Genomic DNA, 288358 nt, shown 5'->3' on the forward strand with positions numbered 1-288358 from the left:
ATAAATTGAGATTTTCCTGGTCAGAAGATCTATTTGTTGGTATTATGTCTGAAGAGTTGGCAGCTGAAACATTCTACAGAGAAACAGGACGTCCAAATGAGGATGGTTATTCTCATCCAGTGGACAGCTTGGATATAGTTAGGAGCTTCACTTGTCACACTGGATGGTGACAAAACTCGCCCTGGAAATCCCTGGCTTCGTGCTGTCCTACAAACTCAGTAAATACACTTTCTCTGTTTCCTGTGATATTTGGTCTTAAGCAGTTTCTCTCTTCAATGCCTGCCTCAGACTGGGTGCGCTGCTCTCTAATTTGGTGGAGTCAAAAGGCACCAGTGAAGACAGAGGTGGGTGACTCCAGATGCTACCAAAGACAGACAGCCATTGAAGGAACAAGTCCCGGAAGCCACAGAATAGTATTAGTGCAAACTAGATGGGAAAGTTTTGTGTTATGTGACATAAAAAAAATATTGTTATCATTTCTTTTGCTTAGAGCAGCAGTTCTCAACCTGTGGGTTGCAACCCCTTTGTGACAATGAAAATACATACTACCTATGGTATATTTACATTACGATTCATGACAGTAGCAAAATTAACAGTTATGAAGTAGCAACAAAAATAATTTTATGGTTGGCGGTCACCACAACATGAGGAACTGTATTAAAGGGTTGTGGTATTAGGAAGGTTGAGAACCACTGGCTTAGAGTTTGTCACCATTTTCTCTATTTTTGTATAAAATTCCCCTTTATTAAAAATACTGTCTACAGTATGGAATGCAGTTGCCACAAACATCAAAACAGCCAAGGGTGTGAGGGAAGAGGGACCCGGAACGGTTCACAGGGGGTGGGTCCTGGGAGGCCGCAGCATGCCTGGGTGAAGGAGTCTTCAAAAAGCACCCCCTCCTTTGCCTTTAATTCTGTACAATCTTCTGATTTGGGTACTTCGCAGAGTGAGCTTTCTGGTTAAAGGATACCAATTTATAGGCCACTAGATTACAGACTAAGCTATTGGCATTCTTGATTTTCAAAAGAAACGTTACATGTATCACTGTAGTTTAATCCAAATGGCATCCAGTAAGTAGAAATACACCTATCCAATCGGCTTTACAATTTGTACAAATATCAGTTTCTCAAACAGCGATTATACACGTTACACACGTACACATATCTGCGTTTATACACACATGCACACACAGACGTGAAATGCACCTGCTGCTTCACTGCTCTTCTAAGAGATAAGGTCAAGCCTAGAAGAGTTCACAGTGTAGACGGAGCCCCCTGACACCAGACAGCAATTCCAGGCCATCTGTCCTAAGTGCTGTGAGGAGTAGCCTAAGGGCCCTGGTGAAGTTAGAGACCAAACTTTCCCTCTTGTTCCTTAGTATTCACTCATTCACCAGAGCACACACTATGTTCTAGGTACTATTGTAGGAACTTGGGACACAACATCAGTGAATAAAATGGAAAAATTCCTGCCTTTGTGGACCTGACATTGTAGGAAGGGCGTGGTGTACTGTGCTGGTGCCAGGAAATTCACAGGCACGGGCATGCCCTCAGGATGCCATCAAGCAAGATGCATGAAGCAAAGGAGGTGAGTCCATCAGAATAGGGACCAAGGAATGGGTCAGGGAAGGAGCAATGACTCCCTCTTGTGATGTTAAATTTTGCCTGAAGCTCTTTTGATATGTTTGTTCTAGGCCAAAGTAATAATAATTCATGGAGCCAACATGTTTTCCCTCGAAGCCGTGTGAGAGAGCGTGTGGGAGGGAGTGGAGAAGGGTGGCCTGTGGCCCGGGTTACACTCTTTCAGCTCTGTAATCCACTGGTGGTGTGACCTTGGGTAAGCCAGCTAGGGTCTCTCTTACCAAGGACAGGTGAAGGTGAAGGCTCCAGACTCTTTCAGAAGACGTGGGAGAGTGCTGATGCACATATTAATGTCTAGGTTTGTGGGCTTTGAGGCTACAGTAGAGGTCACGATAAAGAATGATTTCTGGGTGAGCTGCCAAGAGTAGGAATTAAAATACTGCACGATGGAGTATCTGTTCTGGGCTGGGCAGTGTACTGGCTTTTTCTATGGATCAATTCATTGGATTCTCACACTAAGCTCGCAAGTAGGCTTTTCAGTCCTCGGTAGATGAAGCATCCAGGACTCAGGGAGGTTGCCCTCAGCCGCCTGCAGCAGGAAGGAGAGCCAGGACTCTAAATTAGAGCATTATATCTTCACTCCAGGGCTCTCAGCGTATCTGCTCAGTAAATGATACTATCGCAGTGTTTATTAAAATACCATTTCCCTGAAGCAAAGAAATAATGGCTTTTGTGGGGGGAGCTAAAAGATATTTTGAGAGTATTTAATTTATAAGGGCCATTTCTTCTTCAAATATTGATCCAGTATCCAATACTGTTCAGTTACTCTGAGTTTTTTTTTTTTTTAAACATGAGAGATACTATAATAAGAATTTCATTGATGGATTTGAGAATTGATCTTAGAAGACTTCTTTAAGTAGATCTAAGTCCAGCAAAATAATCAATACCTGCATCGGTTAGAAAGTATGAAGAAGCTCTAGTGCTGAAAGTGAAGATTATAACGCATGCTCTTCCATCTTTCATTGTTAGCACAACTGGGAGACCCTCCAAGTCACCTTTCACTTCAGCACTCTTTTTCGCCTTGATGTTGACACCAGAGTTTACTCAGAATGGTGACTGTAGTGGCTCTGAGGAGGACAAGGGGTAAAGCAGGGATCTGTGGGTGTCAATGTGCCTTCTGTGGGTGGAAACCAGCTATCCTTCAACTACTAATGAAGAGTGACCTGCTTTGATTTCAGACTAGAAAGTTTTCTGAGTTTCCCTGCTCCATTGCTTCTTAGGGTGTGTTAGTCTGTAGTAACCAGGTAAATTTAAATAATTACATTCAATTATAATTTATCAATGAAAAGTAGCTATAGGTATGCTTGGAGTTTGCCATGTTACTACAGTTGCACACTCTGTACCCTTAAGTAAAATGATTAAATTCCAGCTGACTGTGACCATATGCATGGAGAAAAAGCTTGAAACATGTATAATCAAAGAGCCTGCATTATGGAGCATATGGGAGAGGAAGGTTTGTTTTGTCTTAGATTGATAGACATTGAGTCTTTTGCTGATAATTTTTCACTTTGATTACTGGAATAAGCTTCCTCAGACTACAGACTCCTTGCTGTGTATTACTACCTTGTTCGCCCCAAACCTGCATTCTCTTGGTGTTGTGTGGCTTCAGGAAGCTGGCAAGTGTGCTCTGTAGGAAAGGGGCATTCCTAGAAGCCTTTCCTGCACCAGGGTGCTGGTGAAGGCAGAGCCCTTCATAAGACAGCTGTGAACCAGTGAAATACATGGCTCTGAACCTACACTGGATTCGAGCACCTTTGACCCATCGCTACTTCAGCCGGATCTCCACACATTTATAGCTATTCTGAGGTCACCAGGGCCAAGTGAGAGTGAGAGGAAGAAGGCAGTCCTAGCCACCTCACTAAAATACACAACTTCAGCAGATTTCATAAAAATACATGACCGCAGAAACGCATTGCTAAGTCCCTTCCCGAACCCTGAACTTCTGGGGGGCCCTAATGAGCTTAAAGGGACATCCACCCATGATGGTGATGAGGTTTGGCACTGTTGCTTAAGTTGTATAAAAATGTTCATCCCAGTGTTCAGGTTGGCACCTGGGACTCTGACAGCTAGTGACCATGACAAATGCAAGAAGACTCTGTCCTGTGGCCGAGCTGGTGAGTCTGCCCTGTGTCATGGCAGTGATTTTATGAAAAGCTTCCGTTAGTTTAGGTTCAAAGAGATTTTTCTTTTCTTGGCACTAACGTGGTATTCTGAACTTGGACAGATGTCTTCCTGTCTTTCTGGATCTCCACCCAAACCACTGTCATGTCTGCAACACTAAAATGTGCATGTCCAATTTTATTGTATCGTATTTGTAAAGTGAACCTCATTCGGTTTCCTCTTTCACAACTCCTAAAAGCGAAGTCCCTGTGAGAGATGTTTGCAAAAGCCAAGCCATCCTCAGGGTAACAGAGCCCTGCGATTCTTTCCTCTCAAGGAATCTGTGATGTAAATGCTCGGGGAAAGGGATTTTAAAGGGAGATTCTGAAATCCCCGGGAAATTCCACAAGTGGACAGGGTTTCATATCCGTGTCAAGAAATGACATTGTCTAGGAATTACTGAGTCAAATGTTGGGCGTGCCAAGTTAGAACAGAGCCAGCAGGAGGAAGCCGGCCTCAGACGCAGGAGTGCACGGCCGCCAAGCCAGGATGACTGTGAAAGGCGGGCTGTGCTCAGCAGACCTGACTTGAGTGTTCAGCCTGTGTGAAGTGCTTGGGATCCAGATTCAGCTCCTGTTAACGGTCAAAAAACATATAGACAAAGTCACCTAGGAACAGGGATAGTCAGCTACAGAAAGATTCCCAGGCAAGAGAGAGTTGACCTTGATTTCTTAACCCACATGGGGAACTAAAGTTTGAAAAACTGACCTTTCAGAAAGCATCCAAGCAGTGGTGCTTCTTGGGATGAATTTTAGATGATCTTGACCTTGAGCTCAGGAGAAGAGGAAAGGTGCTAGAGGGGCAGGGGAAGAAAGGGAAAGGTCCAGACAGAGGGAACAGCAGAAAGACTCAGAGATGTAAGAACGTGAGGGGCTGAAGCTGCGGGTGGGAGGACCCAGGCAGATTCAGACAGGAGTGGCAGAGGCCAGAAGGGGCCAAGTAGAGAAAAACTTATATCAGAGTCCGGGCAGTAACTGGATCCTGAAGAGAGTGGTGTGGGTGTAGACACTGAAGGCTAAATCTGGGAAGATAGACCAGGTTTGCATTTTAGAAGTTTCCCTTGGCAGAAGGAGAGCTTGTGGGTAGACCAGGTGAAAGATTTCTGTGGTGATCAGAGCCAGAGAAAGGAGGACGTGGCTGAGCACAGTGGGACTAGGAAAGAGGAAGGACTCCACTGAGATTTAAAAAAAAAACAAGAGACTGGCGGCGCCTGTGGCTCAAAGGAGAAGGGTGCCTGCCCCATATACTGGAGGTGGCCAGTTCAAACCCAGCCCCGACCAAAAACTGCAAAAAATAAAAAAACCCAAGAGACTAGTTATGAATACCTCACAGATGCAGGGAGAAGCCAGAAGGACAGTTAGGAAGTCCTGACAGATGGTAGGAAATGCTGGTGGTACAGTGGAAGGTGAGAGCAGCCTCCGGGCTCTTGGACGCAGCATGGACTCCCACCCTGCCGTGTGTATCCAGCACACAAGGTGGGAAAGCATGCATCAGAAGCTCCACGGCCGCAATCTCTGAATGGTGAGTGATAGATTTTCTTTCTTTCTTTTTTTTTTACTTTGTCTGCCCTGGGTAGAGTGCTGTGGCGTCACAGCTCACAGCAACTCCAGCTCTTGGGCTTAGGCGATTATCTTGCCTCAGCCTCTGGAATAGCTGGGACTACAGGTGCCCACAACGTCCGGCTATTTTTTGTTGCAGGGTTTGAACCCACCACCTTCGGTATGTGGGGCCGGCACCCTACTCACTGAGCCTGTGATAGATTTTCTTTTTCCTTTTATACTTGTCTACACAGAAACTGAATCTAACTTGTCATGAAAAACTATAAACAATGTTAAAAGGGACGGATGGAAGGGAAGGAGAAAAATGGATGGAAAAATGGATGAATTTATGCTCAACCGTCAAGGATGCGAGAGGGTCAGGTGGACTTGAGGTACAGAGAGATGGAGCCCTGACTCCCACGGCCGGTATTACAGGCTGAGGTGCCAGGTCGGACACAGGTAGGTGGGTGTGGAGGTGGAAGAGCAGTTAGTTTGTGACAGTCCCCTGCTATCCCTTGGTTTAGCTGCGGTCGCCGATGTGACTGGACAGGGAATGTGGGGGTGAGGCTGCAACAGCCTTGGAGTCTGATTTCTTGGACAGAGGCTGCGTGCTGAAGTCCGGCCCCTGCCTGGCTACCCAGCCTGCCTGCTTCCTGTCCAGCGCCAGGCTCTGCTTCCCCAATTCTGCAAATGGCATTTTACTTGCCTGTTGGTGTCTTCACTAGACGGCAAGATCTGTAAAGGAAGAAATCTCTCTCTTCTATGTCGTATTCACTGTTGTATTCACAAAACCCACCACAGGGCTTGGTGCCTAACTGGCTGGAAACGTATTTATGAAATTGTGAATAACAGTGATTATATTAAGTTACACTAAGTTAATGAAATGATTAAGTTAAAAAGTGAAAACATTAGAGACTAAACACCGAGGGGATAGATGCTTGCTTGCCTTCCCTAGGGGCCCATGAATGGAGTCTCACTCGCTTCCATCCCCTCGCACCTCTACGCACTGGCGCCTCAGCTGTTCATGGCGACCTTGAGCTCAGGAGAAGGGGAAAGGTGCTAGATGGAAATAAAGTCTTCTAAATTGTAACTACTGCAAGGCTCTCCCACAGTGCTCATTACGCCAGGCACTGAAACTTCTCTCGTGAACCCAAAAGGAACAAAGGTAGCAATAGAGCAAAGGGGTTTCTCTCGGTGCCATGGACTGAATGGTGGTCCCCACAAAATTAGATGCTGAACTCTGAACGGCGCACCTCGGAGGTGACTGTGTTTTGGAAATAGGGCCTTTCAAGACGGAATTAAGAGTAAGTGAGGTCATAGGAGCTGGTGCTAACCTAATATGATTGGTGTCCTTCTAGAAAGTGGGGGAGACACCAGGAACGTGTGCACACAGAGGAAAGGCCACGTGAGGACACAGGGGAGAGCGGCTATCAGCGAGGGGGAGCCCCTCAAAGACACAGACCTCCACATGTCGACTGTGGAGCTCCAGACTCCAGAACTGAGAGAAAATAAATTCCTGTTCCTGAAGGCGCCTGGTCTGTGGCAACCCTAGCAAACTAGGACATTCAGCGATTCGCTCCCCCCACCACACACACACACACACACACACACACACTGGGCCTGAATAGACACTTTAATGTCCTATTTATTGGGGGGAAAATTCCTTCAACTGTTCTTGTGTGCAGAAATATGAGTATATACTGAAATAATTCATGAGAGGTACACACCATTATCCTGGAATATTCTACCCAAAATGAATTTAACCATAAAGGAACATTAGACAGATTCCAGAATAAAGGAAGCCAAGGAGACATAAAACTTTGTGTGATACATGAGCCTGCAGAGGACCCCAGGACAGATTATCTACCTGTCTATCCACACATCCATCCACTCACACACACACCCACCCCTCCATTCATCCACCCACCCCTCCATACATCCACTCACTCATCAGTCCATCCACCCACCCCTCCATCCACCCATCCCTCCATCCACCCATCCCTCCATCCATCCACCCACTCCTCCATCCACCCACCCACCCCTCAATCCACCCACCCCTCCATCCACCCACCCCTCAATCCACCCATCCCTCCATCCATCCACCCACTCCTCCATCCACCCACCCACCCCTCCATCCACCCATCCCTCCATCCATCCACCCACCCCTCCATCCATCCATCCACACATCAGTCCATCCACCCACCCCTCCATCCACCTACCCCTCCATCCATCTACCCATCCCTCCATCCATCCACCCACCCCACCATCCACCCACCCCTCCATCCATCCACCCACCCCTCCATCCACCCATCCACCCCTCCATCCATCCACCCACCCATCAGTCCATCCACCCACGTATGTAAAGCAGGGTTGTCCAACCTTTTTTTTCCAGCCACACATTAGAATAAGAGTTATCTTGACCCACACAGTAAACACAAACACTCAGCAAAGCTGATAAGCAAAAGGAAAGTTCCATGTATCCTTTTTGTGGTACCCAGCACTACACATCAGCAAGACACTCCTCACATAATCTGCATGTGGCCAGGCTGTGGGTTACAGGGTGGACACAAGAACATTACTGGAATAATTGCCATAATTTGCAAAAAATCTACAGATTAAATAATAGCACTGTATCATCATTAACTTTCTCTGGTCTTACGAGAGAATTTTCTTGTTCTTAGGAAATACTGGGAAATCTGGGTGAAAAGTATTCTGGAATTCTTTATAGTCTTTTAACTTTTCTATAAATTTAAAGTTATTTCAAATATAAATGTTATGAAAATTAGGGTTATAAATTAAAATAACAAACTCACTGAAAAGTATGTATGTTTAACAACATATTTATACTCTATCAGGTTAAAATTTAAGCATCTTGAAATGTGTTAAAAGCCACGAGAGTGCTTATTTCTGTCAAGGTTAGTTTCAAAGTACAGGGGGCATGTTGATTTGCCTGTAATTTCCAATAACACAGTGTATGGATGAGAATCCACACTCATCGAGTGTTGCAATGATATAAAAAGCCTCAGGAGCACACCAGCCAGCACAAGCCCCCAGGGGTAGCTAAGCCCACCCTTGCCGGGCCCAGGGAACTGGGAAGGACCAACCCAGGGCCAATGCGGTCCCAGGCTGGCCTGCTCTGCTGCTCCCTTGGCAGCATCGGGCTTTCTGGGGCACCGTGTGAAGGTAGGCACATCTTTCTGATCAATAGAGTTTTCTTTTGTCTCTGATTCTCAGAAAGCAAGACTATCCAAAAATGATTTGAAATTTGGTTATTAAAACAAACGGAAAAATCTCTATTTGCATTCATTTAATATTGGCAGGACTGCAAAATGACTTTTATGGGCCTTAGATACTTACCTTGTGGGACCCTCCTACCATAATGATATCAGCATTAAGAATTATTTTTGAGATAGCTTTCAATACTTCAAAACTGTTTCTGTTTTAGACAACATTGAGGAGATTAGGGGGATCCCTAGAAAACTATCTTTTTCTGTTGTGAGAAAGAAATAACACTTTCTTTGACACCAAACCTTCATGGTTTTGTTCTGATTTCAAAAGAAATTAAAACACTCTCACAGGCAGTCAAGTAACTGTGGGCCCAGGCATGATGCCTGCTCTGCCCAGCACATGAGTCAGGCCTGACTTGTATTAGCTTTTTAATTACTTAGGTGCTATTTCTCCACCTCCAGGACAGTGCACTATTTGATTTGATGTACATTTGGCTGCTAAAATTTAGAATTTGTTCTATAACACGTATTTTATATGTTCAAATGTTAACCGAATTTATACACCTATATACTACTATTTGTATTTATATTCATTATTCTAGATCACCGGGGGCCACAGTTGGTTAATATTGCCTATTAAATGTTGAACAAGGAGGTGGGGGATGGTGGCTCCCACCTGTACCCCTAGCACTCTGGGAAACAAAGGTCGGAGGATTGCTTGAGGCCAAGGTAGGTCGGTTACTTGAGCTCAGGAATTCTAGACTAGCCTGAGCAAGAGGGAGACACAATTTCTACCGCGGGGGGGGGGAAGAAAGCAAACTAGCTGGGCGTGTGGTGGGCGCCTGTACTCCCAGCTACATGGGAGCTGATATAAGAGGATCTCTTGAGCCCAAGAGTTTCAGGTTGCTGTGAGCTGTGACTCTTCAACACTCCACGCAGGGGAACAGAGTGAGACTCTGTCCCACCTCCCCCAAATTGAACCAGGTAACTTTTTACTCAGTATTTCTTTTTGACAAAGACTCAGACAATAATTGTTTTCCATTTGTTTTGAGTAACCCTGGTAAACCCTAGACCATTCTGAGATCCTGTGTTTTAGCATATGGTTTTTTTTTTTTCTTTAATCAGCACTGAAGGGTTTTATTTATTTATTTTTTTAACATGAGATGTATCTGTGAAGCAGTCATGGTTCTATTAATTCTTTCTAAAGGTGATATCTGTGTTGATAAGATCAAGATTTACCTCCCCTAAACAGCATTCTAGTATCACATAGAAAGTCATTCAAAATAGTCAGGGAGAATCATTTTGAAAGAAAGGAAATGCACGTCAAGGGTTTGACCACGATTAGTTTTTCTATTTCCAGCAGCATGTTTCTTGAAACTGAGACATTTCCCCTGGTCCCCAGAATCGTCGCATTCAGCTTTGAAAAGCAGCTGGCAGAGCTGTGCCCCTTGCTGAAATCAGTCACCCGCCCCTTGGTGTTTCATTGCTCCCACTGAGCCAAGTATTAGCACAGTACTCCCATGCCAGGGCGTGGGGATGCATTCCACACCTTTCCAGGCCAAACTTATCAGAAAAGTACTCATGACTCAGAGCGGATCATACTGTAAAAATCTAGAAATCATGTAAATGCTTTTGAAAGTGCTTAGACATTTTCTTCTGCAAATGTAGAATGTTTAGTTACTGAGTGGTAAACAGACCAGCAAGAAAAAGCTTCAGTCTGTATAAACTTAACGTGGTATCAACATCTACTTAGTTTTAGCTGCTGTGTCCCTCTTGCTTCTGAATTCCAGAGCAAAGGTTCCATTTACTGATATTAGCAGATTCTAAAACACAGTTTAAAGAAGCAGTTTATCTGACATTCTGCATAGGTAAAGTAGAGAAACCCAAGAAATTTTCTGAAATGTCACCTAAGGTCCACAGTGTAAGGGCACACAGCACACCCCCGGGTGAAGGGCTCAACTACAGCTTGAACTTTACCTTAAAAACAAAAACAATGTAATCTAAACATTAAACTTACCTTAAAAACAAAAACAATGTAATCTAAACATCATATTAATCAGAAAAAAAAGTTTCTAAAATGATAAATAAATATAAATTGGGAATAAGCAGGACCAGGAGTGAAGCAACTACAGGTACCCTGTCATCCTGACTCCAGGTATCCTGGGAATTTTTTTCCCGTGATAGCTGGACTCAATGGCCTTTGGCGATGTAAGTGGGGTAGTCAAATTCCCATTTATTTACGAGAACTGCTTTTCCCCATTGTATGTTTTTGGCATCTTTGTTGCAAATACATGAATTCATATACTGGTTCTCTATTCTGTTTCATTGGTTTACATGCCTATTTTTATGGCAGTACCATGCTGATTTGATTAGAGGAGCTTTATAATATATTTTGAAGTCAGGTAGTGTATTGTATACAGCTTTGCTCTTTTTGTTCAAGATTACTTTGGGGTCTTTTGTGGTTCCATATAAATTTTAGGATTTTTTTTCTATTTCTGTAAAGAATATTAGTATTTTGACAGGAATGAAACTGAATCTTAAGATTGCTTTGAGTAGTAGTATCATCATAATAACATTAATTCTTCCAATCTATGAGCACAAAACACTGTTTCACTTTTTTGGTGTCCTTTTCAACATTTTTCATCAGTGTTTTACAGTCTTCCTTGTGGGGGTCTTTCACATATTTGGTTAAGTTCATTCCCAGGTATTTCACATTCTTTGTAACTACCATGCATGAGATTAATTTCTTTTTTGGATTGTTTGTTGTTGGAGGATGTAAACGCTACTGACCTGTGTCTTCTGCAGCCTTATGGGATTAATTTATCAGCTCTAGTACTTTTTTTGGTGGATTCTTTAGGTGTTTTTAGATCTAAAATCTTGTCATCTGTATACAAGGTAATCTGACTCTTCCTTTCCAGCGTGGAAGCCACTTATTTCTTCCTCTTTTCTCCTTTCTGTGGCCAAGACTTCCAGTATTAAGCTGAACAAAAGTGGTGAAAGTGGAGCCCTCGTCTTATTCCAGAGCTTAGAGGAAAGGCTTTCAATCCCCCATTCTGTATGAAAGTGGCTGCAGGCATGTTGTATGTGGCTTGCTATTTTTAGGTCTGTTCCTTCTATACCTAGTTTGTTGAAGGTTTTTATTGTAAAATGACCGTGTAGATTTTGTGCTTCCTTCTGTTGGTGTGCTGTATTGGGTTTATTAATCTGTGTGTGCTGAACGACCCTCACCCACCCCTGAGATGAGCCTCACTTGATAGTGGTGACTGGTGCTGCACGTGCTGTTGGAGCTGACTGGCTGGCGTGTGTCCAGGGTTCTACCCTCCAAGTACGTCAGCGACACCGGCCTGCAGTTTCCTCCCTTTGTTGTGTTCTTGTCAGGTTTCAGTACAGGGTGATGCTGGTTGTGTAGAATAGATTTTATTCCCTCCTCTTCAGTTTTTATTTTTTTTATGATTTTAAGTAGAATTTGCATTAGTTTTTCCTTAAATGTTTGCTGGAATTCAGCATTAAAGCCATCACGTATTGGGCCTTTCTTTGATGGGAGACTTTTTACAACAGCTTTGATCGTATTGGTCTGTTCACGTTTTCTATTTCTTCATGGTTCAGTTTTAGACAGTATGTGTGTAGCAATTCATGCATTTCTTCTAGGTTTTCCCATTTTTTGATATATTCTTGTTCATAATATTCTATAATGATTCTTGGTACAGAGGGTGCTAAAAATGTATACACATTTTAAGAAAAGAAAAAACTATATTAAAGTTGTAACACTCAAGTCACATTTGACTTCTCCAACGACAAGAGATACAAAATACAATATACACGGTAACAAACATTATCAGGTTGTATTGAGTATTACAATTTTAGTACAGTTTTTTCCTTTCTTAAAATGTGTATACATTTTTTGGCACCCTGTGTATTTCTGTGGTCTCAGTTTTTACCTCTCTCCTTTTTGTTTCTGATTTCATTTATTTGAGTGTTCTCTTTCTCTCTCTTTTTTTTTTTTTTTGGTTTAGCAAAGGGTTTGTCAATTTTTTTATCTTTTCAAAAACCAACTCTTTGTTTCATTAATGTTTTATTGTTTTTTTGTCTCAGCTTATTTGTATTCTTATCTTTACTATTTTCTTTCCTTCCATTAATTTGGGGTTTGGTTTATTCTTGCTTTTCTAGTTTCTTGAGGTGTATTGTTAGATTGTTTATTTGAAGTCTTTCTTCCTTTTCGATGTGGGCATTTATTGTAAAGGTTTCCTCTTAGTCCTGCTTTTACTGTATTCCATAGATTTTGCTATTTTGTATTTTCATTTGTTTCAGTACATTTTTAATGCCTTTCTTAATTTCTTTACTGAAATTAGTCACAATTACTCACTCAGGAGCATTTTGTTTAATTTTCATGTGTTTGTGGAGTTTCAAATGTTCCTCTTGTTATTGATTTCTAGTTTTGTTCTATTGTGATCATAAAAGATTTTTCATATAATTTTTATTTTTATCAATATGTTGAGACTTGCTTTGTGGTCTAAAATATGGTCTGTTCTGGAGAATGTTTTATGCACTGATGAAAAGAAGGCACATTCTGTAGCAGATGGGTGACATGGTCTATAAATGTCAGTTTAGGCTGATTTGGTATTGTGTAATTTAACTCTAATGTTTCTTTGTTGATTTTATGTCTGAATGATCTGTCCATCACTGAGAGTCTATCCCTTCCTATAGATCTATTAATTCTTGCTTTGTATGCTTGGGACCCCTGGTGTTGGGTTCATAGATGTTTATAACTGTTATATCCTTTTGCTGAATTGACTCCTTTATCATTATAATATGATCTTCTTTATTCCAATTCAGGATCTAGGATCTAATGTGTTCAAGTATATTATGAAACATTTTGTACTTGTTAGAAATACTTCCCATTGAGTTTAAAAGAACATCATCAGTTTACGTTGATTGTGTTGGAAAGCACGACTTTCTGGGAAGCTTTCTGTATTTATTTCTTTGAATAAGGCTTCTTCCCCTTGTTCTTGCTGAACTCTGTCTTGAACACTATTATTTCTTAGATTTGGTGTTTTGAGGTAATTTTCTATACCTTGTAGGTGATCTTCATTGTTTTTCATTATTTTTCTCCTCTTATTTTGTATTTTCAAATAGCCCATCTTCAAATGCACTGATTCCTTCCTCTGCTTGATCCATTTTACCTTGAAAGCCTGTAATGAATATTTTTATTTCAGCAAATGTATTTCTCACTTCCAAGGTTTCTATTTGATTTATTATTCTTTCAATCTCCTTATTATATTTGTGTGATAAATTTCTGAATTGCTTTTCTGTGTTATTGGAGACCACTGCGTTTCCTTAAAACCACTATTTTTATTTTTATTTTTATTTTATTGTTATTATTATTTGCAGTTTTTGGCTGGGGCTGGTCTTGAACCTGCCACTTCTGTATATGGGGCTGGTGCCCTACTCCTATGAGCCACCGCCCCAAAGCCACTATTTTTAATTTTTAGTCAGAAAACTCCCATAAAGCTGCCTTGTTAGAGTCAGACACTTGTTCCTTGCTTATTCCATTTGGGGAGATCATGGTTACACGCTTCTGGTTTCTTCGTGTGGATTTATGTCTGTGTCTTTGCCCTGAAGGAATGGTTATTTATTTCATCCTTCTCTATAGGGCTTGTTTTGATTTTTACTGGATTAGATCCTTCTTAATTTCGCCTGTTTTAATTTTTTCTGCTAGGTCACTGCCTCCTTTTAGCACTAGGTGGCGCCATAAGTCCAGGTTTGCCTGAGCTCTCGCAAAATACTGGCTTTCCACCGCTCCCAAATTGGGGAGGCCCCAGAGAGACGTCCCTGCAGGGGGACAGGAGGCTCAGTGGTCCTGCCCAGGGGACCTGTGGAACATTCCTCCTGCAGCGCTGCTGCTGAACGCCCTCTCTTATTTCGTGATTCCTTTGGCCAAATTGCAGAGCAGAGTTTCCCGGGCTCAGAGAGTCCACCCATTGTCTCTGGCTGCCCTGGGGACACTTCTCTTGGCAGACACTTGGGATACCTTCTGTGGGTGGAGGCAGGGACGGGTTTCCTGTTAGGCAACTCATTGGCTTCCCACCTCACTCTCATTTTTCTCCAGCGTAGAAACCATGAGTTGGTAACATTTTTCTCTTTGCTTTGTGCCAGGTAAAATTGTGGGGACAAGGGTCACAGATAGGGAAACATGATTCTGTTACGTGCAGGCCACGGAAAGTTTTTCATTTGGCTGTGGCCCCAGGAAGTGTCTCGCCCTCATACGAGTTCTGGAACATTGCTGGTGATAGTCTTGGCGTTGTATCCTTGCGTCTGGTTTTCTGTGTGTGTGTGTGTGTGTGTGTGTGTGTGTGTGTGTGTGTGTGTGTGTGTGTGTGTGTGTGTGTGTGTGTGTGTGTGTGTGTGTGTGTGTGTGTTGGGGGTGAGGTCAGCTTGTTTCCACATTGCCATTTTGGAACCTTAACAGGTTGTCGATTTTATATTTTTCATCTTTTCTAAAATAAACACGTAAGGCTACCAATTTATTTAAAAGCGCTGCTTTAGCTGCATTCTTCAAGTTTTGACATGTTGTCTTTTCATTTTCCTTTAGGCCAAAAATATGTTCTAATTTCCCTTTTCATGTATTCTTCATTTCGTATATTATTAGAAGTTTGTTGTTTTTTTAAAAATACAAATCATCAAGATACCTTTATTTGAATCTTGGATGTACCACTTCGTAGATCTGTAACTTTGGAAAAATTCCCTAATTTCTCTGAAGCTCAGTTTAATCCTGTGTAAAATGGGCATAACAGACTATCTTCTCTCTGTAGCATGTGTCAGAATTTCCTTCTTTGGGGGGCTGAATAATATTCCATTGTATGTATAAGACACATTTTAAAATCTTATCCATCTATCAGTGAACACTAGGGTTGCTTCCACTTTTTGGCTATTAAGAATGATGCTGCTATGAAACTGGGTATAAAAATATCTCTTTAAGATTCTGTTTTCAGTTCCCTGGGGTATATCCAGAGGTGGGATTGCTGGGTCATGTGGTATTCTCTTTCAAAATTTTTGAGGAACTACCATCCTGTTTTCCATAGCAGCTGCATCGTATTCCTTTACCACCAGTGGAGTCCCGTCTTCCCAACAAATGTTATTTTCGCTCGCTCTCTATTTTTTTATAGTAGCCATCCTAATGGATGTGAAGTGGTATCAGATTGTGGTTTTGATTTGTGTGTACTTAGTAATTAGTGATGTTGAGCATCTTTTCATGTGCTTGCAGGCTATTGGTGTATCTTCTTTGGAGAAAGGTCAATTTAAGTCCTTTGCCCATTTTTTAATTGAGTTGTTTGTTTTTTTTTAATTTTTTGCTGTTGATGTTGAGCTATAGGAGTTTCTAAAAATATATATGGATATTAATCCATAATCAAATATAAAATTTGCAAATATTTTCTCCTACTTCAATGATTGCCTTTTCATGCTCTTGATTGCATCCTCTACCGCACAGAAGTTTCTCCTTACAGCGAGGTCTTTAATTCACTGGGAGCCGAGTTTTGTTTTGGTATAAGGTGCATCCAACTTTTGCATGTAAATCCGGTTTTCCTAATACCATTTCTTGACAAGACAGACTGGCTTTTCCCCCATGCAATGGTCTTGACATTATGTCAAAAATAGTTTAACCATATATGCAGAGGTTTACTCCTGGACTTTTTGGTGTATATGCCTGCCTTTATGCAAGTACCACTCTGTTTTGACTCCTGCAGCTTCCTGGTAAGTTTCAAAGTGGAAAGTCTGAGAACTCTGACATTGTTCTTTTTCAAGATTATTTTGACTACTCAGCTCCCTATAAATTTTAGGAGGGTGTTATTTTTAATATGCATATACCTGATAACTCTACAAATCCACTCCCAGGAAACTCTTCTCTTTCATAAATGCAGCAAGCATTATATACATGAACACTGTGTCAGCATTTTTATTTTTACTGTCATGAAAGACTGGAAAAATCACTGGGTCTGGTCTGTGTTTACACATTGATTTATCCCATTGCTTTTCTCTTACCCACTCTTTTCTGTGTCCCAGAAGGCTGTATTTCTGAGGTCCCTTTCTTTTTGGTTTCTAGGAAGATTTGACTAACGGGAATCACTAGCAAAAGACGGGGAGGTGTGAGAAGGAGAGAAACCATCCGAGAGTCCCCTCATCATTCTTCTGCGTCTCCCTTGTGCAGGCCGTGTCCACTGGTCAGGACGGCTTAGGGAGCTCCCGGGCTGGTCAGGCAGCCTTTGATGTGACTCCAGCTCTCATCAGATCGTCTTAACTTCTCAGCTCTGCTAACGCCATCTCTCCAGCTGACCTTCCAGATTTAGGTATAGGGACTTCCTGCTGTTGGGTTGTTTTCAATTTTCTTTGGCTTCTAAGTTCTTACATTATCTACCTAATTAAATCTCTACATTAAATTTCCTTTATTTTCCGTCTAAACCCTGAATAATACAAACTCAGACATCTGTTGATAGGCTGGTGCATAAATAAATCCCCCAATTCAATAACACTACCCCCCAAAAGAATTAATGATAGCTGCATTTGACATAATACATAAATTTGGAAACATGAAAAGGAAGAGCAAGCACCTGAAGACTGCATCCAGCTTAACACCATTTTTGAAGCAAAACATAAAATCAAAACTACCCCAATTTGTTAAAGATGTATTTGCGATTAATTTTTTTTTTTTAATGCCAGGGCTGGGTTCCAACCCACCAACCTCGGTATACAGGGCTGGCGCCCTACTCACTGCACCACAGGCACTGCCTGCTATTAAATTATTTTTAAAATAAAAAAGAAGTACATAGATTTATATTGTGGATATCAAAAAATTCCAATTCTTACATTGGGTGGTAGGTTTACCGTATTCTTTTTGTTGTTATGCTTCATAATTTATGGCTATGTTGTATATTATGGAAGGTAGAATAGTAGCCTCCCTAAAGACATTCACCTCCTAATCTCCAAAACTTGTGAATACATTACCTTACAGAGCAAAAGAAACTTTTGCAGCTGTTAACCAATTTATGCCTCACATTCCACTATTGGAATGGTAGTGATGTGGGAATTATTATACCGTACTACTCAAGGTCATCACCGTGGTCTGATTTTTCACACACATCTACTTCCGGAGGGTACCTGTTGTCACGTGGTGCACAGAGTTAGTTGCTGCTACAGATATTGGCCTCGTGGGAGCTTGTCATAAAGTCATGCAAAAAATTTAAAAATTTCAATCCCTTGCATAATTGGTTAAGGATTAGGACCTTGAAGTATGAAGATCATTTGGAATTATCTTGGTGGGTCCAATAAAATAATAAAGGACTAAGAGTGGAAAACCTTTCCTGGCTGTACTATGCTGTGTCGAGAGAGCGATATGGAATAGGGTAAGTGTCACGTACGGAGGGGAAATGGTGAGAAATTGAGAAATGAAGCCACAAAGATGGGGAGAGGCAAAGAAAGCTCGGAAAACAACTGACTACGATGGGCTACAAATAGGAGCTGAGAGATAGGATGGCATCAGGAGGGCTGATGCCACCCGTGACTGCAGCCAGCCCCTGAACCATGGAAACAGCTTCATTTATACAGTATCTTAACAAGATGGCATAAATCTTAACACATGGGGTAGAGATCAACCTTAGGAAAGACTGTGTGTGGCTGATAACCAGGAAAGTATGCATGGGCTAGGCGACTTTTGGCAGGTGGAAACAATGCTGTTAAATGAGGCAAATGGTTGGGGGTCGCTCCCTGAGCATTTCCCAGGCTATGGGGGCCCTCCCGGCCACAGCCACTCTCCAAAGGTAAGAGAGATTTGATATTATTGGCTTTCAAGATGGAGGAAGGGAGGCCAATGAGTTTAAAAAAAAAAAAAAAGTGCAGTCTTCAGAAGTTACAGAAACCAAGGAAACAGAATCTCCTCTAGAGCCCCCCCAAGGAATACAACCTAACTTAATTGGTTATGCCCTGTGACACCCTGAGAGATCCAAACCAGACTTCTAACCTACTGAAATTTAAGATAACAAATTTGTATTGTTTAAGCCACTAAGCTTGTGATGATTTGTTACCGTAGTGATATAAAACTAATATATATTATTTGCATATTATTTACTGCCACAAATATCATGTAAGAATTTTTTATAACTTATGTTGTTGTTGTTTTTATGACACATACTAAATATGTTGTTTTAAATGACACATACTAAAACAAAATGACACAGTAAGTTTAAATGTGAAAGGATAAATGTATACATAAGTGTATATACAAAATGTGACATTTTCATATTAAATCTAAGCAAGGACGGTAGTAGAAATATCTAGCACTTAAACCAAGAAGCTTTAACAAAATAAAGAAGGCTACTATATAATGATAATAGGTAAATTATATGCATGAGATCTGTAACAATCCTTAACTCTCATATTCATCGATGAATTAATGTTATTACTATGTAATTCAAAACAGAAATATAAAGAAAACTTGGCAGTGGAATGGGAAACTTTCTATCATTCTTAGTCTTTAGCAACTTGAACAGAGGAAGTAGGTAGAAAGAAGATTTAACATTTAAAACATTGATTAGATAGTAACAGATGTAGGTACGTATAGTATACAGATACAGTTAACATTATAAGGTAAACCAAACACTTTTTATAGAGCTAATAGTGTTATAAAACCACATATAAATTATCGATAATCTCAAAATACAAAATTGGTAGGCACATTCATTGATCATAAAGCATTCAAACTGGTAAATAAATTTTTCAACAGAAGGCACTAGTCATTGGAAATTAGATTCTTAGACCTAACATTTGAATAAAAAATAAATTTTACAGTCACAAAAGATTGTATGACCAAATATCTAAAATGCAAAGACCTTGGTGATGTAGCACGGCAACTTTTCCAGAACATGAGATTCAGAAAATCTGTGGTTAGATGTGTGGTCACTGTGGTCACACTCCCTGGGGCTGAACCCCACCTTGCCACTTGGTAGCTGCAGGCCTATTATACAGAGCGGTTCACTGCCCTAAAAATTTGTGCTTCATCTATTCAGTCCTCTCTCTGCTTCTTCAGAACTTTTGGCAACCGCTGATCTTTAACTATTTCTACAGTTTTGCCTTTTATAGAATGTCGTATAATTGGAATCATATGGTATGTAGCCTTTTCAGACTGGCTCTTTCACTTACCAATATGCACTTAAGGTTCATCCCTGTCTTTTCTTGGCTGGATGGCTTGCTCCCTTTCATTGGTGAATAATATCCCATTCTAAGACTAGACTACAATTTGTTTACTCATCACCTGTTAAAGAACATCTTGGTTTTTGGAGAATGTGAATAATAAAGGTGGCATAAACATTTATGTGGAGGTTTTTTCTGTACATAGGTTTTCAAAACAGTGGATAAATACCTAGGAGCATTGGCTAGCTTTGTATGAAACTGACAAACTGACAAAGTGACTGAACCATTTTTTTTCTAACAATGAAGGAGAGTTCCTGTTTTACATCCTTGTCAGCATTTGGTATTATCAGTTTTTTGTTTTTTTTACATTAGCCATTCTAATAGGAGTATAGTGATATCTCACTGATGTTTTAATTTGCATTTCCTTAATGATAAATGATGTTTAACATTTTTTCTTATTTTTTGACATCCGTGTATCTTCTTTGGTAGGTGTCTTTAGACATTTTCCTTGTTTGTTATTTTATTTATTTATGTATTTATTTATTTATTTTAGATTGGGTCTCCTCTGCTGCCCACCCTGGAGTGCAGTGGCCCCACCATACCTTCACTGCAACCTTGGATTCCTGGGCTCAAGCAAGCCTCCGGCCTCAGCCTCCTGAGTAGCTGGGACTATAGATACACACCACTGCACCTGGCAAATTAAAATTAAACAAATTTTAGAAATGGGGGCTTCCTATTTTGCCCAGGTTGGTCTCAACCTCCTGGCCACAAGCAATCCTCCTGTGACCTACCAAACTGCCAGGATCACAGGCATGAGCCACCACCATGCGTAGCTGTTTTGCTCACTTTTAACTGAGATTTTTTTTTTTTAAATTATTGAGTTTGAATTCATTGTCTATTTGGGGTACAAGTCCTTTGTGAGAAATATATTCTGCAAATATTTTTTCCCATTCTGTGACTTGTTTTTCCATTCTCTCAATAGTATCTTTTGCATGGCAGAAGTGAGTTTTTTTTCTTTCTTTTATGGATTGTGTTTTAGGTATCAGAGCTAAAATCTCATTGCCAAATCCATGGTCACTTAGTTTTTCTTCTAGGCTGCTTATTTGTGCCAAATTGACTTATATCACCAGGTAAGCGCTGGATGTCTGATTCTTACTGACATGATTTTACAGAGCAAAGTTTCTGACAGTCTGTGATTTTAGAATCAGAATTAGGATTAGGTTTTGTAGTAAAGAACAGCTGTTAAAAAGTTTATTTTGACTCCACAGTAGCAGCCTGACCTTGGAAGAAGTATTGTTTCCGGTTAATTTTGCAGATGTTTTTTCTCTGCGACTGTGTTTTATCTGGGTCTGTTTTAGTTTGCAAAATGAGTGGAGAGTCTCAAATTTTGCTTTTTCAGAGGGAGCTGGTATTTTGCTTTCTCCCTACAAACTCACCACACAATGCAAGGTTCTTAGGCTGTATTAACTTGATGGTGAACTCGGGAAAACAATGGATATTGGTCCAAGAGCGAAGACAGTAAGGTTGAGCTACAGAAATCCCAGGTCCAGACCTTGCTCAGCCACGTCCCCTCCGCGACAGACTCATATCCTTCTTTCTGCAGCCCCCGAGGCTTCCCCCGGTTGCATGAAAGGAGTGGGAAGCAGCCTTACATCCTTCCCGCTTTAAATTACATTCCACAGAGCCAAAGAGACTGCTGGGCAGGAGCTCTGCCTTCGGGGAAAGTAGGGCGTGCTGTCTAAAGCGATTAGTTTAGACGCCTTCCCAGTGGCTTTGCTATGGGGAATGTGGGCCATGCGTGGGAAGAGTGAGGGTGAGAAGCCAGGCCGCGACCCCGGACCCCCACCGCCTGGCCCCCACCGCGATGCCCGCCCTCCAGGTAGCAGGTCGCGCCTCCCCACCCGCTGACCATCCCGGGACTGGGTCCCGGCTCCGCCCCCTGACGCCCGCGTCTACTAGCCCCGCCCCGTTACGCCCTCACGCCCTCTCGGTCCCGCCCCTTTCCTGGCGCGGCCCCAGTCTCTCCGGTTCGCGCACCTCCTTCTCCCCGCCGGGCCGGCTGGGGGCGGGGTCGGGGCTGGAGCCAGAGCCGCGGGAGGTGGAGCCGGGCCCGGAAGCCGGGGAGCCGCGGCCATGGCGGCTCCTGCTGGCGGCTTCGGTCTGCTCCGCGGCCGACTCGGCCGGGTGCCGGCGCTGGGTAGGGGCGCCGCTCCGCCGGTGAAGCCGCCGGGGGAGACCGGGCGCGCGAGCCGGGGCTTTCGGAGCAGCCGCGTGAGGTATGGGCGCTGCGGGTGCCGTGTTGGGCTGCGGGAGGGCGGCGGGCCGGGCCGGGCCGTGACCTTGAGGGCCGCGGGCGGGAAGCTGGACGTGCCCGGCGCCGGGCCCCCGCGGCCGCACGTTGGGGCTCTGCAGCGGGCGCCCTGGAGAGGGTGCGAGGCCGTGTGCGGCGCTGGGAGGAGGCGCCCTGCCAACTCGGCTGCGGGTCGGACGCCTGTCGGTTCGGTGGCCGGAGTGTCCGTCAGTGAAGGGCGCTGTCCAGGCGGTTTACTTGTGTTTGAGTTTCTGAATTCCGTTGTTAATGGTTATGCCTAAATCTTTTCGACCTCAAAAATTCTTAATGGTTTCACAAAATCAAATATTTGTTTCGATTTCTCAGTCTTTTTCTGTGTGGCGCTTCCGTCACCTCGCTCGCCTGATCGCCCAGATTCATCGTGTCTGGACTGGGCTGTTGGCCAGCACGGTGCAAATACGGAAGGTGCGCACAGCGAGGCCCGGCCGCACCCCCTACTGTCACCCACTTTGTCTCAGTAACAGAATCCACCCTAGGAAGCAGAAAATACATCTTCTAGACCCAAAGCCAGTGAGTCCAGACAGCCTGATGTCAGATTTTGGGGCTTCTGGCCATTGTGTCTTATCCTTTTTGGGCCCAGCACAATACCTGGAGGAAAGTAATGATGAGTGACATGGAAACATAGACCCTGCTTATTTAATTTGAATTAATTACCTCTCCATTGTGTATATTTAGATCTTATTCTGGAGTTACTGAATTTAAAAAGTATTTCCTATAGGATTTACTTTGGGCATGGTTTCTAGTGACTAGGGCCTTCCATAGGCATATGTAAGGACAGTGATTTCAGAGTTCTGGTTGTGTAAGTTGTAGTTGTGTCTGTTAGAATTTGCCATTTGTTTAAAATTACCAGCTGGTTTATTACCTAGGAAGAGCAGATTGCATTACAGAATTGAGGAAGTTATCTATTATTCTAACTTAGTTAGATCATATTCTTTGAACTTCATTGTTTTAGGACTTCTTTGCAGGGTAAGAATAACCTTATTCAAACAGTACCAATTGATTAATTTCCTTGTGTCAGCTTGATGTAACAACTCCACTTCGGCATCCTCTCCCTGATCTGTGTACGTTGAGTGAGAGTCACCAACAACAGTTAGAACCCAAACCTTTGGTTGTAGCCATTTCCTTCTTACACACATCCACATGCACACTCTCTCCCAACTATCACTCTTGAGGAATTCAGATATTTTAATTTTTTTCAGATCTTCTAGATTATGCTTAATGACCTGTTTATAATCTAAAATAGTTGGGTGCAGAATTATTTTTAACCCGCTGCTTTCAGTCCCATTTGATGCAGATTATCACTGTATAAAAGTACATTTTTTTGATAGTTTTTATTTTTTAAAGATGGCATTAATCAATTAGGACAAAGTGATGTTTTTGATGTCCTCTTGGCACTGAATTTCACATCTGCAGGTGCGTCTGGCCGTAAGGCTGAGATGCCCCTGTGGACTGGTGGTCTCGGGTGGGGAGGAAGCGGACAGTGTGTTGATGCTTACTGGTGTCTCTTTTCTCTTCTAGGACCAGCAGAGAGAAGAGATTCCATCTTCCAGAGGCCGCCACTGTCTGCCTCCCCACTTGTCCCCATCTCAGTCATCTTTCTTTAAGTGACACATTAGTTGTCTAGTTCTTCACATGAATGTAGTTTAATTCTGACATCATTCCTATTGCTGTCAAATTTGAACCTTATGGTTATTTTCACTGAAAATTGCCTTTAAGTTTCCCTGTGATATCAACTATTTTAAATTAACAGATTTGTTACCATTTTCTGAGCTATATAGAACCTTCTGATATTTTTTTTTAATATTTTTGACTGGAAACCTATAATGAACTTAAGTTCTTTTTTTAGTGGAGGAGTTTTAAAAAAATATTATTTTAAGAAATAATGTTTGATGGAATATGGAAGTTACAAAATCTTAAAGTATTATTTACTATTTTTGTCTAACATTTTCAGTCAGTTTTTTTTTTACTGTATATACCTGAGAGATAAGATCTTACTGAAATTAATTAATGTCAAAGTAATAAGCCCTTCTATTCATTGTAGTTTGTTGTTTCTCACGTTACCTACACAGGTGAAAGGTTAAATAAATTCTGTGTTATTAAATTTTCCTGTTTTGTTGTACTTTGTGAGGAATTTACAAATCAAAATGTCCTGGGGTTATTAACGTCACCTGAGTTTTGTGCCCTGTCCTTTTTAGAGTGTGGGGTGTGGCGGCAGCCTGTCTGCCCCTGTGGCGGGAAGGTGACAGGCCTTGTGCGTTAATCAGTGCCACGCTCAGAGCAGGTCTGCAAGTGTCCAGCAGTTGACCATCCTGCATGAACTACCACCCCTTGTCCCTAACTAAATAGATACCCCAAGTGTGTGTTTCGTGTTTATCCTCTTGGTCAGTGATTCCTGAAATCATTAATGTGGTAGATTCTCTTCCCCCCTCCCTGTTACTTTTAGCGTTTGTAAAATTTTGTGTACCATCTACAGCTCTTTATAGAAGCTTCACCTTTCTTTATGTCTCACTGCCAAAGGCTTGATGATTTTTGCAGCTAGACCACATTTTTAAAAAATACATTCTTTTGGAGCTCATGAAGGATACTATTGTATATTATTTAAGGATTCGTGGTTTTTGCAGTAGGTCATTGAGTTTAATAATTAAAGATAAATTTTATTAGTGACCATGTTCGTTTTCCTTCAGACTCTTTCCTAGTACTTAGTATTTCTATCTGGGCAGTAGAATTACCATTTGTTTTAAAGACCTTTTTATTGTCATGGAAGCTTGAAGGAATGATGTTTCCTATCTCTTTTACTGTCTGTGTCCCTGCTGTTCAGTGATAGTGTGCTCTAATGAAACGTCTCCAAAATCAAGGTTTTTGATTAAAATAGAAGAGTAGATAAAAAAAAGGGATTAATATTAATTTCAGATCTTGTTAGTCAATCAAGGCCGTAGTTATAATTAGCAATTTTTTTTTTTGCAGTTTTTGGCTCGCCAGGTTTGAACCTACCATCTCCAGTATATGGGGCCGGTGCCCTACTACTTTGAGGCACAGGCACCGCCCAAATTAGCAATTTCTTTAATCACCCAAACCTTGTTTTTCAAATGCTTTGATGTTGCGTTATGCTTTCATGTCAACATCTTGATAGGTGATAAAACAGCAGAAAACCAAAACATCACCAGACCATCTTCAGTGGTCATGTCCTCTTTCAAGCAATCCCATGAGCTCAGTGAAGTTTTTATTTTATTTATTAATTTATTTATTTATTTTGCAGTTTTTGGCCGGGGCTGAGTTTGAACCCGCCACCACCGGCAGATCGGGCTAGCGCCTTACTCCTTTGAGCCACAGGTGCTGCCCCTCAGTGAGGTTTTTAAAAATAGTTTGAATTAGAGATAAAGTTGTGGAGGGAGGTTTAAAGAGATAGGAACTTGGGTGAAATTTGAACTATAAATAAGTGGGATTTAAATTAAACTATAAAGAAATGACTAGTAATAATAAATGAGATTTGTTATTAAGAAGGACCTGGAAAAAATACCTTACCTAGAAGATGGAAAATTGGTCATAATGGAACATAATCCAAACCTGAGTTAACAGTCGTCAGAGAATTTAGGGCTGGGTGTTAAGGAAGAGGCGGAGCCAGCTGCTCCTTCTGACATCATTACATCATAAGCAGTTTGTGTTGTTATTGTTTTTACTAACATTTTAATGGCTGTGTCCTATTACATTAAGTCAATTGGCCAAAGCTTACCCAACCATCTTGTTATTTTTCAATGTCTGCTTATTGGAAAATATGTAATAATTTACTGTCAGATTTGGGTCATGTTTTGCCAGTGTCATACCAACCAGGTTTGCTCATGTAATGATCTGAACTCTGTGTATGTTTCTATAGTTGTGCTCCTTAAAGACTGCCTAGAACCAAGGAGTATCCAAAGACTCCCGATTCTGAACTGAGGGCACTTGCAGTTTACAATAGATGCTCCTTTCCGTCCTTTTTTGCTATTTATGATTAGCTTTGTAGTTAATGTCGTCTTGCCTTTCAGTAATTCAGTTGTACTTTTGAAAAGTAAGTTCAAATGAGCCCTTAACTCAGTGTTCATCACTTTGCTGGGAGTTTTCTCAGACAGTAGATCTTCAAATCCTCGCAAGTGAAGGAATTAGACACGGTTACTGCTCCCAGTTGTCAGATTGGGGAATCAAGGCTTAGAGAAATTGCCTGTTCTGGTTAACATGAAAAATGGATGGTAAAGAAATTGCCTGTCTTGGTTAACATGGGAAATGGATGGTAAAGACAGGTTTTGAGGCCACACGATCTCCAGTACAACCAGTTTATAGTCCTGATTTACCTCACTGGTGCTTTTTCCTCGTTTTGAAAACATTTATTAAATCTCACAGAACTTTTGTGAACCAAGAAAGCTAATCTTGTATATAAATTTTGGAAATTATTTTGTCAGATTGCCTTAGTTTGAAGTGTTCTTAACCTAGGACCTCATGGATAGAACTCAGGAGATCCACACACTTATCATCTAATAAATTTAGCATTTGCTAGCATTGTAAATGTTAGCAACAAACCACAGTAATAACACTGCTTGTGATATTGCCAATAAAAAACACAAACATTTTATTACCATAAAGTTAAGGCAAATACCTCAAAACATATTTATTCACCACTACTTTGATATGTTCATTACTAGACCTGCCACTAGATTCTGTCGTTCAATCCTTTTTGAAAAGGCATTTGATGTTCAGTGACACTGGTCCCTTGTAATCTCACGCTTTTTATATTAAGTATTTAAAAGGATTGTTCTGAGGTGTCTAAAGGTCTCAGCAGACCAAGGACCCTCATGGTACAAAACTTAGCATCTAAGATTTTTTTCTAAAAAGTTAATGTTTAGGTAGTAACTGGTGTTCTAATTTACACGGTAAAGGCAGAAAGAGTTATGTTGGAAAACTGAATATCAAAATGAGTCATACATCATGAAAATTTCTTTATTTTTTATTCACAAATGTATCATTTGTGGGAAAATTATTTAAGCTATGAGTGGAGTATTTTGGATATGAAATGAAATGTTTTTTAAAAGGCCATAAGCATAACATTCATAAATGTTTGTTTTTTGTTTTTGTTTTTTAAATACATCTTCAAAGTCTCCGTATACTGGTGCTTGGTTTTATTCCATAAGTAATTCTTTCCTGGGTTCTATGGGTTTTCTTTCTATTATATTGTTAGTTTAAACTCATAATATGCCCCCAAGATACAAAGCAGTTAAACTGTGTGTTAAGAGAAGTCTGGGGAGAAGTTTGAATTGCCAATTACATTCAAATTTTTTTATCTTTATAAATCATAAAACAGTTAATTTCAGCTCTAATGAAAGTTGTGATTAAAGATGGGATTGAACCCAAGATGTAGATTGGCCCAGTATGCAAATAAGTAAACTGTTAATCTTGTCCAGGTTTTATTTGTTAATTTCCCGTTCTGTGCAGCAGTATATTGATATTCAGGAAGCGATTCTCCCCACTCTCCTCCCACCCAGCCCTGCCCTCTTTTTTTATCCCTTTGCACTGGTTTGTTAAATGTTTCATTTGGTTCTGCTAACCATACAGTAAGATGGTCGCAGTTTGTTTTCTGGAAGTGCAGGCAGGTAACCTCGTGGAAACAGCACTGAACACTGATGCTTCCTGGCCTCCACCTCTCCTGGCTGTCTTGGTGTCTCTCCATCTGTTATTTATCAGAAATGAGGGGAGAGCCATTTTTGCAAACCAACCAGTCAACTTTTGGCCTAATCCTTTTATGTAATAGTAAGGTCAACAGAGTGTGTTCTCATTATATAGATGAGGAGACTGAGTGCCTCTGAGGCCAGTTAAGTGACTTGCTGCGCCTCATTATGGCTCCTAATGGTGAACGGGCTGGTACTCAGGACTCACTTCAGGTGAGTGATCTGTAATGCACGGGCTGCCCTGCTGTCTACTTCCCCATCCCCTTCTGCTACGATTTATTGCATCCTAATGAAGCCAGTGGCTGACGCAGCACCAGGGACCAAAGGGAGGGCTCCCTTGTCCTTCCTTCTTTCGGGGTTGGTCACAGCATTTCTGCCTTTGTGGGAAACACCACATGAGCAAGTAACGACGGGGCGTGCACAGTAAGGGTCGGACGGACTGCACGTCTAGCGCTGCTATGGCAGGGTGACTAGGTAACTTTTTGATAAAAACAAGAATTTTTTTTTGAGTGATAAAGGGCACTAAAGTAATGGAAATTACATATTTGGGATATTTATTTGCAGATATCTCAGTGTACCTATAAAATAGTTAAAAACTATTTCCAAAATTAACATTTTAAGATACATATTGAAACAATTTAAAATATTAAATTATGTGAATATTTAGCTTAAATAATTATTGGTACTTACATACTTGAATCAGTTTCTTTTTTGTGTGCATTTATGGGATACTAGTATAATTTTGTTACGTGGATATTGCATAGTGCAGTTAGGGCTCTTGGAGTATGCATTACCTAACTAGAACAAGCAAGGTAATTTATCATCTTCAGACCGCACCCCCTCCACCCCCCGCCCATAGCATTCCACACTACGTCAATGTGTACACATAATTCAGCTCCCACTATGAGTACGCGCGGAGTTTGTATTTCTGAGCCTGACTTGTTTCTCTTAAAGCAGAGGTTCCCAACTTTTTGGCACCAGGCACTGGTTTCATGAAGAGAGTTTTCTAAGGACCAGGGCGGGGGTGGGTTTCAGGATGACACAGGTACATCACGTTTCACCGCAGCAGGTGATTCAGCATTAGGTTTGCGAGTTCTTTCAGAGTACCTGTCTTTGACAAATATTTGGCTAAACGTCACTAAACAAGTTGTTGCTATTTATGATTGTTAAAATATTTTGCCATTATTTAGTTGTGGGAAAATTATAGGTTTTCTTAATTATATTCCATTATAGTATTACAAAATGTAAATTGATTCATTGAAGTTTCATAAAAGATTCTTCCCAGAAATTGGAATATTTGAAATAGGGATTATAGATGTATTCATTTACTCAGCTGTAAACAAGCACCATGGAGCAGGTGGATTAAAACAGCACAAATCTGTCTCCACACTTGTGAAGCTTAAGGTCTGAGATCATTCAATTTATTGTTGATATTTAAGCTTTTTAGCTTTTCAACAGTTTGCAGGCTGAAAACCTTGTTTGTTTACTCACTGAAGTAGGTAACAAGTTTGTGTGAGTTTACTGGTTCTTCTCCCCTGAGCTGCCATTACCCCAGGCTGCTTCCTAGCCTTTTGCTCCCATGGAGCTGGGCTTCCCCCCAGCTCTGTAGTAACCGAGAGAGTTAATCAGAAGGCCAGTTGCCATTGAAAATGCTTGGAGACCCAATTCTGAACTTACGCCATAAACAGCAGGGCCAGCTACGTCATGTCAGCTGTGATTAACAAGCTGACTTAGCACCTCCGTGCTCTCCCCTGAACTAAGCCCTGCACAGCTCAGACCCCATTGTACACAGTGCAGTCGGGGTTAGTCTGTCGGTGGTTTGTCTCCCTGGAATCCGGGACCAGTGTGTGCCATGGTCATCTCTGATGTCCCCCAGGTCACACAGCTTTGTAGTGTCCAGGTAATAATTGGCCTGAATTATGTTTAGTGAGTACTGGTCTCCCAATAGCTTGTCAAGAAATTATTGTGTTTAACAGTGAAACAACTAATAATATGTCAATAGCATTGCTCCCGAAATGCTATATAATTCAAGACAGAGCTTAGTGTTTTTTATCTCAAAGTATAAATGTATGTCCTTTACAGTGAAAGTGAATTCTAGTTTCAGCAGACAAACCTGCTTTTACAGTAGTATTTTATCCTAATTGAAGCTTGTCGACACAATTAATTTATGGAAAGTATTTCATTTTTAGTACTTCCTAGAAATGAGTTGTGTTGGAATTAGTTGCCAAACCTGCCATTTCAGCATGCTCCCTACTATCTTAGTATTAAAAGGCCACTTAAGTGAATTCATAAACTATGGGTGCCAGAAATTCATAGTAAATACTGAAAGAAATTTACTTTAGTTTTAAAAATTCAACTTAAAAGCATAAATATTTTGTTTTAACTTGATTTAGTCAATAATTATATACAAATTATCAGAATATACAAAAGACCCAGAATATAAAAGCTTACTCAAGAAATAATAGAGAACTTGAGTAGCTCTTTACATTAAGGTATTTAAATTTAAAATTTGAAATCTTCCCAGAAAGAAAGTTCAAGATCAGATAGTTTCACAGGTGAATTCTACCAAACATTAAGAAAAAAACCAAATAAGCAAATGCCAGTTCTTTACAAACTCTTCCAGAAATTTGAAAAGGATAGAATATTTACTAATTCATTCTCTGAGGCCAGCGTCATCCTGAGATAAAAGTACAAAAAATGACAAGAAAACGTAACTATGGACAAATTCCTCTCATGCACATATATGTAAAAAAAATTTAACAAAAATTAGATGAAATCTGCAATATGTGGAAAGGTTTGGGATGTAATAAGCAAGCAGGGCTTATCCCAGGAATGCAAGATTGGTTTAACATTTGAAAACCAACGAACCATCATAATAACAGCCTGACACCAGGAAAAACCATGTGGTCATCTCAAGAGACACAGAAAAAGCGCTTGACAATATCCTGATACAAATCCTCATCCAACTGAGAATAGACCCAAATCATAGAGCTAGATGAGCCTGAACTGTAAAACTTCTAGGAGGAAACACTGGAGAACATCAAGTGACCTTCAGTTAGGCAAAGATTTCTTATATAGAAAGTGATATATAAAAGGAAAAACTAATAAATTGGAGTACTTAAAAACTAAGAACTTGTCTTAAGAGAATAAAAAGGTGAAGCACAAAATGGGAGAAAACATTTCAAATTGCATGTTGATAAAGGGCCTGAGCGTATGAAACATCAACTCTCCTACAAGTTCCACAATAAGGAAAGAGCTGTTCAACAGTGGGCACAAGATTAAATGATGTCACTCACCAGAGAAGATGGCAGATGGCGAATAAGCACACGAAAAGCTGTTCAACATCATTATTTATTAAGGGAATGCAAATTAAAAGTAAATTGAATTATCACCATATGTCCATTAGAAGATTGACCATCCCAGGTGGTGAAAGTGTGAAACAACTAGAACACTTACATTCTGCTTATATGAAGTAAAATGGTAACCTGACGCGGAAAATAGTGACAAGTTTCTTACAAAGTTAAATGTACACCCACCATATGGCTGAGCTAGTCTTCTTGGGTATTTACTCTAAGGAAATTAAAGTTTATATATACACAATAACATGTACACAAATGTTTATAACAGCTTATTTGTCAGGACAAAAAAGCTGGGAACAACCCAAATATCTCTCAGCAATTAAGTAGGTATACAGGTACTGGTATATCCCACAGTATACCAGTGCTCATACTATTGAGGCATGCGGGAGCGTGGACGAGTCTTAAAATAGTTATGCTGAGTGGAAGCAGGTGGACAAAAACTAGTATTCAGGGGGTGATTCCATTTTCATAAAGTTCTTGGTAATACAAACTAATTTGTAATGATAGAAACTAGCCTGGTGGTTCCCTGAGGAGGGGGTCGGGTTGGACAGAGGTAGGTGGAGCGGTGAGGTTACAGAGGGGCGCCTGGGAACTTTGGGAGGTGAAGGACATGTTCATTTTCTTGATTGTGGAGTTGGTTTCTCAGGTATATACGTGTATTAAAACTTACCTAATTGTCAATTTTAATATGTGCAGTGTATCACATGTCATTTCTACTCAATAATTTTATCACACAAGATAGCAGAGAAGGATTGATACACTGAGTTTACCTTGACCTTCCATGCCTTGAAAACTACTAACGTTTTAGTGAAGAATAGACAGAGCTGGAATCAAAAGTCGCACTTACTTAGAATCATTATATCTAGTTGTGATTGTATTATCTAACCAATTTGTTTAGTTCATAATTTACTCATAAGGTATGATTTTTGTCAAAAACATCATAAACTGAAGAAATGGTTTCGACCAGGGTCATGCACAAGACGCTGCTGTAGAGCAGGGATCAGCACACAGATGTCCAGAGTTCCTGGTCCTGGGGAGGCTGCGCTGGAGATGTGGTTGTGGGGTTGGGGAGTCTGCAAGGTCAGCATGCTTCCCAGGCAGGTTTTGATGTGCATACCCACAGAGCATACTTGGGAATTGCTCCTTAGCAGAACATTGTTTACATCAAATTGTATGAACCCGGACGAATGCTCTGGGCCACTGGTTCCAGGCCAAAGAGTAATCTTCATGTGGTTCTACCTCTGAATACACAACCCTAGTCGAGAGGGAAGTTGGCTTATTTGTAGAGAACAACAAGTTTGCATTTGTGTGTTGGCTGATAATTATGGGCCCTGCCATTGTTAGAAAATGAAAAATGTACCAGCAATACAGAGAATTGAGATTTGGGTTTTGTTTGTCTCACCTATGTCCCCCTGGGTAGAGTACCATGGCATGAGAGCTACAGCAACCTCAAACTCTCGGGCTCAGTGATTCTCTCGCCCCAGCCTCCGGAGTAGCTGGGACTACAGGTGCCCGCCACAACGCCTGGGTATTTTTAGAGACGCGGTCTCGCTCTGCCCCAGGCTGGTCTTGAACCTGTGAGCTCGGGATTGAGATTTTTATCAGGGTTCCTTTCCTCCTTTTCTTGCTCTTCTGCTTCTTCTTTTCCTCCTCTTCACATCTGGTGTTTTGTGTAGCAGTCATGTTTAACTAGGTCTTTGGACAGCAAAAGGATGGGACAGCAGGAAGATAAAACCAGCTATTGTATCAGGTACCTTTAAAAACCAAACACACTGTAAGAGCGATGTAGTTCACCCTTTTTAAGTTTGAGATCCTGGAGAGCAGAAAAGCCTTCCTATAATGCATCTTTTTGTGACTTTCCAGAGATAGTTTTTGTCATCCATTGAAATACAGCATTTCTTACCTTCTTCAATACTTACAGACTTCCAGAGAGTCAGGTTCTGCGTGAAATTTCTCCCTTAGAAATGGTGCCATGGGGAGGGGCAGCTGAGCCGTCTGTGCACTGGCTGGTCCCCTCCATCATCAGTGACGATGACGTGGCAGGCTGACTGCTGTGGTCAGGACACTGGCCTAGGCCCAGGAATAGAATTATTCCTTGAGTTACTTGAAAGAGTTGTGCCATATGGAACTCATGACTTCAGAGTCTTGTACAGGGTATACTGACCAAGAGTAAATGGATTTAGCAATAGGGTCACAAGACCATGGTGCCATACATCTAAAAGATGGAGCCCAGCTTTGAAGACAAGGGTCTGCCAATCCACTTCTTTTAATGTGGGTAATATTATAGTCCAGATCTTGAGTATGTAGTTTGATAATTTATATGGGTACAATGTCGGACCCTTAAGTTAGTGAGTTAGTCACCCTGGATAAAGTGCTGCATCCCTCATTGCTGCATAGCAGCCTGGTCACCCTCCAGGCGCTCCCTTTGGGAAGCTGTGCAGCAGCGCCAGGACCTAGCCCACCCTTCAAAACACTTTTTATAAGATGAATTTATGAACTTAATTGTCAGACCTTATAGAATGACAGCTCTGAGGCCATTCCCCAGAGGAAGTACCTCAGAGGTGACCGTACTGATAGTCCACAATGAGGTATGCAGCACTTTTTCTAGAATGAGTTCATGAACTTAATTGTCTGGCCTCGTGTGTGTGTGTGTGTGTGTGTGTGTGTGTGTGTGTGTGTGTATGCACATAAAAATGAAAGTTATAGAGAAATGAATGCTATGGATAGTATTATAGGATTTGGGCTGAATACTACAGACTGGTTGGCTTATATATAAACAACAGGAATTTCTTTATCACAGTTCTGGAGACTGGAAAGTTCAAGATCAAGTCAGTGGTAGATTCAGGGTCTGGTGAGGCCTCCATTTCAGTGTATAGATGGCTGTCTTCATACTGTGTCCTCACATGGTTGAAGGAACAAAGGAGATCTCTGGAGTCTTTTGAAAGGACACTAACCTCGTTTATGAAGGCTGCACCCAATGACCTAATCACCTCCTGATACCGTAACACTGGGATTAGGATTTCAACATATGGATTTTATGGGGATGTAAACATTCCCCACTTTGTACAATATAGAACTAAAAAGCAGACCTGGCATCCTTCACAAAATTATAAATATATTTATAAACTTAAAGAATAGATATCAATATAATTGAAACATATCAAATTCAGGGTCTTGCTTAGAAAACTGTAGATGTTTTATTCACTCTTGTACCTTAAATTTGTGTGGTTGAAAGTTCCTTATTGTCGGGTGGCGCCTGTGGCTTAGTCGGTAAGGCGCCAGCCCCATATACCGAGGGTGGTGGGTTCAAACCCGGCCCTAGCCAAACTGCAACCAAAAATAGCCGGGTGTTGTGGCAGGCACCTGTAGTCCCAGCTACGCGGGAGGCTGAGGCAAGAGAATCGCTTGAGCCCGGGAGTTGGAGGTTGCTGTGAGCTGTGTGAGGCCACAGCACTCTACCAAGAGCCATAAAGTGAGACTCTGTCTCTACAAAAAAAAAAAAAAGAAAGTTCCTTATTGTCTTTTTACTATTACACTTATTGTTTTGCTTCCCACAGACATGAAGCCATTATTATCTCAGGAACCAAAATGGCCAAACAAATCCAGAAAGAAATTCAGCTAGGTGTGGCGTCCTGGATTTCCCTTGGGAACAGAAGACCTCACCTCAGCATCATTTTAGTGGGAGACAACCCAGCCAGCCACACCTACGTCAGGAATAAGATAAGAGCTGCCTCTGCTGTAGGTGGGTATGTGCATTAGTTGTAATTGTTACTAAATATTTTTTCCTTTTTTACTTTAAAGTGTGATAATTATGACTGAAAGATATCAAATAAGTACCATTTGAATAACATGTATTAGATATTTTTAAACTACAAAAGTTATGTTAATTTCTTACAATTTTTCTTCAAATTCTTTACGTGCTCAATTCAGTGTGATTTCATATCCTATGATGAGATGCAAGAGGAATAAAAGGCCCATTTCCATTATATGAGCTTTGATTAAATAATAAACCTGGCCCATTCACTTTGTCAAACATGGCCTCATGGTGGTGGTGGTGATGGCACTTTGACTCTCTTCAGATGTGCTGATAGTAGCTTATTACACTAAGTGCAGGTCACCACAAAGGAAGCTTGGCCAAAGAGTGCATGTGAATCGAGAGAAAACGTCCCAGCACTACACGAGGAATCCCTCCTGATGACGCCTGACAAGCCCCGTCTGTAGAGGGCCTTCCCTTCCCTCCTTGGTGTCTTATTCTACCAAGGAGAGAATGAATGAAAAACCATGAATGAACAACCATATCTCATTTAGTCCAGTGACTTTCTTCGCTTGTTTTTCTTCCAGGTATCTGTAGTGAGCTTATTCTAAAGCCTAAGGAGGTTTCTCAGGAAGAACTTTTGGATATAACTGATCAATTGAACATGGACCCAAGAGTCAGTGGTGTATTAGTTCAGTTACCACTGCCAGGTACATAATGCTTTTGTGTGTGTCTGGTTTGGCTGGAGAAAGAACGTCTTTCAGCATTATATGGAGGCACTGCCAGTGATTTATAAAATATGTTCATTGCTGAGCACTGTGGCTCACACCTGTAATCCCAGCACTCTGGGAGGCCAAGATGGGTAGATTGCCTGAGCTCAGGAGTTCAAGACCAGCCTGTGCCAGAGCAAGACCCTGCCTCTAAAAAATAGCCGGGCGATGTGGTGGGCGCCTGTAGTCCCAGCTACTTGGGAGGCTTGAGGCAAGAGAATCGCTTGAGCCCAAGAGTTTGAGGTTGCTATGAGCTGTGACACCACGGCTCTCTACTGAGGGCAACATAATGAGACTCTGTCTCAAAAATAAATAAGTAAATAAATAAATAAATACAATATGTTCAGAAGGCCACTAGCTATTATCCTAGTAGGTATAACAGGTGTTGGTTTCTGAATGATTTCTGCGTATAATGACTGACAAACTAGAAATTTAGGCATCGGCCATGCACAGACTTCCTGCTTTGCACAGTAATTCAGGACCATGAAAATGACTGTATGAGTTGAAACCAGGAATAATAATCCTACTAATCTGTGGGAAAAATGACAATTTTTCTGTGACCTTTAAATTTTTTTGCCAAAGCACTAAAAACTTTCCTACTGTGGTTTATGAATGTATCAGGAAGTCAAAAATTAGTCAAACTGATATTCAGCATATTGTAATTTAAAACATTATAAATATTGAAAATTAAAGTGATTTATTTGCAAACCCTCGTGAAGAGCAGTTTGACAGTGTCTGCCTTCTCCTTCTATAACTCAGTGTGTGGGGCCCGCAGCTTTTTCTCAGTGAGCTGGATTGTCATATCCCTTCCTAAGTTTTGATTGGTTTCCAATATTTTGTCCTTTGTACCTAAGTGAAATATTTCTGAGAATTCCTTTAATGTGAAGTCCTACGTTTGTGTCACTACTTCTGGGACATTGTCATTCTTTTTGTTCTCATCACTCACTTGTATCAGTTCACCCTCACTGGCTCCCTCTGGCTATAGAGTCAACACTCCAGGTCAGCAGCTTTTCGGACAACTCCATTCACGTTCAGTTAGAGCCCCGGGTGCAGCTCCACTGACCTGCGATCCTATTGGTGTGACTTTCTCCTCCTGTTCTCGTGTTCCTCAGGCTTTTCACAGGCTTCTCACCCTCACTGCCTGCAGGCTGAGGTTTGTCGAGTCTTTGCTTTGCCGTCCCCCCCTTCTCAGGTCTTCTGCTCACGTCCACTTTCTGTTCCAGGGTAACCACACTTTGTTTCTTTACTGTGCTTGCTTCTTTGATTCCCCGCTTTTCCATGCACTTTCTGTGGGTTTATCTCTGGGAGACATGGAGAGAGCACCCCATGCTCTCTGTGTTTGAACAAATGTGTAGTGACCAGAGGTCGGCAGACTTTGAGAGACGTGCCCTGCCGTGATTGCTGTCTGATCCTGGTGCTAATGTGGTATTTACATTGTGGTCTGTGGCTACTCAGTTGACATCAATGAACTGATAGCTAGAATTTGAACTTTGTTGTTGGAAGACTGTTACTACTTAACTAAAGTGTGGTTCTGAAATCCGTGCATTTTTGAACTGTAAAAACTAAGACTAGGAGCACATGTGGAATATAGGTGTCCGTAGTTTTGAGTTTAAGTTTTAACCAACAATTAGATGTAGAAAATAAAGCTTTATGATGCTATCATATGGAATCTTTATATGGTTATTCATATTGTCGTTTATCTAATGATAAAACTTAATATCCTAGTATATGTTACAGCTTTTGTGCTGTTTAAATTGTGCCAAAAATCCATACTTCTAATTCTTTTCCTACAATATAGCTGCACTGAAAGAAAAGTCATCAAGCTGGGGAAGAACTGAGTAGTTATTAAGGTTTCCCCCTGAGGAAAATGCCTTGACAGGTAATGCTATAAATTTAAGATTGACGCGGGGCATATCACTTACATTTAAACATAGAAAAAGAATTAAGCACATGTAACTCTTTGATTTTATATCATGGGAAAATGAAGTCTAGAGAAGATTAGGAGTTTATTAACATCACAAATCTGTCCAGAAAATTTTGGTAGTGTTTGGCAATTGTTTGACTGTCCAGAAAATTTTGGTAGTGTTTGGCAATTGTTTGACTCATGCAGGAAAGAATTTTTTTTCGTACTGTATTTGTCAGGCAATCTTCTTATAGTTTGCAATTTTTGAATTTTTCTCATTTGCATTTATATGACATTCAAATGCATTTATAAAACATGTCACAGCGTTAGCTCTTAAAATGTCCATACTACACAAAGTGGGTTACACATTCAGTGTAATCTCTATCAAAATTCCAATGGTATTTTTTACAGAACTAGGAATAAAAATCCCAAAATTCGTATAAAACCAAAAAATACCCTAAATACTAGCCAAAGCAATACTGAGCAAAAAGAACAAAGTTAGAATCAAAAGCATTGCTACTTGATCTCAAAATATACTACAAAGCTATAGTAACCAAAATAACATGTTACTGGCATGAATGCAGACATATAGATCAATAGAATAGAGTGCCCAGGAATAAATACACATATTTAAAGTCAAGTGATCTTTGGCAAAAGTGCCGATAGCATACATGGAGAAAGGATGGTCTCCTCAAAAAATGGTGCTGATAAAACTGCATATTCACATACAGAAAAATGAAATTAGACCCCCATTTCACCTCCTATACAGAAACCAACTCAAAATTGATTTTAAAGACTTAAATGTAGACCTGAAGCTTTAAAACTACTAGAGGAAAACAGGAGAAAACCTTCTTGACATTGGTCTGGGCAAAGATTTATTGGATATAACCCCAAAAGCACAGGTGAAAAAAGCAAAAATAGACAATTGGATTACATCAAACCAAAAAGGTCATTCACAGTAAACAATCAGCAGAGTGAGGAGACAACCTGTGAAATGGGAGAAAATGTTCGCGAGCCATACATCTGATAAGGAGGTAATACCTAAACTAGTAAGGAATTCAAACAACTCAATAGTAAGAAAACAAATGACCTGATTTAGAAATGGGTGAAGTACCTAAATACACATTTCCCAAAAGAAGATATACAAATGGCCAAACAGTTATATGAAACAATACTCAACATTACTAATCATCAGGGAAAGACAGATGTAAACCACTCTGAGATATATCCTCATACCTGTTAGGATGGCTGTTACCAAGAAAATAAAGGATAAGTATTGATGAGGATTTGGAGAAAAGAGAAGTCTTATGCACTGTTGTTGAGAATGTAAATTGGTATAGCCATTATGAAAAATAGTATAGAGATTTCTCCAAAAAAAATAAAAGTAGAATCACCATGTGATCCAGCAATCTCTCTTCTAGGTATATGGCCAAAGGAAAGGTAATCAGAATGTCAAGGGATATCTATATCCCCATGTTCACTACAGCATTATTTATAATGGCCAAGATACAGAAGCAACTTAAGTGTTCATCAATGGACGGATGGATAGAGCAGTGGTTCTCAACCTTCCTAATGCCGTGACCCTTTAATACAGTTCCTCATGTTGGGGTGACCCCCATCCATAAAATTGTTTTGGTTGCTACTTCATAACTGTAATTTTGCTACTGTTATGAATCATAATGTAAATATCTGATACGCAGGATGTATTTTCATTGTTACAAAGGGGTCGCGACCCACAGGTTGAGAACTGTTGGTATAGAGTAAATGTCACATAAATACACGAAGAATACTGATCAACTTTTCAAAAGGAAATTGTCCCGACCCGCAGGACAGCAACGGGGGCCGCAGGAACCACCTAAAGGAGAAAAACAAACAAGGGGCGCGAGAAAGGGAGACAAGACAGTTTTCTGATCAGGTCTCAAACTTTATTGAAAAAACTTGTGCCTTATAAGCATTACGGGGAAGGAGGGTGTGTCTTGTTGGGAGGTTCAGAGGAGTTGTTAACTGGGGATTGGCTAGAGTAAGTAAGATGGGGCATAAGGTGATTGGTTGGCTAGTTGCCGGGTAAAGTTACCGGGAAAAGGTGAAACTGTTTTTTACTTGAAGAGGAAGTAAGGCCGAGCTGTACCTCATATGGCTTCCGACATCTCCTCCCTTTTTGTTTTAAGGAGGTGGGCATTAACCGAGAGAGGGAGTAGCGACCTGGCTCCTCTCGTGGATTTCCCAGATCCACATTTGTTATTTGTGGTATCTTTTGGAGAGGAGAGGTAAGCAAAATTTTTGATACCAACCTCTATGCAAGCCAGGTTTGCTCTCAGAGAAAAATCAGAGGGGGTCTGATCCTTCATTTGACTTCTCCTTGGGATCGGGAGGTCGAAGGATTGTGGGACCTTCTCTTGCAATGCCTTGCTGTGCGCTCAACTCGGTGCCCATACCCTTTTTTCCTTTTATTAGGAATGGGTAAGTGTACCTCTGATCTATACACTGCCCTCATTATGAGGGGAAGCCATGAGAGTCGGTTTCTTGGTCAGACAGAGCCAGGCGATGGTAGTGAATTTGAATTGGTTTTGCTAGGGCAGAGTCTATTTGTTGTTTAATGAAAGTGGTGACCTTTTTGAATAGCCAGGGACCGAAGGAAAGGACTAATTGAAAACCTAATAGGGGGCCTAGGAGTGGGAGGAGATAAGGGAGAAGTCCATTGAGTCCTGACCAAAGGGGGTTATCACGAAGTTCCTTTCTTCTTTCTTCGAGCTGGTCTTGCAGGTTTTTTTTTATTTTTTTATTTTTTTATTTTTTTATTTTGCTATTTCTTTATTGCTGGACATTTGGGTTGTCCCCCAAATTTCTCATAATAGCACAATTGGGGGGACAAACTTAAAGTGTTAAAGATAATTTGAAAAGAAAGATCTTTTTTTTTTATTTTTATTTTTTTATTAAACCATAGCTGTGTACATTAGTATGATCATGGGGCACCATACACTTGGTTCATATATCGTTTGACACATTTTCATCACATTAGTTAACATAGCTTTTGTAGCATTTTCTTAGTTATTTTGCTAAGACCTTTACATTCCACATTTACTGGGATTCACATATACCCTTGTAAGATGCAGGTTTTTTTTATCTTGTCTCGAACAATGCCTGACTTGTTGGCGTAGAAACAGCATTTTTCCTGTAAAGCCAAACAGATACCTCCCTGCTCTGCCGTGAGGAGATCTAAGCCTCTACGGTTTTGTAGGACTACTTCTGCTAGGGAGTCTATTTGATCTTGAAGATCGTGAATTGTTTCAGAAAGAGCTGAGACATCCTCTATTAGTTGACGAGACAGTTTGTGGTAGGAATGTATAGATATTCTTGTTCCGGTAACTCCTGTGGCTACTGCTGTAGTGATGCCTAGTCCTGCTATTAGTGAGATAAGTTGAATAGCTCTTTTAGAGAGTGGATGTCCAGCTATATAATCAAGACTGGGGAGAGGAACAGGTTGATCTCCTAGTATAATAGAGATATCAGGGAGTAGTTGGGCGGTTACGCAATAGCCTATCCAGTTACCTGGTAGGGCCGTATAGGCCAAATTTCCTCCATATACTAAAACATGTCCGGGAGGGGGGCACCGGTGTGAGGTGCTATTAGAAATGGAGGAGCAGTTTGTGAAGGTGATGCTTCCTAAGTCTACATCATAATTATTGTTCTGGGGAGGTTTGTATATACAAGGGGTTTGTGTAAATTCTATAGGTTGGACTCTAAAAGGTAGACTGTCGCTACAGTTTAGATGTGAGTTGTTTAGATGTGAAGTGGAGGTGTTTGTTAGTAGGGCTAGGGGCGTAGGTATGCCAAGAGTTAGACATAGCCAGCAGTTTTCCGCGAGGGTTGGGTTGGAATTATTTAAAGCTTTGAAAGTGGCTTCTAAAATATCAGAGGTTTGGATGTCGAGATCTATGTCTCGAGATTTAGGTAAAGCTAAGGGGTGGTATTGTAGGGGAGTATATTTTTCTTTAATTATTTTTTCAATTTGTTTTTGGACTGCATCTTCTCTTACCCTATCTGATGGCCCACCGCCATCGGATGTGTGAATTGGTGGTTTTAGTGGCCAGCAAACATTTTTGCCAATAGTGCCTAAGCAGGAGGCTTGGGCATATTTGGAGTGTCCCAGGTTATGAGTAGAATCAAGCTCACATCCAAAGGAGCCAGAATAAGTTCTTTGTAAAATGGCTGTTAGATATGTGTTGCCGTTTGTGTGGGTACACTGCTGGACACTATTGTAGCACATAGAGTGCATTTGATCGGTTATTTCGCACTCTGTGGGACAAGGTCCTGGTTCGTTTTGAACTGGGAGTATTATTTTGGGTGCATTAACACACTGCCAGTTTTGTTTATGTCCTCCTCCTACCTGTGACGTGAAAGTTAAATAGGCGGTTTTGCCGCTGCAATCAACTTGGCTAGTATGGGAGGTGGGTATTATTGTAGTTGTTCCTCCCTTATAGTCACAAGGTGCCCCATATAGTTTTTGGAGTAGTTGTTCTGTGGTAATTGGGGGCCCCAGTGCCACCTAGGGTAGTGTTTAATAAGGTAAAGAATATTATGGCAGGGTTAGAATTTTGGCTACGGTGACTGGAAATGTAAGAACAGGGGGGTTGTCTTTGGCCCTTTTTGTTCTCCCTATTTTTTGTGGTGGTGAGGGAGATGGATTATTGGTGGTGAGGTTGGGGTTTAGTTTAAAAAGTTCAGTTTCAAGGGCCTGGATTTCTTTAATAAGGTGAAGGTGCTCACGCTTGGTTTGTAATATTTCTTTGAGGGAGGAGACTTCTTGAGTGAGTGTTGTTTTTGCTAGTTGGATGGGGTCAAGTGGGAGATTATTGGGTATAGAGGGAGGCTTTGGAATAACTGAGGTGTTGAGGTTGTAAGAGTGTGGGTTATGGGGGGGTGGGTTTATTGATGACAGGGGCTGTAAGGCCCCAGGGGTTATCATGGTAATGGACAGCTTGATTTTCTAGGGATTTTTCTTCCTCAGGGTTTAAATGATGTATTTGATTATTAGAAATGAGTGATGGGTAGAGTTTTGGAGATGAAGGTTTTTGAGGGAAAGGGTTGGTAACATTTGGAGTTTTAAGAGCGTTGTCGGGGCTGTTCAGGGGTTTAGGGGAAACTGGGGGGTTGTGAGGAATTTCTACTGTGACAGAGGGGCAGGTGGAAGGAGGGCGAGAAGCCTCTTAAAGGACTTCTTCTCCTACTTTGATGACATCTCAAATGTCAGGATCTAGTGAATGAACTTTTAACATGTCACGAATTAAATTCCAGTAGGAAAAGGCTGTAAATGGGTCTTTGTCAGGACCAAAGGTGTGGTAAAAGTCCTGCAAGGCATCTCTACTCGTTCCCAGCGTTTTTGGCTGATTGTTCCCTGTAAAGGGAACCAGGGGCAGGTTTCATGAATAAAATTAAAAAATTCTTTAAGGTCCTTTCTTTTAACCCTTACTCCTCGCACTCTGAGTGATCCTTTGAGTCCATCAAGGAACATTTCATGTGTACTAAGCAAATTCCCCATTATGTTGGCTGGATGGCTCTCTCAGGATCTCGGTTCACGCAAGTCTCCAGTCGACTCAGAACTTAAGTTTCTCTGTGACCACTCTCCCTGTGCCTTACGATCTCTGCTCGCGTGTCATAGGTCGGCAGGTATAATCTGCCTGCTCGGACCCTCTCAGGCAGGACAGCTGCCTACCGCCCTCAGGCTTAGCCTTTGGGAGGCAGCGTCCCTGGGAGTGCCCTTGAGGTGGATGACCGTGTAAGACGTAGAGAGCTCAGAGTTTGTTAGAGAGTGTTAGGCAGAAAAACTAGTCCAACTGTTTTGGAGTTCTCACTGCCGAAACGGGTACCTCTCGTCCTTCCCCGCTTTGGCCCTGTGAGCTTGGTAAGTGAATTAGATCCGGGAGAGCCAATAATAACAGCCAAGACAAAGGGGTGAAATGTTTGAAATCTTGTAAGTTATTGTTTGCCTACCTTCTCTTCTGATCCGTCTCACGGTGGGTGAACCGAGGCGATCTGAATGGGGAGTGCACGCGGGTCCTCGCTGCAGCTCCAAAGGGTGCCTGGCCAGGGCTTCCGTAGGCAAGCGTTCTTCTCCAGGGGGTCCCGCCCCACGTTGGGCGCCAGGATGTCCCGACCTGCGGGACAGCAACGGGGGACGCAGGAACCACCTAAAGGAGAAAAAAAAAAGGGGGCGTGAGAAAGGGAGACAAGACAGTTTTCTGATCAAGTCTCCAACTTTATTGAAAAAACTTGTGCCTTATAAGCATTATGGGGAAGGAGGGTGTGTCTTGTTGGGAGGTTCAGAGGAGTTGTTAACTGGGGATTGGCTAGAGTAAGTAAGATGGGGCATAAGGTGATTGGTTGGCTAGTTGCCGGGTAAAGTTACCGGGAAAAGGTAAAACTGTTTTTTACTTGAAGAGGAAGTAAGGCCGAGCTGTACCTTATATGGCTTCCGACAGGAAATCCTGTCATTTGTGACAATGTGCAACCTGGAGTATATTATTCTAATAAGCCAGAGACAGAAATACAAATATTGCATGATGTCATTTATATGGAGAATCTAAAAACGTTAAACTCCTAGAAACACAGAATGAAGGAAAACATGGAGTGGAGTGGTAGTTATCAGGGACTGGGGAGGGCATAGAGGAGACATTGTTCAGATGACACAGAATTTTAGATAGGATGAATAAATTCACATACAACATGGTGACTATAGTTAATAATGACATGCTAACTGCTGAGAAGGTACATTTTAAATGTTCTAACCCCCAAAAGTATGTGGAAATTTCAGGTGGGGATGATGACTGAATAGAGACGTTGGTCACTATATCATTTTAGAAGGAAAGGTTTTAGATACAACATAGTTTGGGTGTAATGCTGAGGAAGAAGTGTCAGGGCCTACTGGAGATCCCACTGGAGGAAGCTGCGGGGCAGACCAGGAGGAGCAGGGTGCGGAAAGAGGGCAGTCACTGCAAAACCGGGGCCCTGTGGGAAGTGCAGGTTGGGATTTTATTTCTCCTCGCCTCACACCCCTTTTACCCCCATCAGACTAAAAGCTACTACTGCCAGTGAAATGGGAGTGTCTTCAAATAAAGCACCAGGCTGTCAGTGCCCCCTAGGATTGCTCCCTGTCACCACAGACCAGAGCTGAGATGGCAGGTGGCAGGCTCCACTGAGTGCCTTTGTCTTTCAGAGGGAGATTCAGCACTTCAGTTTTTGTGTCACTTGTCCCCACACAAACTTTTCCCAGATCCTGCCCAGAATACAGTGGCTTTGGGTGCCAGTGGGTCCCAGAGCAACTCTGTGATCCTAGAACTTGGGCAGTCTGGGCTGGCTGCATTCCAAGGAGAGGTATAAAGACGACCAGAGTGCCAGCTGTCCTCCACTCAGACTCTTTTCCTTCCCCTTCTTCCATCCTCGGCCCACCGCTGGTGAGTGACATGGATCCAAGAGACCATCAAGACATGGCTCTCGGGAGCGGCTACTTCCCCTCTGTTGGTTCACACACTACGTTGAGGCTCCACAGAGAGTCCTGAACCAAGGGGTGCTTGGACTGTGAGTGTGCTGCCCTCCCACACCTACTGCTGGTCTCCTGGCTGCTCCAGAAGAGCAGGGAGTGCCCCAAAGTGAAGGCCACTAAGCCTGCTTGAGCACCCATGGACAACTTGGGATCTCATGCATCTTCCTGGCATGATCAGGGACTGAGCTTCGGGTACCAGGAGACATGCCTGCAGGCTGGACCCCATACCCACGGGACTCCATTGTGTTGCTCAGGGGCACAGAGGGGAGACTTGTAAACTAATCTCGGGAGGCGAGGGAGCCCATGTGGGTGGCTCCGAGCTGCAGTGCCACCCCTGCCCCACAGGAAAGATGTGCTTTGGGTGTGAGGCAGGGGCTCAGACAGGGAAGCTTCCACTCACGGCACCGTTAACTGGTGAGCTTAGCTAGTTTAGGTGTCTGCTTGAGGCCAGAAACCAGAAGATCTTGAGATGGGGAGGAAGGAGAAGAGAAAAACATTACTGGCTGGGGATTCAGACCGGCTGTAATCCCAGATGGCTTGGTGGGGCCACTTTAGCCCCTCTCTGGTGGCTTTTTCCAGTGTCCTGGGAGCAGACCTTTGACCACTACTAAGAAAGCTCCCTGGCCAGCCTCTGTGGAGCCACCTCTGTTCTGGAGGAATTTAAGGAGTCTGGGAGATCTGAGCCCTACCCACCACTTGGGGCATTCCAGTGCTTCTGGTGGACCAGAGCTGGTCACAACCCCCCCAACCCCGCCCCCAAACAGCCCTACAGCTGGCTCTTCCCTGAAAGTAACACCTCCTTTCAGGGAAAACAATCTTTCCAGCCCTTAACCCTTTACAGCTGCAGTCCCCAACCCAAAGGCTGTAGACCAGCACCTGGCATTTTAGGAACCTGACTGCACAGCAGGAGGTGAACAGCAGACAGGTGGGGTGCGGAGCTTCCTGTGTCTACAGCTGCTCCCCATCCTCACTTCACTGCCTGAGCTCCACCTGCTGCCCAATCAGCAGCGTGTTAGAGTCTCATAGACAGCAAGTCCTACTGTAAAGTGTGCATGTGAGGGGTCTAGGTGGTCAACATCAGGAACCAAGAATACTGTACTGATATGTACATGTGGTGCATGTCCAGTCTATGAACTTAAGGAGATGGTCAGGGTAGGGAAGTGACCAGCTATGAAGGTTCTACTGTCCTAGCAACAGTCAAGTGGAGAGTCCATTCAAGGACTCAATACCATGTGAATACCTCTAGGTATTGAGGTATACCTATTTTTCTAGGTATTTTTTACCTAGAAAAAAACTAAAATAGCTAGGACTATACTTAACAAAGGAGGTTAAGGTCCTCTACAAGGAGAAAATTATAGAATGCTGATGTAAGGAATCACAGATGACACCACAAACAAACGGGAAAACATTCCCTGCTCATGGATTGATAGAATCAACATTATTAAAATGTCCATACTGTCCAAAGTGATTCAATGCAATTCCAATCAAAATGCCAGCTTCATATTCCAAGATCTAGAAAAAAATAATTCTAAGCTTTATATGGAGCTAAAAAAAAAAGCCCAAATAGCCAAAGCAATTTTATGTAAAAAGAACATATCTGGAGGCATCTCATTACTTGACTTCAAAGTATACTACAAGGATGTAGTAACCAAAACAGCATGGTACTGGTATAAAAACAGAGACATAGGCTGATGGAATAGAATAGAAATCTCAGAAATAAAACAATTTACCTGCAATCAGCTCATCTTCAACCAAGCAAACACCAACATACACTGGAAAAAGCATGCCTTATTCAATAAATCTTGTTGGAAAATCTGGATAGCCACACGCAGAAGAATAGAACAGGAACTCTCTCTCTCACCATATGCAAAAATTAATTCAAGATGGATTAAAGACTTAAATATAAGGCATGAAACCATAAAAATTCTGGAAGAAAATGTAGGGAGAACTCCTGTTGACATTAGCCCAGGCAAAGAATTTATGACTAAGACCTCAAAGTCAAATACAACAAAAATAAATAAATGTGACTCATTTAAATTAAAAACCTTCACAGCAAAGAACAGAAGCAACAGAATGAATAGACAAGAACACAAACAAATCATCAAGAATAAAAACAAACCACCTGGGCGGCGCCTGTGGCTCAGTCTATAGGGCGCCGGCCCCATATACCGAGGGTGACGGGTTCAAGCCCGGCCCCGGCCAAACTGCAACCAAAAAATAGCCGGGCGTTGTGGCGGGCGCCTGTAGTCCCAGCTGCTCGGGAGGCTGAGGCAAGAGAATCGCTTAAGCCCAGGAGTTGGAGATTGCTGTGAGCTGTGTGAGGCCACGGCACTCTACCGAGGGCCATAAAGTGAAACTCTGTCTCTACAAAAAAAAAAAAAAAAAAAAAAAAACCACCTGTCAGAAAGTGGGCAAATGATATGAACCTCCTTTTTGAAGGTGGTTAGACAGGTGGCCAAGAACATCACTAATCATCAGGGAAATGCAAATTAAAGCTACAGTGGGATACCACCTTTTCCTTACCAGAATGGCCAATATTAAAGAGAAAGGTGCACTTAGACTCGTCGGCGGGACTGCAAATTAGTATAACCTCTAGAGAAAATAGTATGGAGGTTTATCAAAGGAATAAATGGAGACCTGCCATTCAATCCGGAAATCCCACTACTGGGTGTCTCCCCAAAGGAAACAAAGTCATTTAATTAAAAAGACACCTGCACGTGAATGTTTAAGACACCTGCACAACTGCAAAGGTGTGGAATCAGCCTAAATTCCCTTGATTTCATGAGTGGATTAAGAGGATGCGGTATAGTGTACACAATATGCCATAGAGTACACATACTGATCAGCCATAAAAGGAGGGAAATAAGGTCGCTTGCTGCAATGTGAATTGAACTGGAGACTATTTTCCTAAGTGAAGTATCTCCAGAGTAGAAAACCAAACACCATATGTTCTCACTAAGCACAAAGCCTATAAAGGACATGAGAAACCAGGGAGAGGGAGGTGCGAGCTGGGGTGTGATTAAAACTTAGCTGTTGGGTGCAGTGAGCACTCTTCCAGTGAGAGCCACACCAAAAGCCCTGAATAAACATCATAAAGATATTTGTATAACAAAACACTGTGCCCCCTAGTGAATATTTTGAAATTAAAAAATAAGTAAATCAAAACGTATGCGATGTGTTTTTTAACCATTTGTTAATTTTAAATTAATTTATCAGTTTATGCACATGGATTTTTCCATAAAACAATTTATAAACAAAACATGTTGCACACCACAATTATACACAATTTTTGTTAAAAAATAGTGTTCTTAAAAAAATAGTGTTTTCAACAGACACTTTATAAATAAAATGAACTGTTTTCCGACTATATATTATATTTAATTTGTCACAGATTTCTAACTACATTAGCTTTAGTTTGTCTTAGTAAAATCAAATTGGTATTTAAGAATTTTGCCCCTTTATGAGTAGCATCAGCCCACTAGATGGCGCCGGTGATCTGTCTGTGCGAGAGAGGGCCGCGCTGGAATCCAGTTTTCATTTCAGAGAGAAAGGCACAGGGACCACTGTCGGAACAAATGTCCTGATGCTGCGAGAAAGGAAGTTTTCTATGCAGCCCAAAGCCAATAATATACAAAATAATAGTGCCTGACAGGGAATACAAGAGGCATTTATATGCATCACGCACTTTGCACTTACTAACTCAAAGCATCCTCCCCATCTTGTGAAACTGGAGCTATTATGTATATTTTACTGATGGGGAGTTTGAGGCACAGAGAAGTTAACTAACTTCCTCCAAGTTCACAGACCAGGTGCGTAACTGTGCCGAGGTTTGAATCTACCCAGACTGCTCCCATGCCAACAATATTCATAACGTTACGTGGGCACGTGTTACAGCTTGTCAGTGTTGGTGAATGAGTAATGTGGCAGGCGACTATGTGCGGTTATCCTTAAGGGAGTGTTTCATTTACTAGGAAAGAACTGGGAAAAACAGACTGGTCAATACAAAAAGCTGTCAGTCATTATGAAACACGATGGGTGTGTTCACAAGCCCTGGGCATCAGCCTGAATGTTTCACAGAAGAGATGGAACTCATTAGTGATTTCAGTAGCTTGGCCATGTGCAAGAGGGTTACCACAGCCTCTCCTGTACAGATGTCATGGGATTGCTGTAACAAACAAGCAAATGAACAAATGAAATGAGTCTAGTTGATGACACCTCCAAGTTTCTATAATCTGGTTAGTAAATGGATTCCAAATTATTTTATGATTAGAAATCTATCTCTGTTGAGTAAGAGAAATTCCAAATTAGAAGTATAATTCTTATGGTGGAGGACAAGTTTGCATAAGGATTAAACAGAATTTGCAAGCAAGTTTCCATGCATCTCATTTGGGTAGAAAGCAAATAAATGAGATAGAATTCTGTTCTGTTAAATAGTACGGTGTCTATCATAGGCCAAGCCCCAGTTTATGTAGAACAAGGGTCCTCAATCTTTTTAAACAGGGGGCCAATTCACTGTCCCTCAGACTGTTGGAGGGCCGGACTATAGTTTAAAAGAAGAACTATGAACAAATTGCTATGCACACTGCACATATCTTATTTTGAAGTAAAAAAACAAAACGGGAACAAACACAATCACACCGCCTCATGTGGCCCGCAGGCTGCACTTTGAGGACCCCTGATGTAGAAGCTGTGTGACTCTGGTCAGAATTGGAAGTACTCAAGATGGAATTGTGTGTCTGCCACCTAGATGTTTGTCCCATAGCTGTTCCTAAATCTACGATCTTATGTGGAAGCCTCCCCGGGCCTGTCATTATCGTTCACAGAATCTGTCTGTATCAACAAATGATCATCTTGCAAAGCAGACAATATTCTTTTTTATTTTCCTGAGCAGGCATCTTATTTGCCTTTAGCTTCTATTGAGTTGTATCTATTGAACTGATATTATATTAAAAGTTAGATCATTTGTGGAGTACATATCTTTAAACAGAGTGAAAAATAAAAGTAGAATAATGGCCTTTTACACTTACGAACCAATGACATCCTTTCTAAACTAAAATATTGAAAGTTATAATATCCACAAGTTTGAATCATACTGGAATTTTGTTGTAAATATTTGCTGTGCTTCGGGATTTGGTGCAGGGTGAATTTGGCTTAAGAGGGTTTGAATTATATGAACCGTGTAAAAGCATTAGATTTAAGTCCTGAAAACAGTAACAATTCAATGACATTTTAATGTGGTGCTTTATAACTACTATTCCATGACAACAACTGATACTTGTGTGAGTAATGTCTATTTCTTACTGTTTTGCAATGTAAGGTGCTGTGCTTTATATATAATACATCATTTGATGCTCACACAACCCGTACCAACAGGCGGGTCTGTATCTTGGCTGAACGTGTTTTACTTCAGGAATGCTGAACCCACATGTACTAGACATGGCTTTCAACAAAAAAGTCACAAGATATACCAAAAGGCAAGGAAAAACACTGTCTGAGGGGGATAAAATAAGTATCACAAACAGACTCAGATAAGACACAGATTTTGGAATTATCAGACAAGGAATTCAAAATAAGTATGATTAATATGTCAAGAGCTCTAATGGAAACAGTGGACAGCCTACAAGGACGGATGGGTAGTGAGAGCAGAAAAATGAAAACGCTGAGAAATAACCAAAAATAAGTTCTAGAAATAAAGAAAACTCTCACTGAAATGAGTAATGTTTTGGAGGGCTCAACTGTAGACTCGAACTGACGGAGGAAAGAATCAGTAAGCTTGAAGTTATACCAGCTGGAACTTCTCAATCTGAAACACAAAGGAAAAAAAAAAAAGAAAGAACCCTCCACAACAGAACATCAGAAGGCTGTGGGATATTTTCAAAAGACATAAAAGTACATGCATCTGAAATACCAGAGGACAAGAGAGAATAGGGCTGAAAAAATATTTGAAGTGAGAAAGGGGGATGCTTTCTAAAATTGATGGCAGTCACCAGAGCACAGGCAGGATAAATGCCAAAGTGGCCAAGAGGTGGGGACAGACACTCACCAAGGCAGAAATGCAAGTGGTGAAGCAGGCACGTGAATAGATTCTTAACATCACTCGTCATTAGGGACATTAAAACGAGAAGTATTAATAAACTACTATAAACCTATTAGAATGGCTGAAATTCAGAAGACAACGGACCGTACCACAGAGAGACGGGCCACATTCCGCAGTGGGGGTGTGAATGGTGCCCTTCAGGAAATAGTTTAGCATTACCTTAAAAAGTTGATGACGTGTGAGTGTGTGTGTGTATACTTTGCTCCACTTTTTCCACATTTCTGTATTTACTCAGAGGAAAGGGGAATATACATCCATATGAAGACTTGTGTATTGGTGTTCATGGAAGTTTTATTTGTAATAGACAAAAGTAGAAATAACTCAGACGGCCAGCAACTGATGAATTGGTATGTAATTTATCTAAAATAAATTCCAATTCCAGATAAAATTATTTTTTGTTCTTTGTGTTTCAGTTTGAGAAGTTCCAGCTGGTATAACTTTAAGCTTACTGATTCTTTCCTGCATCAGTTCCAGTCTACAGTTGAGCCCTTCAAAACATTATTCATTTCAGTGAGAGTGTTTTTTATTTCTAGAACTTAATTTTGGTTATTTCTTAGAGTTTTCATTTTTCTGCTGTCACTACCCATCTGTCTTTGCAGGCTATCTACTGTTTCCATTAGAACTCTTGACATATTAATCATACTTATTTTGAATTCTTATCTGATAATTCCATGGAATTTTTTAAAAAAAATTCCAACTCCAGGGCGGCGCCTGTGGCTCAGTCAGTAGGGCGCCAGCCCCATATACTGAGGGTGGCGGGTTCAAACCCGGCCCCGGCCAAACTGCAACCAAAAAATAGCCGGTGTTGTGGCAGGTGCCTGTAGTCCCAGCTACTCGGGAGGCTGAGGTAGGAGAATCGCCTAAGCCCAGGAGTTGGAGGTTGCTGTGAGCTGGGTGAGGCCACCGCACTCTACCAAGGGCCATAAAGTGAGACTCTGTCTCTACAAAAAAAAAAAAAAAAAATTCCAACTCCAGACAAATAAAATGTAATTTATCCATACAATGGACTACTGCTCAGCAAGAAAAAAGAATAAAATATTGATATGTGTCACAGCATGGATGTACCTCCAAATAATTGTGCTGAATGAAATGATCTAGACCAGTGGTTCTCAGCCTTCCGAATCCCGTGGCCCTTTGATACAGTTCCTGCCGGTCGCAACCCATAGGTTGAGAACTGCTGACCTAGACAAAAGTGTTATTATTCCTTTTATATAAGATTCTGTGAAATGTGAGCTGATGCTCAGTGACAGGTCAGCAGCACATTAGTCTGCTTGAATTGCCATAAGACAATACCACAGAACAGATGGCTTGAACAACAGAAATTTGTATTCTCACAGTTCTGCAGGCTGGATGTCAGGGTTCGGGGCGCCATGGTGGTCGGGTCCTGGAGACAGGCCCCCCAGCTCGCAGGAGGCTCCTCACTGCGTCCTAATCTGATGCAGGGAGCCAGCAAGCTCTTCCCACAAGGTCACTGTTAATAAATCACATCACAAGAGCCCCACCCTCATGACCTCACCTAAACGTATCTCCAAATATCGTCATATTAAAAGTCAGGGCTTCAGCACATGAAGGTTGGGGCTCTCTGCAAGAGAACGTGTGTTCCAGATGGTTGGTGGTGAGGTGACGAGAAAGATTCTTAACATCATTAGTCATTAGGGAAATTAAAACGACAAGGGAAGGAGGAAAGGGGACCTTGGCTTTCTGAAAGTGCTCTGGAAATCACTGACATGAGGCAGAGTAACCGGGGAAAAGGCACACAGGTGTATTTCACGTGTATACAGGGGGGGCTTCAGAGTGAAAACCCAGCCCCACAGTGTCTGGCAGAAGCTTATGTACCATCTTGAGGTACAAAGAACGCGGGCTTAGGGCACAGCTGAAACAAGTTATGGTGGTTATTCAGGTTTTAGTGGCAAGACAGGTTATGGGAGAGAAAGGAGAGGAGACGGGCCGGCAAAGGTGGTCTTGTTCACTAGATGAAGCCTCACGGTGGCGGCCCTCAGAGAGAACAGACAGTACTTACGTGTTTCTTTTCAGAATTTTAAACACGTCAGACTCTTGGTTAACGTTTCCTAGGTTCAGGCAGGGGAAGAACTGCCTGTAAATCCCCCTCACAAAAGACAACTCTGCTGACCCCCGACAGCCATCTCAAAATAAGCACACAAACATATTTTGCAATAAAATATTTTCGTGCCCTTAAAAAAACGATTACCTGGTAAGTAAGAGGAAGCTTTTCTGGGCAGTGGATGTGTTCGTGATCTTGAATGTGGAGCTGGTTTATCAGTATGCACATCTGTTGGAGCTTAGCCAGCCCATCATATTCAGATATTCTAAAATATGTTTTTTTGAAAAACCCAAATATGTTAGGAATGTAAATAAGTACAATAAAATGATATAAAAAAGAATGATAAACTCAGGATTTAGGATCAATTTATAAAGGGGATTGATTAATGGGTGGGTTATAGGGATAAATATAGGTAATTGTCAAGGCCGTAACTATTGTCTTGAGTGGTGTATTTGCATGTGCCTAGTCTATTTAAAAAATACTAATTAATTAAAATGTTATTGTTTTTTGCATCAATATTGAGCTTGTTTTATAAGCCATTAATTATAATTAATTTTTGCATTTGAGATTCCTTTAAAGAAGAATGATCAGATTTCAAATGGAATATTTTATCTCAGACTATTTTTGACATAATTTGTGTGTTCACACAAAAACAAATCCATCTTCACAATCACTTATCTACCTTTTATAAAAAAAGAAAAATCTCATAGGTAACTTGTTATCAAGCCATTTATGAACAATGCTAAGAAAAATGGATGAGGGCTATCCTGCCTGTGGAATGTGGTGGCCACATGGGGGCAGCATTGAGCAAGCAGTGCTGTTTAGTTTTAAGGTTAATGGTTTATTGCGGAAGTTGAGTAAATCATTGAGATATAAATTACATTTTAGTAGGGTTGGTTGGTTTCTGTAGCCATTTATGTCTCTTGCCTTTCATACCCAGGTGGAAACAATCCAGAGAGTTTTTCAGTCACTCAAATCTATAGAATTATGTAATTTTGAGCAGTTTCTATCACAAACTTGTATCATCCAACTTGAGATGATTTACTTCTCGTATCTTCAAATTCAGGAATTTCTTGAACCACAATAGTTACTTCTTTTCTTTTTCTATGATATATTTATCAGTTTTTGAGAATATTCAGCTTGAAATGCTAACGAAGTATTTACCAAATAAAAGGCCCTTTGAAAAATGGATATTTGTAGAAAGTCTTTTATTTTATTTTTTTAGTGTATAAAGAAAAGAAATTTTTATTTTACAGTTATAGATGCTAAGTCCAAGGTCAAGGGCCACATCTGGTGAAGGTGGTCTCGCTGGTGGGAATCTGCAGTGTCCCAGATGGTGTAGGGCATCACAGAGTGACAAGACGGAGGGGGTAAACATGCTGCTTGGGGTTTTCTTTCTTTCTTTTTTTTTTTTTATTAAGTCATATACACATAGATCATGAATACATTTATGCATATGTGGGGTACAGTGTGTTGATTTTTTATACAATCTGACATGCTTACATCAAACTAATCAACATAGCTTTCGCCTCGTTTACTCGATTATTGTGTTAAGACATTTCTGTTCTACACTTGACAGATTTGACTTGTACCCTTGCAATATGCTCCGTAGGTGTGGTCCCGCCTTTTACCCTCCCTCTATAAAACCTCCCCCCACCCCTCCCTTCCCACTCCATTTCTGTCCTTCATCCTGGGCTATAGTTGTGTTCTATCTTTCATAAGAAAGTGTGAGTAAATATAAGTTGGTTTCATAGAAATACTGAGTACATTGGATACTTTTTCCTCCATTCTTGAGATACTTTACTCAGGAGAATATGTTCCAGGTCCCTCCATATAAACATAAAAGAGGTAAAGTCCATCTTTTTTTAAGGCTGCATAGTATTCCATGGTATACATATATCACAATTTATTAATCCATTTATGGGTGGATGGGCACTTGGGCTTCTTCCATGACTTGGCTATTATGAGTTGAGCTGCAATGAATAATCTAATCAAAGGTCTATTTTATAGCTCTTTGCTGCTCTTTATTCATTTACCATATTAACAAATATTTACCTGGAACTCAATCTGTGTGCATATAACTCTGTGGTAGGCGACAGTTAGAAACAATCTGAAACTGAGTTACTGTCCTTGGGAAGTCTTGGAGAGAGGTCCCCAAAGCACCTCTATTTTTCCCTAGTGTGTCTAAAAGATGCTCCTTTGAACAGAATGCTCACTGTGCTGACTGTTTCTTTTGTAGAGAATCCACGGCTTTGAGGGCAATATGATGTGTAATGCCTAGGAAACCAAGGGCTTTGTGTCTTCAATGCTGCTTATCAGAATAAGGCAATTTTATGATCTTCAGAAACTCTTTAGCTCACTCAGTAGAATCTGATGGGGCAAAGGTTAGCAACTTTTGTGTAATGTGTAGGTTCCAACTTCATTAAGTTTTGTTGTTGTTGTTGTTGTTGTTGTTTTTACATCCTGTGTAATAAGCCTGTTAGGGGACATGATGGGCAGTTTCTGTGGTTCTAGGAGAGGGAAGCTAAGGGAAGGAAGGAGAGTCAGATCCATCCAACCCTTTCTGCCTAGAGAACACCTCCCACTCCACCTGCAAGCTCCACTGTATCCCCCAGTTTGGTGGTCAAGTAGCTTGGTGAGGTCAGAGTCACTTCTAATTCCTTTTCTGTCCCCTCACCCTTGATGATGAAATGGCTCTTAAATGATGTTGAGCAAGTGGTAGATACCCGGTGAATATTTTCTGTCTTGAAATCTTGATGTAGAACCCAGAGGGAATAAATTAAATATTTATTGGCTTGAAAACAGTAAATGCAGCTTCCAGTAGTATCACTCTCATTTACTTCTAGAAAATAATTAACCTATCAAGAGACTATGGCTAAATAGTTTGATTAGGCCGACATTTTTTCCTTTAGAATGAAAATTCCAGAGAATAAGAATTTTGTCCATGTGTCTCACTGATATATCCTTAACCCCTACTGGGCACTCCATGCTGGGGTTCCAGGTAGCTGTCTATGTCTTTGGTTCTTGGTGTGCTCTTGTCGGAACAATGACCAGACAACCCAAAACAAGAGAAGTAAGAAACAGGTTTTATTGAAGAAAAGAAAGATAGGTTTGCAGAACAAGAGCAGGATACCTATCTTTCTCTTCTTAGGGCCTGGGTTTTTTTTTTTTTTTTAATACTATCTGGATTGGGCCCCCTTCATGGTTCAGAGGCCACCTTGGAAGCAGCCTCCCATGAGCCTCTCTGAAAGGCCATTAGCAGGGGTAGTGGTGGTGGTGTGTGAGACCTGAAATGTAGACTTAAGCTAATGACATGATAATTAGCTGTGAGGTTGTTCTGGGTCATCTTCCAGACTCCCTGCCCCTATATGCAGGGAGCCCTCTGCATCGTTCTGCAGTTGCCATACCAAGTTTTTTTTATTGTTGGGGATTCATTGAGGGTACAATAAGCCAGATTACACTGATTGCAATTGTTAGGTAAAGTCCCTCTTGCAATCATACAGGTGGATTGACAGGGTGTCCCATTCTCTCCCAGGTATGGGGAGTCCTGTGGGATAGGATGACCCTGGGGCAGGGCTCACACCTATCCTTTTCCCCCAGGTTAGCCAGAATCCTATTTACCTACCTAACAATGGCAGACATTCAGTAAATCTTTGTCCAGTTTTCTAGGGCAGTTTTCAAAGTCTATAGGCTCCGAGTGTGGACCCTAACCTATTAGTGTAAAGCTTTGTCTGGAAACTTTCATTTTTCAAATACTGACTGGAAGAAACAAATGCACAACAAAAAACATGAGTCTGTTAGCTTATATTTATATCAGAGGACATAATAGGAGCAGATATCCAACAACGTAGACGCAAAGCTATCGACAAAATATTTCAATGAAACCCACCTTTGTTTTTTCTTCATATTTTTGAAAATTTTTTTCTTTATATTTTTGAAAGAACAATGTCAGAGATTTAGAGTAATTATCCTGTTTCCTCGAAAATAAGACATCCTCCAAAAATACGACCTACTTATAGGAAAGATAAGACGTCCCCTGAAAATAAGACCTAGCGCATCTTTGGGAGCACACCTTAAAATAAGACACTGTCTTATTTTCGGGGAAACAGGGTAGTTACCTTTTCCTTATGGTATCCCATTCTTCTAATTACTTCCAGTTTCTACTAATTTTGTCTCAGTTTCTTCACCTGCAAGTTAGGATTAATAGTAGTCATTTATTAAGTAATAATAATATATTCTAGGCATTGTCCTTTGTGCTATGGTACATCAGCAAAAGAGAAAAAAAAAAGACAAAAATTCTTGCCCTTGTGTATTGTAACAGAGGAAACAGGCAATGAAAAATAAACAAGATAAATAAAAACTTGTGATTATTAGTAGTCAATTTGCTATGGGAAAAAAGGGAAAGTAGAGGCTGGTAAGACAGATCAGGATGTTGAGAGACAGGTGGGTTTTTTTTTTTATCTCTACCCTAAACATTTTATTAAAGAAAAAGTAAAAGAATGCTATAATAAACATTCATATGCCTTCGAGTTGGATTCTATACTTAAGATTTTTCTGTATTGGCTTTGTCATCTGCCTGTCCATGTCTTCATTCATCAACTCATCTAATTTTTGAAGCATTTGAAAGTAAGCATATTCGATGTGCCCCTAAAACTTCAGTGTGTGTGTCATCAGCTGGCGTTCAGTACGTATGTTTTTATGTGAAACATAATGCATTGAAACTCACACAGCTTACAGTATACTGTCCATACATTTTTACTAAAAGCTTTCCAGGCATAACAGAAAAATGGAAGCTTTCATGGAACTAAATCCTCTACGAAAATACACAACATTTTCATCAACTGGAAAGTTTCCTCATCCCTTTTCCCTGTCAATTCCCATCCTCCCTTCCATCCTTACTCTCAGGCAGACACTGTTCTGATTTTTTTCCACATGCATATTGTCCATTTGATAATTTTCCTCGGTAAAGTGGCTATTTAAGTATTTAGCTCATTTTAAGAAATTACTTACCTTTCAGTGATCAGCTTTGAGAGTAATTCTTATATCTAACCACAAGTTCTTTGTCAGACATAGATTTTGCAAATGTTTTCTCCCTTCTTTGGCTTGCCTGTCTATTTCATTAAGGGTGCCTTTTGATGAGCATACAAGTTTTATTTACCAGTTGTTTTCTTTATTCTTTGTGTGTTTTGTGGTCTTCATAAGAAATCTCTATCTACACCCAGAACACAAAGATATTCTTTCAAGTTTTCACCTGAAACCATATAGTTTTGGCTTTTATGTTTTATAATCAATTTCAGTTAATTTTCTGTACATTATGAGGTAGAGATCATGATTAGTTTTTTCCCCCTGTATAGCTGTCCAGCTGTTCAAGTACTATTTGTGGACAAAGACATTCTTTTCCCATTGAATTGCTGTATCACTTTTGCAGAAGTTCAAATGTCTCTGTAAGTGTGAATGTAAAGCTGGGCTCTCTGTTCTGTTCCATTGATATATTTGTCTATTTTTATGCCAGAACCACACTGTTTTGATTATTGTAGCTTTGTAGCAAGTCTTGAAATTAGGTATTATAAATCTTCTAACCCTGTTCATTTCGAAGATTGCTTTGAATATTCTAAATCTTTTACGTCTCCATACACATTTAGAATCTAACCAAAGACTTTGGAGGATTATGACTGAGATTTCAGTCAATCTGTTGATCAATTTGGGAGAATTGACAACTAACATTAATGAGACTCCCAGTCTGTGAACATGGTATGTTGTCCATTTATTAAGGTCATCTGTCAGCAGTTTTTTGTAGTTCTTATAATAGAAGTCATCCTCAAATTTTAAAAATTTATTTGTAAGTATTTTATGATTAGTCAGCTTGTGTAAAGAATACATGTACTTTTAAAATTTTATTTTCTGATAGCTGCTGCTTGTACTCATATACAGAAATACAATTGGTTTGGGGGTATTGGCTCTATAATCTGTCATCCTGCCAGATTGAGGAGCTGATTAGTTCTAGTGATTGCTTTGTGGATTTATTGGGCTATTCTGCACAAGTCAGCTGTCTGTGAACAGAGTTTTACTTCTTTATGATCTCTGTGCTCTTTTTTCTTTTCCTTATCTTATTATAATGACTAGCATCTCCAACAAAACATTAACTAAAAATGGTAGAAGTGGACTTTCTTCAGATCTTAAGGGAAACAGTTTTAGTATTTCACTGTTAAGTGTATTTTTTTTTTTGTAGAGACAGAGTCTCACTTTACCGCCTTCGGTAGAGTCCCATGATGTCACAGGGACTCACAGCAACCTCTAGCTCTTGGGCTTCCGCGATTCTCCTGCCTCAGCCTCCCGAGCAGCTGGGACTACAGGCGCCCGCCACAACGCCCGGCTATTTTTTGGTTGCAGTTCAGCCGGGGCTGGGTTTGAACCCGCCACCCTCGGTATATGGGGCTGGCACCCTACTCACTGAGCCACAGGCGCCACCCTGTTAAGTGTGTTTTTAACTGTACATTTTTTTGTAAACTGTATCAGATTCAGGACTTCAAGCTTTGTTTTTCTGTTGGTGAGCCACAGCTACTGTCTCTATTCAATTCTCTCGGCCTTACATGGACTTCTTGGTGGTTACTTCCAATGTATGTTTTTGGGGGTTAATCAGAGATTTGGGCAGCATTTATATACAGTACTTGGGTTTCCTCTTTCCCTGTGGCTTTATCCGTTCTTATACATGTTGTTTTCATTTTTAACAATGGCAATATCCCCAAATTTCATCATTTGGTTCCTTAAGCAAGTACACTACAGGTTTATATTCAAATTCTATCTGTTCTGTAGCTAGAAAAGTCTCCAAAATGGGAAACTCTTTCAGGGATATTACTTTCTTTCAGATGTCCACTCTTTTAACGACTTCAATTTTGGGGATAGTTTTTCTTAACAATAACTTTTCCAGAGTTTGCAGTTGTTTTCTGTGAGTAGATTGATCCAAAATGAGTTACTTTACCATTGTTAGTAGTGGAATCTACATTTTTATATAGAGTGGTCAGAATAGTCCTTATCAAAAATGTGGTATTTAAGAAAACATCTGAAAGAAGCAAAGGATTTAGCTAAGAGGACAATTTGAGGGTGAGGGGAAGACTTGGAGGCAGACCCAAAGCTATAGCCAACGTGGAAAAATGCCTGATGTTTTGAGAAACAGCAAGGAGGCCAGGATGATCTGAATAGACTGAGAGCAGCCAGTTATGAGGTCAGGTAGATAACTAGGGTATTAGAGCAGTACAGGCCATGAAGGCTTTTTCTTTTTGCCATTATAAGGTAAATAGCATTGCTGGGTTTTCAGGAAAATAGTGTGTGATCAGACAAACATTTCAAAAACACAACCCCATTGCCATTTTGTGAATAGATTGTGTGGATGCAATTTGTAAGAAGGGAACTAATTAGGAGGTTGTTTCAAGAATTCACAGGAGGGATAACGTCACCCCAGACTATACAGTATCATGGCAGGGTGAGACCAGTGAAATGCTACATATGTTGTGGATGGAAACCCAATCAATTTTCCAATGGACTGGATTTGGATGTCATCATCATTCAGGATGATGTCAGGTTTTTTTGGCAAGAAGGATGACATTATCATTCACTGAGATGGAGGAGGCTGTAAGGAAAGTCAGTTTAACAAGGTGTGTGTTTAAAAGACTCACATTCTTAGTAGGAGAGATTAACATAACTGACTGAACAAAGGTGCTAATTAATTTTTATAGCAGTTTCATGGAAGAGCATAGAAGAAAAATTATAATTTCAGTTTATGGTAAGGAAATAGGTAGCAATCGATCAATGTATTAAAGACTGAATAGGATGAGAAAAAACTGACAGGAAGGGAATTAATTATTAGTGAAAAAATTTTCATGAGTAATAACAAGGCAAAAATTAATGCTAAGGGTTCAGGGAATAGACTCAGTCCAGTGTGGGTAGAATGGAGGGTGTATGATGATGATGCCAGCAGTCCCCGGGTTATGAATGAGACAGGTTCTGTAGGTTTGTTCTTAAGTCAAATTTGTATGTATGGTGAAACAGGTACATTTACCTGTTACTTTTTATAGCCCCAGTTCATAAATACAAGTTGTATTATCAGTCAGATGTTTGTCACTCAGGTGCAGCCAGACTGCCTGTAATTGGAAAAGGGACAGAGAATGCAAAGAAGGGTCTGTAGGAAAACAGGATGGAGCTAAAGGGCACACTGTTTACTGCGCCGATGAACTTGAACTTACCTAGCAGGCCTGGGGGAAGTGGAGGAGGAATTTTTAAACAGTAATGTTGTAAAAATCCTTAGGCAGAAAATTAAACAATAATTTATATTTTTCTTGTTTTTTTCTGTTCATTATCTAGAGGCAATTAAATCTATTATAAACAGATGACAAAAATGTCGGTTCAGTGCAGTTCTGTGGCACGGCCCCTACAGGCATCCTCTGAGCTGTTGGGAATGGAGCATGCCCCTGAGATGTTGGGATTGGAGCATGTCCCTTGAGCTGTTGGGAATGGAGCTTGTCCCCTGAGCTGTTTTAGTGCAGTGAAAATTTGACTTCCTTTTCCTGGCATGATTTACTGACTTCTCATGATCTTAAATAGAAGAGGGAAACACAAACAATGTGAATAATGCCAGTCCTCTTATACATTTGGGGAAGATATTAAATGGTTTGTTGTTTGTCAGTGTATTCTGTGAATCCAAAAATATTTTAAAACTGTTGTGAGAAAATTGATCTATTGAGTCTCCCAGTTGCTTTTTTTTTTTTTTTAAGTCATGTGCCCCAAGGGTCAGACCTCAGGAGACTTTTCATAGGCATCAATTTAAAGCACAAAATGTATTTGTTTACCTTACTCATATAATAAAGGTAGGTAGTAATAGTTATAAAACGTTTTGTGCTTTTTTTGCATGTGCTCAGACATGGATTATTTAATCTAGGAATAGTGTTGTATTTGGGGTCCTAGAAAAAACAGTACATTCTTGGGATATTTTAGGGTCAATAAATGTTATTAGTTGGGGGTAAAACCTCTGTAATTTTAAATTTTGAATGGTGTTTAAAATGATTAATATTAGGACTTCTGTATGATACAGAAGGAAAAACTGGTTTTAGAGCAAAAAGATATGGATTTGAATTTTGGATTTTTGTCTCAGTAGTGATTGGAGATTGGCTCATTCTCAGGCTTTTTTAGCTTGTCTTTATTTATTTATTTATTTATTTATTTTCTTTCTTTCTTTCTTTATTTTATTATTAAATCACAGTTGTGTACATTAATGCAATCATGGACCACCATACACTGGTTTTATAGACCATTTGACATATTTTCATCACAGTGATTAACATAGCCTTCCTGGCATTTTCTTAGTTATTGTGTTAAGACATTTATGTTCTACATTTATTAAGTTTCACATGTGCACTTGTAAGATGCACCGTAGGTGGAATCCCACCAATCACCCTCCCTCCCTCATGGTTTTTGTGTCAGTACCATGCTGTTTTGAGCACTATTGATTTATAGTATAGTCTGAGGTCCGATACCAGGATTCCTGCTGCTTTGCTTTTATTTCTGAGTAATGTCTTGGCTATTTGAGATTTTTTCTGATACCATATAAACCGAAGTATTATTTTTTCAAGACCTTTAAAGTATGACAGTGGAGCTTTAATAGGGATTGCATTAAAACTGTATATTGCTTTGGGTAATATGGCCATTTTAACCATGTGGATTCTTCCCAGCCATGAGCATGGTATGTTTTTCTTTTTTTCTTTTCTTTTTTTTTTTTTTATTAAATCATAACTGTATACATTGATATGATCATGGGGCAACATACACTCGCTTCATAGACCATTTGACACATTTTTATCACAGTGGTTAACATAGCCTTTCCGGCGTTATCTCAGTTACTGTGCCAAAACCTTTACATTCTACATCTACCAAGTTTCGCAAATACCCCTGTAAGATGCACCACAGGTGTGATCCCACCGATCCCCCTCCCTCTACCCACCCCCCCTTCCCCCCCCTTTCCCCCTATTGTTAAGTTGTAACTGGGTTATAGCTTTCATGTGAGAGCCCCAAATTAGTTTCATAGTAGGGCTGAGTACATTGGGTACTTTTTCTTCCATTCTTGAAATACTTTACTATGAAGAATATGTTCCAGCTCCATCCATGTAAACATGAAAGAGGTAAAGTCTCCATCTTTCTTTAAGGCTGCATAGTATTCCATGGTATACATATACCACAATTTATTAATCCATTCGTGGATCGATGGGCACTTGGGCTTTTTCCATGACTTAGCTATTATGAATTGGGCTGCAATAAACATTCTGGTACAAATATCTTTGTTATGTTGTGATTTTTGGTCTTCTGGGTATATGCCCAGCAGAGGCATTACAGGATTGAATGGCAGATCTATTTTTAGATCTCTGAGTGTTCTCCATATATCTTTCCAAAAGGAATGTATTAATTTGCATTCCCACCAGCAGGGCAGAAGTGTTCCCTTTTCTCCGCAACCACGCCAACATCTCTGGTCTTGAGATTTTGTGTTATAGGCTAGTCTCATTGGAGTTAGATGATATCTCAAGGTAGTTTTGATTTGCATTTCTCTGATGATTAAAGATGATGAGCATTTTTTCATATGTCTGAAGGCCGTGCGCCTGTCTTCTTCAGAGAAGTTTCTCTTCAAATCCCTTGCCCAGCCTGCGATGGGATCCCTTGTTTTTTTCTTGCTGATGCGTTTGAGTTCTCTGTGGATTCTGGTTATTAAACCTTTGTCAGAGATATACCCTGCAAATATCTTCTCCCATTCTGAGGGCTGTCTGCTTGCTTTGCTTACTGTGTTCTTAGCTGTGCAGAAGCTTTTTAGTTTGATCAAGTCCCAGTAGTATATTTTTGAAGCTGCTTCAATTGCCCGGGGGGTTCTCCTCATGAAATACTCACCCAGACCAATTTCTTCAAGGGTTATCCCTGCATTCTCCTCTAGTATTTTTATAGTTTCATGTTTTAAGTTTAAATCTTTAATCCAATGAGAGTCTATCTTAGTTAATGGTGAAAGGTGTGGGTCCAATTTCAGTCTTCTGCAGGTTGCCAGCCAGTTCACCCAGCACCATTTGTTAAATAGGGAATCTTTTCCCCACTGGATGTTTTTAATTGGCTTGTCAAAAATCAAATAGCGGTAAGTAGCTGGATTCATCTCTTGGTTCTCTATTCTGTTCCAGATATCTACTTCTCTGTTTTTGTGCCAATACCATGCTGTTTTGATCACTATCGATTTGTAGTAAAGTCTGAGGTCTGGTAGTGTGATTCCTCCTGTTTTGTTTTTATTTCTGAGTAATGTCTTGGCTATTCGAGGTTTTTTTCTGATTCCATATAAAACGAAGTAATGTTTTTTCAAGATCTTTAAAATATGACAGTGGAGCTTTAATAGGGAGTGCGTTGAAATTATGTATTGCTTTGGGTAGTATGGACATTTTGATAATGTTGATTCTTCCCAGCCATGAGCATGGTATGTTTTTCCATTTGTTAACATTTTCAGCTATTTCTTTTCTTAGAGTTTCATGGTTCTCTTTATAGAGATCTTTCACGTCTTTTGTTAGGTAAATTCCCAAATATTTCATCTTCTTTGGCACTACTGTGAATGGGATAGAGTCCTTAACTGCTTTTTCAACTTGACTGTTGTTGGTATATATAAAGGCTACCGATTTATGGATGTTGATTTTGTAACCTGAGACGCTGCTGTATTCCTTGATCACTTCTAGGAGTTTTGTAGTAGAGTCCCTAGTGTTTTCCAGATACACAATCATATCATCTGCGAAGAGCGAAAGTTTGATCTCTTCTGACCCTATATGGATACCCTTGATCGCCTTTTCTTCCCTAATTGCGGTGGCTAAAACTTCCATTACAATGTTGAAAAGCAATGGAGACAATGGGCAGCCTTGTCTGGTTCCTGATCTGAGTGGAAATGATTCCAATTTAACTCCATTCAATATGATATTGGCTGTGGGTTTGCTGTAGATGGCCTCTATCAGTTTAAGAAAAGTCCCTTCTAGACCAATTTTCTTGAGTGTTCTGATCATGAAGGGATGCTGGATATTATCAAAAGCTTTTTCTGCATCAATTGAGAGAATCATATGGTCTTTGTTTTTTAATTTGTTTATGTGCTCAATTACATTTATAGATTTACGTATATTGAACCAGCCTTGAGACCCTGGGATAAAACCAACTTGGTCATGATGTATAATTTGTTTGATGTGTTGCTGGATTCTGTTTGTTAGGATCTTGTTGAATATTTTTGCATCTATATTCATTAGTGATATTGGTCTATAATTTTCTTTTCTTGTTGGGTCTTTTCCTGGTTTGGGGATCAGGGTGATGTTTGCTTCATAGAACGTGTTGGGTAGTCCTCCTTCTTTTTCTACATTTTGGAACATGTTGAGTAATATAGGTACTAATTCCTCTTTAAAGGTTTGGTAGAATTCTGACGTGAAACCATCTGGTCCCGGGCTTTTCTTTTTAGGGAGGTTTTGTATAGTTGATGCTATTTCTGAACTTGATATGGGTCTGTTCAACATTTCCACTTGATTCTGGTTAAGTCTTGGAAGGTGGTGTGCTTCCAAGTATCGGTCAATTTCCTTCAGATTTTCATATTTCTGAGAATAAAGTTTCTTGTAATATTCATTAAGGATTTTTTTGATTTCTGATGAGTCTGTTGTTATTTCGTTTTTGTTGTTTCTGATTGATGAGATTAGAGATTTTACTCTTTTTTTCCTGATTAGGTTGGCCAGAGGTTTATCTATTTTACTGACCTTTTCAAAAAACCAACTTTTTGATTTATTGATCTGTTGTATTATTCTTTTGTTTTCAATTTCATTTAATTCTGCTCTAATTTTGGTTATTTCTTTTCTTCCACTGGGTTTGGGGTTGGAATGTTCTTCCTTTTCCAGTTGCTTGAGATGTCCCATTAAGTTCTTAACTTCCTCTCTTTCCGTTCTCTTGAGGAAGGCTTGCAGTGCTATAAATTTCCCTCTTAGAACTGCCTTTGCGGTGTCCCAGAGGTTCTGATAGTTTGTGTCTTCATTGTCGTTTTGTTCCAAAAAATTGGCAATTTCTTTCTTAATCTCATCTCTGACCCAGCTATCATTCAGCATAAGGTTATTTAACTTCCATGTTTTTGTATGAGTATGCAGATTCCTGTTGTTACTCAATTCAAGTTTTATCCCATGATGGTCCGAGAAGATGCATGCAATAATTTCTATTCCTTTAAATTTACTGAGGTTAGACTTGTGACCTAAAATGTGGTCAATTTTGGAGTAAGTTCTGTGGGCTGATGAGAAGTATGTGTATTCAGTTTTGTTGGGATGAAATGTTCTGTAGATGTCTGCTAAATCTAAATATTGGATGGTTAGGTTTAAATCTAAGATTTCTTTGCTCAGCTTCTTGCTGGAGGATCGATCCAACACTGCCAAAGGAGTGTTGAAATCTCCGACGATTATGGAGCTGGAGGAAATCAAGTTACTCATGTCTGTTAGAGTTTCTCTTATAAATTGAGGTGCATTCTGGTTGGGTGCATAGATATTAATATTTGAGATCTCATCATATTGAGTATTACCCTTAACATATATGACGTGACCATTCTTGTCCTTCCTTACTTTTGATGGTTTAAAGCCTACTGTATCTGCAAATAAAATTGCAACACCTGCTTTTTTCTGATTACCATTTGCCTGAAGTATGGATGACCATCCTTTCACCCTGAGTCTGTATTTGTCTTTTAAGTTGAGATGTGACTCTTGTATGCAACAAATATCTGGCTTGAGTTTTTGTATCCAGTCAGCTAACCTATGCCTCTTTAGAGGACAGTTTAAGCCATTCACATTGATGGAGAGTATTGATAAGTCTGGTGGAATTTTGGGTATCGAGTTTTTCAAAGGTCCAGTGGACATTTTTAATCCTTTCGCCAGTGTGGAAGTTGGGAGTTTGATCCGAAGTTTCTGAGTGAGTTTACTTTTGTGGTATAGGATTGGGTTGGTCATTGTGGAGGATAGGTCTGAGAATATCCTGAAGAGCTGGTTTACTTATGGCAAATTTTTTCAACATATGTATGTCATTGAAGTATTTAATTTCTCCATCATAGATGAAACTCAGTTTAGCTTGATACAAGATCCTGGGTTGAAAGTTATTTTGCTTTAGGAGATTAAAAGTTGATGACCACCCTCTTCTGGCTTGAAAAGTTTCAGCAGAGAGATTTGCAGTTATTCTAATATTCTTACCTTTGTACGTAATAGTTTTCTTTCGCCGGACTGCTTTGAGAATCTTCTCTTTCATGTTAACTTTAGTGAAGCTAATTATGATATGTCTGGGGGATGACTTATTGGGGTTGAATCGTGCTGGGGTTCTGAAGCTGTCTGCTATCTGAATTTCAGATTCTCTAGGCATGTCTGGAAAATTTTCTTTCATAATTTCATGCAGAAGGGCCTCTGTGCCCTTGGAGGCCACTTCATCGTTCTCAGAAATCCCTATAATTCTTATATTGCTTTTTTTCAAATTATCTGAGAGCTCTCTGAGTGAGTGATCCGTTTTTGCTCTCCATTTCTCTTCCTCTTTGAGAGATTGGGAGCGTTCGAAGACTTTATCTTCAGTGTCAGAAATCCTTTCTTCTGCTTGCTCCATTCTGTTGCTGAGGGATTCTACTGTATTTTTCATATCTTTGAGGGCTGTAAATTCTTGCTTCAGTGTGTCTAAGTCTTTGGTGGTTTTGTCTTTAAATTCATTAAATTCTTGAGACAACTTTTGAATTTCTCCTCGAATTCCTAATTCCATTTTATTAATCTTGCCTGCAATCCAAGTTCTGAATTCGATTTCTGACATCTCAGCCAGTTGTTTATGAATGGGATCTTCAATCACATCTGCCGTATCTTTTCTTGGGGGGGTTGATCTATTCTGGTTATTCATGTTACCAGAGTTTTTCCGCTGATTCCGCCCCATGGTTATTTTACTCCCTTTGGTTTTTCCCCTGGGGTTTTATCGAGGGCCTGTACAGTGTTGTGGCCTGAGAAACTGGGGCTCTGTCTGGTGTGGTGGAGCAAAGTGGTTCTGTCTTGTTTTCAGCTGGTTTCTGTTCGATCCTATTGCAACTTCTACTCTGGCTTGAAGTCTCAGCTGTGTGGAAAAATCAGCAATTAAGTCACCCGGCCCACCCACCTCTGGCCCCAGTTTGAAAAGGAGAATCAAACCTTCCTACAACCGCACACCCAGGGCACCGCCTGAAAAGTCCTCAGTCTATTAGCCCAGTTCAAAAGGTCCAAATTAACTGTCTCAGTCGGCACCTGTCTCGGGTGGGAGAGTTCAAGAGGTCTCTGGGAACTGGATCACAGGGGCCTGGTGACTCCTCTGACACAGCTCAACCCAGTGCAGTGTGGAGTCAGGAGGAGCCACCCAGCAAACAGAGCAGTCTGGGAAGGTTGATGTCTCCTTCCCCACTTTGCCCCTCCGTCAGACCCAGTCACTGGTATCTCTGCAGATGGCTAACCCAGTTGCCTGTAGAGAACAGACACTCCAGGGGTTTGCACCTGCCTGAATCGCAAGGAAGTCTGCCAGGCCCCCGCAGACTGCCGCTATCTAGCAGGAGGAGATGGGGCCTGACATCTTTGAGTGCTTGATGCAGGTGATGGGAAGGAGGTGTTCACTCAGGCTTAGCCCCGTCCCTGATGGGTGCTGCTAACAGAACAGAACAGAACAGACAACTTTGCGGGGTTCTGTCTCTGTTCCTGCCGAAATCGCCTACAGAAGACGGGCTATTCTGAGTTCAAACGTCTTTGCTGCTGGAGGTTTCACCTCTCTGGGTCGGCCCCGCCCTGGAAGCTTCCCGGGTTTGTGAGCAGTGTCAGGAAATCCCTCGCTCACCGGTGGCCTCCTCTGGTTGCCCAGGGAGACAGGGGGTGTGGCCTCAGAATATCCAGAAGTGAGCGTTCTTCTGTTAAAGAAAAAACGGCTGTTGATCTACCTCCAGGGAACTGCTGCTCTGGTGTGGGCACTCAGGCGACCCTTTTCTCCTCTGTCTCGCGCCCCAGAGTCAGCACTGAGTGGCCGCAGTTTATGCTGGGTCCACACCCCTCAAGAGATCCCCCAAGAATCTGAACTCTTGGGGGATAGGCCTCCAGACCCCGATTGGGAGTGGGGGGGAAGCTAGAGTTTCATTCAGTTTTACGCCCGCCCGGGGAGGGCTGTTGCACCGCACCACAGGGAAGTGCCGCCAAGGCTTGATTTCCCCTCAGCAGAGTGCCCTCTCCTTGCTCACGTGTCTCAGAGTCAGTGCTGACCTGACGCAGCTCGGGCACTGTGCACTCCCCTCGAGAAATCACCCAAGGATCCGAACTCCTGGGGGATAGGCCTCCAGACCCCGAGTGAGAGTAGGGGCTCTCAGCTCTCAGCGGGGAAGCTAGAGTTTTATTCAGTTTTGTGCCCGGCCCTGTAATGTTGCCCGGGGAGGGCTGCTGCACCTAATCCACAGGGAAGTGCTGCCGAGGCGTGACTCCCCCTCAGTAGAGTGCTTTCTCCTCGCCCGCGTGTCTCAGAGTCAGCGCTGACCATTCGCGGCTCGGGCACTGTGCGCTCCCCTCGAGAAATCACCCAAGGATCCGAACTCCTGGGGGACAGGTCCCCAGACCCCGAGTGAGAGTTGGGGGGAAGCTAGAGTGTCATTCAGTTTTATGTCTGGCTGTATTGATGCACGGGGAGGGCTGCTGCACCGCACCACAGGGAAGTGCTGCCAGGCGTGACTCCCCCTCAGCCCTGTGCCCTCTCCTCACTCGCGTGCCTCAGAGTCAATGCTGATCAGTCGCAACTCGGGGACTGTCCACTCCCCTTGAGAAATCACTCAAGGATCCGAACTCCTGGGGGACAGGCCTCCAGACCTTAGTGGGCAGGAGGGGAGTGTTGGGAATTCAGGGTTGCCGGCAAAGGATTTTTAAAGTTTTATTCAGTTTTATGCCCGGCAGGAGAACGCCACGGCACCCCAGTAGGGGAGGTAGGTCCAGTTCTTAGAAGGTCTCTCCTGTGGAGTGTAGTGGGAGGGCCTTTAATTTCTGCCCGCTTGTTTAATTGTGGGGCTCTTGAGCCGGTCTCATGGGGGAGGGGGACTCCCGTCCGCTTGGTGGTGGATTTTGTACCTTTTGTTTGCGTCCTTGTGATCACAGCTTGCCTCAGCGGTGTTGATGTGCGTTCTTCAACCTTCTCTCTTGGTGAGGCTCAAGTCCACCAGGATACTTACTAAATTCCTGTCCCTTAACTCTCCTTCTGGACGGGAGCCTCTGTTGAAAGCTGGGTTCAGTCCGCCATCTTGTCCTCATCTTAGCTTGTCTTTAAAATGGGAATGATAATACCTTTTCTCCCTTGGTCCCCTGTAACTGTGAAGATCAAAGGAGAAATTGATGTGAAGGACACATAATGATTGCAAAGCACTATTTAAATGTAAGATACACTAATTCAGATCATTACTATACATTGTACACTGCATAAATGCAAAATAGATTTCTGCCGGCAAAGGTTGGATGTCAGATTCAATCCACTGCTAACATAACAGAGAATTACATATAAATGATATATGAATTGGTCTTCCTAATTTTTATTATCTTAACCTTTTCATCTACTCATATGAGACTCTTTTCCTTTTTGACCGAATAGGCTCAGTTTTTATGAATCCTCTGTGCTAAACGTTTTGTCTGTCCACACATATATTTTTTTAAACTGTGAATTAATATGTAAATAGCTTAAGACAAAATTGTTCTGAAATGGTGAGCTGAGTTATCATCTGAGTTGAAGTTTAGAAAATACACAAGAAGACAGGTCTCTCGTCACCAATCTCTAGTCTGGCTTCCAAATTTTTAGGTGTTTACATTTCTTCTTGTAATTCCAGCTGGTGTGTGAGCTGCCCTGTTTGTTGGCAGCTGCTGTGTGATTTTCGGTGGATGGGAGAGCACACACCAGTAGATGGTGAGACTCAGTGTGGCTGAGGCTTGTTGGAGAGAAGGTGGCTCTTAAAATCTGCGCATAGGTCTTGCTGAGTTATTTCAATCTGTGGCTCAGCCCATATGTTAGCCAGGTTTTTGAACTTACACACAAACTAATTTGAGCCTTAGCTAAAATGTGGAGATTTTCAAATACAATTATTTTCTTTTTCTTTATAAAGGTTTTGACTTCATTGTAGGTAATAGTGATACCATGAAGCTTCTCCAGGAGTGGCAGGTGCTTGAAAAATGACTTGTACTCATCATCATTATAATTGTCATAATTCAGATTTTTTTTTAAAAAAGGAACCACTATTTTTGTCCTCAGGCCATACATTAAAGATGCAATTTTTAAAACAGTTTTACTAGAATCTTTATAGTGATCTAGCTTCAGAGAAAACAGAGATTTACCCTACTGAAACATTATACAATGAAAGCAGTTATTGAAAGTGAAAGATTATTGATTGAGGAAACATTCCAAAGACCCAGTTTCTATTTGAATATGATTCCTTTTGTATATTTAAAAGATTTTGGTAGTTAATGATGGCAGATTCAATCTATTTAGAGTAAGGAAGCAGTAGCCATGTTTGGAATACAAAAGATAAAAGACATAAGGGGTAGCTCTTTAAGAAATTTGAACTTGGACTTTGATGTTTTAAAATAATCATGTCTAAATGGCATCCATTGTATCTTAGACAAAGAAACTTTGGTTACACATATCAGCATACTAGGCACGTGGGTTTTCAATGTATTAGGGAAGTAGGGACACAGGTTAGTGGTAAGCTGAGTTATTTTGCACAGAATAACAGAAGCCTATTTTATATCTCTACACTTATCATTTAATTTTTAAAATGAGTTGATTGGCGTCCCAAGTCTCATTTGATTAGCTCGTTACTCAGGTTGTGTTCTTTTCCTCTCATATAGTAAACCGTCAGGATGTTTTAGATTTCATGGTCCTAGTGCTTTAGGGAAAGGATGTGTGTGTGTGTGTGTGTGTGTGTGTATGTGTGTGTTTGTTTTCTTATGTAATTTGAGAAGAAGCTAGGAGCCAATAATGTTACGACTATTCTTAGGACTAACAATGCCCTTTTAATCTGCATTGCTCAAGGCATTTAATAGAAAGAAGCTTATTAGTAGAATATCTTGTTTCAGAGAAACATGGATGTAAAGCCCTTAAAAATATGCAAGCTTACTAAGACAAAGAAATAAAGCTGGCTGCCCCCAGACCTCACTGGTATTGTTTTATTTCACAACTTCATCCCTTACGCCAGTTCAGCCACTTCTGCCCCTGTAACATATGTACTCTAAGACCAGTTAACAGTAGCTATTGGTCAAGGGCACTTTGGCTGACTATTTTGGTGACAAGAAATGAAAAGAGTAATAGCGTTATACATTTTCTGGAGCTGAACCCTAAGTGATTTGTCTATAGATTGCCAGATTTCATCTTCCAGACTTCCAAATAAATAACAACTTTAAAATGAGACCAATTTCATTTACTCCTTAGGCCACGTGGATGAACGAACAATCTGCAATGGGATTGCCCCGGAAAAAGACGTAGATGGATACCACATCATCAACATCGGCAGACTGTGCCTTGACCAGCACTCCCTCATCCCCGCCACCGCCAGCGCTGTGTGGGAAATGATAAAGAGGACAGGTTGGTGACTGGTGGTCTGCTGGGTGCCAGTGAACTGATCACCTGGGCATTGCCTGGATGGAGACAATGTCAGTCCTGTAGAGTGATGAAAATGATAAGCCAGGAGACTTCAGTCTGTAGAAAAATCCAAAGTTACAAAAGTAAAAGAATAATCCAAAATAAAATAAAATGAAGAACATATGCCAGATTACAGGTTCCTGTAGTTGCAGTTTATAGGGAATAAATTTTCCAAGTAGGAATTATGTCTTCCAGTTTTTAAATTATAAAGTTAGTATTTTGACAAAAATCTTTCCAAAATGTATTGTATTTTTCCTTACCTTTAAAAAATAGGATTTCGTACATGAACGCTTTCCACTGACTTAGGTTTTCATTATAAGAATTTACTGTGGTCCCGTGGTAGGTATGGTGATGCTCTCACAGACGCTCTGGGTGTGCAGAGGCACTCGCCCCTACATTAACCGACTAAAAATCTCCCGCGTACTCATCATATTCCTGCGCCCACCACTGTCACTTTCAATTTGGGCAACATCTCCCTTCTTATCTGCTGTATTCTGATAGAGAAAGTTTACAAAGGAAAGCAGATCCTAGAATCATATTCTAAGAATGTTAGTACTTAGAAGAATCTCAGTCCAACTTCTTCATTTTACTTAGAAGAAAGTGAGTCCAGCAGAGGTAAGTGCACGTCTGCAGACGTGATCCCCACACCCTTCCTCGCCTGTGAGCTCCGTAAGCTTAGTGCTTCTTTGCCTGCCGTGGAGTGAAGTGCATGAGTTTTCTGAGCAGGGCCCTTCTCCACTTCACTTTGTCGCGGCTATGCTCACTGTAATGCCAGTCACGATCCGTGTTGTACCTCACTTGCTTTGTAATTAGTAGTTGGTGTATTTTAAGCCTCTGCACTTCTGATTCTTCATGTGCTTCTCAACGTTTAAAAATAATTTAATGGTAACCCGAGAATGTCTGTGGTATTTTAATGAAGACATAAGCAGAAAGGAAAACCAAGAAGTATAAAAAGAATTATTTGTAAATAATAATGAATGTGGGCAGGTTGTGAATGAGCCATGTAATAGTCCACACTAATTAGACTCTTTAAGAAGGTTTCAGCTGGATGTTCAGACGTTTCCTTTTCTTCTTGTTGTCGACTCTGCCTCAATCTCTGTTTTTTAAGGAATTGAAACATTTGGGAAGAATGTGGTTGTGGCCGGGAGATCCAAGAACGTGGGGATGCCCATAGCCATGCTGTTACATACCGACGGGGGACACGAGCGGCCGGGAGGTAGGCAGGCCTGGCCACTTCTGTCACGCTGAAGATTTTCTTACTTCTTACATCCTCAAGTAAAGACTTTCAATAATCGACTCACATACTTGTGCATTTATGCAATTAAAGAGGTTCCCTTCATTCTTCCTTCAGCAATGTGAGAGCCTGGACAGGGAATACAAGAATTACTGAAAATATGTGGCCCTTTGCTTGTATTTTTTCTTTTGGCAACATACACTTTCTTTAAGTCATTAACCATATAGACAGTAAGAAAGCTGAAAAGCCACTAGATACACACAAATCTCATGCCTAAAACAATAGGAAAAAACCCCCGAAAGCTTGCATTGTGGGCTATAGAAGTCCTACAAGTCACAAAGTCTTAGTATGTTCGAGGTCAGCTAGTGAGTTCACTTTGCAGACAAGGAAGCTGACGCTTAGTTGTTAGAGCTGTTAACTGATTATCTAAGTTAGACAACAAGTCATTGGATTGAAAGGAGCAGCAGCACCCAACGTCAGTAAGAAGGCTCAGCAAAACGTGGTGGTGCTTGGGAGCAGACCACCCTATGTTCCAGGTGTCTATCGTCTCAACCTCATCCTAAGATGTTTCCTCACAGCCCAATGGCTACGTGCTGAGCAGCTCCATGGGAATGGAAGGAAACCCAGCAAAGGGCCTGGTTGCCTAAGCCAGTGCTGTGGGCAGAGGGCACACAGGTTACTCAGCTCATTGCTGCCTGCTAAATTCTGCATCTTGTTTTAACATAGGTGAAAGATCAAGTTCATTTTATTCATTTATTTATTTATTTATTGAGACAGAGCCTCATGCCATTGCCCTCCGTAGAGTTCCATGGCATCATAGCTCACAGCAACCTCAAACTCTTGGGCTCAGAGCAATTCTCTTGCTGCACCCTCCCTGGTAGCTGGTGCTACAGGTGCCTGCCACAATGCCTGGCTCTTTTATTGAGACAGGCTGTCACTCTTACTCAGGTTGGTCTTGAAGTCCTGAGCTAAGGAAATCTACCTGCCTTGGCCTCTCAGAGTCCTGGGATTACAGGTGTGAGCCACTGCACCCGGCAAGTTCATATTCTTAAGACAGCAATTATCTTTGTGTTAGGAATTTTCACTGCTTTATAATTTACTGCTCCTAGTCTTTTTTCCCCTAATTTTTAATTCAGTAAATGTTTCATTGATTTCTTTAATTCCTAACAATAGGGGGTATGCCTTTTTGCTTTCTAATATTTAACCAGAGTGTTAGACATCTACAGGCTCATGTTCAACACACACGCGCACATATATGTGAACAGACCACCACACACTCACACATGCGCACATATATGTGAACACACCACCACACACTGATATGTAGATTTCTAATCATTATTAGTCTTGGTGAATTCCACTTTCCTGATCTCGAATTTTCTATAATGGTTGTTTTAGGATATTGGTTGACACAATGCATATGAAATATTTTTTAAAACCCAAAGCTCTGTGGAAAAATAAACCTATTTATAACATATCTAAAATAATAAATAACGATGCTTTTGAGTATTATTTTTCCTTTCTCTGTCTACAAATTCAAATAATGTTAGAAATCAATATGTGATGTGGATAATAGTAAATTATTAGAACTTGATAATGCTTCCAGGTAACTTTAAAAAGCTTTAGTTCTGAAGAGTGCTTTGCGAGGCCAAACTGGTAGTCCGTGCACGGGACGGTTTTCATGGTTGCGTTCCTGGCTGTGTGACTTACTTCTGGCTTAATCTATTCCTGCATATCTATCTATCAGGGTATAATATAGATATTGATTGCTATTTACATTTATGTAATAGTTTCTATGTTAGGCAAAGTAAAACAATTAGGACTGTTTACCAAAGTAAACTATTTTTCTTGGGAAGTTTTGACCAAAAGCCAACAAGTACTGTTTTCTTCATTGTCAGCCTTTCACTTTCTGATCTCATCAGGAACATGACAAGCAGTGTTACATAGCTCCATGATTTGCTCAGTCCTTTCTTATAAACTATCTTATTTAGTTCTTAATAATTCTGGCATGTATTAATGTTATTCCCATTTTATAGCTCAGGAAATAAGTTTAGAGAACTTATTCAAGGCCACCCAAGGAAGTGGGGTTCCACAGCCCAGACAAGGAGTCAGATCCCTCTGTTGCCAAGTCCTGTGACCTTGGGCAAGTCATCTAATTTGTGTAGGCCTCTACTTTCCTCATTTGTAAAACGCCAATAATACTAATATCTCCTTCACTTGGTTATTGTGAAAATCAAATGAAATTATGGCTCTCAGGTACTGTAACAGCGTTCAACATACATTAAGTAAGCTGTTGGTACATGTAGCTGTGGCTGTTACTATTGTTTTCCTTACTGTGCGTAAGTCATGTACTCATGCTAGCCATAAAGTATAAAGTAACATGATCTGACGTTAAGAACATCATTTTCACCTTTATTTGAAATTTGAAAGTGCTCTGTATAGAACTTATACAATATACTTTTTAATAGAAATCAGTAATTGTAGGTTAATTTCTTGATATATTTCAATTTTGAAATGTTTATTTGTCTATAAAATACTTGTCTAAGAAAATTAATTTGCCTCTTCCTTATGCAGTTTTTTTTTTTTTTATTGTTGGGGATTCATTGAGGGTACAATAAGCCAGGTTACACTGATTGCAATTGTTAGGTAAAGTCCCTCTTGCAATCATGTCTTGCCCCCATAAAGTGTGACACACACCAAGGCCCCACCCCCCTCCCTCCTTCCCTTATGCAGTTTTAAATGAGATAATCCTATGTCATAAAATATGTTGTTTTATTTTTTATCACATATGGGTTATATAGATGTATACATATTAAAAATATTAAAGCAATCATGAGAAAGATAGATACAAGGTGATAGCAATGACTTCTGGGGAAAGAATTAGAGAGTAAAAGCATAGTACTTCAAAAATCATTTTATAGTTTGTGTTGTAAAATATTTTCACTTGAATACATGTTAATAATTGAAGTGGAATTAGCTACTTACAAGCCAGATAGTTAAACTCACCTTTTTTATAGTGGTACCTATGTGCCGTTATAATTACAATATCTAAAAGGTAACAAATTATACTAAAATTGAAATTGGAATGTTTGCAATATGGGTGGTGTTTAATCCTATACATATTTAGCAGCGTGGTAACATGTATTATTAATATAATGAATCGTTGAGAACTGCTTACTAAAGATTTGGAGGCTGTGGGAAAGTCAGTGTTTCAAATGTCTGTGTCTGTTAAGCAGTAATTATGTGCAGTGACTCCATGTGCATTGTTAGCTAATGGAGATAATGAAGGAAGATTAACTTGGCAAATTCATATCTACAGAGCTTTTCAGTTGACACTCACAATGGTGAATGTTCAGCTCACACTGTGTATTTCTTTGCCAGAAGACATTCAGAACCTAATGATTCATTTTTTTGTCTTAAAGCCAAAGATAATTGCATTAGAGGGAAAATGTCCATGCTATAATTTAGCTTGATTAATATGTATCTATTTGTGGCTAGCATTTAGTTTTGATATTAAGGACATGGATCTCAGCCTATTTTTTGATAAAAGCTTTTTATTAACTCCCCAGGGCTTAAAATAGAGTGAGAAAGTACTAAATTGTGAAGTGAAGGGATAGTGCTGACTCTCAGCACAGCAAGGACACAGGGAAGGAGACTCCTTCCTACGGAGGACAGCCACACAACAGCCTTCAGAGGGGACCTGGCATTTCAGCCACGGTGTAGTTTACAGAGAGCAGATGGGAAATGATTCCTGTTCCCCCAAATCTAGTCTTGGTGGTGGTGATGGTGGTATAAGGGAACATGGTATGCAAATATGGGTAATTCAAATTATAAATATTCAGTGGCACCAGATAAGATTTGGTATTCCTTGGTACATATTCTGGGTGTGTAAGGAACACCTGGTTGCATAGGGAAGCCTGCGGTTAGTTAAGGTGATGTGAGGAGTCTGACGGAGGAGGGTCTTTTAATGAGCCTCACTAATGATTAGGGTGTCTGAGTACCGTTGTGACCACTGTAGACCACTCTGCATTCTTTCACCTCTTGATATGCAGTACCTTACCCAGTTCGACCTTCTTTCAGAATGAAAACTGAATACCATTTGCTTTAGCACAAACTCTATGTTTCATTTTACCACAAGGAAGCCAGAGATAAATTCTCCAGCTTCTCTAAAACAGCTTTTTCCCTTCAAGATAACAAGGTGCCATTACTAGTACTAATTGTCACGAGAGGAGTATAGAATCTGATTTTATTTCACATTCTTTTAGAGTAAGCTCCTCTGTGCATATTTTTATTTCTATACAGGACATCTCATCAAAATAGGTCCCCTTAAATGGCCAGGGACATGTGGTTCCTGGTCCTTCCAGTGAAAATTTATGGGATTGTCGTGGTTGCATTGACGCTGGTCCATTTTTATGGAATATCCTGGTCAGGCCAGGGTCTAGCTGGTTTGCTTTGAGTGCCGTGGGCCCTGTAATGTTCTCAGTTTCTTTTGGCCAATACTCCCCCAGTACTTACTCTCTGCAAAGCACTGTGGGATCTTGAGGACAAAGTGCTTAGTCAGTCCTCTCTCTGCAGAGATCACAGCCTCTGTCTTCAGGCTCCGTCTCTGCGAGGCCCAGGTTCTCTGGCCCTCCTCTGCCTTAGTGCTCAGCTTTCACACGCCGGCTGTCCTGCTGCTGGGACTTTTTTGTATCTCGCTCATTTTGTCTTCCAGAGGCACCCTATCTAAATGGAAAACCACAAGCATTTTTGCCCCTTGAATGCCTTTCCTTTGTAAGAATTTGGCTCCATTTGTGAGAATGAACCTTTTTGCGAGCCTGGGAGCATTATCTTCCCCCTGCAGGAGGTAATAACACGGTAGTGAAGGCTTGAAGCCCTGCAACGTGATGTGAGTGGTATGTGTGATTGAGCTCAGCCCAGTGGCAGGCTGGGCCAAGCCCAGTTAGGTTTCAAAGACAGGAGCCAAATAGCAACGCCTAGGAATGTGTGAGTCACACGCGCGATCACACCACTGGGCTGCACTTGGTCTCCCTGGCAGTTGACTGGGGTGGGGTGTTTTCTGCCTTTGTAGAAGTGACCATTGTCAAACGGGAGCAGGGGTGCCAGGTACTTCATCTCTGTACTCCCATTCCAGCCAGCACCCCCAGGTTAGAAGTGCTCATTATATGACTGTAGGGACATTGTGTTTTGGGATGTCTCTGTATTGATGAGACTTTCTCATTTACAATTTTGACTATGGGTATTAGAGGACCTTAGAGAACACACACTAGTCCTGGTCTCGTTTTCTGAACCGAATCATGGGGCACTGTCTCATTCCAGTGTCTCCTAAATTCAGCCACACAGTATTTGGAAAGTACCGTGCTTGGAGAGCACATATTCTTATCAGACACCTGGCACATCACACTGCTGATAATAGCATTAAACCTGACTGAAAATGGGAAGGGTGGCCCACATGCTTCTCTATAATGTTCTCTCTCTCTACATGATGTTGGAGTACCAGGAACTTGTTTTATTATTGGCACAAAATGTCTCTTTTCCAATTTCTAGGAGCCCGATTGTTGTGGGATATCCCGGTCTGCTCTGACGGGCCTTTTCAGCCCCTTCTCCTGTCACTTCCTCCCTGGCACGTTCTGTTGAAGCTGCACAGAGCCACACGATGTTTCTCACAGAGACCGTTCTTTCCACGCCCTCGGTCATCACACATCCTCTCCCTCTGCACTGAATACCCTTCCCCATCCTCCCTCCCACTCCCCACCTGTTCCTTTGAGGTGCAGGTCCTGTCTTCCAACTTTTGCCTTTAGTCTGCTGCTATGCAGACTGATCTATCCCGTGTTGATTACCTACCATTCTCCTCCCAACACACTTAGTAAATGTGAGTTTCTCAATAACAGATACTGTCTTGGGTGTTTTATATCTCTGAAATTTAGCACAGGGCTCGGCATGTTAATACTGCATCTGGTCAATCAGGACAAGTCTGCATGTGTCTTGAGTGTGTGACGTGCTATGCCAGTGCACAGAAAAGAAGGCCACGGGCTAGAGGGTTAAAATATGGTGTTGTTCATTAAAAAAAAAAAAATCCTTTGTCTGGCAGAAAGGAAGGGGAGCAGGGAGAGAAGAGTGAGGTGCCCACCACACACTGACTCTTTCTTATCTAAAACTTTAGACATTTCTGTGAAAGGCTAATTTAACATTCCTCTTCCCCCAACAATCACCTTGTGTTTGCCAGGAAAGGAGGGAGCCTCGTTACTGTCAGCAAGGGCAGAGCCTGGGCAGAGAAGTCGGTGCTGAGAGCATTAATTGAAACATTAAGGATCTATCATTCTGTTTAGATGTTTTTCTTTTTCTTTAGTCTACTACTGACTTGTAATGCTGACTTCTTAAGAGGAGCCGATTTCTTTGTTCCTGTGCGTGGGGAATACCATGGTGAATAGATCAGGCATTGGTCTGTCCTACGCTTGTCGTCTAGTAGAAAACGCAGTCATTAGACAATTAAGCATAAAATGATTAATTATAATTTTGCAAAGTCTGTCAAAGGAGGAGCAGAACTTTCTATAAAAAAGCTTAATTGTAGGAAGGGATGAATAATTTCTAATTGCAATTGTATGTCAACATTATGTCCTTTTTTGGTCTGTTACTATTGTGATGGGATGTTTATATTGGCTACCTTCTGTCACTATTCTTTTAAAATTAAAAATCCAAACTCATGGGCACCTGGCAATGTATAAAATGCAATGCAAATGAGAAGCACTGAAGCCACCTGGAAGGGGGACTGAAGCTAAGAATGCAGCCAGAGACTGCTACTAAAAATAGGTGTATCGTTCAATCTTCCTGGATGCGTTCCCACTCTCAGGCAAACTGCATTCTACGTACCGGTGCTGAATATATGTTCAGTGAATTACTTAATTGCATCCAAACTATACTTGCTATGATTAGGTCACTAATTTCATTATGAGAGCTTGTTAGTGGGGAAAAAAATGACTGGTTATCTAACTAAGTGTCCTTAAGATTAAGAATAAATGTGCTCAGGAAAAACAAAACGTTTTTCTGATATTAATACCAAAAGCAACTTCTCTTGCAGTTCCTTATAAAAATAAAACTATATAATGGATTCAGTGATATCCGCAACGTGCTGAAGTTAACAGAAGAGCAGCATTTTACAGGGCCTTGTCTTTTATCCTCAGAGCAACCATTAAAGCTGCCCTGTCCACATTGCTGTCATCTCTGCGCCTTTCTTTTTATTCACTGTTTCTGTGTCATTCTGCCCTTTCCAACTTCTAAGCCAGTGGTTTTCAATCCTAGCCGCCCACTGGAATCATCATGGGGTTTTACGCCTACAGCTGCTTAAACCCGACACAGAACAAAACTAAATCTGAATCTTTCGAAGTTGGACCGACCTAAGTTCACCATGGCCATTCCTTAGGTGGTCCCCTGCAGAACCCAGCTTTAATGCCTCCCACGACCTCTAATCATACAGCTACTTTGCTCACGACAGCTCATTTTACCCTTACCCAATACAAGCCTCACTCCTAACTTCATTCCCTGGGGTCTCCCCAACTTAACGGTGGCACCATCAGATTCCTTCCCTGTCAGCCCATCCTTGACTCTGTCCTTCCTCCTATAGCCCATGTATTACCCATTAGTGATCTGTAAAAAACAGCCTGGGGTATCTGCACCTCCACTCACAAGGGCCTTCTGTAGACAGCCCCCATCTCTCACCTGGAACACTGACACCTGCCAGCTGCTTCCTATCCGTCCACCCCTGGCCCCCTTTTCTCACCCTGAGCACTGCAGTGCCTGCCAGCTGCTTCCTCTCCGTCCACCCTTGGTCCCCTTTTCTCACCCTGAGCACTGAAGTGTCTGCCAGCTGCTTCCTCTACATCCACCCCTGGCCCCCTTTTCTCACCCTGAGCCCTGCAGTGTCTGCCAGCTGCTTCCTCTCCGTCCACCCCTGGCCCCTTTTCTCACCCTGAGCACTGCAGTGCCTGCCAGCTGCTTCCTCTCCGTCCACCCCTGGCCCCTTTTCTCACCCTGAGCACTGCAGTGTCTGCCAGCTGCTTCCTCTCCGTCCACCCCTGGCCCCTTTTCTCACCCTGAGCACTGCAGTGTCTGCCAGCTGCTTCCTCTCCGTCCACCCCTGGCCCCCTTTTCTCACCCTGAGCACTGCAGTGTCTGCCAGCTGCTTCCTCTCCGTCCACCCCTGGCCCCCTTTTCTCACCCTGAGCACTGCAGTGTCTGCCAGCTGCTTCCTCTCCGTCCACCCCGGCCCCCTTTTCTCACCCTGAGCACTGCAGTGCCTGCCAGTTGCTTCCTCTCCGTCCACCCCGGCCCCCTTTTCTCACCCTGAGCACTGCAGTGCCTGCCAGCTGCTGCCTCTCCATCCACCCCGGCCCCCTTTTCTCACCCTGAGCACTGCAGTGTCTGCCAGCTGCTTCCTCTCCGTCCACCCCGGCCCCCTTTTCTCACCCTGAGCACTGCAGTGCCTGCCAGCTGCTTCCTCTCCGTCCACCCCGGCCCCCTTTTCTCACCCTGAGCACTGCAGTGCCTGCCAGCTGCTTCCTCTCCGTCCACCCCTGGCCCCCTTTTCTCACCCTGAGCACTGCAGTGTCTGCCAGCTGCTTCCTCTCCGTCCACCCCTGGCCCCTTTTCTCACCCTGAGCACTGCAGTGTCTGCCAGCTGCTTCCTCTCCGTCCACCCCTGGCCCCCTTTTCTCACCCTGAGCACTGCAGTGCCTGCCAGCTGCTTCCTCTCCGTCCACCCCTGGCCCCTTTTCTCACCCTGAGCACTGCAGTGTCTGCCAGCTGCTTCCTCTCCGTCCACCCCTGGCCCCTTTACTCACCCTGAGCACTGCAGTGTCTGCCAGCTGCTTCCTCTCCGTCCACCCCTGGCCCCTTTTCTCACCCTGAGCACTGCAGTGTCTGCCAGCTGCTTCCTCTCCGTCCACCCCTGGCCCCCTTTTCTCACCCTGAGCACTGCAGTGTCTGCCAGCTGCTTCCTCTCCGTCCACCCCTGGCCCCCTTTTCTCACCCTGAGCACTGCAGTGTCTGCCAGCTGCTTCCTCTCCGTCCACCCCTGGCCCCTTTACTCACCCTGAGCACTGCAGTGTCTGCCAGCTGCTTCCTCTCCGTCCACCCCGGCCCCCTTTTCTCACCCTGAGCACTGCAGTGCCTGCCAGCTGCTTCCTCTCCGTCCACCCCGGCCCCCTTTTCTCACCCTGAGCACTGCAGTGCCTGCCAGCTGCTGCCTCTCCGTCCACCCCGGCCCCCTTTTCTCACCCTGAGCACTGCAGTGCCTGCCAGCTGCTTCCTCTCCGTCCACCCCTGGCCCCTTTTCTCACCCTGAGCACTGCAGTGTCTGCCAGCTGCTTCCTCTCCGTCCACCCCTGGCCCCTTTTCTCACCCTGAGCACTGCAGTGTCTGCCAGCTGCTTCCTCTCCGTCCACCCCTGGCCCCTTTACTCACCCTGAGCACTGCAGTGTCTGCCAGCTGCTTCCTCTCCGTCCACCCCTGGCCCCTTTTCTCACCCTGAGCACTGCAGTGTCTGCCAGCTGCTTCCTCTCCGTCCACCCCTGGCCCCCTTTTCTCACCCTGAGCACTGCAGTGTCTGCCAGCTGCTTCCTCTCCGTCCACCCCTGGCCCCCTTTTCTCACCCTGAGCACTGCAGTGTCTGCCAGCTGCTTCCTCTCCGTCCACCCCTGGCCCCTTTACTCACCCTGAGCACTGCAGTGTCTGCCAGCTGCTTCCTCTCCGTCCACCCCGGCCCCCTTTTCTCACCCTGAGCACTGCAGTGCCTGCCAGCTGCTTCCTCTCCGTCCACCCCGGCCCCCTTTTCTCACCCTGAGCACTGCAGTGCCTGCCAGCTGCTGCCTCTCCGTCCACCCCGGCCCCCTTTTCTCACCCTGAGCACTGCAGTGCCTGCCAGCTGCTTCCTCTCCGTCCACCCCTGGCCCCTTTTCTCACCCTGAGCACTGCAGTGTCTGCCAGCTGCTTCCTCTCCGTCCACCCCTGGCCCCTTTTCTCACCCTGAGCACTGCAGTGTCTGCCAGCTGCTTCCTCTCCGTCCACCCCTGGCCCCCTTTTCTCACCCTGAGCACTGCAGTGTCTGCCAGCTGCTTCCTCTCCGTCCACCCCTGGCCCCCTTTTCTCACCCTGAGCACTGCAGTGTCTGCCAGCTGCTTCCTCTCCGTCCACCCCGGCCCCCTTTTCTCACCCTGAGCACTGCAGTGCCTGCCAGCTGCTGCCTCTCCATCCACCCCGGCCCCCTTTTCTCACCCTGAGCACTGCAGTGTCTGCCAGCTGCTTCCTCTCCGTCCACCCCGGCCCCCTTTTCTCACCCTGAGCACTGCAGTGCCTGCCAGCTGCTTCCTCTCCGTCCACCCCGGCCCCCTTTTCTCACCCTGAGCACTGCAGTGCCTGCCAGCTGCTTCCTCTCCGTCCACCCCTGGCCCCCTTTTCTCACCCTGAGCACTGCAGTGTCTGCCAGCTGCTTCCTCTCCGTCCACCCCTGGCCCCTTTTCTCACCCTGAGCACTGCAGTGTCTGCCAGCTGCTTCCTCTCCGTCCACCCCTGGCCCCCTTTTCTCACCCTGAGCACTGCAGTGCCTGCCAGCTGCTTCCTCTCCGTCCACCCCTGGCCCCTTTTCTCACCCTGAGCACTGCAGTGTCTGCCAGCTGCTTCCTCTCCGTCCACCCCTGGCCCCTTTACTCACCCTGAGCACTGCAGTGTCTGCCAGCTGCTTCCTCTCCGTCCACCCCTGGCCCCTTTTCTCACCCTGAGCACTGCAGTGTCTGCCAGCTGCTTCCTCTCCGTCCACCCCTGGCCCCCTTTTCTCACCCTGAGCACTGCAGTGTCTGCCAGCTGCTTCCTCTCCGTCCACCCCTGGCCCCCTTTTCTCACCCTGAGCACTGCAGTGTCTGCCAGCTGCTTCCTCTCCGTCCACCCCTGGCCCCTTTACTCACCCTGAGCACTGCAGTGTCTGCCAGCTGCTTCCTCTCCGTCCACCCCGGCCCCCTTTTCTCACCCTGAGCACTGCAGTGCCTGCCAGCTGCTTCCTCTCCGTCCACCCCGGCCCCCTTTTCTCACCCTGAGCACTGCAGTGCCTGCCAGCTGCTGCCTCTCCGTCCACCCCGGCCCCCTTTTCTCACCCTGAGCACTGCAGTGTCTGCCAGCTGCTTCCTCTCCGTCCACCCCGGCCCCCTTTTCTCACCCTGAGCACTGCAGTGCCTGCCAGCTGCTTCCTCTCCGTCCACCCCGGCCCCCTTTTCTCACCCTGAGCACTGCAGTGCCTGCCAGCTGCTTCCTCTCCGTCCACCCCTGGCCCCCTTTTCTCACCCTGAGCACTGCAGTGTCTGCCAGCTGCTTCCTCTCCGTCCACCCCGGCCCCCTTTTCTCACCCTGAGCACTGCAGTGCCTGCCAGCTGCTTCCTCTCCAATATGTTATTTTGTAGAAATTACAGAGGTAATGCTAGTTTAGACAACTGATCAGTTGTCTCCCATCCAACAATTCTTGATTAACTCTGGTCTTTCATACAGCAGGGAGCATCTCCAGCCCACCAGTTAGTTACTGAGTTCGCATAGGTTCTCTGAGGCTCTAAGGTTCTAGGAGACAGGTTCTGAGTACAGTCGTCTGTCCTCTGTATCTGTGGGTTCCACATCCATGGACTTAGTACCAAACGAGGACTAAAAATATTTGGAAAAAATAATAGCACAAATAAAAACAAATTCAACATGACAACGATTCACATAGCATTTACATGGTCATGGGTATTATAATCTAGAGATTTACAGTGTGTAGGAGGGCAGGTATAGACTGTATATGCAAACCCTAACATTTTATATCAGGGTCTGGAGCATGCACAGATTTTGGAATCTGCAAGGGGTTCTAGAACCAGTCCGCCCACAGATACCAGGGGATGGTTTATTGTTCCTGTGTCCCAGAAGCAGGATATAAAGTACAGGCACAAAATAGTTGCTCAAGACTCTGCTTATAAGAAATTTTTTTAAAATGTGTGTTACTTAAAAAATGAGGCCCTCTGCAAGGTTACTGCCATGTACCTTGTAAGAGGTACAGCGGAGTGTGGGGCAGTCACTAGTGAGGGTCAGAGATACCGTTCCGGAGTGGCCACTGCAGCTTGTGAGCACGGGTTACCCTGGGGACGCCGAGGGGTAGAGAGGACTAGGTGTAGCCAGCTGGAGGATTAGTTGAAGAATATGAACAGGGGATTGGGATTTAAAATGGAAATGGCAAGAATTTTCAAGTGAGATGGGCTGAATAACAACGTAGTTAGCAGGAAAGCTAGGTAATAGCACCAGGGCAGGGTGGAGGTGCACCCCCGCGGGGCTCTGGGGCCTTATCCCAGCACGTTTGCTTTTGGCTCTGTTCGTTCACCCTTTGTCATCAGGGCTGCTGAGTAGCAGGCTGCAAACCTCCCCGTGGTTTAGTAGAGATAATAGTCATAAACTCAGATCGATCAAGCCTAAATGGGACTTTGCTGTTTCCAGCCAAAGTCTACTTAGGAGTTTTAAGTTAACCTGATATTATTATGGAAGAGGATGTGCAGTTACCTGAAAGAGTTTTCCATGCAGATTGAAATTTGTGTTAATATATTTTTCTTCCTTTTGCTCAAAACCTTACAGATTGTTCATTAAACAAGTGTACAACTCCACTGCATCATTATATACCTCTCCACTTCTCACTGTAAGAAATTGCTGGAAATGGGAGGGTTTCGTTTTGTTTTACTAAGAGTTCTGATTTTGTTTTTTGTAGGGATTTGGGGGACTCTCACTTGGAATTAGAGAACACTTGAGCAGGTTGCTAAAGTATAAAGGGACCTTTCTAAATATAGGGAAACAGTGCTAGGATGGAGATTGGTGGGTGCCCCATAATATTGGTATCTTAGGATAGTTGTAAATATATAGAAGACATTTTAAAATTTGTTTTATAATGAGTGAAAGAAAGAGAAAAACCGAGCAAGACTCTTAGATTTTTGCTTAAACAGGTAGAAGGCGGTGCCATTAACTAAAATAAGAAAGATTACTGTCAGGTGTTGCTTATGTCAACTCAGCCAACCTACGGTCCAGAAGAGGGTGGCTGTCCCCCTGCCTGCTAGCCACTATGGGCTAGGTGAGGATGTCTGTCCCCATGCTTTCTGGCCACCAGGAGCTGGATGAGGGTGACTGTCCCCATGCCTGCTGGCCACCAGGGGCTGGATGAAGGTGGCTGTCCCCCTGCCTGCTGACCACCACAGGCTAGGTGAAGGTGTCTGTCCCCATGCTTTCTGGCCATCAGGAGCTGGATGAAGGTAACTGTCCCCATGCTTTCTGGCCACGACAGGCTGGATAAAGATGGTTGTCATAGCAGCCTTTGGCTCAGTTGTTCTCTATTCTGTCCAAATCCTGTTCAAACCTACTTGGCCTCAACTACTGGCACTACAGTTGTCTTCATGGTACTGAATCTTTCTGTCTGAGAATGTGGTCTATCTTTCTATTAGTAATTCCCCACTCTCATTTCTCTCTGTGTTCTAGAAACTTTACTACATGGGTTTTACACATTTCTCTAGCTGATTTCCGAGTTCTCTTTAGTATCGCCGTCACCATGGCGTCTCTGGGCTTTACACATTTCTCTAGCTGATTTCCGAGTTCTCTTTAGTATCGCCGTCACCATGGCATCTCTGGGCTTTACACATTTCTCTAGCTGATTTCCAAGTTCTCTTTAGTATCGCCGTCACCATGGCGTCTCTGGGCTTTACACATTTCTCTAGCTGATTTCCGAGTTTTCTTTAGTATCGCCGTCACCATGGCGTCTCTGGGCTTTACACATTTCTCTAGCTGATTTCCAAGTTCTCTTTAGTATCGCCGTCACCATGGCGTCTTCTCATTTGCCCTCACTTGACTGTCCATACATTCACTTGAAGGGTCCACTATTTTGGTTCACCTAGATTTCCTCATCTAACCTTAGCTCTCAAAATGATTTGGTCATGTCAAAACAACTTTTCTACTCTTAATAAACTCTTCCATATTTAGAGCATTTGCAAACTTTGGAAAAGCTCAGTAATCATTAATGGAAATTCTGCATTTCAGGTGATGCAACTGTGACCATAACTCACAGATATACTCCCAAGGAACAACTGAAGATCCACACCCAGCTGGCAGATATCATCATTGTTGCTGCAGGTACGTCTTTCATGACTGTTATTTGGTGGAATGTCACCAGAAGAGTCTTTCCTTCCCTAACTGCTGATGTTTTTAAAAGAGCAACTTGGGACAGTTGAGTATGTGTATGACTAGCTTCAACTGCATTTTGTCTCTAGGGCAATCACATTGGTCCATTGTGCCTACATTAGCATTTGTTACTTCATTACAGAAAACCGAAACAGCCTTTGAGATGACAGAGTAAGCACAGGAACAAATGTGCACTTTGCCAATTGCTTTGACAAGTGTGATCGAACAGCCTTTACAACAGAAGGTCGGTGCAGTCAATGTGTTAGCTCTGGGAAAAATGAGACGTATGAGTTGTATTAGTGAGAATAGAATGAGCAGGTATGGAAAGAGAGAGCCGCTGTGCTGCACTGGCCACACCCAGGCTGAAGAATTATATTCTAGAATTTAAGGGGAAAGGTAATGGACTAGACCATATCCAAAGGAGAGTACCCGGGATGGGAATCTGCCCATAAAGATGGAACATATGGTCTGAACTGAGGGTGTTTAGACTACAAGAAAGAATGACCTAAGATATAACAGATTGTTTTTTTACATTAGGAGGGGAAACCCAAACCTTTAAAATAATAGCTGCCTTAGTCACCAGATTTTGAAATGATTACCTATCGCTGTGGTGATCAGAAAGATAAAAACAGGTGGCTCTCAACCTTCCTAATGCTGTGACCCTGTAATGCAGTTCCTCGTGTTGTGATCATTGCTACTTCATAACTGTAATTTGCTACTGTTACAAATCGTAATGTAAATATCTGATGTGCAGGATGTATTTTCATTGTTACAAAGGGGTTGCGACCCACAGGTTGAGAACTACTGGATAAAAACATAAGTAGGATCCTGGAGGATAACTAATCAATGTTTATTAGCTCTTGCCCCTGTTTTGACAAATATGTCATCTGTCAACATTAGTAAAATAGTCTTATAAATGGCATGTGCTTTTCAGCCATGGTATTTAAAGAGTTGATGATTTTGACCATATGCCCTCTGAGAAGGCGCTGCATTTCTTCTTGGAGCTATAGTAGAGAACACTCGTGTGTAGAGCACAGGGTTGGGCTCAATGGTTTTAATATTTCCTCCAGTTCTGTGATTCTGTCCTATCTCTTAATGTCTGAAAGAAAGTCTTACAAAATATATGCATGCTTATGTTTATTATAAAAGACTAGTTTAAACTTATTTGCAGTGGTCTACAGGGCAATATGACAAAGATATTTCAGAACACAAAAAGGACTCAAATATAGAGATGTATATGGCTAATTCACTTATACAGTAGAACCTCTGTAAGTTGACCACCCAAGATACTATAACAAACTGGTCACATACCGAGGAGGTCAGCATAAGGAGCTAGGCCTACAGAACTGACATACATATGTGGTGCACATCCTTCATGAAAATTAGGTCAACGTGAGGTGGCCAATGGTGGGAGGTCAACTATGGAGTTTCGACTATATTTCAGACGTTTTTAATTCTGATTTTTTTATTAAACAGTAATACCCTTGAATAGTAAAAGGAGTGTCAAACTCACTCAAATTTTCACCTTACTATGTATGCAGCAGGAGCTGTTTTAAACTATAATGATACAGCCGTGAATACAAGTGATGAAATGCTAGTCTTTGCAGAGCTTATTTATTATATTCTAGTGGGGTAGCAAATACAGAAACAACGCGGTTGGTCAGGTCACGACAGGCACTGTGATGACGCTGGGTGAAGGGGCAGGAGTGGCGCGTGTGGGAGGTACTGCTCCAGAGAGAAGGCTCGGTGAAGAGCTGGCTTGGGAGGGGACCTTCTCCGTAGAGTCCACTGAGACTGGATCCAGTCTCTGCCCTTCCCTACTGTGGGCCAGGGAGGCTCACGTATGAGGACAGCCTTGCCTGTGTTTCTCCACTGCCGACTCCAGATTTGAGGGAGGAGAGGAAGGTCAGGGCAGGGATTTCTTTTGCAGTGTCTCCCACTTCCTGTGCCAGTGGCTTCTGCTGAGGACCCTCCCCCCATCGCTCTGGCTCTCACTGGGCTGCAATTACCCTCTCCCTCCCCTGCCGTTCAGGCCCAGGGATGGTACAAGCTTCACCTGTTTTAAGCACCTTAACAGCTCTCATTCTTCTCTTAACCCTGACCACACCTCTAACAGCCGCTCCATTTCTTTCTTCCTGTCCTGGTTCTGAGGTAGATGTCTCCTACGGGCCTACTGACAGAGCAGGTCTGTGTGAGGAGAGGAGCCCAGCAGGGAGCCCTCGGGGACGGGGCGTTGTAAGCAGAGGGAGTACCACACACCATCTTCCGGAGGAAGCTTGCCTGGCGTGTTCCAGGACACAAATGTGTGAATACTTGTTATTCTAAGTAAACAATCGTGACGACACCGGTAGGAAGTACTGTTGAAGGTAGCCAGAGTTGGTCTACTCGGTCCTTTGTAAGCTAAGACTTTAATGTAAGCCAAGAATGGCAGGGAGTAGATGGATGGGGTCTGTTTCTAAACGGTTGCGTAGTCTGTGTCAAATAATAGATGCTAGATGGGCAAGAGGAGAGAAACAGAAAAGGTATGGCAGTTTTATTTAATGTGTCTAGGTTTTTCCCTTATTTGTTCTATATTTGAATGCACCAAAAGTTTGAGATGATAAAGTAAATAATAGTTTAAATGCCTTTCAACCAAATTTAGCTTCTTATCTTGTTCTTATATCCTGTGTTGTTCAAGAGAAAGGGCCTACATATCTGTGATAACTTCAGAAGGAATAATTTGTTCCTCATTGGGTAAAAATAGGAAGGTTCCTTGTATCAGAAATTATTAGTAAACTGGTACAGCTAAAAATATCTCCTGTTTTTCTGAGAAATGTGTCCAGGTGATCAAATCTCCATCATCTGAGCCAGCCTGGCAGAAGTCAGACACGTCTGAGAGGCCATGAGCTTTCTCGGACCCCGGAGCAGCCTCAAATGATGCAGCAGCTGAATTTATGGCAAATGTTGACTTTCTGAAACCACTCATGTTCACACACAGCCCAGTTTTAATAGATCTGTCCATTCTCTAACTTTGTTCATCTCTGTCCATTTCTAACTTTGGACAGCATGAAGTTTACATTCTTTAGAAGGCGTTACACATACTTGACTAACGTTAACAACTTATAAAGAGCGTTTCACAATTGCCTTTAAATTACCACGTATCACTTGTCCTACTGAGGGGATATTTTCTCAGCATCTGCTCCTGCTCATGTTTTATTGTCATGGGAAATGGCAAATAGGTGTTCACAGTCCTGTTGCAGGAGCCACTGGTGTTCTCTTGTGACTAAATCAAACTTGTCATAAGTCATGCTGAAACTCCTCATTCCTGAGTTTCCCCTATAGATTCCTTAGAAAAGGAAAATAAAGGAAGAAAAAGGAATCAAACTTATGTTAAGTTAACAAAACAGGAGGAAGAAGCTTCTCAGGCTCCTGAGAGTGGTGGCGGTGCTGAGGCTCCCTCACTGCAAAAGGACGGCCGTCCCTCTGCCACACACCACCCGGATCTCTGCCAGAAGACATTTGAGTACAGTGGGAGCAAGTCCTGTTTTTGGCCTTGAACTTCACCTTTATTGCTGAATCCTGGAAGACATCCCTGTATATAGCTCTGTCATCCTGAAGAAATATTTGGCTAAGGGGAAATTTCCGGGAAGAGTATTGAGGTTTTATAAGAAACAACTAAAGATTGCTACATTGCTACTTCATTAATAAGCACCTATAGAATTTAAGGATGGAACGTGTAGACATTTAGAAATCACAATGAAATTATACAGAAAACACACATGAATGTAAAAAATTCCATATAACTAGACAGGAATAAAGTATTATCAAAATGATTACATCATGCATTGTGTGTGGAAAATAAACACACATAATTAGCAGTAAGTATTGAAGACGGTGACCTAATGGCAGAGGTAGCTGGAACAGGGAGGGCCAGGTCACTGCCGTGACTAGAACCTCAGCATATATGGAAGCAATCTCCTCCAGAAGTGAGGAGTGTGTGACTTGTCAGAAAGATTGGTGTCTGAGATGAAAGTGAGGAATGCGATGATGAAATTTAGAAATGGTCTTGCAGAAGAAAATTGAGGATCTCAAGGTGTGAATAATATCAGCTTATGTTAACATTAATTGTACCTCAAGTACCTCAAATCTACCTACTAGTCTTATAGGTTTAATTGGTCCCCCAGAATTAGGATTTTTGACTATCTTACAAAGTGATATGTGAAGTTAGCTCATATCTGACAAATCAGACTGTCAGACTGTGTAATTAAAAGAAAGTCTTCAGGTCCCTCTCTGAGTTGGGGAATTAACTGGGCTCTAGGGCACTTTAATGTTCCCTGGTTATAGCCCTTAATCCTTGCTCATCTTCACTAAAGCACAGCACAGATGGCTGGTATTTTATTAGCATGGTGGGGATATGCTTAGAACAACATCAGACACAGTGGCCCCACAAGTGTGTGCCACATTGATTTTTGATATTAGAACAGGACTTTTCCAAATTGACACAAATTTAGCTGGTATCTTAACATATATTTTAAATATGTCATAATTTTTCTAGTTACTAGTTGATTTACACGATGTAGCAATATTTTGAGAAAGTACCAAACACTCCTCATTTGTCACTGTGAAGTAGTTGGTAAGGCCAAGAAAGTGAAACATTTTTCATAAAAGTAGTTTATGTCATTACGTGGATGCATGAACAGATTTTAGTATAAACGCTAATTAAGAAACTATGAAACTATTAGTTGGAGGTTGCTGTGATCTGTGATGCCATAGCACTCTACCCAGGGTGATGGCTTGAAGCTCTGTCTCAAAAAAAAAAAAGAGAAGAAACTATGAAACTATTACCCTATTCTCCCGAAAATAAGACATCCTCCGAAAATAAGACCTACTTACAGGAAAGATAAGACATCCCCTGAAAATAAGACCTAGAGCATCTTTGGGAGCAAACCGGGGAAACAGGGTACATCTAAAACACAGTAAGTGCCTTGAAGATTTGAACAGAGTAGTTGAGGAAAGGCTCAGTCAGCCACCACAGGCAAGGCCCCTGGGAATGAAGGGCGCGTGAGCTGTAATCAGCTAACCTGAGCCTGTCTAGAAGACCCTGGGTTCTCTAATATGCTGCAAGGAAAGTGGGCGACATACAAATTTTGTGAAAGTCCTAAGAATCTTTATGCAGTCAGGATTAGCAAGTTTTTCACAAACTTTGTCCATGAGACCCACTACCCAGCTGAGTAAACTCTGGAACCACCTTTATTCGGGAGCTGAGCTGAGTCGGTGCCCCTTGCGTATTAATTCTGGATACAGGGTCCCAGTGGTGAAAGCTGGTGTTAAGTCCACCAAACCATCCCCTCCAGCATGAGCAATGAGCCTTAGTCATAACGCAGGCATCTCTGTTACAGCACTTTTAATGACACTAATGCAGCACAGGACAGACGGGCAATTCGGTAATTCTAAATATTCATACTCGTCATAAACTCCAGAATGACCAACTTCCTTTCACCGCTTCTCCCATCTTCTTACCAAGTCTTAGTTACACTTCAAACATCATCTAGGGCTCAATAGTTTTCCCTCTGGTTCTCTGCTCCTTGGGTTAGCAATTTTCAATTTGCCAGGACATTGAGAAGTTTCTCGAGCTCCACCACCCGCAGCTCCTGCGACCCGAAGCATCACCTGCTCACTGACAGCCCTGGGTGCCACCTGGGTGGACACCAGCACTTGGGCATCCGTCTCATACCTCCTCTTCCCGTCTCCCAGTCCTCACCCCCCAACTTCGCTCCTCAGTTTCCACTGCTCCACTTGGGGTTCCTCTCTTCCTGAAGCTGTCACTTATCCCAAGTTTGTCAGTTATCTTCAGTGGCATAGAATAGTGCAAATAGGCTATTATAAAATATGAATATATGTAAATATGCAAACATTTTACCAAGAATTGGATTAAAATCGCAACCCTGCCACTTGCTAATTGTGTAAGCTTAGGCAAGTCATCCCACCTCTCTTGACCCTCAGTCTCTTCACTGGTTTGAATAATAATGATCATAATAGATTTTCGTGTAGTGTGAAGCAATACATCCATGTAAAGAACACAGCACATAGCCGTAGAAGAGAACAGCTTGATGACTGACATCTTTGTCTGGCATTAGTAATAAATCCTTAACGCAAAAATTAGAAAACATGGACAATAGAAAGGGAGCAGACCCATGATCCTACAAAGTGAGCATGGTGAACAATTCCGTGTTTGACTTTCTAGTTCATATTTATATGCAAATCTGAACATTCAGACAACTTTCATGCTGCACCCACTGTGTGTTTCTGCAGCTCCACATGGTGTGTCTCTTCATAAAACTCATTCTTCTGAAAGCTGGTTTCTGACTCCCCTGGTATTCTCCGCCTTGTGTCCATGACTTACTCTATTGATTGGTGAATCATTTAAACGATTCTCATTGTTTTATGAATAACGTAAATAGCTGTGAACATCTGTAAACACCTGGGATTATCTGCACTGAGGACCTATAATTATAATGCTCTTCAGTTGATTTGCTTATTAATGGGTATATTCTCAAAAGTAAAGCTAACATTTAAATCTTACAGAACAAAGTCCACATATGCATATTTAGCATAAAAGTATATTTTAGGCCTTACATGTAGGTTAGTAAAGAGCTTCGCCGTATACAAAGGACAGGTGTGTCATTTGTAACCAATTCTATGGGTCTTTTGTTTAGGGACACACAAGTCTGGTATGAGGGGAGAGAACTCAGATAATGAGGCAGGACATGGTAGTAAAAGAATCATGGTCTTTAAGGGAGATTTGGTTTCAATTTTAAGTTTAAGTTTCAAAATCACATCTCATTATCCAGGCTTCATTTTCAGCAAATTGAAAAGGCAATTTTCTTCATATTGCAAAATGGAGATAATAATGCTGGTGTTCCAGGCTACAGTAAGAAGTAAACTGCTAAAGTAACATAGCCTTCCTGCCCTTCAGTGCACCATCGTGTCGCAACTCTTGGACTAAAATTACAATATGCTTTAAATAAAAACATAAGGCAACTCATCAAGTGGCCCCCAAAGAATTCTTATTTATGTTGCTGACATTCTGGTAACATAGACTGTGTCCATATCGAATAAACAAAAACATTTCTCCAAAATTGAATGCCTTTCTCCAAAACTGAGTACCTAAGAACCATTCAAAGGTTTCCCTTTTCATTTGCCTGAGACTCTTGTATTTTTTCCCCTCAACTTGTTCTAGTTGAGACTGCAGAAAAGGGGGTTAAGATCTTTTCATCTTGAAGTATTTTTACTTGATGGTATCAGCACATGTTAAACAGAAGCTGTATTTTTCTTTGGAGGGTCTTTCAACACACAAACACTTCTAATTTTCCATGAGTAAAAGAAGGCTTCATAGCAATATCCAAAAGTACTTCAATAAAAAACAGGTAGGTCAGGGATCTTTCTTCATTATGAAGAAATAGATTTCCTTGAAAACATCTTAAATGGATAAATGATGTATTCTTCAAACTTAATTCTACTTGGTTACATGTGTATATCATGGGGCAGAGAGCAGAGAAATACCTTTCAAGGTATTTGTCTAACCCAGTGTTTTTCAACCATTTTTTATATCATGGAATACTGACACTATGTTAATCAATAACAAGAATACAGAGTATATGTACTTTGAAATTCTTTTAAAAAAAGTGTAATCTTTGAAAACTTTGGCAGTACATCTAAGATCCTCTCAAGGCACACTGGTTAGAAATCGCTGCTAATCCTTGGCGTTATCACTTTGTTATATTTTTATGACTGGGTCTTTAAAGCGTTGACCTTATGAAATACATAAAACATAAAAATGCAAAAGATAATGCTAACAAAAGAATAATATGAATGCTTATATAATAACCACCCACATTTATCAGATCTGAATATTGTTATGCCCAGTTTCAATCTCTCCGTGATTTGGAGATGGTCCCAGGTTAATGTGTAGCTCTAGTTATCCGCTCAGCCGACTGTCCCTTTTCTGCTGATGAGCATTCTTTCCATGGAGTTGCTGTTGTAAACACCGCTCCCTCTGATTTGTCTCTGTGGGCTTGCTCGCCCATGCAGTGGGTATTTTCCCCCTATGGCGTATGAGGCTTTGCACCAGGTACTGTAAAAACAAAGACACATAAAATATGGTTTCGGCTGTTGAGAATCTCAGACAAGCAGAGGACCAAGATGCACAAATGAATTAGTGTTATAGAGCTTGCTAGTGCTTGTGCATAGATGAGTATGTGTCTGTCCAGGAAAAGACGGAGGCACACTCAGAGAGAGAGCATGCCTGCAGAGGGAGCGCTGGCTGCATTCCAGAACACTGATGATTAAGTTGTGTCCCCTCTCCCAGGATGAACAGAAATTCACGAGGCAGAATAGAGGGGAATGTGAGCTGTAAAATGTTAGACATGAATCAAAGGAAATGTTCACTCTTTCAGGATCATGGTTCCTGTCTGTGAAGCTCAGGGAGGACAACCCAGCATCGTAAACAGAGAGATGTGGATTGTATCCTCTAGGTCGTGGGCAACCTGTAGATAAGGTGTAATCACTAGAATAGCATCGTATTGATAGAAAAGTCCCTGTGGTCACCTGTGGACAGGGATGAGAGTGGAAGGAGCATGGATGTGGGTCTAAACTAACACAGGAGTGGGTGGAAGTGAGAGGGTAGAGCGGGAAATAGACTGCTAGGACTGACAACTGCATACATGGTGTCACGTTAACAAGAAAGCGAAGTTTGGAGAGATAAGTGACTGGGAGGAGCTGAGTTCAGTTTGTGCTAGAATTTGAGACACTTTTTTTTTTTTGGCCGGGGCTGGGTTTGAACCCGCCACCTCCAGCATATGGGACCGGCGTCCTACTCCTTGAGCTACAGGCGCCGCCCAGAATTTGAGACACTTGCTGTATGTTTAGGAGGACAAGTCCAGTAGTGGGCTGAAATATGCGGATGTGGGGTTTGGGGGAGAACTCTAGTCTGGAGTGATAAACTTGGAAGTCATTAGCCGGTATCGGTGGTAGTGGGCACAAAGCATGGGTATACCTGTCTAGAATAAGTTTGTTCATATTGTATAAATTGAACACGCTCCTTTTCTGACGTGTTGGAAGTGTGTCAGTTAATTTGGTAGCATTGCATTCTTGCCTCTGTGACCGGGGCCAGGGAGAGGTGCCTGCTCCAGCATTGACTTTGCACATATACATATATATATGTATGGTATTTTCTGAAGTTTATTTCATACTGTTATTTTTTTATAGCTGCAAGCTTTATTATCATTGAAACCATTGTTTGAGTAACACAAGAAAATGTCTTTGATAAACCAAAATATGCCATATGGAAGATATATAAAGTTGTCCTAAAAATGACTTCATAAACGAACTTTCACGTGTAATAACCTGGTGTCATTCCTGCTTCTCACACCTGGACTTTCTATTTGTGCAGCGTGCATTTGTCATGACTACCCAGGGCCTTTGCTTTAGTTCAGTTGATTTCCATTTGGGGCTTGGCTGGGTTATCTAATTATCTAAGGGGCCTAGAAGGTGTGAGCAGGGAATGGTGAGAGCTGCAGTAGGACAGTGGTTAAAGTGAGTCTCACTCTGTGACCTTCAGCAGCCAAAAAACAAATCTTTGTGTTTCTTATGCCAGTGGAGAGCCTTAGTCTCAGGACTAGAAGATTCACTGCTGATGCATTTCCTTCAGTAGAAGTCAGGCGCTTATCTTGGGTCAGGTGCTTTTCTCCTCGAAGATGAGGAGGGAAGATGATCTCTTCGGGCCCATTTAGCCTGGGATTCTCTCTCATACCTTGTTTAGGGCTGTCCTGCGTCTGGAAGGCTTAGCGGCATTGCATCAGCACTGCTGACTCAGAGCTTGCACCTGCAGCGTGTAAAGGTAAGGGAGGGAGGAGGCAGAGAAACAGGGGAGAAATGATGACTGTCTTCAGTAAAAGAACCAGAAAATACCATTGCTGTACTTTCTAGTGTGGAATATGAGCCCTCCCACAGGTGAAGTCACTATCCTGTGCTGTATTCAGCGTGTGGTCTGCGGATTGCTGAACATCTCTTCCAAATGAGTTGACTGGCAGAAAGTTAAATGTTTTTATTAGATCTACTATAGTCATTGATGGCCTGTTGTGGCTTTGCCAATGGCATCCATGCATCTAATTATTCATAAAATCCAGGAAAACTAAAAATTTTTTAAAAATTTAGGAATTAAAATGTGACACATCAAAACTTGTGTAATAATCTGTGCAGAGGCGGTGACTGAAATGTGCTGTGGAGGCTCTGACTGTGCACCTGCTGACAGGAAGGACCGGCTGCTGGTGCGCGCCTGCCATGCCTCCTGGGACAGCTCACTGGGATAGCCCTTTTTACACATTTAAATAGGTAATCAGAAAAGTGTTTCCAGCTCTGTCCTTCCCTCTTTCACCTTCATGGATTTTCTCAAAATTTATTTTTTATTTAGTTAATTAGTAATTGCTTATTTTACAATGACTTTGTTATAAAACCTGAGAATTAGAGTGCTCTGCACAAGTGTGAGCTTTTTGACCATTGCTGGAACAAATTCAAGTAAGTCCTAGTTCCATGAGTGCAGAGTTCAGGTTCAGTTTCACTCAGTATTTTACTGTTGTGTGCCTTTTAAATCAAGACGACATCAAAGATTAGGTATGATGTTGTAAAAGGAAGGCACCTTGCAATGATTCTGTTGAGTGACCTGTTGTTGGTGTTTCATAGTTGTTATTTACATTTATTTTGAACATAATCAGAACGATTCCTTGTATCTGTAAAATACATTCCCCTTCTCTTGCACACATGCACACACACTGAAGGACATGTTACAATAGACAGCTTTCCCCGGATACTTGGTTTATTACTAAAAATGATATGGTACATCACACAGAATGGGAATTCCCTCCTGTACACTAACGACCACGTACATTCTTCCGGTCACTAAGACTGCACCTCTACATTTACTACTTTTGAATAAAAAGACACCTGAAGGGGTTTCGCCCTCCACTGCTTTCTGATACAGTGTATGACATTTTAGTGGAAGCCCCACAAGAGAGTGTTAAACAGCTTGGAAAGAACTCGCACAACGGCATTAGTTGTACGGTAGCCCCTGGGTTAGATTGTAAACGTGAGTAAATTTTTTCAAATGTGAATTTAAAGAAATTGTTTCAGACAGAAGCTTGTGAATGGGCATTATCTGAGTACCCAAAATACTGCATTTAAGAATTTATCTTAAAGAGGATTATGAGGCTTATAGAGATAATATTCCAGGATAGCAAGCACAGATTTATTTCTGATAGCAAAAAGGGGAAACAGTCTAAACACACCACGATGTAGAAATATTAGAGTGGTGTATTTATAAAAATTATACATAGCCAAATTAAATTATATTTTGCAAAATAATTATATGTTATCCATGATTAACATCCTTTTTGTGAGTGTGCGTATGTGGGGATCTCCCACTCACAAAAAGAAAAAGGATGGCGCCTGTGGCTCAAAGGAGTAGGGCACCGGCCCCATATACCAGAGGTGGTGGGTTCAAACCCAGCCCGGCCAAAACTGAAAAAAAAAAAAAAAAAAAATAGTTTGAGAAGGGTAGTTACTGCTGACATCTGAACATCTGATGGGTGATAGGTAAATATCAATTCCTTTATCTTTCTCTGGATTCTCCAAGTGAATTTTATAAGGTGTGTTGATTTCATACTTATAATAACAAGAAAATTGAAATGACCCATCCTTAGTGGCAAAATTCTGTGGGCTGTTTTCTGGGGCTGTTAATCTTTTAATGCAGAGAAACGTGGAGTGGTGTAGTAAACTGAAATGGTGCCAAGCATGTTTAATTTATTTAAGAGAAAAGAAGAAATGTAAATGAAATGGATGAATCTTATAGTATGTGGCTTATATCTCAAAACTTATTTAAAAAAGAAAAATGGGACACTGAAAGACCTAGGCATTGCTAGAGTGAGGGTAGTTAGCCTATAGATTCATTTCTAAATCCATTTAGAAGTCCTCTTCCCAGTCATCCCCTGGCTTCCAGCCTTGCTGTGCTGTGCCCAGAACCCCACCATCACTGACCTCTGTTCTCATCTCCAGCCCACAGAGTGCCCCAGATGCCCCCAAGCACCTACTCTAACGTACCATTATCTGCCAAGGACAAATCCGAACTAAGGTTTATGATAAATAGGGGCAAATTCATTTCTTATTCCTATATGAGTATTTTAAACCTTAGAAAACCTATCTTAGTTTTAAATTTCTTATTTCCTTAATAATACTTTTTGAAGGGATGTTTAAAAACCTTTTCTGGGGTGGTGCCTGTGGCTCAAAGGAGTGGGGTGCTGACCCCATACACCGGAGGTGGTGGGTTCAAACCCAGCCCCAGCCAAAAACTGCAAAAAAAAGAAAAAAAAAAACAACCTTTTCTGTATGACTAAATAAATATTCTCATATTTTTGAGTATTCTGGGACATTAATTTTAAAAATTTAATGGTGGGTAGCAAACATAAAATCTTTGAATAGGGAGTGTTAAATTTGGGCTTGTTTTTTTTTTTTTTGTAGTGACAGAGTCTCACTTTATGGCCCTCGGTAGAGTGCCGTGGCCTCACACAGCTCACAGCAACCTCCAACTCCTGGGCTTAAGCGATTCTCTTGCCTCAGCCTCCCGAGCAGCCAGGACCACAGGCGCCCGCCACAACGCCCAGCTATTTTTTGGTTGCAGTTTGGCCGGGGTCGGGTTTGAACCCGCCACCCTCGGTATATCGGGCCAGCGCCTTACCGACTGAGCCACAGGCTTGTTTTCTGGGCTTGTTTTCTTTATCAGTGTTTATAATGCTTACTTATTATAATAATGACTAATATTTATTGAGCATTTCTGAAACATCATATTTAAACTTCACAATAGCCTTTGTGGGGTCTGCGGGTTGTTGTCCTTCCCTTACAGACACACCACACAGAGGCCGAGGGTGAACTGACTCGCCCAGAGTCACTCAGTGGAGCCGCTGAGCCAGGACTGGAAAGCCAGTGTGCCGTCTTCTGACGTTCCTGGGACTCTGCGTCCTGTGTTTAGCTGCTGCCGCCATGGTTTTAGAAAGTTGGATGTGCTTTTATTTTTCATGTTTATTTGCTTTATCTTGAGCATGTTATAATAATGGAAAGAACAGGATCAGTATACATGGCTGTTTCTCAAGCATTTATAGTTAAGTTGTGGTTATATTGGTCTCATACCGCATTTTCTGGTAAACTTTTAAATAGAACCAAAGGGACAAATTTAAAGAAAAACAGGTGTTCAAGTGTGTAAACCTTGTTGAGTTGGAATTAACTGCAACTCTCTAACTTTGTTAATAATGTTTCATTTATGTATTCAAATAGCAAAAACATGACCTTTTTCTTAGCTAAGTAGAGTGTTTCTAAATCTTTATTCCAGTTCTGCTTTTACAAAACTCAGCAACGCTTCCATACATAATGCAGGACATTGAGGAAAACATACTTGCGGGGAGCACCGAGGTTCCTCAGGAACTAATAATGTATTAAAAGTGCAAAAACTAGCCCTTCATCGCTGTAACTTTGGCTAAAAGTTCCAGCGAAAATCGTATTTGTTTTGACAAAAATCAAAATATGTGCTCCAACTGGACTAGGATAAACTTCTGGGACATTTCTTGTATGACTTTGGCCAAGGAGTTAATCAAGTAAAAATATTCTTACCTCCTGTTTATCCTTGCCTATTCATTAAATGTTCTTACCATCGCTATGCCTTATTTACCTTAGGGAGCCCGACAGGTAAACTCTCAATGGAAACTAATTGCTGCACTCCTAATCCTGGAATAGTTATGTAAAGGAAAGGGTTTTTTATTCCTGCGAATCAACAAAAAATAATGACTCACTAATTATAGGGTAGGTTTCCTAGAATCATCTGGAGACCATAGTCCTATAACAATAATGACAGGAAAAAATCAGTAATTTTAGTTCATTTATTTGTTTAAACCCAAAATAAATAACTGGATAGTCAGAAGTTAAGTTGAACTGTTAAAATTGCCAAAAGGAGATTAATAATCTTTATAAACAAGTATGGAAATGTAATTATACCCTGACTTATAAAGAAAGCAACTTATTTAAAACAATATAGACACTGTAATTACATAGCAGGAAGGTCAGTTTTAGTAACTTAGCATCAGTAAAGCTGTACGTGTTATAGTATTTATGTTGTGTTTGAGATTTCAGTTAGAAAGCTTAGGTGGGGAGACCATCATCATCATTTGAGTGCAATATCTGCCGGACATTCATGCTCTCTGCTTACATCTACTTAATTTTAACAGGAAATCAATGGGTGTTTTTCTGTTCCTTTTTTGTCTTTAATTTCAAGTTAATGTGAGGGTACAAACAACTAGGTTACAATACTTGCATATGTTAGGTAGAATCCTTCTCGTAGTTGTATCCCACACCCAAAAGGTGTGCCATAAACCTTTACGTTGTGCCCATTAAGTGGAAGCACATCCATCCCCTTGCCTGACTCACATTGAGTTTCTCTTTTATGTGGGCATGTATTAAATTGTCTACTGGCTTCATATTAGTATTGACTACCTTGGCTATTTGCTTTTCCATTCTTAGGATACTTCACTAAGAAGAATGTGTTTCAACTCCAGATTAATACAAAAGATGTAAAGTCTCCATCTTTTTATGGCTGCATAATATTCCATGGTATACATATACCACAGTTTGTTAATTCATTCCTAGGTTGATGGATTTAGGTTGTTAACACATCTTGGAGATTGTAAAGTGAGCTGCTATAAACAATCTAGTGCAAATGTCCTTGTGATAAATGATAAAACGATTCTTTTTCTTCTGGGTAGATGCCTAGTAATGAGATTGTGGAATCAAATGGGAGGTCTAATTAGAGTGTTCTTCATGCTTCTTTTCAAAGAGGCTGTATTAGTTTGCTGTTCCACTGTATAAAAGTGTTCCCTTCTCTCCACATGTGTGCCAAAATCTGCAACTTTGGGACTCTATGATGTGAGGCTGTTTTCCCTGGCGTTACGTAATATCTCAGAGTGGTTTTGATTTGCATTTCTCTGATTAAGGATGATCGTTTCTTCATGTTTGCTAGCCATTTGTCTGTCTTCCTCAGAGAAGGTTCTTTCTATGGCTTTTGTCCAGTGATAGATGGAATGGTTTCCTCTTTTGATTAATTTGAGCTCTCTGTAGATCTAGTTATCAACCTTTTGTCAGATTTGTAACATGCAAATATCTTTTCCCATTCTGAAGGTTGTCCATTTGCTTTAGTTGTTGTGTCTCTAGCTGTGCAGAGGCTTTCCAGGTTCATTAAAGTCCTGTTTGTTTATTTTTATTGTTGTGATTGGCTCAGAAATCATCTTCATAAAGTCTTTTCCCAGGCTGACATCCTCAAAAGTTTTTCCCACACTTTCTTCTAGGATTTTTATTGTTTCATGTCTTAAATTTAAATCTTTTATTCGTGTTGAGTTAATTTTTGTAAGTGGGAAAGGTGCGGGTCCAGTTTCAGTTTTTTACATGTGCTTCCTAGCACTGTTTGTTGAATAGCAATTCTTTTCCCAGTGTGAGCTTTTTTTTTTTTTTTTTGTAGAGACAGAGTCTCACTGTACCGCCCTGGGGTAGAGTGCCGTGGCGTCACACCGCTCACAGCAACCTCCAACTCTTGGGCCTACGTGATTCTCTTGCCTCAGCCTCCCGAGCAGCTGGGACTACAGGCGAGCGCCACAACGCCCAGCTATTTTTTTGTTGCGGTTTGGCCGGGGCTGGATTTGAACCCGCCACCCTCGGCATATGGGGCCGGCGCCCTACTCACTGAGCCACAGGCGCCGCCTCCCAGTGTGAGCTTTTATTTGGCTTATGCTTTTCCCAAAAATCAGATGGCATGTAGAGACTTGTTTCATCTCTTGGTTTTCGATTTGGTTCCATATGTCTATGTTTTTGTACCAAAGCCATGCTATTTTGATTACTGCAGACTTGTAATATAACGTAAAGTCTGGTAGGATGATGCCTCAAGCTTTGTTTTTATTACTAAGAATTGCCTTGGCTATACAGGTCTTTTTCTGGTGCCATACGATGCAAAGAGCAATTTTTTTCCAGTTCTTCCAAGTATGATTTTGGCATTTTAATGAGGATTGCATTGAATCTGTAGATTGCTTTGGGTGGAATAGACATTTTAACAATGTTGATTCTTCTCAGCCAAGAGCAGGGTATGTTCTTCCATTTGTTAATGTTTCAGCTGTTTCTTTCTTAGGGTTTCATAATTCTCTTTGTAGAGGTTCATCACCTCTTTTGTTAGGTATATTCCTAGGTATTTCATTTTCTTTGAAGCTACTGTGAAGGGAATTGTGTCTTTGATTAGCTTCTCAACTTGGCTATTATTTGGGAATTCAAAGGCTACTGATCTATGATTTTATACCCTGACACATTACTGTATAAGTGTAGAATATACTGCTCACCATTAGTGTAAGGTCACAAATTGATCTTTGTCCAAGCAGAAGTCTGTCTGCCCCCAAAGCCCACATGCTCTCCAGTGTCTTGGATTATGGGCTTGTACAGACCTACAGGCTAACGGAGCACCTCCCGGGAAGCCACTGGTCCTACTGGAGCAATGCCCAGGATCCTTTCATTGTTCCACATGACTATGCAGGTCATGCCTAGTCCTCTTATGTCACATGGAAAAGAATAACTGGTTCATGTCCATGTATGTGCTGGAATTCTGTGAATTTGTGATTTGGAACTTCTGGAATCTTTGCTTACTTCTCTCTCTACCCTCACCACCCTGTGTACCCCCATCATTCTCTACTATTGCCTGGTGGGACACTCCCAAGACCAGCACAGATACTTAGAGCCGTTTCATCTTCCTCTGCAGCCCTGAAAGGCCAGCCAGGCAAGCCAATTAAATTATAAGATAGGAATAAGAAAACTGCTCAGATGATTCTCTCTCTTCTCTTGGAAGCTTGCTTTTCCTTGTTACCAACATACACCGCACACACAGTGAAAGAAATTTGTCTAACAAAGAAAACTTTGTGGGATTTTCCTTTCTTTTCTTTTTTTGAGAGAGAGTCTCACTTCATGCCCTGAGTAGAGTGCTGTGTCATCATAGCTCACAGAAACCTCAAACTCCTAGGATCATGTGATCCTCTTTCCTCAGCCTCCCGAGTGATTGGGACTACAGGTGGCCACCACAACACGCGGCTTTTAGAGATGAGTCTTGCTCTTCTTGCTCAGGTTGGTCTCAAACTCCTGAGCTCAAGTGATCCAAACCTCGGCTTCCCAGAGTGTTAGGATTACAGGTGTGAGCCACTGTGCCTGGACTCACAAAACCCTGAATTTATTAGAATTGTGAGGATTTATCTGTTACCTCAAGGTGTATTCAACTGCTTTTTCACAGTAACTCTTTTTCAGCAAGTTAAAAGTATATGGAATAAGAGCCTTGATGACTTTTCTATCTTCATATGAGACTTTTTCTTTCTCCTTTTCCAAGAATTGGCCTTTCACACTCATCTAAAGTCACATGCAAGCTCTGCTTCCCTCCCCTCCCTTCATTTAGTCAGCATGTCTACTAACCACCGAGCTTCACCAGCCACTCAGACAGTAACAAATGTGCTTACTTTCTTCCCCCATGGAGCTTATAAGCTACTCTGAATAGTCACTAATCAAGTAACAGTGTGCAAACATAATGTTCAATTTGAAAACTGGTAAGAAAGAAGTGCAGGAGGCCACAGGTGGGCATAAAAGTGGACTTGGTCTAGTGTCAGTGTTGGGGTGGCACAGAGGCCTCCAAGAAGAAGTGAACTTTCAGCTGGTATAGCTTTCCAAGAGTGCGTTGTAATAGGTTGAGAAAGACTTGGCAGTTTTGTTTGCCATCTACCAGTTTTAATGACTCACCATGCATGCATCTTGCATGTTTATTATTGCAGTGCGTTTCCTCGGAGCAGCACATCCCGAGTTCTCTGAGGACCAGGCTCTGTGGGTCATCTCACTACTGTTCAACATTCTCCTCGTAGTCTACAAGGGAAGGGATTGTTTTGATACGATAAGAACTCTACCATGAAGACCCTTGATATAGTTGAGCAAAGGTTTCAAGATTTTCCAAGTCCACATCTATGGATTTGTTTCATTCTTTAAAATAAGAATTTGGCTTATTTTCATATTGCTTTGGTGGGTATTTTTGTTTGTTTGTTTTAAATAGAACGATTTCCTACCTCAAAGAAATTTTTTTTTTTAATTTACATGATTCATTGTCAGGTCTGCTCAGAGTTTCATTCTCTGTATTTTTAGTTCTTCTGAATGAATACTAATGTATTGCCTTTGGTTTGGTCTTTGCATTGCAAAGTATATTATAAGCACCTATAAATTCTCCCAAAACAAAGATTATAGGCAAGATAACGGACCTACCCAGTAAGTTCTTATCAATGAACTTTTTTTTTTTTCCATTCTCTCAATGTACTTTTTCTTTCCTGACTTTGCCTTGTACACTGATCTCACCTATCAGAGTGGACTCCATGAGGTTTGGCTGAAAACACTATTTAATAACATAGCTTTTATACTTTTTAGAAGACCAAAATAAGAAGTAACACTATTCAGTTTATAGACATGACAGAACAATCTCTTGTTGCTATTTGTTCCAGCTGTTGTTATGTGATTACTACATGTTTAAGGTTGGGCCTGTGGGAGAAAATGCCACTCCCTGTTTGTGAGGGGTGGGGTCTCTGGTGAAGACATTCATCACCACTACCTTTCCCATCTGCTGAGAAGTGGTGTGAACTTAGAACAGAAGTATAGGGGAAGGTCTTTGCTGTGGAGAGATAGAACCCTCTATCAGCTTTGTGGGAAGTGGGTGAGAGTGTCTAGTGATGTGCTTTCATCCTGGGAAGGAAGATATCAAAGCAGGCGAATTGTGCTAGATTTGTACAAGTTCCTGGGGTAGTTTGATTTCCAGCTACTTAGAATTACTTTTTTAAAATTTCAGGTTAATGTGAGCATAAAAACAACCAAATCATAATATTTGAATTTGTTAGAATCCTTGTGTCCATTCAGTGGGACCACCCCCAAACCCCTCATCCACCCAGAATTGAAATGAGTTTTTCTCCTCTTGGGGTGTGAATTAGATCATCTACTGGCTTCATATTAGTATTGAGTGCATTGGCTGTTTGCTTTTCCATTCTTGTGATTCTTTACTAAGAAGAAGATGTTTCAACTCCATATAAGATATTACAAAAGATGTGAAGTCTCCATCTTTTTTTATGGCTGAATACTATTCTATGGTATACATATACCACAGTTTGTTAATCCATTCCTGGGTCGATGTGCATTTAGGTTGTTTCTGTGTCTTGCCGATTGTAAATTGAGCTGCTGTAAACAATCTAGTGCATATGTCCTTATGATAAAATGATTTTTTTATTCTTCTGGGTAGATGGCTAGTATTGGGATTGTGGGATCAAATGGGAGATTTAATTTGAAGTCTTTGAGGGTTCTCCATACTTCTTTCCAAAGAGGTTGTATTAGTTTGCAGTGTAAAAATGTTCTCTTTTCTCCACATCCATGCCAGCATCTGCAGCTTTGAGATTTTGTGATGTGGGCCATTCTCACTGGGATTAGGTGATATCTCAGGGTAGTTTTGATTTGCATTTCTCTGATGATCAGGGATATGAGCATCTTTTCATGCTTCTTGGCCGTTTTTCCTCTTCAGAGAAGGTTCTTCTTTTTTTTTTTTTGTAGAGACAGAGTCTCACTGTACAGCCCTCGGGTACAGTGCCGTGGCATCACACGGCTCACAGCAACCTCCAACTCCTGGGCTTAAGCGATTCTCTTGCCTCAGCCTCCCAAGTAGCTGGGACTACAGGCGCCCGCCACAACGCCCGGCTATTTTTTGGTTGCAGTTTGGCCGGGGCCGGGTTTGAACCCGCCACCCTCGGTCTATGGGGCCGGCGCCCTCCTCACTGAGCCACAGGCGCCCCCCAGAGAAGGTTCTTCTTATGTCTCTTGCTCAGTGATAGATGGGATGGTTTGCTCTTTTTTTTTTTAATTAATTTGACTTATCTTAGATTCTAGTTGTCAACCCTTTGTGAAATTCATAATATGCAAATATCTTTTCCCATTCTGAAAGTTGTCTCTTTGCTTGATTATTGTGTCCTTAGCTTTGCAGAAGCTTTTCAGTTTAACTAAGACCCATTTGTTTATTTTTGTTGCAGTTGCCAGGGACTTTGTCTTCATAAAATCTTTCCCCAGCCTGATATCTCCAAGAGTTTTCCCACATTTTTCTTCTAGGATTTTTATCACTTCATAACTTAGATTTAAATCTTGTATCCATCTTGGATCAGTCTTTGTAAGAGGTGAAAGTTGCAGGTCAAGTTTCAGTCTTTTACATGTGGCTATCCAGTTCTCCTAGCACCATTTGTTGAATAGAGGCTCTTTACCCCACTGTACACTTTTGTTGGGCTTATCAAAGATCTGATGGCTGTAAGAGACTGGTTTCATCTTTTGGTTTGCTATTCAGTTCCATATATCTATGTCTCCATTTTTGTGCCAATACTATGCTGTTTTGATCACTGAGGACTTGTAATATAACCTGAAGTTTAATAGGGTGATGCCTCCAGCTTTGTTTTTATGACTAAGAATAGCCTTGACTATATGGGGGTTTTACTGGTTCCTTTCAAAATAAAGAACTATTTTTTCCAAATCTTCAATGTATGATGTTGTTATTTTGATGAGAATTTCATTGAATCTATAGATTTCTTTGGGTAGACTAGACATTTTAACAATGTGTATTCTTCCCAGCCAAGAGCATGTTATGTTCTTCCATTTGTTAACGTCTTCAGATATTTCTTCTCAGAGGGTTTCATAATTCTTTGTATTTCTAGGTATTTTATTCTCTTTTAAGCTACTGTGAAGGGAATTGTGTCTCTGATTAGTTACTCAACTTGTCTGTTATTGGGGAATCCAGAGGCTACTGATCTGTAGGCATTGATTTTATATCCTGAGATGTTACTGTATTTCTTGATCACTTCCAGGATTCTTGTGGTTAAATCTCTGGGGTTCCTAAGATCATATCATCACCTTGAGAGTTTGACTTCCTCTGCCCCTATTTGGATGCCTTTTATATCCTTCTCTTGCCAGATTGCATTGGCTAGAACTTCCAGCACGATGTGATAGTGGACGTCCATGTCGGGTTTCAGTTCTATGTGGAAAAGCTGTCAATTTTACTACATTCATTATGATGTTAGCTGTGAGTTTGTCATAGATGGCTTCAATCAGTTTAAGAAATGTGCCCCCTACACCTATATTTTTAAGTGTTTTTGTTAGAAAAGGATGCTGAATTTTATCCACTGCTTTTCTGCATCTATTGAGAGGATCGTATGGTCTTTGTTTTTGCTTCTATTGACATGGTGAATTACATTTATGGACTTGCCTATGTTAAACCAGCCTTGCATCCCTGGAATGAAACTGACTTGATTGTGATGTATAATTTTTTTAATGTGTAGCTGTACTCTATTGGCTAAGATTTTGTTTAGTATTTTTACATTAATATTCATTAGTGACATTGGTCTGGAGTTCTCCTTTTTAGTTGGATTGTTTCCTGGTTTTGGTATCAGGGTGATGTTTGCTTCATAGAATATGTTGGGGAAAGATTCCTTCCTTCTCAATGTTTTGGGATAGTTTCTATGGTATAGATATAAGCTTTTCTTTGAAGGTTTGATAGAATTCTGGTGTGAAGCCATCTGATCCAGGGCATTTGTTGTTGTTGTTGTTGTTGTTGTTGTTGTTGGAAGACTTTTTATTGTTTCTTCAATCTCAGTGTTTGATAATTGGTCTGTTCAAGAGATCTATTTCTTCTTGGTTAAGTCTAGGGAAAGGATGTGATCTAGGTATTGATCCATTTCCTTCACATTTTCAAATTTCTGGGCATAGAGTTTCTTATGGTAGTCAGAGATAATCCCTGTGATAACTTATTTCCCCCTTTTAATTTCTGATTGAGGTTATTTGAGATTTTACTTTTCTGTTTCTAGTTAATCTGGCCAAAGGTTTATCAATTTTATTTATTTATAAATAAAAGAGCCAAGTTGTTTTTTCATTTTCTGAATGATTCTTTTGTTTTCAATTTCAGACTTAATTTTGGTTATTTCTTCTACTAGGTTTGGGATTAAATTGTTCTTCCTTTTCCATTTCCTTAAGATGATTCATTAGTTTGCTGATGTGCTTTCTTTCTCTCTTTTCAGATGTAGACATCTAATGAGATAAATTTCACTTTTAAGATTGCTTTCAGCAGCTTAGAATTTTACAAAAGCAGTGCCCCCATGTGCTCAACAGCTTTCTAATACAAATGTTTTTTCACACAAGAACAATAGTGAGATTAATGAGTATAATTTTTAGTTGTACAATATGAAACATTTTTAATATCCAAAACTCAATGGAGTGACATTTTCCAAATAAGCAATGTATGACATCACTATATCTATTTATCACAATGCTAAATAGAACAGTGGGTTTTAATATTACAGAGTAAAACTATTAGTGAGTTCATTGAAATGGATTCAAATCCCACAATGCAACTAACCTTTGAGAAGCTATCACTTGTCAAGGTTTTTTGTATAGAAGCAAAGAAATATCTACAATTATCATAAGGGAGGAATATTTTAATGGCCTCTTTTCTAACTGTGTGTGTGAGGCTGGATACACAAGCAGATTTAAGAATACAGCTTTCTTTTGTTAAGCTGGACATTGAAGATTTTCAAAATTGTAAGAAAATGCCTCTTGTCTCAATTTTTTTGGTTTTGGAATATGTAGTTATTTAAAATGTAGTATTTTAACATGTAATGGATTTACTATTTTTCAGAAGAATTAAATATTTAAACACTTTATCAATTTTTTAATTGCTTATGTATTCAAATCAGTGGATATAAGCCACATAAAATTCTTTGGAGTTTTCAACAACTTTTAAGACTGTAATGGACTTCTGAGTCCAAAAAGCTTGAGAACCACTAATTTGCATAATCTTCTCTTAACTTCATTTTTTCCCCTATTCAAATGGCATGTTAGAAAATCCTATCTAAAAATAACAGCCCTTTATTTTTGTTTCTAATACTTATTACTAGTATATTATACTTCTACTTATTAATCTGTTTATTGGCTCTCTTCCCTATGAGAATGTGCCCTCCATTAGGGAAGGGAGTTTTGTTTGTCTTGTTTATTGCCTTATCCCAGCACCTACAACCTGGAATAATGTAGCTATATAGCTAATATCTGCTTAAAAAATGAAAGTATTTTCCTATGTGGGTATTTTTCTACTATTAAAACTTTAGAGGTTTTGTGGGGAATTAGTTTTAATTTTGCCCGGCACCTTTCCTAATATTTTTGTTAGTCTCTGGTAGGTTTTTACACTCCCTAACACATCCAGTCAGCATACGCTGTTCTGTGTTTTTACTTCCTCCTGCTTTCTCTGTCTGTACTCCATACAGCCATGTGTGCAGTTTGGGATGAGCTTCTATTATTCTGGTCATGAAGTTGCCACTGCAGACAGACACAGTTTCCCAACTGTGTATTCTACCCTAGATATGCTGGAGCCCTCAAGTTAGAGCTGCATGGAGTGCTGTCCACAAATGGAAAACATTTACTCTTCCTCATGGTAGCCTCTTAATGGGGCACCAACATACTGCAGAATTTGGGAGTAAATAGTTCTTGCATTTCTTTGTGGCTTCCCCCTTTGCACAACACCAAATTGGACTGCACAGGATCCTGAAATACGGCCCAGTCTGAAGGATGAACAGGAAGATCTACTCACACTCATCTGTCCTCCAACAATAAATATTATGTTGGATAAAGCCTATAATACAGATTTCTGTCATGTCCATTTTTCCATATCTGTGAGTACCCCAGTAATGATTTTTACAAAAATTAAGTGTAATATAAAACTTGCTGTTCTGACATTTTCAATGGAGAAACCAAGTGTTTTGTAAATACAAGATACACCTGAACTGTAGTGTGATCATTTACAATGCACCAGCCTGTGTCTTTTAAGTGCATGGTAGGAAATGAAATGCTTTATATCCAGTGGTGGTTGTGTTCAGATTCCAGCTTCATCTCCTCAACAAACATCCTATACTCTAACCATCTCAAACTCTCTTCAGTTTCCTTAAAGCTTCCAAGTTTTGGGAGTCCATACTTCATTTGCATACTCAGATTCCTCTGTTTAAAGCAACTTTTCTTATCTCATTTACCTGATGGACTTCAGGCCTCTCCCAAGAATCAGCATAAACCTCTGAGAGCATTCCTCGCTGCCAGGAGGTAGGCCAGGTGTCCCCCTTCCTAAGCCCCTCTGTGGAGCTCTTGGAACCAGATTATGTTTTTTTAATTTCTGAATTTCCATTTATAGAACTTTTCATAAGCTGTCAATAAGTGCTTGTTATGTGGATGGGTGGACAGATGGATAACTATATCATATGTTGGAAATGGTTAGAGAATATTTTATGAAATAGTTATATATGAAGTGTTCTTATGGGTTAGATCAGTGTTTTTCAACCTTTTTTATCTCATGGCACATTTAAACCTATAGTTAAACTTCCATAGCACACTTAAATTACTTTAAAAAAGTAAAAATAGTTTGCTAAGAACTTTTTTCAGAAATAATGATCTTAAAGAATTTTCATGGCACCCTAAGATCCTCTCGCGGCACACTGGTTGAAAATCACTGCTCCGCCCTGTTGTCCACAGCTGCTGTACAGGTTGACATTCCCACCATCAGTGTTGTGCGAGACTGCTCTTTTCTAAGCATCCTTGTGGACATCTGTTATTTTTTTCCTTTTTAATATAGTCTACCCTAACTTGAGTAAGATGACACCTCATGTTTTTTATTTACTTTTCTGTAATGACTAGTGATAGCATTTTAAATATAGCTATTAGCCATTTGTATGTCTTTTGAGAAACGTCTGTTCAGATACTTTGCCCATTTTTAAATTAGATTTTTTTGCTATTGTGATGTTTCAGTTCCTTATATATTCTAGATAGTAATTTCCTATAAATGGCTGATTAGCAAATATTTTCTCCCATTATTATTTATATTGCCTTTTAACTCTGTTGATTTCTTGGCTGTGCAGAACCTATTTAGTTTAACATAATCTTATTTATTTTTGCTTTCGTTGCCTGTGCATTGGAGGTCTTATTCAGAAGACCAACATCCTGAAACATGTGTCCTATGTTTTCCTCTAGTGGTTTTGTTGTTTTATGTCTTACATTTAGATCTTTGATCCATTTTGAGTTTATTTTTGGATAGGGTGAGAGGTGAGGGTCTAGTTTTATTCTTCTGCTATGGCTATCCCGTTTTCTCAGCACCATTTATCAAAGGGACTGTTCTTGCTCCAATGTGTGTTCTTGGTACCTTTGTCAAAAATCAGTTGTCTGTAAATATGTGGGTTTGTTTATGCCTTCTCAATTGTGTTTCATTAGTCATTGTCTGTTTTTATGCCAGTGTCATGCTGAGTTGGTTACTATACCTTTGTAGTGTATTTTGAAGTCTGGTAATGTATACCTCCAGCTTTGTTGTTTTTACTCAGAATTACTTTGGCTATTCAGGATCTTTTATGGTTTCATACAAATGTTAGGGTTTTTTAAAATCTGTTTCTGTGGACTATGGCATTGGTATTTTGATAGGGATTGCATTGAATTTGTAGTTTGCTTTAGGTAATATCACCATTTTAACAATATAAATTCTTCTAATCCATGAGCATGGGATGTATTTCCATTTGTTTGTATCTTCAATTTCTTTCATCAGTGGTTTGCAGTTTTCCTTGTAACGGCCTTTCCACTTGATTAAATTTATTCCTAGGTATTATTTTTGAAGCTATAGTAAATGAAATTACCTTCTTGATTTCTTTCTTAGCTAGTTCATTGTTCTTGTATAGAAATGCTGATTTTTATATTTACTTCGTATTCTGCAACTTTGCAGAACTCATGAGTTCTAAAAGTTTTTTGCTAGACTCTGGGTTTTTATTTGTATGGTATCATGCTGTCTTCAAACAGGGACAGGGTGACTTCCTCCTTCCCAATTTAGATGCTCATTACATCTTTCTCTTATTTAATTGTTCTGGCTAGGACTTCAAATGCTGAAGGAAGAATGGTGAGAGTGGGCATCCTTGTTTTGCTCTAGATCTTAGAGGAAATTCTTTTAGCTCATCCTGTTTGCTAAGATGTTAATTGAGGGTTTGTCATGTATGGACTTTATCATACTGAGACACTTTCCTTCTATACCTAATTTATTAAGTTTTTATAATGATAGTATGTTGAATATTAAAAAAAAATTTTTTTCTGCATCTGTTGACATGATATGGTTTCTGTCCTTTATTCTATGGATGTGATATATGACATTTATTGATTGGCACTTCCATGTACCCCTAGTATAAATCTGATTTAATCATAGTGGATAATCTTTTTGAAGTGTTGTTGAATTCAATTTGCTAGTAGATTGAGGAATTTTTGCATACTTTTTTCTTTTGCATTTTTTTTATTTTGCATATATATTTTTTTGGTAGCATTCTTTTTTCTTTTCTTTTTTATTGTGTCTTTGTCTGGTTTTGGTATCATTGATTTAGAATTGTCCCTGCTTCAGTTTTATTTTTTTTTAATAGTTTGAGAAGAATTTGTATTCTTCTTTAGAGATTTGATAGAATTCAGCAATAAAGCCATTAGGCTGTAGAATTTTCCTGGTTGGAAAACTTATTACTGATTCAATCTCTTCACTTGTTGTAAACCTATTCAGGTTTTCTATTTCTTCTTGGTTTCATCTTGGTAGGTGGTATATGTCCAGAAACTTGTTTTCCCTGAGTTTTTTAATTTATTGGTGTAAATAAATTAAATTAATTAATACTTCAGGGTATCTTCTATAGTTGTTCATAGTAGTATCTAATCCTTTGTATTTCTGTGGTATCCATGTGATCTCTCGATTTTTGTGTTTTTTCCTTCATTTCTATTTTATCAATTTGGGTCTTTTCCTTTGTTTTCCTTCTAAGTCTAGCTAACAATTTGTTGACTTTGTTTATCTTTAAAAAACTTTCACTCATCTTTTATATTTTTAAACTCAATGTTGATTTCTGCTCTGATATATTGTTTTCTTATAATTTGGGTTTTTTTTTTTCTAGTTTTTTGAGGTACATCATGAAGATGTCTGAAACTTTTCTACTCTTTGTGGAAATTTATTGCTATAAACTTGCCCCTTAATGCTGCCTTTTCTGAGTTCCATAAATTTTTTTATGTTGTGTTTCTATTTTCATTTTTTTAAGGAACTTTAAAATTCTTGATTTCTTTCTTCATCCATTGGTCATTTAAGAGTTTATTTATAATTATCATACATTTGTGTAGTTTTAAATGTTCCTCTTGGTGTATAGTTTTATTACTTTGAGTTAGATGAGATACTTGATATGTTTTAGTTTTTTTAAAAAATTTTTGAGACTTGTTTTCTATCCTGAAGAATGCTTGATGTGATGATGAAAAGAGTGTGTATTCTGCAGCTGTGTGGTGAAATGCCCTATAAATTCTTAAGGTCTGTTAGGTCCATTTGTTCTATGGGACAGTTTCCTGGTTGATTTTCAGTGTAGATCTGTGTGATACTAACAATGGACTGTTGAAGTCCCCAACTATTATTATATTGGGGTCTATCTTTCCCTGAGTATTTAATTATATTGCTTTATATATCTGAATGTTCTGGTGTTGAGTGCACATATATTTATAATTATAGTCTCTTTATTGTATATCTTTAAATAGAGAATTGAATCCATTTATATCCAAGGTCCTTGAGGACTTAGTTCTGTCATTTTATTGTGTTTTGATTGTGTTGTATATCTTTTTTCCTTCCTCTCATTGTTCATTTTTGCACGTGAGTGGTTTTCTGTACTGATAAGGTTTGATTTGTTTTTATTTCTCCTATGTGTATTACCTGTACCAGTTTTCATGTTTTCATTATGATTTTTGTTTGATGTAAGACTTCTTTTTTTTTTTTTGTAGAGACAGAGTCTCACTGTACCGCCCTCGGGTAGAGTGCCGTGGCGTCACACGGCTCACAGCAACCTCTAACTCTTGGGCTTACGCGGTTCTCTTGCCTCAGCCTCCCGAGTAGCTGGGACTACAGGCGAGCGCCACAACGCCCGGCTATTTTTCTGTTGCAGTTTGGCCGGGGCTGGGTCCGAACCCGCCACCTTCAGCATATGGGGCCGGCGCCCTACTCACTGAGCCACAGGCGCTGCCCAATGTAAGACTTCTTTTTTTGGGGGGGTTACCAAATTTCTTTATTTGAAGGAATGGTACAAATGAAAAAACTTAAGTGGATGTTTTGGTACAACTTATAGAAAGGTAAAGGAAACCCCGACGTGCATGTAAGACTTCGTAAGCATTTTTTTGAAGTCAGTCCAGGAATGATGAATTCTTTTAGTTTTTGCTTGTTCCTAAATAATTTATTTCTCCTTCATTTCTCCTTCATTTCTGAAGGATAGCTTTGTGTGATATATTCTTGACAGTTTTTTTCTTTCAGTAATTTAAATATAGCCTCCCATTTTCTGAAAAACTATGCTGTTAGCGTAATAGGGATTCCTTTGCATGTGATACCTTTCTTGGTGCTTTTAAAATTCTTTGTTTTTTACTTTTAACAATTTGATGATAATATGCCTTAGATAAGTCCTGTTTTGGTTAAATCTATATGGTTTTCTTTGAGTTGCTTAGACCTGGATATTCATCTCTCTCCCAAGACTTGTGAAGTTTTCTGCTATTATTTCTTTAAATATATTTTCCTCGCTCTTTTCTTTTCTTCCTAGAAGACCCATAATGTAAATATTTGTTTGAGTAATGGTATCCTGTAAAGCTTGTAGAGTTTCTTTTTCCTTTTTTCTTTTATTTATTTAAATTTTAATGTCTGCTTGTGTTATTTTAAAGGACTTGTCTTCACGTTCAGTAATTCTGCTTGGTATAATATGTTGATGCTCTTAATTGTATTTTTTATTTTGTTCATTCTTCAGCTCTATAATTTCCATTTGGTTCTTTTTTAATGGCTATATCAATGTCTATCTGTAGTTTCTTATTTTGCTAAACTTTAAGATTTTTGAGTTCTTTTTTCTGACATTTTATATATTTCCTTGTGATCGGGGTCTATACTGGAGAATTGTTTTCCTTTGGTGTCCTATTTCCTTTTCCATGGTTGATATGTATCTACACTGATTTCTATGTATCTCGTGGAAAAAATTTCTTTTCCAATTTTATGAAGGAGATTTCAAAGGTAAAGACTTATTTGTATGAATGAGCCTTTGGGTGTCAGTTCACTGGAATGCAGCAGCCTTGGTTGTAAATGGATGTAGTTATGTAGTCTCTATAGTTTCTTCAGCTGTAATCCACACAACAGGCATTTGTGAATTTCTCAGTGGCCTAGGCTGATAGTTTGTGGTGATGATACTAGAATGTTGCCAGGTGTGGTCTTCCTGGGCTGTTTCTCAGGTTGGGGGTCCATATGTGCATGTGGTAAGTCATCCATCTTGGTGTCCAGCTTATATGGTTGAGGCCATTGGGTACTAGTCTCATTAGGAGAACAGGTATGCAGTGCTTGTCCAGGCTAAGGTGTACCTGCCTGGAGTAGACATGCCTGGAGTGGACCTGCCTGGAGTGGCCTGTGGAGCTATTTCTCTGGCCTGAATGTAGGTACACAGTTGCTCAGTTGGCCTTGGGGTGTTTCCTGAGGATGGTCCACAGGGCTATTTCTCAGGTCTGGGATGTGGTCACACAGCTTCTCAGCTGGGGTGCATGTCTACTGGGAGTGGCCCTGTGGGTCTGTTTCTCTGGCTTGGGATGTAGGTGCATAATTGCTTAGCTGGCCTGGGGGTGTGTCTGATGGGGGACCACAGGACTATTTTTCCAGTTCAGAATGTGGGTATAGGCTCCATGGCTATCTTAGTAGCTTGTCTGCTGAAGGCAGGCACAGGGAGTTTCCTAAGCCTGTGATATAACTTCACTGATCTTTAACTGGCCTGACAGCATTTCCACAGGGGGTAGCCCACATGGAGTTTCATAGTCTTGGGAGACATGTATGAGGCATGCCCACAAGAGGTAGCTTTTGAGCCTCTTTCCCAGGCCTTGGAACATGGGTGTACAGCTGCTCAGCTAGCCTGGAGTCATATCTACTAGGGGTGGCCCACAGAGCTATTTCATAGCAAGGCTGCTCATCCAGCTCAAAAGTATGCCTAATCAGGTGGCCTGCAACACTGCTTCTTAGGACTGCTTGGTCGCTGGGGGCATGGGTATCAGGGATAACCTATGGCGCTATTTTCAGGTCTGGAAAGTAGACTTTTAGTCACCCAGAAAGGCTGCATGCCAGGGGCATGTCTGCATGGGGCTCAGATGCTATGGGGCTATTTCTTGGGCCCTAATCATAAGCATGTGGCCATTCTGCTGGCCCAGAGGCATATTTCCCACTTGGGGAGGGTACACAGTGGTTTGGTTGGCTCAACATTGTGGGTTTGCTTTGGGACGGACTGCCAGACTGTTCCAGCAAGTGCAGCAGCAGGTTCCTGTCCCTGCTGTGCAGGGCCAGAGGTCACAGCTGATCTTAGGCCCACCTCTATACCCCTGGGGCTGTGACATTCAGTCACCCACGTAGCCTAACATAATAAAACATTAAACCCAAGTGATGAAGAAGTGTAGTGGGCTACAAGAGAAAATTTTAAAATTGCATACAACTATGAGACAGTAGAACATTTTAAACTAAAAACCCCAAATTGATGCCATTTAATTTCCAAATCTAAATTAATTTTTAAAATCTAGGTAACTTTATTTTTGGACAGAGTCTTACTTGTTGCCCAGGCTAATCTGGAACTCCTGGGCTTAAGTAATTGTCCTGCCTCAGCTCCTCAAGTAGCTGAGATTTTAGGTGTGAGTCATCATGCCCAGCCCAAGTATTTTTAATAAATTGGAGTGTGAGTTGATCCTTCAAATCACTAACAATTTGGCATATTTTTCTGTTCCTTGCTAATATATTCTAAAAAACATCTTTCTCTAAAACAAACCAGTGCATTCTCCTCTATCTTCTGTCATCATAACGTGGGGGCTCTGGGATAGCATTGGTCATGTGTCACATTGCCACTAGTGTATTTCAAGTAACTTACATCTAGTATGTGCTTCTCCCTTATTCCATCCCTATGGTTAAAAACAACTCAATGTTTTATATGGATATTCGTTTTCAAGGGTACATAATGTGGATGGACAAAAGGAATGAGAAAGATTAGAATATTAGAAGAATACACATCCATCTAGGAAGAGAATAAGAATTATGATTAGGTTTGAGAGATACTTTATAATTCTAATATTTTAAGGGGAATTGATTTATAGTTTAATATTTTTAAGTATAAACGTACAAAAAGGACTTAAAGTAAATATGCCCAAGTGTTTATTTGGGTTGAGTTTGAGTAGTGGTAATATGAGGAGATTGTCTCTTCATTTTCGACCTTCTGTATTATTTCTTTGTTATTTGTATACCTTTTATTTTTTTTTTGTTACATAATCTTCCAGAAACAGAAGAGTAAATTTGGAATTAAGAATGAAAAATTCTAATGTACAGTGAAATGAAGGACTAATAAGAAACCTTCCATTTTATCATATATGAAAATATTAGGGATCCGTTGGAAAATAAAGTCTCTACACAAGTATTATGTAATAACAGATATATGTGAATTTCTAATTAGTGTATTTCAATATTTTAGTTATGCCCAGTAGTAAGAAGCATAGTATTTTGTACTACTGCTATGGAACAAGCCATGCCAAAATTCAGTGGCTTACGACAGCTATCATTATAACTCACAAGTGTGTGGTTTGTGGGGGGAGACTGACGTGCCAGGCTGGGCTCCCCTAATCTCAGCCTGAATCATTCATGTGTTTGTGAGTCAGCTGGATAACTCACACATCTGCTCCCTGCTGTGGGCTCTGCTCTAACCTGGGTCTGTGTGATGCACTCTGTTTCAATGTGTGTCTCATGCTCATCCCAAGACCAGAATAAAGGCCCAGAGGTGACCTCTCTGCAGTAATAGCGGCAGTGCCAGAGAACAGGTGGAAACATATGAGACCTCCTGAGGCTCAGAACTGGCACACTGTCATATCTGTCTTATTCCATTGACTAAATATTCTCCAATAAGCCAGGCTCAGATTCAAAGTGCAGAAATTCCACCACTTTACTGGGAGGATCAGCAGAGTCCCATAGCAGGGAGTTTGAATTGGTGGGACGGGGATTATGGAATAAGGAAGCAGGGCCTTTAATGCAGTATGTAACACATTTTATAGATAATATAGAAGGGCTGTCCAGAGAGTATCCAGCCACGTGTGTCTGTTTTGCCTAGTGCATGGCTGGGTACTTTCTGGACAGCCCTCACGTACTTCTGCATACAGAGAGGACAAAAGTTACAGAGAATACTCACCTTCACTCTGTCTTGCCCTTTGACTGGCAGCGTCTCCCTGGGAACCTCCAAAGGCTAAGCTCTCCCCACTGCATCTCTTTTCCCTGAGATGCTACCAACTTACCCCTGTCGTTTCTTTGTCCAGTTCCCTCTGTTTCCCTAAAGTGCTCTAGGCTTTTGAGATCCTGAAGCTAGAATGTCTCTTCTGCCCTTTTCTCTTGTCTATCTGTCTTTTCTGAGTCAAATGAGCAGAGAAGGCTGGAGCTGCTTCTGGGATGCTCACAGGAAGCAGGGACAGAAGTGCCAGGAGTAAACATGATGGGAGCACCAGGGATTCCCTAAAGAGAAGGCTGCCATGGGGCCTTAAGGACTACACCTTTAAAACAAAGAGATTGTCTAAATAAAGCTGTGTACCTGCAACCAACCGACCTTCAACAAGGCAGACAAAAACATTCACTGGGAAAAAGACTTTCTATCTGTAAACAGTCTAGAGAAAACTAGAGGGCCATATGCAGAAGAATGAAACTGCATCCCTCACTCACCATTTACAAAAATGAACTCAAGATGGATTAAAGACTTAAATGTACAGCCTGAAACTGTAAAAATGTTAGGAAAAAACCTAGGAAAAACTTCAGGACATTGGCCTAGGCAAAGCATTTATGTTTAAGGCTGTAAAGACAATTGCAACAAAAACAAAAATAAACAAATGGGACTTAAACTATAAAGCTTTTGCATAGCAAAAGAAATACTTAGAGTGAATAGACATCCTATGGCATGGAAGAAAATATGCGTCCAACAAAGGACTAATACTAGACATGAGGAACTAAGACAACACACCAGAAAGTGGGCTAAAGGGCACGAACAGATGTTTTTCCAAAAATGTCCAACAACCATGTGAAAAAATGGCCAACATCACTGATCATCAGAGAAATGCAAATTAAAAACAGAAACTGTTTTACACCAGAGTGGCCATTATTAAAAAGGCAAAAAACAATTGATAGTGAGTATGCAGAGAAAAGGGAACCTTGTACACCATTGGTGGGAATGTAAATTAGTGCAACCTCTGTGGGAAGAAGTATGGAGATTCCTCAAAGAACTGAAAACAGATCTGTCATTTGGTCCAGCAATCCAAATTCCAGGTATACACTCAAAGGAAAAGAAATTATATTAAAAACCACCTGTACTCATGTTTATCTCAGCACTATTCACCGTGGCAAAGATACACTATTAACCTAAACTAGATAAATAAAATGTGGAAGATGTGTATGTGTGTGCACATGAACACTGTGGAATACTAAGCCATAAGAAGGAAGGAAATGTTTGCAGCAACTTGGATGAACCAGAGGCCAGTATCCTAAGTAAAGAAAGTCAAATCCTGTGGCTCAAAGGAGTAGGGCACCAGCCCCATATGCCGGACGTGGCGGGTTCAAACCCAGCCTCAGCCAAAAACTGCAAAAAAAAAAAAGAAAGTCAAATCAAATCTTGCATTTTTCTCACTTATAAGTGGGAGCTAAACATAGGTATGCATGGACATTCAGTGTAGCTTAAGGCTTAATAGACATCAGAGATGTGGAAGGGGACGAGGGATGAATATTACCTATTGGGTGCAATGTGTACTATTTGGGTGATGAGTACACAGAAAGCCCAGACTTCACCCCTGTGTAATAAATCCATGTAACAAAACTGCCCTGCTCCCAGATCTATATAAAAACACAGGGATTGGGCTCATTGGTTTTCAGATTGAATTCTCAGGAACCTAAGGGACTGTGGCTGGCTGGGGAGCTCCCCTCCCCCTTCTCTTGGCAGCTGATATCTCTCTCCTTGCTTTGATCATTTTACACACTGAGCTGGGTTTAAGTGTTCGAAAATATTTGAACTCATTCTGATTGGCTTTAATACTCCATGTTGGCTCATTGCCCCTACTGGCCTTCAAGCTCTTCCACACCCCAGATGCAAATGTTTGTGTACAAAGGAAAAGGTTTGACTGGTGGGAGGAAGGAAGCATGCAGTTGAGCCCTACATGTCCATGGGCTTTGCAGAAAAACAGTTCAAGGCAGAAGCTGATGTAATTATTAGATAAACCTGTGCATTTCCAAGCACAAAGGGATTCTATCACCTAGATTATTAAATGCAGTACAGAGTGGGTCCTGCTGGCCATAAGCTGTGTTAGGAACCTGGCACCATTCTGGTGCTCTGAGGATTTGCAGCCTTGGGGGCATTCAGACAGAGTCCTCGGCATTATTCTCACCACAGATCTCTCAGGCATACAGGTATCACATAGGATTCAAACCAGGGAAAAGAGGAAGAGCGAGACGTGCTCTGTGGTTGCTGGCACTGGCCCACTGGTTTGCAAACAGTTCTTAAGGATTCCCAGAAATAACAGGAGGCTCCTCAGGAGAAGACACAGAAGTACTCTTATCACGAACACAGGCTCTTTATTTAGTGAAGATGCATTTAGCCATCATATTACTGTCCTCCAAGAAATATTGCTGAAGAAAGGTGTTCTAGTATAGAAAGAACCTTACACATTCATACGAATTCCATTCCACTTGCTCTCACTATTTCTGTAGTAAGACGACTTCCAGCTAAAGGAGTGACCTATGGTGTTACTTTTATATCTGAATGAGAGTTCTAGTTCTGTTCCCAGCCTCACCTCTGACTCATCATTATGAAACTAAGAAATCATTTAGCTTCTCAGCACCTCAAAAATCTCTCTTCTGTGAATGAGGATAATGGGTAAACCTTTTCTTGCTTCACTGAATTGTTGTGAAGTTTAATTAGATAATGTTTACACAGCCCTTTGAACACTACTAATTAAAGTGATGTATAAATATAGGGCTTTCTTTTATCGGAATGCCTTGACTGAGCTGTTTCACAAAGACTTACAGATGACTATGATAGGATCCACTGGGAAGGGATGACACTTTTTAAAATTTATGTGAACTCAATTCTGAGGTTGTCAAATAAGCATATAAAAACACTCGGCTGGGGTTCTAATTGGTGAGAATAAGGGTACAACCTCACTTGAAGAGGTTAAGGGCCTCATCTTCACAGTAGGGAGCTCTTAGCCCCCCTGGTGTAGGCTAGCACTCTGTGTATGTTGGATATTACCCTCATTTTTAAACCTTACCTTGGTTCTGTGCCCTCTTGCTTAAACAACATTGGTAACATATTTGTCATTGTCTAAGGAATTATGAGACCGACTGCAGTTACCTGAGATATAACCCTTGAAATGGTGTGATTCTATGATGATCATTCATTGGTTTGTCTATTTCTCAAAGAGATTTTTACCCAGAACAGAAATCTTTTTACTAGATTTACTGATGAGAGTATTTTACTCTACTATAATTATCCCAACTAGTTTTAAAATTCTGCATTAATCACGAACATTTTCTTCTACCAGAAATTCAAGGATGGATTAGTTTTGGTGAAAACACAACAGGCTTATCTCTATAAACTTGCTTTGGGCTTTAATATATATTTGTAAGACAGGATTTTTTTTTTTTTAGTGATGACGTAAGTATGTAAAATTTTGATTTCATGTTTCTGAATGACCCAGAATTTAGAGCTGAGATGTCCTATTGGAAACCTAGTCAACTGATATGGGAGCTCTGAAAACTACTAAGTATCAAAAGGGGAATTTGCAATAGCAAATGTTTCTGGAAAATGTAATAGGCTAGTAACACATGTAATGTTTCTTATTACCTAGGTACGTCAGGAATATATCTGCTGATGGCCAAGCATAATATAAAGTACTTTTAAATGCTAGAAAATTCAAATGCAGAGTCTGATTCATATCTTCTGAAACACATTCTCCCTCAAATCCTTACTGGCATAACAGTGGAATTACAGAAAAATTTTAAATTTTTTCCAGGTTGAAGACTTGTGCAAAGTGTGAAGCTGCCTTAGTGAACGAGGGTGTAAAGGTGTGTTGTCATTTCCAGAAGGTGGGCTAATAAGTATAGATCACTTAGATCTAAAGAGATAATAAAGAAAACAAAATGCACATCTAGAACGTAAAATGTATAGCCCTAGGAGACATAAAGATAAAATAGAACGTGAGTTTGCTACTACAGAGAAGCCAGGGGCCTTGTGACACTAAGGTCCTGAAAAATCTATCTCTCTGCCCACTGGAGTTTTTTCTTTCTCTTGTTTTTGACTAGGAAGATGAATGTTTTAAGAATCTGTTCATTCTCTTTTAGTTTTAAGGTTAGCCAGTGGTTTAGGAGGATATTGTATAACTTTAGAAGTTTAAAGAGGTCAGTCTGAAGCTGGGTAAGTTCACCCAATAATCCTTCCAGTATCTTCAGAATTTTACCCACAAAAACTCTGGCACCTCTGTGGAGTCTTCAGCTTCCACCTGACTTGAATTCTAAGGTCATGGTTAAGTCTAAGTCGATGTCCAAATCAGGTGCCACCTCATATGCACAGGAAGTGGAAAGGGATTCTAAGAATGAGACCATCAGGGCACCACTAATCTGGCAGTTAAGCTTTCAGAGTATCAAGCTGGCAGGTGCAGGGTCACAGAGCAGGCTGTGCTTCTGGGCTTGGATGGAGAAGGATTGGGGATATTAGGGAAGACAACCATCTGCCTAGTTTGTTTTTTCTGAGGGAGGTGTTGAATGCAGACAGTCGGCTTTCCAGCTGACAAGATAGTGCCTATATTCACCAAAACGCTGCCTTTAACAGTATGAGAAATTTCTCTCTGTGCACTTGAGTGTGAAATGAGAAATTGTGCATTTGATTTTTCTCTAAAGCTCCTTCATTTTTATGCCTGTCAGCTCGTCCGTGTGTGTATCTGTGTACGTGTGTTTTTTTCCCAGCGTTTCTTATGTTTACAGAAGCAACAAATGTCTGTCTCTACCAAGTGACTCCCTGCTCAGGTTTAATCATTAGTAATATCTAATTGTTTTATCTGTGAGTCCCTTTCAACATGCCCATCAGGGTGCGAGAGGTCTGCCAAGGGGCTGTTTCCCATTCTGGTTTTTCTTGTGTGTTTTTTTTTTTTTTTTGAAACATCTACTCAAATTTATTAGCTTTGACCAAAAAAATTAAAAAATAATCTGAACTGGGTCAATGAAAGAATAATGCATTCCTAATCAATTTTTAATAGCACTTAAGATTTTATATTTTTTGCTTTTAAATAATTTATCATCAAAATGAATCTGATTTAAACATGGGGCAAAAGGTGTTCCATAGCTATTTGATGTTTTTCTTAGAAAAGAAATTCAATTACAACTGACTTTTTATTACTGAACTACTTTATTAATAATAATAATACATCTCGCACTTACATGGAGGCATTAGGACAACAATCTCAGAGAGTCCACTATGTTAACCGTTGTGATAAAAATGTGTCAAATGGTCTATGAAGCGAGTGTATGATGCCCCATGATCATATCAATGTATACAGTTATGATTCAATAAAAAAAAAAAAAAGAAAACTACCAGATAATAGTAGAAATGGAGTTTTTCTTGTGTGTTCATGCTTCTATTTCTGGCTTAAGATCGTTCACAAAAAGTGAGCATTTCACAGGGGAGCTTCGTCCGTGTCTGGATTTACTTCTCAGCACTGTCAAAAGGCACTAACTAGCCTAACCCTGAATTCTGCCAGTGGATTGATCCTGTCTGCGCTTATAGGTTGGACTGAATCAGAGGACAACCTATGTTAACAGAAATGCTTTTGGGGACACTTTTCAAAGACCTCCAAAATCTCCAGCTTTCCAAATCTGACTTCTTACGCAGTTCGGCATCTTTGAAGCCTGTCTTTCCGTTCAGTTCTTTTGCATTTGAGCACAGGAAGTAATAGATGTAGATAGGAGAGTTATGGACCGTAGACTTCTGAAACGATTCCTAATTCCTTCATAAATTCTCAGATGGCTAGGGTTTTTTGTTTTTTAACATTTAATAGATGATTTTATTTATCTTCACCATCCCCACATATAGCTATTATTATTCATAATTATCCCATTTTATGGATGGCAAACAAAGGCCCAGAATATGTATAGTAGAACCTACTCATGTTCACCTTTGAATTGAATGTATTCAATAATTTGACAAGTATTATTGAGTACCTACAATGCACAATATGCCAAAAAAGTGTTCCAAAGTGTGAAGCGTGAATCTCGGGAATGGGTGAGACAACTGGATATGTGAAGAGTATATGGGAATCCCAATTATATTTATTTTTCTCATCCTTTTTATGTGTTTGTATATATTTTATAATATACACAATTAAATATATTATTAGATGTATGCATACACATAATTTATGCACAAATAAATACGCACACTCAGATAGAGGTGCAGGATCAGAAAGTTTATAGACAGCTGGTCTAGAGATAGTGAGAGATAAGTCCTCACTATGCCTGACCTCCTGAAGTTCACGCATTGACACATAGGACTGTCTGTCCCCTGAGCCTATGCTCCTAGCCTCTCAATTTTATGCTGACTTGAAGTACACAAATTCTTCACATTGTCTGGACCAAGGCAAAGACCATGGGTTTAATCTGAAATATATTTTTGTAAACAATTTAATTTCCAGACATTCATCCTTTGAGGCTATTTCTCGTTGTCAGAAAGAATTAAAGGTATCCCTGTTTGAATCACCACCTTCCATAACTCATTTTTATTGATGATTGTTAACAGTTGAAACATAAAGAGAATATTAAAATTTGAAGTATGTACTGAGATAATTCACCTTGTTACAGATCAGCTTCATTTTTCACATACTTTGTCATCACTGTTTTTTTTTTATTATTATTAAATCTAGGTTTGGGGAAAATTTCAGTGATGGCTTTCAGCTCAGAATGAGACTAGGTCTTATCTAGTCAAGAGTGAGGGTTTCTCTCTATTCTGAAGGGATTAACTCTATGAGGTAGTCACAGGTGGGGGATTCCTGGTCAGTCAGGAGTGGGAGGAGCCTGTAAAGGCAGCTAGAAAAGCAGGCTGGGAGAAAAGGGTGAAGACCACTAGGTTTATGTTGAGATTTGGAGGAATCTAAAAAAAGATTGCGTATTTTACCACTTTTTGGTTTTTTTTTTTAGCCTCAAGAATCTTTTAAGGGAATGATTTTGGAATCTGAATATTTTTAGATATATTAAAAATGCAGGCTCTTGGGCGTTTGGAATTTTCTTCCTTTTTGTTCTAAGTTACATCTCAAATGAGCACTTTTGTTCATATCAAAATTTCCTGAAAATGCTATCATAATTTCAAATTATCCTTGGTGAAATCATGTCATTTAGAAAGATAATAAGTAATAGAATGTGGGTTCTGGTGTAAATTCATCCACAGAGCAGGAGTCCTGTGGGAGGAGGAGCGGTCTCAGGCTCAGATGGAGGCAAGTCCCCCAGGGTCCAGGAGTGGTCACTGTGGCCCGTGTGCCGTGACACAGTGCCCTAGCCTCATGGCTGGGTGGCCTCCAGCTGCAAATGAGGAGGCTAATCTGCAGTTCCTCGCAGTCGGAGTGGGAGATTTCACAGCTAGGACTGAGCAAAGTGCCCCTAAGACTTTGATAAACGACCTGAGGAAGTTTTTCTGTAGAATTCCCCAAAGTTCAGAGTCTGAACTTGTGAATTTCAAGGTCAGTTTGAGGAATGGGTTTCTCTGTTTAATACCCTTTTCCTTCCTCTGAACTTTCCTTTTTTAGAGATACAACAGATGACAGGGACAGGGAAAAACACTGGTGTTGGCAATAAGAGGTACAGCAAATGACAGGGACAGTGAAAGATAATGTTGTTGGAGATAAAACTGGTTTTTAGGAAGAACACATTTTTCAAATCTGATCAGATAAGCAGAAGATTTCTTAACAGGGCTCCTTATTTATAGAATACAAAATAAACTCAGTATATGGGGAACTTCGATTAAAAGAAATCAGAGGTCAAACTCAACAAGAAATATACGTGGTCAGAGAAACAGCAGCGCTCTGCCCAGCAGGAGGCCTGAGGTCTGGGAGGTGCTCTTGCTTTCTAAGCTGAGGTCTTAGATCATAGCCAGGAGACGTTCTCGATTGGAACTTCACAGGTTCCCAAGATCGCTGTGCTGGCGAGTCCATGGCTGCTGCAGCCTGCTGGGAAGGAGCAGGGGTGAGCAGGGCCAGCTTCGTCTCCTGGGAAAGTGGATTCTGTGCATCCTTCCTGTTCCACCTTCCATGTTCAGCGGAGCCACATTGGTAGTTGGAAGTAAGTCATGTCAGGACTGTTTATACAACAGAATCATCAAGTCTACAAATCAGATTATTTTCCCCCAGGAGAGCCAGTTTACTTTAGTAGCATCTTGGTGTAGGAGGGCAACGTTGGGATATTTTTGTGATTTGGGAATTTATTGTAACATTGGGGTTGATTGGAATTGGGTAAGGATCATAATATGAAAGTTTAGAAGTGGGGGACACGCCATTGAGAGGGTTTGAAAAGCAAGGGTTTGGAAACGTCTTGGAGAGGACTGATTAAACAGCTCTTCTCAATCCACTGGAAGTCAAAAGGTCTGATGTTCATTAAGTGAGGTTCCTGAGACAAAATTACTTTCAACTTTCTGAGCAAGAGTTTCCTGATCTAGGCAAGTCATGTTGATGAAGACAGTGGAAAAGTAAAGTCATATTAACATCGACAGGGAGCTGCCTGGGTGTAGATGGTTTTGTTTCTCACATAAAATGCTTGAGTCTTCAAGTTAATATACGAATTGGGTCCCGCAGAATTATAACAGTAAGTAAAGCTCCCAGGAAATGTTCACTTGAAGTCATTTATTTTCAGCATTCATAAAAAGAAAATTCTGACTGTATATCCTAATGGCATATGTCTTTTTTGACAAAATATATAAACAGATTTTAATGCTGTTACATTATGTAAGAGTTTATATTACATGTGTATACTTGGGGGGACTAAATACCTGTCCTTAGAAGTGTCTTTGAAAATACAGCAATTAAGCAGCTCTCTACCTGTAATCATTTGCCCTACATGACAACAACGTGAGCTAACTAGAGTATATGATGTATCTGAAATAGAGATTTTGTGTTTATTAGTTGTAATTTCAACTATTAGGTAGCACTTACGTTTATATTGTTTCCCTTAAGTAGAATGATAGGGTCAAAAAGTCTACAGAGGCTCGGAAATAGTTGGAAGAAGAATGAAAAACATTTTTTAAAATTTGACAAGACAACATTTAAAGCAAAACTTGGGAGGCACAGGAGGTAATAGGAATGTAAAGGTTCATAAATCTGCAGAGTGGAGCTGGATGCTGCAGTAGTCCCAGCACTGTGAGGACAGCAGGGGAGAAAGGGCCCCAGCACCCCAAGCCCTGCTCCAGGGCTGGAGCAAATCAGAGCACTCGTACAAGGCTGGAGGGAGAACACTCAGCAAATCAGAACACTCGTATGAGACTGGAGAGGAGAACACGCAGCGAATCAGAACACTCGTATGAGACTGGAGAGGAGAACACGCAGCAAATCAGAACACTCGTATGAGGCTGGAGAGGAGAACACACTCGTATGAGGCTGGAGAGGAGAACACGCAGCAAATCAGAACACTCGTATGAGGCTGGAGAGGAGAACACGCAGCAAATCAGAACACTCGTATGAGACTGGAGGGGAGAATACGCAGCAAATCAGAACACTCGAATGAGGCTGGAGGGGAGAACACTCAGCAAATCAGAACACTCGTATGAGACTGGCGAGGAGAACACGCAGCAAATCAGAACACTTGTATGAGACTGGAGAGGGGAACACACAGCAAATCAGAACACTCGTATGAGACTGGCGAGGAGAACACGCAGCAAATCAGAACACTCGTATGAGACTGGCGAGGAGAACACTCAGCAAATCAGAACACTCGTATGAGACTGGAGAGGAGAACACTCAGCAAATCAGAACACTCGTATGAGACTGGCGAGGAGAACACGCAGCAAATCAGAGCAGACTGATCACTCACAGATGGCAGCCAGAATAAACAGAGGCACAGAATCTAGGTGAGCCATGTCTGCCAGGCTCAGCCGGGTTGTCCGGGGAGGTAGTCTGTGCGTGGCCCACACGGGATGCCCTGAGGGACCCACAAGCACTCCGCGCTGAGTTTATGCAGCCTGAGCCCACTGGAGTTGCTGGGACCAAGCATTGCAGAGGAAAGGCAGGACGTGGTCTGGGCTGTTCCGGACTTTCTCCTTATCTCGCTCAGGATGTCTCATTCGTGGGCATTGCAGGAATTGCAAGTGAGAGGGGCAGGAGCTGGGCCAGTCAATACCAACAACTGTCCTCCAACCATCCTTCTCAGTCCCTCGTGTAGTCTATTTTGAACATTTATCATCAGGAAAAGGGAGAGTATAAAGTTTTTCTTTGTGACATACTTTGTTCTTAACATCTGCATGACTTTGTGCTAAAATCCGCCCCCTCCCTTCGTGCCTCTTCCTTCCTTTCTCCCCTCTGACGCCACATAATCTACCCCCGTTCATTCTAACATATTGAAGACGAGACCACGAGCCTTGGAGTTTTGTTCTGCTTTGGTTGTAGGTGTTTCTTTTTGCTGAGATTGGCAGCCACCCTTTTGTTGTGGGTACTTAGTTGTGGTCATCGCACCAGTGATGATCTGTGGCCATTTTCATCCTGTCCGAATTACACATTATAGGCTCACAGCAAAACAGGAGCTTGCACCAGAATATAAATCAAGGCACCGCTCCCTTCACTGAGAAAGGCTGCTGTGAAAAAGCTAGCTAAATTAAACAGTGTGTCTAAGTGATAGTTTTATGTTGTGGCACAGGATTTTTATATTGTTCCAGACTGACAAATAAATTAACCAACCTGTTTTTGTATGCTGTAGTGTTTCTATATAACGTGACTTCTAGGCCTGTTCTAACCATTCTTCTCTAGAATAACCCCTGGGATACAACCAGGTTTTCCAGAGTTTGCTAAAAATACAGTAAAAAATACAGCTTATACTGTGTATCCAGGACACTCTCATTTTTTAATGAGTTTTTAATCAAGTAGCATTTTATAAGAATTACCCATTTATTCCCACCCCACTTCTTCCTGGTACTTATAATCCATCACCCCAAAGTAACAACCTGTTAGCTCTTCTCCTTGTTGGGTCATTTGCATACATGGGCTCTGCAGCTATTGCTGTTTAAAAGACCCAAACCCAACCAAAAAACACTTCAAAATTCAGTAACTTAAAGGATCACTTTTGGGGGTGGGGGGATGGGGGAGAGTAATTTTACAAGCCTGTGGTTCAGCTAGGCAGCTGTGCTGACCCTGGCTCATTTCTGCTCATCTTACTGTGCTTAGCTTGCCCAGCACCTGCCATTAGCTGGTGGCTGGCCCAGGGCTGGTGTGATTCAGACGGGATGAAAATGGCCAATCTGGAACAAGATAAAAATTCCCCACACATGCCTCCTCCCAGGAGACCAGCTTGAGCTCAATCTCATGACTACCAAAGGTGCTGAAGGCTAAGAATCCATCAAGCGCTCTGTAAGAATCGGTGTAGAACAGAAAGAAAGGATCTGAAGGAGGGCGAAAATAACCATGGCAATGCCAGGGCATTTTTCCAAACTCTTCAGAAAAATTGTTAACATGGCACTGAAAAATACTTCCCACAGAAGACCTCAACAGACCTTGTCCCAGGTGTTGGATCAGCAGTTCTGGTGAATGTTATTTAACTGCCCAGCAATCTACCAATGCATGCTTTCACCTGGCTCACATTTTTCCATTATGTTAAGGGTTCAGTGAAAAATGTTTATAAAATTTGATGCTGCAAATTAAGAAACCTATAGTTTTCTGAGCATACATGATCAGTTACCTATAAATAGCAAAAAATTGGAAGTAATGCAGGAATGAACTTCATGGTAAGCCATATGATGAATTATTTCATGATTTTGAAGTTTCGAGTATTGATGAAATGAGATAATATTCACCATTTAATTCTAATGACAAAGTGGTAAGATACACTGAGAGACACAACCCCAGGCCCCAGCTGCAGCCCCACGAGTGAGCCATGTTATCCTGGCCCCACCTTGAGATGACCCCAGCTTCAGACATAGGAACAACCACATAAGATCTGAACAGTTGACGTCAGTCATCCCATACAACCAGGAGACTAAAGAATAAATTGTTTGAGCCCAGTAAATTTTTATTCTATGGTTTATTAAAACATTAATTTAAAAGTAAAATTGGAACGTTAACCATTAGCTGGTACTGTATTATACTTGAAATGAAATTTGAAAATAGGTATAGAAACTAGATGGTGACCTAAGACCTACATAGAGCCACCTGTTGAGCTGGAATGGAATGATGGTGAGGAGAGCTGATTATAGACCTCTCAGCAGCATGTACAGACAGAATATGAAGACACCAAGAAAAAAATGAAAGGAAAACTCAAGATAACACTTCATGTTTGAAGCTGATGAGTTTCCACCACGTTTATGGCATGACCCTGGGGAATGTGAATAATCATTATCCTCATTCATTCTTTTTCCTGTGTCCCTCCCCGCCCTTCCTCCCATGTCCAAGTTGCTTCCACGCCTCCCCGCGCCTTTGTGTTCGCCGTCTCCCTGAGCTGTTTATAGTGAGTGACGTAGGAAGGGACGCTGCAAGCGTCTCCATGGCGAAGCCTGGTGAGCCGTCCATAAGGTGAGGGGTGACCGGGCCGAGGCCCCATGTGCTGCCTTAATCATCTGGGTTCTCCTGCAGGAGCAGAGTGCACCGGGCACCTCTTTTAGAAGCGGTGTATTTTGTATGTTTTTTAGAGCCATGGGAAAAAATGACATGTACATACCAACCTTTCTTATACTCAAGGACAAAGTTTAAGTGTGAAGAGTGGTTTACAATTCTGTTTTGTTTTCAGGTATTCCAAAGTTGATTACATCTGATATGGTTAAAGAAGGTGCTGCTGTAATCGATGTGGGCATCAACTATGTCCATGACCCAGTGACAGGAAAGACAAAATTAGTTGGAGATGTGGACTTTGAAGGTAATAAACCAATTATCTTTTGATGAGTAAAGAGAAAAGATTCTACCTTATGTATTTTGACAATAGAGACACTTCCTATGTGGTGGAGGCATTTTTAAATTATTAATCATCACCTCTTTCCTCTGAGGGAAGAAAGTTTAATCAAATTTGCACATATTGGGCAGCACCTGTGGCTCAGTGAGTAAGGTGCCGGCACCATATACGGAGGGTGGTGGGTGCAAACCCAGCCCCGGCCAAACTGCAACAAAAAATAGCCGGGCGTTGTGGCGGGCGCCTGTGGTCCCAGTTACTCGGGAGGCTGAGGCAAGAGAATCGCCTAAGCCCAGGAGTTGGAGGTTGCTGTGTGCTGTGATGCCACGGCACTCTGCCGAGGATGATAAAATGAGACTCTGTCTCAAAACAAAAAAATTGCTTCTATTCTTTCTTCCTTCCTCCTTTCCTTCCTTTCCTCTGAATTATACCATTAATATTTGGTTTGGGGATCAAATTTTCTGTAGTGTAGTTTCTGCTGCAGGAATGCAGCCGTCTTTTTTTATCTTACTTACTATCCCTTTTATCTTACTCTGCACTTTGCCGCCTGTGCTCATTCACGCATAGAGCCAGAAGGCATCTCAGGGGGTGTTTGCAAACCCTCAGCCCGTTTTAGGCTTCACTGGGGTTTCACAAAGGATAAGGAAGAGGAACTGGGCTAAAATTTTCGTAGCCAATAAGGAAACAAGGTGGCCAGTGTACTGTTGTAAAAAACTGAATTCTGACCCAGCGCCTTCTCTACAGATGAGGAAACTGAGGCCCAAGGCAGATGTGTTTCTAGACGCCCCGACTCCTCATCTAGTTTTACTTCCAATATCTTTGTCAGGTATTTATCCACATTCAGGTTTTCAACAGAGCCTGGGAGTCATGGGTGTCTATGAAGGCGTGAATATAGTACAGTAAGTGGAAACACTTTTGTTATATTAGTGACATTTCATGTGTGAGTCTGATCAGTCTGTCCACAGGAAGCAGAGCCACATCAAGAACTTTATGTCTTTACGGACAAACTGAAGGGAATACATGATGCAATTTTTAAAATAATTGAGATACAAAATTTTCACTTGGAAGCTGGCCATTATCCTATCCTGCTGGCCTAGCAATTTTAATAAATAAAATTGAAAATGCAAAGTCAAAAGTGTCCTAGAGTATTGGCCCCATGTCAGTGAGATTCTAGAATGCATCAAGGACCAGATCCATGTAAGCAATTTGAGCCTATTGTGCTAAAAGAAAAAGAAAAAAAATGAGAGAGAAATTAAAGATACGGATGTGCAACAATATATTCTAGGGACGGAATGGTAAGAGCAAAGTAGAGCTTTGCCTTGTCAGAGGACTCTCGGGTGTCCTCCCTGACTGATTCACAGGCAGCCTGATGTGGATGGGACTCAAGTCCAGAAGGCCTGGCTGTCCACATGAACACATGTGTCTGTGTGCATGTGTGTGCGCGGAGGGAGGGGGTATGGATGTGCTGACATTCCTAGGAAATGAACTATGTTTGTATTTCATCTTGTTCAGTCACTCAAGTCAGTATCAATGTGATACTGTGATATCAATTCATATCAATAATGTGAATTTCTAAACTTGAGTTAAGATGCATTTCATTTTAAAACCTGTCCTCTTTTTTTTGCACCATTATTTTATTTTTGATAACATTCTAGTTGCTATGTATTTATTGCAAGGTCACCACACACTTAATGCACTCAGGTGGCGTTAAACCTAAGACAACCAGCTCGAGGCAACAACCGCAGGGAGGTTTGCAGTTCACAGTGTTGGCTATGTTTGTGGGGCCAGCTTACCCAGCAGCTTACCATGTTCTGTAAGACCCTCAGAGGCTATTGAAATGATCTCAGATCGTTTCCATGTCTTCTTATTAGGAATAAGAGGTGTTTTGCTCATGAGAGTATTCTTCAAACATTTAAAAAGCGAGTGATTGGGGGCGTGCTTGGCAGCACACGCGGATGTTCACTCCGTGTTGCCCACTGTCAATGCGGTAGTGTCTGTTAAAGAAAAGGAAACTGCAAAGAGAAGGATGAACAGGGGAGAGCCTGGGTCCATCGGGGAGAACTAGCATTGCAGCTGACAGCTCGCAGCCTGGCTGGCCACCGTCAGTTAAACAATGGCAGTTTTATTGGTGGCCCCTTGCCATGCTGAGGTTTGGGATATCTGACAGAGTTTCACCAAATGATCCTGTAAAAACAGACTTTTAAAAGGAAGGTCAGGGTTTTCTGATCCTAAAAATATGCCCGTATAATTGCCAGTATTTCCCTGGCCGCCCCGCTGGTTCACGGAGCCAGAGCAGGGACTTGGGAGACCTGCCAATGAAGCGTGACTTGTCCACAGGCAGCTGCGCTGGTTTGACATGTTGCTCTCCAGGTTGTTCATCAGGACTTACCCTGAGGGGAGGGACGATCCTCCAGCTGAGAGGAGGAACTTCAGCCCGGGTTATGCCACAAAGCTCACAGGTAGCATTTACTGCAAATTGCCACAGGGAAAATGTGGCTGCAAGTGAGTATCGGTGGAAGTTTCACTCTAACTATAGCCAAAACAAGCATTTTGGATATAGGTAAAACCAGGCATTGAAATACTTGCAGAAATCTTTGTTTCATTAAAAAAGGAAACTGAGCCCCCCTTTAAAGCAGATGACCTTGATGGCGATCATTTATCAACATGAACGGGCAAAGTGTTTGTGAGGAAAAGATGGGAGGTCTCAGAGGACGTAAAACTTCACATCAAAGGAACTTCACCTGAAAAGAGACCTTTCCTGACATTGAAAGGGCAAAGGAAAAAGGTCAGAAGCTGACCCAAACTTAGAAAGGACTCTAACAACTAGCAAAGTCACAGAGAAGATGCTCGCTCCGAATTATAAATTGTGTGGCCAGGAGAAGGCAAGCACCGTTCAGATATTTCACAAAGAAATAAAACCCTTTAATTTGCAATGTTGCTATTATTTTAAATTGCAGTGTACTAAATATCACTTTGACTATTTTCAGTTCCCTATGCATTTATAAACCACAGAGAATTTAATGTTTTGACACATTTTTAAAGGTCATTAAACAATTATAATTTCCCCATTGATTAGTAAGATCACTTACACTTTTGTGAAAATGGAACCCTGCCTGTATTTAACTCTATGTCCAATAAAATCTCATAAAATTGGTGGTTATATAGTTCATGTTCACATCCAATGCCAGAAGCACCTATACTACACAATTGTTTAAGTTACATTTGATTATAATTTCTCGCTATTACTGCCCAGGTAGGTTGCTCCGTGTTAGAGGTAACGTTCGCCTCTCACCTTCCTAGAGAGCCTCTCCCTGGTGAGTTTCCTCAGAGTAGATCCAAGTTAGGCTGCTCCTGCAAACCCATGCTTGGTGGGTGTTTTTAGGAATAAATAGAGCCTTAAAGTTATTGTGAAATGGTAGTGCTTTTTTTTTTTTTTTTTGTATTGATCCTCACTTACAGAATCCAACCTTATTCATTGCTTCCCTTCCCCTTAAATTACCTAAATACACCTCATCCTCTGCAACTTAAGACATTAAAAGAAACAGTATTTACAAGGATCTGTGATAAAATTGTTTTCTCTTTGTCTAAGGATTGCTTTTTATTACCAATAATCATGCAATAAGTAATCTATTTGAGAATTTTGTTTGCTATGTAGATTATTTTTTTAACAATGTGACACCTTACAGTCTTCTCACCATTTTCTATTATAGCTTTGAAAGAAGCATCATGCTTTTCTGATAAAGAAGGCTGTTTTCTCAAAAGATAAAAATGAGATTATGCATTATGACTGATGTGTCTCCTTCCTCACAAACCAGAAAATAATCTGTCTTCCTAGACTCAGGAGGTCATACTACGCTGTTTTATAACAGCAATTCGGCAAATGGATTTGGTCACTGAACAGTCCAATCAAGGACTTCCTCTGCTGTTAATCCAGTGAACCTTGCTCGTGTTGGTGAACTCTCAGGCCTCAGCTGTACCTCCCAGCTGCCACACAGACATTTCTACAAGCTTCAGTAGCTTTGCTTCAGTTTTATGATGCATTCTGCAGGGAGTGAGTGTAAGGAAAAGAACCAGGATGCCTGTGTCTCACTGCCTGCCCACTTTTCTCCCAGTCTCCCAGCCTGATCTCCCCTCTTCACTCATTGGTTCACACCAAAACAATAAAATGCAGGGAAGAACGGCTGAAAAGGAAGCAAAGAGGAAGTGGGCATGCAGTTTTCCCAAAGTCAGAACAGCTGGGCTGATGTCGAAGCATGACTTTCCCCTGCTGTTTTAATGCTGTAAGATAAGATAATAGAAATTATAGAGATAAGTCTAAGGGTAAGTTATATTGTTGATAAAATTGATTTAAATTATGAGAGTAACCACATTCTATGGGAAAGAATGTCCACTCCCCTAACACAAGTATTACTTTTTACTAATTGCTTCCAGATGTTTTATGTATACAAATATCACGTTATTTGAGGAACATAGGACTTCATGCACTTAAACTGCCATCAGTAATTTTCTGTCCTAAGATCCTAGTTCGTGGCTATGTTTGCGACTATATCATAATTTTCTTTCCCTATTCTCTCTTGTTAAACTTAGGTGGTTTACTTTTTTTTTTCTCTCTCTAAGTACTATACCCAATTATAGGTTAAGTTGCTGTGATAAAGGGGCACCAAAATGTATTCACTCAAGATAATTTACCCTTCTCATGTGAAAGTCTGGATTTAGGTAGACAGTCAAGAGAGCTGGGCAGCTTTGCTTTGTTCAGGGATCTCTTACTAATACAAAGTACCATTATGACCAGGTTGGAGTAACCACAGAAACTTATTTCTCACAGTTCTGGAGGCTGGAAGTCCGAGATGGGGGGCTGTCTTGTCCCCTGGACGCGCCAGATGGCCATCTTCCCCTGTATCTTCATATCTTCCCTCCGTGCAGGTCTGGGTCCACATTTCCTCACCTTATAAGGACACTAGTCAGTTGGATCAGACTCATCTCTGATGACCTCATTTTAACGTAATGACCTCTTTAAAGAACCTATCTCCAAATACAGTTGCATCCTGAGTGACTGAGGCTGAGATTTCAATCTGTGAACTTGGGGAGGACATCACTGTGCCCTCAGCATTGTCCACCTGCGTGCTATCCACATCCCCGTGGTGGAGGCTGAACTGCTGCCTCATCTGTGTTTCCCTCATGTGTAGGTGAAATTCAGCCCAGGGTAAGATGGTCCACCTTTAGGAAAGTTGAACTAGCAGGTGCGAGCCTCACTCCTGGGAGCATTCTATGCTTCTGAACTAGTCACATGTGCAGTGAAGGGGCTGCAGAATCTGTGACCTCGAGGTGAGAAGATGTACTTGGGTGAATAACAACCCACACAGTACACAAGAACTTGAAGACTCATCTCTTGTGCTTGGGGTGGAAAAGATTTCTCTTATCTAATATCACATACCATTCAGTCCATTCTAAATTTGTTCAATTCTGAAAATCTTGGGGGCAGTCTTGTTGTCTGCTGGCTTCCAAGTTGGTTTCAGAGTACACTTTGTTGATTAACTCTTTCCTGAGGGGTTGGCGATGCCTCATGTCACTGGGGTCTTATCTTGGCTCGGGTCTTCTATTCTAAACTTGCCATAGGTTGAAGGAATACAGATTGGCAATGAAATTTGTATATGTAGGGTAACCGCCCCTAAATGTCTTCAGTTCTATCTTAGCTTGATAGAGATTAGATGTTTTTGACCACTTTATGCAATTTTGAAAATGTTATTAAGTCCTGTTGTGGTTTTTATTTTTCATATCTGTCTTCACTTCACTTGATTGTTATGATCTTTTTAGCGTAGCCCTTCAAATTCTTCAAATTGACTTAATTCCCAGCCCCTGTGTATGTTGGGCATTGCCATCGGCACTTGGGATACAACAGCGACCTACACAAGGTCTTTACCTGCGAGTAGCTTGCATTCCAGTTAGAGAAGACAAACAATGATGGATACATGTCATATACTACATAAGGTCGTGTTAGTGTTACAAAAATAAGTAAGGTGGCTAGAGAATGACGGGGTGCAAGTGCTCAGAAAGGGCTGTCTCACCAAAGACTCACTGTTAACCTGAACAAAACAAAGGGGGGACAGGAAAGGCAGAGACCTGGAGGGGCCTGCTGGTGGCGTTCATGAGCTGCAGGGGCCACTGTGACTGGGACAGTGAGGGGAGAGTAGCGAAGCATGACATCAAAGAGGCAGCAGCAGCAGCACCTCATGTAGGGCCTTACAGAACACCGGGAGGAGTTTGGATTTTACTCTCCAGCAATGGAGAGCAAGTGGAGGATTTGGGGCAAAGAAACGACATTTGACTTGTATTTGAACGTGTCCACTCCTGTTACTGAATGACCCTGAGGCTGTAGAGAGACCAGGGTGTAAATAAGGGGACTGTTAAGAGGCTATTGTAATTATCCTAGTAAGAAATGATGGGGTGTGGACCAGGGTGGTAATGGGCAAAGATGTTAAGAGGTTAGACGGTAGCTATAATTTAAAAGAGTTGCCGTGATCAGTTAGGTGATTAGATATGAGGAGTATCCAGAGTGACTCTAAGCGTTTGGGAATAAACAAGGCTGGAGGTGCCAGTTCTAGAATCCTTTTGAGATGAGTCTTAAAATTTAAATGAATTTTATCCAAGTATGTGTATTTAGGGTAAAGAATGGGCAGAGGGGAGGAAGAGGCTCTTTCTAGGAGGAGGGAACAGCCGATCAAAGGCAAGGAGGAAAATTACACAAGTCCTAACCTCCTCACTGGCAGGCCCAACATCATTGAAGAGAGGTATATTATAAACACATGGGCCCACGTAGCCGGGACCTTAGCTCAAATTTTTCAAAAGAATCTCCATTGGGCAGGAAACCCTCTCCACAAAGGGACGCTATAATTTGGAACTCAATCTTGTCAGAATTCCTCAAAATTCCAACCCAATACTCAAACATGAGGACAGAAAAGGGTTTGGAATTATATCGCAACCCACACCATTCTTCATAGGGACTGCTGGATCCGAGATGGCCCCTGAAATGCTGTGGAAGCAGCTGCGTCTGTGTTTCCCCTTGTTTTCATGCTTTACGCTGGAAACCTCAAAGACAGCTTTCACTTCCTACTCTTAGTTTCCATCCAACATTACCAAGAGACTTTTGGAGTCCAACTGACTGGGCTTTGGATCCTAACTCTATTACCTAAAACAATTATGGACTTGGGTAAATCACTTCACTTAGGTGAGACTCGATTTTATCATATGAAAAACTGAGATAATACCTACCTTACAGAACTGTTGTGAAGATGAAATGAAGTAATCATCTTACATAAGCTAATTGGTGTGTGTGAATTGCTGAGCTGCAGATAACACACTCACCTCTCTCTGTTCCCACCACACTCCCTCAGAACTGTGCAACTGCGCATTTTGGATGTCACTGTGCTGTGCTCTCTGATGCAGGCGGCACGCAGCCAGGAGATGAACCTCCTTGAAATCACTCATGTCTCTCTCCATCTTCTCCGGCCTCCTGGTATGCATTTCGTCGGCCTTACTCATTTTGCTCTTAATCCTGTAGCTCCTTACCCTCCAAATGTCTTGACTGTGCCCCGCTGGACGGGTGCCTCTTTAGGGCAAGCTGCTGGTTTTATGTTCCTTTTGTATCTCCACCCCACACCATGTCTCAGCCTTCTTAGTCACACCACTGGACATTTGTAGGAATATCCTTTAACTTTTGAATCTGCAGCATCACTCGTGCATTACAGAAGTAATCCCTTAGAGCTGCCTTAATGGGAACAAAAGCTCCCGCTCAGCGTTATTCATCCACAGCAGCCACATCCGTCAAGGACACATCCGTTGATTCTCTGATTCGCTCAGCCCGTGGTTCCCACTGCTTCATGCCTGATTCTCACCATATACACCATTGAAGAGTCCCTGGAACTCAGAGCTCCCAGATTCTGTCAGAGTGAGCTGTTTACAAGTGGTTTTGACACTGCTCACCAGTGAGTGTCTACATGGGAAAGTAAGAGCACGTTACCAGTTTCTAAGGAAACTATGTCACTTTTACAAAACTCTTAATCTGTGATGATGTAAAAAGCCAAGTCATTGTGCCTCCCACCACCTGGGTTTTCAGTGCTAATCACTCAAGCTAATGACATGGCTGCTCAGTCCGACTCAGATCAATTTCCTGGGGCCAGTGATCATAAGGTCATGTGGAAGTCCAACTTCAGTATTAGGGAAGACCCGGGACGATCTGTTCCAATCACTTGGAAAGTTGGCGGATGTTGTAAAAGCCTCTGTGGGGGTGACCTAGCCCTGGGATCACAAACCCTCACTGGTCATTTCAGCCCCCTCCAATGGCCATGGGGACCCCTGTCATCAGCAAGCTCCTTCGTGTGGCCTAACACGTGGACAGGCTGGATTTTGTGGAATCTGGTCAGCCTTCCCAGACATCCTATTTTCAGCAGAATGTACAATATTTGACACTGAACGATATAGAGCTTGATAGAGCAGAGGTAAAGTTGAAGCCCAGCAAGCACATCCACGGAGCACGGAAGTACCTGCTTCTGACTCTCTGCAACTTTTTCTCCTCCTTCGCTATGACGAGGGTGTGCTGGGGGCAGTGGGAGTCCCCCTATCTTGGGTTGACTATGGCCGGCCACCAAGCTCAAGGCCCTGCCAAGACATTTGGAGACTATGAACGGCCAACCCATTACATTGATTTGTCTCTGATGGGAATGTTCAGTCGCTGGAAGAGAAAGGATGAGCAGGGGAAGAAAAGGACTGGGGAGGATGACTGAAGTAGATGATTGTTTTATCTTGTTCATAATGTCTTAAAAAAACAAGTTAGTAATTTCCTCGGCTATGATAGGTAACAGGAATATAGCGGTATCACCGCTCCTGTCCACTGACACAGAAAACGGCCTTGATGGCCCATGGCACCCAGGGTCAGAAGGTTCATGCTTTCCCTGAGTGAGTGATTTGCAGTTTGGCTCCACTGAATGTCTTCATATAGCAACCCATCATCAGGTGATGTGAGTGGTATTTTTAGATATTTACATCTATGATACAGGTTACCAGATATACAAAGATTTAACTTAATGTAAAAGCCCTCCCCGCCAAAATATTCAGCCACCTTACAGAAATAGATTGCAAAGTAGATGGGTGAGGGGAGGCTTCGTAAGTACAGCTTCCTAGCCTAATGAAGCTGATACAATTTGTATAGAAGAGTAGATTTTGGCCAGGCCTGGTGGCTCACATCTGTGATCCCAGCACTCTGGGAGGCCAAGGCAGAAGGGTCTCCTGAGCTCAGGAGTTAAGAGACCAGCCTAAGCAAGAGCAACACCCTGTCTCTCCTAAAAATAGAAAAATTAGGCCGGTGTAGTGGTGAGCACCTGTAGTCTCATCTACTTAGCATTGGAGCCCAAGAGTCTGAAGTTGCTGTGAACCAGGCTGATGCCACAGTACTCTACCAAGGGTGACATAGCAAGACTGTCTAAAAAAATCTGTCTCATACTTGTCTATCCCATTTAGGCAATAATCCTCTGTGCCCCATTACCACCCATGAGATGCTGGGGTGACATCTTCCCATATGTAGAAAACGTGTAGCAACCTCAGGAAGCAGATGACAAGTAAATGTAAGAAGCAACATAGCCAACTGCACAGGGGGCGCACGGTTCCATCGCCTTGCAGTGTGCTGGCAAGCCCTTCGCCGTCTGGTTCATTGTGTTCTTCAGTGTCACATGAGCATGTGAGAAGGCAGAGTGCTCCGTGCTGCCTCCCGAGTCACGCTGGCTCTGCGGCCCTGCGCCCTGCAGGTTTTTCTGGTTGATCCCCCGGTGCTTCATCTCCCATGCTTGTCGCCCCTTCATCACAGCAGGTGCGTTCTCGGCCAGGCCTGAGCAGCTTGCACTGGGATGCGTGGGAAAATCCTTAGACCATTTAATTTAGGCAATTATATATCCATACTAGGAGGCTGAAATTCATGTGGGAGAAGCCAATTTTCTGCTGCCTTGCTGCAAATAAGGAATCATCCCTCTTCCTTTGGAGGAGGGAGCTGCTTTTAAAAATTAGTTGTGGCATTGTCAGAAATCAGACTGGAGCCATACAGTACTTCTGCTTTTGACTTATTCTACTGGATGGAAGAGTTTGACAAGGAAACTGCTTAACAATAAACTAACCTAAGTAAAATTTAAAATATCTAGCTACAACACACAAATACAGTAGAAACTCCACAGCTGACCACCTTCCTACATTGACCACCCCCTCCACTGACCACCATAAGTTGACCTAATTTTTGTAGATCTGACATGCACATGTACACATTGGTACAGTGGGCCTGCTTCCTTGTGTTGACTGCCTCTGTCTGTTGACCAGTTTGTTACCCTCCCTTGAGTGGCCAACGCCGAGGGAGGTCCTACTGTGGAAACGTACCTCCCACAAGATGCACCACCTGTTTTAAGTGACAGAAAAGTATACAAAATAGAGAAATAATACTACAGGAACTTAAGACATCAATTCTTTTTCCTCCATCCAAAAGGGGATTTATAGAGCACAAATATAGTCTTTGTGCCAGAATATACTATCCTCAAAATGCACTAAAGAGATTGGTTCTGGTTAGATGCTTCAGAAATTCCATTAGTTGGGACTTTTGGAGTTATACATAGCATATGTAAGTAGAAACTCACTATCTATAAAGGAATTAAGATAGTTTTCTAAACATATTTAGATGAGAATCTGGATTATTAAGTGCCAGGCCCCAGGAACATAAAGTCTCAGAGGAAATAATGACACAGAACAACACAAGCCGGAGCCACCATGTCGTGAAGCACAGGTTGCTGGTGCCACAGTTAGCGTCAGGTAATTTTATTCTTAACTGTGGGAGGGCATTTTAATGCTCCTTCTGTCCCTGTCAGTATTCTTCCCGAGTGACCTTCCTGCGCCCTGGGCCCGGGTGTCACCCTTGGATTTTTTCTGGAGGTGTACACAGACTGGATGCCTGTTTTTTTCCATCATCCCCATCACCTCAAGTTTTAAATATGAAATAACCTGTGCTGTGTAACTGTTGTTTTTATAGTGGTATTGAAAAACAGTTGCCTTCAAGTAAGAATAGTGGAGATAATGTCGAGCCAAGTCTGTCTTATTTCTTCTCTTTAGAAATCTGAAACCCGTAAGCGTAGAAAATAAAACAGTAGTCATCCACCCAGTGGGAAGAGCGGGCAGGTTAGACAGACATCCCACGCTGAAAGAGGATTTCTTGGCTAACACAAGAAACTTTATGAAAATACAACATGAATTTCTTTTAATTTCCTTTTAAAAGTTATTTAGCACGATACATTTTTTCTCTCAAATATTTCATCTTACAAAACTGGCACTTTAGAAAAAAGTCCATTCATAAAAGACTTTTTAAAAAGCGTGTTGCCCTTGAATACAGGAGGGCCACCATCGCCAAGCTGTTTCCTGACCCTCACGGGAGCCACACAGCCCATGTGCACCCCACCTCCACCCCCTCGCCCCCCGCTTTTTCCTGGCTGTTGTTAATCCTGTGTGTCAGTCATAAGGAGCTTCTTTCAGCCCCCGCAGCACGTCCGACTCAGCGCCGGGTCCTGGCCGCCTCCACTTTTACCCTCCTCTGCATCCACACTGCTCTCCCTCCCCCTCACACGTCCCTCCTGTCCCATATTCACTTCCCTCTGCAATGTGACTCTGACTCTCTTCTTATCCCAAAACTTTGAATTTCGTTTGACCATGTGACTTGCTTTGGCGGATGGGACATTAGTAGCTCCGATGCCCGAAGAGGACCCTTGAAAAGCATTTGCACACTTAGCATTTCCGCACCATTTCCAAGTTTTATTCAGCAATTTCCATGCAGACAGTGGGAACTGGCGATTGTTTCCTTGCCTCAATTCACTCGGTAACTCTAAAGTCACATTGACCTGCTAAAACTGATTCCAACCCTGCTTTTGCCATATGTATTCATTAGCCTCTTATGAAAATGCTGACATCAGTCTAACAGGTGTTACTCACACATACGAAACTTTAGCTATTTCCCTTGCACTCCACGAAGCAAGTCGGAAGGAGATTCCTGCCCTCCGATGCTGCTGTATTTCCTTTCAGTGGAGCTTATAGAGCACCTTTCCCCGCGTAATAAGATGTATCTTCAAAAGCATCGTCTTCGAGCAGGTGTGTACCCTGGTCTGCCCTCAGGGAAAGACCAGCTAATGAGAGGTCATTCTGGTGATGTAATGCTTGTTAAGATTTTTTTCAGACATGGGACAGATGCTTTTTAGAGCATCAGACATGAATTTAACTTTCTCCCATGACTAATTTTAGCTCATGAGCCATCTCTGGTACATGTATTTTGTAAACAAATTGCTCAGGATAGCCCTGAAATAGTTATGCAAAAATTGTTAGACTAAAGAATTTTTTAAAGTACTGGCATCTGGACCCCCAGGCACTTGCTAGTAATTTCTCATTTCTTTCTCATACTCATGAAAATCACATCACAGGAAGAGACCTAATATATTTTTTAAATTAAATTCATCACTGCCTTTTATGATTATGTAAATAGCTTCAAATCTATCTACTTTATTTCAGATATTAAAATTGAAACATTCCTTTTGGAAGGAAGTTTAGAGAACACTCAGGGATCTAAATGTAGACCTGCCATTAGATCCTGCAATTCCTCTTCTAGGTCTATATCCAAAGGACCAAAAATCATTTGGCAATAAAGATATTTGCACCAGATTGTTCATTGCAGCTCAATAAATAATTGCCAAGTCATGGAAGAAGCCCAAGTGCCCATTGACCCATGAATGGATTAATAAATTGTGGTATATGTATACCATGGAATACTATGCAGCAGTAAGAAAAATGGAGACTTTTCCTCTTTTATGTTTACATGGATGGAGCTGAAAATATTCTTCTTAGTAAAGTATCTCAGGAATGGGAAAAAATGTATCCAACGTACTCAGTGCTACTGTGAAACTAATTTATAATCACTCACACTTGCATATGAAAAATGAAACACAACTTTAGCCTAGGATGAAGGAGGGATGGAGAGGGGGCGGGAGGGATAGTAGGGATAGTAGGGAGACCACACCTATGGAGCACATTGCAAGTACAAGTTGGATCTATCGTGTAGAACACAAATGTCCTAATGCTATAATTGGGTAAATGAGGTGAAAGCTATGCTGATTAGTATGATGTAAGCACTCCAATTTGTACAAATAATCAACACATTGAGAATGGCATAAATGTATTTATGATCTATGTACAAAAGACTTAATAAAAAAATTAAAAAATAAAAGTGAAACGAATATTTAAGTCTCCATGTCCATCCTATCTTCTGCCTGGTGAACAATTTGGAGGGCTTCAGTGAAGTTGCTCGGTGCTCATTACTCTCCAGAGAAGCCCTGGCCCTGCTCGAGGAAGACCCATGGACCCTCATGGAGGCTCATTCTGGGACGTGACAGGCAGGATGAGCACGTGTTGGTTTCTGCCAGGAAAGTGTGCCGAAATGTAGACACCAAGATAAAACGTTTGGGGCAGATGTTACTTCATGTGACAAGTCGTCCCTAGACCCTCCCCAACCCAGATCTCACTGTTAGAACTAAAGAATGTAGTTGTAATCATGCTGGGGGAAAAGCGTAATTTGTCAGCCAAACCACAACAAAAAATTGCTGGGTTTTGTGACGGGCACCTGCAGTCCAAGCTACTTGGGAGGCTGAGGCAAGAGAATTGCCTAAGCCCAAGAGCTGGAGGTTGCTGTGAGCTGTGACAATACAGCACTCTACTGAGGGCAATAAAGTGAGACTCTGTCTCTAAAAATAAAAAGAAGTATATATACATATATATACAATAGGCAATAAATCATAATAATATAAGAAAAAAAAGAAAAACGTAATTTGTGAAGGGGAAAGTCCAGTGGAGGTTCTGACAGAAGGAATAAAGTGACCCAGACAGCTAAGCCAGTTGCATGCTTTGAAGTGTAAAATGAAACTCAAAGATGAAGTATAAGCAGTCATAGTAAAAATGTAGAAAAATTAATATATTAGAATCTTTTTCTCTTAATTTTCTTTTATCAGAATATCTGTCTAAGACTTTGAGAAAACTGTGTTAATTTCTGGCACTTGGGTCCTTCCTGGGACTTTTCCATTTAGGCAGTGATCATGCAGTTGCATTGGGATGGGATAAAATTATGGAATGTTTCAAACTTGGCTATGAATATTGTCTCTGCTGTATTAAAGAGTTGCGAGTCATTCAACTTCAGTGAGCCACACTTGCCTCACCTATTAAAATCAAATAATAATGTATTAATCTTGAGATGGTGTATAGTTCTTGGCAAGTAATACATTATTACTATTTTTTCACATGTAAATAATTTCCAACTCCACCTTTCAAAGCTGAATACCAAACTATATGAAAATGAATATCCTCAAAATATTACATGATATAACAACTTTTATTCCCCTTTATTTTAAAATAAACCATTTTGTTTTCCACTGAATATTCAATTGGCACTTGATTTTTAATTTATAATACTATTAGTAGTGTTTTATGTATTACTATTTCAGAGTTAGTCCTGTCCAAGTATATGATTTCATATTAGTATAAATAGTTGTAGTAGAAGTAGGTTTCTTCTAAAGAGCTGCTGAAGTGTCAAAGGCATCACTTCTCCAGTGCTTAGGCAAAGGTCCTGGGAGGTGTTGTTCCTGCCATCAAGTAAGATAACTGGAAAGTGAAAGGTGACAGGTGGTGCCTGTGGCTCAAGAAATAGGGAGGGTGCTGGCCCCATATACCAGAGGTGGTAGGTTCAAACCTGGCCCCAGCCAGAAACTGAAACAATACCAAAAAAAAAGAAAAAAGAAAGTGAAAGATGAAGTTTATCACTCTGGAGTGAAATAAGCACCTGGAATTTTTCAGTAAATTATCTTCAAGTAAATTTATAGCATTTGTATACAGTCAAAAGCACTGACACGTTGTAAATTGATTTTAGATTTTAAATAAGGGCAATTTAGTTCACTTTATCAAAATGTACTGAATGCCTAACCTAGGCCTGGAGAAGTCTAAAGTCAAAGCCACAATCCCAACAACCTGGCACAGCCTTCTCATTGCTGGGTCCACGGAAGGAAACAGTGTTCCACAGTGAGAGCTGGTATGAAATTACTGGAAACACCGTGGAACTTTTCATTCAATGAGAAAAATTATAGAACTGTGACATTTTATTGGATTTTATAATGCGTTTCCTGTTTGGATAAGGTAGAAGAATGTTCCATATAGAAGGAACGGTTGGAGCAAAGGAGGAAAACAGTTAACAATCCCTTGCTGTCTATGGATCAGCTGTTAAGCCAGGCTGGGGTTTCTGCACGGGAGAGTGCACAGGATGGAAATACCATAACCCGGAGCACGGGACATCCATGCATGGAGAAGCTTTTTGGAAAATTGAGATATCCCTTCCAACTCACAGCATTCTTGTCTTTTATATATCATACACCATCCGAAGATATGTAGCGCATTTGCTGGGGTTTGTGGGTGATGTATTTAAGCTTATTTGGACTTTTCTTTAAGTAAAACAGTATAATCCATTTGCTTTTCCTATGATTAAAATATCCAAATGTACTATTCCACTTTAAATACAGTAAAGGTAAATTTCAAAAGTCAGCTTTTAAGAGAACAGTATATATTGTGCAAAATGTAATATTGAAGATCTAGGAAACATCTGTTAGTTTTGATTCATGTGGAAGCATATGTGAGCAAATTTGTAAAAGGAAATTCATCTATGATTAATAATGTCCGATTATACACTAAAGAGATATTGCCTCTGCTAACTTTGTAATAAAGAGCTAGCTAGAAAAACTTCACTGTTCTCATGGACACACACAGGATGGAACCACAGTTGGTGACCACACGGAGACAATTGCCTTTAATACTGTAAGAATGTTCTCAAAACATTCTCACATAAAACTTGGCAAGAATACTTTGCCATTTTCTTTGAATGTACAGATGCTCTTTAACTTATGATAAGTTAAGATAAACCCATCTTAAGTTGAAGATATCATAAATTTAAAATGCATTTAATAATCTACCCTGCCAAACATCACAGCTTAGCCTGGACTACCTCAGATGTGTCCAAAATCCTCACTTTTAGTTTCCGCCCCAGGCACAGTCCCCTGGCAGGGACGTGCGCAGAGCATTTGCTGTTCACTGTCGCGAGCAACTCACTGCCACTCCCAGCATAAGAGTTTTGAGCCACTTGTCAGTAGCCAAGGCAAAGGTTAAAAGTCAAAATTTGAAATATGGTTTCTACTGAATGCATGTGGCTTTTACTCTGTTGTGAAGCCAAAAACTCTTAAATCCCGACATCACAAGGCAGGGGCCATGTGTACTCACTGAATGAGAAATCTTCATGACTGGGAACAGCACTATATATGTGGTCAGTAATTCAAATAGGTTTAGTGACATTTGTTATATTACACTGGATTTTTTTATTTATTTTTATTAAATCATAGCTGTGTACATTAATGCAGTTATGGGGTACAATGTGCTGGTTTTATATATAATTTGAAATATTTTCATCAAACTGTTTAACATAGCCTTCATGGCATTTTCTTAGTTATTGTGTTAAGACATGTATATTCTACATTTAGTAAGTTTCACACGTACCCTTGATTTACTATCCACACACACACAGTGACACTGACATAACAGCAATAACTAAATGTAATGAATGGTATGTGCTGAGCTCCATACATCCTGTCTCCCTTTTGTGGCCAGTGCCATGTGTTTTAGAAGCAGCTGGAGTTACAAGCAGTGGTAATTGGTTCCATCATAGGATTCAGCTTTTCCTCAGGTAACACTACAGCGCTGCGGGTAGCCGTGACCTGGGTCTTGGTCCGTGTGTTCTTCCTGCACCTTAGACGTCACATACAGAGGTGTCCATCGAAGGGAGCGCGTGAATCACAGCCTGTTGTAAAAATGACTTGAGGTTATTAGCATAATATGTGTAATGTAGAAAAACTCATTACTTTCAGCATGTTTAAAAGTATGAGATTCTCCGGTAAATTTCAAACTAAACAATACTCTGTTTTCTCCATCAGCTGTTAAGAAGAAAGCCGGCTTTATCACCCCTGTTCCCGGAGGCGTGGGACCCATGACGGTGGCAATGCTTCTGAAGAACACTCTTCTGGCAGCTAAAAAACGAATTTACTAGATCACATGGTAGAGTAAAGCGAACTGAAGTCATGCGTTCATTTACTTGACAAAGGGTAGAACCTTTATATTTTACTACAAAGCTATTTATTTCTGCTTTGCATTTATTTTTTCATGGATGGAGTCCTCCTGGCTCAGATGACTCAGATAATTTTATGCATTTCCTGCTAACTTATTTTGAGTTTTAGGAAACAACAAAATTCCAATGAGAATGGTGGTAATAATTGTTTACTTTTAGGATAAGTGTTCATCATGTAACAAAGGGCTCATAATAAATATATTTTTGACACAAGTGTCACAGTATGTTTCCAACAAATCTTTTGTCAGCCAAATGGGCACTCATGTAACTTGTAATTTATGGTTTGCCATCGTATGCTCAAATTTTTAATATATTAAGATCTATGTCATAAGCTGAGAGCTTATTTGCTAGAAGTGAGACAGAATATTGAAAATAAGATCTTGATCTCAGATGTCTACCAGATGCATCCCACAAGACCATCCTAATGAGAAATGATGTTCTATTTAGGGAGGTAAAAACATTCCAGGAAGGTAAAATGCCAGGCTACCTGGAAAAGTAATGATGAACGTCTGCCAGAGTGAAAACGCATAATGTGTTAGATGCACATTTCATTTCTTCTGTCTTCTAAAAAATATTTGGACAGTACCTTTACTGAGCAGAAACGGAAAAATCCAAAAGTAAATAAATATACAGAACAGAAATGAAATTGTATTTTCCCACAACTATCAGACGGACATGAGTGAGGTCATCATTAATATGAAATCAGTAGATAAACAGCTACACACCCCAGGGGACAAAAATTCAAGTGAGGGAGGAGAAGCAGTGGTGGTGGGGGACGGGGATTAGTGAGCTGTCCCCTAAGGGGCACATATCAGGGTATACAGCACACCCTTTGGGTGAAGGGCTCGACTATAACTTGAACTTTACCTAACAAATGCTTAGGTAAAGTTAACCTAAGGTAAACTTTCACCTAATCATCTGTATCCTTGTATTAATCTGAAAATCAACTACCACTAAATTCACAAATTAAGAAATCTGATAGGAAAACATGATACTTTTCAATCTGCCAAAACCAAACCTTAGGCTACAACTAAAGATTGCTCTGTTGCCTGTCCTCTCGTTATGACATTGGGACCTCTGAGTAGACACAATATTTTTAACAATTTAAGGAAATACATGTGAATGCCAGTTACAATCTATTTTGAGACTACTAGAGCTGTGTAACCCACACCGTGTCTTCATGCCCAAATTCCACTTTTATGTACCAATAATTATTACCCAATGCGTGTCCGTCAGTATGAACTCTTGATCATTTGTGTGAAAATAGACTATAATATTTCAACTGTATAATTAAAGCAACTTGAAGAATACCTGTATTCTCCTAAGATAGCTATAAATTTCTTCATGTATTTGTAAGCTATATCTTTACTGCATGCTGGAGAAATATACAAGTGTCTAAAAGACAAACGTTTCCATAGCAGTTTCCACAATCAGTCTAGACCAAGCTTTGTCTAATAAGCCCAACACGTTTAAATGCAAAGCTCCTTAGCAAACATTTCAGAAAGGGCCTGTTAAATTTTTAAGCGTCTGGAACTCCCAAAACCAAATGAACAAAATACATGTACTTGGAAACATGATTGTAGTGAATGTGAGCCCCACCCCTCCATGCAGGAAGGGTTATTTTGTAACAATCAGGAGTCAGACTTCCCAGATGATAATTAAATCACTGTAGTAGAGAAATTATTCTGATACTTGTTTAACACACTCAGGAAGACATTCAGAACACTGCAGTGCAGTTCAGAGTGTTGCCCTGGAGGGGAGAGAGTGAACTTCCCGCTGAGTAGGTCCAAGGCACCTGGAGCTAGAGGATGACAGGATGAAAAATCACCAAGAGGAAGCTGACTAGCATCAGGGCAGGAGGACTTGCTAGCCTGCCTTACCAAGATTCTTAATAATACCAGGCCAAAGACTTAGATCCCAAAGGCAGGGGATGAGGAACGTGATCAGACAGTAACAGCAGAGACATTCTCAACAAAGTGACTCAGCAGGATTCTTTGCCAACAATGGCCTCAGTGGGTCAGTGGTCAAGGAAAGGGCTCACGGGGCCAGACTAAAATTTGGTGAAAGGGAGTTTTTGTGAACATATAAGAGGTAAAATCTTAGTACCATAACTTTATTTGTAGATATTTCGGGTGTGACCCACTGGCCTCGTGGAGGAGTTTAGAGGAAGATTTGTCCTATATCTGCATCTGTAGAGCGCCTGCACACAGAGCCCTGAGCACCAGTCACAGTTAGGGGTGGGATGAATGTAGCATGGGGCTGCTGTCTGACTAACAGGTGTGTTTGGAGGGTGGTACAGCTGAATAAAGTATGCGAAAACAAGTTACAGAAAGCCTAGATACATCAGAGTTTAGATCATATTTAGTAAGTTGTGAGAATTGTGGTTAGAAGATGTTATCATCGATTAACATAAGGAAGTTGAAAGGGGAGCTGATTTTAGAGGAGAGATAATAGATTCAGTTTAAGACATGCAGAGTTTGAGGTGATGACATAATACTTAAGTAAGAGTCCTGAAGTGATATCAGTCCGGGAAGAGATAGGAATTCATGGTTAGTGATGAAACTTTAGAATTTGCCAGTGTATATTAACCATTAATTCCTAACCTAGGTGACCATTGTATACACGCTGTGTCTTTCTAGGGCTCAGTAGTAACAGTTATCTTTAACTGATTGTGTATCAGGGGCTAATTATTTGCAGTTTCATTTTTGTCTTTGCTCCTCACTGACGTTTTCACTTGCTAGACGAGGGGAATGTAAAGTAAAAACAGAATCTGCTGGAGTGGAGTGGGTCAGAGCCGCTTTTCACTGCTCTGCCTCCCCCAACCAAGGACCCTGTCTCTCGCCACTGTCTGTCTAAATCCTAGTTGTTATTTAAGATTGACTTCAAACCAACCTTGCCCGTGAAAAACGCTTGAGAGTTTGACTGAGCCCCACCTCCCAGCTCTCACAACCCCCACCGGCACCAGGCAAGTGTGTGCTTCCCCTGGACGCTTCAGTTCTTCCAGGTCCACTCACGATTTGTGTTTTTATCTTACAAACATCGTAACACCCAGCCCAGCACATGGATAGACGTTCAATCATGTGTGAAGGAATGAATGGCGGCCGGATCCTTGACCGACCCTGGAGCTCTTGCCCCCACTGCCTTCTCCCTCCGCACTCGCACCTGCTTGGCTCTGCATTAAGAATGAGGAGCCGGTGTGGCCCCCTCGAGGCCCATCTGCCCTATTCTTTAGGACTGGGAAAAAGGACTATTGGATGAGAGTGTGGATGAAGTGAAGATAAGCAGGATCCATCAGTACAGGCCCCAGAGAAAAAAGTAGCATGTGGGCATTAGAACTATTTTTCTGGCATAAATCCTGTACCCAAATGGGGAAATATCTAGAGGGGCAGTGACTCATTTCTCTTGCCCAGATGTAAGTGAAAACCACATTCAGTATTCATTTGATATTTGGTTTCTTTATAGGAAGGATAATTTATTTAGATCTTGATTCTAGGAGACAATTAGGGGCGTTCTTCTGGGATCACCGGCTCCTACGTGAGGACACTGCTCGGGAAGTGGGAAGGGCAGATGATTTAGAACCTAAAAGATGGGACTGATGTCTGGGTTGTGATGTGTGTCCTTTCAGAGCCTCCATCCCTCCATTTATAATCTAAGAGTAAAAATAAAGACAACACAGATCCATTGAGTGTCTACTTGGGCCAGGACAACTGAAGAAAGAATTGGGACCTGCATGATAAGTAGTTTTCACAAAGATGATGTTTGCATTTCTTTGTTGTAGTCTTAAAAATAAAGATATTTAATATGTCCTATCATCTCCCTCCAGAAACTTCAGAAGGAGTTGTAATGGTTTATTTAATCCTTTGTAAAGGATTTCTTCTTAAATTTTCACCAATGTTGGAAAGCGGATTATTCAATTTATAATTCAAATACTATTTGAATTTTCTGGCAGAAATATTGTCCAGAAATTCATTTAATAATAAATGGCTTTTTAAATAAAAGCAGAAATGCAAAACGTAGACATACTTAAAGGAAGCCAAGTATTGTATATTTTTTCAACTTTAAAATGATGACTCTTATTGTAAGTGATTGCCCAAGTTATAATGAGTTCAACAAGCTCATTCTTGTGTGATTTTTGAATAGTGAAAGTCATCTTTACTGTAAATCTAATTTCTTGGATGGACATGAGGCAAATGTTAACCTTTATCAACTTGAACAAGTTTCCATGGTACAGAAAATATGAGCAATTGAAATTCCAGGTAGAAAGGCTCAATACTTCAGCAAATATGTTTATAAATCATTTACAGTAACTTAGGGCAAATGAGAGCCCCACAGTCTGAAAGTGTAAGCAGTACTTACATGCTTTGGCCTTTAAAACAACACTTCAATATAAATAATTATACCTAGATGAATCCTGAGAAATAGCGTGAATGTTATATTAGGCTTAAGGCTTTCTTTCACCCAAACTCAACGTCCTCCTGAGAATCTGGACATTATTATTATTGCTGTTACTGTTATTTTGATACTTGACTAGTTCTAGCCAATCTTTAGGGCGCAGATCAAGGCACTTTTGTTCCTCAATGTGGTATTCGGAAAAATATTAAACACCACAATGGCTTTAAAGGGAAATGTTATACTATTTTTTTTTTTTTTTTTTTGTGCAGACTTTAGCCGAGGCTAGGTTTGAACCCACCACCTCGGGTATATGGGGCCAGCACCCTACTCCTTGAGCCACAGGCACCACCTGGAAATGTTATACTATTAAGTGTAATTATATTAAATACTTAACAGAAAGAACTTGCCATAGTAAAACTGAGTAGCAAAACTAAAATGGATATTAAACTTCTGTTTTTTCATAAATCTGTTCTTCCGTGCAACTAAATTAATAAAATATCTTGATGAGCAATGGGGCTCACAGTCTGCAGTGAAAGGTGTAACTGACTATGAACTGTAATTTCAGGATGATTTCTTTGTCATTAACAGGCTATGCTGTTGGCAAACTTGCGATGATTTTTGTTGGAATCCTATATAGGTTGCTAGCATCATTGGAGCTGGAATAGTTCTGTTCACACCGTTGGTGCCTTTCCTGAATGTGCATTTGTGCATTTTTTGTTGTTTTAAGTACTTTTATATACATAATTATGCCCACAGGTAATAAGAAACCAGTGTTTCAAAAGAAAACCTGATCACATGGCCAGATAACACAGGTATCCTGAACAAGTGCGTGAGCGCCTGCAGGCCTTCCGCGGCTGCCAGAAGTACATATTTCTTTGATTAGTAAGAACTGCCAGGTGACGCTTCATAAAATATAAATGCAACAAAGTCTGAGAGAGCTCAATAAAACCTTCCACCCTTCAGTCTTGGAGGACAAGAGCAAGAAAGTGAAGCAACTGCAGGAAATGGCTTTGGAAGTTCCCATATCCGTTTATCTTTTATTCAATGGTAAGTAATTTCTTTATTGTCTTGTTAACTTTGTTATCAGTGTACAATGGGAACAGGATCTATGTTCTCTGCATTAGAAGTCAGGTCTCAACAATTGTTCTTTATGACAGAGATCAGAGCAAGGGACCTGTGGATTAATTTAGTGTCTTATGTGGATGTGGTGTACGTTTCCCTTCTAAGACATTTTGACAACTTTTGTGAGACTCCAAAATGTTTGCTTCGTATAATTGAAGGGTAATGGATAAATTTAGCTAGTTTCCATACAGCCCTCATGACTGATTGGCATGTAAGTGTACTCACTTTTTAAATAAAGTGATATGTTTTTAGCTTTGATAATTATAATGTAGTCAACGGAATGAATGAGAAGCAGTAAGGAAACTGCCCTGGTCAGGTGATGGATTTCTATAAATTAAAGACGAGAAACAGGAACGGACAGAATAAGGGAACGTCCCGTCTCTGGCGTGTGCACAGGAGGCTCGGCTGTTAAAGATGCTTTCCCCCTTTGCTGCAGCAATGACGGTGCTGGCTGAAGAGGCAGCTGCCACCTTGACACCTGCAGCCACAGCCCCGCAAACCAACGGGACCGTTAACAAAACTGAAGGTATTTGCTTCCCATCTTTGCACTTCGAGTAACTTTCCTTAAAACCTGTGAGAGACAGTTGGACAGTGATAAAAAGAACATTGGCAGTTTTTAAATGTGTATTTTATTATTAGGTAACCGACTCTTAGCTAGATGCTGTTAAACTGAAGGGGCATATTAATGTGTCAGCACAGAGTCGCCTTTTTAAAAGAAGGAAGTGGAGCCAATGAGAGAAGTAAAAGTCATTGCAGCTCCTGCTCCGAAAGTGAAACGTGCCACATCTTCTGCCGGACCTCCGCTGAGGCCCAGTGAGCGTGCGTGTCCATTCTGGCATCTTGAGCAGCAATATCATATTTTTTTCTCTGTGTCTGAAAGCTTTCAGCCAAAGAAGCTATGACTACAAGATGAAACGCACTTTCCTCCATCTTCGGAAAGAACTTTTTTCTTGTTTGTTTGTTTTTGTTGTTGTTGTTGTTGTCTTTTGCTTCTGTTGTTTTAGCACATGCTGTATTTCCTAACTACTTGTAACACTGGCGGTGATGACATTTTCTTTCCTATATTATTACTATTGTTACAATGGCTTCTGGCTGCTGCTGGGCATCCGCATTTTTTTTCAAACCTGTTTGAACTCTCAGAGGTGAACTTAGAAGGCTTGCTACTTGCCGAGACCTGTGACGGAGGGCTGGGTTCTCCTGCAGTTCCCGTCCTGCTCCCGATACGAAGACCAGCGTGTGATTTAGGACAGAGGAAACAGGATCTTGTGCTCAGAGCCAGGCAAATAAAAGAAGATCAAGTCAAAGATTTTGCTTCTGACTAGGAAAGATAGTGGTATCTAAGTGTTCCTCGTTTCACTGAGAATTTTAAAATGTAGAGATTCATTTAAAATATTTTACTCATTTGATTTTTGGGGTATCAATTTACAAAGCAAAATCAGTGTGGGTTGTGAAATAATCTTTATCCACCTTCTTCTTGTCTTCTGAGCCTTTGAACAAGAGGCAACATTAGATTGTAATAATGCTGTAGAAAATCAATGGTGAACCACAAGTAAAATTCTCCAAGTTACAGGTAATAGGAATAGATAAGAAGGAATCTGATACACATGTCCCTTGGTATCCACTGGGCATCGCCAGGACAATAATATCACCCCGTCACCACCCCCCACCTCAAGTCCCTTTTATAAAAAGGCATCATACATATTAGCATATGACGTATGTACACCTCCTGTATACTTTAAATCATCTCTAAATTACTAATACCTAACACAATGTAAATCGTTGTTTAATGTATTGTTTAGAAAATAATGGCAAGAAAAATGTGTATGTTCAGTGCAGACACAGCCTTTTCCAAATATTTTCCATCCTCGGTTGAATCCATAGATGATGAACTCAAGGAATGACTACGTATCTCCTCCATATATTTCCCTTTATCTCTTTTGGTTTTTATTTAACTTAAAACTATGACTATCTTAGAAAAATTTGTCTAAAGTGACGCATAAGTAATATTCTTCCTCTCTTTCTTTGCAAAGGGCTTGTTTTACTTCTCGTGTTCTCTAGAAAATCTTGGTTTGAGCTTGGTTAATTGAATTTGAAATGGGAAGAACTTAGCCCAGTTTATAATGGGAAAATCTCACTACCTTAGAATTATCAAAATGATAAATTATATTTATCACACCACTTTCAACAAATCAGTGTGAATTTTAAAGTAGTAATGTATGTTCTTAACCAAAATTAAATGATACAGCATAGTATCTTGTTGGCACCTTGGTAACTAAATATTTAGTATTTTAGATATAAAAAAGAATGCCTTTCAGGTCTGTACTTTTCCTAAAAACAAGTAAGATTCTCTTCCTCTCCTTAGTGAGGCAGATAGGGTGGAGCATGATCATTAATGGTGAAGAGATAAAATGACCCTAACATGACCATAAAATGACCCTAAAAATGACCCTCAAAATGCCATTGACTCTGCTTGAGAAAAATTGAGAATCAGTATAAAAGTATACTCAAAAGGACTCAATTATGTAGTTTTACCCAAAGATCATCCCCAGTTCACGAGCACCAAGGCCGGTGTAGGACCGTATCTGTCTTCAATGCATTGTGGAGTCAGCAAGAAACGTTCTGAGAAACACACTTGCCGGAACGCAGCCTTCCAGGGAAGGGCTCCCAGAAGGCTTCTGTACACCTGGCACCAGAGTCACGCCTGTGTGACTTACACGGTGTGTTAGAGCTAGAAATAAAATCCAGGTCCATGGCTTTTCCCACTATTTCACAATGCCTTTTATCAAGTAAATTTTTCAATTAATATTTGAAGGTAATGTCATTAACTCTATTACGTCATAAGTTGTCTCCAGCTTTTTGTGTAGGTCATAGCAATGCCTCTTACAAAGGCAATTAGGGAAAAAAAATTGCACAAGAGCAAGGAGAAATGTCACCATTCTCCCCCGCTGGGGAGGGAAGACAAGTCTAGTTCATTATCTCGCAAGCATTAAGTCGACATCTTGCTAGTGATGACTACTCAGGTGGGCTGGAGAAAATGAAAAGATTGTGTGAGGTCTTCTGTATTAATCAGCCTTCAGGACACCCGTGGGAAGCGCTGCTCAGTATGCTGGGCTGAGACGAGGACCGATGCTGCCACCTTTTGGCAAACGTGTCTCTGTACCATACTGTGTACCTTCTGAAAAACAGAGCAATCACCAGGCCACGGCCACCCCCTAACTGATTAATGATATTTCTAGAAGACGTTGACCTACCCCTGGTGAATATAAACTGCTGAGAGAATCAGTAGTTCAAAGGACAAAAACAAAGGTCAAAGCCCCCACTAACTATTCTTAAAAATTAAAAATGTCTTTACCTATGTATTTCACAATAGCACACACTTCAAATGTGAATATTGTATCTCCTTCTCCAAGCCAACGACACGGAAGGGCCCATAGCCTTGAGGTTCTCACACCCTTGCCTGGAAGACCATAACAGTTACTGCATCAATGGTGTTTGTGCCTTCCACCGTGAACTAGCCAAAGCCATCTGCAGGTAAGCGCGAAGACATTTCCAGGTCCCATGACGGCAAGGCGAGTGTGTGCCTCTGCCGTCCCACCTGGCATTTCCACGGTCCTCTGTCTTGTCAGACAAGAGGGCCCACGATCTGAACACAGCTCACCCATCCTCAAGTGTATTCGGACATCTAAAGAGCCTTTTTCTAAGCTGTATGTGGTCAAAATACGGTTCCCAGACGAGTAGCATTTGTGGGACTGAGATGCTTGTTAGAAGTGCAGGCCCAGGCCGTGCTTCACCCCAGGTCTGCTGAATCAGAATCTGCACCCTTAGTGAAACACAGAGGTGATTCTAGGTTTTCACAGCATTGTTTGTAGGATGAAACAAACAAAACAAACAAACAGACTAAGGCAAAAACATTTCAGAAATATAAAGTGCTAGATCAGGACAGCACAGATATGGATTTTATAATCACTGCTTTGTTCAGCGTCCTCCTAGGGGAGGGGAGTCTGAGAATCTTCTAGTCTAACCTGTGCAAGCACTTTCCCCCACCCCCAGGGAGGGGAGACGAGGGGCCTGAGTGTTACCGCGAAGGTTACAGCTACTTCATTACCTTTAACAGATTACCTCTCATTTGGTATTTGCCTCTTTAATTTAGATCACTTTCCCTTAAATTTTTTCTTTTGAAGTAAATTATTTCTTTGTATTTCTTTGCATGGGCTTTACATTATATATACATTTGTTTTTGTCTTCTTTTAAAAGGTGCTTTACTGGCTATACTGGAGAAAGGTGTGAGCACCTGACGTTAACTTCATATGCTGTAGATTCTCTGGAGAAGTACATTGCGGTTGGGGTTGGAGTGGGATTACTCCTAAGTGGTTTTCTTGCTGTTGTTTACTGCTACATAAGAAAAAGGTATGAAAAGACAAATTATGAAGTCACTTGTCACATGTTCATCCTATGAGTGTTTATTAAGCCCCTGCAGTGTGCCGTGTGTTCACACATAGAACTTTGTAATGAAAAAAGGGCTGTTAATCTGGCCCCTTCCTATGTGATATTTTTGACGCCTTTTCTCATAAACTCAGACAAATGGTAAAAAGTTTACCTTCAATTGTAGTAGGAGAGTTCTAACTTAGAATATCCCCCCATCCTATCTCTGTTGCCTACGTCAAAGTTATAAGTGAGGGGGACGTGGGCTCCAGGAGGGCAGGGACCAACAGTGTTCATGGTTACGTTTTCAGCACCCAACTGCTGTGCTTCACACACATCAGACATTGAGGAAATACTTGTTGAATGAAAAAACAATCAAGGAATGAGTTTTTTAAATGAATAAAAATGTGTGACAAACATAAGCCAGTTTCTTCCCAAACTTCAATTGGGAGGACATTCAGAAAATACTGTCTCTTGCTAAAAACCTAAGAAGACAAACTTGATCTACAAAATCTACAAATAAATATAAACTACCAATTCATCCTTATTTCTGGATTCCCCACACTAGTAATTTTTCCTTAAGCCCATGTAGTTAGGGAAAAGCCAATAAATAATGAGGTACATTAATAAAAAATACAAATGTATTTCCCTTGCTGTATTCTACTAATTTTTTTTTCATTTGTAATATGAAAAAAAAGTGCCTGTCCAAAATTGGGAAAGTTTGTTTTGATTGACAACTGTATCTTTGAGAGAATCAAGTCTATATTATATCAGTTGCGGACCTTCCCAAGAGACCAAGAAATAATTAATAATAATAGTGAAGGGGGGAGGTAAGACCTTTCGGTGTTAGTAAGCTCATATTTAGAGGTCAGAGTCCCTGGAAGTAGAGCCTGAGATGGAGATTGCTGCCCGTGTGACCGCTTGAGAGGGTTCAAAGGTGAAGTCCGTGATGAGGGTGGGAAGGAGGGCAGGGCGCAGGGAGCCGTTGAGCAAAGATGTGGCTACAGCCAAAGTGCAGCCTCAGCCCGATTCCTCAGAAGGCCTGGAAGGTGCAGGACAGTGTCCACCTTCCTTGAGAAAGCAGCAGGTCTGGGTTTCAGGGTCCTGTATTATTCTACCACGGTTACTGGAGACGGGGCTCGGGATTTACCGGGAACCTCCTGACAGGCCTTCTGTTGGCCATGGGCTGGGGGCCAGGTCCTCCCGTGGGTGTAGAGGAGGTGTGCACGGGGCCACCCTGAGGACCCGCTCCACCAGCACACTTGTTTCATCCTCATGACCTGCACACACAGCAGTCAAATTCACATGCAACCAATGCTCTGTTTCAGGTGTCTAAAAACGAAATCGCCTTACAACATCTGTCCTGGAGGTAGACCGCTGTGAGGCCCCTTCAGGAGTGTCCATCAAGGCATTTGTAAAACTCAGTGGGTTCAAAACTGAAATCTTCTGATGAAGGAACAAAACTTGCAAAGCTAACTAGATCATAATGGACGCTGCTATCAGGATGAATTGAGACGGTAAAGGGGCCATCCCTGGGTTGCAACGGCAGCCCAGGAACAAGTGACAGTGACAGGAATCAAATCCAAGGTCCTACTCTGGGTTTGTCGTTGAGTGGTGATTGTCCTTACTGCAGAAAGACTGAGTCGGGCTTCTGACTGTGTCAGACGTGAGTTTTCACAGGAATAATTATCAGACATACAGCAAGCCAAAGTAACCTGAGCGTGGGTTCTTGGGCTGCCTGCTACCCGCCTCCCGGACTACCTGGATGGGGCCTCTGTAAGCCCAAATCCCAACCATGCTGCCTTCATGGTGTCTTTCCAAGAACGTGATGTCCATTTCAGGATGAAATCAGTGTTATGGCACGTCCATGGAAGCCAACGTGTGGTCTAAGCCATGGAGAGGAAGATGGACTGTCCAGGACGAATGCGGATCCTGCCCAGCTGTGACTGGGCAGACTTTATCTGTGAAATACGGAATAAGATAAAGAGTTTCTGAGGACTGAAAGCTGTCTGGACATCAAGTCCCAAGGAGGGAAAGCATTTCTGTTTCTGGGTGGATTACAAAAGATTTGTGTTGGGCTCACTGCTTTTCCTCATCCCTTCCTCCAGTTTATCAGTGGAATTACCTGGTCACCATTCATTTGGACCAAACTCAAAGAATTCTCCTACTAAATAAAAATCTACAATTGGTCCTGAAGTAGACATTGAAGAACTGGACAGAGGAATTTGTGCACCAGCCTACAGCACGTGGAAACTTTCTTTACCTTTTCTCAACATGTGATAGCAGATTTGCACATAGAAGAAGTGAAGCAGTGGTTGAAATAACTCTTTAGGAATCAATGTTCTTCCTCTTTAATTATAGTTCTGCCACACAATATGGACAGTTTGCTCAGGTTTCTTAATTTTGAGGGGCTTTGGTTTCATTTTCCACAAGGCCCTTCCTTATATCTGTAAAATTTGACAGTGACAGAAGAAAACATTTGTCCAAGTCTCCATTGCAGGTGAGATTTTCCCAGCCCTATCCCAAAGTACACCACGGGGTGTTATCCTCAGCGTACATTTTAGTGTTTGGTTTATAAAATAATAATTTATTTTTAAAGGAAGAAGAAAATAATATTGAGGAATTATAATAGCTATCATTTCTTATTAAACTTAACCCAAAATTATGGACTATATTTTGCCATTGTGATGTGGATAACCAAAACTTTGATCGTGATGTTAAGAGAGGATCAAACTGGAGTATTCTCACATGGCAGTCTGGTGACAAGCCTTAGTTAAAACTCCTCGGTCACTCCTGAACAAAACTTGACATGCTGCTTTCCTTTCCACATTTCGCTTGCTTTGCTTTTCCTTCGGACGGAATGTGATGAGGATGAGCTGCAGTCAGCACTCGGTGTGTTTTCACACAGGAGGCACAGCTTGCATCACACCCGGAGTCGGGAGGGGGCGGCTCCTCCCAGTGACTCCAGCGACTCACCACACCTAGAAAGTTGTGCTCTTTCTGAAGCATTTCAAAAACATATAAAAACTCTGGGGAGACTATAGGAAGAAACAATAAAGGACAGCCTTTAATTAGGAACCATCTCTTGATCAAAGAGAAGAGGAATTAATGCTAGAGTCTAGAGAGGCTTATATACTGATTGTCTGTAAATACTCTCAATAATAAACACAAGGCAATTGAAATCAGAACAACAGTAGAGAGAGAAAATTAAAATCCCCAGTTTTCTAAACCAAAATTTTACAAATACCAATAGAAATTCACCTTTTTGCACCTATGGAGTCATATTTATTAGAAAGAAAACTGCACCGTGAGATTGTACAGAAGCTTAGAGAGTGGCTTGTGAAAGACACCTATTCATAGTCTGCTATAAAAAATAATCTGTAATTCTATAATTCCTAGAGTTCATTTTTCTGGAAGGAATTCTCTGGCACTAGAGCCACACCTGGCAATATTCACGTACACAAATAGGACTTGAGCGAGCACACGTAAGGAAACACAGGATGATCTGCAAATTGTGTCATTTTCCAATTTTTTTTCTGTATTCAGGAAGATCCTGAAAAGAACATGAAGTCCTTCCCTCAGAACCACACTCTCAGCTCTCCATCCATGGATCATTTAGGAAAGAAATGATGACATGTTTCTGGCATCTTTGACTACATAAAACTGGCCATGGTGGTCATCGGTGACTTCCATTTGCCATCGTGTCTGTCCTTCAGTTCTTTTAGACGCACTCACCAATATTCACGAGCTCTTCATCACGTACTACTTAGGGCATAACGGGATTGGGGCACATGCTATAATCTCAGCCATGCCCGAACCAGGACATTTGCCAAGAAGGCGTTGTAAGTTCTTGTTCTTGTATCCTCTCCCCCTCATTGGCTTTTTGTATGATTATGTTTTTATAAAGATGAAGAGAGGATGTGCTTACAACATCGTCCATCTTGTAGTGTTTCCTGGCACAACACAGATCTAAGCCTTCAATTTTGACATCTCCATTTTGGTGATGGCAGAAAGATTTCCATTCATTATATCTAATTGAAAAAAATGTCTTAAGAAAATAACAAGACAAGCACCAGCAATTTAAGCTTTTGTTGTTAACACAGGACAAGTCATCTCTGCACAGGCCCCTATGAGAGCCATCTAGCTTATCTGCATTACAAAATATAACATGCTTTCTGTGGTATGATATAAATATTGATAACTGCAACCCACACTCGTGGGAAGGGCTACCAAAATCTTGGTATTGCAAAATACCACTCTTCCTGGCTTACATCATGGCTGCATGACATCAGGATATGAGCATCTGCTGAGATGGACTGTAAGAGCTGAAATTTCACCTGTCAGAGTCAGGCACTGCTGCTCTGGGTGAGTCCACACTTCTGGCCAACGTCTGGCTCTGACCCACTCAGTAGCACAGTCACAAACATAACTTCCAAATTCTGCAGGGAATTTTTAAAAAGTATTCAGTCAATCAATGCCCAGCTCTGAGCACAAGAGACTAAAGGCTTAATTGTCTAAGAATTCTAGGGGGAGGGCCCTTGAGAATATCCATGTGAATAAAGGTGTCCGGTCATTGCAGCTTCTCTGCCCACACTAAACATAATGGATGTTCTAGATTACGGACCACACCCACAGCTTCCAAAGAAACATCTCATAAAGATTAGGGATATGATTACTGGATAGCAAGGAAAATTTAGTTGTTTAACCAGGCCTTATTTGAACACCTTGTGGCCTTTCTGTGTCATCTTTATATCTCAGAGATGTTATTGGAAGCTATGTCACAGAGATTGAGTTTCAGTGAAGACCACAGGAAAGCAAGCAGCTGTCAAAATAGCAGCGCTTCTGATGTTTACGAGGATATTAATTAGGCCTCACATATTGATCAAAAAATAATTTAAAAAGTAAAAAAAAAACATCGCACAAAAGTATTGATTCTGTATTAAGTTCCTTACCCAATCTAGTTGAAGCACTAATGTGACAGAGGGACAACGCTTGAGCATTCTCAGTGTTTGGAAGCATTAATTGCACTGTTTTGGTTAATCTCTGCATGTGTGTTCTTCAGGCCTGGAGCAGGCAAATCACCTGTTCAAATCACCCCAAACCTGAACCAGGTGGTGATTGATGTCAAAGTTCCTCATCTCAACTGGACCAGGTGTTCTGATCGATGTCTTCACGAGTTCTTCATCACTTACTATGTAGGGCATGATGAGAATGGGGCACACACTGTAATCTCAGCTGGACCTGGTGATGCTTCCCAACATTTTATACAAGATCAACCACTGGGGATGAATTTCTTGGTGAATTTAGAGATACACCCAAATGATCTGTATGCAAATGATAAAGGTTATTTTCTTTAAAATATATAAATAATGACTTTTGTCACAGATCAACCACAAGAGTCCCTTGTTGTCACCTGCAGATTATTAAAATATGCGCACCACCCCAGGGTGGGGCCAGAGTAGTGTCAAGCTGGCAGTGGAGGGCACAGTCTCTGGAGAGACTGTAGACTGTGAATGAACCCCGGCTTATCCTCATGACTCAGGGGATAATGAATAGTCTCCTGAAATACTGGGAATATTCTATTCTGGCCTGTGGCCCAGGGTCTCTGACACTGACGTTAACTGAACGGGGTGAATCAGGTTGGCAATGGCATGAGGAGTGAGACATCCTGGTGGCTTCCACAGCCTGGTGAAGTCTCATCAACCCCTTCGCACCACATCACTCTCAGTCCCACCCTAGCCCTGTGTTCACCTTGGAGAAAAACAGTGGCCGGTGGTGTCCAGCCCCGGAGAGAACGGGAAGCGGTGTTACATACGCCTGTGCAGTGAGTTAGTACTCAAGGGACCTGGGTTCTCTCCCAGCCCTGTGGTTAGTCAGCTCCCCGGGGCCTTTGGATGTGGCATTCTTGTCTGTTAAGTGGAGAAGTTGGGGGCTGAAGATGACCTCCCCAGCCTCGGCCCTAGCAGCTCTCTACTGAGGAGGTAAAGGCTCTGAGGCAGATGCAGCCCACAGACCTATTTTTTTTAGCTTTCGTGGTGTTTGACTTGAATCAAACCCACAGGTAGAGACCACGGTGTTGTACTATAAAAAACTAGCTTCTTTCAAAAAACAGAAGAGTCAGAGGGCTGGCCCCATCTTCCCACAGGGCTTATAGTGGTTCTCAACCTGTGGGTTGCAACCCCTTTGGGGGTCGAATGACCCTTTCACAGGGGTTGCCTAAATACGTCCTGCATATGAGATATTTACATTATGATTCATAACAGTAATGAAATTATAGTTATGAAGTAGCAATGAAAATAATTTTATGGTTGGGGGTCACCCCAACATGAGGAGCTGTATTAAAGGGTCGCGGCATTGGGAAGGCTGAGAACCACTGAAGGAGCGGCGCTCTCACCAACCTGCCTTTGATGCCCCTGAGAGGCTGCAGAGGCTGCAAACGTGGCTCCCAGTGCTTCCTCGCCTCTGTGCCCCCCAGTCTCCGGCCCTGCAGAGGGCCCTGTTGAGCTGCGTTCCCGCCTCCATCGCCCCCAGTCCCCAGCCCTGCAGAGGGCCCTGTTGAGCTGCGTTCCCGCCTCCATCGCCCCCAGTCCCCAGCCCTGCAGAGGGCCCTGTTGTGCTGCGTTCCAGCCTCCGTCACCCCCAGTCCCCGGCCCTGCAGAGGGCTCTGTTGAGCTGCGTTCCCGCCTCCATCGCCCCCAGTCCCCGGCCTTGCGGAGGGCCCTGTTGTGCTGCGTTCCCGCCTCCATCGCCCCCAGTCCCCGGCCCTGCAGAGGGCCCTGTTGTGCTGCGTTCCCGCCTCCATCGCCCCCAGTCCCCGGCCCTGCAGAGGGCCCTGTTGAGCTGCGTTCCCGCCTCTGTCCCCCCCAGTCCCCGGCCCTGCAGAGGGCCCTGTTGTGCTGCGTTCCCCGCCTTCGTGCCCCCCAGTCCCCGGCCCCGCAGAAGGCCCTGTTGAGCTGTGTTCCCCGCCTGGGTCACCCAGTCCCCGGGCACTGCAGAGGGCCCTGTTGTGCTGCCAACCCGCCTGCTAGGCCGGATCCCCCGCTCCGGAATGTGCGAGGGGACCTGGCTCAGCTGGAACCCTGGGAGGAGCAGTGGGTGACTCAGACGCTCAGCCCTGCCCACGCCCTCAGCTCTCTCTGCAGCAACCGCTGCCAAACGTGCCTTTGCAGCACACAGCCCTGCTCAGGTTACCTCCCAGCCCAGGAGCTGACACGGACTCCCCACTGGGCACCACTGTTAGAAAGGACGCTCTGCAGCACAGCGCGAAGCCCTCCCTCTCCATCCCCCCTGCCCTGGTCCCCCAGGCTATCAGAGAAGACTGGTCCCCGAAAAGCCCCATTTCCCATCTCTGGGTTAGGGTCTCTGCTGTCCCCTCCATCATTTCTCTGTGCCAAAACCCTACACAATTTTCAAAGGCATCCTCCTTAAAGAACGGTATTATTTAAAAATGTCACCTCTCTCTCCTTTGAGCTCTCTTGACATCTTTATTTTATTTTTGGTACCTCTCAGATGGTACTCACCTTCTGCATTGTGTTATAATTACGTTCCTGGCTAAGTTCCAGTGGTAATAATGCTAATGGACTTCATTCCTATCACAGACTGGACACCGGGCTAAGTAACTTACCGGCAGCATCTTTCTCAGTCCGTGAGGAGAGCCGGGAGGTTTCCCTGAGGGCCGTGGTGTGTAGTGGTCCAGAAGACTCGTGTCTGGCGTTTAACAGATTTAAATCTGTCTCTACCCCTTACTAACTGCACTGCCTTAATCAAGCTTTTTTACTGTTCTAAGCCCAAGCTTTGCTATTTGTAGGATGGGGATAGTTGTCTCATAGATTGTTTTGAGGACAGTAATAAGTGCTCAATGGCTGTTAGCTGTTTTGCTATGACTGAATCCTATTTTTCAGATAGGAAACTGAAATTTAGAAAGTGATGTGGACCTAGTAAATGGTGGGACCTGGATTGACGGTAAGGCCGTCCAGTTCTGAGGCCTGGTGGTCTTAGAGAGAGGCTGGTGGGCAGGTGGGTGCTGGTCTGCACATCTAAGCCCTTTTGTGTTCAGCACAGTTGGCCATGGTGGAGCTGGACCAATGTTATCTGAAGTGGGCATCTGCATTCCCAGGGAGCTGGGTTTGAATTCCAACTGCTGTTAGCTCTGTGATTGAGGACAAATAAAATAATACACAGTTGCCTCTGTTATAAAATGGGGAGAACAATTACACCCATAAGGTCATTTAAAAATCAGTTAAATCAGATAATGCATGTGAAACATCTAGAACACAGTACTCATTCAATAAATATTGCTTATTATTCAGTATTTAAAACTCCCATTGAAACTCTAGAGATACTAAATAGTTTTGTAATAAGCTAACACATTCATTCCTTAAAAACATCACGGTGAGAAAGAGAGCAAAAGATCCCACCGGGCTTATTAGAAAACTGGAGTTATAGGGGAACAGCACTCAAAAGCCTTTACCAGTAATACATTAAAAACAACCAAAAAGAAACCTAACACAAATGGAGACACAGTTCCACCCACTGTAGAGGGTTAAGTCATACACTAATAGTACAACAAATATGTCACTTTACTTTGAAAGACACCTGCAATTTGCTCCAAGGTGCCAGTGTCCGCAGGGCTGGGGCTTGGGAGTTATTGTTAGCAGGGTGGCTAGAATTGGACAGAAGTCCTAACAGCAGACGAGGATGAATGTGGTTCATGACAGAGAGGCGGGCTCAGAAAGCTGACAGGTGTCCAGGAACTGCGTGTGTGCGTCTGCCTGTGCCATGCTGCTCAGCAGTCTCCCATAGTGACCATTTCTCTTAGGTGAAATTATGCATAAGCAGAATAAAATTCCCATTATGTACAAGTTGCTCCTTTATGTTGGGAAGTTTTAAAAGAACTGAGTGTACTCTGAAATTATCACAACCTTTGTCTCTCAACCGAAACCTCAGTGATAAACATTTGAAATATTCTGATTGTATGAGGCACTCGAGACCTTGGAACTTGTGGGTTATCAAAATCCTCATTTCTCCACCTAAATTTTAACAAGAGCATCAAAGGCACAATTCCCAGGCCCCATATTACTGTGGATTCAAGTTTTTATCATTTTGTTTGTTCTTTCCTTTGTCAAGACATGAGTGAATGAAAACCCTTGTGACTATATTTTTCGTCTTAAGTTTACTAACAGTAAAAGACAACTTCACCCTAATGCTATTGACTTACTCTACTCATATGAAGAGTCTTTCCTTTCATCCTGTCTTATTCTCCTTGTTTTAACCCTGTGAGCAAACCTTTACTTTTATTCAAAAGTGCTTAAATAGTGCAAAAGAAAAAAGTTTTGCTTCCTTTCATGTTAGACAATTTATTAGCCTGAACTGCAGATCTTCCAGCAAGAACTTGCTTAAGAATTAAAGGAACATTTCATGGGAAAAGGAACAAACAAAGGGAAATCTGTAAGAAATGAGTCATTGCACATATCAAGTATTGCACTTGAGTCCCCAACATGAACCCAACATGTCAGTGTCAGCGGTCAGGCCTATTTAGATGGGTGGGGCATACTGGGGCTTGGGGCAGACTGAAGTCCATTTGCTCAAGGGGCTGGAGAACCTCCTGTAGGTCAGCGTCCATCCCCTCGCACTGCTGTTGCCATTGACTGGCATGCATTCCCCTAGACAGATCAGTGAAATTCAGCCCCAGGATTGTTATTGGAACTGTTTGTGGGGGAAAGAGTTCTCTCAGATCACACTGGGAAATTAATAGGCCCTCAGTGCTCCTACAGAGCAGCAGCCTGCCCAAGAAGGTGGCACCATGACCACGAGTGAGGAAGACAGCCACGTTCTTCACGTTACTTGACCCGATTCAAGCCATGTTTTGAAGTTTCAGGTCTGTCCTTGGACTTCTTTAGATAAATTAGATAACATGTTTCAATATTAACTTAAATGTTGACCGCGTTCTGAGACTATCACATTTACTCAAATATTAGAATAGAAAGTTGTGAAATTTTTGCTCCTTAAAGGTTTTGGATATACAATCTCACATTTCCATATAAACCTAACTCATTTTTTTAAATGAGGAATAACAAATTTACACACACAGTGAGTGGCAGAGAAACACAGTACTTTTTGTTTTTAAGACTGGGAGGGTCTGGATATTAACCTTGCAGATGGTAACCCACGTGTCTGTGCTGTAGATGGTGTTTTCTAGAGGCACCTGTGAGTCCTTCACAGCTATAGTTTTGAAAGGTTAGTTTGTAACCATATAAATTAGTGGTAATTTTAAATCTTTGATTGCATAAAGCACTGCCTCCCATAAGTCACCCTGGCTATCACCAGACTGGCGCCATGACAGGTGTTTTAATTTTCTTAAATGTACAGCAAAAAGATTTCTGCAGGAAGTCCCCAGATAACACAAATGAACTAAAAATTGTTTTCCAAAACATCACTTAGTTAAGACAAGAAATTTGATTTATAAGTTTGTAGAGAAAATACTCACAATGAGAAAAATTCAGAACAACCTGAAATCACAAGGCATGTTGAAAAAAGGAATCGTCTACTGGGCCCCTCGCACTGAATTTGACAGTGAAGCTGTTGAGAACAGCTCAAACGGTGGGGCGGGAGTGGCACACAACAGCAGATCCACACATTTTGAGACATATTTAAGTGATTAATTAAAGATCAGTTTTATGGTGAAACAAATATCCCAAAATATTGGTGTTTCTTTCATGAAAAAAAAAAAACTCAAGATATAAATGCATAAAACCTTTGGTTTTAATGTGTACTCAAAAACTACCAGGCACATTTGAAAGAATGTCTATTTTTGCAACTTCAAGAAGAGAAGTAACTGGGAGAAAGTCCAATTAGAGGTCCACATTAAAAACTTGCTTAAAGCTTCCTTAAAAGTCAATTGCTAAATCACCTTGGAGGGGAAATGGGATTGAACTGGGGAATATTTTCCAGGGTCCACATTCCTCACACAACCACAGCTGAAGCCCAGCTGAAGAAGGGCCTTTTGTAAAAGGCGAAAGATTTATGCACTCTGAAGAGAAACCAGAGTACAGAAGTGCCTTTTGAAAACTTACATTTTAATGTCAAGGCATGATTGAAAGATTGACTTTAAATTTGTTTAACCATAAAATTAGATGGGAGCCAAGAACTTAATTGTTGTGTCTTAAATAGTTATTAAATTTGCTCTATTTATAAGAATGGTGTGTGTGATGCCCCAAATTTGTAAGCTGCTTGTTGGTGAATAATTGATTCACCTATAAGCCATTTTAAGCTGACAGGAGATATTTTTGGCATTCTTAGTACTGATCGCAAAAGTGGGGCGGTATTTACACTTATGGGTAATACTATGACACAAAGATTGCTGACGGGAAGGCCGCATTACAGCAGTGTGCACGGTAACTGTTGGGACAGCCGCATTACAGCAGTGTGCACGGTAACTGTTGAGACAGCCACATTACAGCAGTGTGCACAGTAACTGGACGGGACGGCCGCATTACAGCAGTGTGCACGGTAACTGTTGGGACAGCCGCATTACAGCAGTGTGCACGGTAACTGTTGAGACAGCCACATTACAGCAGTGTGCACAGTAACTGGACGGGATGGCCGCATTACAGCAGTGTGCACGGTAACTGTTGGGACAGTCGCATTACAGCAGTGTGCACAGTAACTGGACAGGACGGCCGCACTACAGCAGTGTGCATGGTAACTGTTGAGACAGCTGCATTACAGCAGTGTGCACAGTAACTGGACGGGACGACCACATTACAGCAGTGTGCATCATAACTGTTGGGACGGCCGCATGACAGCAGTGTGCACAGTAACTGGATGGGATGGCCGCATTACAGTAGTGTGCACCGTAACTGGACGGGACCGCCACATTACAGCAGTGTGCACCTTAACTGGACGGGACGGCCGCATTACAGCAGTGTGCACCTTAACTGGATGGGACGGCCGCATTACAGCAGTGTGCACCGTAAATGGACGTGACAGCTGCATTACAGCAGTGTGCACCATAACTGCGTGGGACGGCCGCATTACAGCAGTGTGCACCTTAACTGGATGGGACGGCCGCATTACAGCAGTGTGCACCTTAACTGGATGGGACGGCCGCATTACAGCAGTGTGCACCTTAACTGGACGGGACGGCCGCATTACAGCAGTGTGCATCGTAACTGTTGGGATGGCCGCATGACAGCAGTGTGCATCGTAACTGTTGGGATGGCCGCATGACAGCAGTGTGCACAGTAACTGGACTGGACGGCCGCATTACAGCAGTGTGCACCGTAACTGTGTGGGACGGCCGCATGACAGCAGTGTGCACCGTAACTGCGTGGGACGGCCGCATTACAGCAGTGTGCACCTTAACTGGACAGGACGGCCGCATTACAGCAGTGTGCACTGTAACTGGACATGATGGCTGCATTACAGCAGTGTGCACCGTAACTGCGTGGGACGGCAGCATTACAGCAGTGTGCACCGTAACTGGACGGGACGGCCGCATTACAGCAGTGTGCACCGTAACTGGACGGGATGGCTGCATAACAGCAGTGTGCACCGTAACTGTGTGGGATGGCCACATTACAGTAGTGTGCACGGTAACTGTGTGGGATGGCCGCATTACAGCAGTGTGTACCTTAACTGGACAGGACGGCCGCATTACAGCAGTGTGCACTGTAACTATGTGGGATGGCCACATTACAGTAGTGTGCACCGTAACTGTGTGGGACGGCCGCATTACAGCAGTGTGCACCGTAACTGTGTGGGACGGCCACATTACAGCAGTGTGCACCGTAACTGGACGGGATGGCCGCATTACAGCAGTGTGCACAGTAACTGTGTGGGACGGCCACATTACAGCAGTGTGCACCGTAACTGTGTGGGACGGCCGCATTATAGCAGTGTGCACCGTAACTGGACGGGATGGCCGCATTACAGCAGTGTGCACAGTAACTAGATAGGACGGCCGCATGACAGCAGTGTGCACCGTAACTGGACGTGACAGCTGCATTACAGCAGTGTGCACGGTAACTGCATGGGATGGCTGCTTTATAGCAGTGTGCACCGTAACTGGACGGGATGGCCGCCTTACAGCAGTGTGCACCGTAACTATGTGGGATGACCGCATTACAGCAGTGTGCACGGTAACTGTGTGGGACGGCCACATTACAGCAGTGTGCACGGTAACTGCGTGGGACGGCTGCTTTATAGCAGTGTGCACAGTACTGGATGGGACGGCTGCATTACAGTAGTGTGCATTGTAACAGTTGGGACGGCTGCATTACAGTAGTGTGCACCGTAACTGCGTGGGACGGCCGCATTACAGCAATGTGCACCGTAACTGGACGGGATGGCCGCATTACAGCAGTGTGCCCGGTAACTGTGTGGGACAGCTGCTTTATAGCAGTGTGCACCGTACTGGATGGGACGGCCTCATTACAGTAGTGTGCATTGTAACAGTTGGGACGGCTGCAGTACAGCAGTGTGCACCGTAACTGCGTGGGACGGCTTCATTACAGCAGTGTGCACCATAACTGGACGGGAGGGCCACATTACAGCAGTGTGCACCATAACAGTTGGGACGGCCACATTACAGCAGTGTGCATGGTAACTGGACTCTGATACCAGAGGTCCTCGAACTTTTTAAACAGGGGGCCAGTTCACTGTCCCTCAGACCATTGTAGGGCTGGACTATAGTTTAAAAAAAATGAACAAATTCCTATGCACTGCACATATCTTACTTTGAAGTAGAAAAAAAACAAAGCAAGAACAAATACAATCACACCGCCTCATGTGGAACTTGAGGACCCCTGCAGTCTCAATTCTGCTTCAAAGACTCTGCTTCATGCTTTTCGCAGTGTGCCTGATGGGTTGGAATAAATGTTAAAATTTATTGGAAGAAAAAAATTACAGTAATTAGAATGTTCTGTTTTAGACAAATATGTAATAAAATGAGAATGACTGGTCCAGGCACAGTGGCTTGTCATAGCCCACCGCTGCCAGCGCTTGTAAGGGACTGGCTAGGTCTCTGGTTGGCTTAACTAGGTTTAAGACGTGGACCGCTAAGCTACCTTGCTCAGAAGCATTTCTCTTAGGTGCCTGAGGGTTATCTACTTACGCAGGAGAGAGAGAGAGTCTTAGAGCAGGGGTCCTCAAACTTTTTAAACAGGGGGTCAATTCACTGTCCCTCAGACCCTTGGCGGGCCGGACTATAGTTCAAAAAACAAAAAAAACCCTATGAACAAATTCCTATGCACACTGCACCTATCTTATTTTGAAGTAAAAAACAAAATGGAAACAAATACAATTCACACCGCTTCATGTGGCCCGCAGGCCACAGTTTGAGGAAACCTGGTCTTAGAAAGAGTAAAGCAGTATTAGAATAGATAGATCTTAGTCTTTAGTAGAGCTTGGTAGTCTTGGGCAGAGAGATGCCAGATGGCATTCTTCAGGCAGGAGAGGAGACAAAGTCAGAGTAGGGGATCCATGATAGAATGTGCACGGTCCCGCCTGCCTTCTCCTCCAGCCTAATATAAGGCTGATATCGTATCTCAACACCACAGGTGTCGAGACTGCAAATTCACCAATGCTTTCGTCTAGCGAGCTCTCATGCTTGTTAGGAGAGCTAGATCCCTCTCCATGCCCTTTTCACCAAGGTGTTCCATTATTGAGCTATACAGGTATTTCTTATAACTCTCACTCCTCCTAGCCATAGGCTATATGGGCTGCTACAGTGGCTCATGCCTACCCCTCTGGGAGGCCAAGTTGGGTGAATTGCTTGCCCTCAGGAGTTTTGAGATCAGCCTGAGAAGAGTGGGACCCCCATCTCTACTAAACATAGAAAAACTAGCCGAGTGTTATGGCGGATGCCTGTAGTACCAGCTACTGGAGAGGCTGAGGCAGGAGGATTGCTTAAACCCAGGAGTTTGGGTTGCTGTGAGCTTTGGCCCCACAGCATCAGTGGATCTCAAAATTTCAGTATGCACCAGAAGAGTGTGCAGAACGCTAACTGAAATGTGTGTTTCTGCGATGCAGTTACCAACGAAGAAGTAGTGCCTGGTAGTCTGTACTTTGAATAAAGGTGTACATCTCCCCAAGCCCAGCCAGTCATAGCAACACAGTGCTGGAGATCTTTGTAGAAATAAAGAGCAAGAGAAATTATCGTTTTCTTTGCCAAGAGAATGTTGTTCTTAATTCTGTCATTTAAAAAACATATGTTTTCAAAAGAGGAAAAAAGTCAGATATATTTAGCCCAGAGATTTTCTATTTTTTTTAAGTCATTTGTACATAGATCATGAATACATTTATGCCATTATGGGATTCAATGTGTTGATTATTTGTACAAATTGGAGTGCTTACATCCTACTAATCAACATAGCCTTCACCTCATTTACCCAATTACAGCGTTAAGACATTTGTGTTCTACACCTGATAGATCCAACTTGTACTTGCAATATGCTCCATAGGTGTGGTCCCCCTCTAACCCTCCATCGACCCAGCCCCCTCCCTTCCCCTCTCCCTCCCCTTCCCTCCTTCATCCTAGGCCTTCCCTCCTTCATCCTAGGCTATAGTTGTGTTTCATTTTTCATATGCATGTGTGAGTGATTATAAATTGGTTTCACAGTAGTATTGAGTACATTGGATATATTTTTTTCTATTCCTGAGATATTTTACTAAGAAGAATATTTTCCAGCTCCAGCCATGTAAACATAAAAGAGGTAAAGTCGCCATCTTTTTTACTGCTGCATAGTATTCCATGGTATACATATACCATAATTTATTAATCCATTCATGGGTCGATGGGCACATGTGGTTCTTCCATGACTTGGAAAATATGAATTGAGCTGCAATGAACAATCTGGTGCAAATATCTTTATTGCCAAATGATTTTTGGTCCTTTGGATATAGACCTAGAAGAGGAATTGCAGGATCAAACAGCAGGTCTACATTTAGATCTCTGAGTGTTCTCCAAACTTCCTTCCAGAAGGGACATACTAGCTTGCATTCCCACCAGCAGTGAAGAAGTGTTCTCTTTTCTCCACATCCATGCCAACATCTGTAGTTTAGGGATTTTGTGATGTGGGCTACTCTTACTGGAGTTAGATGGTATCTCAGAGTGGTTTTGGTTTGCATTTCTCTGGTGATTAAAGATGATGAGCATTTATTCATGTCTCTGTAGACCATGCTCCTGTCTTCTTTAGAGAAGTTTCTGTTCATGTCTCTTGCCCACAATGAAATGGGATCACTTGTTTTTTCTCAGTAATAAGTTTGAGTTCTCTGTGGATTCTGGTTATTAGACCTTTGTCAGAAATATAACTTGCAAAAATCCTCTCCCATTCTGAGGGCTGTCTATTTGCTTTACTTAGTGTGCTCTTGGCAGTGCAGAAGCTTTTTAATTTGATCAGATCCCAGTAATGTATTTTTGACGTTGCTTCAATTGCCAGGGGTGTCCTCCTCATAAAGTATTCTCCCAAGCCAATAGCCCAGAGATTTTCTAACGGATTCCTTAAAATATATCTTATTTAAAGTGAATGGATAGAATGTCGATGGAAAATTTAGCCACAGGAATTTTTTTGGCTTCAGACTTGAGTACATTTGTTCTCTCTTGTTGAACAGCAGCAGGAATAAAAAAGGAAGCAAAAAATTACTGTAGCTAAAATTATGCGTCATGGCTTTTCCTATGGGTCATCCATATAAAGTTTTTTATATGGTAATTTTTATTAATATGAGACTGTCACGCAAAAATAATGTGATTAGAGTCATTCTTGCTAGAATATACATGAAAAGAAAAAGCTTCCTGTTAGGATATGTCTGAAAATGTTCTGAAATATCCGCTGATGACAAGTCCTGTCATCCTGGCACTGCCTAAAGCTCTATACTTTTTTAGCACATTCACTTTGGCAATTTGCCTTTTATTGCTTATGATGTGATTCAAGTACCATCTTTTCAAAAGCACACATGGCTATTCAAGTATCAGTTTTGCTGACAACTTTAAAGCATGAAGTGAGACAGCTTGAACTACAACATAACTCCAGCAAGAATGTTCATTTATCAGGAACACGACTCTATCACAACAAAACTATGTATTTTCTGTACTTCTTTCTTAGCACAACAGCAGAATCTGATGCCACCACTGGGGTTCATAACTTTATAAAATTTTGTTTCCTGTGGTCTCTGATAACATAGTTATAACATTTCCTGCTTTCATTTTAACCTGGAAAAGTATTTTTATGTCAGAAATTGATACTGCATGATCCAGATCAAAAGACAAATGGAAATCTATAGATGTGAAGAAGAAAGTGTGATTTCAGAGTCAAGGAGAAGTTGAAGCCATAAGGTGCAGAAAGGGAGAGTGGGAATCTGTCTTAGACATACGCCCTAGGTTGTAGCATGTTAAGATGTCATGGAAAGTTGTTTAGAGCAATGACCTAGGAAATCTCTCTTCTATTTATGAACAAGGACTAGAAAATTTGCATCAGGCAATCATGGTCTCAGCACTGGTGGCAAAAAAGTGCACATCTTAGGGCATGAGTAGAAACGGAGTCAGCATCAAGAAAATGGAGTTTGAAGATACATCAGGAGCCTGAAATCACATTACTCATGCGACGTGGGGATTCCAAGCTGAAAAATCCAGGGTAGGTTAAAAGTAGAGAGTCAGAACCAGTGGCCCTCCTTGCACCTAAGCAGAGTTAGACATAGCATGTCTAATAAAGTCCTATAAGAAATCATATGTGATGCCTTCCAGAGATCAAATTTCCAACTTAACTTGACTTCATGAGTAAAAATTATAAAACACAGGAAGAATTTCAGGGACGAGAGAGTCCACAGCCCCAAGAATATGGATTTGACTCCTAATTAGAGGAATTATGATCTAAAAGGCCTTTAAAAATTATGGTTTAAAATGTTCAAAGAGACAAAAGAAGAAATCATTCCATAAAATTAGAGCAGAGTATTGAAAAATAGACAATTAAAAATCCAGCAGTTGAAAAATACAGTATTTGAGATATTAAAAATAACTCTGTAGGTGGAGTAAGTTCTAGGTTAGGCCCGGTGGGAGAGGATGAGGTCTGTGAAAGAGGATCTGAAGAAATAAATCATCTAGAATGCAGCGTAGAGAAGCAAAGAGACAGAAAGCATTAACATTTTCAAAATAAGCCCGATATGAGTTCCATAAGGAAAGGATGGGTTATAGGAAATGTCTGAGAGATAATGGCTGAGAACTTTGAAAATGAAAGCAGGGTATGATTCTTTAAACTGAGTGTGTAATATCTCGTCTTAAGACGTGAGCAGAAACAAACCTATACCTGAACACATCATAATGAAACTTCAGCACATCAGTATCAAAGAAATCCCCAAAGCCAAAAGAAAAAAAAAAGATATTCACATTTAAAAAAAAAAAAATGTCTTCAGGTCCCAAATGAAAGGCTGGACTGTGGTGACAGAGATGCACTTTTTCGGTAGAATCTAAACTCTATTTTTTGTCTCTAGTGCTTGTAAGTATGTGGCAGCTCTGTTGAGCTGTGTGGACGCAGCTGTCACTTCCTCTGTTGGGAGTCACCCAGAGGACAAAAGCAGCCCAACATGGGGGTCCGCCTGCCCCCAGGAGGTTCGCTTCTCCTCCCTCGCTGGCAGCTGATGCCTTCAGAGAAAGGCTTTGTTTTGTTTTGCTCCTGCATTTCTAGTTGTTCTCAGTGGAAAGTTTAATCCCAAACAACATCGTTTTTCTACTTCTTATCATTCATGTTGAATTTAAATAAATTTTAAGAGTTGCAGTACAGAAATGATTCTTTTTTTTTTATTGTTGGAGATTCATTGAGGGTACAATAAGCCAGGTTACACTGATTGCAATTGTTAGGTAAAGTCCCTCTTGCAATCATGTCTTGCCCCCATAAAGTGTGACACACAATTTTGTTGATAACTGCTTTGCTTGTTTTCTCAAGACTGCCCTCTCTTTCCTGTACTGTGTTTTAAGCAATGTTTACTGTCTTTTCTATTTCTAAAATGTGTTTGTTGCTCAGACATTTTACTTCTGTGTCTTTCTCAGCTCTCATAACTTGTGCCTCCTGTTGGCTCATCACAGGGCCCTGCGGTGCTCTGTGTTACCTCCGAGAGCCTGGACTGTTACTCTCAGCCATGTGAGTTTATGGCAACCTAAGTTATAGTTTTTATCAGCTTAGAGGAAACATTTTCTTGTGAGTGTTCTAAACCTACCTTTTTTTCTGTTTTTGTTCCCCTTTTTGTCCTATCATGTCTTATAAGTTTGTTTTAACTAACATACTCAAATAGAAAATAAAATAATTGGCTGCGACCACGATTGGTGCCCCCCTGGACCTCCATAAGAGCTGCCCCATGACCCTCAACCTGTGACTCCCACCCACCAGGCCTCTGCACACCCTGATCAGGAACTGCGGGAGCCACACAACGCCGAGTCCTCCCTCCTGTACCCTCCCTACCTCCACACCAGCCTGATAGTCTGGCCAGGGACTCTGGTAGCCGCATGCCCTCTGGAGCCCTCCCTGCCTCTGCGCGGAGCCCTTCTCCTGGCCAGAGACTGCTGGAGCCTTGGGGTTTCTGTGCCAAAGTCACTGGGTGCCAGGCATTCCCAGAACAATGCGCACCACCCCCCACCCTCTTGCTGGATCTGGGTGTGTCATACTCCAGAGCTGCTTCTACAACTAGAACCCCCTGGCAAGGGTAGCCCCAGAGGAACTACAGAGGGTCACTCCCTACAAAGATCCAGCAACAATAGAGTGATCCCACTGGGGTCTAATCTTGGAGAGACAGCTCCCCAACTCTGAGGATGGCCAGAGGCAATGGTGAAAAACAATCATGAGGCAAAATCAACAGAAAAACTCTGGCAATATGAATAGTCAGAGTAGATCAACTCCCCCAAGGATCAATGGGGCAGACACAGCACAAGATCCCATGCACAAACAAATAGCTGAGATGTCAGAAATCAAATTCAGAATCTGGATAGCAAATAAGATTGAATTAGAATTCCAAGTAGTAACCCAAATTCAACAAATTCAAAGACCAAATGACCAAAGATTTTGACACATTGAGACAAGAAGTTGCAGCCCTCAAAGATCTGAGAAACATGGTAGAATCCTTCAGTAACAGAATGGAGCAAGCAGAAGAAAGGATTTCTGACATTGAAGACAAAGCTTTTAAACGCTCCCAAACTCTCAAAGAGGAAGAGAAATGGAGGGCAAAAACAGATGACTCAGAGAGCTCTTGGATAATTCAAAGAAAACCAATATTTGTCTTATAGGGATCCCCAAAAGCGACGAAGTGGCTTCAGAAGGCACAGAGTCTCTTCTCCATGAGATTATGAAGGAGAACTTTCCAGACGTGCCAAGAAATTCAGATAGCAGACAGTTTCACAACTCCAGCATGACTCAACCCAAATAAGACATCCCCCAGACACATCATAATCAATTTCACTGAAGTTAATATGAAGGAGAAAATTCTGAAAGCAGCCAGACGAAAGAAAACCATCACCTACAAGGGCAAGAATATTAGAATAACTGCAGATCTCTCTGCTGAAACCTTTTAAGCTAGAAGAGGATGGTCATCGACTTTTAATCTCCTAAAACAAAATAACTTTCAACCCAGGATCCTGTACCCAGCTAAACTGAGTTTCATTTATGACAGGGAAATTAAATATTTTAATGACATTCACATGTTGAAGAAATTTGCCATAACTAAACCAGCTCTCCAGGATATTCTCAGACCTATCCTTCATAAAGACCAGCATAACCCTCCACCACAAAAGTAAACCCACCCAGAAAATTTTGATAAAATTCTAACTTCCACAGTCACGAAAGGATTAAAAATGTCCACTGAACTCTTGAAAGGCTTATCAATATTCTCAATTAATCTGAATGGTTTAAATTGTCCTCTAAAGAGGCACAGGTTGGCTGACTGGATACAAAAACTCAAGCCAGATATCTGCTGCATTCAAGAATCTCATCTTACATTAAATGACCAATATAGACTCAAGGTGAAGGGATGGTCATCTATACTCCACACAAATGGAAAGCAGAAAAAAGCAGGCATTGCAATCCTATTCACAGACGCAATAGGCTTTAAACCAACCAAAATAATTCAGAATAAGGATGGACACTTCATATTTGTTAAAGGTAATACTCAATATGATGAGATTTCAATTATTAATATTTATGCACCCAACCAGAATGCACCTCTATTTATAAAAGAAACTCTAACAGAAATGAACAACTTGATTTCCTCCAGTTCCATAGTAGTTGGAAATTTTAACATCCCTTTAGCAGTGCTGGATAGATCCTCCAAAAAGAAGCTAAGGAAAGAAATTTTAGATTTAGACATAACCATTCAACATCTGGACTTAACAGACATCTACAGAACATTTCATCCCAACAAAACTGAATACACCAACAAAACTGAATACACATTCTTCTCATCAGCTCACAGAACATACTCCAAAATCGACCACATCCTAGGCCACAAATCTAACCTCAGCAAATTTAAAAAAAATAGAAATTATTCCTTGCATCTTCTCAGACCATCATGGAATAAAAGTTAAACTCAATAACAACAGGAATCTGCATACCCATACAAAAACATGGAAGCTAAACAACCTTATGCTGAAGGATAGATGGATTATAGAAGAGATTAAGAAGGAAATCACCAAATTTTTGGAACAAAACAACAATGAAGACACAAATTATCAGAACCTCTTGGATACTGCAAAGGCAGTCTAAGAGGGAAATTTATAGCATTGCAAGACTTGCTCAAGAAAACAGAAAGAGAGGAAGTTAATAACTTCATGGGACATCTCAAGCAACTGGGGAAGGAAGAACATTCCAACCCCAAACCCAGCAGAAGAAAAGAAATAACCAAAATCAGAGCAGAATTAAATGAAATTGAAAACAAAAGAATTATACAACAGATCAATTAATCCAAAAGTTGGTTTTTTGAAAAGATCAATAAAATAGATAACCCTTTGGCCAACCTAACCAGGAAAAAAAGAGTAAAATCTCTAATTTCATCAATCAGAAATGGTAAAGATGAAATAACAACAGACCCCTCAGAAATTCAAAAAATCCTTAACGAATACTACAAGAAACTCTACTCTCAGAAATATGAAAATCTGAAAGAAATCGACCAATATCTGGAAGCACGCCACCTACCAAGACTTAGCCAGAATGAAGTGGAAATGTTGAACAGGCCTATATCAAGTTCTGAAATAGCATCAACTATACAAAATCTCCCTAAAGAGAAAAGCCCGGGACCAGATGGCTTTACGTCAGAATTCTACCAAACCTTTAAAGAAGAACTAGTACCTATATTACTAAACCTCTTCCAAAATATAGAAAAAGAAGGAATATTACCCAACACATTCTACGAAGCAAACATCACCTTGATCCTCAAACCAGGGAAAGACCCAACAAGAAAGGAAATTATAGACCAATATCACTAATGAATATTGATGCAAAAATACTCAATAACATCCTAACAAACAGAATCCAACAACACATCAAAAGAATTATACACCACAACCAAGTGGGATTTATCCCAGGGTCTCAAGGCTGGTTCAATATACATAAATCTATAAATGTAATTTAGCACATAAACAAACTAAAAAATAAAGACCATATGATTCTCTCAACTGATGGCAGAAAAAGCTTTTGATAATATCCAGCATCCCTTCATGATCAGAACACTTAAGAAAATTGGTATAGAAGGAACATTTCTTAAACTAATAGAGGCCATCTACAGCAAACCCACAGTCAATATTGTATTCAATGGAGTTAAATTGAAATCATTTCCACTTAGATCAGGAACCAGGCAAGGTTGCCCATTGTCTCCATTGCTCTTTAACATTGTAATGGAAGTTTTAGCCATTGCAATTAGGGAAGAACAGGCGATTAAGGGTATCCACATAGGGTCAGAAGAGATCAAACTTTCACTCTTCGCAGATGATATGATCGTATATCTGGAAAACACTAGGGATTCTACTACAAAACTTTTAGAAGTGATAAGGAATACAGCAATGTCTCAGGCTACAAAATCAACACCCGTAAATCTGTAGCCTTTATATATACCAACAATAACCAAGCCAAAAAAACAGTCAAGGACTCTATTCCTTTCACAGTAGTGCCAAAGAAGATGAAATATTTGGGAGTATACCTAACAAAGGACGTGAAAGATCTCTACAAAGAGAACTATGACACTTTAAGAAAAGAAATACCTGAAGATGTTAACAGATGGAAAAACATACCATGCTCATGGCTGGGAAGAACCAACATTGTTAAAATGTCTATACTACCCAAAGCAATATGTAATTTTAATGCAATTCCTATTAAAGCTCCAATGTCATATTTTAATGATCTTTAAAAAATAATATTTCATTTTATATGGAATCAGAAAAAACCTCGAATAGCCAAAACATTACTCAGCAATAAAAACAAAGCAGAAGGAATTACACTACCAGATCTGAGACTGTACTATAAATCGATGATGATCAAAACAGCATGATACTGGCACAAAAACAGAGAAGTAGATGTCTGGAACAGAATAGAGAACCAAGAGATGACTCCAGCTACTTACCATTATTTGATGTTTGACAAGCCAATTAAAAACATTCAGTGGGGAAAAGATTCCCTATTTAACAAATGGTGCTGGGTGAACTGACTGGCGATCTGTAAAAGACTGAAACTGGACCCACACCTTTCACTGTTAACTAAGATAGACTCTCACTGGATTAAAAATTTTGGTGTGTGTCACACTTTATGGGGGCAAGACATGATTGCAAGAGGGACTTTACCTAACAATTGCAATCAGTGTAACCTGGCTTATTGTACCCTCAATGAATCCCCAACAATAAAAAAAAAAAAATTAAACTTAAGACATGAAACTATAAAAATACTTGAAGAAAGTGCAGGGAAAACTCTTGAAGGAATCGGCCTGGGTGAATATTTTATGAGGAGGACTCCCCAGGCAATTGAAGCAGTATCAAAAATACATTACTGGGATCTGATCAAACTAAAAAGCTTCTGCACAGCCAAGAACATAGTAAGTAAAGCAAGCAGACAGCCCTCAGAATGGGAGAAAATATTTGCAGGTTATACCTCCAATAAAGGTTTAATAACCAGAATCTACAGAGAACTCAAACGTATTAGCAAGAAAAGAACAAGTGATCCCATCTCAGGGTGGGCAAGGGACTTGAAGAGAAACTTCTCTAAAGAAGACAGACGCATATCTACAGACACATGAAAAAAAGCTCATCATCCTTAATCATCAGAGAAATGCAAATCAAAACTACTTTGAGATATCACCTAACCCCAGTAAGAGTACCCACATAACAAAATCTCAAAACCAGAGATGTTGGGATGGATGTAGAGGAAAGGGCACACTTCTACACTGCTGGTGGGAATGCACACTAATATGTTCCCTCTGGAAGGATGTTTGGAGAATACTTAGAGACCTAAAAATAGACCTGCAATTCAATCCTATAATTCCTTTACTAGGTTTATACCCAGAAGACCAAAAATCACAATATAACAAAGACATCTGTACCAGAATGTTTATTGTAGCCCAATTCACAATTGCTAAGTCATGGAAGAAGCCCAAGTGCCCATCGACCCACTAATGGACTAGCAAATTGTGGTACATGTATACCATGGAATATTATGCAGCCTTAAAGAAAGATGGAGACTTTACCTCTTTCATGTTTACATGGATGGAGCTGGAACATATTCTTCTTAGCAAAGTATCTCAGGAATGGAAGAAAAATTATCCATGTACTCAGCCCTACTATGAAGCTAATTTATAGCTTTCACATGAAGGCTATAACCCAACTATAGCACAAGACTATGGGGAAAGGGCCAAGGAAGGGGAAGGGAGCGGGGAGGTTAGGGTGGAGGGAGGGTGCATCTTAGAATGGGTACAGGTGAAACTTACTAAATGTAGAATACAAATGTCTACATACAATAACTAAGAAAATGCCATGAAGGCTATGTTGAACAGTTTGATGAGACTATTTCAGATTGTACCCCTTGATTGCACTATTTCAGATTGTACCCCTTGATTGCACATTGTACCCCTTGATTGCACTAATGTACACAGCTATGATTTAACAATAAAAAAATAAATAAAAAAATTCAATGTCAAAAAAATAAAATAAAAGAATTGTGGATACTGTAAATATTAATTGTAATAAAAACTTGGAAGTCAAAGGCAAGGCTCTGATTCATTACCGCTCCTTCAAACCTTGGCTCTGTGTGCTTTATTTATTTTCTTCTCTACAAAATAATAATAAATAAGAAACAATGGTTATACCTTCTTTATATGGGTTTTTTAGGACCAAACTTAAGCTCGTTTACTAGAGCTCGTTTACTAGAGCTGCCATAACAAAATACTATGGACTGGGCAGCTTAAACAGAGGTTTATTTTTTCACAGTTTTCCGCATAGAAGTCAAAGGCCCAGGTGTCAGCGGGTCTGGCTTCTCCTGTGACGTGGTGACACTTCAGGCTCTCAGGTGGCCGCCTTCTCTCCATGCTCTTTGCTCTGCAAACTCTAATTAGTTTTTTGTATCTCTCCATAGCTCCAAATTTCCTTTCCTTAGGACAACAGCCAGATCAGATTTGAGCTCAACCTAACAGCTTCATTTTAACTTAATACTTCTTTAAAGTTTTTATCTCCAGACACAGGTGAGGACTTCAGTGTAGAAATTTGGGGGGAACAAATTCATAGCACAAATTATTGTCCTTTCTGTTTCAAATGATACTGTTTTGTTGCAGTTTGGCTGGGGCTGGGTTTGAACCCACCACCATGGGTATATGGGGCCGGCGCCCTGCTCACTGAGCCACAGGCACCACCCCAAATGACACTGTTTAAAACTTGATACTGCAAAATTATTCTCACTCAAAGCAGTGGAATCAATACAATTAATTTAACAAGTAGGGATGGTAAAAGAATGAAAAATACAGTGGTTCTGTGAATGTGATTATTTGTTTGTTAAATTTATTTCACTCCAATGCCCATAATAAAATCATGTGATATGTCTAAGGTTTATGTGAATAAATACTTTTATGATTACTTGAAGCAAATATTACTTGCCCTGCAGTTTTATAGATAACTACAGAATCTATGGATTATGGTATCTTTCAGTTTGTCCAGAATGTTACTATTATTGTTATATGTGCTTTTAAGAGTCTTCTCCTTGGGACTTTATTTAATCTCACTTAATACCTTAGCTATGTCCTTGAACAAAATAAAATTTCAAATATGCAGCTGTTCCAGAAATGTAATATTTATGCTTTCTGAAAATGTTCTAAAGAAAAACTTACGCTTGGACTTATAAAGTTTATCTTATGGCATTTACAATATACAACTGACGTCAATTCAAGAACCAAAAATGAAGACAGATGACACGCTTACGAATAAACAAAAATTGGAGAAAGGAATCATTAAATTGTTCCTTTTTGTTTTTCATGTCTGGACAAGTAGCATAATATAAACAGTTGAAAGTAAATTCCCGTATTATACTTCATGGCATTTTACACAATTAAATAAACTTTTATTTTTGCATTATTTATTCCTCCAAAGAAGCCAGACATTTGAAAAATACTAAGTTCTATTACTCAACTCTCTTTCATAAAAGACAAATATCTTTCCCACTATAAAGTCTGAAGTGTTGATGTTTATAACTAAGTGTCCTGCTGATACTCCACCAACCATGCATCCGTGGAGTAAGCTGTCAGGGATTGCAACACTCCTCACAAATGAGGAAATTTATATCTAGTAGACTTTTATTCATTTTGTATTAAAATAAAAGGACCCTTTCTTTCATTTAGTGATTTATTGTTTATCAGGAATCTTCGTCATGGACAAGGATTGTTTCTTAGCTGGCAAGCATGTGTGTGCGTGTGTGTATCCGTGTGTGTGCACGCGCACGCGTGTGTGTGTGCGTGTGTATCTGTGTGTGTGCGTGTGTGTTCAGGGTGGACTGAAATGTCATCTCTTGACCCTTCTATGTCTTCTCTTCAGCACTTTGAACATATGAAATTATTTCAGCCTTAGAAGTATCCCGTGGTGCATGCTCCGTACACTTCCTTCTGTAGACAAAATCATCGTCCAACTGGTTAAGTAACGCCAAGTTAATATGTACAGGAGCAAGACTCAAGATCAAAGTTTAAACAAAGTGAGACTCATCACTAGCAGCATCAAACCCCCAAGAAGTTGCCTAGTCTTTAGACAAAACTGCACTTAAAACACAGTTAGTGGTTTGTCCTTTCCTCACTAAAATATTCAAACCTTTGAAGCTTTTGTGAATCATTCCACTCTCTGTTCTTAACTGTCAGAGAACCTCCTGGGAGCCCCCTCCCCTCAAGAACATTTTGTTTTGTACTAGCTCAACTGAAAGGGAGAAAGTCTGTTCACTACCACTCACAATTGTCAGATTTCCTTTTTACCACACACACCAGGTCCGGGGTGTTTCTTGGTTGCCTCTTCAGCCAGAGATCTCAGCATAGATGCTGATAGGAACCTGCTCTTGTGTCTTACTGGGGATATTCCTGCTGACAAAGCACATAAGCTCTGGGTCCATTCAGTACTTACATGGAACAGACTAACTGCCAACACTCCCATTTTATTATAAATGGGAATGACTCAGAGTCAGACTAGGTCCGTAAGTGCTGGCCCAAGCTGTCTTATATATCCTCATGACTGAGAATTCAACAAGGAGATGAAGAACAATAGGGTAAGTTTAAATATCTCAAAATTTCTCCAAAGAGATAAATGAAATAAGTCTTTGAGGTTAAATTTTACAAGCATACTTATAGGAAAAAATTCAATGAATATAATGCTCATACTTTACTACCCTGTTTCTCCCAAAGTAAGACATCCTCTGAAAATAAGACCTACTTACAGGAAAGATAAGACGTCCCCTGAAAATAAGACCTAGCGCATCTTTGGGAGCACACCCTAAAATAAGACACTGTCTTATTTTGGGGGGAAGAGGGTAGTATGTTCCCATGACCATATCTTCACCATGATTATGTTCACTCATAAGTGCATGAGTGATCATCACAGTAGTTATTATACAGGTTATATATACTCAGTTATTATACTTTGCACATCCAATGCTATCTTTGTTTCCAATTATGGGTATTAGACTCATAAGAACTACTTCTCTGCACATCTTATTTCTGTGTCTTTGATTTTACTGTGTAATTCTATCAGCCAATTAAATTTTTAAATTTTTGTTTTGAGTACAGAAGAGGCTGAAAAATAAGGTAAGTTCACATATAAGAGGTTGAATAAATACCATCTTCTAATTTTCAATGGCAAAGTCGTTACATCTCATAATGATTTTTAATGGATTTTTTTACAAATTGGAAAACATGAGTTCAGCTCTTTTGAGGAATGCTGTTGAGAATGTGATTGATCTAATACACAGAAGAATATAATTCATGACTAACATTTTCCTTACTTAAAAAATGGTTTGATGGTTATCCCATTTCAGCTCCAATATGTAAAGTTCTTAGAAGGTATCACTCCAATCCTGACAATAAGAAAAATCTAAACAAGCTAAAAATAAACAAATTTTCTTGGAGCTATCAGAAAAATGAGGCCACAGGGCAAAATCTACAGATACAGGTAAATCCAAAGAGTCATTGCTGAAATAAGTTCATCTGAAGCAGTAGTTGCTAGAGCAATGAACTAGTAGGAACACTTAAATGGTAATCATGATGAATTGTGGAGGCTGAGTATGGGGCAGTGTGAGAGTGAGAAACTCCTATGGACCAAAGTCTTATGGAGGGCATACTATAATAGGTTTTACCTCTAGGAAACACTAGGAAACCCTCCTCATGATGAGGATTTGTGAAAAAGCCCTGCCTGGCCCTGGGTGGGACAGGAGAAACATAACCTTCTGAAATATGCACAGAATATTCTCCATACAAAGGCCCACTGTCTATCTGAAAGACTTCACCAGAGCCTTATCCCACCTGAGAGGAGGGCCTTATCTCACTTTTGGTCCCCCTAGTCTTCTTCACTCATGTGAGAGACAAAAAACATGCTTTTGAAGCTCACAGCTCAGGAACACAGACTCACAAAGAAACAGATTAATCATAAGATTATAGAACACTTTCCATACATCTTACCACTACATCAATGGGGCCCCAGTATAAGTGACTTATAACTAGTAGAGCTGCAACTTGTACAAACCCTTTCTGAGGAGACATACTTAGGGAAATCCAAAGTAATGATGGGAAACCAAAAAAAGAAAAAGTCTTGAGAGAAACTTACAGGACTATTTATTCAGTTCTGTTATTTGATACATCATATCTAGCTTTCAATAAAATGTTATAAAACACACTTAAAGGCAGGAATAAATAATGTATGAAGAAACAAAGCAAGCATCAGAGCTCAGATCTGACACAGATGTTGAAACTATGAGACAAGGAATAAAAATAACTGATTAATATGTTAAAGACACTAATGGAAAAAGTGGGCAACTTGAAAGAACAGATGGTTAATGGATACCTGGAGAAGGACATCATGAGAGAGAACTAAAAGGAAACAATAGCAATCATCATATTGTAACAGTTGGGAAGAATACTTTTGATGGACTCAACAGTAGACAGGACACTGGTGAGGAATGAATCAATGGACATGAAGATAAATTATTGAAAACTTCTCAAAACATAAGTGCAACAACAAAAAAGAATACACAAAAAGAGCACACAGCATCCAAGAATGTGAAAATATTCCAAAAGATATAATATACATATAATCGAAATACCAGAAGGAAGATAAAGAGAGAATAAGACAGAAAGAATATTTGAAGTGATAATGGTCAGGAATTTTCCAAAATTAATGACATATAACAAAGAGCAGGTACAGGAAGCTTAGAGAACACAAAGAAAGGTAAATAAACGAAACAAACTAAAGCTAGGCATATCATATCCAAACTGCAGGTCACAAAGACAAAGGGAAATCTAATTTTTTTAAACTTATTTTTTTTAATTTTTTGTTATTGTTGGGGTTTCATTGAGGGTATAAGAAATCAGGTTACACTGATTGCATTTGTTAGGTAAACTCCCTCTTATAACTGTGTCTTGCTCCCAAAAGATGTGTCACACACTGAGGCCCCACCCACCTCCCACCTTCCCTCTCTCTCTCCCCTTCCTTTCCCCCACCCCCCTCCCTACTCTGTCTCTCTGATTTCCCCTTCCCCCACGCCCCACCATGTACTAGGTCACTAATTGTCCTCATATGTAACAATGAGTACATAGGATTCATGCTTCTCCATTCTTGTGATGCTTTACTAAGAATAATGTCTTCCACGTCCATCCAGGTTAATACAAAGGATGCAAAGTCTTCATCTTTTTTAATGGCTGAATAGTATTCTATGGTATACATATACCACAGCTTGTTAATCCATTCCTGGGTTGGTGGGCATTTAGGCTGTTTCCAAATTTTGGTGATTGTAAATTGAGCTGCAATAAATAGTCTAGTGCAAGTGTCCTTATGGTAAAAGGATTTTTTTTCCTTCTGGGTACATGCCCGGTAATGGGATTGCAGCATCAAATGAGAGTTCTAGCTTGAGTGCTTTGAGGTTTCTCCATACTTCCTTCCAAAAAGGTTGTATTAGTTTGCAGTCCCACCAGCAGTGTAAAAGTGTTCCTTTCTCTCCACATCCATGCCAGCATCTCCAGTTTTAAGATTTTGTGATGTGGGCCATTCTTGCTGGGGTTGGGTGATATCTTGGGGTGGTTTTGATTTGCATTTCTCTAATAATTAGGGATGAGTATTTTTCCATATGTTTCCTAGCCATTCATCTATCTTCTTTTTTTTTTTGTAGAGACAGAGTCTCACTTTATGGCCCTCGGTAGAGTGCCGTGGCCTCACACAGCTCACAGCAACCTCCAACTCCTGGGCTTAAGCGATTCTCTTGCCTCAGCCTCCCAAGTAGCTGGGACTACAGGCGCCCGCCACAACGCCCGGCTATTTTTTGTTTTGCAGTTTGGCCGGGGCTGGGTCTGAACCCGCCACCCTCGGTATATGGGGCCGGCGCCTTACTGACTGAGCCATAGGCGCCACCCTCATTCATCTATCTTCTTTAGTGAAGGTTCTATTCATCTCCCATGCCCATTGATATATGGGATTGTTGGCTTTTTTCATGTGGATTAATTTGAGTTCTCTATAGATCCTAGTTATCAAGCTTTGGTCTGATTCAAAATATGCAAATATCCTTTCCCATTATGTAGGTTGTCTATTTGTTTTGGTTGTCGTCTCCTTAATTGTACAGAAGCTTTTCAGTTTAATTAAGTCCCATTTGTATATTTTTATTGTTGTTGCAATTGCCAGGAAGGTCTTCTTCATAAATTCTTTCCCTAGGCCAATATTGTCAAGTGTTTTTCCTATACTTTCTTTGAAGATTTTTATCATTTCATGCCTTAAATTTAGGTCTTTTATCCATCTTGAATCAATTTTTGTGAATGAAGAAAGGTGCGCATCCAGTTTTAGTCTTTTACAGGTGGATATCCAGTTCTCCCAGCACCATTTTTGGACTAGGAATTCTTTCTACCAGTGTATGTTCTTGTTTGGTTTATCGAATATTAGGTGGATGTAAGATGTTAGTTTCATTTCCTGGTTTTCTATTTGATTCCAAATGTCTATGTCTCTATTTTTGTGCCAGTATCATGTTGTTTTGATCACTATGGCCTTGTAGTATAGCCTAAAGTCTGGTATGCTGATGCCCATGGCTTTGTTTTTATTACTAAGAACTGCCTTAGCTACACAGATTTTTTTCTGGTTCCATATAAAATGAAGAATTATTTTTTCCAAGTCTTGAAAGTATGATGTTGGGGATGGCATTAAATCTGCAGATTGCTTTGGGAAGTATAGACATTTTAACAATGTTGATTTTTCCCATCCATGAGCATGGTATGTTCTTCCGTTTGTTAATATCCTCTGGTATTTCTTTTCTTAGGGTTTCATAATTTTCTTTATGGACGTCCTTCGCCTCTTTTGTTAGGTATATTCCTAGGTATTTCATTTTCTTTGAAACTATGGTGAAGGGAAATGTGTCTTTAATTAGCTTCTCATCTTGACTGTTATTGGTGTATACAAAGGCTACTGACTTTTAGACATTGATTTTATATCCTGACATATTACTGTATTTTTTGATGACTTCCATGAGTCTTGTGGTTGAGTTTTTGAGGTTCTGTAAATATAAGATCATATCATCAGCAAAGTGGGAGAGTTTGACCTCCTGTGCTCCCATTTGGATGCCCTTTATTTCCTTATCTTGCCTAATTGTATTGGCTAGAACTTCCAGCACTATGTTGAATAGTAAAGGTGACAGAGGACAACCTTGTCTCGTTCCAGTTCTACGAAGGAAAGCTTTCAGTTTTACTCCATTTAGTAAAATATTAGCTGTGGGTTTGTTGTAGATAGCTTCCATCAGTTTAAGAAATGCACCACCTATGCCTATACTCTTCAGTGTTCTAATTAGAAAAGGATGCTGGATTTTATCAAATGCTTTTTCTGCATGTATTGAGAGGATCACATGGCCTTGTTTTTGCTTCTGTTGCTAGGGTGAATAATTAGTCTGGATTTGTGTATGTTACACCAGCCTTGCATCCCTGGGATAAAAATCTACTTGATCATGATGTATGATGCTTTTGATTATAAGGTATAATCTGTTGGCTAGGATTTTGTTGAGAACTTTTTCATCTATATTCATTAGTGAAATTGGTCTGAAGTTCTCCTTTTTAGTGGAGTCTTTTCCTGGTTTTGGTATCAGGGTGATGTTTGCTTCATAGAATGTGTTGGAGAAGATTCCTTCCTCCTCAATTTTTTGGAATAATTTCTGCAGTGTGGGAATAAGCTCTTATTTCAAGGTTTGATAGAATTCTGGTGTGAAGCAATTCAGACCAGGGCATTTTTTTGTTGGGAGTTTTTTTATTGTTTCTTTGATCTTAGTGCTTAAAATTGGTCTATTCAGGAGATCTATTTCTTCCTAAGTCTATGGAGAGTGTGATTCCAAATATTGATCCATTTCTCAGAAGGGGAAGAAGAATGCCCCAGAGGAATGGTAGCCATATTAGAGAATATTATAAGTGAAAATTTCCCAAATATCACCAAAGATTCTGACACACTCCTTTCAGAGGGATATTGGACCCCAGGTCACTTCAACTCAAATAGAGCTTCTTCAACACACATTGTGATGAACCTGTCAAAAGTCAAGACAAAAGAAAAGATTCTGCAAGCTGCCAGGAGTAAGCGCCAATTGATGTACAGAGGCAAATCCATCAGGGTGACTGCAGACTTCTCTAATGAAACTTTTCAAGCCAGGGCAGCGCCTATGGCTCAGTCGGTAAGGTGCCGGCCCCATATACCGAGGGTGGCGGGTTCAAACCCGGCCCCGGCCAAACTGTAACCAAAAAATAGCCGGGCGTTGTGGCGGGTGCCTGTAGTCCCAGCTACTCGGGAGGCTGAGGCAAGAGAATCGCTTAAGCCCAGGAGTTGGAGGTTGCTGTGAGCTGTGTGAGGCCACGGCACTCTACCAAGGGCCATAAAGTGAGACTCTGTCTCTACAAAAAAAAAAAAAAAAAAGAAACTTTTCAAGCCAGATTACAATGGTCATCTACCTTTAATCTACTTAAACAGAATAATTTCCAGCCCAGAATTCTATATCCTGCTAAGCTAAGCTTTAAAATTGATGAGGAAATCAAATATTTTACTGATATGCAAACATTGAGGAAATTTGCCACAGCAAGACCAGCTCTACAGGAAATACTCCAACCTGTTTTACACACTGACCATCGCAATGGACCACCAGCAAAGTAGGCACCCAGAAATTAAAGGACAGAACCTCGCTTCCACAGTGACACAAAAGATAAAACTAAGGAATGGAATTTCACAAAATACGATGAATAGAATGCTACCACACTTATCAATTATCTCAATAAATGTTAATGGCTTGAATTCCCCACTGAAGAGGCATAAATTGACTGATTGGATTAAAAAACACACGCCATCCATTTGCAGTCTGCAGGAAACACACCTAGCCTCAAAGGACAAATTAAAACTCAGAGTTAAGGGTTGGAAGACAATTTTTCAGGCAAACAGAATTCAGAATAAAAAAGGGGTTGCAATCTTATTTTCAGATACAAGGGTTTCAAAGTAACTAAAGTCGAAAAAGACGAAGATGGTCACTTCATATTGATCAAGGGAAAAATACAACAAAAAGACATTTCAATTCTAAATATTTATGTACCCAACTTAAATGCTCCCAGATTCTTGAAATAGACCTTTGTCAGTCTGAGCAATATGATATCCTATAACACCATAATAACAGGGAACTTTAACACTCCTTTTACAGAGCTGAACAGATCCTCTAAACAGACATTAAACAAAGATATATGAGACTTAAATGAGACCCTAGAACAACTGTGCTTGATAGATGCGTATAGAACACTCCATCTCAAAGCTAAAGAATATACGTTCTTCTCATCGCCCCATGGAACATTCTCCAAAATTGATTATATCTTAGGACACAAAACAAACCTCAACAGAATCAAAAGCGTTGAAATTTTACCTTGTATCATCTCAGACCACAAGGCATTAAAGGTGGAACTCAACTCCAACAAAAATGTTCAACCACTCCCCACCGGAGGCATGGAAGGAAATTAAACAACCTTATGCTGAATGACAATTGGGTGCAGGAAGAAATAAAAGAGAAAATCATTAACTTCCTTGAGCATAACAACAATGAAGACACAAGCTACCAAAACCTGTGAGACACAGCAAAAGCAGTCTCCTGAGAGGAAAATTCATCGCTTTAGATTCCTACATCCGAAAAACAGAAAGAGAGAGCATCAGCAAACTCATAAGCCATCTTTTGAAATTGGAAAAAGAAGAATAATCTAAGCCTAAACCCAGCAGAAGAAAAGAAATGTCCAAAATTAAATTGGATTTAAAATGAAATTGAAAACAAAAGGATCATTCAGAAAATTAATGAAAGAAGGAGTTGGTTTTTCAAAAAAATAAATAAAATAGATAAACCTTTGGCCAGACTAACTAGAAATAGAAAAGTAAAATTTCTAGTAACCTCAATCTGAAATGATAAAGGGGAAATAACAACTATTGCCACAGAGATACGAGAGATTATCTCTGAATACTACATGAAACTCTATGCCCAGAAATTTGACAAGGGAAAATCTTGAAAGAAATGAGAGAAGCACATTCCTGCAGAGCCCTAAGGGTAAAACTATACCAAACTTCAAACCAGAAACTATGCAAACCATATCAGAGTGGAAGGACATGATTAAAATGATGAGAATCTAACATGCTGTGATATTACCCTTCAAAATGAAGGAAAACGAGACTTTCACAGACAAACACACAACTGAGGGAGATCACTACTGGAGGGCTTGCACTGTAAGAAATGTTAAAAGTAGCTCATCAGAGAGTAAGAAGAAATGAATGAAGGCAAAATAAAATATTTAATTTTTCTCGCTAATTGATCTAAACATTAATTGTTTTTCAAAGTAATAATAGTAACAATGTATTGGGAGTTTATGACATGTGGATAAATACAAATATAGCAGCAATGTCTTATAAGAGATGAGAATGAGAATTTGAAAATACTCAGTTATTAGATATTCGCCCTACACGTGAAGCGGTATTATTCTGTGTGAGATGCACTTGTATTAGTTAAATGTATATTGCAAGCTCTAGAACAACTACTAAAAATATTTAAAGTACTGTAATTGATACACTAATATTGAAGGTAAAGTAAAATACAAAATGCTTGATTAAAACCAGAGAAGGCAGAAAAAGAAGACAAAAAAAGGAAACAGGAGTGAGTGTAATGAATAGAAACCAGTTAAAAATGACAAACATGGTGAATGTTAATCCAAAAATATAAAAAAATCACTTAAAGTAGGAATTATCTAAATATAGCAATTAAAAGACAGGGATAGTTCAAGTAGATAGAAAAATAGAACTATCTATATGTTGTCTACAAGAAACCCATTGTAAATATGTGTATAAAACCTTGAGACAAATACAAGTAAAGAGATAAAGAAGACATTAGTCCTAACAGTAAATGAAAGGAAAGCTGGAGAAACTGTATTGATTTCAGACAAAGCAGACTTCAGAACAAGGGGAAACCCCAGGAATAAAAAGGGACTTGACTCAGTTCGCCAAGAAGACATAGCCTGGGGCATGTTTACGCGCCTGGTAACACAGAAAAAAAGGAGAAACCGACAAAACACTTTCGTAGTCAGAGCCTTTAATACCCCTCTTTCAACAATTAGGCAGAAAATCAGTAAAGATACTATTAACCTTGTGAAGGAAAAATAAAATCTTGAAATCTCCCAAAACTCATTATGCTAAAAGGCAGACTGTGACTGAGCCTGAGAACTGAATCAGGCTCCTGGTGGATAATCAGCGTGACCCTGTGTCACGACCTGGTGCGTAAGCCAGGTTCTCACAGCAAAGGTCTTTGCCTCTCCCAATGGCTTTCCTCACAGGTTACTTGCAGGGAATTGCCTTGTTAACACTAAACCTTTCAGAATATATGGTCTCTATAAAACAAGCAGATGCCAATTATAACCCTAGAGCCACAGCCTAAATAAACCTTTGATCCTGATTCTGTTACATTTCATACCGCTGATGTCAATTGCAAGCTTATCTCCACAGAGCAAACCAAGGACAGATGAGATCAGTCTCTCCTAGGCCTACTCTGAAAAGCTGATTTCCTTCCCTTCCTTTAGAATGCTCCCTTATCTTGTGTAAAATGTAGATTTACTGATCACTAATTGAGTCGTAAGAATGCAGCTGTCTGCCTTACTGCCTCCCTCCCCTTTCCTTCCTCTTTTCCGTGAGCCCTCTCCCTGGAATACCTTGTTTCCACACCCCTCTGGGAGAGCCCAGGCCGCAGATAACATTTGTGGGCTGTGCTTTTCCTGGAGAGGTCCTTAGACTTTGGATTAATAAACTTCATTTGAGTGCGGCTCTCGGTTTCGGTCACTTATTATTTATCAACCTGAAGAACACTTTCAATTAACATGATGCAATCGACATTTATAGCACACCTCCAACAACACTAGAGATTACGTTCTTGTGATGCTCATGTGGAACATTCACTAAGGTAGAGCACATTCTGGGCCATACAGCACATCTCAACAACTGGAAAGAACGGAAATCATACAAAGTATGATCTTAGAGCACTTGAAATCAATATTGGGATTACACCAGAAATCAGCAACAGATAGATGGCTGGAAAATTCCCCTACATTTTATAATTAAATAACATATTTCTAAACAACACATGAGTCAAGGAAATTTCAAGTGGAGTGAAACAATATTTTGAACTAAATGAAAATAAAATAGATCAAAATATGCAGGATATCGACAAAGCAGTGCAGAGAGGGAGTTGGGTAGCTCTCCTAACTTGGGATGGGTTTACTCACGAGTCTAGAATTCCCTTGGAGGTGGATTGGTTTGGACCAGGGGCTTAGTTCTTCCTTCTCCTGAGACTAGTGGTTAGCCTAGGAGGCATTGTTTTTCATGATGACACCAAGGGTGCAAGAAAGCAAGCCTGTCCACGCAAGTGCTTCTCGAACTTCTGCTTGAGTCATATCTGCTTATATCCTCTTGGCCCAACAAGTCATGTGCCCAAAACCAGTGTCAAGAGGTAGGGAAGCACCTTCACACATGGAAGTGGGGATAAGGAGTGAATATTTCTGAACAATAATCTATTACAATAATGGTAGCAACTTTGAAGAGTTATTGTATCTAATGAAGATATTCATTTATGTCAGTTATGTAAACCATTAACATAATGGTTGGCAAATAGTAAATGCACCATTATTTTTAGCTATTTCTATTATTGTACTAGGCTCTGGAAATAAAATCAGCACAGTTCTTGCCCTCATAAAACTGAAGTCTGAAGGGTGAGAGGGCCCCAAAATGAGTGAAGGAGGCACCGGAGGATGGGTAATGAGGAGCCTGGGCTGATGCCAGAGAGCAGCTGTGATGTTCAGACCAGGATCCCCCGGAGAGCCTGAGGCCCGAGCAGTGGTGAAGAGAGTGGCTTTAAGGAACTACGCAGAAGTAGACAAGTCCTGGAAAGCAAAGAAACACCAGAAAGACAGACCAGGGATTTGAAATCTAACAAACCTCATTGCAAATCCCAGCTACATCACTGCCTGACCCTGGATGTGCTCCTTAACCCTGAGGTTCTCATCAGTAAATTGGAGATTAGCAGATTGTTGAGAGGATTAAAAGAAGAAATACAACATGTATTAACACACCCGGCTTGATATTTCACACATAATGAATATTCCATAAAGATGATTTCTCTCCCTTCCTTGACTTCATTTTCCTCTTCCCTTCCCCACCCTCATCCCATCTTCTCTATAAATGGTTTTGTGTCCCTGTTCTAAACTGATGTGATTTTAAGAAGTTCTAATAACCATTTTCAATTGTTTCTAATTAGTTTAAAACCATGGAATACTACCTTTGTTTTTGAAATATCACACATTTCTTTGGGAAAAGTCTGTTCCCATTCCTGAAAAACTGATACAATCTAAGAATTGCTGTTTTTACATATGTAATGACACAGTATCATTAGTGAGTTTGAGGTTTTCCAGGGCAATGCATATTTATCAACTCATTTATTCACCAAGTATTTATAGAGCACCTATTATGTGTCAGACACTATGTTAAGTACCAAGAATATAAACTTGATAAAGTAATGGCCCCTTCTTTCTGGAGCTTAGCTTTCAATGGGAGAAGCAAAGAAACAATGTCTGATGAAGTGATTAGTTTCCCAATAAAGAAAGTCTGGGATGTAATGTAAGGACGTTACCCAGGGCATCAAATGTGGTCTGGGGAGATGGGAGAAGGCTTCCAGAGAAAGTGGACTCATTTTAGAGTTGACCAGGACAAGAAATTAGCAAATGTACCAGTCAACTGGAGCTCACGTATCATAAAAATATTTTGAACTCAAAAATCACAAAAGTAGAAATGTCTCATATAGTACTAATGCCTCAGCCCTCAAATTTATACCCTGATCTCAAAGCCTTCCCTATTCTTTTGTCCCACTGTTAAACGTGATTCATTTTTTCCTTCTAAGTTTCTTTTATTAATTTGTGACTTTGGAGAGTCAAGGATTTCCTGGAACTTCCAGAGACCTTGATCTGCCCCATATGTTAAAGAGCAGAAGGTTTTATGTTTGGGCACTGTAACATTCGCAATGAAACTGGCATTACAAATAGCTCTAAGGAGGGTGGGGAGTTTCCACCATTTCTCTTACAGCCCACTGTTATATGTGAAATATAGTCCGCAGGCACTCCCTGTCATGTAGGTGGGGCACAGAAGTCTCTAGGAAATGGCCTCAAACTACATAAAGCTCAGTTTTCTGTTGGTGAGATTTTGGGTTTCGTTTAAGTTCATGTTTCATATACTCTGACCATACAGTGGCACTGAGTCAGGAAGAAGGGATTCTTTCCTTTGGTTCAAAGGTAGAAAGAGAACTGAAGGCGGGTTGTTTACATGCAGGCACATCGCAGAGGAAGGAAAATTAATGGTGCTCCAGGGGTCTGCGTGGTTGACTGGTGAGACGGCAAGGGCTTGAGCAGCTGGAATCAGTCCATATTCTAAGACAGCCATGCTGCCTCCAAAGCAGCGTCTAGAGGCCGTACAATTGATATTTCCTTCACGTCATCATTTTTCTCATCGTATGTCATTCTGAACTCCAATCAGTTTAAGTTTCATGGCACCGTGACAAGGCTGAGCGTGTTTTGGCCCACAGCTTTGTTTCTTCAGAGTCTGCTAGTCACCCTCACTGAACACACAAGCTTTCCGTCCCCCCTAACACAAACAGTGAAGTAGAGGAAGACAGAAGAGGAAGAGAGACCAATAGAGTCAAGGAAAGATTGAGACTTTTTTTTTTTTTTTTTGCAGTTTTTGGCCGGGGCTGGGTTTGAACCTGCCACCTCCGGCATATGAGGCCAGCGCCCTACCCCTTTGAGACCCAGGCGCCACCTAAAAGATTGAGATTTTAAGTACAGAATCTCAGAGAATCATTTGTCCCTAATCCCACCATAGTAATATGTGAGGATACCTTCTTAAGAAAGCAGAAATAATGGTGCTCACAAGCACTTATATAGCATTGAATAAAATTATCTTTGATGCTTCCCCCCAAATTAAACAGAAAACAGTAAGATATGCATACTATAGTAAACTTGCCATAGCAACTTTTGTATCTCATTAATTTCAACATATTAGGAATTAGACAAAGGCCCATGTGAAAGACATGTCTCTGTTTCCTCAGTTTTAACCAATACTTTGACAACTTATAAGAGGCCTATAACATTAACATCCTCATTCTGTGGTTTGGGAGGCCAAGGCAGGTGGATCGCTTGAGCTCAGGAATTCAAGACCAGCCTGAGCAAGAGTGAGAGACTCTCCAACCCCCACATCTCTACCAAAAACAGAAAAACTAGGTAGTCATTGTGGCAGGCGCCTGTAGTCCCAGCTATTTGGGAGGCTGAGGCAGGAGGATCACTTGAGCCCAGGAGTTTGAAGCTCCTGCGAGCTATGAAGCCATGACACTCTACCCAGTGTGACAGAGTGAGACTCTGTCACAAAACAAAACAAACAAAAACCATCCTCATTTTGAAGCCCACAGATGACCCATCTTCTCTTATAGATTATTTGGAATTAAAAGGAATACAGGATGGGGTGTGTCTGTAACTTGACTTCTGTCCTCTCTGCACTGCTGAACTTTCTCCTGAAAGGTTACGGGTAATCTCCGTGTTGCCACATCTCCTCCTCCGTTCCTGCTATCTTGACCTCAGCGTTGCACCTGCTCTTGATGCCTGCGCTTCTTCTTTGGAACACCCACCTTCTTTCACTTTGAATCTAGCACTATCACGATTAGTTTCTTAACTTTCTAACTCTCTTATATCTCCTGGTATTAAATAAATATCTGATGTTTATTAACGTCAATGATTATATCTTACAGTTCTGATTCACTATTTTATTTAACACTATCTTATTATTGTTAAATAAAATAGTGCATCAGAATTGTAAGATGTAATTATTGACGTTCTTTCAGGGTCCCATGAAAGACAAGAACAGAAAGAGGCCAGTATAGTTTCTAGTACAGTTTCAATAAGGTCATAAGTCAAAAAATTCATGAACACTGGGAGCCAGGATTGAAGCCTAGAGCTTTTATTCATTTAGTGTTTTTTTTGCTTAATTGATTGTTTGTTTTTCTGTTTTTTATAATGTTCAATTTATATACATTTTTCCCCCATCAGAAAAAGTCAGTTTCGGGAGGGTAATGAGTGGGGCCACATCTGTGATGCTTCTTAGAATGGGTACAGGCAATTGCACTAATGTACACAGCTATGATTTAACAATAAAAAAAAAAAAGATGGAAGGGAGGGAGAGAGGTCAGCATTAGGACAGGAGCCAGAACTAGACAAAGTCTTGCAGAAAACGTGGGTGTACTCTACAGAGGTTTCAAAACAAGCAATCCTGTCTTCCTTGAGGAAGGCTGAGTTCAAATGCTTTCTATGATGGATGCGTCTCAAAGCCTTCTGCCACCCCAAATAAGCTAAAATTCCGACAGACACCTGGCGTGCTAGAGCTGCATGCCTTGGTGCCAGTTTAAAGAACTGTCCCTGTAAAGGGAAGTTGCCTGAGGTGATTTCTCATCTTCCTGCCCAAGAGGCAAGGTCTTTACCAGTGTAGCCAAGCACTACAACTTATTGGTCAATAGCACGCACCAGCAAGCAATAAATACACCCTGACCCTGCAGCTGCCCTCTCTCCCTACACGTATCACTGACCTTACGGGTCCTTGGGAAACAGCCAATCTGAGTGAAGCTAAGTAGAGGCCAAGTGCCATTTTTCCAATGTCTTCTTGTGATTCCTTGGTTGTTTTCACTAGAAACAGAGCCCTTGGCAAATCATCACATCTTGACTGTTGGAGTTTAGGTTATTATCTTCATGAGGGAGAAAGAGAGAGTGAAGGAAAGAGACGGAGATTCTGTATGCACAAAGAAAGACCCATAATCTAGCAGAATCCTCCAGTCTATACAATTAAAAGTGGGAGTCCATCATGTCCTAGAACAAAGGATCTGAAAAGGCAGATTAAGGAGGGAGACGTCATTCGCTATATTCCATATGTTTTCTTCATTTAATAGTAAAAATGCATTTCATTCCTAAAATAGCTACAATAACTCATACAATCAGACAGTTCCTGAGAGGTCCCTGCTGGGTGAGTAACACAGAGACAGCTGAGTATTGTTAACCCTTCAGCGTCAATGGGATATCACCTCATTCGGTGATTTTTTAAAATTCTCTACTGTACACCCGCCCCAATCATTTTTTAAAAACTGACCATGTATCCTCCATGAATTGGTTTATTTGGGAGCGATATACATGTTCTACTTTGCTAATATAAAATGAATATTATGAAATGTACAAACATAAAAGAATAAGACTGAAATATAATATTCTAAAATATTTTTTACCTTTTCCATCCACCAATTTCATAAGAAAAGGTTTCCTTGAAATTCATTAATGTACTGCAGCTTTCTTAACAGCTCTCAATTGTTCTTATAAATTTATTAGAAGAAACAGGATTTTTTATATTTTTAACATGAATTGTTAAAACTACTGAGACCTTTGTTGGAAGGTTTTTCGACAATGTATTATAAAATAGTCAAAAAAAAAAAAAAAGAAAAAGTCAGTTTCTTCATAAATGTTGTTTGGGTTATACAACCAGATAACCCTCTTAATCCACTACAAAATCTGTGTTCTCCAGCTCCCAATTCCCTGTGTTCTGTTTTGTGCAGTTCATTATTCATGAGCTTTAAGCCAAGCTAGGAAAATGTAAAAGGAAAACATTCCTAGTAAAGATCCTAGGAGATAAGAAGTCAAGATTTTAGAAAGCAAGAGAAACACGTTTTAAGATGAGCCACTTTCTCGTATTCTGAGGGCAGTTGTCTGTGCTGTTCCTCCAGGGCATTTTAGCCAAGGCCTTTGCACGCTCTCAGCTAATGTTGCTCAGTGCTTAAAGGCACACACAGGTCAAGAGATGTGAAAGTTGTGGTTCCGATTTCCTACTGTGGCAGTAAGCAAGCTGCATGACTAGAAACCTTGACACTGAGCAGCCTCCTGAAATCAGTCAGGACCAGAGCAGGATGGACAAGGATGGTTCAGGTTATTTGTTCTCTCTTCCTGCATTTTAGTTAAAACATCAAGTTGTCTTCTTTTGTACCTTTCCCAGACCAAATGAATCAGAATCTCTGTGAAGATAAAGACCAGGTATCAATATTTTTCCTGGCTCAGCGCCTGTAGCTCAGTGGCTAGGGCACCAGCCACATACCCCAGAGCCGGCAGGTTTGAATCCAGCCCAAGCCTGCTGAACACCAGTGACAACTATAACCAAAAAATAGCCGGGCTGCGGCGGGCGCCTGTAGTCCTAGCCACTTGGGAGGCTGAAGCAAGAGAATTACTTAAGCCCAAGAGTTTGAGTTGCTATGAGCTGTGACGCCACAGCTCTCTACCAGGAGTGACGTAGAAAGACTCTGTCTCAAAAAAAAAAAAAGAAAAAGAAAAAATATTTTTCCTGAAACTGACCAAATGATTTTAAATGCATTCATAGATGAGAACCAGTGTCCAGCCCATTTTACAGCATAAGATGTCTTACAAGTTAAAGTATAATCTTATTTGTGTGTAATTTGGGGGGATGTTTTTAAGTAAATTATAAATTACCAGCAATAAAACTTAAATAGCTATTGCCTTCACTAGCAATGTCTGACTTGTCTGTTAGTGACAGTGCTGAACAGAGAAAAACACATCAATCATTTTAAAAACTCCTGGAATTTCTGTGACATTCCACCTAGTCTTCTAGGTATTTTACTTCTCAGGTCTGCATAAATTAGGTAATCCTATGGAGTGTTTACACTTAGATATGGAAAGAAATTTAGATATCTTTAAGGAGATTGAAGGACAAGAAAATTTCAAGCTTAAATATTTATCGTGTATTATTTTGTCCTTTCTCCACACCTGAGAAGAGCATTAACATTAAATACTTGTAAAATTACACGTATCTGTAATCATGACATAGTCGTGCAAATAATCTACTAGTAAAATAAAAATTCCTTGGATTAAATATGTTCATTAAAAACATTTTTTTGTGGTTGCATGTGATATAAAATGTCTGCTGAATGAATGGCTTTCTGAAAGTTAGCATTTTAACTATTAAGTCTTGCTGAAGGCGTAGCAACAGCAATGCAGACAATTGGAATTCTGTGCAACTAGGTGTCAGCTACACAGGAAAACTCAGGCCTTTAAATAGGTACAGCTGCATTCCCAACTCATCACCACTGTGCCTGTGATTAAGGCTGCGTGGGTTTACATAAGTGGCTGAAAGGGAGGCTCTGCTATTATTAGGGCACAACTCATGACAAGTATTAGAGGCAGCAGTTTCAGGTTCATTCAGGCTCCTCATACCAAATGCCATCTAACTCTTTTTATATCTTGTGGTTACTGAGTGATTTTCTAAAGCAGTGGTTCTCAAACATCCTAATGCCGTGGCCCCTAATACAGTTCCTGTGGGTTGCGACCCACAGGTTGAGAACCACTGTTGTGGAGGATTCTGTTGTTGAACTCCATAGATGTTACTTTTGGTGTGGGTGTTTTTTAGAATAAAATATTGTTCATAAACACAATGGACAATAAAAAAGTAAGATTAGCAAATGCTTTGGAGGTAGAAACTGAAAGATTGGCACACACGAGTTTTGCCTTACTAGGAAGGCAACAACAGAACGAGTTCTTCTTAAGGAAAGAGAACCGTCCGCAAAGGAATATGAACATACATTGCAAATAATCTGAAACTAGAGAGCTCCAGAAATAGATATTTTAATAAAAATATATGAGAGCACTGTATGTTCAACAACCCCTGAGCTTTAGGTTTACCGGACATTACAGATTAAAGCAATACAGTATGGTGGTAGAGAATAAGCGTTAGCCAGGCTGCCTAGCTTGAATACATCTCTGCTGTTTATGAGCTGAAGGACTTTGTACAAATTGCTTAATTTATTTCTGATGTAAAAATACAATGTAAAATTTCTGTAACACGGAAATAAAAAGGGACTTACCTCACAGGGTTATTCTGAGGAATAGATAAGAATATATTTTAAACTACCTACCTACTATATTTTAAACGTCAAGTATGAATGTTGGGTGCTATTACTCTTGTTGTTATTATTAGGCATATTTTGTTTAAACTTAAAAAGAAATATTAACCACTATCATGTTCCTTTCCACCTATAGCTCTGAAGATAACTGAAACTACAAATAGAAAAAATTGTTTTTTAATGAGTCTGCTCATCTCATCAGTTACTCAGCCCTCCATCCATCCCATCCTCTCAACATTTGAATGGGCTGTGAGTTTTAAATGTCTTGGAATCACTTTTAAATGTAAGAAAACTACTCGAATTATTCGATTAATCAATAAGAAAATATAATTTAGTGTTCGGTAGACTACCTCTTTAATTATATACTGAAAAAAAAAAACAAGAGAATTTTCCTTTTTGAGTTTTTAAACCAATTCAAGAATGAATTCGTTCATGGGAAAAAGAGTTGTTTTTTGGGGAGGGGGCGGCGCCTGTGGTTCAGTGGGCAGGGCACCAGCCCTACATTCTGGGGGGGGGGGGAGGGTTCAAACCGGCCCCGGCCAAACTGCAACAAAAAATAGCCGGGCATTGTGGCGGGTGCCTGTGCTCCCAGCTGCTCAGGAGGCTGAGGCAAGAGAGTGGCCTAAGCCCAAGTCCAGGAGGTTGCTGTGAGCTGTGACGCCCTACTGAGGGCGACAAAGTGAGACTCTGTCTCTAAAAAAAGGAAAAAGTTTTCTTTAATCTATAACAAAGTTTGTTTAAATAAAGAAGAGTATCACTGCATGCAATATATGTTCCTTTCCTTTTTCTATTTTTTCTCTGAATGGATTAAAAGTTCTTTGGGTTGAAGACTGTACCTGAAAATCTGTATCTACATCCATTTTAATATATATGTATATTTAATCCATAGATAACATTTTTTTTTTTGAGACAGAGTCTCATTTTGTTACCCTTGGTAGAGAGCTGTGGTGTCACAGCTCACAACAATGACAGTTTATAACAATACCATTATCACATTCAATCAATAGTTGCTGAATTAATAAATATGTGAGAAATTTACCTACATTTTCTTGTAGTCTATTGATTTTTGATCAGGAGAAATACAAAACAGTCACTTTCCCATAAAGATTATATAAAAATAGGGAGCCTAAAATAACGTTTGGAAATTTGTGCTTTATTTTTAAAAAATGTAAGTGACATTTAACACATATTTCCAAAATTATCATAAAAGACATAAATTGTTCATTCAAATAGAATTCTCTAAAATACCCCCATATGGTTAACATCTGGCTAAACTTAGAATAAAGCCGGTGTTTCCAAAAATTAGCATCTGATAGAACAGAATTCACGGGCAAGTTCTCATATTTTGAATATTAAGTTTAACAGTCTGATCCTGGACATTTTTATTTTCCAGTGCCTTCACTGTAAAAAGAAACCCAATAACGATTTGATTGCAGTGGTTCTTGCTAAGAACTGACAAAACATTTTGTGTTATATAAAAACTAATTCATGAAAGTAGCTATGCTCAGTTTTCAGTTTGAAAAGCAGGAGTTTCATAATAAACAAGTGCTATATAGGCAGAAGGAATACTAACTTCAGGGAAAGGGCAAGAGGTGGAAGAATTTTAAACCTTTAAAAGCCCTTGTCTGAGGCTAAATGCTTGTTCTTCGGGTAGGGCCCAGGGCCCGATCTGACAGCGTCAACACTGGGTTTAGTGCTGGAACCAGTTTAGAGCCTGTATGTTTGTATTTCCAGGTCAGGATTTCCTAGCTTTTCTACTAAGAGGACCTCTCCACTCTCAATAGTGCTTATATGTTGGTTATATGTCAATTAAAAACACATGCCACAAAGCCATCATGAATTCATTGTCTATTTAAAATGAATGTATTTGACTAGTCACAATATGCAATATATTTTAAAAATAGTATTTTCAATACATATGTGTATTTAGTCCACAGATAACATTGAGGTGTATTAACTGTCGGGAAAGAAACTTTAATACCTTGTATGTTGGAAATTGTTGATCTGGCTGATGTTTTAAAATCAATTTCTAGTTGGAAAAGTTTACATTCCTCTATTATTTTCTTCCTAAACTGTTCTATCTTCAAATAGGCTTTGTTCCTTTAAGACGGATTACGATTGTACTTCATATTACATATACATATTTACATGAACAATTAATGAAAATTATTCCCAATTATTAAAATAAAAGAACAGTATTTTGCGGAGGCAGTGGCAAGTCTTCCCCGATGTGTCATGATGGAGTCATTCTCGAAAACTAATGGCTAGAAAATTGAGTAAACACAGAAACAGTGAAGAAAAGATTTCTTCACTTCCAATGAAATCAGCTTCAGGAGAGCACACTGCTGTGGAAAATTTTGAGACAAGAGCAAGAATTTATTCACGATGATGGTATCTCATGCTCGCAGGCATCAACCACCAAATGAAAAAAGGTCCTTCCCAAATATCAATGCCATTGAGTTGACTGTTGTCAAAATTGTTGTCAGGTGACCCCATGTTCCCATCTCATTGCCACTTATCTTTCTTTTTAGCATAAAGCACAACACTATATTTAATAAAACAAGCCATTAATCAGGACTGGTAATTCTTCTTCCTGTCATTCCTTGCAAATACCTACCAGCCTCACGGTGCAAAATAGGAGATGCTCCCAGTTGACACCCTATTCATTTGAATTCTTCTTTCATTCCTCCACACACTTGAGCTATGTTTATTTTCCAAATCCAACTAGTAGGACAAAAGCCATTATATAATTAGTGCTCCCTTTTCCTAATTCTAACTTACTAAACTTTTGATCCCTACCAATGCTCCGTGAAACTAAAACCATTGTTAGAGTCATTTTCCTTGGTTCCATTTGTCCTTTTACAAAAGAGCAACTAAACGAGAAGTTACTTACTCCCTGATTTCCTACTGGATGGAGAAACTAGAGTCAGAAACCCAGCCTACCTCTAACTCATAAATATCTACCACTTACCAAGTACCACCATCCTAAACATCAGTGATCACATATAATAAGAGGCACCTTTCAAGAGCACTTTGTGGCAGGCACTGTGCTGTGAGCACTTTCCTCGCCTTTCTGTGAGTTAGATGCTGTCATCCTGTTCTTCATCAGCGGAAACTAAGAGAGAGTAAATAATTTGCCCAACGATTCACATGCACACAGCTAAATCTTAACCACTGTAGGAAGGATGAAGTGTCTGTCTCCAATATGAGCCTTCTGGATATCACAGGGCCTTGAGGCAAGGAAGAAAGAAGCCAAGGAAAGGGAATAAGATGAACTAGAAAGGTAAGAAGGTTTATTCATTAGATTCCATTTTCTACTCAAGTATGTACTATGTATATTCAAATGAATACTGCTGAATTGACTCACTCCTCCCAGTCCCTGCAGGGGAAGGCAGTAAAAAGGATGACAGTTTATGTCCCTGGACATAACAGAGCTGAGCATGTGCTTTACAAACAAAAAAAGGCAAATGTAAAATTCTATGAGTGCAGGAGGATGATAGACAATAAAAACTGTCCCAGATCAGAATGGAAAGAGGTCACATGTAAGCTCAGAAATCCAGGCCCTTCAGGAGAACCATAAAAATAGGTAGAATTTGACTAGTTCCAGTAAAAGGTGCCCATAAGCCCCAAATGTGACTGCAAGAGCAAGGGCTGGGAAGGGGGATAAGGAGAGGTGAGTTTGCCCACTTGCCTGGGGTGAGGCCATCGTCTGGACAGCCACTGGAGCTGAGGCCAAAAACGCTGACTGGGTTCGTGTTTGGAGCAGGCTTTGTCCAAAACGCAAACGGCATGTCACTGGAAGATTCTGTACAGGATTAAGGGGCTGTTTGGGGAAGTTATATTAAAAGCAGCATGCTGACAGACGATAAATAGAACAGAAGAAAAATAACGTAGGGCTCTTCTTCAGTTACTGGACTTTGGGGTGGTGAATGTCTGAACCCCACTGGACACCGAGGGGCTAAGCAGGCAGGTGCCGGGGCGCGGGGACACAGGAGAGGGCTGCATCCAGGACAGCGTGACCACGGATGGCTCAGGTTAGGAGGTGACACACACGTCCTGGGAACAGCCTCCCAGGCCAGAAGACGCACTGGTTGAAGTTACGTCTGTCACCCTGAGTAACTAAAACCAGCCACTACCCGGCAGGTGACCCCACAGAGCGAATCCACCCATCTGGTCCATGCTCCCCACTCCTCCTGCTTGAGTCCCAGGAGGAGATGGAAAAGTTCGGGGAGGAGTCCTGGTCCACCCGAAGGACAGTTTTCATTCCTCAGCCACTACTCCCAGGTGCTCCAGTAGGCAAGATGACATCGAACAGGCCTCCGGCCATTCCCCCGGACCGGTTATGAAATTCTGGACACTTTCCGTACACCGCGGCCGGCGTTATAAAGGTCGCTTGTGAGAAGAGTTGAGCTCACTTGGCCTGACAGCCCCGGTGGCAGAGGGAAAAGGCCGACGCGTGACGCCTACAGGTTCCCCGCTGCGCTCCAGCCACCGCCGGCCAGCCGGCCAGGTCTCTCCTGCCGCCACCGCCGCTGCCGCCGGAGCACCCGCGCCCCGCAGTCCCGCCGCCGCCGCAACCCGAGCACCCGCGCTCTGCTCTCTGCGCCCCGCGCCCGCAGCCCGAGCACCCCCGCCCGGCTCTCTGCGCCCCGCGCCCGCAGCCCGAGAACCCCCGCCCGGCTCTCTGCGCCCCGCGCCCGCAGCCCAAGCACCCCCGCCCGGCTCTCTGCGCCCCGCGCCCGCAGCATGGGGACGCGCATGGCCGGCCGGCTCCCCGCGCTGCGGCTCTGCCTGGGTAAGCCTGCGCCTCGCTCCCGCCGCCCCCAAAGACGAGACAGAACGGCCCCTTTCTCTGGTCATTTGACAAGTGCGGGGTTGTCCGAGGGGTTCGGGTGCACCGCATGTAAATTGAGGTCTCTCTGCTATGAGGGTCTGTCCCTGTGGTGGGGGGTTGGGCAGCGGATCGGCAGGAAAATGCTTTTCATTGCTGAATTGTTGGATATAGGTTATGGGTGAATTCACGTATCTCCAACATAAAACGTTGTTGAGAAGATTTTGCTTTTTCTTCCGAATATTTGCCAATACTAGAAATCTAAAGTGTTCGAACGCACTGTTGACATTTCATATTTTTGTCTTTCTTTTTGGAGGGTGGAGAGTAGAGACTGGACCCCGTGCACAGAGGCTTTTCTTTTCTTTTCTTTTCTTCTCTTTTTTTAGGAAATGCTTTTCCCTCCTCGGCCTTGCACTCAGTTTTCTAAATTCTAGCCTGACTAGGTTGCCCTGGGAGCTGATCTGCGCTGGGGCCACCTTGGCTGGAGCTCCAGACGGGAAAGAATTAAAACCGTTCCGGGGTACTCGGAGCAGAAGGGCTGCGGGCAGGTCCGGAGCCCCCACCCCACCCCCGTCCCTGGCCGGTGCTCCAGCTCAGTAGGTCGTCGCGGAGCCGGCGCCCCGGACAGCTCCGAGCGCTCTGCACCTCTGCTACCTTCACCAGCCTGGGATGGGGAGGGGTTTCAACGCCAGTCTTCTTAATTTAAGATGATTTAGTTATTGTAAGCAGGGAAAAAAACATTCCTTTTATTTCTGATTTTAAAAAGGCACTAGAATTTCTTAAACCTTAAGAAGAGTTTGAAGTTCTATGTGCGTATTTACATAAGGAAATGAAAGTTACCACCATTCTCACATTCTTCCCCGAGTTGCAATGGAGCAAAGCCCCCAGCCCCACCAGCTCTAGCTGTGCAGGATGTGACAGTTAAATTATCATCTCCACAAGCCTTATCTCAGGGTTGGGAGAGCTAATGAAACGCATATTATGCATAGTTGAAACTTACAAGTCTAAGAGCAGGAACTTAAGTGAAATCGGATCTGTGGTTTCTCTGCCAAAACTGAGCTAAGAATGAGTTGCTAGAAGATTCTTGGTGAAGATGTAGCTTCACTCTTTGTTTTGAGGTTGTGTGGAAAGAATAAAATTAGAAAGAGGACAATCTTCCTAGAGCTGGAAATGAACCTGGAGGTCAGAATGGCTTAGCCCTGCCCCTGCACCTGTAAGGTTGCATCTGAACAATGCAACTGTCTGTTCTGGGCGTCTCATTGAATTTTCTAATCTGAGACAGCAAGGCCTATGAATAACCTGCTTACTGCCCACTGGTGTGTGTGCTGTGTGTGTTTTTGTTGTCATGAAAGTACTTACCTCCTTTATTGCATTACTTAATTACAGTCCACCTATTTCATCAGCCACCAAGCCCATTTCCAAATGAGTTAGGTCAGTTTCTGTTTTCCCAGTCTGTTTGGATATTTCTCTGCCACTAGCAGAGTTCCTGTTTCACAGTTTCATATCCCAGTCTCTATTCAGGTATGCAGGTCCTGTCCTCTCATTCTACAGCAAATGACAAAAGAAACGTTCACCTGTTATGTCTGAGATTGTGTTTTTTCCTCCAAACAGTGTATTACCTAGAAATGCTTTCCCCAAATTCTGTCCTTCAAAAGAGACATTTATTTTAAATTTTAGCATATATTTTATCATTACTTTTTGTGAAATTTATATGACTGGAGGGGAGTTCTTCCCTCCACCCTTAACACATGCAGTACTTCTAAATTTATTAAATTTATTGGTTGGTATTGTTGTTCTTGTTTTATAGATTGGGAGGGTGTAGGCCAAGTTCCCACAGGAAAGGAGTGCTAACCCGAGAGAGATCCCCCCTGCTTTTCTGCTACCTTTAGCCTACTGAAAATTAGATGAAAAGAACTGAGATGCCCCAAACTGGATAATATTTCTCTAAATAATCTGTAATTTCAGAGCAGAATCATCTTTTTTAATCTTGTGTACATTCCAGAGAAGTTTTTATCTTTAGTTCTGCAGTTCTGTTTAGGAGCTCTTTATCTAAGAGCAAACTTTTTATTCGTGCCCAAATGGGATTTTGAGCTTATTCCTAAATGACAGTCTCCTTCCCACAATGATTGATAGTGATGTAAGCAGAATAAATATTCTTTCTTGGGAATATGAGAAGCCCAGGGCCCAGTGAGACAATTGTCTTGCTGACAGATCTTGGCAGAAAGCATGATCACAGGCCTATCTGTCTGGATTTTGACCCTGGTATCCTAGGTAAGTGCCTTCTGCATGGTCTTGCCATGGGAGCAGCTTGGGTAACTGGAGTGTCTGGTCCAGCACTGGAACCCAGATCCAGAAAGTGGGTAGGGAACTAACACTCACCAAATGCCTCTCCTGTGCCCACCGTGCCGTGTGCTAAGTGCTTTACACACATCATCTCATTTACTCCTTCAAGTAACTGTACAAGGTAGATGTGATTAGCTAAGTTTAGATGAACAAAGAAAACTAAGGCTCAGAGAAGTCAAACACCTTAAAACAACTTGGAGATATTAAATGGCACGGTCACTCTGTGACAATGACTAAGGAACCAGTAGATCGTAGGGTCAGCAGGAACATAATAAAAATTATAAGTTCCAATACAGAAGTTCCAGAGCAGTCAGGGACTGTCCCAGGGCTTAGAACATGTTTTAGGGATGGCCTATAGGAAGTGGACTTTCTGACTCTTCATGCAAAACTAGGCACACAAAACATAGGACTTTTCTTTTAAGCTGTGCCAAAATATGTTGAATTTTTACTTACCATTTATAATTTTCAATCAACACAGTTCCTAGGACATGAATTTTATTATAAATCAGACATTGATGTCATTTGACCGGGGTCTTTATTTCTGTATTTTCCAAGGTGTATGTTAAGTAAAACAACCAAGGAGAAGGATACTCATTTTTTTATATTATTGTGAGTTGGATATGGTATCCATAAGGGACCAAGTTGGAATCTACAGCCATTCCTATTAACAGCGAGAAAGTAAACATGATTTTAAAAAAATTACAATTCTCATGCGATCCATTTGGAAAAATTGAATTTGAATGTTTTCTTTCTGTTTTTGCACAATAATTTACTATTTACAAGTTAGTGGACACCCAAGAGAGGCAAATGACAAGTAAGACATTCTCTTGAAAGAGACTAGATAAGGTAAGGCTTCCTCATGTCTCGTCCTCACTTTGAATACAGGCCTATGCAAAGTATCTGATTAATTTGGCTGTAACTGCTATTGGGGACATTCCATTGGAAGGCAATGGGAAGGCTCCCAACACTGCAATAGACAGGCCAGGGAGGGGTAGCCTGACAGCCATCGCCTTGGTGTGGCAACTCTGGAACCTTTGAAAGGATGAAGTAATCTGACAGACTCAGTGTCCTCTGGCAATGCAGTTTGGGTAATCCTGGTGTCTAGGTACAGTGCAGATAAAGGTTCAGTTGCATTCTAGGTTAAAATAATGATTTCATTTACAAAGACAGTATTTCTAATACTCTGAGTGGTTTGTTAATTGTCCAGAAAAAAATGCTAACCCTTAATTTCTTAGTTCAGAAATTCTCAGTTTTGAATTTGAGGAACGAAGGTGATGGATACATACACATTTATGTCAAACTTCATAGTTTTGTATTAAGAGGCATAGTATATAGAAAACAGATTTCATGTCCCAGTTTTTTTTTTTACTTTAAACTTTCAGAAAGATTTATGACACTCTGAGTCTCAATGTCTCATCTTTAAAACAGAAAGATGGATTTAATGAATATATGATAATAGAAAATAATAAAAAGCACCTTTGAAATTAGAGCTAGTATCATCATTATCATCATCATCAGAATGGATTTCTAGAAACGCCTCATTTGGTTCTTACAATAATGCCTTTTTAGACAGGAAAAGGACTATTGTTCCCATTTTACAAATGAAGAAACAGGTTTACAGAGGAGGAATAACTTGGAGGTAAAACTCCAAGTTTCAATATGCCCGTGGAGGCCCCCAAATCACTCTTTACTTTTAGTAAAAGTTGTCATTCTTTGAGGCTTAACAAAAAGAGTAAGTCTTCTCTAGAAACCCTGCCCCTCCCTCTCTGGCCTTCCCATGTCTTGAGTCCTGCGGTCCCGGTCACCCCACACTGCAGGTGTGAATCTAACCCCCTCCTTGCTCGGGCTGTGCTCTTCTTTGCCATTGTATTGTGTTAGGTTTATATTAAACATTCAATAAACGTGTGTTAAATAGATGACTAGATTGATATTTTATTCAGAGTCCTTACCATTATGTTTTACTCAACCAGCTGTTCTTTAAACATGTACTTGAAACTATTTTCAGGTTAAGTAATACTTTTTGAGAATTCGATTCTGTTGTTTCTGATAATGTCTATTCATTTTCCTCTTTCTCATATTTCTGTTTCTTACTGTATTTGTTTTCACTGATGGTATGCCTACCACCACCCGAGTGTATCTGCACTGTTTGTGGGTGTGTGTTTCAGACAGAGGCAGAGAGGGGTTAGGGTTGAGTGATAGGCTTGAGTGACGGGTATCCAGTGGGAGAGAGAGTAGTATTGCCAGTCCAAACTCCATCTCAGAGATTCAGAAACTCCATTGCAAGGGAATGAAATGAGCATCTGAGATAGAACTGGATTCCGCAGCTCCTGAGTCTGCGGCAGGGTTTCCACTCCTGGCTCCGCTGACATTAGGAGTAGGTAGTGCTTTGTTGTGGGGGCTGCCCTGTGCCCTGCGGGGTATTCCGCAGCAACCCTGGACTCTGCCCACTAGATGTCAGTAGTACCCCCTAGGGTTGACAACAGTCTCCAAACATTGCCAAACATCTCTGGTCTGGTCAGCAAAATTGCTTGTTAGAGAACCACTGACCTTTTTATTGCTTTAACACACTGCCACCCCTAATTCGCACTTTGAATAATCAGAGCTTGAGTTATCAAGACAAATATAACTAACATTAACGATAAGTCAAATATAAAACCAATAAAAGTGTTTAAAAAATAATGGTGAGCAAATTTTATTGCTGATTTTAGCACCATCTGCATCAAATACTGATGAATCTTATTGACGATGGAGCCATGAGCACGTTCTTTGATCCTTGCCTTGTTGAACCCCAATGCCTCCTTCTACATACCTACTACCTTGGCTTTCACAACACAGAACTTTCTTTTTCCTCCAATTTCCTCTGCTCTTTCCTTAGCCACATCTGTCTCCCCTTACTGTTATTTTCTATTCCACTCTGTTTTTCTCGGAACATTTAAATGACTCCCATGCCTTTAAAGGTATTATCTCCTCCTAGGATGTTCAAATAGACTTCTTCAACTCCTCTCTTACTCTTTTTCTTTTCTTTTCTTTTCTTTTTTTTTTATTAAATCATAGCTGTGTACATTTGATATGATCATGGGACATCACACACTAGCTTCATAAACCGTTTGACACATTTTCATCACACTGGTTGACATAGACTTCCTGGCGTTTTTCAGTTATTGGGCTAAGACACTTACATTCTACATTTACTAAGTTTCACATATATTCTTGTAAGATGCACCGCAGGTGTGATCCCACCGGTCCTCTTCCCTCTACCCACATCCCTCCTCCCTCCCCTCCCTTTCCCCCTTCCCCCTATTCTTAGGTTGTAACTGGGTTATAGCTTTCATGTGAGAGCCCTAAATTGGTTTCATAGTAGGGGTGAGTACATTGGGTACTTTTTTTTTTCCATTCTTGAGATACTTTACTAAGAAGAATATTTTCCAGTTCCATCCATGTAAACATAAAAGAGGTAAAGTCTCCATCTTTCTTTAAGGCTGCATAATATCCTCTTTTATTCTTTAGCTCAAGATCTGTATTGTCAACTGCCTCAGAAATATGAGTTGATAAAACATGTACATGAACTTAAAGCCCAAATTCATTCATTCCCTTTCCCCTCCCTTGGTGCCTGCAGGACTGAAGGCCCCCCAGACCTGCACTCCTGCCTCTGTTTTCTACTCTTTAATGGCACCATCCTCCTTGGTGTTTTCTGGCCAGAAACTTGGCATCACCTATGAATTCTGTCCTGTCCTCACATGTCCCAGATGTCCAGCCCCATTAATTCTGTTTTGGGCAGGAACAGCCTTTGACATCAGTTTTTCTTTCTTACTCAATATTGTGCATATGGACAGCTCCAGATGGAGATTTATCATGTGACGCACATGGTTACTAAACACAAGGACAGAGTGAGCTGCTGTCCTCTTTTCTTTTTATCAGCTTGTAACAAAGCCCTTCCCACCCGAGTGCCACGCAGAGCTCCACGGATGCAAATGTGCCTGACACTGAAGTCAAGGTCACCAATGTTAACCCAAACTATGTTTTCATAAACTGTTATATATTATCATAAAGTAAAATTCCTTAGGTGTTTCAAAAATTGGAGGATATGATTTAATACCTATGAGTTAGAAACTATGGCACATTAAATCTCTCTTGCCACTTGGCAAAGAAGATCCTATGGCTCTTTTAAAACTCAAAATGAAAAGAAATCTGTTATAAAATAACAGGTTTCATGATGTTTTATCTCAAACAGTTATAGTTAGTTTTTGTGTCTAGCTCTTAAGGAAACTTAGTTCTGAGGTAAGGTAGGTTTTAATTCCTACAATTAAAAAAATTGTAGGAATGGAATCACACCTGGTAGAAGGCAAGGTTAGTTTTCTCTGCATCTATAAATACACGTAGATGTATATATATTCTCTGAAAAGTAGGCTGTTACTGGAAAGTGCTGATAGTAGACCTTTTCAGTACTGGATGTGATAAAGAATTTACAATTATTTTAACCAAGGTGGAGCAAGACCATGTAGAAGAATTTACTTTAAAGTAAGAAGACAGCCAAAAACAAGGAAGGCGTGTTCTCTCCTTAAAAGTACACAAGACCTAACAAGCCTGCTGCATCACAGACAAATCCTAAAATTACAGATGCCATGGAAGAAGGTAGAAAACTAACAGCCCATGAGTAGGCTGCTGTGTGACCACAGGAAAAGTGTGGACCAAGCGGAATTCGCTATCCGTTTGGGCTGGGCAGGTACTATGATTCATTGTGAGTCTGCTGTTCCAAATATTCTAGAAGGCTAACATTTGGAAAACAAGGTGCATTCTCTTCATTCCATAACCTATCTCCTTTTATTTGGGATCATTTTTATTTGCTTGGTTATTTTCCAGAGGAATCGCTTTACCCTGATATTTGCAATTGATATTTGCAATTGATTTGCCATTGATTTTGGCTTGGCACTAGCCTCCTGGTAGGTAGGCCCCTCAGTGTGACCATTAGAAAGCAGGCTCAAAAGGAGCCATGTGCAGTAAGGACATTTTCTCCATCTGGCATCCTGTCTGGCAATTGGGCAACCACTTCTTGGTGCTCCGGAGCCCACGACATTCAGCGCTATCCCCATTCCAGTGACGGTATTCAGCCTCTCCCACGCGCAGTCCCCAGGATTGTGTAAAGGAGTAGGCTCGGCCCTGACTCACAGGGAAGAGGCGATTTTATGCTGTGAGTCACTGACACCACTTCCTGCTGGCACATTTGAGATTTCACTGAAACACAACCTTTGAAATACAAAGGTAGAGAGATGAAAAGATGAGCTTCACATTCCTAAAACCCATCTGGAAATTTGACAGAAATGATGGCCTCTGAACATATCTCAATTTTGTAGCTATGTTGAAATAGAAGTTCCAACTGTCAATTTTGAGTCTACAGATCGATACGGTATCTCCTTGCCCTGAATTCTTCTGTATCTTAGTAGAGCTTGCCACCAGATCTGATTTTTTAATGCTACGTATAATACTTAGCATCACAGTGAATTATTTTCATAGCAAGGATCCATTGTCAAGGTTGAAATATAATATTAGTAATTGAATCATAACATAATTATGTCCAAATAATGCTAATAGAATTAAAAATACTGAAAGATTAAGGAACTATATGGATATAACTTTACCATTTATTCCTTCCCTGTGCGACTGTACAGTACTGAGTAGTGATTGTTAAGGGTGAAGGGATGATGGACATATGACCGTGTAATCCACTGCAGGTGAGCTTTTCAACCTTCTGGTCACCCCCACTCACTCCTCGGTCCCAGCTTGCGAGAGTGTGGGGCAGAGGCATATTGGAGAGACACTTGGGGTCAGAGGCGTCCTGGAGAGACACCTGGGGGCAGAGGCGTCCTGGAGAGACACTTGGGGGCAGAGGCGTGCTGGAGAGATACGTGGGAACCACAGAGCTGTGCAGAGGGATACATGATTTAGAACCAATTTTGGTGCTTTGGGGTAGCAGTCACCCATGATGGAACTGCAGTTATATACTTTAATTTGAAAGGACCATTTAAGATTATTTACAGTTCCATCTGTAGAATATCCTGCTGTAGGATTAATGCAGCAAGTCTCACAGAAACTATCTTGAACGATGGACTGTGTCCAAGGGAGAGTCGCAGGGAAGGAAAGCCCAGTTTTCGAAGAGGCACACCCTGGGCTGAACATTCTTTAATTAACAAAGACAAATATTTCACCTGTGGCCTGAATAACTGGAACAAAGTTCCCAACAGTGGAAGAACTAACAAATTCTAAAAACCCTAAAAAAAAAAAAATGACCAAAAAGCAACAGCCCCAAACGCACTCTACATTAGTTGAAGGTTGCACTTGTAAGCCAGTCTAAACAGAAAAGTCCAAGCCTAGGGAAGCCAGTTTCAAGTGTGTGTTTTTTCCTGGCTATGAGTTTCCCACAGGAGAATCTTCTCCACAGTTTTCCTCAGTGGAAGCACAGAGTGTAAACACCGTTGGCCCCCTCTCCGGTCTGCACTGAGTGAGAACTGTACAGCCGTGAGAGTGTATGGCAAAATTATTATTGAGATGTAAAACAAAATGCACTTGGGTGAGAATCTAGCTAATCCTTCTTAAAAAGTTAAGCAAAAAATAGATTTCATCTCTGTTGAACTAACATAGCCATTTTTTTTCATTTAAGAAAAATAATATTTGGGGTTCTATAAGAACATTTGAAGCAACATTTATATTCTAGGAAAACCATGGAGTGGGAGCAGGCAGTTCTAAACCTTTAAAGAAAACAGAATTTTCGAATCATTGGAAGAGTGTGACACTTGATGCCAAAAGGTGGAATTTGAACACTCTTCGGTGGTCACTAGATGGGTGATCTTGGACAAGACAGTTAATCTAAACCTACGGAGGTTATTGGAGACTAATAACTACTTCATAGGATTAAGTGGCAAATAGGAAATATTAAAATATAAACTACAATGCTGATGTGTAATTTAATTTTTAAAACCCCAAGAATATGCGATTTGCTGAGGAGCTGCATGTCTTCTCTCATTAAGAAAAAAGCAAAATTCCTGTATCATACAGATTAAATCATCTTTTAAAGTCGCTATTTATGGCGATGTATAAGCTTGATACGCACCAGTAGGGGGAGCTACCCACATGTACTGTTAAAACTGGAGGCAAGCTCCAGGCTCAGCGCCAAGGAACATGTTCACCAGTGTCTGCTCAGGCATTTCAGAATATTTTCCATTTCATTCTCCTTAAAACTTTGTACGATAGGTACAATTAAGACCCAGAGAAGTTAATTAATTTGTCCAGAATCACATAGTTCAAGTTTCTCTCCCATGGTTGCCTTCCCAGCAGACTTGGTTGCCTCTCTCTGCTTCAGTTACCGTCACTCTGGTTTGCTCTGTGTGGGGTCCTTTGTACTCTGGTATTACTACCACGTCTAGGTTCTACAGCGTGGTCCATGTAATAATGTGTATACTTGAAAAGTTATTTAAACTCTTTACCTCTCAGGGTCTTCATGCGTCTAGTGGGGATAATAGTGGTATCTTCCTCAAATAGTCACTGAGAGGATCAAACACCTAACATAGATGAGGTGAAGAGAGCCACGCCGCCACAAAGTGCAGGTCCTAGAAACGGTCACCACTGCTAAGGACTCCTGTCACCAGCACCATTAGTGTTTGTGACATGACAGTTATTCACGGAGGCTAAAAGAGTGGTTGACGTTCAAATATCTGAAGCTTAAACAGAAGAGGCTACAAGCTCATAAGCAAACACGTGTGCAATCAGAAGGCTTCTTATCACGCTTTCTGTACAACCCAGAAACTCCTGGAGTCGGTCTGATGCTGCTCGCCAGCATTTATCTTTTCACTAGAGACACATGAGGAAGTGGCTTGTTCAGATGGATTCTGGGACTCTGTGGTCCGTCTGGCATGTCTGTCTTTTCTCAGACTAGATATGATATATTCTGATTTTTACTGGGGTTACATTTTATTACTTGAAATCTGTGCCTGTGGTCGCAGCTACTCTGCAGGCTGAGGTGGGAGGAATGCTTGAGCTTAGAACTTTGAGACCAGACTGGGAAACATAGCAGGACCCCCACAATCTCTAAAAAAATACTTAAAATCTACTATCGCATGCAATACAGTGAAAGGAACAATTTAGGCATTGGAATTGTCAATGAATGTTTCTGAGGTTGAATTTCCTATCTGGTTGTTGCGGTTGAATAGAACTTGATTTTGTCTGGAGCCATCTTCTGAGACAGGATCTACCTTGGAGCATCACTCTGAACATGTCATAGCGTCAAACAGTGGAAATTCTCCCCCTGAAGGCTAATCAGGAAATCAAACTTCAAAACGGGTCTTAGAGAATGTTACTGTGAAATATTTAGAGCAGGTCAATTCTGTATCTATTAATATTATGCCAAGTCTTTTACCCTTGGACAGAAGAGCTGGGGTTCATTTATTTTGAGTTGTGTGCCTGTGACTGTGAATTATTTTCTTCCATGGTTTTGATGGATCAAATCCTTGAACTATTTTAAACAACTTTATAAAATGTGGTCATTGCCTAGAAATTTGATCAAGTTTTTTTTCCTTGAAACACTAATTATACATTTGCTTTTCCTCCATAAATAGCTTTCCATTTTCTACAAGCAACTCTCAGTACAACCATGATTCCATCATGCATCCCAGGAGAGGCCGAGGATAATTGCACAGTTCTAGGTAAGCCCAGCATTATGCATCAAGGGCTTTAGCCATTCTTAAGCAGAAATTCAGACTCAGGGTTGGGTGCTGTGGCTCACACCTGTAAACCCAGCACTCTGGGAAGCTGGGGTAGGTAGATTGCCTTGATCTCAGGAATTCTAGACCAGCTTGTGCAAAAGTAGACCCCCATCTCTTCTAAAAATAGAAAAAAATAGCAGAGTATGATGGTGGGCACCTGTAGTCCCAGCGACAGAGGAAGCTGAGGCAGGAGGATAGCTTGGGCCCAAGAGTTTGAGGTTGCTGTGAGCTGTGATACCACAGCACTCTACCCAGGGTGACAGTGAGACTGTCTCCCCTTCCCTCCAAAAAAGAAAGAAAGAAGAAATGCAAACTCAGAACTATAAATATCTGACAATGAAAAAAGAGAGTATAGCGGTTGTATTAATTTTAACTACCTTATGAACTAGAGTTCTGAAAAAGTTTTATTAAAAAAATTATATAAAAAATCATATTGGCGGCGCCTGTGGCTCAGTCAGTAAGGCTCTGGCCCCATATACCAAGGGTGGCGGGTTCAAACCCGGCCCCGGCCAAACTGCAACCAAAAAAATAGCTGGGCGTTGTGGCGGGCGCCTGTAGTCCCAGCTGCTCGGGAGGCTGAGGCAAGAGAATCGCTTAAGCCCAGGAGTTGGAGGTTGCTGTGAGCTATGTGAGGCCACGGCACTCTACCAAGGGCCATAAAGTGAGACTCTGTCTCTACGAAAAAAAAAAAAAAAAATCATATTGGTGGGAGAGGAGCCAGGCATATAACCATAGATATATGATATACATAAATATTTAAACTTAAATGGATAGAAAACAAGGAAAATCAGATTCCAGATTCCCTCTGGCTATTCCCCGGAGCTTTACTGCCAGAACTATCATCAGAAACCACCCCAGCAAACTGGACTCCAGATCAGTGGTCTCTCTCTCTCTGTCCTTTTCTCTCTCTCTCTCCACACATACATGTGCACATAAAACACGTGCACACACATATATGTGCCCAGTAGATGCTCTGTAAGGTGACTACCCAAGGGACCGTAGCAAGCTGGTCAGCGTGAGGAACTAGGCCTGCTGTGCTGATACCACGTGTGGTGCCTGCCTGTCTGGCCAACTTATTGGGGTGGTCAGTGAAGGGAGGGGGTCGGCTATGGAAGGTCCACTGCATGTATTATAAGAGGAACAAATGAAGTGCTCCCTTTCCAGTCACAGGGTTCATTCAGGAACACAGCCCTGGAGTCCTTAACCCAGGCCAGACACTGTGCTGAGTCATAGAGATACGAAGATAAGTGAAGCAGAGCTTCTCCCCTCCAGGTCTGCAGATCTCAGATGTGGTCACACGGGGACCCGCTTTGTGTTCAGTCTGAGCTACTGAGTCAAAGCTTATCTTGAGAAGACATGACATTTCCCCAACCACTTTCCCTCCTCTCTTGTCCTCCGTCAGGCTCTCTGGAAGTTTGGTCAGCCTCCCTCGCTGCCCTTTTGTTCTTTTTTGGTTATTTGGGCAAGCATATTACAATCAAGGTACTTTTACAAAGTGTTTTTTATAAGCATCCTTCATGTTCTAGCGACTGTGGCGTTCTGAAGTGACCTTTCCCCGTGGGCTGCGACCCTGTGCGTACGGAGTCTCCTTTCTGGCTGTCTTCCAGCTTTCTGGCCCTCACAGAAGCGTCTCAGCCTGGGGTCTGTCCCGTCAGCTTCTGGGCTCACTGTTACACATGTCGGGCTGCCTTGATCGACTTGAGGGTAACCTCGCCAGTTTAAGAACGCACACCACAATAAGACTTGCTGGCACAAAACTGTTACACATAAAGCGCTTTTGAATTCATAATGGTTTCAGCTTATAATCTGGGGGGAGAGTAATACACTTAAGAATTGTTTTCAGACTTGAAAAAGTTAGAAAAATTTCCTTTTGGAGAAGGGAATGACACCCACTGAGGCGGATAATGAAATGGGTATGTGTTGAAGTCGCCTTTTCTAGCCTTCAAGTCTGTCTTCTGAGAATTAAACCCTCAAGGATTTCTTGCTTTGTTTAGGGCCTGTGGGACGTTTTCCTTTGGGTTCAGGGGTTTGTTTGGGGGCCTGGGGAGTGTGACAGTGACGTCCTACTCCTGAAGATAACCCTCCACTGATTGGCACCTGACTTGTGGGCTGGGTGGTTACTGTGTCGAAAGGCAGTGGAATGTGTTCAACTTCCCGTTTCCGTCCCAGTTCAGACAGAAGACAGTCCACGGGTAGCTCAAGAGTCCATAACAAAGTGCGGCGTTGATATGAACGGCTACTGTTTGCACGGAGAATGCATCTACCTGGTGGACATGGAGGACAATTACTGCAGGTAACGTGCCGAAGACACACGGGAACATTCGCAAGGGTACAGCTCTCTCTCTCTCTCTCTGTTTTGTATTTTGAAGTTACCCTATGTTCCCATGACCTGCTGGGATGCAGGATATATATGTTTTTGGCATATGTATGTGTATGGGTGTGTGTGTATGTTGTTAGTAACTGTGTAAACTGAGTCTGTACAATAAGGGAACAAAGCTTTCAAATTCTACAGGCACTCCTGGGGACAGAGTGGGGACTCCAGATGCCTCCCTCTTGCACTTGCTGTGATGGCACCTGTGCTTTTAATCTTGTCACTGGACTGCCACAGCTGTCGTTTTATGATTTAGGCAAAAGGTGATTTAAACTTACAAACACCATTCTAGATTATCAGTCACCCTGGCAGCAGAACCAAACAGTTTTTTTGTTTGTTTGTTTGTTTGCAGTTTTTGGCCGGGGCTGGATTTGAACCCACCACCTCTGGTATGTGGGGCTGGCACCATACTCCTTTGAGCCACAGGCATCGCCCCCAAAACAATTTTAATACAACAATTCAGCCAAGTGCTCTGTGGAGCCTTTGTGTCAGTACTAGACCAACTCTAAGGTCATCTTTGAATTCACCTTTGCAACTTGCCCATTTTGCCATTTTCTTACTTTATGGTGTGAGGTTAGTTTCTATGAAATTGATTCATAACCAAGGTTTCTTTTTTAAACAAGTGATCTTTCTCTTGCATTTCCCTTTAGATGTGAAGTGGGTTATACTGGCGTCCGGTGTGAACACTTCTTTTTAACTGTCCGCCAACCCTTGAGCAAAGAATATGTGGCTTTGACTGTGATTCTTATTATCTTGTTTCTCATCATAGTCGCTGGTTCCATATACTATTTCCGCAGATGGTAAGCCTGTGTTTTATTATGCTCCGATTTTATAAATTACTTCTGTGTGTTATAGTATGTGAAAATATGGAAAAGTATTAGAGCGGTAAGAGAGAATCTGCAGGGATGGATTTCACTCTATTGTTAGTTCTGTTCCTTACTCCCTAGGTGACATGGTGCAAGTCAAATGGGGAATGTTCAGTCTTTCCTCTATAAAATACAGACAGAAATTAATTACAGGGCTATTTTTATTATTAAAGATGATAAATACATGTAAAAGTAAACCAGAAAGCCTCTTGTTTTACTTAGCAACCTATATTTAACGTATTAGATCAAATTTTGAATTTTATAAAACACAGCCCTACCAATTAATAACCTCAAAGGCTAGGGATCTTAAAACTCAAGACAGACTAGAAGAAACAAGCTACCAATTACAAATGCTTACTGTTAAAAAGTGGTTCATGTCAGTCCTCTCAAACCTCACACTCCATCCTCATATACGATATTGTCACGTGCTGAGGACGGAAGAAAAATAAAGCGTGGGCATGATGGTAATAGTAGTAAATGTGGGGGCAAACTAAGTCGTGTGCAACCCTCAGAGCATTTTAAGTCGCCTAATTATTCCGTTTTTTAAATTTTGCCTGATGATGCATTATTTCAATGTCGTAGGTAGAAATGCAGTGATGTGGTTAGGATTTGGAATACCAGTTCCTAAGAAGAAAAGAGAAAGAAAGAGGAAAAGAAAGAAAAAGAAAGGGGGGGTGAAGAGAAAGACAACAAAAAACAAAACCCAGACTTAAATGTGGTCACATGACCCCCCCGAATTTTATATTTATGATCATGTTAATGCCTTTGAGAGGTCCTTTAACTATTTCACTGTTTTCTTCCGTAAGTTTGACTATAGAACAATACTCCTAACACCTCCATTTCCTTTTCTGAACCTTATCACCTTGTCATTTTGGAAACTCTGGGCTAATGCACCTTTGACGCTCATCTATTTGGTTTCTTGTAAATGTGCTTTGTTATTACTGTTAACTGCAGTGCTAACAGTTTATCTCTGAATATTTCCAGGTACAGAAAGCAAAAGAGTAAAGAACAAAAGAAGGAATATGAGAGGGTGACCTCAGGGGACCCAGTGTTGCCCCTGGTCTGAGTGGCACCGTCAAACCTACCAGCGAGTACACCGCATGCCTGCTGGACGTTCATGTTCCTATTTTATTAATAATATTTATTTTAGGTCACATGTCAGGTCAACAACAGTGTATTTTTAATTTTAATATACTTGAAAAATGTTTTCTTATTTTTGTTTTATTTTTGACTACTTGCTAATATTAATGTGCAGAAAATATTTAATAACAAGAGAAGATCGATATTTTTGTAAGAAGTAATTTTCTGAGCTAAACGCTCTATTGAAAGCTTCAAAGCTTATGTTCCCACTGCACAGTTCCTAGGAGCGAGCCAGGCCCGGGGCGTTGCTTAGGAAGTATTAGCAAATGACAGATTTCTGTAAACCTGGATAGGTAGAGTCAAATCAATTTAATAAGTGTCTTTTTCTACTCTTCACATCCATGATAATTGATTTGACTATATCATGCTTTGGTGTATTAGTTGGCACTACTGAGCTATTAAAACAGTAATGCAACTGGAATTCAGGGATGACAAATGGAGGTTCTGTGCTGAATGCCACACATTTGAAACAAATTAAGCCTAAGGGACAAAGGTCTCTTCACCTGACCGCACCTGTACCTCAGTGCCTCAGCCTGGAGGGGCAGTGGCCAGTCCCCTGTGTCAGCCCACACTCCTGCAGGGACTAGCCACCCACCTCACAATCCTCCATACATGAACTGAAGAACTTAATTGTACACCACCTTTGACACAAGTAGTGGGTATTTTCCAGCTTCACAATGTTCCTTTTTTTGTACAGTGCAACATTTATGAGGTAATGGTTGCTATTTCAATAATTAGAGAAAAAAATCCACATTTGAAGCTAAAATTTGTGCTTCTTTGTAGAGAATTCTGAGATTAAATCATAGTTCAAGACTTGATGGACGAGGCTACTTATTATTTTAAAATATAGTAAGACAGTAGTTCTATGGATTATATAAAGATGGAAATGCCATGATTTCATTTTCTATCCAGGAGAGCTTTAACTTGAAAATAGCTCATTAAGTATCTTCTTCTAGAATTTAAATTCATATATTTAAAATAATTATATCTTGATGCAGGCAATGGGGAAAATAGGAAAAATAACTGATAGTGTATTGTTCCAAATGAAAAACTCATTGGAAAGCTTTTAAAAATTAGATACTTAACCATACCTTCCTAAGGAGGCTGAATGAAAATGTGGCCTTTTTTTTTTTTCCTGTCATTTGTATATTTTTGGAAGAGACTAATGTTTCTTCTGCACTCTGAGCCTGTAGACCTCAGTGGATTAATAAGAGTATTTTAGGTAATTGTATAAGGAGCCATTGCTGTCACCGCCTTTGGATTTCACAGGAGGCTGCCCCATCGAGTTCTAAACATTTGGGCAGAGTCTCCTGGGATCACATACCAGGTCAGGGACGATCTGTTCTCCTCCACTATTTTCCTGGCATGTGCTGGGCAATAAAGAAAGAATAAGCTCTGGCTGACCTTGGGGGAACGAGTGTCGAGACTTGCATGTGTACCCCTGTGGTCTGTTCCCTGGTGACCCCATGACCCTCATCTGAAGTCCTAAACTGGCCCTTTATCTTAAGAAATTAGGAAAACAAGCAGCCAAACAAACTGTGCACACACATTCATATACAAATACATATGTGTACACCAGCTCAGTGATCCTAGAATTACACTCATTCGTGGCTCTATTCACCAGTATATAGACTTAAGAACAAAATAAAAGAAAATGTAATAAAATCAGTGACATCTAAAAGAATATTTCTGTTTCTCATTTAATAGAGCCAAAGTCAAGGGCACTGTGTAAGGACACATCTTAAATCCTGTACAGTCAGCCCTCCGTGTCATGAGACCTACATAGAGGATTCAACCAACCATGGGTAGAAAATATTTGAAAAAAAAAATACAATAAAAAGTATACAAATAAAAATATAGTATAGCTATTCACATTGCATTTACATTAGGTACTGTAGATAAATCTCAAGACGATTTAAACTATGGGAGGATATGCATGGATAAAAGGAACTTGAATATTTATGCCCAATTTTCATGCCCCAGAGGCAGGGTCCTGGAAGTGAATAACTGTATTTTTTGATACCGACTCTACGGAAAGGAAGTCTGTCTATTTTCAGTCATCTTGGCTGTTTCAAAGAAAACCTATTGACTCACCAACAGCTCAGCTTCAATCCATGTATTTTATTTATAAGGGGTCACTGTAAGCATCTCAACATTAGTACCTGGTTTCATCTGAAGCATCTCAATTCATATTACTTAAGTAAATGCAAGTAGTTTTGAGTATTTCTCATCTCCAGGAATACTTTAAAAACCAACCCCTGAAAAAGTTAAATCTTTATTTATAAATGCATGTTAAATTATAACAAAAAATAACCCCAAATTTTTATGAGTGAAAATAAGTCAAAAATAGATGTTTCATTGAGCATAAGGCTGATTAAAAATAAAAAACGATGGCTGTCAGCTCATGTGTTCTAGAGACACTGAAAAGGTTTTGGCTCATATGTTCCTGGTTTTACAGATTTCTTGTATGTGTACATATATACATCCACGTGTATATAGACGTATGCTGGGGGTGCCAAAAATGTATACACATTATAAGAGCTGTTATCTAATATATCTTATGTGATGTATGTACTTTGAGCACCTCTTGTAATTGCAGAAGTCAAATGTGACTTGTATCCATCTTTTGTTATGAGTATACATTGAGTATTACAATTTTAATGCAATGTTTTCTTTTCCTAAATGTATTACCTTTTGAGGGGGTTACTACGAAAGGTGTGAGACAGACTGTGTTATGGTCCGTCATTTCACTTCCAAGAAACACAGTCGACAACATCCTTTCTGATTCACACGTGCAAGATTCAACTTGCTCGGTTTATTGGTGTTGCTGGGAGGGCTGCATTTGCTTCCATCCTCATGGATTTTATGTTTCTGGATTTTCCTGTATCTGAGAACTTTCATAATGACCCATGTAGAGCTAGAAGGGGCTATCCCTATTCATTGTGTTGGAACCAAAGCAACCTACTTGCGTAAGTGCATAATTTGTAACCTCGCAGTTAACTAAATTCAACTGACACCAGATAACAAATCGGTTTTTACACAGCAAGTACATGATTCTGGTGTCTCATTGCTGTGGAATTTAATTATGCAAAAAAAAACCTGTATCTGACCTATTTTGTCATTTTTGCTCCAATAACCAGTCTATAGACTTTTGAAAAAAATGCGTTTAATTTGCTGCCCATTATTTTCTGTGTAAACAATGTTTGTGGAGTACATTTTAAAGTTTTAAAGAATAACTGTATCTAAAACATACTTGTTATTCAAATTTGATGATGTTAAAGGTAATATAATGTATGTTCCCTTTTGCTTTTTTTGCACTCTGTAACTGCACTTTTTAAATCTGAAGAGCCATTTTGGTATACGGTTTCTGTTAAAGATGCTAAGAAACAAGGTTGTATTGCATACAGGTTAACTTATTTGACTATGAATTTTATCAGAGTACTGAATTGTATCAATTTGATTGTACTCAATATCAGCTTTGATAATTGTGTACCTTAAAATATTGAAGGAGAATATAATTTACAAGATATTGTTAATTTTTATTTATTTTAATTGGGATCTGGAAAAGGACCACTACTGAAAAATAAAAATTTTGCACCATACTGTGTTAATTTGAAAAGCATTCTATAAATGTGTCACATCTTATGGCCTACCATAGTGAAGAATTTCTTGAAATAGAAGGAGTTGCATTAATTATGAAATTCTAAGTGTTAGTATTTTTAAAATAATATTTTAGAGTTCTTAAAAAGAGTATTTCTAAAAAGAATAGATACCTGTTGAGAAGTAGCTTGTAAACGGATATGTCACCCAGAATTGTGTCTTGTGATTCCGGGGGCGTCTGGTAAGAGGCCTGGCTCCCTGGGCATTCAGAGCAGCTGGCAGTGTCATTCTGAGTCCCCACCATGACCATGGCTTACTTGGTCCACTGTTCAGCAGTGCACAAGGCACTTTATCTGCTTCTTAGCTCCCTGAATCCTTATTTAGCCTGCAGACAGGGCGGGGAGTGACGGCTATGGTCACTTTGGGAGCTGTCATGAGAGATGAGGTCTTCTGAGCTACAATCCCACCACTGTCTGTGCAGTCAGGGGCAGGACTACTTCTTGAGGAGTTAGTCTCAGATCTAGCTTAGGGTGGTCTTGAAGGAAATAGAAATTCTTATAAAATACAATTTGGGGGATCTCACAGAACCAGCAGACTGTGTTGCAGTTCAAAGTCTGAGAATCCAGGGGGTTAATGAAAAGATCTAACGATGCTTTCTTCTCTCAGCCTCTGAGACACCAGGCCACCTGGTTTCCTGCTTATATCTCAGCCTCCTGATGGGTCTGCCACAATCTCTCCCCCTCTCCTGCTCTGTACCTGTAAACACTACAGGCCTCAGAGCTCATCAGGGCTCGCTGTATCATTCCATATGACTTTATGTCTTCAATGCCCATCTACGTACTAATGATTCCCAGCCTAGATTTTTCATCGAGTTCCAAATGCCTATATGTGACTACTCAGCTCATATTTCCACTTAGGTATTCACTAGACATTTAAAGGTGGTGTGTACAATAAATGGTATTACCCTAAAAAATGTCCCTTTTCTTAATTTTTCATCTGGATTAAATTCAACTCCATTCTTCTTATATCTTGTACCCAGAATCTGCTATAACCCACTGGGAGATACTAACTGACTCATCTTCAGATGATTTCAGAGAGGGGCACTTTTCACTCTTTACAGCAATGGCAGAAACAGCAATTTTGAAGACATTATGCAGGAGGAATGTTTTCCAAGAAACTAGAGTTAGAAGATCACAATTGTCAAAAGGATAAAATTATAGACACTGAATTTGACTTTGATACATTTTAGAACACATTTCTCCCCAAAGCTCATAAAACCATATAAAATATAAGTGCTATGCATTTCCGACATGGATTCATTAAGAAGGAGATATAATACATAAAGTTGTACCAAGGTATGAACGAAAAAGGCATTAGCAAAGAGAAAAAAACACTGACGAAATCGTAGCACGTTTAAGGCATGACAAGGAGCCCTTCCCGACCTTAGCAGAGGACCCATATTTGGTAACAGTTAAGAAATCAGTTTGAGGGCAGTGCCTGTGTTTCAGGAGGAGGGCACTAGCCCCCTATACTGGAGGTGGTGGGTTCAAACCCAGCCCTGGCAAAAAAATTTTAAAGTTCTTTATTAGGAAATCAACACCATAAATCAGTGTAGCAGTCAGAACAAGATCACAGATTCCAAAATACCCGTGTGCAAATCCCTGGAACCTATGAAGGTGTCACATCAGATAGTGAAGTTACAGGTGTGATTAAGATTATAGACCTTGACATGGGGAATAGATCCCAGAATAACCAGGAAGGCTTGATCGAATCACTGGAGTTCTTAAAGGTGACAGTAACTCCAGCTATGGTCAGAGAGATGTGGTCACACAGTTGCTGAGGAAAGAAGGGACCTGCAATCCAAGATATAAGGGAGGCCTTTGGAAGTTGGAGAAGGCTGGGACGTAGATTCTCCCCTGCAGCCTCCAGGAAAGAATGTAGTCCTGTCAGAGCTGCACATTTACCATGGGCCAGCACCTTGATTTTAGCCCAGTGAGGCCTCTGTTGGACTTCTGATCTATAGAAATTTTAAGATAATACATTCTGTTGCTTCAGTTTACAAAATCATAGGATTTTCTTATAGCAGTAACAAAAATTTAATACAATCGGTTTTATGGACAGTTTTTCTTTTTATTTCAAAGTAGGAAGGGGGTACAAACGTTTTTACTACATAGATTCCTTGTTAATGCTTAAGTCGGGGCTTTGGGGGTGCCTGCCACTAGAGTAATGTTCGTTGTACACAATAGGTAAATTTGCACCCTGTGCCTCCTCTCCTACCCTCCCCAATTCTTGGTTTCCAATGATCTTTTTTTGTGTACCAGTTGCTCAGTACCCACTTATTAGTGAGAACGTATGTTTAGTCTTCTATTCCTGAGACAGCTCACTCAGGATAGTGGTCGCCAGGATTTTTTTGGAAGGATGGAAATGAGATTTTTTGAGGAGACTGAGAGAAGAGACTGGAAGGAGACCCCACTACTGACGGTGATGACGAGGGTATGAACTGAAGGGTGTGTGGGGTGGGGCTGTCCCTGGAAGAAGAGAGCGTAAGAATGACAATTTAGACACATCAGAGGAGAGGGACAATCAAATATTTACTCATTGGGTATGAGACATGAGAGAAAGAAAAGTTGGAAAGAATTAAGTTTGGGAAAGAAACAGATGAATCTGGTTTAAATACATCGAATCTGAGATAACAGCCCTGATAACGTGTGGAAATAGCATATCTGAGGTATTTGGCACATCTCGAAGTTATATATTATTTTACAATTTACAAAACACTTTCACATCTAGTAACTCTTTCTTTTGAGGCACACTCTGAGACGGGAGGTAGAGCTTCATGATGATTACCTGCAAAAGAATATAGTCTCCAAAAAGATTGTCCTTTGCTCAGGATAACAGTGTCAAGTCCCAGAGCTCACATGTCATGAGACCTGTTTTCACACCCTTAGACGTGGAGGTTGGGTGCATGGTCTGGACCAAAGTGGGGAGGGTGGGTGACCTCCATCAAAGACACCACAGTGAGAGCCAGAGATACACTTCAGGGAACCAACAATTTAGTCTGAGAAAACTGGTCAAAGGAATTTCATCTCAGGAACTGGTAAAATTTTAAGAAGCCTTTGGAGACAAAACAAATGGGTAGATGAGCCATTTCTTGTTCATGCATTCACTCATAGCAACACTTGTTGAGAGTTTAAGATGTGTCTCATTATTCTACATCTTGAGAATAAGGGATGAACAGGAAAGATAAAGCCTAGAATTTACATTCTAGTGGGAAAAGAAAGAAAATAACTATTAATAAAAATGTTAGTGGCAAACAGGCATATAGGGCTTACTTTCTGTTGTTAAACTTCTCAGATAACATAGTTTTTAAACCCCTATCACACCTCAGTGAAGTGTGGAACTGTATCTGCAAGATGCATTTTTCAGACGAGGTAATTGGGGCTCGAGGTAACATGACCATGGTTTGACGATCAGTGACAAAATAAGGTGGTAATAGGCGATATACTATGATTTCCCGGCTGCGTTAGCGAGGGTGGTCAGGGAGGCATCTCTACCGAGGCCAAACACAAGGAGAAAGACAGAGATGGGACGAACATGGTGCCACAGACGTGGAGCCAAAGAATTCTTGGCCTGGAGCAGGGAGTGCCAGGGCTCCAAGGACAGTCAATTCATGTGGCCCAGAGCAGGCTGGAAAGACAGAGGTGAGGAAAGTCAGACAGGCAGCCAAGGGGAGAGACTTCAGGGAGTAAAAGCATTGGTACGGTGTTTGCCTTTCATTAAAAATGCAATAAGAAGCTATCAGAGGGCTGGAGACAGGGTGGTGTAATAATTCAAAAAGACCAGTCTGTTTGCTTTGCAGAAAATGCACTAAAGAAAGTCTAGACTGAAACCCAGGAGATAAGGTGGGGGTATTTCAGTAACCCCCTTAATGATAAGGCAGCTCGGACACAGGTGTTAGTAGTGGCAATAAACAGGAAAGATTGAATCTAGGGTATATCTGGAACATGATTCAAATCAACACTACGTGCTGATGGTTGTAACATGGTGGTACAAAACCTGGGAGGGGGAAAAATTCCAAGATTGTGCCAATCAGTTCATATAAGAGAATCCTAGAAAAGCAAACTGAGAAAAGAGCACAGGCCACTGGGAATGTCGTAAAGGCAGAGAGGGCGTTTTTAGTAGGTGAAGGTGCAGGGTAGATTGTGCCAGATCAAAGTTGGCTATTGGTAGAAAATCCTTACTTAGAATCTTGGCTGTGACGGAACAGAGAGAAGCTCTCCACCATTCAGGGGCTGACTGCAGAGTTTTTAGACATTCCACACCCCCTGCTTTTCTCTTTCCCTTTCTGTGCTTGTTAAAATTTGTAGTAAAGTTGACATCAGGATGGGGGTTAAGATGATGAGTTAATGGAAGTTGGGACGACCCAGTGGATTCCACTTGTTCCTGTCACCTCTGGCACTGAGGCCATGGAAGGCTGAGAGTTGGCTCTCACCCCGAGTTTCAGGAGAAGGAACAATGCATGTGAGTCACGCACTTGCCTTAGCTGCAGTCCTGATTACAGTGAGAGACTCCGGCTGTGGGAATGCAAATGCCTTCCTTATCGGTGGGTGGGGCCTCTTTCCACTGGGCTGGGCTGTGAACACACACAGGAGCCTCCCTGAAGCTTATTTCTGCCTCCTGCACCTGCTGCTACAGTGTCCTGTAATTTGGTTGCAGGTTAAGGGATATAAATATTTGACTTCTCAGAGGTAAACATGTTCTCTCCTTGATATGACACTGGAAAAACCTAATGATAAAGTATTACATTACAGCATCATTTCTGCCTTTTTAATTTGCGTTTTCAAAGAATCTCCAGTGGTCTGTAGCCTCCACTATAGTTTCCTTAAGTTGGGCCCAATCCCCACCAGTTCATATGCTGAACACGTGCTTGGGTCCCGGCCCGCTGTCACTCTATGATGCTTAGTGAAATGGTTAATCCATCATTTCTCATTGGGACCAATACATAGGCTGTGAAAACAGCTCAAAACCAAGATTGTAACAGAACTAGTTTCTGGATCTAGGCCCGCTCGAGGCAAAATTTAGGTCTTAAAATACAGGTAAGAAATTAACCTTGGAAATTAAATACATGTAACAAGAGAAATAATTGAGTTACTTCCATAGTCCCTGACATGGCAATAATTCAAATTTAGCATAAATAAAAAGGACTGTGCCTTGTCCACAGATGCTAGTCAGCTGTGATGTACTCTCTGGTCAGAGCGTGCAGCACCTGGCTTCAGGCTCAGGCTTGAGATAACTTTTGCAGGAAACAAATCTCACAGGCCACGCCCCTTTATAATTTCGCCATATATAGTTTACAACAACGCAAGAAGGATGTCATTGATGTATACCCACAAAAGAATGAGTTTAGGGGTTAAGCCTTAATGTCATTCATTAACTTCAGTATCAGGATATTGTACCATCGGAAAGCTGTGAGAGTGCAGCATGAGTGTGTACGAGTGTAGGAGTGTGTACATGTGTACGTGTGTAGGAGTGTGTACGTGGGTACGTGTGTACATGTGTGCGCTCGTGTATCAAAAGCTCAATCTCATTAAGATTTATACTGCCTTTGTTTTCTAAGAAATACTCTACACTCTAGAAAATGTTTTTATGATTATTCATTTTAATTGTAAAATAATATGCTTATTATAGTGAATTTTCAAAGAAGTGCCAAGTAAAAATAAGCTTAAATGTGATCCTTTTAGCCACCACTATGAACATTTTGATTTATGGATTTGCAATATTTTATAAGTATAATTGTGGGTATGTTTACATGCACAAATATGTATATAAATGGAGTCATTTTATGTATACCATTGTGTGTCTTGTTTTTAATCACTTAACATGCAATTAATTATTATTTTGTAGCATTTTAATGATTGCATAATCTTAATACTATGTTATTGGATATGCAAGTTTTCTCCAGTTATCTTTTGACTAAATCCCCCAAAGTGAAAATACTAGACCAAAGCTAAGAATATGTTAATTTTTGCTTTTGCTACAACTCTCAAGTATTGCTTTTTGAATTTCAGATGGTAATATCAAAAGTATATAGTAATGTGGACAGCAGTCTTTGGCATATGGCTCAAGGAAGGATTACCCTGTAAGTTTTCACCCTACTTGCTTATCACTCCGTCTCTTTCTGAGTAATTTGAGAAAACTTCCAGATACTGCATAGCTTTGCCTCTGATTACTTCGGTTTCTTCATAACCATAGTCAAGTAATCAAGATAAGGAAATTTAACATTGACTGAATACTTTTACCTGAAATTTGTTCCATATTCAAATTTTATCAGTTGTCCTAATACTGCCCTTTATTGCTACTTCTTTTTTCTCATTTATAATCCAGTTCAGGATCACAGGTTCCATGTAGTTTTCAAGTCTCTTTAATTTCGTTTAACCTGAAACAACCGTTCCTCAGTTTTTCTTTGTATTTCTTAACCTTGACATTTGTAAAGATTCTAGTGTAGATACGTTCTAAAGTGTCTGATATTTTGAGTATCTCTGAGGTGGCTCATAATTAAATTTAGATTGTGTATTTTTGGAAGGAATAGGCTGGAAGTAAAATCATGTCCTGCCTAGTATATCACATTGGGAACAACAAGGTATTGATTGATCCCAATGTCTGCGATATTAACTTTGACCACACAGTTAAGATGACACCACCAGGTTTCTTTACTATAAAGTTATGATTTTTCCCTTTTAAAATTGATCTGTTGGGATATATTTTGGCCTATTTAAATACACTGTTTAGTGTTACAATTTCACCCCCTAGTCTTGGTATCAACTGATGAATGGTCTTTTTCTCTTCATAATTTCTTTTATACTTGTTATTTGGCATTCTGGTGTAAATAAGAGCTTTTTCTGAAGGCTTATTTATTTATCACTATAAACTTACGAATCCTTATTCTATCACTATTTATTAGTTAAACCGAGGGGGCCTTTCACAACAGAGTCACTAAGAGAATTATCCTCACTGTCCACACTGCCCGCGGTCCAGGCTCCGGCACCGTGGCTGGTTAAGCTACCCTCTCTGTGCCTCTGCTGTCTTTGTCTCTCTAGCAACTCTGCCTCACGGGGGTGCTCTGAGGATTCATTGAATCAACACTTGCTAACTGCTAAGAACAGCATGTGGCAGATACTGACTGCCCAGTAAGAAGCATCTTTCTTTCACTATTGCCAGCATCTTCCAGGCAAGGTGGAAGGTGGCATCCTGGGAAGCCAGCCTGAAGCCAGCCTGAAGCCTAGTGCAGTGGCCAAGACAGCAGAGCATGTTGCCCTTTTCTGCGGCTCACTGCCTTTCCATGAGAGCAGGGAAGACCCAGGGCAGCACAGAGGGGTTGCTGCTTCTATTTCAGAGGCTGTGGTCCAGGAGCAGAACAGAGGCAGCACGGTGTCTCTGCCGGCCGTGAGAAACCCCACACAACTAGATCCAGAAGGAACAGAAGTCACAACTATGAGTAAAGACTTACCTAGAAGGAGACTCAGGGAAATGCTATTTTTAAGGCCACCCACTCAGGCACCATGTGACAGTTCAAACTGGGAGTAAGTTGCTAGTTTGTACATAAGTTGGTACTGTCTTTTCTGAAATCTGTTTCCCAAAATGTAGCAAGAACCTTAAGCTGGTAATTACACTTGGAGGAATCATCCTGAAGAAATATTCTGAAATGTACGTAAAGAACCTCAGCAATTATACCCATCATAATATTATCTATCACGGTAAACGTGGCAACATTTCATATGTCCATGTAATAATTCCATAACGTGAAAATAATGTTTATGAAGAGATTTTAATGCCATGAGGGAATTCTCATCAGTTAATGTTAAACGAGAAAATCAAAATATGAAACTGTGAGTTGAGTCCTCTGGGAAGCAGAGCAGGAGATGCGTGGGAGACACATGGTGGGAGGATTTCAGAAGACGGTGGGGCCTGACCATGTGGGAAGAGGCAGGGGAGGGGGAGACTCGGAGTTCCACCTGCAGAGTCTCGGCAGCGGGACAGCTGGTGCAGAGAGAGCTAAGAGGGCCTGCAAAGGGCTGTGCCCGGCCTCAGCCAGTGCTGCTGGTGGGGCCGCAGAGAGCACGGAGCATGAAGCGGCTCTGCAGACACCGGGCAGGCCTCCAAGGGGCTGTCACCGAGGGCTGTGGGCTCACTCACTCAGACTGCGGGGCCTCGCCTGTTCTTTCCTGAAGGGAGATCTGAGCGGCCCACCTCCACGTTGTTGCCAGAACCATTCGGTGTGGTCCTACTTGAGAGAAAGAGAGAGAGAGGAGGGAAATAAACAAGAATAGGGTTAATACTGATTATGTCCGGATCGTGGGAGTGCAAAATTTGCAAAATGTCATTTATGTATTTTACAAGTATCTACAGCAAGCGTATATTATTTCACAATAAGAAAATTTACAAAAAGGAACTCACATGAAAATTAAAGTGAAAAGGAATAAACTATTTCTTCTCTTCCATCTGAAGTTGAACAATCGTCTTGAAATGTTTGGATTCCTGGGCCATAGAGATTCCCAGTTGACTTTGCTACTCTAAGAAGAACAACACAAAGTCTTCAGCAATTAGCAAAAAAATCTGCATTTTCAGTAAATGTTTCTCTATGAACTTGTGAGAAATGTTCAACACCATTTTCAGAATGAGCTCTAATGTCGATATTTAAAAATCAAAATTAAGAATATTAAATAAACACTTATTATGGCCAAATAACATGCTCTGACTTTCCTCTTCAGCTTTCCTGATGAAAAGAACAACACATAACAGTCCCTTCATGCTCACATGTAAAATCACTTGTTTCTATTTTGTTTGTTTGTTTGTTTGTTTTTGTAGAGACAGAGTTTCACTTCACAGAGTTTCTACCCTCCGTAGAGTGCTGTGGCGTCACACAGCTCACAGCAACCTGCAACTTCCTGGGCTTAGGCAATTCTCTTGACTCAGCCTCCCAAGTAGCCGGGACTAGCACAACGCCTGGCTATTTTTTTGTTGCAGTTCGGCCGGGGCCGGGTTTGAACCCGCCACCCTCGGTATATGGGGCCAGGGCCCTACTCACTGAGCCACAGGCACCAGGTATAAATGAAAGGAACGAATTCCTCTATGGTCCCAATGCCTAAAGATAATGGTTATCAGTGGTTCTGGTATTATTTTCTATGTATAGATTTTGAGTACACAATTTCATATTTTCTTTTATGGTTACTGTAAGACTGTTTCTTATTATTTTAATAGCTACATAGTATTTCATTGTGTGATTTAGTTTCTTGTTCTCTGTTTCTGGGCATTTAATTTGTTTTCTAATTTTGGCTACAGATTTGTGTTATCTTTAGGCAAATATTACTATAGTCAAACACAAAATATAATCTATAGGGAGGATGCAGTGTGGAATATATTATGCTTTTTAATTTTTGTGAAAAATTGGAGGCTACAGCAATGACTATAACACTAACCAACAGCAGCTCTTCTATATTTACAACCTGCCTTTAGAAATTGGGAAGGCCACATCAATGTTACCAGTTTTAAAAGGTGGTAAAAATATTTACATCAATAACTAAAGAATGATCCAGAAGCCGTTTTATTTATGAGCAGTTTAGATTAAAGAAAGTCCTTTTGTCTCAAGTCGAAGTCAGCCTAAAAGTATGTTTTTTCTGTCACCCGAGTGACAGTGCAGAGGTGTCAGCCTAGCTCACTGCAACCTCAGGCTCCTAGACTCAAGTGATCCTCCCACATCAGCCTCCCAAAGTGCTAGAACTGCAAGTGTGAACCACCATACCTGGCCCAAGTATTTTTACTAAATTGGAGCATGAGTTGATTCAAATCATTAAAAATCTGGCATATGTGTCTCTTCCTTGCTAATCTATTCTACAAAGCATCTTTTTTTTATTTTACACACACACATGTTTTTTACATTTCCACTTTTGCCTTCACAGAATTAAAAAGGCTTAAAATTTAATAGCAACAATGTTTAAGATAAGGACTAGAAACAAAAACCTTGTAAAGAACAAACGACAATAAATACATTCAGAAAAGAAATCAGACAATTGCTGCATCGAAATATTAAGCAATAATAAGGCAAAGAAAGTAACATTCACATTGTTGGATAAGAGTATGTCTATTTTGAATGAGTTGACTCTGAGATTCAGTATGAGTCATCAGTTAACTTCTTCTTATTTTTTTTCCCAAAGTCTCAAAAAACAGACAACTAATATTTATAAATAAAAGTAAAAGATAATTTCAAAAACAGATCATGCCAAATCTTATAGACAATAGAAAAAGAAGAAATACTTAAAATTATTCCACTTAATCTGGATACACCTGATATTAAAATCGGAGAAAATATATTATTATAAAGGGGAAATTACAAACATATTTTACATAAAAAGGAGGATGCAATATCCTAAACAACATATTAACAAGTTGAATTAAAAATTAATGTCTAATTAATGTACTTTGGTCAAAATTAAATCCAACTTATGTGAGAATCACTATTTTCTTTTGTTTTTTTTTTCTTTTCCTTTCCCTCACCCCTTCCTTCTCTCTCTCTCTGCTCTCCCCTTCACCCATGCCCCACTGTGTCATTAATTGTCCTCATATCAAAGTTGAATACATAGGATTCATACTTCTCCATTCCTGTGATGCTTCACTAAGAATAATGTGTTCCACTTCCATCCAGGTTAGTACAAATGCTGAAAAATCTACATTTTTTTAATGGCTGAATAATATTCCATGGTATACATATACCACAGCTTGCCAATCCATTCCTGGGTTGAAGGACATTTAGGCTGTTTCCACATTTTAGCAATGGTAAATTGGGCTGCAATAAACAGCCTAGTACAGATGTCTTTATAATAATAGGGTTTTTTTTTCTTCTGGATAGATGCCCAGTAATGGGATTGCAGGATCAAACGGGAGGTCTAGGTTGAGTACTTTGAGGTTTCTCCATACTTCCTTCCAAAAAGGTTGTATTAGTTTGTAGTCCCACCAGCAGTGTAAAAGTGTTCCCTTCTCTCCACATTTGCACCAGCATCTGCAGTTTTGAGATTTTGTGATATAGGCCATTCTCGCTGGGGTTAGATAATATCTCAGGGTGGTTTTAATCTGCATTTCTCTAATAATTAGGGACAATGAGCATTTTTTCATGTGCTTGGTAGCTATTCATCTGTCTTCTTTAGAGAAGATTCTATTCATCTCTCTTCCCCATTGATGTATGGGATTGTTGGTTTTTTCCTTGTGGATTAATTGAAGTTCTATATAGATTCTGGTTATTAAGCTTTTGTCTGATTCAAAATATGCAAATATCCTTTCCCATTGAGTAAGGTTGTCTATTTGCTTTGGTTGTTGTCTCCTTGGCTGTACAGAAGCTTTTTAGTTTAATTAAATCCCAGTTGTTTATTATTACTGTTGCTGCTATTGCCATGGCAGTCTTCCTCATAAAGTCTTTCCCCAGGCCGGTATCTTCTAGTGTTTTTCCTATCCTTTCTTTGAGGATTTTTATCACTTAGTGCCTTAAATTTAAGTCCTTTATCCATCTTGAATCAATTTTTGTGAGTGGAGAAAGTTGTGGGTCCAGTTTCAGTCTTTCACATGTGTATATCTAATTCTCCCAGCACCATTTATTGAATAGGGAGTCTTTCCCCCAGTGCATGCTCTTATTTGGTTTATTGAAGATTAGGTGGCTATAAGTTGTTGGTTTCATTTCCAGGTTTTCTATTTGATTCCAAATGTCTATGTCTCTTATTTTTGTGCTAGTACCATGCTATCTTGACCACTATGGCCTTGTAATACAGCCTAAAATCTGGTGTGGTGATGCCCCCCAGCTTTGTTTTTATTACTAAGAACTGCCTTAGCCATACGGGTTTTTTTCTGGTTCCATACAAAATGCAGAATCATTTTTTCCAAGTCTTGAAAGTAGGATGTTGGTATTTTAATAGAGATGGCATTGAATTGGTAAATTGCTCTGGGAAGTATAGACATTTTACCAATGTTGATTCTTCCCAGCCATGAGCATGGTATGTTCTTCCATTTGTTAATATCCTCTATTTCCTTTCTTAGGGTTTCATAATTTTCTTTATAGAGGTCCTTCACCTCTTTTGTTAGGTATATTCCTAAGTATTTCATTTTCTTTGGGGCTAGGTGAAGGGAGTTGTGTCCTTAATTAATACAAAGCATCTTTTTCTAACGCGAACCAATGTTGGCCTCTTTCATCTTCTCTGTTGTGGGCGCCCCCGGGCAGCAGCCATCCTCTCTCACATCACTCCTCCCTCGCATGTTGCTCAGACCCCTACCGTCCTGGGACCTGGGTGTCATCTGTGACTTGCTAAAATAGTTTCATCAGCCCTAATTGTAACCTTTTTTTTAATCTTTAAGTTCCCTAACAAACTTCTTTTCTTGGGTTAATATTAACTAACAGGCATTCAATGCCGAAACTTACTCTCTATTGATAGCCTGAAGTTCTTCCATTTTTGTGTATGACTTTTTTTCTTTAAGTACCGCGGATAACACAGAAAGGGCACTCTCTGCCTAGTCAATGAGTCAGTCTTACTGTGCAATGATCCATGTTCCTACAACACCTCAAAACTAAGGAAAACAGCCAATAAAACACTTTGCCTAAAGTGTCCACTCCCAGTCCCCAATGCCAGGTGGCAGGCAGAGTTGGTATGCTTTTGTGTGGTACCTCTCTTTTGGATCTATAAAGTGTACTTCAGTTTACAAGTGAAAGTGCCCAAGTAGTGATGTTTTAATAATAAAAAATAATTATATAGGTATCTCTATTTGTAGAGTTAGCAGATTCTATTTACATGTTGTAAGTCACATGTGCTGAAAAGTCTTCCATCACTAAACCACAAATGCTCTTCCTAATATCTACATCAGTCCTTTGGGTTAAAAAAAATTCCTTTTAAAAGGACCATGTAATAAAGGATAACTTATTAGTCTATTAGCATTTTTAACTACAGTAGCATGCATTCATCTATCATAGGAATGGGAAGAGGTGCCCCTCCAGGAGAGGGATTTTAATGCAGCCCTCGAAAGTTACTGAGGATGATAAATCTGACTGAGAAGCCATCATGTAAACTGTGGGAAGTGAGGGGACAGAGAAAGGCTTTAAGGGCCAGAGGGCTGGCAATGCCCAGAGAAGGGGATGTCACACAGAGATACGAAAGACATCAACATACAGCCTTTGCCTTTTTACCAGTTTTCCCCAGGTTAAGGACATGTTGTAACCAACTCCGTGGAGTTTATACAGTGAGATTGCCACACCATTCTCCGACATTTGTGTTCCTTTTCTCCTGGTAGCAACTAATGTGCTTTCCCAAAGAGGAACAGTATAAGCAGGGACTAATTTTTTGTTTTATTCCTTGTTTTCTAAAGTCAGTTCAAAAGATAGATTGGTTAAATGGGAGAAAAATTCACATGGTAAACTACATTAACATCTCACTGAACTGGTCAGGAGTGAGTTCACACAATGTGCCAGGGCCTCTAGCAGTGCTGCTGTTTGGTTATAAATTTGATTAAAAAAATTCAACTCCTCCCATCCAAGTGCTCAATATCTCTAATCATCAGGGAAATGCAAATCAAAACCACAATGAGATATCACTGCACTCCAGTGAGAATAGCTCCCATTAAAAAGCCCCAAGACAACAGATGCTGGCATGGATGTGGAGAGACTCTTACACACCATTGGTGGGACTGCAAACTAGTGCAACCTCTCTGGAAAATTGTGTAGAGACACCTCAAAGGACTGAAAATGAACCCACCTTTAGATCCAGCAATCCCACTGCCCTGCATGTACCCAAAGGAAAAAGGTCATTTTATAAAAAGGACACCTGCACTTGAATGTTCATAGCAGCACAATTCAAGCCACAAAGATGCGGGATAACCCAAGGGCCCAGCAGTCCAGGGATGAGGAATAAAATGCAGTATGTGAATACTGTGGAGTAGGACGTAGCCGTATGGACTCCTTGGAGGGACTGGAGACCATTCTGCGAAGTGAAACATCACAAGCACAGAAAAACAATCAGATGGACTCAATACCACATTGAAACTAATTTCTCAACATGTGAGTGCACATATGGAAGTAGATGCAATGAAAATTGAGCTGGGGACGGGAAGCAAGAGGTGGGTAAGTTCACATCTATTGGGTACAGTGCACACCATCTAAAGAAGGGCAGACCTGTAACTTAACTCACTCTGTACAAAAACAAAGTAAGTAAACAAAACATACGTATCCCCTAATATTCTGAAAATTAAAAAAAAAATTATAAAACAAACAAACTAAAAACAAAAACAAAAAAGAAAAATAATACTTGATTCTTGGTGGAGGCCACTGTCATACCGAGTAGGTGCACCATGTTTGCTGTGGCTTCTTTCTGGGCGTTCCTGTTTCTTCCCACATCCCAAAGGTGTGTGCATCCCAGTGTGAGTGAGTGCAGGTGTGTCCTAGTGTGAGTGAGTGAAGATGTGGTCATGTGTGAGCGAATGTGGGTGACCTAGTGAGAGTGAGTGCAGCTGTGTCCCAGTGTGAGTGAGTGCAGGTGTCCTAGTGTGAGTGCAGGTGTGTCCTAGTGTGAGTGAGTGCAGGTGTGGTCGTGTGTGAGCGAGTGTGGGTGACCTAGTGAGAGTGAGTGCAGCTGTGTCCCAGTGTGAGTGAGTGAGTGCAGGTGTGTCCTACTGTGACAGAGTGCAGGTGTGGTGGTGTGTGAGTGAGTGTGGGTGACCTAGTGAAAGTGAGTGCAGCTGTGTCCCAGTGTGAGTGAGGTGTGTCCTAGTGTTAGTGAGTGCAGGTGTGGTCGTGTGTGAGGGAGTGTGGGTGACCTAGTGAGAGTGAGTGCAGCTGTGTCCCAGTGTGAGTGAGTGCAGGTGTGTCCTAGTGTGACAGAGTGCAGGTGTGGTCGTGTGTGAGCGAGTGTGGGTAACCTAGTGAAAGTGAGTGCAGCTGTGTCCCAATGTGAGTGAGGTGTGTCCTAGTGTTAGTGAGTGCAGGTGTGGTCGTGTGTGAGCGAGTGTGGGTGACCTAGTGAGAGTGAGTGCAGCTGTGTCCCAGTGTGAGTGAGTGAGTGAGTGCAGGTGTGTCCTAGTGTGAGTGCAGATGTGTCCTAGTGTGAGTAAGTGCAGTTGTGTCCCAGTGTGAGTGAGTGAGTGCAGGTGTCCTAGTGAGAGTGAGTGCAGCTGTGGCTGGGTGTGAGTGAGTGCAGGTGTCCTAATGTGAGTGCAGGTGTGTCCTAGTGTGACAGAGTGCAGGTGTGGTCGTGTGTGAGCGAGTGTGGGTGACGTAGTGAGAGTGAGTGCAGCTGTGTCCCAGTGTGAGTGAGTGCAGGTGTGTCCTAGTGTGAGTGAGCGCAGATGTGTCCTAGTGTGAGTGTAGCTGTGTCCCAGTGTGAGTGAGTGCAAGTGTCCTAGTGAGAGTGAGTGCAGCTGTGGCTGGGTGTGAGTAAGTGCAGGTGTCCTAATGTGAGTGAGTGAGTGCAGGTGTGGCGGTGTGAGTGCCCTCTGATGGGTGGACTGGCGTGGGCTCCTTCCTGCACCCTGACCTGTGAAGAGGAGCTCTGGCCACCTGGGACTCGGAACTGGAATGCGTGGGCTGGATCATGTGAGTGAATACGGATGTATGAAGTAGACGGTGACCCTGCAAATGCACCGCGCTAACCAGCGTGGAGCCAGCACCCAGCCCACCGTGCCCACTGGCTCAGAGCCCTTCCCTGCGTGGGCGATGCGCCTTCCCTCTTGCTGTGCGCTGAGTAGCGATGCGCCTTCCCTCTTCCCCGGCGGGCGCTGCGTGGCGATGCGCCTTCCCTCTTCCCGGGCGTTGCGTGGCGATGCGCCTTCCCACTTCCCGGGCGCTGCGTGGCGATGCGCCTTCCCTCTTCCCGGGCGCTGCGTGGCGATGCGCCTTCCCACTTCCAGGGCGCTGCGTGGCGATGCGCCTTCCCACTTCCCGGGCGCTCCGTGGCAATGCGCCTTCCCTCTTGCCGTGCGCTGAGTGGCGATGCGCCTTCCCTCTTGCCGTACGCTGCGTGGCGATGCGCCTTCCCTCTTCCCGGGCGCTGCGTGGCGATGCGCCTTCCCTCTTCCCGGGCGCTGCGTGGCGATGCGCCTTCCCACTTCCAGGGCGCTGCGTGGCGATGCGCCTTCCCACTTCCCGGGCGCTCCGTGGCAATGCGCCTTCCCTCTTGCCGTGCGCTGAGTGGCGATGCGCCTTCCCTCTTGCCGTACGCTGCGTGGCGATGCGCCTTCCCTCTTCCCGGGCGCTGCGTGGCGATGCGCCTTCCCTCTTCCCGGGCGCTGCGTGGCGATGCGCCTTCCCTCTTGCTGTGCGCTGCGTGGCGATGCGCCTTCCCTCTTCCCGGGCGCTGAGTGGCGATGCGCCTTCCCTCTTGCTGTGCGCTGCGTGGCGATGCGCCTTCCCTCATCCCGGGCGCTGCGTGGCGATGCGCCTTCCCTCATCCCGGGCGCTGCGTGGAGATGCGCCTTCCCTCTTGCTGTGCGCTGCGTGGCGATGCGCCTTCCCTCTTCCCGGGCGCTGCGTGGCGATGCGCCTTCCCTCTTCCCGGGCGCTGCGTGGCGATGCGCCTTCCCTCTTGCTGTGCGCTGCGTGGCGATGCGCCTTCCCTCTTCCCGGGCGCTGCGTGGCGATGCGCCTTCCCTCTTCCCTTCGCAAACCCAGATCACACGGATTCTTGATGTACCCGCCACCACTGCAGCTGTTCACTCACTCATTCGCCGAAAATGGCGTAATCAGCTCGCTGTGCGTATTAATCTTCCCTCAGTGTGTGTTCAGCTCGCACTTATTTCATGTTTAACACGAGACGTGCTTTGCATCTTTGTTCAGAAGTTTGGCGACGATTCTGTGACCGGAGGCATGCGATAAGGACTTAATCTCACTTGTACCTGTGGTAAAGTTGGTTTCGTTACTATTTCTCTCAAGGTCTGGGTTTCCAAGAACCTACTGACCGTGTCCAGGGCTTGTTACAGCACACTCTGAATACAACTGGCCAGAAGTGGGCGGTGCCCATGGCTCAAAGGAGTAGAGCACAGGTCCCATCTGTCGGAGATGGTGGGTTCAAACTTAGCCCTAGCCAGAAAAAGAAAAAAAAAACTGGCCAGAAGGCGGGATTAATAGGAATACTACCAGCCTGTGCTGAATAGAGTCCTGACGACCCGCGGTTAAAGTCCCTTCACCACAACTTTGTTAAACAAGTGATCTTTCGTTCTGCGGATGCCTGGCAGGGTGGGTCCAGCCGACACGCAGTTACACGGAGGGGGTTTACTGGCGTGTTCCGCAGAGGGGAGCCGTGCTCCAGAGGGTAGCCGTGCTCCGCAGGGGGGTATTGCACTCCGCAGGGGGTGCCGTGCTCCGCAGGGGGCGGGTTGTGCTCCACAGAGGGTCCGCACAGCTGGGGGGCACCACACACCGCAGGGTGCTGTCTGAGGGGGCGTTGTGGACCCTAGGCCTTTGGTGGATGATTTGGGGGGAGTTTGGGGAAGTCAGGCTTTGTTCTGGTTTGGGTGCTGTCAGTAAGGAAGAGCAATCCAGTAATTGCCATCTTGAAGATCTTTGCGGAAGAGTCAGGATATAGGCACAGGGGGCTCAGCTGTCACTGGTAGAGAAGCAACAGCGCTGTGCTCGCTGGAGAAGAGGGCTCTGGGTACTTCTGTGACCCTGGCGCACCCTATCCCCATGCTCACACCTTGGGAAGTGGTTCATTTTTCCAAGTTCCACTGTGGTCCCAGGGCGGCCCTGTCTGGCTCTTCCTGGTTTTCTGTGGCTGTAGTTTACATTAAGTGCGGAATACCATGGTCTTCCTGTCCGCTGGGATGGTTTGTTTTATTTTACTTTATTCTTTCTCAGATCATTTATTTCTACATTCAACAAATACGTGTGAGTTAGAGGATGTGCCTGGCGTTGTGTGAGGTGCAGGGGGTAAACTGAAAACCAGGCAGTCAGGTGTAATCAGGTGGGGACCAGAGGATGGAGGGTGCACCTGTGTGAACCACGCACCTGTGTGAACCACGCGCCCGGGTTTACCTTCTGAGTTCAGCACTTGCTGTCTCTCTGCGTGAGCTATTAAACATCACTAATTCTCACTTACCCATCTGGAAATGGGAATAATGGCAGTGGCTCCCTCAGGAAATCTTTACTGACATTAAATGATTGTTGGTTACTATCACCCCATCATCGCTAGGAGTGACGGCTATTAAGTAAGACATCATAAAGCCATTACCGGCTGCGACAGAGAAACCAGGGGTGTGGAGGCAGCGGGTAGCAGAGGGACCCAGCCCGCTCTGCGGGAGCCAGGGAGGTGTCCTGGGAAGTAAGTTCAAACTTAGGTTAAGTGGAAGGAATGAAGAGAGGAGTTTCCCATCAGGGATTTGAGAAGGATTCTAAGGTGGAAGGAAATAGGTCGCACCTGAAGCTCCAGAAGCGATTAGTTTGGAAGGAGACCAGGGGGAAATCAGAGGGGCAGGGGGAACCACGGGAGGCAAGAGTCCCAGGCCACATGAGAGACTTCGGACTGTCCTCAATTGAGCAACAGCACACAGGGGACCGGGTCCTCCCTCCCCCCACAGCCTTTACGGGAGCTGCTGTGCAAAGGCCACAGTCAGGGGTATCTTCCAGACACATTCCAGATGAAGATTAAAGTGTTTGTAAGGTCCTAATTTGTGCTGAGAGCTGGCGGGAAAATATATTTATTTAAAAAGAAGAGGAAAGACAGGGGTGTCCAGAGTTTCAAGCCATAGAACATATGGAGTATTCTCCCATTTCTTTATCCAGGCATGTTTCATATTGAGTTTTAAATTGGGATTTAAGTATCTAGTCTTTCAGAATTTTATTCCTAAAGAAGGAAGTTTTTTTTTGTTTTTTTTAAATGACTTCAATTCACTATGCTTCCAAATCATTTACTTGGTATGGGTTATCAGAATACAGAGGAGTAGTCGAAACTGTAGATATGACGTTTTTCAAATTACATATTTACATCTGTGAAATTAAGTCAAGAAAAATTTAAAAATCATAAATATTAAGTGTTTCTAATAATTTTCCCTGTTTACTCCTTAAAATTAATATCATTACATCCCCTAACTTCTAGGGTTATAGGAGAGTTACACAGGATAACATACCCCATGGATATCCAGTAAATGTATGTTACCTGCCCTTCTGCCAAAAGAAGGGCTGTTGTCAGGAGAGGCCGAAGCTTCCCAGGTGGAGATGGGAAGCCAGCTGACCCTTCATACTCCTCAGGTGGATTTGGAATGTGTCACTGGTCAGGTACTAATGCAGGTGGTCTCTGAGGCTACCACAGGTCAGAGTGGGACCAGTGACTGCAGGGTGGCTCTGGAGTCCATTTCTCAGGGCAAATGCATTCCCCAGGAAGATCTTCACAGCTACAAGCCCCTGATAACCTGCCAGACTTTGTCTAGGAGGAGCTTGGGTGAAAAAAAAAATTCTAACAAAATAAACTGCCCTAGGGTACATCCATGTGATTTGTTTGAACGGAAATGTGAAATTATTTGAAGGCATAAGTGATCTAAATCAAACGCATTAAACGTCCAGAGTGGGGCTGAGTCAGAACTCCCCTGACGTCATGCAGCGTCACTCGTCTTCCTGTCATCGTTCCACTTTTCCTCTAACCGTCTGTTCACTCCTCTGTCTATATAAGATTTTCCTAACTGGACAGAAACCATGCAAACTCAAAGTTGTGAAGCCAGCGTAATATTATGTAGAAGTCTGAAATTAAAGTTGATAATTTTGCCTTTGATGGGATGTGTCTGAATTTTTTAATAAACTCTTAATTTTGCAATACTTTATTTTATAAACAGTTGATGTAAAACATCAGAGGGACCCGTTTATATCAGTTGTCCTGAGAAACTGACATGCTGAGAAATTTCCCAGCTGTATCACGGATTACACAATAGAAATATTTATAAACAAAGGATAGTTGAACTAACACAATGTTTTGTTTTATCCACGTAAAAGGTGCATGGGGTAAGTGAGTTTTTTTCCCATTCTGTGGTTTGCATCGGTGGTAACATTGTTTTGAAACGATCACACACACTAGCACGCCATTCATGCCCAGGCTTTCTCCCCTAAAGACAAAAAACTAAGAATGACCATAAGAGCTCACACGAGGCCATGAATTCCATGAAAGCCTTATTTCCTTCCCAGGCCCAACCTGCCATAGGTATAGGGATAGAAACCCTCATCTTTATAACCACCTACACCTGGGAAAAATTAGTTAAACATAGTAGTCTCTTAAACTGGATATTACTTAGTGATTACAAGATGACCAGCAAACAGTACCCAGTAACAAAAAAAAAAAAATGACTGTTATTGCTGTATATTCCCTGTAATTAAATTTTTTCTTATCCCTTACCCTTGTGCGTATTGGTCCTGGCTGCGAATTGCTACTGAATTTAGGGGTTTTTTTGCAGTTTTATTTTTTCTCTGGGTCTGGGTTTGAACCCACCACCTCCGGCATATGGGTCTGGCGCCCTACTCCTTTGAGCCACAGGTGCCACCCAGAATTTAGATATTTTTTAAAATCTCCATGCTCAAACTTTACTCCAGGCAAATCAATCAGAATCTGTTGGGGTGAAACTTGGTGTTAGGGGCTACTCATGAGGTGTAAGTGCAGACAGACTGGAAACTAGTCGAATCATTTAGTGAACCAGAGGAGGTGGGAATCCTCGGATCCCACCCCCAGAGGTTCAGACTTAGTGGTCTGGAGTGTGGCCTGAATGTGAGGAGGCTCAGAAGCTTCACAGATGATTCTGATGCCCAATGAGGCAAGGTGGCAACCTTACAGGTTTCCCACACCTTCTGCTTAGACTCTGTGGGCCTCTAGGAAGAAGGAACCTTCTGAAGCCCTCGCTCCAACAACGGGTGTCCTGGAACCAAAGAGCTATATATAACTGTAATGATCCCTTGTATTCATATAGCATTCAGTATATTTCAGAGTGTCTTCCAAAGCATCAGATCATATTAAACAATCAGTATGGAAATATTTTGAAAATAATTAAAATAAGACAAAACTGATACCTGTCTAGGGCTGCCTGCAAACTTCTGTTTTGTACACACTGGGTGATTATAACTCATACCTGACTCCTCTCATAAACTATAAATTCCTTAATTTCCATATCATACTTAGTTTTATATTCCATACAAGTGTTCAATAGATGTTTTAATCTGATAGCTGTTCAATTTCCTTTGAATAAATTATCAAATAATTGGATTTTCTTCAGTGATGTCCTGGAAGCACCACCTGTCCCGCCTCTTCCCAAGGCCCCCCGGAAACTCTGAACCTGGTGCTCCCAGCCCGTTTCTAGGGAGTCCTCATGCCAGGAAGGGAATGAGATACTGAGATCTCAACTCACAGGCTGACTCCAGGTTGCACATCAGCACGAGGACATGCCACAGCAGAGCTCCGCAACTGGCATGAGCCCAGATGGCCAGAGACATCTCCCTGTCCTTGGCAAGCAGGTAATAAAAAATCAGCCTGTCTCAAAATGCTGCAATAGTCCTGTCACTTTAAATGAACAACTTCCTATTACTTTAAGCTTCCTCAGAGGAAGTACTTGAAAGCCTCAAGCAAAGGAATGCATTAGCAATGCTTAGAACAGAAACCTGCAGTCCTAGCAGAGAAGCAAATGCCTCAGGTTGCCCTGTAATCTGTGTTGGATTTCTCCATCGGAAAGACCGTACCTAAGTCTTCTATTATGTACTGGTGATTTATACCTGCAATATTTAAAATGAATCTATCTGCCAAGGAGACAGATTAGAAACCAATTAAAATAAATTATATGTGTGCGTATGCAACGATCTCCCGGCTAGAACTCCAAGAAGACAAAGGACAGTTTTCTGTTAGTTATATAGAACGGAAGAAGTTTGAGCCTCAAATGGCTGCTGCGACTTCAGGCTCTTACCCTCCCCCAGTGGGTACTAATGTCAGAGCTTACTTACCATCCTTTTAAGCAAAGACCAAATGAGTTCTCTGCACCCTTTGCAGGATAAACGGGGCCTCAGCAGAGAACTTGGTGGGACTGTCACGTGATCTGAGAAGCTGCCTCACTGGCCCTTCTGATGTTGGAACTGCCCTTGGGAAGGTGTGGGAGAAACCCAGGCACCTCCCAGATTTCTCCGCTGGACTCAGAGTCGCCTCCTCATCCACTGGCTCCTGTCTGTGTGGTAGATCAGATAAGGTTTGGGCAAAAATAAATTTGCTTGGAACTACTAAAATTGTACTTTGGGTTTTAGAATTCTGTCTGGTTGGGATCTGTGTTGCGCACGTCTTTTAGTTTTTTCCTTCTGGTCTCACAGGGAATAGCAGCAACTCTGCTCAAACTCTCAGATTTACATGGATGAAAAAACATTAGTGCTACTTTTAAGCTCAGCTTCCATATTATTATGGTTATAATAATAACCATAATTATTTTAAAAAGCACCCTGAAAAAAACTCAGTGGGGCAATGCAGCTAACCAAATTACTAAGGTCACAATTAATGTTTTGTTTGTTAATTTTTCTTGCTGTATTTCTACAAATGATAATCTTAAGTTTAGGTTTTTCAAAAACAATAGATACCATCCAGTCCTTTCTTATCCTTTTGAAATAAGGCAATAAAAAGAGCTAATTACTGGGGTCAGCTGCAGATTCAAATAGCTGAGCCATATTAGGTATCACTTTCCTTTTCTAAGGAAGAACAGGACCTTGATCCCATAACTACTTTTAAAGACTGGAAACTGAAGAAAGGATATAATTATCTTGGCACAAAGATTGTGTGGAGGAGAATGTCATGACTGCCAAGTAATTAAGTAAGATGAAAAAAATCAACTGATACTTGATATAAAGGCAAAGGAAGTTTTATTGAAAACACAATATTTCAATGTTGCAAATATTAATATTTGAAGAAAGAAATTCAGTTACATCAGCTTTATATTAGTGAGAATTTTATTAAACAGAATTCCCTATTAATTGGCCTTCTGAACATTTCCAATGATGATTATTATTCATTATTATGACTGGTATATTAAAACATTATAAAGAATTATTTAAGGGCTAAATATATTTGTATACTCCAATACTACCCGAAAATAAACAAAACATATGTAATTTATGTTTTTCATAGCTTAATTAACCATAATATTATTCCCTAGGTATGCCAGATATCAGATTTCTTATAAATTACATCTGTTTGATGAATTCTTATTTTAGTAGAAAAAGATTCGCCATAAAAACCAATTTAAAAAGTTACATTGAGAGGCGGCACCTGTGGCTCAGTGAGTAGGGCACCAGCCCCATATACCAAGGGTGGCGGGTTCGAACCCAGCCCCCGTCAAACTGCAACAACAACAACAAAAATAGCAGGGCATTGTGGCAAACGCCTGTAGTCCCAGCTACTCAGGAGGCTGAGGCAAGACAACCGCCTGAGCCCAAGAGCTGGAGGTTGCTGTGAGCTGTGATGTCACAGCACTCTACCGAGGGTGACAAAGTGAGACTCTGTCTCTTTAAAAAAAAAAGAAAAGAAAAGAAAGGTTACATTGAAGAGACATTATTAACAAGTGTAATCAGTCTTAGACTCCAAGTGGCGATGGACTTGAATTTATTAGTTGAACTTATCCATCAATTTCCAAGTATTAAATGGTTTCTCATTAAGATTTATTCTTTTTGCCTTGTCTGTGACTTTTGGATTTGAGGAATAACATTTTAGGCTCCTGTGATTAAGCTGAAGCAGATGTACAATGGTAGAAGTGATTATAGATCGTAAGAGCCATAAGACCTCTGTCACTAAAGGCACTGAAATGGCATTTTTGAACGTACAATCCAGGACCCTTCTCCTTGAAATTTCTTACTGACGGTATTCTGTGGTTTTCTTTCATAATATTTATCATAATTCATTTAGTTTTTGTGGTTTAATTATTACCTTAAAAAATCTTATGTTCATTAAGCTCTAAGTTCCATTTCACAGGATCTTTATTTATTTTTATTCCCTAGTAATTAGCACAATGCAGTGTGAATTCTCAATCAAACCCCAAGTTCACCAAATGAAGGAACTGTCTGGAGCTGACCTGTGTGGAGACTGTTACTGTAGCTACTTTATACTTCTGTGAATGCTTTTGAAGTTCTCAGAAAGTTTAATGCTTTTTTTTTTTGTAGAGACAGAGTTTCACTTTATTGCCCTCGGTAGAGTGCCGTGGAGTCACACAGCTCACAGCAACCTCCAACTCCTGGGCTTAGGCGATTCTCCTGCATCAGCCTCCCGAGTAGCTGGGACTACAGGCACCAGCCACAACACCCGGCTATTTTTTTGTTGCAGTTTGGCCGGGGCTGGGTTTGAACCTGCCACCCTTGGTATATGGGGTCGGCGCCCTGCTCACTGAGCCACAGGCGCCGCCCAGTTTAATGCTTCTTAAAATGTTTCTTTTTTTATTGTTAATAGTAACTCTCATACATTGTCTGATATTTGATTTAAACTTTTAAAACCTGAGAAAATTAATATTGTTTGTTTATAGATGAGGCTCACAACTAATGGTGGGAAGCATGAACTGCGTCAAGTTCTATGGACTCCAAAGCCCACGCCTTAACTTCCACACTGTGCTGCTTGTGCACTGTTAGAGACCCAAAGGTGGGCATTTCTTTCCTGAAACTTTGGAACATCTATCTGTGCTTGGGGATGCCCTGAACTGACATTAGTTGAAGCACAGATTTTCTCTGTTTATGGGTCTTTACAAATACCCTGCCCACCATTAGCCACGTCCACCTAGCGTGAAGTTAGCTAAGTCATCCTACTGCCTCAGTGGACACCCAGTTGACACATGGCCTTTCGTTTGTAGTTCTGGGTTTAGGTCTTTCAAAGACAAATTATTACTTTATCTGATTTTCCCAGTACAGTGAGTCAAAAGTTTTTAATGAGCTCAGTGATAACTTTACTATACATGTTAAGGTTCACCTAATACACAAGATTTTTTATTTGGCAGCTACCTGGTTTGCTAAAAGCTAGACTTAAACATGCCTTGGCATGCTCTGCTGAGCTTGCTCTCTCTGGAGTGGAAAGCCTCCTTATGGCATTCGGGTTGATAAAACAGGCACCTGAGTCAAGGAAAATGCCAGACCAGCTGGGAATGTGTGACATTATTTGCTTTGGTGCAAAGTTCGTTTGATCAGCACTGCATTCCAGATATTGGCCTGGGTCCTCTGAAATTGCACCTCACCTATTTTAAAGTAAAGCTCAGATGACGTTTTAAAATCTTGATCAACAGGAAATCAATTGACTGCTGAAGTAAGTAAGTGAAAGGCAAAAATTCTTTTTTGTGTGAAAGTCCCCTGGGACTTTGAAGGCACGCATAAGTGGTGTGTGAGTCACAACGCTAATGACTTTATTATGTATCACTGCATTTTAACTGTAATCACAGTTCATTTTTAATGTTGGGCAATTGTACTTATTTTAAATAACTATTGTAGAATCATAATACTCTATGTACCTTTATGTTTATTTTAAGCTAGACTCGAATTATCATTATTTTTGCTTAGATTAGAATAATTTGCCCAAATTGGAAATTGGAAGTTTTATGCAGAACAGAATTATCTGTTTCACTATGTGATCTGCAAGAAAGACTATGGATAGCATTTAAGACGTTTAGAATAACTGACAAATTACCAACACTTTTCAATTCCATCGAAAATGATAATTAGCCCATTTGGGAGGCCACTAAGGTTGCTTAAAAGTGAGAAGAACATGAGTGGTCCTTTTGCTGCTTCTTTTTTTTTATTTTGAGGCAGAGTCTCACTCTGTTGCCATGGATAGAGTGCCTGCTGTGGCATCATGGTTCACAGCAACCTCAAAATCTGGGGCTTGAGCAATCCTCTTGCCTCAGCCTCCTGAGTCACTGGGACTCCAGGCACCCACCATAACTCCCAGCATTTTTTTTTTTAAGAGATGAGGCCTCACTCTTGCTCAGGCTACTCTTGACCTCCTGAGCTCAAGCCATCCACCCGCCTCAGCCTCCCAGAGTGCTGGGATTAGAGGCCTGCGCCACCTGGCCACTGCTTCTTCCTTTCCCAGGCTTATTAGATACGTGTGCACTAAGTTAGAATAGTTAGACTTTAGTAAGTCATTGGGACCTCCTGTGTCTCTCATGAAACAGCAGACTGTGATTCAGGCGTTGTCCCGGGAGTCCGCCTTCTCTTGCGCTGCAGCTGAAGCAGCTGCGGCTGGCTCTGTCCATCTATGTCTGTGCTTGACACAGAACAGGACTTCAGTGGAGGCCGGGTGAATTGGGGAAAATCAGTTCCATTAGGGCATTGCAGGGCTTGGTCATTCTCTGACTTATCGAAACCGAATGTATTGAGCGCTGACTGTGTTCCCGGAACTGTGACAGGCACTGGGTGTCCACTGTGCACAGACAGGTGTGCGGCAACCTGTGTGAGCCATGGGAGGGAGGCCAGCTGAATCAGTCCTGCGGCCGCCTCAAAGTCTTGTGGAGAAGAAGAATGCTAAAGAAATACAAACATCTGTAAAGGAGGACTGCGAGCAGATGCAGGGGCGTGAAAGAGGTGAGTTTCGGCAGACTTGAAAAGGTGCCTGCATGGTAACCAGATGAAGAGGAGGGATGTTGGGGCAGGGACATGAATTAGTTTAGCTTCCTCCTGAAGCCTCAAAATGGCCAGTGTAGCTAAAGTATAGTGAAAGAATAGAAGCAGCAAAGAAGGGAGGCTGGTGCGAAGTGACACCGAATTTGCTAGCGCAATGTTACTCTTGAGGGTATAAACCAGCGGCAGTGTATGGTGACCGCCGTAGTGTAATGGATGAGCTGTAATGAACAGAAAGAACTCCCAGTTACAGGAGTAACATCGTCCCAGTCAGGGTTTAATAAATTACTCCAGAGGCTGTGGGTGTATGAGGAAAAACTCAAGGTCTTTTCACACTATTTATAAGAACTTTAGGTATGCTCCAGAAGAAGCAGTGTCAAAAGGACAAAGCATTAATTTCAGGAAAACTCAGGTTATATTTTTAATCTGGTTCGTTTACTTATTTCATGTGGATACATGAGACTTAATTATTATGACACATGGATTTACCCAATGCTTCCATTTATTTAAAGGGTATAAGTATTGAGTAAAAAAACCCTATAAGAAATTTTAAGTTCCTTTGACTAAGAAATGTTACGTAAATTCAAAGAATTTTTAATATTAGCAATAAAAATGTGATGAACAAGATATGACAAAAGGCTTGGGCCAACATCAGGAGGGTATGAGGAGACTGAAGGTGCAGAGTAGATATTCATAGAAACCCTGGTTCTTCTCCCAGGTGTGTGCACTGAAAACCCAAAACACCTCACACAGGCCATGTAGAGAGACCCACGGGTTCCCTTACTGCAACCAGTTAAGACTGTATTGGATTATTTTAAATCACATCTTTTGCCACAACTCCATGCTATCAATTTTCTTTGCATTTCTCTTCAAGAATCAACTTCTCATACTTCCTTCCCAACTCTTCTAAACAGAAGAGCTAAATGCTGACAGCTCACAGTGTCTTTTATTGTCCCGATTCTCCTCCTCCCGCCACCTCCCTGCCGGTGGTGTGTCAGCCTCTCCCCTAGAGCCAAGTCGGTTTCTGGAGTGACTTGGTTGCTTGGGGAACACAGCTCCTCTTTCAGGACACGGCGGCCTGTTTATGTCCCCCCAGCAACCTGGTGTGTGTGCAGGGGTGTGGGAGTGAGGAGGTTCAAACTCTCCATCAGGGCTTCCTTTCTTCACTGTCCCCACCCCCTCACGACACACCCTCTGATGCCAGCTGACTCATTTGCTCTCCGTGACCCACCATGTCCGCTGGAACCCGGCCATGTTTCCCCGCCTTCCTGTTTCCTCTCCCTGAAGCTCTAACTCTAAGACAGAAAAATGCTTTCCTAAAGAGATGAGTGATATCACATCCGTTTCTAATCTGTTTATCTTAGCCCATGCTACACCCAGTGAGCTTAACTCCTAATGAGAGAGATGCCCTTAACATTTGTCACTGCATCAGATTTATTTCAAATGCACTGTGGCATCTTGCTACTGAAAATAGTTTTCTGAAGGTTTAAAATAAGGAAAGTGAAGTACAGAGTTAGTCCTGGCTAGCCACCATCATGGTAAAGATAGTTACATGTGATATTTGCCAGAATGGGAATTCCTGTATAAGACAAGACTACTTGGCCCTCTCAGGTAATAAACACACGTCTTTCAGCATATAGCACCTTGGAATGATGGGCCACTGGGGAGAATAAAGGCGATTTTCTGATCTTGTACTGTCTAGTTCTATGGGGAACTATTTCTTTTAAAAAATAAGAACATTTTGATTACAAAAAAAAAATGAACAGCACTAAATAAAATAAAACAAATCCCTTAATATGATCACCCAGGGATGAGCAAGCTACTTTTGGGGTCCACTCAGGTCACATTTTCCAAAATAAGTTTCCATGTTCTCTCACCAGGTGAACGTGGCTAGTGGTGGGGTAGGGAAGAGAGAAAACCATCGGGGCTAATGGTGTGAAGTATTCCCAGTGGGCGTGGAAGATGAGTGGCATTTCCTTACCCATGTAGGATGTCACAGCTGCCTCTATTGAGAGCAAGAAAGCTGGAGAGCAGGTGGTGAATGAGGAGGAAGGCAGGCCTGTGAACAGCGCTCACCATCTTTGTGTTCCTCTAAGTACCTACTGACATAGCAGGAAAAGTAAAAAAATACAATCTAACCAAACTCACTATATTAAGTGATTCACCAAGCATCTTCTGGGGACCCACAAAAGTGGCTGTCTTTGTGGTTGTGTGGTGACCATGGACATGTGGGCAGACATGCGGTAACTCTGCCTTCATCACACATGGTTACATGTCCTCCCCTGTGCACACTCTTCAGGGCTCCCAGGTGGTCTGATGTGCCCTGACATAACTCCAGCCTCGGGCTCAGCCCTTGCTGTCTCCTCTGCCTTGAATGATGGCCCCCTAACTGTTGATGTGGTCGTCTCCTCATCACTCACCCAAGTTCAGAGAGTATTTCCCTGACACTTCCAATGTAGGGTAGTTTCCATCACCTCAGCACTCTTTGTACAAGGGTCTGATCACCATTTCAAATTATTTTAATTGACTTGTTTATTGTTTGTGTCTCCCTGTTTTAATGAGAACAGAGACCTTACTCGTCTAGCTTACAGCTCACCCTCATGGATAAATGACCTGGCACATAGTAGGTGGTCAATAAAAACATATTCAAATATGAATGAATGAAGCAAACGTGATGCAAATTGTGCTGATAACATGATTTTATTGAAAGCAATAAATAAAGCTTAGATGTTGCAACAAGCTAACTAGTCACTTGAAAGTAGAAGCAAATAGAAGTGGAAATTCTGGGCATAACGTGTGACTGGCCTTTCCTCGTGCTGACTGGAGGATGAGTGGGTCTGGGGATTCTCCCTCACCCACTTACTCATTTCTCTTCCACAGCTGCTCTTAATAAACACATGTAAAAACACACACTGTCAAGTACTTTACAAACATAATGAGTTTTTATTTCTATTTTCAGTTTTTATTTCTATCTTACACGCACTGTACTCTTTAAGATGAAAAAAACAGTGGTCATGGGGGGGAGAACTGACAGATGCGAACCGTCCAGAGTCATGGCCAGCTGGACGGGGACAGCCAGCTTCGCTGGGCATCTACCCCAGGTTTCCGGCAGTCCTTGTTCCCAGACAGCCCTGTAAAATCCTCCTTTTCATCCATTTATCTAATGAGGATGCAACCTATTATCCGAGGTTGCATGACTTAAAATTAAAGCTAATCCTGATCCCAAAGCTGACGTTTTCTGCTCCAGAAGGACGCGGCAGCGTGGAAAGGGAAGCCGTTCTAGCACTCCAGCACCTCTCTCCCCATCTGACTGCACCTTGCCTACAGCACGCAAGCAGGACGGCTCATAGCAACGGTAGAGTTCCTTGGGTTTCAGGGCAAAGTGTGTTTCTTCTGCTCCTCATAGACACGCTTCTTTCCCTGAGATCTCATTTCCTCAGTGATCTTGACTGACTTTACCATCACCACTTGAAAAATAAGAAAAAGATGGGGGAGCAGAAGAGGAGGAGGAAGAGGAAGAAGATGATGTGGGAGGAGAAGGAGGAAGAGGGGAAGGAGGAAGGAGGGAAGGAAAGGGAAGCAGTATGGACAGAAGAAATAAATACAGCAAGGCTCCGGGCACAGGGCTCTGCGTGTGCGTGTGTGCGTGTGTGCGTGCGTGCGTGTGTGCGTGTGTGCGTGTGTGTGTGTGTGTGTGTGCGTGTGTGTGTTTTGGCCTAATCTACATTTCCTGTTACAGAAAATGAGGCTATGCAGAGAACCACCTTTCCTCCACCTACGTCTTCTACCATGATGTCTGGCTCAGCGTCAATCTCGGCTCCAGGTTTCTCTTCACACACAAATCATCTCCTTCCAGACAACCAATGGCCTCCTCTTCGCTCTTACTGAACCATCATTACTGGTAGCAAGTTTGTGCTACTGCTGTAACTATCACAGAAAACATCAGTAAGGAAAGTGAGGGAGTTGGGGCTTGGGGTGGGAGAGATGAGGTGTCTTGCTGCTTTTGACTCATGTTATATAATATATCACTCTTTTCTTTTTACCTGACGAGAACAGAAGGTGGTGAAACTGAGCGTAACTGGGAAAGGGGGAGGGGAGAAAGACGGATGTGACTCACGCTCACTCGGCCCTGGGAGAAACGCAGGCTGAGCAGGACTGACTTGGATGAGGGGCAGGGAGGGCAGGGGTGTCCAGCTTGCGGCCCAAGGGCCACATGGGGATCATGTGATGACTATTTTGCTTGTCTGTGGCGTCAGACACTGTGAAAGTTATACCCGACATTTTTGTTGCTCATCCCCTTTTGTTAGTGTTGGGGTATTTCATGTATGGTCTGAAACAGCTCTTTTTATTCTATGTGCAGCAGAGAAGAAAAAAGACTGGACTCCCCTTTTCTGTGTGGGATCAGCGTCACTGATGGGCACTTGGCTCCCAGCTCCACTGTCTGGGACGGTTCCATTCAGGGTCCAGGCTCTGGGACCAGTGGCGTTTCTAATGGGGTGGAGGGCATTCAGTGTGGTCAGCAACTGGTGCTTCAGCGTCCAGCCCCACGTGCTGCTGGCTCACCTCTGACGGCGAGCGCGGCCTCCTGCACCCTGAATGCACTGACTACAAGTCTATGGAGTTCCAGTAATTAGATACTGGTCTTGTTCTTCCTACTGAGACCCTGAATTTCTCCCCTTTCTGGATCTCCGTTTGGAGTTTTACCTTTAGATTCCCAACCTCAGTTGAAAAAGTTTTTTCCATAAACAATATGTCAGGCCAGGGGTGGTGGTTCATACTGTCGTAAACCCAGAACTCTAGGAGGCCAAGGCTGGTGAGTTGCTTAAGCTGAGGAATTTGAAAGCAGCCTGAGCAAGAATGAGACCCCTATCTCTCCTAAAAATAGAAAAAATAGTTGGGCGTTGGGGCGGGCACCTGTAGTCCCAGCTACTCGGGAGGCTGAGGCAAGAGGATCACTTACGCCCAAGAGTTTGAGGTTGCTGTGAGCTGTGACACCATGACACTCTGCCAAGGGTGACAAAGTGGGATTCTGTCTGGACAAAAAATAAATACATACATAAATGTCCCAATATGTCAGTATAACCACTAGATCTAAAGTACTGTCACAGCACCTGAGAAAGTCTTACCAGGCCCCTTTCTAGCCAAGTCCTTCTTCCTCCAGCCCCCAGAGCAGCCACTTCCTGATTTCTGCCATTACAGGTGCATTTTGTATTTTCTTGAACTTTGTATAATTGAGAAATACGGTGTTTATGCTTTCGCGTCTTGCTGCTTCTGTTTAATGCTTCCCTTTACACTTCCGTGTCTTGCTGCTTTTGAGTCATGTTGTTGCATACATCACTTTTTTCTTACTCAGTAGTATTACCCTATACAAGTACACTATAATTTGTTTATCTGTTCTTCTGCTGATGGACATTTGGGTGGTTTCCAGTTTGGGGCAATTATGAATAAGACTGTTAAGTAAGGACCTGGTAATGCTCCTCGGTAAATGCACTGGAGTGGAATTAATTACTGGATCATAAGGTAGATGTACATTCAACTTATTAAAAACTTCAAACAGTTCAGTGGAATAACCTGAGCAAAATAAGGGTAATCAAAACATCCGATAGGGAAAAAAGGGGATGAGTGCTTACAATTACCCTACTTTGCAGGAGTTATTTTTTGTAATCTTCACAACAGCCTATCAAATCACAATAACAACCGCATTTTGCAAATAAACGGAGGTAATCAAAGGTTAAGTAATTTCTTGAAGTCATCTATGTAATAATTAGGAAAAATAAGATTTGAATCCAGACGGTCCTACTTGAAACACCTGGCTCTTATCTACTACCCAATATGCTCACATCATTTAATGCTTATTTCACTATCCTAAATTATTTCAGATAAATACATAAATGAAAGAAAAATAAAGAACACAAGCTCTTCTGACCTAGATCCTCCCTGAGAATGAATATTTCTTTTTTTTTACTTTTAATAACCATCTCATCATCACTTTAGCCAAAAGGTTAAGCTTCCTGTCTAATAATAATAAAGAATTTTGGAGTTAGAAGATATCCTAGAGGTCATAGAAGTCTGTGGTCACTTCTCCTAATGCAAGTGAAGCAGATATATCACCTGCAGACTTACTGTTGTCTTATCCAAGTTTTGACATTATCATCAAAGTTCTAATTTTGAAGGTTTAATGCTCTGGCACAAGGCCCCATCCCAGGCCACAGTAGGAAACGAAACCAGTCCATCGAGTACATAGCGAGGCCCCACGTTATCAAGAGCTGGTTGTAATAAACTAAGAATAGCGTGTAGCTCACTTCCAAGTTGTTGGTGTTAGTTGTATAGTGCTGACAACAGGGAAAGTAAACAGTCAACAAAACAGTTATGACTCAGACGAAGTATGCAGTGTGTTTATAGAAAGCAGTCTGGACCTCTCTGTGTCCCACATAGCTCCTCACTGCTGAGTTCCTGTTGGAGTCAATGAAAGCTCTGTGCTGGAAATTCATTAAGAGACATGTTGGAGAAAACAGTAAATGCAATAGTCAGTGGTTTAAATAGAAATCATTTGGGAAAACAATGTTTACATCTGTTTAGGAATCTATCCCAAGTATTTCCTGACCATATGCAGATAACAATCAACTATATCGAAACTAGAGAACAATTAACACACAAGTGTTCTTTCTTTTTTTAACACTTGTGCTATATAATTACTGCACATAAACATGCTATTGACTATGTAGAATATTTGATGATTAAAAATGAAAAAATTATGTAGAATATAATATTATTTGATTATAAGATAATATAATATAATTATGTAGACTATAATATAATATTTGATGATTAAAAATGAAAAAATCACATCATAACAGATTTCCCATTTAAAGATACATCGAAGAATTTTTTAATTCTGCTCTTTTGCGTTTAAACGAATTATTAAGCATTTTCATTCACTTTACTGAAATCAGTTACCATTTCTAACAACTGAAAAACCAAAATTTGCTTTTGCCCAAAAGTGTTAAAAAAGCATATTAGAATAGCATACAGATATTGTAGGTTTTAAAAAAGTATCTAAAATTCATAACCATATGCCTTAAGAGAAAATCTTAAAAGCTTTACAAAAGATAAAATGGAAGATATCCTAAAAAAAGTGAGGGCGGCGCCTGTGGCTCAAAGGTGTAGGGCTCCGGGCCCCATATGCCGGAGGTGATGGGTTCAAAGCCAGCCCCAGCCAAAAACTGCAAAAAAAAAAAAAAAAAAAAAAGTGAGTCAGACTTAGGATCCTGGATTCTCAGGAAGACTTAAGATTGGAGAGCAAGGAAGTCATGACGAGACGAGACTGTCCTGAGTGGAGTTACGCTGAAACAGAATTTGATGCACAGCCAAACTGTCAATCATATGCCACAGAAGATGAAGACATGTTAAAATGTGCAGGGACTCAACAGCTCACACACGTTAAGTTACAGAGTTTATTAGAGGGGATTCTGTATTCTAGAGAGAGACAAAACTAAAAGGAAGAACACGAAAAGTAAGGACACCTGTACAAGAAACAGCAGCAGACAGTAAGGGACTCGACGGGGACACTGGGAGTTCCACTGATGCTCAGAGGGGCTCTGAGGATTTTCTTTCGAACAGCAAATTTTAAATGACATTTCTTCTTCCACAGATGTTACAATGTTTGCTTGGTTCTCTAATGTTGCAAATGCTGCATGTTCATTTTATATTTTAAACAATCTATATAAAAAGCATAAATAATGCCAATTTTTGTAACAGAATAGAATGTCAAAGTTATAAAATAGGGTGATGTTAATGTAGTCTAATTTAATCATTAGAAGGAGATTAAGAATTAAGAAACGAAAAGTGAAGAAGTCAAAAATAAAAAAGGCATTTATTTCAATTTTCTCTTAAGATAGAGTCAGCATTCTTCTATGTAAAGTTAATACATTCAAAACCTGTCATAAATATGTTGTTTTAAATCATAAAGTCAACTGAATACAGAAGAATAAAATTATAATGTACAAAATATTGGTAACTGAATGGAGTTGGGAGATAGTTTTGGGTATTGCATTATTTTTTTCCGTAAAGGGAACTAAATAATGTCCAAAAATGATCATTTAAGGGTAGAGCTAACACAGTATCATAGAATGTTATAACAGCCATCCGAAAAGCTGTAGCCAAAGATTATCAGTGACCACATCCAGAAAGTGACACTGAGAAAGTGCTGGGGGAGGCAGGAGACCTCTAGAAGTTAATGTATGTACATCTTTACCCTTGATTTCTTTTTATTTAATCATATCCAATAATTAATTTGAAAATTTAACAACAAAACAATGTGGATTCAACTCTGTAGTTCAGTCACTTATTTCTATTCACTAGTGTTTCCAAAAGCATTTTTTTTTAGATTTAACACTTTTAATGTTCAGAATTTTACTGCAACTGTAAGAAATAATAAAGAATTAAATAACACATGAATCTTTACTAAATATATAAATATTTTCAGTTCAACAGTGAAAGCAGCTTATGTTTTAATTCCTAGGTCACTGGATAGAGATAAACGAAGCAAAAGATAAGGGAGAAGTGACTAATTTAGTCTCATGGTTATTTAGGATGCAATATTGTTCCACTAGTCCGACAATATCCTTAGAACAAAGGGACCGTATGCTCAGAGTTACCTCCTCTGCTATTGTGAAAAATTAGCTCATGGAAAAAGAAAGCAGCAGAAACAAAGCATGTCATTTGGCTGACTGTTATACCGGACATCTCCTGAATGACTGTTTTCATAATATATTTTCATTATACTAGGCTGAATTCAGAATGACCTAAAACAGGGTTGGTTCATATTATAAGGCAAATAGACAGCGAAAGCATGCTTTAAAAAAAAAAAAAAAAAAGTCCACCATTGTCTAACAATATTTACCCTGCTATAAAAATAGATAAGTCAAAGGAATAAGTTAAGATTGACAACGTTATTTCACAATAAACTCAGTTCTACTTTTGTTGTATTAAACCTCATAGAAGCATCTGAAAGATTAGCAGCGAAAGCAAAGGTTCTAACGCGGCCAGCTATTAGCCCAACAGCAGCAGGTAGTGGATGAGCTGGAGAATGATAGAAAAGCAGGATCACAGGCCTGAGAACAAGAGGAGACGAAACATCTAGCCGGGGGCCAGTTCACTGTCCCTCAGACCGTTGGAGGGCCGGACTATAGTTTAAAAAAAGCCTATGAACAAATTCCTATGCACACTGCATATATCTTATTTTGAAGTAAAAAAACAAAATGGGAACAAATACAATCACACTGCCTCATGTGGCCCGCCGGCCGCAGTTTGAGGACCCCTGACACAGAAAGGCAAAAAGTTGTCTTTGAAAAGTTCTTTGGACCTTTCCGTATTCTTTCTTCTCTCTCTTTTTCACTTTTTTCCCTTTGCTTATTCTTTTTTTTTTTTTTTCCTGGAATGTATCAGTTTTTACAGCTGAAGGGCAAATAGTCTGGTCCGATTCCTTTATACTCAGATGAGGATGTGGGAGCTCCTTGAGGTGAAGTGACCTACACAGGGTCCCCACCAGCAGGAGCCCAAGTCGGCCTGTGAGCTCAGTGCTCTTGAATCTAAGTCCAGTGCCCTTTCCATAGCACAACACTGCATTGCTTTACAAAATCAAGTCCTACAACAGACCTGTGAGGTAAGATGACTTCCTCTTAGAACTCAAACAGTAAGCAGCTTAGATGGCAGTGGAAAGTCGTGGGATTCTTAAGCCTTTCCCTCCCACCTCTCTCGCTTTTTCAGGTCCTTTCGTGAATGGCCCATTTTCCTGCTGATTTCCTCTTGCGTCAAATTCCAGTAGACCAGGGAATAACTTCCAGCATTCTATGTGACTCGTCTAGGGCTCAGTCCTGACTCCAGGGATGTTTCCAGTATAATAAAATTGAGATTAAGACCAGAAGAATTACCGGGAAACAACGCTTAGCAATAGAGGAACTAAAGGCCAATAGTCTTTGCTGACAGTTTGCCTGGACTTGATCACGGTCCCGAGGTGCAGCACCTGGCAGACTACCTCCTTCCCCACCTGAGTCTTGGGGTCTTTGATGTGAAGGACACTGGTGACAGACATGGTCCCATTTGGGTGAAACAGAACCTCAGTACTATTTTCAATCCCTGATTCAAGGACCTTCCAGGAGATCACAGGGGCTGGGCAGGCAGTGGCAGAGCCAGTGATATTTATGGTCTTCAGAGAATTCATCGTGGAGGAACACTGTGGGCTGTACAGCCTTTCCGTCAATGCTCCTGACTGAGCCTAGCACGATGTTCCTGAAAGCCCCACTGCTTCTGTCAAGACTGACTCCCAAAAGAATTTTAATACTCACTTCTATGGGAGTATTTTGGTATTTTATTAAAGCTCTTTCTTTTGTAAGAATTTTTTTTCCAAGATAGACTTTAGACATTTTGAGCATATAAGACATTGAGGGAAAATGTCCTTTAAAAAGACATGGTTGCTTCAAGTCAAGACGTCAGTGACTTAACAGGTGTTGGTCTACCCCGTTAACCCCACGCGGGTTGTCCTGCTGGGCCATGGACATTCCCTGGGTCGCATAGATAGCAGATTCACCCAGGATGATTAACTAAGCTATCAAACACAAGAGCTCCTGTCAATCTTCTGAACAGCCCTAGACAGTCTTTTATTCTATACTAAATTTTTTCCTTTTCATTTTGAAATCTTTAAGCATGTTCTCTCCCACTTACACAGAAAAATCATTTCTTGAATTCTACAGATTAATATCAGAAGCTTCTAACAACAGTCTCCAAATCCCTCAAATGTGTATAATTTGCAAAAGGTACACATTTTGAGAACTCCTTGGTGCTACATGGTAAGGCCTCATATTTAATAGTTCACAGTCTTTTCTCTAAACTTGAGGAAATAGAGCAAGCTGAGCTCACAGTGCAGCCAACTCAGAGGAGCAGCGGCCTGCCCGGGATCTGCCTGCTGTCTGTTTATGTGGCTCATGATAGAGAAAAGAGGTCATGGAAGAAAAGTGTTTGTTGTTATAAGGATGACACATCAGATATGTTTTGAAATCCACCTCACCTTAACTTTGTGAGCCTGCTAATGGAGGCCCAGCCAGCTGTAGACAGAGCTCCCACAGCAGCTCGTCCTTGGCCTTGGCAAATGCTATATATCCTTTGCCTAGAACACTAGCACCCTCCCTGCCCCCACTCCTGATAACTTTATATATAAGGGCACCTGGTCCTCATCTAACTAGTTCAATTCACCCTTCCCACATGTCATTTCTCCTAGGCAGCCCTGCTGAATCTCCCAATTCTCGGCTATATGCCTCCACTGTGTAAGGCTCAGAAATGGCTCACCACGCCATTTCCTTGGTATCATGTCATTTAATCGCAATGCATTGTAATTGTCTGCCTCTCATCTGTAACTATTTCTGCTCTGCCAACTGTTTAATGGAATTCTCTGTTCTTCTCTTGTTCATTTTGTATTCCTGGGGCCTAACCGAGTGCCTGGGATATAACAGATGCTGAAAAATACTTGATGGGTGAATGAATGAGGGAATGAATGAATGACCAGTAGGCTCAGGGCCCCATCCTGGCCGTTCCTGGAGAGTGAAGCTGACTTAGGGGGATGGTCTCACGAGACGTGCACAGACAGAAGTATAAATCCACAAGGCCGGCTTTGTGATTCATGGTGAGAATTAAGACTGCGAGGGGACTGGGCATAGAATGGCATCCAGCCTGCACTATCCTTGGACAACTACAAATAGGGCAAATTCTAACCAAAAAGCTTCAGTGGGCCTTGGATGAGTAGGACTGGGTAAACCCATCTCTTCAATAATGATGTGTCAGCTACCAATAGAAAAGAAACAGACTCCGTGGGTCAGAGAAGACCCTTATTAAAAATCTGTCCAGATGGACAGAGCCAACTTTAGCCTTCCTAAATATCCCTTCTGTCCCATTTGTGCTTTAGTTTTCTAAGACAGAGTTGCTCTGTTGCTCAGGCTGGAGCACAGTGGTGTGATCACGGCCAACTACTGCCTTGGACTCCTTCTCAACCTTCCCCGTCACCGGCACTACAGGCACGCGCCCCTACACCCGCCTAATATTTCTTACTTTTGTGCAGATTTGGTCTCACTGAAGCAAAGCTCCCACCCAGGCCTCCCAAAATGCTGAAATTATAGGCATGAGCCACCATACCTGCCCCGTCCTTTAGTTTTATTGAAGTAGTCGATGTGTTACAGGCCTGGGGGCAGTTCCGGACTTCTGGAATGACTTCACAGGTCTACCCTGTTATGAAAACTCAGGGGGTGTTTATTTCCAGGTTCTTTCTCCCTATGGTATCATCAGTACTTCACTTTTCAAGCAGCTAATTCCCATTTTAAAAGCATTTTGAGCACTTTCTGTATACCTAGGCTAGTGACTGTAGGTCATAGTGTTTGAATGTACATGGGATTTGGGTCAAAGAGACCTGGGTTTGGATCCTACCTCTCACCAAATTGTTGTAATTTGCCTACAACAAATTAATTGATCTCCTTATTTCCTCGTCTATTACATGTGGATTATCATATTTATTTAGGGTTTTATGAGTATCATATGAAGTGAAATCTATGAAGTGCCTTAAGAAATGTTATCTAAATTACATGATAATATTTACTACTTAAAGGAAACTCTTTCTAGTCAGAGGTACCTCTTCCTATAAATGAAATATAAATCCAAACGATTTCAGAGAACAGTAAATTATGACTTTTTTCTTCTTATTATAGGAAATACTTAATAGATTTATATTTATATGTCAAGTTCTGCATAGAAAGAGAAATAATATTATTTACTGAGTACATTGAATGTACATAAAGTTGTGCTAGAAATTAAGGGCAATGAACAGATGAATAAAATTCATCCTTGCCTCCATTGTTACAAATTGTCCATGTTGGAAGCAATTAATTCTCATTCTCAGTAGCTTTTCGAATATCCCTTTCACTGAGCTTTACTAATCACGTTAACCTAATATCTATATAGTTTTAAAATGACATAAATTCCTTCAAAGATCATGTTGGCAACTGTGAAATAAAGATAAGAACTCCATATTTGTGGTTTATTTACTAAATACTTGTTGTTTTATTCAATCCATTCAACCAGTGTTAATTCAGCCCCTATCATGTACCAGGTGCTGTTACAGGTGACAAAGAAAATAGCAGCTCCTGCCATCCAGGAGCTGGTCTGATACTGTTACTTAGGCCTTGATGTTTTTCTGTTAAACAGGAACAATTTCACAGACTATTAACATCAATCAAGGCCACTATGTCGCCATGAGGTATGAAGTCAAAAGAAAGACCATTTCCTAGTCCTTTCTGAACTGAAAACATGAAGATTGCCTAAGCTGCAGCATCACCAAACATCCCCCATCCTGACTAATGTGAGTAACTGCTGATTCATTAATAATTACAGTTTAGCCTTTCCCTCTACAAACGATTTATTAAGATACCCATGACAGCATCCAATCCAGAGCAAAACCCATTTCCTTAAACCCTCCCCCCTAAACACCTGACCAAGCCTGTCCTCTTTGTCCTTTCCGGCACATTCTTCAAAGACACCCACGGCTCCCCTGGAGTATGTTCTCTTTTGCTGCGACTAGCTGGCCGTGTGCCTAATGGTCTCAGACCGGGCTAGAGGACATTGACATAGAAGGGATCTCACAACGGATACAGCAGGCTTTACTGTTACTGGATCATCTGGATGGGCTCAGCTGCACAAAGCAGAACCCTGAGACAATAGTGGCTTAGCTAGGGTGGAACTCTGCCTCTCTTACATAAAGGAGTCTAAAAAGGAAAAGTGCAGACTCTGTGTCATTGCTCCATCTTGGCCACCTCCCGGTACCTGTCTTCCAGACTTGGGGTCTAGTATGACCCTCAGAGAGGCAGCCTGATGCCTGCATTCCAGGCAGCCTGAAGAAGCAAATGGGGAAGGGTGATAGGAAAGGGCCTCCCACATTTGTTAGCTGCCTTCAGGGAGCCTTCCAGGAAGTGCTACACATCACTTCCGCTTTCAGTTTGCAAGACCTAACTAGCAGAATTCAGTTATGTGGCCACCATTATCTTCAAAGAATCCTGGGCGATGTTATATGTCAGCTGGGCACATTGCCAGGCTGAATAAAACCAGGGTCTGCTACTAAGGAAAGAGGTAGAAAAGGATGCCAACCAGAATTTACTACGTGATTATTGATGGGGTAATTAGTATCTAGAAACCAGCTCTCCCTTCTACTTCCATGTCAACAGGGTTAATGGGGGAAAAGAAATTTCCCTACTCTGCTATGCGTTCGTATCAGAGATGGCCTGATGCCACAGCAAGTTATGGTATGCAGACACCACACAACAGGAAAACAGTGCACAGCTAAAAATAGTAGGGGTGAGAAGATCTTTGTGTGCAGAGTTTAGATGTTCAACAAGAAGGGATACTCTGAAAGGATCACGTCTGAAGTCAGCAATGCAAGCTATTTGAAAAAGGACCTTAAGAACAGGCTCACTTGTCACCTTCATTGTTCTAAGAAAGTTTTGAATTCTTACAGGCTTGTCTGTCACTGTAAGCAGAGGTTCCCAACTCATGAAATCAGTTATAACAGTATTTACTTTTTTAACTCATTCTACAAACACACATAAGAAAAATGTTCATTGGAATCCCTAATAGTTTCTTCAATGATTTTGGTATTATTAATAATGAAAATACTTAAGATACTTTGAGTCATTATGAAAGGTCAGATACTGTTCCAAGTGTTTTACGTGTAACATTGTATTTAAACCTCAGAAGAACTCTATGCTTGCAGTACTATTATGACCGTCATTTCCCACTTTAGAGATGAAAGAACGGGAACCACAAAGTGTTTACTTTGCTCTGGTTGGTCAGAGAAAGAGCTGAGCTGGACCAGGCAGTCTCACACTCAGGCCCTGTCGCCTTGGCACCTCCCTTTATCTTCTCACGGCAGAGCAGAGGGACGGACAGCACAGACTCTTAGGCTGTACAAGCCTAGGAAAGGGTAGGGGAAAGCAGACAGCTCAAGAGACCATTTTCTTTCAAAACTGGAAAAAAATGATGTAATCAATTATAGAAATCACATCAAACCAGTTTACTTGGGAGGTGATCTTGCATAGTTTGGGATTAATCTAAAAAAGTAGAAGTAATACATGATCTTTGTGCATGTATTAGGACATACAGGCAAGCAAGTAATTCCTCAACCAAAAAAGATAAATATTAACCTTTTATATATCGTTTAAGAATTTCTCTATACATGTATATCCATAGATACATATTTATACATATATAAATCTTCATAAATGTTATTCAAAGTGATTTATAGTATACACATTTTTGTTAATTTATTACATAAGTATCACAAACTTCTTTAATGTCAGTATATATACCTGTATGTAACTTTATTTCTTTGGTTTTTTTTTTTTTTTTTTCCTTTTTTTGAGACAGAGTCTCACTATGTCACCCTGGGTAAAGTGCTGTGGCATCACAGCTCACAGCAACCTCAAACTCTTGCATTTAAGCGATTCTCTTGCTTTAGCCTTTCAGTAGCAGGGACTACAGGTGCCTGCCACAACACCTAGCTATTTTGTTGTTGTTGTCATTGTTGTTTAGCAGGTCCAGGCCAGGTTCGAACCCAAACAGCGTCTGTGCATGTGACTGGCACCCCAACCACGGAGCTATGGACACCGAGCCTATTTCTTTGTTTTACTCTTAAAAGTGGAGTCAAAGAAGATCAGTCTCCAACTTTAAGATTAGTGGTATTTTACCTGTTGAATGGTGAACTTATTTCTGCCCAGCTATCCATCATTTATTGCCTATTTTTTAAATGAGAATGTCAATTTGGAATTAGATAGCATGTTTTAGTTTCACAGAATCGCCAGTGGAGAGAATTTGTCTCAGGGTGAATCGTACTCTTAATCTCACTATATCTAATTTAGGTGAGACTTTGGACTTTTGAGCTGGTGCTGAAACAAGTTAAGACCTCTGGGGCTAATGGGATGAGGTGTATTCTTTACCTGAGAGAAATGTAAGTTTTGTGGGCCAGGTGAGGAAAGCTATGGTTTGAATACTTATTCCCTTGAAAATTCATGGGGAGATTTAATTGATGTGGGACCTTTGAGAGGTAGAATAATCCCTTTATCACAGGAGTGGGTTAGGTATCTCAAAAGTAGGTTTGTTATAAAAGCAAGTTTCGTCACTACTTTCTTTGTCTTGTGGGTTCTCGCTCTGTGACGCTGTCTGTCACACCCTCACCAGATGTTAGCACTGCGCTCTTGGACCTCCCAGTCTTCAGAACCATAAGCCAAATAAAATTATTTTGTTTAAAAGGTAAAAAAAAATATCAAAAAATGTAGACTTGCTCTTATCTGTTCCTTTTTCTTTCTTCCTGTGTGTATGTGTATGCATTACCTCACCCCACCCCACAAAAAATCTATGAAGACAGAAACAAAGATACATTTAGTGTTTCCCAGGAAAATCCCATGGAAGCTAATAATTTTATACAGATTACAAAATTGTTTGAGGAAAATAAAAACAAAGTATACCTGCAAATCTTAGAATATGGATATCTCCAAATTGGGCAGATTTAGCAACATAACATTTAATATAGAATTTGTACTTGTTATTATATTCTTAGCTATCTGATAGCTAAAATAACTCTTGAAAGTACAAACTACATAAACGTTTTCAAAAATGTATTCTTGGCAAAATATGTCTTCCAAACTTCTAATTTTTCTATTTTTCTTTTATTTTTCAATAAATATATGAATTCTACTAAATACTATTTTGAGGTAGAAACATTTACTCACATTTAAATTTCTTTTACAAAATCCTTTATAATTTTTCCTTATCTTTTAGGTAGCACTCCCCTACCAGGCATCAGAACTGGCTCAGGCCAGTTTCATTATTGGAAAGCTAAAATTCACACAAGGCAGAGCTAGAGAATCTCAAAGGTTCTAGCAACTTGATATTAAAAGTGTCCAATTAAAGTGCTTGATATCTTCAAAAGTGACACAAACTAATGATACTTACCATTGTTATGTAAGGAGAGAAACATAAGAGTGAAGTTACACATACTGCAAATGGCAAAATCATCTGGCATTACACAAATGGAAGTTTATGACAAAACTATTGATTTCAGGAAGGATACTGAGGAATGTGCTTGATGGTTAAGAAATTTATAACTAGACTTACAATTCCTCATATAACTAGAATTACAAGTTCTACGAGTATCTATGTTGTTTCTCATTAACGAACAAATACTTTTTCTTATTCTGGCCAGATAATTTCCGTGCACATGCTCAAGAGACCTGGGAAGCATAAAGCATAAAGGCCAGCTCCTCTGCGGTCTAACCTCCTCCTGCCTAGGACAGACTTTGCAGTTTTATATACAACCTATTATTATTTTTTTCATTTGTGATATTACAGGGAAGCTATTCCCATTAACTCCAAAACAAATGCCTGTCATGTTCATGAGAAAACACAGCTAAATCTAGCTTTGCTAAAAAATTCATGTGCATTTAAAGAGATTACCTAAACTCATAACAGAAATCCATCATATGAATCATTAACAATACTGTCATATGGTTCTTGGAAGTATGCATCTGTTGTCAGTTTCTAAATAACAAAAAGGTTATCGAAGTATTTGACAACCATAAAAAAACTGGCCATCATATGATATTTGGATGTACGATAACTGAAGTGATAAAATGTAAAATATAATGTAAAATAAAAAAAAAAGAAAAGTGTAGAAATTCATTAAAGAAATGTTAAGCACATACAAGGTCTGGCAATTAAGTCTGTGACTTACCACCGTGCATGTCTCTGTAAAGTTTCATGACCTTGGCAGATCAGTGTCTCACGGCTGTGCTCACGTCAGTGTGTGGTGGTATCCTGCTGAGCAGTGTTCATTATTGTTGTTGACTGTGTGTTGTCTCAATAATGTCAGAGCTTCAATTAGAGCAACAAACATTACATTTTGTTAAGCCTGCCAAGAGCAGAAGTGAAACCAGGGGCATATTAGTCCATGTTTATGCGGAGGATCCATGAAAGGAAATGGCAGTGTATAAATTATAAATGGACTAAACGTTTTGCTGAAGGGAAAGAAAGTGTCACTGATGAGGAGAGGTCAGAGCGGCCAGTAATGAGTTGAACTGATGAAAACATCATGAAAATTCATTGAATTATGCTTCAAAATCCTCAGCTGACTGTAAGAAACACAGCAGATCAAGTAAACATCAATAAACTCTTAGGAAAGTCTTAACTGAAAATCTTGGCCAATAACTCACGGCTTTTGCCTCATGACAATGCACCAGCTCACACAGCACTGTCTGTGAGGGAATTCTTAGCCAGTAAACAAATAACTGTATTAGAACACCCTCCCTACTCACCTCTTCTGACCCCCAATAACTTTTTTCTTTGCCTAAAGACAAAGGAAATATAGAAAGGAAGACATTTTGATGACATTTAGGACATCGAGGTTAATATAACAGCTCTGATGGCCATTCCAGAACTGCTTTGGAAGGTGGACTAGGCTCAGGCATTGGTGCATAGCTCCCAAGGAGAGTACTTCAAAGGTGACCATAGTGATATTCAGCAATGAGGTATGTTGTATTTTTTCTGGGATGTGTATGTAAACTTAATTGTCAGACCTCATATAAACTGATTTTTAGAAACAATAAAAAAATCAGGAATATTATTATTATTATTATTTTGCAGTTTTTGGCCATGGCTGGGTTTGAACCCATCACCTCCGGTATATGGGGCCGGCGCCCTACTCCTTTGAGCCACAGGCACTGCCCAAGAACATCATTATTTAATGTATATAACTCTCCATCCATAAAAACCTTCTACTAGACTCTGACTACTTCAATTACATGACTTTAATATTTTATTTCCCCCCCAAAATACAATGCCAAACCTTATCCTGAATTGTAAAATAATAAAAACTAATAACAGACTAAAAGTTTAATACTTTCTAATTCAGTGTAAAATGGTTACAGACACCCTGTTTTCTGACCTTATATTCAGAATTGAATTAGTGAGGATTCACAATACAGTGATACTTTGAAATCTGAACTTAATCTGTTCCAGAACCTTGTTCAAGTTCCAAGACAAATTTTCCCCTTTAAAATAATAGAAACTGGGTTAATCTGTTCCTGGGTCCCACAAACTTGAATTTTCAATACACTGGGTTTTAAGGTAAAATATTAACAAATAATATTTAAATAAAAATGCAAGTTAATAATATTAAAAATATAAAAACCTAAAAATATAAAGGTCTGTTTTACCACAATTGAACACTTGGTTCAAAACATACCCCTCGCTGTTAACAAATTCCTTAATCTCCTTTACGAACTTTTCCGCTGCTTCAGAATTAGAACTGGCAGCTTCTCTGCACACACACCACCACTATGGTTCCCAGTCCTGTTCTTAAAGTTCTCCAACCACCCCCACTGACTTTAGACTCCTCTTTTTGAGCCCTCATATCAGGCGCGCCTTTCCCTAAATCATCCTGAGGACCTTGGCTTTGTTACAGATTAGCATCTCAGAAATCACATCACCAGCCAGCTGTTTCTCATTTATCCAGACTAAAAGGAGTTTTTCCATTTCTTCCATACTTTTCAGTCTCTTAGAGATCAGCGTTGTAACCCCTTTCACCACATCAGCTGCCTTGATAGTGTTTTTATTTTTCAAAATTGCGCACACAGTGGATTTAGGTAGCAAGGTCAGCCACGGGTCCTGCTTTCATGCTCAGCGATAAGATCTTTCTTAACTTGCCTTGTGGCTCTAACAGCTTTCCTCTTACTCTTATTTTCCTCACTACACTTTTTAGGACCCATGGCAAATACACTTAGTTGTTATTATTAAAAAAAAAAAAACACACACACAAACAGGCACAAAAGCATAAAATTAGCAGCAAAATTCGCATGAGATGCTTTCACTACAGGTTCTGATGAGGAACCAGACATGGCCTGCGGCAGGGCCCAGAGCTGGAGAAACAGAAACACACGAACACAGTGCTGGGCATTCAGACCCCAAAGCAGCATTGGGATTTTGTGCAAAATTTGCTCAAATTTTTATTTCAGATTCCAAGTTCTTCTGGGGCATTCCGATTCTGAGAGCAATACTGAAATTTAGTATGGATGTGACTGCGTTTATGTGACAAATTGGTTCCCGAAGTACCATGTGCAAATTGGCTTTTTTCTTTTTAATGTATCCAAACTTTTTTTTTTTAATGCAGTTTTGGCCAGGGCTGGGTTTGAACCCGCCACCTCTGGCATATGGGGCCAGCGCCCCACTCCTTTGAGCCACAGGCGCTGCAAGTACACTAGAGTAGTTCCCTATTTAAGGGAATAGTAATTGAACCATTTTGCAATCCCAGTTGCTTAGGCGTAAGATAAACATCTTTATCGTCCTCAACCAACCTAGGCTTCCTACTGAAATTAATTTCTCCACCCCTCACCTTTCCGACAAAACCTCCATGGAGGTGCATGGGCGGCCCCACCAGCTCACAGACTCTCTGAACACAGAGGCGGTGTCCCTTCCTAGAGCAATCCTTAATCGGGGGTGCAAATCAGAATTTTCTTCAGAGTTCTTTAAACACACACACACACACCCTACCCCTAGCCTTACTGAATGAACAGAGGAGAATGGAATGTCCATTTTGAAAATGTTTATCTGTTGATTTTGATCAGCCCACTCCTTTAAAAGCTCAAGAAAGCTTTTGTCTAGCAGCGGGGGGGGGGGGGGGGGTGGGGGGGGGGAATGTTCCAGAAATGAACTCTACAAGGCTGTAAAATCCTTCACATTTTTGAGGCCCAGTTCCAGGCCCACAGCTGCTCAGCATTCCTGTTTCCTGCTGTGCGGGCCTCTCTGCACCTCCGATGCTCCCCACTTTAAGTAGGCCGCCCCTCTCCACTCTGCCCTGCCGTCTTTCTCCTTCAGAGACCACATGTCAAGGGACCCTGGCCGTCTTGCGCTTTGCACGATGCTCCTCCCCATCCCAAGTTCTCCATTTTGTGTATTTGATTTCCTTACTAACGGAAATGTTTTCTGTATTCTTGTTTCCCTTAATAGAATGTAAATTCCTTAAAACAAAGGCATTACAATGTATTCACAGTTTTATCCCCAGTGCCTGGAGTAATAGCTAGGTCTCAAAATATTCTCGATGAGTGAATAAACTGCCTAGAAGATCCACTTTATTTGTCAATGTAATTACATATGATGTTTGCTTTGTGTCTATTGTATATGATCATCCACTGCCCTCAGCAGTCTGTCCGTCCTTGCTCTGCAAAAGCAACAGTGTAATAAAATACTAGTACATTTGTCCCTTGAACAACATGGCTTTCAACTACGTGGTTCCAGTAATATGCAGATTTTCTTCAATAAATATATTGAAAAATTGTAGATTTACAACAATTTAAAAAAAAAAAAAAAACAGATGAACTAGAAATTTCTAGAAATTTCTCCGGCCTCCTCTCCCTTCTCTCTGCCTCTGCCACGGAGACAACAAGACAAATCCCCCTTTCCCTCCCTCTCCTCAGCCTACCCAGCATGAAGATACTGAGAACCAGGACTGTCATGATGACCTACTTTCATGTAACAACAATATATTTTCTCTGTCTTATGATTTTCTTTCTTTTTGGGGGGGGCATTTTTTGGCCAGGGCTGGGTTTGAACCCGCCACCCCCGGTATGAGGCCAGCACACTTACTCCTTGAGCCACAGGTGCTGCCCCTTATGATTTTCTTAATATTTTATTTTCTCTAGCTTAGTTTATGGTAAGAAAGAATACAGTGTATAATACCCATGACATAGAAAATAATGTTAATTGACAGTAACAGTGAGACTTCCAGTCAACAGTTGGCTACTGATAGTTAAGTTCTGGGGGATGCAAAGGTGATACGTGGACTTTCATGTGGGGGTAGGTGCCCTCAACCCCTGCCCTGTTAAAAGGGTAACTGTAATTTGATTTTACTAGCACAGCATGGTGCCCAAACCAAACTTAGTAAAGGCTTCTTTATGAAGGCACTAGAAATTATATATTTTTTTAGCATGGATGCATTCCAAGGTGAAAAGTAGAAAGTTATAGACATCTAAATGGTGCAAATGAATTCATTAATAACATAAAAAATGTCACTTATATATTGGAGGATTTCCTTTTTAAAATAAAGAAGAATTTTTTATTAAAACTCTTTAATTCTCATAACACTATTCAGGTGTTGTTTCTGAATTCTAACAAGAGAGATCAAAGCTGTAAAATAGAGACGTGGCTATGAAAAAGTTACGTGGCAAACTGTCAGCATGCATTTCCAAGAAGAGGCAAGTGACGGATATAAACACAGTGCTAGGAAGAGTCAGGTAAATGAATCTTTAAAAAAATTCAGATTCATGTGAGGGTACAAGTGATTAGGTGACATTGTTTGTTGGGTAAGTCCAAGTTTTGGTTAAGCCCTTCACCCAGGAGGTGTGCCGTGTACCCCGCATCATGCCCATTAGGTGGGAGCTCACCGATCCCGCTCTGTCCTTTCTTCCCTCTCCCTGTACTTCCCTCCCCCACTTGAATTCAATTGTACATGGGTGTGTAGTTGTTCATTTACTGTTTCATATTAGTATTGAGTACATGAGTACATTGGATACTTGCTTTTCCATTTTTGTGATACTTTACTAAGGAGAACGATCTTCAATTCCATTCAGGTTAATACAAAAGATGTAAAGTTTCCAACTTTTTATGCTGAATATGAACAGTATTCCATGGTATACATATACCACCGTTTATTAATCCACTCATGGGTTGATGGGGACTTGGGTTGATTCCACATCTTATCAATTGTGAATGGAGCTGTGATAAACATTCCAGTGCAAATGTCCTTTAGTAAAATGATTTTTTTTTTTTCATTTGGATAGATACCTGATAATGGGATTCTGAGATCAAATGGTAGGTATACTTTTAGCTCTTTGAGGATTTTCCATACTTCTTTATTTGGAGACTTTCTGAATTGTGATTTGAAGATCCATGTGTTGACTCATAAAAAAAGATTATGATGTAATTCTTAGACCCTAGCATCACCTTTAAAAATTCAATATCAATTATGTGAACAAACAGGGAATTATACTTTTGGCCCTAAAGCACACTTTTAGCAGAGTGAAGGGAGATTATTTTCACTGCACATAAGAAATATATCAGGATTCATATAATAGGCACAAAATGAGTGGTTGTTTAGTTGCATTTGCCCTCAGAGCTGCTCTTACCCACATACGCAGATGAAATAACCAACTATTTGTCAAGATAAAGAAAGGCTGCTCCTCTAGTTTCTTGAAATTGCTCTTCCTCATCTCAGCACAGCAAGCAGAATGCGGTATATAAAGAATCCCACTTTTACAGGGGGTTGGTTTTCTACTTACACATGAATCCCAGCATGTCATGACCCGTGAGTGGGTGCTGATTGTGATGTGGCTCTGACAACATCCCAGGCTACTCTGTGACGCACCATGAAATGCTCAAAATGGTCAGTCTTGATATAAGGTAGGTGCAGATTTCACAGCTTGACAATATTGGAGGGGATTACCGTACTGGCTCTGTGAGAAGCTCCATTCACAAGAGTCAGGTAGTTCTGCAACATGATTAGTACAGTGTAACTATCGTAATGTCAAGGTTAATAGTGATAATTACCATTTACTGAGCATTCATTGTATACTACTTGTTTATGTATCATCTCTAATTTGATCTGCTTAAGAGCAGGTAGGTATCTTTATTCTTCTTTCCAAATGAGAAATCTGAAGCTTTCAAATATCAAGTAACTTAGTATATGCTAGAATCTGTATATGGAAATCCAGAGGTTTGAATCTAAAACCTCATGATCTGTATCATGTGTCACATCAATGTAAACTATCACCCTCTAAATTTCCAATTAGAAAAAGACCAAGCAATTTCCAATGTAAAGACCTCACTTTCCCTTCAAAGAGAAAGTGAAACATTCTGATGACAGGTAGGTACCACTGGTATTCACCTAAGTAGGAAGAAAGAAAAAGAAAATGTTTGATTTAGTCACAATGCATACATCGTATATGAAAATATCATGTTGTATGCCATAAATATATGCAATTTTTACTTTCCAATTTAAAAAATTAAATTAAAAAAAATGGGACTTGAACAGGACTTGAACAAAAACAAAACCTGTAAGAACAGATGGGTATAGGTGTATACCAGCTACCTGAACTCCAAACAAAATCTTTACCAGAAACTTTTCAAATCTGCATGCAAGTCTGTAAATCTTTCTGAATCACAAGTGCCTCATTCACCAGCGGAGATGACAGCACAGGCCCCTTGGGATGGGCAGTGCCCCAGACAGCCTTATTTCCCATGCTCAATCACACTTTGACACGGAGTCTTTTTTCCATTACATTTTCGGCTGAGAAGGCCTTGAGAGGCCTCCATCTTTCCACAGAGCTTGGGCCTACACACATGGGCATCCTTGTTTACCATGGCACTCTGAACCCTCTTATCATCCTTCTCTTAGAATCTGGCCCACAGCACTGAGCCCTGGGAAACTGAGAGCTGGCCATTTCACCTCCCTCTTTACTGCCCCCATCCCTAAAAAATAACACAGATGGCTTACACAAAATACGGTCTGGAGAAATGTGGACTAGAAGGCAGGATACATGACTACTCCATCCTGCTAAGAGTGTGATATTACTTAGATCACCCCCTGTGATATGTCATTAAAAAGTAAGTCAGCTTTTAAAATGTTTCCTAGAATCAGGACAGATGCACTGTGACCCACATTCCTAAAAAGGCTGTTTTACTGGAACAATCAGGGAAGAGATCTGTATCTCCAGGACAAGGAAACAGAACAAGGTTGTTTTCTCCTCCTAAAGTCTCGAAAAGCCCAGTTGTGGAGTCGCCTCTACAGCCAAGTCAGTCCAGCCAGGCAGCTCCTTTTCTCTTCATGTTATTGAACTGTCCTAATTATGCCCCACTGGGTTCTGAGGGCTCCCTTAAATCTCACCCCTTTCGCTTGTGATCTGAGAGGCTCTGGCTCTGTCCAGGGTGCCACCAGCAGGGATCACTCCCAGAGGCCCAGCGCTGCTCTTGCAGAAATCCTCTTTTTGAAAATCAACTTAATCATAAATTTCTTCATCAGAGCAAAAGAAAGCAGACGTCAGGGTCAGATGAATTGAAATTCAAATCCCCTTGGCTTCTGCCATTATCATCTGTGTGAATTCTTTCTGTTCCTTTTCTTTTCTTTTTTTTTTCACAGTTGCTTTATTTTCTTTTATTATTATTATTTTTTAATTATTAAATCATAGCTGTGTACATGAGTGCAGTCAAGGGGTACAATGGGCTGGTTTCATATACAATCTGAAATATTTTCATCAAACTGTTTAACACAGCCTTCGTGGCATTTTCTAAGCTGTCCTTTATCCACCTGCAAAACAGGAGAAACGATCGCTATCTAGGAAGGTTCCTGCTCGAGCCCAGACAGTGCAAGTGGAGTTTCCAGTGCGTACGTAGTTTGGCAACAATAAAGAGTCAAGAGATGCGATATTGGTGAGCCCCGGGCCACATAAAGAAGTGGGGAGGGAGGTGGTTTGAAATTCTGGCCACTTCACAGAAGTGGATGAGGAAGGGATTGAGATGGATGGAGACTCACGTACAAGAAGCAATTTTTTGTTCTGTTTCGTTTTTAATTAGGAGGTCCTCTTCATTTAAGAAACTTCATCTATCCTTGCTAAAGATAATAGGCTATCCTTGTCCAGTCGATCTGGCCTCAAAGAACTTTACACGTTAATGTGGAACTTTTCTATTAACTGTCTGTCTGTTGTAGCGTTCAGATCTACCAAAGGACGTGAAGCCATGTCAGTCAGTTTGAACCGCGGGAATTCTGAGTGTCAGGTCCCAGCCCCACCTGCACTCCGGCTTCCGAATCAGGCTGCGAGCCCGGCCCCCTCGCGCCGGGGGTTCCCCTTGCTGTGCCCGCAGCTCGCGTGCGGAGTCGCGGCCTCGCCCCGCCCCGTCCCGTCCCGCCCACCTGGCTGACGTCACGGCCCCGCCCCGCCCCGCCCGGCTATAAAGGGCCAGGTGCGCCCGCGCCCGGGGCACGTTCACTCACCTGGGTGTCCGCCGCGTTGCTGCCCGAGCTCCGAACCGAGCCCAGCCCAGCGCGCAGCACCCACCGCCCGGAGCCCGCCGGGCTCGGAACGCGGCCGCGCGCACCCCTGTCCCGGTCCCCCAGGCTCCGCTCTCCCGCCGCAGCTCCCTACCGAGTTGCCCCAGAGACCCAGACGCCGCCGCCCCGAGGGACCCATGAGAGCCCCGCTGCCGCCGCCCGCGCCGCTGCTGCTGTGGCTCTGGATCCTCGGTTCAGGTGAGGACACGGCGCTCTGCGGCTCTGCGGCTGCTTCTGCACAAAACGCCCGTAGGCGCCCCAGACTCCAGACCCTGGGGAGGGCATCACTGTAGCGCCCTCCCCGAGTTACACCCGGGGAGGAGGAGGGAAGCGGGCAGACGCCCCAGGTGTCCTCACAGCGTAAGGAGACCTTAGGGGACGTTTGATCCTAACCCCTCGTTTTACAGAGAGAGAAACTGAGGTCCAGGGAGGGGAAGCGATTTCCGCACTTCTCAGAGTAGTTAATTCACGGACGGAGGGATTCCTCAGCTTTACATCTCCTCCGTCGAGGGACTCACGGTGTCCCCCGGAGGATGAGCTGCGCTTCAATGCTGCCTTGTGGAGACCTAGATAAAGCTGTGGCTGGAAGCTCTGGCTGCCTTGTGGAGACCTAGATAAAGCTGTGGCTGGAAGCTCTGGCTCAGATCCTACGTGGTGTTCTCTATGTAACGATAACAGTGAAACACAACAATGTCAGTTATTGTCAACTACTATTTATTTTACTTTTTATAATTTATATACATCATCTTTTTCAAATGCAAGCACGTGTAAAGAAAATCTGGTATTTCTATCTAGAACCCTGTTGAAATGAGACAGGATACATTCTTGCAAACAGAAGCATTTGGAATGTGAAGTGATGGAGGATAATTAAATATTACCAATTAAGTAATTATATTAGATTAATTTGCCAATTTGGCAGCATTTTTGTTATGTAAATTAATGCAAACTAGAAAACCTTGATAAAAGAATCTCCGTAATTGGAGCAGTGAGTTTGCTTGTTGGCAAAATGTGAAGTTTCTTTCCCCAGTAACTCCATCACATGTGCTTCGATGGAAGATAAACATTCCTACCTGAGGCAGCTCCTGGAGAGAAAGGCACCCTACCTTACCTCTTCCTTTCTGCTTCTCTCCCCTGCAGGCCATTATGCTGCTGGACTGGGTCTCCACGACCCCTCCTCTGGGAAAGGAGAACCATTTTCTGGGGACCACAGTGCTGATGGATTTGAGGTCACCTCAAGGAGTCAGGTGTTCTCAGAAAGTGAGATCCCGCCTGTGAGTGAGATGCCTTCTAGTGGTGAAGTGTCCTCAGGAACCGACTACGACGACTCAGCAGAGTATGATGACCAACCACAAATATCTGGGTATATCATAGACGATTCCGTCAGAGGTGAGTGGAGGCTAGAGAGCAAAATGTAGCTTATGAGGTGTGAGTCTGTAAGAGCAAAACTGCTTCAGAAGAAGTAACACTCCCCACACTTGCTAGTGGCTTCCCTGTGTGTGCATCTATCACTTGCACGTGAGGTAAACCAGGACAGAAATTGTAACCTGTGGCACCTCCTGTATGTCCAGAGTGCTAACAACTGTTCTAGGTCTTATCTTTGAAGTCACAACACCTTTATGAAATAGGAATTGTTGTTCTCATTTTACAGTTATGATAACTGAAGCTCGAAAAAGCTCCTTGTTTGGCATGCCCATGTTTACCTGTTACATAGGTAACAGAAAGGTGAGCTGGAATTAGAACCCCAATCTGTTTGATTCTCTGCCTAAGAGGTAGCATGCTCTTTTCCACGGGGCTACGGGAGCTCTGTCTGAGAGACTTAAACAGGGACCACCCCTATCTCAGCTCTCGTATCCCCTCCTGGACACCACCCTGCCACAGGTAACTGCGTTCTGACACAGCAGGGGAACAGAAGGAAGTGATGGGGAATTGGACTTTAGCCTTTAGGTCCTAGGTATGGAGAAACCGGTGAAAATAATAGTAACGATAATATTACCTGAAAATATTAAAGAAGGCCATATATTCATAGATTTTATATCGCTAAAGTCATAATTTAACACTAAATTCCATTTGTCAGATAAATAGTAGCTTCCCTCACTTGTACTGTTATTTCACTTTTAACAACGACCCTTTGCTTAAAACGAGGATTCCAAAAATAAATACTGTTTAGTACCTTCATATTTGAAGTCTGAGGGAAGAAGAGGTCATTTATAAATAAGACCTGGATATCCTGGGAGCATGTGCTGTGGGGGCAGGAATAGAGGGATTGAAAGCTAAACCCTCTTCTTTCTTGACTTGAGTTTCCAAGCCATCCTGCCCTGTCTGGTTCCTAGAATAGGTGAAGGTACGTAAGTGGTACCACAGGGACAGTGACTAAAGTTAAGTGACAGGTAGTGAAAGTTTTAGTGAACTCTCCATTTCAAAGTGTCTAGAAACTGTTCCTCTAAAGATGTCTCAAGCTGCTAACACTTCAGAAGGCCAAATAAACTATTAGTGGTGCAAATGGCTAGGCTAGTGATCAAAATTGCAATGCATTGTGAAATAGAATGAAAATGGTGCTGACCTCCTTTGAAAGGCTAAGTTAAATGTCCGTGGGGTTAGTATCTATTGCAGTACTTCAGTGTGGTGACTGTCTATTATTTGTTCCTGTCTATAATTTGTAATCTATCTGATAAAATGCAGTGATGTTTATTTAAAATATTTTTCTTAGAGGACTTATACTATCTTGTGCTTTTTTATCATGAGAGGAAATTTCAATATAAAAATTACATAACCACCTATAAAACATTGCTTCTAAATTGACTAAATTGACCCAGAGATTTAATAGCATTAAAGGCGATTAAAATAACTTGCAAAAATATTCTTAATATTTATTTGCCATTTCCTTAATCAAAGGAATCCTATCTTTGATACCCTGGTTGACCTTCACCGTGTTTCTAATTATTTTATTTGATAGATGATGCGTGACTGTTATAACCAATGATATTTCCTCTTCTTATTGGGCATCTGTTTGCTAACTACTCAAATAAACCTTTTCAGAGATTAATGTAAAAAACGGCACAGGGCTTATGTGGAAAGACCCTCTCAATCGTTAGCTTGTGGACAGACTATACCTTGTATAACTTTGAGACTGAACAAAAGGTGTGCAGATCTGATAGGTTAAGATAGATCTCTGAAGTATCAAGTACAAATGTACCTGGACTTCTGTTTTCAAATGGGTTGACCATAGCAATGAGCTCCCTGAAAGGTATCGATTAGTTATCTGCTGGGAGTTGGAAAAAATTGAGTAACTAATTTATAATCCTCAGTTTTTTCTACCTGCAGGCAGTGCCCACTAATTCCCATTTCAATCAATAGCATTGACCTTTTCCAAGGGACAACATAGTATAGCAGAAAGGTCACAGGTGGTGGCACTCCTGCACTGCCATGTTCTAGCTGCTTGTCCAGGGAAAGTCACTTGTCTTCACCGTACTTCACATGCCTCATCTATCCCACGCAGATAACAGTAGGTACAATCGTCCTGTGAGTTAATTAACTCATCCTCATTACCAAGAACTTGGCATGCATTAGAAATTCAAGAAATGTTTAAAGGTTTTAATGGATTTTCTTAATCACAAAACTATTATCAATAATAATAATGATGATGAGGCACATTGATTCAATGTATGTGTCTTAGCTAATAAAACAATCAAAGTATTTAGGCATTTCAGTGCCACACGGCACAGATACTCTCTTTGCCCCCTAACGTGTCTGTGCTGTGTGGAGTGCACACCACGGAGCTCCCACTGCTCTGACTTCACTCTTCTGTCCCCAGAGTGATGTTCAAGATTAAGAGGGCCTGTTGTCAATAAATATTATTTTTTTTAGTGGAACAGGTAGTGAAACCCAAGAAAAACAAGACAGAAAGTGAAAAGACGTCAGATAAGCCCAAAAGAAAGAAAAAGGGAGGCAAAAATGGAAAATCTAGAAGAAACAAAAAGAAGAAGAATCCATGTGATGCGCAATTCCAAAACTTCTGCATTCACGGAGAATGCAAATACATAGAGAACTTGAAAGTAGTCACATGCAAGTAAGTTTCCTAAACTGTATAGAATTCTGTATTTCCAGCACCATGTCTGAAACCCCTAACTGCAGGAAACCATTAATTTTTCTAATTGTAAAACCAAGGATCAGTAAAAATTTTATTAAAGAACCAGATAGTAAATATCTCAGGCTCAGTGGCCAAAGATTATATGTGTACTTACATAAACAATTAAATGTAATCATTTAAAAAATGTGAAAACCATTCCTAGCTTGCAGGCTATAAAAAAGGCTGACAAATGACCAGATTTGAATCCAGACTTGGCTTGTAGTTTGCTGACCCCTGGTAAAAACTATCATTTTATAATATATATATTTTTACTCTTTTAAAAAAGGGGGGATCCAAAGGTAATTTTCACACAATCTTTTGTGTTGTTCTAATTACCCCCCCCCACTGGCCACATGCATGATAAGTGATTGTAGCTGTATTAGGTGCATGACAAGCCACTGAACTCGTCAGTGGATCATGGGAGGAGCGTGAAGAATGACAGGTGTGTCTTCTCGGAACATCACACCCAAACTCATCCCAACCTGTTCTCACACTAACAGGGCCTTTGTTAGAGTGCACTTTATGTCTCATGATTTTAAAACACAAGAATGGCATGACTTTCTTTTTCAATATTAAAATTCACTGGCCATTTATGACCTGGAAAGTAAGCTTGAAACACACAGAATATCTTTAGTGAGTATAATTTTTAAACGTGGATTGTTTGCAGATGTCATCAGGAATACTTTGGTGAACGATGTGGGGAAAAGTCCATGAAAACGCACAGCATGATTGACAGTGATTTATCCAAAATGGCATTAGCAGCCGTAGCAGCCTTTGTCTCTGCTGTGAGCCTCACAGCTATTGCTGTTGTTATTACAGTCCAGTAAGTATGCCACTGCTTAAAAAGTCTTAACAACATTTAATTTTTTTTAAATATTTTTATCTTGCTCTACTGATATTTTAGATGAATATGAATACTAATAGGGGTGTGTGATCTATGGTTTATATTTTTATACTTCATCAACAAAGATCATAGAAAATGGTCAAAATTTATATATAACTGTGGTCACCATTGAAACTTAATTGTGAATCCCTTTTCAGAAGATCTAGAAGATTCTAAACTCAAAATTCATGAGTATTTTTAATGTCATATATCTATTCATGAGTCCTTTCAAATATCAGAAAGTGTTGGTATCATCAGTGGGATCTTGAGCTTAAGCAAGTCTTCCAGAAGCTAATTAAGGCCTGGCTCAGAGCAGAGAGTCATAGTATCAGATATACTGTGCTGGTGCTAAAAATCACAAACAACTTCAACATAGTGGCAAACAAAAAAGAGGTGCCTTCTGGTCATATTAGAATGCAAAATTATGAGTTAGAAA

The 288358-nt window shown here is 41.3% G+C and overlaps 4 protein-coding genes across 8 annotated transcripts in view; all 4 read left to right on the plus strand.

Moving 5' to 3' along the window:
• The first annotated feature begins 21753 nt into the window (after positions 1-21753).
• On the plus strand, positions 21754-151932 carry MTHFD2L (methylenetetrahydrofolate dehydrogenase (NADP+ dependent) 2 like). 4 transcript variants are annotated; one of them, XM_053582622.1, is made up of 8 exons: positions 21754-22019; positions 34703-34887; positions 35487-35609; positions 72760-72912; positions 74078-74185; positions 88280-88372; positions 133644-133769; positions 150878-151932. In XM_053582622.1, exons 1-8 carry the CDS (start codon positions 21877-21879, stop codon positions 150988-150990), a joined length of 1044 nt encoding a protein of 347 aa, XP_053438597.1. In that variant the 5' UTR covers positions 21754-21876; the 3' UTR covers positions 150991-151932. The 4 variants fall into 4 exon arrangements, with proteins under 4 accessions (XP_053438597.1, XP_053438862.1, XP_053438771.1 ...); XM_053582887.1 differs by lacking the exon at positions 150878-151932 and adding an exon at positions 95740-95826 and having other exon boundaries at positions 133644-133759; XM_053582796.1 differs by lacking the exon at positions 133644-133769.
• A 4398-nt stretch (positions 151933-156330) lies between these two features.
• EPGN (epithelial mitogen) lies at positions 156331-163380 on the plus strand. 2 transcript variants are annotated; one of them, XM_053583007.1, is made up of 5 exons: positions 156331-156507; positions 157019-157108; positions 159993-160113; positions 160837-160989; positions 162333-163380. In XM_053583007.1, exons 1-5 carry the CDS (start codon positions 156378-156380, stop codon positions 162385-162387), a joined length of 549 nt encoding a protein of 182 aa, XP_053438982.1. In that variant the 5' UTR covers positions 156331-156377; the 3' UTR covers positions 162388-163380. The 2 variants fall into 2 exon arrangements, with proteins under 2 accessions (XP_053438982.1, XP_053439067.1); XM_053583092.1 differs by lacking the exon at positions 157019-157108.
• A 47228-nt stretch (positions 163381-210608) lies between these two features.
• EREG (epiregulin) lies at positions 210609-230128 on the plus strand. The gene is made up of 5 exons (XM_053594712.1): positions 210609-211023; positions 222009-222095; positions 224325-224448; positions 225177-225326; positions 226377-230128. Exons 1-5 carry the CDS (start codon positions 210975-210977, stop codon positions 226456-226458), a joined length of 492 nt encoding a protein of 163 aa, XP_053450687.1. The 5' UTR covers positions 210609-210974; the 3' UTR covers positions 226459-230128.
• Positions 230129-282859: 52731 nt separating this feature from the next.
• Positions 282860-288358, plus strand: part of AREG (amphiregulin) — an 8715-nt gene continuing 3216 nt past the window's right edge. The window contains exons 1-4 of the mRNA XM_053594717.1: positions 282860-283111; positions 284051-284299; positions 286778-286979; positions 287707-287862. Coding sequence (XP_053450692.1) covers positions 283051-283111; positions 284051-284299; positions 286778-286979; positions 287707-287862 — 668 coding nt within the window. The 5' untranslated portion in view covers positions 282860-283050. The remainder of the gene's footprint in view (positions 283112-284050; positions 284300-286777; positions 286980-287706; positions 287863-288358) is intronic.

Source organism: Nycticebus coucang, chromosome 1 (genome assembly GCF_027406575.1).
Source record: "Nycticebus coucang isolate mNycCou1 chromosome 1, mNycCou1.pri, whole genome shotgun sequence".
Taxonomy (NCBI): domain Eukaryota; kingdom Metazoa; phylum Chordata; class Mammalia; order Primates; family Lorisidae; genus Nycticebus; species Nycticebus coucang.

Coding starts and splice junctions, on each gene's coding strand:
- MTHFD2L (XM_053582622.1), top strand. CDS start 21,877: ATGGCGGCTCCTGCTGGCGGCTTCGGTCTGCTCCGCGGCCGACTCGGC. Junction 34,888..35,486: donor AAGAGCTGCCTCTGCTGTAG/GTGGGTATGTGC, acceptor TTTTTCTTCCAG/GTATCTGTAGTGAGCTTATT. Junction 133,770..150,877: donor TGGAGATGTGGACTTTGAAG/GTAATAAACCAA, acceptor TTTCTCCATCAG/CTGTTAAGAAGAAAGCCGGC.
- EPGN (XM_053583007.1), top strand. CDS start 156,378: ATGCAACAAAGTCTGAGAGAGCTCAATAAAACCTTCCACCCTTCAGTC. Junction 157,109..159,992: donor GACCGTTAACAAAACTGAAG/GTATTTGCTTCC, acceptor TCCTTCTCCAAG/CCAACGACACGGAAGGGCCC. Junction 160,114..160,836: donor CTAGCCAAAGCCATCTGCAG/GTAAGCGCGAAG, acceptor TTCTTTTAAAAG/GTGCTTTACTGGCTATACTG.
- EREG (XM_053594712.1), top strand. CDS start 210,975: ATGGGGACGCGCATGGCCGGCCGGCTCCCCGCGCTGCGGCTCTGCCTG. Junction 211,024..222,008: donor CGCGCTGCGGCTCTGCCTGG/GTAAGCCTGCGC, acceptor CTCCATAAATAG/CTTTCCATTTTCTACAAGCA. Junction 225,327..226,376: donor ATATACTATTTCCGCAGATG/GTAAGCCTGTGT, acceptor GAATATTTCCAG/GTACAGAAAGCAAAAGAGTA.